The sequence below is a fragment of the Rutilus rutilus genome, assembly GCF_951802725.1.
Source record: "Rutilus rutilus genome assembly, chromosome: 10".
Classification (NCBI taxonomy): Eukaryota; Metazoa; Chordata; class Actinopteri; order Cypriniformes; family Leuciscidae; genus Rutilus; species Rutilus rutilus.
The window spans coordinates 28,613,729-28,876,351 of NC_140215.1; the positions used below are offsets into that span (position 1 = coordinate 28,613,729).

Here is a 262,623-nt window from a genome sequence, read left to right on the forward strand (position 1 = left end):
ATTGTTGTATATTTGTAACTTAAACACTGTATGCATTATTGCATTCAATGTGTGTATTTTGTCCAATGTTAAATGTAATGTGCATCATTTTTTTTTTTTTTTGTGATTGTTGAAACTCTTTCTCTCTCCCATTACACAACAGCAAGCCGCCCCCAAAAACACATTTGCTCTGTTCGTTTGCTCCCAACCTGTTACGCCCACGTTGGTTCACAATCAGCTGAACATTTTCTCTATTTTGTACCCTCTCAGACATACACTAACAATACATTTACAAATGATTTCTCAGTGTTGTATTTTTGGACTGAGTTGAAGAACTGAAAGCAGAACAGCAATTACCTAAAGCAGCTCATAATTACAATGCCAATCAGATGAACAGGCTGAAGGATCTCGAGGTCCAAAATAACCAAGCCAAAGAGGGAAAGGAGGTTTCTCACAGTCATTACTGTCACAGCAGATTAAACTACAGTTGCTCTATGATGAGCTGGATTAGGTACAAATAACCTAAAGTGTACTTAATGTGCTAACATATAACAGTGCAATTTTTTTTTTCAATCAGTCAAAATATAGTATGACTGAATCAACACCAACATGTCATTTTAAAAGTAGTAGGGACATTTTATGCTAGCTATTTTTTGCCTTATACCTATAGAGACATCAGAAATGTGTTTCTATTAAGTCATATTTCACTGGATATCTTTTAGCATTATGGCACAGACTGAATTTAGCGAAGCCTGAAGCCTATTAGCGATGCCATTAAAATGATTGGGGCTCATTAATGACGTCTTTAGACACTGAAGCAATTTTCTCCCCTCTGGGAGAGGAACTCAATCACATTAAGGCTGTATTTATCACTCTAGTCCGCTCAAAAACGTGAAAGGATGTGGAACAGTGGGTCAGCTGGCAGCAGGGCACTGCGGCGGATCTCTTGGCAGTGAGAAATGAGAGGCTCTTATTAACCGTCTCTCCCTCTCATGTGTTTTAGGGTGGCCAGACGAAACCCGCTGAACCGCCTCTGCCGCCCAAGATGAAGGGGACAGTCAGCATTACCCAAGGACTGTGGCCAGAAGGAGAAAAGAGCCAAAGGAAGCTTTTATTCACTCTAAGATTAAGTTAAGCAGCCACAGGAGGAAACTGTAACAACAGTCTGCTTAAATGTAAAAGATCAAAGTGCCGTGTTAGTTTCAGTCATAGTATGATAAGAGGCGAGATGCTTTAAACTGTCCAGAGCTCTTGGTAATCTGGGCAGAATCTCAGAGGCGGGCAGACAGAATGGAGAGATTAGAGAAGAGAGGGCATCATGTTTCAAAAACAGAGAGAGGGTGAAGGTCAGTCCAGGGACAATAATCCTTGTTAACATGATGAAAGCTTCTCAGTAGCGTGCAGAGATGCAGTTGAGCCTCTTTGGCCCAAAAACATACTTTCGCAATACTGTGAAAAATCCTCGGAGCAAAGACAAAACTGTTTTTTCTTGAGTTTTTTTTGTGTTCATTTTTTAACCCCCCGTTTTAGGTTTCTTGTTTCTTATATAATGTATAAAATATATTTTATACATATATAAGATTATAAATATATATATATATTTTTTTAATATAATGTATAAAAATATATACTCAAACCGAGATTGCTTTTATTTTCAAATATTTGCCAAGGACTAAGAAAAATAAATAAGTCCTAATAACTTGTGCATTTTTTCTGAAGTAAATATATACTGTTCAAGTTTTTACTGGGATAAAACTAATAAAAAAAGAAATAAAAAACTTTGGAATCATTATGATTTTTGGTAACACTTTACTTAAAGCCTTTATGTACAATGTATTACAATGTACGTTATAATGCTCTATATCTTTTTCCCTAAATAAGTGTAACCAAAGTTAAAATGCATTATAATATCTGCAGATTCTTTGTTGCATCTGAAATTGGTTGTTGTCATGTGTTTTGATGCATTATACTTGCTGAAGGTGTAACAATAAATTGATGAGTATTATAATGTATTGTGGTTACAATTATTCATGGGACAATATACTGCATTACATAAGCTGCATTACAAGGCATTGTTAATGCATTAAAATACTTTTATGCATTATATATGAAGACTTTAATTAAAGAGTTTTATTTAATAATGATTTTGTAATAAGTCTCTTATGCTCATCAAAGCTGCATTTATTTGATTAAAAATAGATACAAAAACATAATATTGTTAATTTTTTAAAATAAATTTAAATATATAATAACAGATTTTTATTTTAATGAATTTTAAAATGTAATGTATTCCTGTGATGGCAAAGCTGAATTTTTAGCATCATTACTCCAGTCTTCAGTGTCACGTGATCCTTCAGAAATCATTAATATGATGATTTGCTGCTCAAGAAACATTTCTGATTATTATCAATGTTGCTTAATATTTTTATGGAAACCATGACACATTTTCAGGAATCTTTGACAAATAGAAAATTAAAAAGAACAGCATTAACTTAGAAATACAAAGTTCTGTCATGAAACTCTAGATGGCTGATGTTCTTTAACTCAATCTGCTCGCAATCACATTATTCTCTATAGGGCGCAGCTGATTGGTTCCTGCTGTTTCAGTAGCCAATGAGCTTCAAATACTCTGTCAGCATTTTCTGTAGCAGCATTTGCTTTCAGAAACCCTCCACCTTCCCCAGCTCCACCTGTATAGATCTTCTACGGGTGATTCATGTAAGTTATATTGTACAGCAGCAGCATGTCTTACTTGCTCACAGCAGTGTGTTGTGTGTTTATTGGCAGTAGCAAGTCCTGTACTTACTCAGCAGACGCAGCAGCAAAAACAGCAGTAGCAGCAGATCTATTCCACCAGACCAAACATATCAACATTGTCTTACCATTACCATGCCAAATACAAAGAGTTGTCATGACAGAAATTGAAATATTTTGTAACATTATAAATAACTTTTATGCCTCTTTTGATCCATTTAATGCATCCTTGCTGAAGAAAAGTATTCATTTCTTTTGTAAAAAATGGTACTGACCCAAACTACAAACAGTAGTGTATGTTGGTAGAGTATATTCCAGGCTCATTGCTGGTGGCCGTGTGCTGACAGCAGTGGGTGGACGGTGCCAGGAATGTGTCAGTCCCTCTGTAAACTCTTCTATCAGCAGGCCTACATCTGCAGGTGAGAGAAAACTGCAGCGTCAGCATTAACATGCCCAGTGCAATCCATACTGCACTTCAGCCAACACTGTTCTGCACTGCAGACCTGCACTGGCTCCAGGATCACCCTTGGGCTCGGATCCTCCTCTGACTCAGCTATAGCAGACAGAGGAAGAGTAATGCAAATAGTGTTATGCCACAGGGCCCGGTAATTGACATTTGCTAATGTTACTTTATAATTAGCAACAATGACAGTGCTAAAATGTAATTGCATATGCTTTTAAAACTGTTAGACGTTGTTGAACCCAGGTTGCAGTGGATAGCACGCCTGCAGTGGCGCCCATGCCAGTGAAACAGATTCAAATGTGGCTCGCAACATCACATTACACCTCTCTCTCCCATAGAATCTAATTCCACTCTCTAAGGAAGCCTCTTTCTAAGGAATACAGACAAACATCAAGCAACATTTACACGAATGGCATTTAAATAATGTGGTTTATATAAGATAGACGTTTTAGGAAACAAAATAGTAAACCATCTGGAACAACAGCATAGCAATGCCCTGGCAACATTTCACACACCCTAACAACCACAGATCAACGTCCTGACAATCACTCTAAAGACCATAGTAACCACATAGCAAACAGTCTACCAATCACTCAGAACACCCCAGCAACTGCATAGCAACACACTAACAACCACACAGAACACCCTAGCAACTGAATACAACCGCTCCCAATCCGAGTCCCAATTCACCTACTTATACTATGCCCTAAAAGTATTTACTGTTTTTGTGAAGAAAGAGTATACTTTTGAGTGTGTAGCAGAATAGGCATGCTTTGGGACGTACTACATCATAATTGCATCTTTAACGGACAGCTCTGTCGCTTATTACGTGCATTCTGTCATCGTTTAAACTCCCAGACCCCCAGAACACCCTCTACCAACTGTATGTCAACACACTAAGAACCACTCTGAACACTGTACTGTAACAACCTCATGCCCTGGCAACCACCCACACACCCTAGTAACCATATATAAATGTCTTAACAAGCACTCTGAACACTGCAGAAACAAACTGCATATTAATGTGCAAACAACGATTCAGAACACTGTAGCAACTGCATGGCAACGCCCTGGCAACCACCCGCACACCGTAGCAACTACATATCAACACCTTAACAAGCTCTCTGAATATTAAAACAACTGCATAGAAATACTCTGGCAATCACCCAGAACACCCAAAAACCTGCATATTAATGTGTTAACAATCAATAAGAGCACTGTAGGAATTGCAAAGAAACGCCCTGGCAAACACCCACACACCCTAGCAACCACATATCAACACCTTAACAAGAACTCTGAACACCGTAGCAACTGCACAGCAACATTCTGGCAGCTAACCAGAACACCCAAAAAACGGCACATTAATGTGCTAACAATCACTCAGAACACTGTTACAACTGCATAGCAACGCCCTGGAAACCATCCACACACCCTAGCAACAATATATAAATGTCTTAACAAGCACTCTGAACACTGCATCAAATGGGAAACAAATGCATATTAATGTGCTAACTACCATTCAGAACACTGTAGCAACTGCATGGCAACGCCCTGGCAACCACCCGCACACCCTAGCAACTACATATCAACACCTTAACAAGCACTCTGAATATTAAAACAACTGCATAGAAATACTCTGGCAATCACCCAGAACACCCAAAAAACTGCATATTAATGTGTTAACAATCAATAAGAGCACTGTAGGAATTGCAAAGAAACGCCCTGGCAAACACCCACACACCCTAGCAACCACATATCAACACCTTAACAAGAACTCTGAACACCATAGCAACTGCACAGCAACATTCTGGCAGCTAACCAGAACACCCAAAAAACGGCACATTAATGTGCTAACAATCACTCGGAACACTGTTACAACTGCATAGCAACGCCCTGGAAACCATCCACACACCCTAGCAACAATATATAAATGTCTTAACAAGCACTCTGAACACTGCATCAAATGGCAAACAAATGCATATTAATGTGCTAACTACCATTCAGAACACTGTTGCAACTGCATGGCAACGCCCTGGCAACCACCCGCACACCGTAGCAACTACATATCAACACCTTAACAAGCACTCTGAATATTAAAACAACTGCATAGAAATACTCTGGCAATCACCCAGAACACCCAAAAACCTGCATATTAATGTGTTAACAATCAATAAGAGCACTGTAGGAATTGCAAAGAAACACCCTGGCAAACACCCACACACCCTAGCAACCACATATCAACACCTTAACAAGAACTCTGAACACCATAGCAACTGCACAGCAACATTCTGGCAGCTAACCAGAACACCCAAAAAACGGCACATTAATGTGCTAACAATCACTCGGAACACTGTTACAACTGCATAGCAACGCCCTGGAAACCATCCACACACCCTAGCAACAATATATAAATGTCTTAACAAGCACTCTGAACACTGCATCAAATGGCAAACAAATGCATATTAATGTGCTAACTACCATTCAGAACACTGTTGCAACTGCATGGCAACGCCCTGGCAACCACCCGCACACCGTAGCAACTACATATCAACACCTTAACAAGCACTCTGAATATTAAAACAACTGCATAGAAATACTCTGGCAATCACCCAGAACACCCAAAAACCTGCATATTAATGTGTTAACAATCAATAAGAGCACTGTAGGAATTGCAAAGAAACACCCTGGCAAACACCCACACACCCTAGCAACCACATATCAACACCTTAACAAGAACTCTGAACACCATAGCAACTGCACAGCAACATTCTGGCAGCTAACCAGAACATCCAAAAAACGGCATATTAATGTGCTAACAATCACTCAGAACACTGTTACAACTGCATAGCAACGGCCTGGAAACCATCCACACACCCTAGCAACAATATATAAATGTCTTAACAAGCACTCTGAACACTGCATCAAATGGGAAACAAATGCATATTAATGTGCTAACTACCATTCAGAACACTGTTGCAACTGCATGGTAATGCCCTGGCAACCACCCAAAGACCCTAGCAACCACCTTAACAAGCTGCATACTATTGTACAAACAACCACTCAGACTACAGAAACCCAAATAGTGAAACCCTGGTAACAACAAACGTAGCATTGTGCCAGTAAGTTCTGCATGGGAAAGAACCATTTTCCTCTAAATTCAACATAAAAGTGGCCATAAACTCAAACGGGGAGAGCTCGATGACAACACGAAGACAGTTCTCCTTATGACTGAGTCATATACAGTAATATATTGCATCAGTAAAATGTATTACCATGCCCTGAGCTGTAGGAGGGAAACCCAAACCACATAAAACACAATGGAAGGGCCGTCTGAACTGTAGATCCGGATGGAACCGGATTTTAACTCGCCCTCAGACAGATTTTTTTGCTAGGCTAGCTATCCCTTTCCGTTTAAGAAGTTACTCAAGGTAATGTTTGCAGACATGACTAAGGACAGCCAGAGACCATCCACACCCAAAACCTCTTATATTTTGAGCAAGCCCCTGTTTTCATATCCACAGAGTATTCGTGACAAAGCAAACCAAGCCGCCCACATCAAAGATGAGAAGGGAGCGGGTGGGGGTGCATGGCTCACGAAGCATGAAAATCTCTCGCCTCAAGCGGCAGCTAATATTTTGATATTAGCATATCTTTAATAAGACAATATTTCAGTATCTTTGGGATTAAGGCTCATTGTAAATTTATCTGAAAGGGATCTGTAATGTTTATGGTGCTTCTAAAGTTAAACATGTTCTTTTTTCTTATCTGTGTACAGACAGGATATGTTTTTATATAGGGGATCCTGCTTCAGTGGACAGCTGATATAAACACTAATGTTTATAAAGAATGCAAAAAAAGTGGAAGACAGGGGTGGAAAGGGTCATCGGCACAGTTACATAAGCAGCTCGAAATCTAACTTAGGAAAGACTTAATCTCAGCTCTGATCCAATATACTGTAGCGTCCAAAAGACAGAGACCACATGCAAATCTGTGATATTTATTTTTTTGTTTTCCTGATATTTTTTAAATGCCGTCATGGTAAATGGTAAAGTTTTTTTTTATTATGTTTACCGCATATAATGCATGGTTCCAAGTCTCTTAATTTCAAGAAGACAAATAATAAATATATTTTGGTTGTTTTACATTAAATACATTATAAAATGAATGATATTTGACATGGACTGAAGGTATGTCTGATATCTCGCGTGCGTCCTGACGCGGAATATTTAGAAAGGCCAGGAAGCCTGTTTACAGTAAATCACTACTGTAAATAACTGCTGCCTGACAGGGCTACGTGCAGACATGGATACTGGTCGTGAGGACGTGCTATTTTCTTTTCCATAACAAAAGGTTTGCATATCTGTATTTTGGAAGCTCTTTAAGCCATGTTCCCTCATTGAAGCAAATCAAACAGGTCAAATGCACACGGTCATCATTTAAAGCTTTGGTTTAGTGGTTCAAAGAATCTCAAGGACAGTCAAGTCCAGTTCACACCAAGAATGATAACTATAAAGATAATTATAACAAATAATATTAGCATCCATGCATTCTTTTCATTATAAGCCGTGGCACGCGCTGCAGTTTTAAATGCTCAATCCCTCAAGGTGGATTGCAACCTGGTCCCTATCAAGCTGTACCTAATAAAGTGGCCAGTGAGTGTATATATATTTTGAGCGAGGAGAGACTAACTCATATACAGCGCTTCATGGGAGTGGGCAGTTCTTTTGGTGCAATTTGCTTGTCACAATTCTGATTGGTGAGGTCTGTATGGTCTGAATGAGATTTATTTGCAGGATCTGCACTTTTTCATGTTAAAGACGATTATTTTAAAATAAAATGCAAGGCTGATGTTTACTTCAAAAGCATATACCATTGATTAACAACCTCCTAGCTCACAGTAGGTCAGTCATGAAAGGTTTATAAGTTAGCTTTAATTATGTTATTACCAACGTTATTATAATCATCTTAACCGTAAACACACCCATTCGCCGATCAAACAGCTCCTTACATCTACACCTTTATGGTCAGATCACGTGATTTCCAGTAAGGCTGGCTGATGGTGTTGTGTTTGCTCATTGTAAATGTAGATTAAGTTGGAATTCAGGTTAATAAAACAAACTACGGCGCAGGAGTTGCCCATGCCAAGCTAGTGCATCTGGTTCCCAGATGAGTTCTGCAATACCATTGGAGCTGGTACCATCTACCACGTCTATATCCCGTTTCCTAAATGCGATTTTAACTTGTTCTTATTTGTTTACAAGTCTGCACACACAGTTTCTTCTGAAGTTACAGTGTTTCCTCGAGCACAAAGGATATGCGAGTCGGGTACTTTAATAAGTTACAGGAAAGCTGAGGCATGATCGGAAGTCATAAATCAGGAAAACTGTGACAGTCCTTCAGAAACTCGAACAGTGGTTCTGCAAACATCACGGTCTAAAGTGCAATAAAACCACAATATCAGTCCCAGGAGTGTTGCTGTGAATTCTACTTTAGTCTGTAGACAATATGTACTCTAAAACATCATAATGACCTGTGTGTTCTGAAATATAGAACCCCCATCCAGAAATTCCCATCTGTTGCAATTCCCTTTCTTTTTTCTTTTTTCATATGATCCACATAAAAGCACTTTATTAATCTGAAGTTTGACTATAGGAAAGTCTTTGTGTTGCATGTAAATCTATATTTAAATATAGGAGACCCAGTTAAGATGATGCAAGCATGGTTCACATACATACTTGACCTGCTCTATTAATCTCTAATGCCAGCTGAAGGCACAAAGAAGGTAGTGAGTACGTGTGAGAATAGCAGACTGATGGATTTGTTCTAATGGTGTCACGAAGGGCAGGGACAATGCAAATAATAACAGTAACCGTATTACTGTGCAAGAATAAATAAGATGCTTATAAGCTTTTATGACTAAGAAAACCTTTTTTTTTTTCACATCCGTTGTTATTTAGGTCAAAGGATAGGCCTATGTGTCAAATCAAAGACTAACCTACAATATCAACTCCAATTCATGTCCCTTATAGTTGAATGGCTAATAAATTCAATATTTACCCCAGTGTTTGTTTCATGGCTGAGAAATCATGATAATCCCACTACATTTAAAGCTACAATAGGCTATGTAACTTTTGTCCCACTATTGGTTAAAAATTAAACCTGCATGCCATAAGTCAGTCTTGTGGAAATATTTAGTTTTGGTTCTTCTCTGGGGTTCGAGAAACCAATGTAAACAGGACATCTTATCAGAGCGGATGGACAAATAAATAATGGCTTCTTTGTTTTTACAACCGGTGATTCACGGAGAGTTGTCGTTTTTAATGGTGCATGGTTAATTTTTTTCATTCGTTGTGACAACAAACTTGCAGCTTCGCGCTACAGACAGTCGGAACTATCTTTCTCTACAGACATGATGACGTGACAAGCACTTCGCGCGAAATCCGTCCCGACAGCTTTAAAATAAAACTTTATTATACAACAACACAACAGAATAGACTAAGTGTATTTGGGTAAAGATATTAGAATATTTTTTGCACTCTATCATTAGCCTACTATCAATCTTTTTTTTTTTATCAAAAAGTTACATTTGTACATTTTTCTGTTTAAAGGGGTGTTTGATTATGATTTCACTTTTCTAACTTTAGTTAGTGTGTAAGGTTGCTGTTTGAGCATAAACAACATTGCAGAGTTCCAACGCTCAAAGTTCAAAGCAAAGGAAGATATTTGCTTTCAAAGAAATAATTTTTTAAGGACTACAACAAACAGCTGGTAGGGACTACACCCGGGTTAGTGACATCACTAACCCTAAGATTTACATAAACCCCGCCCCCGGAAAACGATATAGATTATCATTATCATGACAGAATATGCTAATCAATGACTAGAAGATAGTTAACTCCACATCAGCTGCATAAATTCATCAACAAACCATTCAGAAATGTCCTGTTGCATTCTACATGTTGTCACTTCTTCTTGAGTCTCTCCTTCATTGTCTGACTCCGATTTGAACATAAAAGGCTAAAAGTTTTTGAAATGTTCAGTGTGTGTGTGAGGTAAAAAGCCAAGGACACAAGCTGTTAGTTTTGCTATATAAAAATATCTGTGGGGTAAAACTTACCATACACACTCTAGTCTAGAGACATCAGAGACTTATCTTACATCTTATGAAAAGGGCATTATACCACCCCTTTAATACTTTTCCATATTGGAGGGCCTGTGCAGTTCATGTTTACTTTGTATTAAACAATTTTGGTATAGTTCCACATGACATCCGATGTTAAATTAGGGGCATGTGTTGACAATGTTTCATCCCTTAGTAGGTCAGTGTTGAGGTATTGTCAAATAGGTTGGTTTACCACAGTCATTTTCTGTAAACACGGAAAACCTACATTTACTTGCACGCTGCTGCTCGTCTTGCGTAAGTTACACTGACTAGGGTCTTTTCTTCAGTGCTGGTGAAAACATCACGTCACTCTTGGATATCTCCTCCTTGCTCCTTTAATGACTTAATGTCATTTCAGCAGGCTAGCACGCGATAGGGAATAGCTGAGATGTTTTTGTGACATTGCAAAAGCGCTGTTGGAGACCAAGCCTGTCTGTGATGCTGCTGAAGGGCTCTTGGCCACCAGCCAACAACCAGCGTCTCTCAATCTCAAAAACAAAACAACAAGCGCGCGCACGCAGCGTAAAGTAACAGCAGTGACGCGAGCGCCATCTAGCGTCGCATCATCGAATACATACAGAACAGATGTGACGTTAAACGCATTTGAGATATTGAGGCCTGGTTTTACAGACAGGATTAGGCCTTAGTTCAGTTAGGACATTTAAGTAGCTTTTATAAATGTGCCTTAGAAAAAAAAAAAAAGAAAAGTTTTTACTGGTGTGCATCTTGAGACAAAACAATGGCACTGACATATTTTAAGATATGCTAGTTGATTTCAGTTAAAACAGCGCACATGCATTTTAGTCTGGGACAAGGCTTGAGGCTTGTCTGTGAAACCCAGGGGTAAATATATGTGTACACGTGATTTTACACATGTAGTACTATTAATTGTGTTATACATTATTATAATACAATAAAAAATAGGCTATGTGATCCCACAGTTTCAAGCTTAACGTCTTAGGTTTGGCATAATGACAAGAAGGAGCTGCTTTCACAGTGATATGATTTAATTTTTTTTACAGATTTTATTTTTTACTAGCATTTCATTCATAAGAAAATGGTCACGCTAAGACGAAAGAAATCAAACGATTAGCTCCCTCTGGTTGTACATTCACAGTTCATTAAAATAGATTGTGCAATTAAAAACATATCATTTACAAAACACAAATCACTCTCATACTGACAGATATCAACATACAGTTCCTGAATGACATATTTTACGGAGGTTTCTTTCAACAGCTTCCAATAACTGGTTTGTTGACATCATGACATTGCACTCACTGAAAAGGGCCATTTCTCTTTCCTTAAATTTTTAGAATTTGTCTGGACAGCACAGCTCACAGATTTTGTCCAATACATAAATCTATGTATTATAATGCATAGCTTTAATATTTTAACAATCCAGCAGTTAGCAAATAAAATGTGGAAATTGTCCTCTATTGTACAACTATCCCTTAGTTTAAACATTAACAAATATATATATATATTTAACTATTTAATGGGGTCATAAAATTCCTGGTAATTACTTTATTTAAAGTCTTTATAACTTGGCCACCATTTTGGTCACCAACTTTATAACTAAGTCACCATTTATTGAGTCCTGAAGAGTGACAAAATCTAATCTACAATCTCTTGAAAATGTTGCCAATCAGGACATGAACGGGAAGTAAGCCTTCAAGGAATTTTTAAAAAGGGAAGTTTTACCTCCAACTATTAATAGATGTGTATGGTTTATGTGAAGCTACTTCCTCAGTCACGTGGTGTGATGCATCCATGTTATTGCAAGATTACCAGCATTAATAAACATAAAATAAGTTAATATGCAGCATACAAGAGAACATGTCAAAATAGTTTAATACATGGAATATTTATATTTTTTTAAATCCATTTGTCACACTCCAGGACTATTGAAACGAACTAGCAAAAAGTTGATCAAAAGTGGTGGAAAAACTGGGTGACCATATAAACAAACACTTTCTCTTATTAAAATGAGAAGATTTTCAGTCTAAAATCTTGATGTTGGGAAAAAAATCATGTCCATTTGTGAACATACCAAGTGACAATGTTCATAGCTGCGTCATATTTGAGTTTGGCACAAGTGGTGGTAATCCCATACAAATTAATTTATTATATTAGTAAATTTATGTACTGGCTTTTAGATGCATTTCTTGAATAAACACGTGTGGATGTAATGTTTCTGCACAATCAATCAGAGCTCGGTGAATGCAGGATTATTTGATCCACACAAAGCCAATTTGTGTCCCAAAGTTGAGTCCATCTCTTACATGTGAGAAGAATAATTCAGGATGGCATGAAGTGCACAGTGTGGATTCAGACTGATGTGGGATCCTGATGTCCTCGATGTGTGCAGGTTTAATCCCACCTCTCTCCAGCAGAATTCTAAAAGACAAAGCATGATTGGTTGGTTGACATGATGCAGTTTAATAGATGCAAGATAAAGTAACGTTCTTAGAATTGTCTTAAAGAAAAATAGTATGTTTAAAAATTTTTTTTTTTTTTTAATTATAATAAGCTTAATTTTAATAGTGCAAGCTACTTAAAGTGCTTTACATAGTTAAACCAACCTTGACACAGTGTTATTTTAGTATTATTGAGATCACAGACAGCAACATAATGTCGGCCCAGATTCGGCCCACATCTGGTACAAACGGCCCAGAAGTAGGCCGGATCTGGGCCGACTCTATGTTGCTGTCTGGGATACTATTATAGGGTTTATTACTATTTTTCTATAATATTTTATTTTAATATTCTGCTTTTTCATTTTAATTTAATGAAATTAAATTTAATTACAGTAACAGTTTTGTTCCTATAGTGTGTGAAGTGCCACAATGTGACCAGGGGTGCGTCTCAATCAGTTCCTTAGCTTCCTAGCTCGTGAATCAGTAAATCCTGTAGATGAATTCGGCGCTGGTAAGAACATTAAGGACGCTGGCTCACTACACATCAGGACGCTGATGACTTTTTTCTTGATGACTTTTCCAGGACAAAATCCTCATTGTACAACATCACTACTGGTATTTATGAACAACATTCATTTTTAATGTTATTTAAAATACAACATGGTAAAATACTTCGCTTGTTACACGTGCGACATTTCAGCCATAAATAAATGTTAAATATTAGCTCACATGATTTAAGTTTCGTGCTTCAGAACTTCGTGAACATCGATGTTCCCTGGGTTTTACGGTGCATTGTTGGACTTTATTATTTATTTATTTTTTATTTGATTGAAAGGATAGCCCCTTGAGATGTAACATCTCATTTTCGAGGGGGTCCCATTTTTTTAATAATTATTATTTATTTAAATGTTTTAGGGAGTGAACGCTTCAGTGCACTGGAAGGATTTTGAGATTGAGCCCTTCAAATCGCCAACTCTCTGATCAGTGCCCTGACTACTGAACTAGGGAGCTGATTGAGACACAGCCCAAGACAGCACAACACACACTAACAGATTCAATTCACAAACAACCAGAGTCCCAAATGTAAACACTGGAAATCTCGCAAAATCTCTTGCGGTCAAACGTGACTTTGGTGTTAAACAAACATGGCAGATGACGGGCAGGAAGATAATGGTGTTTGGACTGATTTTGTGTTAGGTTTGGGCGAAGTTGTGTTATTGGAAGAAGTCATTGTCTTCCGTCAGCTTTTTTCTAATATGGGTATCGTTTCATTCCACGTGATAATCTACAGAGTGCCTGCGGGAACAAAAGAACTTCTGATCTTAAATATTCAACATGTTGGAAATTTACGATTTGAGATCTGTGCGACCCAGATGTTTTTCTGAGTAGATTCAATCACTCTTAATACACATCACACCACAGGAAAATCAATAAAATAATCTGTAGAACCATCAAGATAATCGGGACTTTATCTAGGACTGTCGGAAGGGGAGAATTGGGCCCAAAATCGGCGTGATTATCTTGTAGTGTGTGGGTGCCTTTAAAGGGATACTCCACTTTTTTTGGGGAAATAGGCTCATTTTACAACTCCCCCAGAGTTAAACAGTTGAGTTTGGTTGAAAATAGGTCTAATAGGTTAGACAAACTTAGTCCTGGTCACGTTGGAGCTGGGGACTATTTTCAGGCGCTGCGTCATATCATTACGCCTGCTGGACTCATGGTACGGCAGCAAAGTTTCTTGATTATTACGCAGGAATGAGAGTATAGTTCCTAGCCATAGAAAATCAGCCAAGAAAATCGCAACTTTTCATTTTCCGTCGGTCTTAGTACACAATGTAACTACAGAAGAGTCAAGTTTTAAATAGGAAAAATATCGAAACTCTTTGGTCATTTTTTTGAGAGAGATGCTAATGGTCCTGTCCGATTCAATGATCTATGCTAAGCTATGCTAAAAGTGGTACCGCCAGACCTGGAGATCGGCTGAATGGATTCGAAAACGGTAAAACTCAACTGTTTAACTCTGGGGGAGTTGTAAAATGAGCCTATTTCCAAAAAAAGTGGAGTATCCCTTTAAACCGGGCTCAGACTACAGGAGTTTCAGGCAGATTTAGGCCTGATTTATGCCCTCCCAACATTCTGAGAAAAAATAGTGTCCAGGGCATCAGGCGCTTCTATATTTCTGAAAATATATTTCCCATATATGAATGATCAGTATTTTAAATGGTTTAACAGTATATTTGAAAATACACAGAATAATATGTTGTGTTAATATATTACAATATATTGAATAATACATAAGGAATTGCCGCTTTTCATATATTGAAAAATCTGTGACAATATATTTACTATATCATAATGTATGTGATTTTATATTCAGTTATATTCAGTATATTCATAATATATAGATGTATATGTGATCAGATATGGTACTGCATGTGTAATATATTGCAGATATATGTACTTATGCAACATAAACACTCATAGAGAAATATATAACGTTATACATTTCTTATATTTTTTTTTATTATTTACATTATAAATGTTTCATATTTTCAAGCTAGCTGACAACAGCACAAGCCACACCTGCATGTACTAAAGTATTTAACCAAGTGACTATAACTTTGCTGAGGAATACACAGGCATTGCTTTTAAAATATAGTAATTATAGTCTGAATGGTTTTAGGCCAATTGTCAACCGAACAACAGGCTCTATAATCTTCAGCACAACGGTAACACCAAAAACTCACACATACCAGAAAACCTTTTAAATTAGAAAATAATAGAGCATTAAACACTAACAGATCTCCCCCTATATTAATATTGAGCAAAACACATTAAATAAATAACACTTAATTTTAACATTTGCTCTCTTTTAACAGTCAGAAGCAAAGCATGCTGGGAACTAGAAATCTGTTGTAACTCATTCCGTGAATGTGTGTGTATATGTGTGAACATACATTCACATTTATATGGGAGCATGTATGTGCAATATATGTACACAATAAAGGATAAAACTTTGTGAATATTACATGTAATGCTGTTTTTGTCTTCATTTATAAATATTTTAAATTCATTCATATATAGCCATACATGATCAATGCATGTATTGCAGTATATTGAAAAATATAAGCACGGAAATGTATTATGTAATATATCGCATTATATTTTGCAGTATATTCCCATGTATTTTTGTTCCGTAAGGGTGCCGTTTAGTTTACATCCACTTCCCCGTGAGGTACTAAATCAGGCATGATAATCTTAAGAATATCTTGTAGTGTGTGATGTGCCACGATTTTCAAATCTTGTTGTGTGCGCAGGTTTGAGATCGGAAAGAAGAAAATCTGTGAAGATTCTTCAGACTACATGATGCAATGTAGTCTGTAGTCTGAGCCCGGCTTTAGTCTGCACACATGTGTGCGTCCACTTTCCCCTGGGAAATCATCAGTATTTGTTTCTGCTAATATTGCCTTTTACATAAATCACCTTCATTCTTGAGGTGTTCATTACTGTGAGTCACTTCAGGGAATGACTTTACCTACGTGAGTGACACAGAGGACTGAGGGATCAATAAAACAGGTCTCTGGAGAACAGTTGAAGTCAAACCAGGATTCCGCTGGTTGACCTTTGACCTTTACCTGGTTGCGAGTCTGATGTCGACATAAGGTGTAGATGAGTCCATGTTTCTAACACAGTCTGGGTGTATGGCGTGAAACTCTCCGGCCGAATCTTTCTCCAGAGTAAAGCAGCATGGCCCAACAGAAGGCCCGATCACACACACAATGTCTGCAGGACTGCTGCCAAACTCTGACACCATGGCGTTCACTGTTGCCATGGCAATTCCCATTAGGGTCCCCTTCCAACCTGGGACACACACAAGAAATACCAGATAAACACTTGTTCCATTATGCTATAGCTGGTCACATCATTTCTGGCATAGATGTTATGTATAAACACAGAAAATGATTATACTGTGTGTATCTAACTCTGAAATAGCATGAACAAGGATTATGTAAGCAGAGCACTGAGAGAAACTCAATTACATTAACCCTTCACGGAGTACTCCAATAACTGAATTTCACATAAAACACATTGATTTATATGTCTGTCAGTCATGAATGTGCTGAGTTCTGATTGAAAATGCACTAATTTGGAAGAGCCTGCAATGCCATCACGCAGATGAAACTTGAGTCGTGCTTATTATAGTTTGAGGTATAAAGACATTATATACTTCTGTAAATAATGTACATTCATTTAATATACGTGTGTATTGTATATAACGTGTTTATGTAAATATTCAATTATCATTCATTTAAATCATGTAAATTGTGATTTTTGATTTTTGATTTTTGTCTGTTCTTATGTCTAATATGAAAATATTTTTTTCATAATAACATATTGAAAACATATTATTGAATATAACATATTATTATAGCATTTTGGTTAGATAGGGGAGTGTGGGATGATTTGTGCCAGGGGGGAAGTAGTTCCACCCCTTGTTTCTGGAAAACCATAGAAGAAATTGGTCATGTGACCACATCATTTTGAAAAGCAATCACTTTTACTCATCCTCCAAAGAAGAGAGACACATGGCATGAGAGTTAAGCACATTTTAGTGCAATAAACTGTTTTTTCCCTTTCAAAGTAAAATTTCTATGATTAAGGTTTTTTGATTGTAGTGTCTGAACAATTATAGACAAGTTTGAAAACATTTCACACATGTTTTAGTGCTTTAGTAGGCTACACAATGATGAGTCTATACAGTTAGCATGATGTTAGCTCTTAACTGCTGGATCATGCTAGTTTTTCAAACTTGTGGGTCTGGGGTGATTTGTGCCAAAGGGCCTGGGTTAAGTTGTGCCAGATCCAGACCACCTAGACCTACTGTACATACTCACAGGGGATAATCTTGAGAAGTGAGGAGATGGGCATGCCTCATCATTGTTTGACTTAGGCCTGCCTGCTATTTGTTTAATTTAGCTAACACTGATTTCAGTTTTGAGTTTGCACTATGTTATTAAAGAGAAGTTTTATTCCGTTTTTAAGTGGCCTATGTCACAATAGGATGTTTAGAAATTAGCCTAGTCACTTTATTCTTATATGTTACATAATTGACAGACAGCGCTATGTCAACAGGCATCTATTGCTAAAGCCTTTTTGCCTGAAATGATTCACAAATATCATATATTGTGTTGCTATGGCACTCTAAATGGTTGCTAGGGCATAGCTTGATAGCTTCACAATGATCCTGAGAGACTGATTGGTTGTCTGAGTAAAATGAGCCCGCCCCCTTGTCTCTATGACACTGTGATCCAGAGTTATGTTCAATACAAAATCCCTATGCAATTGACCATAGTAGGAAGAACGCATGCTATGGTATTCCAGGGTGACAATATCTAAATAAACCTTAAATGAGTAATTTTGTATTGAATTTATCTTGCTTTCATATAGCATTACGGTTCATAACATTAAAATGTTCTGTTTTACTTCAGAAATCACTGGCACAATTTCCCCCCCCAAAGGCACAACTTCCCCCGCGAGACCACTTTTTTCCCAAAAGCTATATTTCTGAAACAATTTATTTCAGATCCAAAGTTATTGTTCTCAGGGATGCAACACATCCTGAAATATATGTACATCCTTAAGTTGAAGGCATTACTGCCATGGCCTCACTTTAAAGTCACTTTGAGTAAAAACTGGCACAACTTTCCCCTATGTATTTTATCTTGGTTAACCATAATCATGATAATTGCACTGTAACTGTCGAGTCTGATGCACTTTATACCCCTCAAACAACCATGTTCAAAACTATGGAAGCCTGTTGAAACTATGATTCTTATGATCTTTAAAACTTTTGCAGTAAATGCTTATGCTTAAATGCTTGAAATTAGTTTAGTGCACTAATTAATATTAATTGCCTACATATGAATTTATGATTTTTATTTACAAAACTTTAAATAAGAGTCTGACAAAGCCTGACATATGAAATAATAGTAAGATTTTTTTTTTTTTTTTTAAATGGAACGCTTGTTAAAAAAAAAAATATATATATAACAGAAATCTAAACAAAGTTTGCATATGTGTTTAATGTTTTGTGTTTGTTTTATGGCCCTTGTATGATATAGCAGAATATAGATCTCATATTGAGGAGGATAGAACACATTACTTTTATTCAGAGACCCAAATTGAGCAAAAATATGCAGTTTGGTGGAGATGTTGTTATTTATACTGCCAAAAAACTCAGATTTAATGTACCTTGTAATTTAAATAAATGAGATTTTTATTACAGGATTGTCACAATATCAGTGGTCACTCTATACTTTATATCTGTAAGGTGACAAATAAGCTCAATTAAACTGCTTGAGCCTCAACTCATTTACACTGCGTTTATTTTATTCAGGCTACTTTAGTACTGGAGTGAAGTGCAATGACCGGTGGGTACATTTCCTTCTCCACTTCCAGTGAAGTGATTTTATTCTCTTATTCCCTTTATGGCGTTCGTTCGCAGTGCCATACAAATTAGTATAATGAATTGAATCACTATAAGGTTATGTAGAACTAACCATAATATATAAATTACATTATTATTGAGTGTATTTAGGGTTAAACCTGTCAAGAAAAAATGACATATTTCAGCCTAAAATCAAAAGAACGAAAGTAGAAATTATATATCTTTTTTAAAGAAAATCAAGTCTATTTGTAGGAGCATTGCATTGTGATGAGACTAACCTGCATGTGCCACTCCAATGACCTTTCTCACGGGGTCAGTGAAGAGCAATGGCATGCAATCGGCCCCCGGAGCCGCTATGACAACTCCAACCTGATTGGTCACCATCCCGTCGTAACTGTCGGGGGCCGGTTTGCCCATCACCCACACATCACTGGCATGATTGCACTGAAGTCAATAACACATGCAATATGCAGAAAATGTTTAGTGTGAAAGATCAATGAGTGGAGCCAGAACTTCTTTGGCAGAATGTAGAAATGCAGTGGTATGCGTTTAAAGTTATGATATGCTGCTTGCTCTTAGACTGACTTCCTCATATTTTCTTTGTGGTAAAGTACCTTTATGAGGTTGAACTGCTGAGGGGTAAAGCCAGCCTGCAGGCCGAGCCGGCGCAGGTTCTCGGACACCACAGCTCTGGGGTCTTTGCGCCGAGGGTTACAGAAGAGGTTCAGTGAGCTCAGGGTGCTGATGTAGGAGATTCCTCCAGTACGAGTGGTGAAGCCATGACCAAAGCAGTCTGTGAATGAGAAGGAAATAGATATATTAGCTGCTTCTTTGTCTCTGCTTACTCTTAACTTTCACGCAGCCAACACTCGCTGGCTGTGTTTCCTTCACTATCTGTTCCAATTATCCATTAATCCCACAAAGCCTAATTGAACAAATTTAACACATGAATTTTTAAGGCCTCTTAATGATCAACATTATCAAAACTTTGCTGGGAAACCTGTTGTACACAATCTACTGCATGCCTTCTGCCCACTAAATAGTTTAGACTTTCTCAGGAAGACCAAAAAAAAGAGGCTTTTTAGTGTAATTGTAAAAATGTCCCTCTTCAGGTTGTGGTACACGTGTCTTTTTGCATTAAAATCTTGTAAAACGTAATAACTTTTATATTGTTTGAATAATTCTGAATGAACACTTACTGGACTGAAGCTACTTAGGTTTACTTGATTATACATACATAATTAAAAATGAAAAAATCTTAAAATGTATGTAGCCTATTAAATATGATACAACAGGCTTTTGGGGAGCATTTATTTGTTCATCTGTCAATCATCATTGTATTGCATTGCATTATATATTTAGCATACACTGATTTTATCATAAAACTATTTAAATATCATCTTAAAATAAAGTATAGAGTGACCACTGATATTGTGACAATCCTGTAATAAAAATCTCATTTATTTAAATTACAAGGTACATTAAATCTGATTTTTTTGGCCATAAAAATAACAATATCTCCACCAAACTGCATATTTTTGCTCAATTTGGATCTATGAATAAAATGATGTGTTCTTTCCTCCTCAATATGAGCTTCATATTCTGCTATAAAGGGCCATAAAACATACAAAAAACATAAAACACATACACAAACTTTGTTTAGATTTATTTGAGATTTCTTTCTATTTTTGTAGATTTTAAATGAATGGTTCCATTAAAAAAATATATTGTTTTTCTTACTATTATTTCATATGTCAGCATTTACAGCTTTAATAATAATAATAATAATTTTATCAATAATTGATAATTTAATAATATAATAGTAAGATTTCTTTTTTTCTTTTTTTTATAAACGGTTCCATTTAAAAAACTATTATTTCATATGTCAGGCTTTACAGCTTTAATCATAATAATACTAATTTTATTAATAATTTAAATAGCATTTTATTGTATTTAGTTTTATAAATAAAAATAATAAATTCGTATGTAGACAATTTATATGTGTAACCCAACTTTAAGCATAAGCATTTACAACTAAAGTTTTAAAGATCAAAATAATAATAAATTCACTGAATATTTGTAACTGTATTACTGCATATTTATTATTCCAAATTAAATTATGCCAGCCCTCAATCTCATATAGTTCCTGTTTTGTAGACAGTGAACATAACTTTCACATTTTTACTATATTACTAGTTCAATAAAAAGCATGCAACGTAAATAATAATGAATAGTACATACGTAAGTATAACCTCAAAGGTAAAATACGCGTATAATGTGATCATGAAGACGAACACCGCCAACCTGAAATTACAGAAGACCTGAGAAGTGTAATATCTCCTTTGACCGCTGGGAGGCGCTGTAGAAACGTGCAGAGCTCGTGTTTAGCGTCAGCTGCCTGCTGAGTGCTGATGTCTGTGTGTGTGCAGATACCCAGGGGACACGAGTCACAGGACACACTATCATATATCATACTGTACTCAAAACTATATGCAGAAGTGAAGAGGAGCTCCTGGTAGACCTGAAACAATGCTCTCCCGTGGCTCGAGGTCATGATCCTCACATTACTAATGTCTTCTTTGTCTATAGCCTGTTTGAATGAGTATAACGAGGCTGAAAGAGAGCTTTTGCACAGGACCTGTGGGGAATTGCTGAAACCGATAAACATCTCCAGAACAGAGCTTCTTGGAAATCTGTCAGTCCCCACGGAGCTCTCTGGATCCGCTATGACGAAGACCGGTTCCTGTGAGCCATTCCCGGTCAGTGCGCAAAACTTGCTGATGCGCCTTTTCACACAGATGTCGTATTCTGAACTGCGGATATGTGTGAGATCCACAAGAGTAACTGCAGACATTATCGCACACAGACACGCTTGCTTCGCTCTCACGGGGATGGAAGTTATGTGGACGTGCAAACATACCACATATGGTTATATGAGTTACAAACGAGGAACTTTTTTTTATTTACCACGAAAATAAAATTTCCTCTGTCCCAATCACTTCCTGAAAAGAGTGTAGCGCCGCCCTCAGTGGAAACTCCTTATCAGACGAGGGCCTCATGTAGTACAGCCATAGATCTATTTCTCACGCGACGTATGATAGACATTTCTCAGATACAGAATTTCCAGTCAGGTGCTACAGTTTGTGTCGTTTTCATTTTACCCGTTGTCTGGCGTTTTTTTTTTTTTTTTGACATGCAGGCTGTCAGATGAGATTTCATCATTAACTTCCACATTAAGTTCTGAGACCTAACTGACATTGTCAATAAACGTTGCATTGTGCCCATAAGAATATAATACATGCCTATATATATATAGTATATTACAGTGGTGGAAATGGGCAAAATTCACTGGGCAGACTCTTTTAAAAAAAAAAAAAGAAAGAAAGAAAAAAGAGATCATCTGGCTTTAGATGACCTTTCAGATGTTTAAAAACCTTTATAATCTATAATAACTAAATTATATAAATTATTTATTTTATGTTTTATTTAACCCCCTGGGGTCGGCTATTGCAAAAAAAAAAAAACGTGTTTTTCGTAAAATAAAATATAAATAAACATGATGCCTTGTCCCGTCTCTCTCAAAGTGAAGATCATTCTGAAATGCGACAGAAAATGATCTGTAACTCCGCGAATGCTTTTCACTGTGGCATGAAACATGTGTCTTTACAAAGCTTGAAGTCTCCATTTTTAAATGATGTAAACTACAGTATATAAAAAACAAATATTCTCTGTTTAAGTAATCCATATGAAAGCAACGACATGTACAGTTTCTCCAGTCCGAGCTAATTAACTCTAATGTGACCACGCCCACGCGTGCAGGAGCGATTGACATGCAAATGATCCACGTGGAGGAACACAGAGCTGTTAATGGACTCTTTACCTCAAAAACAAGGGGGAGGGGTCTGGGGTATTATTTAAATAAAATATTATTTACAAAGAGTTTAGCCTAAATTGATTACCTCACAACAAGGCTACAATTAGCCACAAAAACTTATTTCTTTTTTTCTTTATTCCCTTAAATGCCTATTAATCAATAACTAAAATAACACATTAGCTTTAAAAAACCCTACAATTAATAAACAAACATTATAGACCGTTCTTATTTATCCGTACAGTATTACATTACCAGTAGATTGTATTTAATAGATTTCACTTTGTAACTGTTAAACACATTTGCAGTTGGTTTGTAAAAGGTATCATCATTACATGATTGGCCTGTATTACATTTACAGTTTTGACCAGCATGTGTCGCCATTTGTGTGTGTTTTGTGCATCTCACGCATGTATTTCTGGATTAGCCTACAGTGTGCGTTTCTGGATCTGTTATTGTTTTGTTTTTTTCACTCGATACGTGTAACAGAAATTCGATTTCGAAATCCGAAAAGCTCTTTTCGAACAAAACAACCGGTTAATTTTAAGATGGTCATTTTTTTATTATTTTAGACCGGATCATTTCAGCTACGTTAATACAGCTTACCCATACGAAAGTTTCTGTTATGACATCTGTTAAAGTAACGGTTTCTATTCAGATTTTCGAACAATATTACAGTTCATCATCCAAGATTATTTATTTACCTCAAGCGGTCTGTTTTGAAGTTCTGTGAGTAGTAAGAAAGACGCGCACTGATAGAGAAGCATTTCGATTGGCTGCAGTCTACTCTGCAGGCATTGGCCAATAACAAAAGACGACATAGCGCAGCCAATTTTACAGAATGCCATTGATAAATATCAATATCCCTCTAAGTTTTTATTATCATATATTGTGCTACGTTTATGTAGCTATTATATTGTAGATAAAATATAGTAATCGTTACAATGTCCACAATATATATATATATATATATATATATATATATATATATATATATATATTACTTTCCATGCATGCTATAGCACCGAATGCCACCAACTGACAACAATTGGCACCAACTTGATCACATTATTGTCAGGAGGCGCCAACTCAACGCTGTCAAGAGGTACAGGAGCATGCACTCTGCTGACTGTGACACCGACCACGCCCTTGTCCGCTGCTTTCTAAAACTCACTCCAAAAAAGTTTCACAGTGCCACTCCAAAGCCCATTCCAAAGTTAAACACTGAGTTGATGCGGAAACATGAATACATGGCAAGATTTTGTGCGCGTATGGAGGGCCTTCACCTCAGAGCTGACGACACTCCTGAAAACATCTGGGCCGAGCTAAGAGGATCCATAATGGAGGCTGCATCTGAGGTCTTTGGCCTTTGTAGTAGGAAACAGCCGGACTGGTTCCATGCAAGCTCTGCTACTCTGCTCCCGGCCCTTGCTGACAAGCGTGTTGCCCGTCTCAGTGTTCTCCAAGATAGAAACGACTCCACTATCGCTCACTATCGTAAGGCCAGGAATGACGTTAAGCGTATCACACGCCAGGCCCAAGAGCAGTACTGGCAGGATCTTAGTCGGAGGGTAGAACGGTGTGCAAGTACTGGGGACATACGCGGCATGTACAGCGGCATCAATGAGGCACTGGGTCCTACAGTGAAAAAAACAGCACCTTTGCGAGCCAATGATGGCACCATCATCAACGACCTTCCAGGCCAGCTTGGTAGATGGGTTGAGCATTACAGCTTGCTGTATGGCACTCCTGTGGATGCCGACTTGAATGCTGTTTCTGCTGCTGTACCACAACTACCTGTTTTCAACGAGCTGGATGCGGAGATCTCAACAATGGAAATCGAGTGTGCGATTGCAGCCATGAAGGATAACAAGTCACCGGGTAGCGATGGAATTCCAGCGGAGCTGCTGAAGTGTGGCGGGGCAGTGGTGGTCAGACGGCTTCACTGCTTGTTTCGATACTGTTGGCAGAATAAATGCATCCCTAGCGAACTCAAAGATGCCAACATCATTACTCTTTATAAAAACAAGGGTGACAGGCAGGACTGCAACAACTATCGAGGCATTTCGCTCCTTAGCCTTCCAGGAAAATGCCTTGCCCGTGCAATCCTCCCAAGACTGCAGCGTGTTGCTGACCAGGTTCTGCCGGAGAGTCAGTGCGGCTTCCGTGCTGGTCGCTCAACCTTGGACATGATTTTCTCAGTTCGCCAGCTTCAGGAAAAGTGTGTGGAACAGCAACGCCCATTGTACATGGTGTTTGTTGATCTGACTAAGGCTTTCGATTATGTGAGTCGCTCTGGTCTCTTCCACGTTTTGCAGCGACTTGGTTGTCCGGCAACTCTTTTGGCAATACTCCAAGGTTTCCATGATGGGATGCGGGCAACCGTACAGTTCAACGGTGCCCGCTCAAACGAGTTTGATGTCTGCTGTGGAGTAAAGCAAGGGTGTGTCCTCGCTCCCACCTTGTTTGGCATCTATTTCTCGGCTGTGCTGCGACGGGCGTTTCCGGATCCAGGTGGGGTTTTGCTGCACACCAGGTGTGATGGCAACTTTTTCAGCCTGGCTCGTCTAAGGGCCAGAACCAGGGTGAAGCGCGTCCTTGTGCGTGAGTTGCTCTACGCAGACGACGCTGCATTCGTGGCTCACACTGAACAAGAAATTCAGGAGATGTGCAATTCTTTTGCCACTGCCTGCACAGAGTTCGGACTCACCATAAACCTCAGTAAGACAGTGGTGATGGCTCAGAATGTTCTTGCTCCCCCTCACGTCACCATCAATGGCACAGTGCTGTCGGTTGTCGAAAAATTTGTCTATCTCGGCTCAACTCTGACAGCAAACAACAGCCTTGATGCTGAACTGAATACCAGGATCGGTCGTGCCTCAACAACCTTTGGGCGTCTTCAGTCTCGTGTCTGGAACAACAGCCACCTTTCTCTCAAAGTAAAGGTGCGCGTATATGAATCCTGTGTGCTCTCTGTTTTATTATATGGAAGTGAAACGTGGCCTACATACCGGCGGGAGGAGCACAAGCTTAATGCTTTCCACTTCCGTTGTCTACGACAGATCCTTGGCCTGTCATGGCAGGATCGGGTCCCGAACACCACTGTATTGAAGCTCACTAACAGCAGTGACATGTACACCGCAATCCGGAGGAGACGTCTTGGATGGATCGGCCATGTGCGTCGTATGCCGGATGAACGTATCCCAAAATCCATCTTCCATGGGGAGTTAGCTGTTGGACATCGCCCTCGTGGCCGACCCAAGCTCCGTTTCAAGGATGTCATCAAGCGGGATATGAATGTCTTTAACATCAACCCTGACCGATGGCATCATATTGCGGAAGACAGGGCAGCTTGGCGGTCTGCGCTGACAGAGGGCATGACTCTGTCATGCCAAGCTTACATTAGCTTTTGCACAGATAGACGGCATGCTAGACATCGTTTAGATCGGCGCTTGCGCTGCAAAAGGCCTTGATGATGATATATATATATATATATGAGGAGCTCTTTTCCAAAACCCTATAAATCCATTTAAATAGTTTTCAGGAAAATTACATTTTTTTTTACCTAGACCCACACATTTTGTGAATATTCAATTTATCCTGTTAAAAGTTTTTTTTTTTTTTTTTTTTTTTTTTTGGTCAGTCTGAACATGTTGAACAATGATTATTAAATCAAACAACAAAATTGTTGATAATAAATTCAAAGTTATTTTTTTTTCTTTTCAAAACGCTATAAATCCATCCATTTTTTCCAAAAATGTATGGTTTGTCTTAAAAAAAAAAAAAACCAAAAAAAAAAAAAAAGGCAAGTCAGTCAGTAATAAATACATTGGCATTCAGTTAAGTGTCGAACCCATAAAAAGTAGAACCATTGGTCCACTTTACATAAAACAAATCACGACATGACCTTGTGTGAGTGAGTGAGTGGCCTTCACACCAAACGCGAATAGAGCGTCAATGCAAAGACGCGTTTACGCGCATCTGGAGGTCATGCGGCGCAAAGCTGAGGCGTTTAGCGCGGCGCGGACGCGCGAATGAGGTGAATTGAGCGTCTGGCGCGATACGCGCGAGTGATTTGAGGGTGAGAGAGAGATAATTCTGATTAGTCCAGAGGATGTATCACGTTTAGGCTAAAAATAGGTTCGCCGCTTATCGCGGTTTGGAAAGAAACTGCATCTTGCAGTAGCCTACATTTTAAACAAGGAAATATATAGCGATTTGGCATGAAACGTTGATGGAGCAGTGAATAGGTTCAGTACACAGCAAAATGACATGACAAACTCTTTTTTTTTTTTAAATGGCGTTTTGGAGAAGAGCTCTTCATACATATATAGCATATTAATAACCTTTTTTTTTTTTTTTTTTACTGGAACGCCGTCCTCCCTCGAAATTCACTCCCCACACTCCGCCCCCCCCCCCCCATTTCCAGCCCTGAGTATAATATATATACACGCAAACTTTTATATTAGATGCAACGGGGCTAAAGGCGTACCAGGGTAAAGGCACATTTGACTTCTCTTTTAAACAATTAGATGGCACAAAAATTCAGCTCGGCTGAACTTTTCTTAAAGGTTTAGAGTTCACCCAAAAATGAAAATTATTCCATAATTCACTCACCCTCAAGCCATCCTAGGTGTATATGACTTTTTTCTTTCAGCCAAACACAATCAGAGTTATATAAAAAAATAATTTGGCTCCAAGCTTTATAATGGGAGTGAACAGTGCCTGAGTTTTTGAAGTGCAAAAAAGCACATCCATCCATCATAAAAGTAATCCATAAGGCTCCAGGGGGGGTAATAAAGGCCTTCTGAAGCAAAGCAATGCGTTTTTGTAAAAAAATATTCCATATTTATAAACTTTATTAACTATAATCAATGGCTTCTGGTAACGGCCGTACGCGAGGCTAGGTCTAGTTTGGAAAAGTGACCTCTGACCTGACGCTTGATGTAGGATGTAGGAGTAGCATAAGCTTAGGTGAGAGTAGACGCCTCTCGTGGTTCAAACAAACAGGGCTGGGCAACAAACTAAAGCTCCCCTGACATTCCTCTTTAAAAATTCTCGTTTTAAACTTCTAATTCGTGACTGGTGCTTTGTTTTGCTCTATCCTCTGCGCTTCCGCAGTCGTCAATACATCATGCGACGGGTCAGAGGTCACTCTTCCGGCCAGAACTCAACTCGCGTATGGCCGTTACCAGAAGCCAGTGATTATAGTTTATAAAGTTATAAATAAGGATATTTTTCTAATAAAAATGCATCGCTTCACTTTAGAAGGCCTTTAGTAAACCCCTTTACCTTTTAATGCCCCTTTAATGTTGTGTCAAATGGTCTGTGGATGCGTCTAGTGTGGTGTGCTGTATGTTGTGTGCTTGTCACATTCAGCTTGCAGCCTCTACCGCTGGCTAGCTCATGTGAAAAGAGAGCCGAGTGCGTAAGTCTCCCCTGCCAGTACATAGCCTCTCCACAGACAAGCCCTATGTAGTGCCTCCGCGTGGCGACACACAGGTCAACTGAGCACCTGGCGAGCTCAGGCTGAACTACAGGGGACTCGGAGGTGGTCCTGCCCCCAGACATGCGGCATGCCAGTCCCACCGGCGTGTGGATAAGCCCTGATCTCCATGAACAGACCCCCAGCTATAGGTCAAATAGTCTCACAGCCATCAGACAATGGCTCACCGCCAGGCCCACCGGTGCGTGGATAAGCCCTGATGTGATGAACAGACCCCCAGCTCTGGGTCAAATAGCTTTATAGCCATCAGACAATGGCTCCACTGCCTTGTGGACATCTGCGGGAGGAGTAAAGGCTAAGGAGTAAGCCCGACAGAAATCCGGAGTGGAGCTTACCGTCTTAAATCAGAATTAAATATGAATTAAGGCGGTAAGAATGACTACTTGTCACCTTTCCGGGAACTCTTGCAGCCAAGCCAGGTGCCAAATGTCGTGCTTCGCACTCCTTTGGGCCCCATTAGCGAGGCCGAGAGGGGGATTCTGACAAATGGGCAGCCCAGGAACTCCGTACACCGTGGCCAGGCTATGCGTCCTGGAGAGGCCACTCCAGTATCGCTGCTCGCAGCGACAAAAACAACATGGCAGGCAGCAATTACGAGTGACAAGTCCAGAGTGAATTGGCGTACGCTCAGACGCTACGGGTTGTCTCCAACGGTAGGAGGGATCATTGAAATCCTACTGGTCAGCTACCGCCCACCTCAAGCTGGGCAGCCCCCAGCCAGTAAGGTGCTGACCCGCCACAGTCAGCCTGCTTTAAGCTGTGCTTGGAGCTAAGGGAACAGACCGACAAGCAGACTGAAAACTTCGCACCAGGCAAAGAAAGAATAAACCACCAATCTTGCGACTTGCAAGCTGGAAAGTCAGGACTATGTGCCCTGGCTTCTCCAAAAACCTTGATCAGGTTGATGACAGAAAAAAAGCAATCATCAATCGTGAGCTCTTGAGGCTGGACATTGACATCGCTGCACTACAGGAGACCAGACTCCCTTCAAATGGGAGCATCAGAGAACAGGAGTACACTTTCTTCTGGCAGGGAAAGGAACCAGACGAACCAACCATGGTGTTGGATTTGTAGTCAGAAACTCTCTGCTATCATCAGTCGGACCGCCAGCAAAAGGTACAGCCCGTATCCTCTCCCTTCACCTCTCAACCTCCACAGGCCCAGTGAACATCCTGAGTGAGAAGAAAGATGGAATCATATCCGTGACGCCATCTTAAAATCTGCCATGGACACCTTTGGGAAGAAAGAGAGGCAGAACCCGGATTGGTTTGAAGCAGGAATCCTGGAACTTGAGCCAGTCATCGCAACCAAGAGAGCAGCTCTGATCAGCTACAAAAGGGAGCCATCAGAGAAGACGCTCGCTGCTCTCAAGAAAGCCAGAAATGATGCCCAACAGATTGCTCGACGCTGCGCCAACAACTACTGGTTGAATCTTTGTCAGTGAATCCAACTCTCAGTTGACTGTAGTAACATCCGTGCCATGTATGACGGCATGAAGAAGGCCTTCAGCCCAAGCGTTACCAAGGTCGCACCCCTAAAGTCCACCTCGGGAGACATTATAACAGATCAGGGGCAAACAGATGGAGAGATGGGTGGAATATTACCAAGAACTCTGTGGAAGAGAAAACATGAACTCCTGTTACAGTGCTGGGAAGAAGGAGCAATGCCCCAGGACATGCGTGACGCCACCATCATCACTCTCTATAAAAACAAAGGAGACTGTAGTGACTGTAACAACTACCGTGGAATATTCCTTCTCAGCATAGTTGGGAAAGCCTTTGCCCGGGTAGTACTAGTCAGGTAACAGTCACTAGCAGTATATCCTGAAGCTCAGTGTGGATTCAGAGCAGGGAGATCAACAGTTGACATGATCTTCTCATTGAGGCAGCTACAAGAGAAATGTCATGAGCAGAGGCGACTATAGTTCATCACCTTTATCGACTTGAATAAGGCGTTTGATCTGGTCAGCCGGAAAGGCCTCTTCACCCTACTACAAAGGATAGGATGCCCCCACAAGCTCCTGAGGATCATCATCTCTTTTCATGATGATATGCAATGCATTGTCCAGTACGATGGCTCTTCCTCAGACCCATTCCCTATCAGAGGTGGAGTGAAGTAGGGCTGCGTACTCGCTCCAATGCTCTTTGGCATCTTCTTTTCCTTGCTGCTGACCCACGACTTTAGCAAATCAGAAGAAGGCATATATACCTCCACACTCGAACCAATGGAAACCTGTTCAACACCGCACGCCTCCAAGCGAAAACCAAGGTGCGGAAGGTTCTGATACGGGAGATGCTTTTCGCAGATGACGCTGCCCTGACTGCACAACAACAACTTATCAACCGCTTTGCGGATGCCTGTAGAGATTTTGGCCTCACCATCAGTCTCAAAAAGACCAACATAATGGGCCAAGATGTTAGCAGCATCCCGAATATCTCCATTGCTGACTACACCCTCGAAGTGGTAGATAACTTTACCTACCTTGGCTCTACCATCTCCTGCAACCTCTCCCTGGATGCCGAGCTAAACACTCGGATTGGCAGCAGCAGCTATGGCCCGCCTAGCAAAGAGAGCTTGGGATAATTCCACGCTGACAACCCATACCAAGAAGAGGGTGTATCATATACAGTAGTGAAGCATGGACCCTGTACTCCCGGCAAGAATGCAGACTCAATTCATTCCACTTACGCTGCCTCAGGAAAACCCTGGTCATCACCTGGCAAGACTGTGTCCCAAACAAGGACGTTCTGGCCAAGGCTGGAATACCAAGCATGTTTGCATTACTCTCCCAGAAACGCCTTCTCTAGCTAGGCCAAGTCAGTCGCATGCAGGATGGTCATATACCCAAAGATCTACTCTACAGCGAGCTTGCTACGGGCTCCAGACCAGCAGGAAGGCCTGTTCTTCGCTACAAAGACGTTTGTAAACGAGACTTGAAGGCAGGCAACATCAATCCAGCAGTCTGGGAAGCAGCAGCTGCAGATCACTGCAGATGGAGGCAAGCTGTCGAAGCAGGCATCAAAGTGTCGGAGAAGAAAAGAGAGTACGAGTGGGAAGACCGGAGAAAGTGCAGACAGCAGAGGGTTGCATCAGCAGATATAGATAACAGATCCAGACCCAGGCACATACTACACCTGCAGCAACTGCAACAGAGCCTGCCACTCCAAAATCAGACTGTACAGTCACAGCAGGCGCTGCATACCAACCACAGAGACTCCTTGACACATATTCCATTGTCTCCAGAGACAGATAGATGCCAACAACAATATTGTTTTAAATGCTAAAAATGTATAGGTTTTTCCTTTTCAATTTTACTTTCCATTATGTTTGTCTTTTGTAGTGTCAGTCACCTTTATTTATATAGCGCTTTATACAATACAGATTGTTTTAAAACAGCTTTACAGTGATAAACAGGAAAGTAATTCAATGATACAAACATAATTTATTTCGGCTGTACAGCAGCTCTAAAAGAAAACAGTGTAATTGTTCAGCTGAAGTCAGTTCAGTGTTGATTATGTTCCATTGTAAAGATTTTCCATTGAAAACCTTGGAGAAACCAGGCTCAGTGTTCCTTTATCTAACAAATACCATAAGCCAAACCCCAGCAATTGAAAAAAGATAAGAGTGCTCCCAATAATGTCCTCACAATTACAAAAAGGTTTTCTTAACTTGAAGGGTTTGTTGCAAAAGGCTGCAGGTCCTCACATTATCTTTCAGGAAGTGACATGAAAAAACAACAGCACAAACATTAGTAAACGAATCATCAGTAGATAAATTCTGTGTTGTTTTGTGATATTCAATGTTCTTAGTATGCATTCAATTGTTTGATTATAGAAATCATTTGGATATTGTAGTGACTGAGACAGATCAGACATAATTATTTGTTATCTTTAACAAATAATCCATAATATCCCTCACCCAAAAGGCAAACCATGGGCTAGAGCTAACTGCAACTAACACACAGGCAGAACCAGGTGTCCGGTCACTGGACACATTAAGGGCCCTATTTTAACGATCTAAGCGCATGGTCTAAAGCACACGGCGCAAGTGCACTTAGGGCGTGTCCGAATCCACTTTTGCTAGTTTAACGATGGGAAAAATAGTCAGCTCTCCTGGCGCATGGTCTAAAAGTGTTGTCCCTTTTCTCTTAATGAGTAATGGGTGTGTTTTGGTCTTAACGCGCAATAAACCAATCAGAGTCTCATCTCCCATTCCCTTTAAAAGCCAGATGCGTTCGCGCCTTGGCGGATTGCTATTTACATGGCGGAATTTGCAAGCGGAAAGATTGAACGCGTCTCCAGGGAGGAAACTGATCTGCTCGTGCACGAGGTTAAAGCGCGCAAGCAGGACATCTACGGGACAAGCCAGATTCCACCATATCTTTGTACAATAATAATCTTTTACATTGTAATCCTTTTATTTTTAATATTTGGCATGTTTGTGTGCTACTGTGCGTCCCTGTGTGTGTAATAAGCAGAGTGTACGCACGTTGTGCACCTGACTAGGCGCATATTATTAATGCACCCTTTAAATAACAAAAATGCATTTGCTATTTAAACAACGTGGCGCAGGACGTGAAAATTATAACTGCGTCGGGCTGAAAATAGCAAAAAACACTTGATAGGGTGTATAGACTGTATGATAGGGCCCCAAGACCCAAAGGAATTTAGAGAGAGTTTTGGGACTCACTTAATTCTCATTGAGAAGGACAAATAAACCCTTTAAAAATTCTATATATTTTAACATATAAATATATAGAATTCTATATATAAACCTATTCTATATATAACCACTTGAGAAATGTATAAACGTATCCAATTTTCCATCTCATGATTTTTCTTTTTTAAGGTTTGGCTTAAAGGTTGTATCAGCGATTTCAGGCCCAAAAAAGGCCGAAACATAAATGATCACATTCATCTAATCTTTCCTAACGATCCGCTAGCTGCCCGCCCCATAAGCAGGCCATCAAAAAAATGCGTCTTTGTAGGCAGCCTAGGCTCTGAGATCTGCACACAAAGTCGGAGTCGGAGTCGAAGTCGGAGCTGAAGAAGAAGCCAGCGTCTATCAATGAATAAGAGAAATTAAACATGGCTGAGTCAATCCCCAAGAGGAGGAGGAGGATTAGGGTGAGGGAATACCATCTTGTTTATTCTAAGACACAAATAGTTATCGGGAAGGCTTTTGAAAGGTGGAGAGAACTTAAAGAACTGAAAAATGTTCAATCGGACGCTGAGGTTGCACTGTTTCTTCTGGACAGGTGAGTAGCTGCTAGTGCTGACTTGTTTGGATGTGAACTGTGTGTGAAAATATCCTTCTTAAAAAATATGGGCGAAGCTCGACTAAGGCCTCAATCTACAACCAGCCGTGCTCATGTCCTCAGAACAGAAATACAGTCTCTGCTGGAAAAAGGCGCCGTGGAGAAAGTTCCCACGGGACACAGTAAGCCAGGCTTTTACAGCCCTGACTTTCTCGTCCCCAAGAAGGATGGCGGCATCAGGCCCATCCTCCATCTGAGATGCCTGAATCGCGCCCTCATGAGATGGCCTTTCAGAATGTTAACTATAAAACAATCCTAGCGCAAATTCGCCCCAGGGATTGGTTTATATCATTGGATTAGAAAGATGCCTACTTTCATGTCCAAATAGCCCCCCACGTTCTTGAGATTCACGTTTGAGGGGGTGGCATACCAATATACAGTCCTTCAAAGTGTGTAGACGCGGCTCTTTTCCCTTCTGAGACAGACAGGAATCTGCATACTCAACTACCTCAATGATTGACTGCTTTTAGCCCAAACAGAACAGGAGCTATGCGCCCACAAATCCTAGCTCCTCAGCCATTTGGAGAATCTGGGCTTCAGGGTCAACTTTGGCAAGAGCTCGCTGCTCCCCAGTCAACGAATTTCATTCGTGGGGATGGTCTTCGACTCAGTCCAAATGCAGGCTTGGCACTCACAGGAGCGCACCTTGAAAATCAGGAGCATGTCAACCTCGTTCAAGAAGCTTCAGGTTCAGAAGCTTCTGAGCCTGCTCCACATTCGATCACTCCAGCTCTGGTTGAAGGGCCTTGTCCTACCCCATGCGTGGCGCACAGACCAATACACTCTCAAGGTGACTCATGGCTGCGTCAAAGCCTTGATCCCTTGGAAATCCACCCCACTTTTACCAGGATGGGGTCATGCTGGGCTTGTGGAAAGTGGCCATTACAGATGCCTCCAAGATGGGCTGGGAATAGCCTTCGGCTCATGGGTGATAACTATGTCGAGTTGGCACACCAACAGCCTAGAAATGATGGCGGTGATTTTGGCCCTTTAAGGACTTCCAGCCAAAACTCAGTGGTCATCATGTCCTGGTCTGTTTGGACAACAGGACGGTGGTTGCCTTTATAAACCACCAAGGAGGTCTCAGGTCTCACCTTATGCACAGACTGGCGAGCCATCTCCTCCTATGGGTACAGAGGAAACTCAGCTTAGTGAGGGTGGTTTGCGTGCCGGGCTCCTTGAGGAGCAGACATGCTGTCACATGGCGGACCACCCCCCAGCGGAAAAGAGACTCCACCCCCAGGCAGTCAAAGCGATATGGCGCCCCCTTAGTCAGGTGGATGTGGACCTCTTCACTAAGAAAGAGAATTCCCACTGCTAGATATACTTCTCAAAGGAAATGGACGCGCTGGCCCAGAAATGGCCTCATCTGCGCCTTTATACCTTCCCTCATGTAGCCATCATCAGGACCATCATCAGCAGAATCTCTATTGCAGATATCTGTGTGCTGTCCACTTTCATCAGATTTTACAACCTGGACATCCCTGCTCTTCAAGCATGGGTGTTGTCAGTCTAAAATGTCTAAAAGTCTAAAATTATGTACCATGTAGTCAGGCTCCGACCACAGTCTGAGCTTCTAATTATGCAGCTGATCATGGGGCCCTCAAATGAGCGCCCCTAAGCTGACGACTCGCAGAACGGCTTTCATTCTGCTCTCGTAGCATGGTGCTATTGGATTAAGTTCCCCATAAGTGTTTGTGAACGAACACATTGCGAGGAAAATGTATCGAAAGGGAACGTTAATGGTTACTTATGTAACCCTGGTTCCCTGAGATAACGGGAACGAGCATTGCATAGCTTGCCGTGGTACTACGATGCACAGCGAGTCATGCTATCCGCTCCTCAGTTGTAAGATTCTGACGGATGAAGATTCTGCATGGCTAATATAGGCAGCCAACCCCACCCCTTTCGGTGGGCTGAAATGCCATTTGTCTGTGCACTTGCACAGACGTGAACCAATCAGGATTCAGGATTCTGAGAAAACTGAGTTTTCCCCATAAGCAATGCTCTTTCCCAATATCTCAGGGAACCAGGGTTACATGAGTAACCAAAAACGATTTCCAAAGTCTGCTAAAGCCTGTCAGAGATTAGTAATTATGTGATGATTATTGTTAGGAGTTATTGTTGTACTGTGCTGCACTGATCCCAAGAGAAAACCCTAGGAAATAACTAAAGAAGTTATCGTATTTTTTCTATTTCACAGAAATCATTTGTGGAGAACAATGCTCACAGGGGCACAACTGCTTGTTTTCTCTAGCAGTGGATGTTGATTACAAACCCCTAGTTAAAAACTGCTTTTGTGAATTCTATCCTCCAAACTAAAATGACAATATCATATTCCTGTAGCTGTTGGGTAACAAGGGAAAACAATATAACCACACTGAAATACATTCAGGCCAGTTTCAGGTAATAACTTTAAACAAAAAAACACTGAATTAAATTCAACTGTTAATGAGTGTTTTATTTAAAATGTCCTGAAAAGCCTTTAAGGACCATATAATAGACCTACCATTTTCCAGTACAGATGTGTTGGGTAAAATGTATTTTTATTACTTTATATTAAATTTAACATTTCCCCAAAAGGTATAATACTCAAATCAGTAGGTCTATCAATAAACAGCAGGATTCCACCATGATAACTTTCCACATATAGAGTGACAACATACAGTTAAATTAACTACATTTGATCCATAAAATGAGCACAATGGTTCAAAAATGCTACCATCAGAAGAGTCACATGTCTGAGCTTTATTTACAATAGACTTTTATTGAAATAGCCAGTCCAGACTGTTGCATGAAATGGTTCATGTTTGTTCATAATAATATGATAACTAATGAGCATTCATGTAAACAGTTTTTGTCCCGCCACTTTACCTGAAACTGTTTACTGTAAAATTTCAAGCTAAAGTGAGACTGTCACAGGACAATATAATTTAGGTTAAGATAATTTAGATAAAAGGTTTAATGTTGTTGAGTTATTCTCTCTAGAGGCTTAAGAAGGGCTTTCATATATTAGTGAAATTCCCATGTATTTTCTTAGATCAGTTAGGCTATTTGATCAAATCCACCATACTGATGTCATGCAAATGAAAACATTTCCACAATGGCAATAATAATTGTTGCCTTTGACTGTCTCCTGATATTCAAAGACCAATCAGTCAGGAAACTTGTTTCCCGCTTTACCTTTCATCGGTTCAATCACTTCCTCGTAATTGTATGACCTGTCATAGTTGATCATTTGATAGGCTACCTAAAACATTTAGCAAATACCGACGTGTGCAGCAGTGGCCAACAGAGGGAGTACAATAACCAGATGATTTTGCCTTTACCCTGATCAGCCATGGTGCTCTGACTCTGATCTGAAAAATATGCAATAACCTTTCTGTTAAAAATCACTCACACTGTATCTGTGATCTTGAGCTTTGTGAATTTAATTTAAAATTAGTACACAAACACTAAACAGATCACAGCAAATAATTCTATACGTGCATTCTATTAATTGTAAGTCACAAGACTAAATCTTGAAAAGTTTCTGAATGCATCCAAAGAATTTAGACTCCTAAAAAAAGTCACACCAAATTTCAGTTTCAGTAATTTCAGTAGTAAGTTATGCAGTGCATATTGTCATGCATGCGTGTTAAGATAGTACTACGACCCCCATCACTAGTAGCCTACTACAGTGTGAGTCAGAATATAGTACTATAATCTTAACACGCATGAATGACAGTATCCACTGCATGACTTACTACTGAAATTACTGCATAAAAACAACAACAACAACAACAACAACAACAACAACAAAATTCTGGTGTAAGAACTTTGTTATTTTTCCTGACAAACAGACCGTCCACATAACACGTCAGACAACCGACTCAATCGTGACTTTAGATTCTTTGCCAGTTTTTAGAAAAATATTGTAAAAAATATGCATCAATTTTATCAAAACGCACATGAACTGTTCAGTGGAGGCAGTTCGCTGTGGACTCGTGCACGCTGATCCGTGTCGCGCGCGCCTCAGTCTCAGTCAGTCTCTCGCTCTCAGCGCCTGGAAGCAGCAGCAGTGCCGTCAGATGCAGCACCACTGAAGAGCAACGACGGCCAGGGTTTCGCCATTCAGCTTCATTCACCTTTATTTTGCAGGATTATTCAGCCGAATCGCACCGAAGCTCGGAAGAGGCTTGATTCAGACCGGTAAGAGTCGTTCTTCATTCTTCAGTGTTGCTGTTGTCTGTATTCGCTCCTTGTGTCCGTCCCAGTCCTGATAGCGTCTGCTAGTTCCCATTCTTCTCATTTCATCAGACTGAGCTGAGCTCCATCACACTGTTTCCCCCTATCGAAGCATCAATAACATTTACGAGCCGCGTGTTTACTACATTTTGTCAACATTCTCTATATATTTTCTAAATTGCGCGCGTTTCACTTGAGACGGAATTCATATTATTACTTGTTGAAATACTTGTTGAGACAGAATGATTATTATAAGCGGTTGTATGTTGAATATTATATCAGTTTTGAAAGTTCAACGCGCAAATGTTTTGTTTTGGAGACAGAGTTCACTGGAAAGAAAGCTACACAGACTCAATGAAGGACCTTATTTAGTGATAAGAAACGAAAGACGGTCACAAACAACAAGTTTCTCGGCTTTGATATGTTTTGAAATTGGCTGAAGACAAGATACGTTGGTTAAATTCGGTTGAGAAGTGTTGAATGTCGTGACATTTGTGTAGTTTGTGTATTAATCGCTGGGGTTTCGCGAGCGTCAGATGGTTCTCTGTAGAAACGCCGATGCCCTTGATATCGTCATGTCACCTGGGCAACAGCTTCAGCACCATGGAGAGAGTTCGCGGCTCAACGCTACACGAAACCAAAGTTATTTACTCTCGTCTGTTCGACATCTCAGCGAGCCGATTATCAACTTTTGTATTATGTTTGGTTTTTGTTTATAAGTACGTTTCATATGACACTAATCTTATACCAAACAAACAAAACAATGTTTTTTAATTCATTTAAATTTTCTATGAAATCAAAATGGACAATTCTTATTTTTTATGGAATATAGCAGTTAATTATAAATGTTTTATCTGTGCACATCATCATTTCTTTTTGTTTAAATTCATGTGCCATTATAATCTTTAATCAAATAACTTCCCCTCCCTCTTGCAGTGACTTCTCTTCTCTTCTCTTCTCTTCTCTTCTCTTCTCTTCTCTTCTCTTCTCTTCTCTTCTCTTCTCTTCTCTTCTCTTCTCTAATGACGTTTTTACCGGTGCGAGGATGGGGCAACCTGTCACTCACATGACATCACAGCAATAGCAAAACACAACGATCCAATAAATTCCTGATGGACAAAATCAAGTCCCGCCCTACATCTTTTCTTGTTCGAGAAGCCGTTTCACTCATACATTACAATAGAGAAGAAACGACTATCACCACTTCTGTTTCATGCTGACTTTAAATTAACATTCTAAATATGTGGCTAATTATATCTTTTAAATTACACTTTGTTTTGGTTCTCATATTTGGTTGGCTCAATGAGTAGCCGATTCGTCTTGAGTTAAAGGTGCTGTCACATTTATTTACCTTAACACAGTGAAAGCAGCAAGTATCATTCTAAGTGCGTGTATTATGCATGTATGTAATATAGTTCCGCGATCACTGCGCTGCGCTTCTCTCACTATTGTGCACTGAGCAGAAACCAGGAGTGGATTTTGAGCCGAGTGATTACAGAGCACTTTCAGCGGGGAAGGCCAAATATCTGTCACTCCGATCCACTCATATATGCTGTTCCAGTCCATATTTCAGCCCGTGCGCTGCTTAGTTACGTGCAAAGCTTGATGCTTTCATTGGCTTCTTTTGGAAGCATTTTTGTTGACCGATAAGAAATACAAACCAGCTGGACAATTTCTGTCCAAAATGTAAATTGCTTGATTTTAATTACTTGCATGTTGAACCTTTGTGTAGAAGCAGTTGTATTAGCACATCTTTATATGCAATGGTTTCCACTGAACAATTAATGCAACTGTAGTAATACAGCATGTACTATCACAAAGAAGCCAGTCTTCTGTTGAAATTGAGGATTAGAAATGGTTTGATTTCATTCAGATTGGAAAATAAACAAAAGTCAGCCTGCAAATTTCTGTTGACCTACTAGTTACAGTGACGGAAAGTGCTCAAGAAATCTTAAGGGGCCGTCATTGTTATGAGGCACTGAACTTGGAATGTGTTATAGTTATAACATTATTTTCCATTCTGGGTCAGTGAAGTACCTCAGCAAGAACCGGTTTTGAAACGATAGCAAATTAGTTCTTTATGGATGGCCAAGCAAAATCAGGGCAAAATAACCAAATCCACACTTTAATCAGAGCTGGCAGTTGGACCTACAGTAAAAAGCTGTGAAGATGAAGAAATAATGATATTTAATACTGACTTTATGAATGCTTGGCCAGCTATTTATTATGATACATGAATAATACTTGTAGTTAGGGGTGCAAAAAGCACAAGAGATTATCCGGGCCCAAATCTGGTTCTGTCATCCCCTTTTTTTTTGAGGGATATGATGCACATTACAGTAAATATAATGTGAAGACTGATTTATTTATTTATAAGTGTATACATTTTTTTAAAAATGTGTTGCTTTTAGTCTCACCAGGGCCTAAAATCCATGTATGAAGGTCATAATAGGTATAAATATAAACATGCAGTCAGATTAATGCAAACAAAAATTGACTGATGCATTATTAGATGAAGAAAAAGGAGATCCTTAAGTGAGATCCTTAAGTGTCCCATAAGAATGATGCAGTAGTCTGTTTTAAGCAATCTTCTTCCTAAAAGCCTCTGATGATAGTCATAGCATTTTTATTGCTGCTGTTTTTCAAAGGCACTGTATACCGAGAATGACATGCACTGATTGAAATTAACTGGTTGTGGAATTAGAGTATAATAGAAATATCACGCAAATTCTTAGTTTGTCATGTGTCCATATGTTCCACGTGTTCTGTGTACCCCGTATTTGCTCCATTTGTAGCTTTCACTTAAAAAGATTGCACATGTTTCTCTGAAAGTAATTCATGGTAATAAGCATTCCCATCTGTATTGACTTCATTGCAGATTCATGAAAATGAAGCAAAGCCTCACTTTGTGATGATTTAATAGCATTATGCCAATACTACGGTTTAGATCTGAAAGCTATTACAAAGCGTAAGAAAAACCTGGGAACATTCCCTGACACATTCATATTGTTTACAAATGCAGTCATACTATAAAGAATGCCATACTGATGTCTTCCCTTAGTTGTGTTTTTTTCCATCTATCAAAAGTGAGTCCAATTAGGCTCATATGCAGATAATTCTTCTACAGTTACTTTTTTCCTTAACTTGTAGCGGAGCAAAACAGAGATTGTAAAGATCAACTGAGGAAAATTATAGTCACAAGATGTCCGTGTTGCACATGGCTGATATATCTGAACAAAATTATAAACGCAACGCTTTTGTTTTTGCCCTCATTTTTCATGAGCTGAACTGAAAGATCTAAGACTTTTTCTATGTACACAAAAGGCCTATTTCTCTCAAATATTGTTCACAAATCTGTCTAAATCTGTGTTAGTGAGCACTTCTCATTTGCTGAGAAATCCATCCACCTCACAGGTGTGGCATATCAAGATGCTGATTAGACAGCATGATTATTGCACAGGTGTGCCTTAGGCTGTCCACAATAAAATGCCACTCTAAAATGTGCAGTTTTACTTTCCGAAAAAAAGAAGAAAACAAAAGGTTGTTGATTGTGGCCTGTGGAATGTTGGTTCACTCCTCTTCAATGGCTGTGCGAAGTTGCTGGATATTGGCAGGACCTAGAACACGCAGTCGTATGCGCCGATCCAGAGCACATCCTAAACATGCTCAATGGGTGACATGTCCGGTGAGTATGCTGGCCATGCAAGAACTGGGATGTTTTCAGCTTCCAGGAATTGTGTACAGATCCTTGCAACATGGGGCCGTGCATTACCATGCTGCAACATGAGGTGATGGTCGTGGATGAATGGCACAACAATGGGCCTCAGGATCTCGTCATGGTATCTCTGTGCATTCAAAAAGCCATCAATAAAATGCACCTGTGTTCGTTGTTCATAACATATGCCTGCCCATACCATAACACCACCGCCACCATGGGCCACTCGATCCACAACGTTAACATCAGCAAACCGCTCGACCCACACGACGCCATACATGCTGTCTGCCATCTGCCCTGTACAGTGAAAACCGGGATTCATCCGTGAAGAGAACACCTCTCCAAAGTGCCAGATGCCATCGAATGTGAGCATTTGCCCACTCAAGTCGGTTACGACGATGAACTGCAGTCAGGTCGAGACCCCGATGAGGACGACGAGCATGTAGATGAGCTTCCTTTAGACGGTTTCTGACAGTTTGTGCAGAAATTCTTTGGTTATGCAAACCGATTGTTGCAGCAGCTGTCCGGGTGGCTGGTCTCAGATGATCTTGGAGGTGAAGATGCTGGATGTGGAGGTCCTGGGCTGGTGTGATTACATGTGGTCTGTGGTTGTGAGGGCGGTTGGATGTACTGCCAAATTCTCTGAAAAGCCTTTGGACATGGCTTATGGTAGAGAAATGAACATTCAATTCACGGGCAACAGCTCTGGTGGACATTCCTGCAGTCAGCATGCCAATTGCACACTCCCTCAAAACTTGCGACATCTGTGGCATTGTACTGTGTGATAAAACTGTACATTTTAGAGTGGCCTTTTATTGTGGCCAGCCTAAGGCACACCTGTGCAATAATCATACTGTATAATCAGCATCTTGATATGCCACACCTGTGAGGTGGATGGATTATCTCGCCAAAGGAGAAGTGCTCACTATCACAGATTTAGACAGATTTGTGAACAATATTTTGCCTTTTGTGTACATACAGTAGAAAAAGTCTTAGATCTTTGAGTTCAGCTCATGAAAAATGGAGGCAAAAACAAAAGTGTTGTGTTCATAATTTTGTTCAGTGTATATGTCGGCTGTTAATGCAAAGACATTCTGAATGCACGCCAGGCCATCCCAAGCATGGGGTGGTCACACCAATTGCACGGACGGCCCTGCAGACACGCAATCTGTTTGACTGTGTGTTTGAAGTATAACTGCTAAATCTTTTCTCTCATATGTTATGTCACACTTTCACTTACAGATTTAGAACACTGTGACGTTAATGCATGCTTTTCCTCAGCTGGCCCCCATGCCAGCTGTCTCCTCAGTTTAGCAATACTAGGCGTTTTTAGATTCATCTAATCTAGACCCCCTGTACTTTAACACATGATCATGACCGCTGTTGACGAGACAGTAATTGGCCCAATGTGGCGTGTCCGAATGGCTGTGGTCACACTTGTCTTCTGAAGCCACTGTATCTCACTGCATCTCAAAGCAGTAGTTATTAAAGCCTCCTTTGATGTTAGGATGTTTTTCTGGGACGGCTTTTCTGCCACAATAAGCTGCGTTATCCTTTGGAGGGGGGGTTGTGAGCCCCGAAGTAAAGCTTGGCAATAAATCAAGTTATAATTTAATTCATATGGAGATCCATGGAATAAAGCGAGCAGGAAATGCAATTTGCTGCCTTTCAGATCTCTGAATAAACATGGCTGGGTTAGTGCAGGACATGAGGAGCTGCTTCAGTGGGAGTCAAACTGGAGGGTCGCAAACCAAAAATGGGTTGCAGACTTGTTTACTGGTTACAAACTGAATAAAGAAGGTCTCATTTGTAAACATTACATAATGTATTAGCTAACATGAACTAACAATGAACCATAACATTTTATGTTTGTTATGTTTTATCTTTGTCAATGTTAGTAAAAATGTAATGTTCATTGTTTGTTCATGTTAGTTCACAGTGCATTAACTAATGGTAATAAATACAGCTTTTGATTTAAAAAACATATTAGTAAACGTTGAAATTAACATTAACACAGATTAATAAATGATGTAGAAGTGTTGTTCATTTTTAGTTCATGTTAACTAATGAAACCTTATTGTAAAGTGTTTGCTGTAGGGTTTACTTTTTGCTCAGAAATTGGTATTAAATTTCACTCATAATTACAAACAAATTGTAAGTAACTTACAGTTATAGGGGGCAAAATGATTTGCCCCCTTGGTAAATATGATCAAAGATGTCTGTAAAAAATAAATCTGCATTGTTAATCCTTTTGATATTTTATTAAACAAATTAGCAAAAATCGAACCTTTTATTGAAGTTAAAGAATTGAAAGTGGGGGGGAAATCACATTATGAAATAAATGTTTATCTCCAAAACACATTGGGAACAATTATTTGCCCCCTTTTATTAAATACTTTTTGCAACCTCCTTTTTCCAAGATAACAGCTCTGAGTATTCTCCTATAATGCCTGATGAGTTTGGAGAACACCTGACAAGAGATCAGAGACCATTCCTCCATACAGAATCTCTCCAGATCCTTCAGATTCCCAGATCCATGTTGGCGCTTCTTCTCTTCAGTTCAGCCCACTCATTGTCTACAGGGTTCAAGTCAGGGACTGGAATGGCCATTGCAGATGCTTGGTTTTGTGCTCAGTGACCCATTTTTGTTTTGATGTTTGTTTTTGGATCACTGTCCTGTTGGAAGATCCAAACATGGCCCGTTATAAGATTTCTAGCACAGGCTGTCAGGTTTTGATTTTTTATCTGTTGGTATTTGATCGAATCCATGATGCCACAAAAAAAAAAAAAGAAAAAGAAAAAAAAAAGCTTTTTGCCAGCAAACACTTAATATGGGTTTGGTTCATACAGGGATTAAAAAAAAGTACACCATGTGTAAAATAAAATACTCTGCTGTATCTTTAATGCTGTGGGCCTAATTTTCTGCCAGAGGTCCTGGATATCTTGGATTCGATCAAATACCAACAGATAAAAAAAATCAAAACCTGACAGCCTCTGCTAGAAATCTTATAACGGGCCATGTTTGGATCGTCCAACAAGACAGTGATCCAAAAACAAACATCAAAATCAATACAAAAATGGGTCACTGAGCAGAAAACCAAGCATCTGCAATGGCCATCCCAGTCCCTTACTTGAACCCTATATATTATAATATATATATGTATATTTACACATTTGAGGAAATTGTGTCTACTTTTACACAATAAAGCAATTTTAATGTTGGGTTGCCAGTTGCCACTTGACGTCCATGTAAATCTTATTTCTGAATTAAATCCAGTAAAGAATCACAGCTATACCAATTAAACGGCAATGAGGAGAAATGGGGAAATGTTTTTCTTTTTAAAGAGAGCTGTTTACAATAATTAACTGTGAATGACTGTATGTGCCTTCTATTCAACTAGCTTTTGTTGTAATTACACATTTTAAGTGCTAAAGTTAATTGTCCATGGGTGGCTTTTACAGTGTTTTTTCATTCTAGTTGATTTCTGAACGGCAGGGTCTGGCTGTTAAAATGGACGAATCTTTCCTCCATCTCTCTTGGGGTTTCATGTCAGTTAGAAAGTCAAGATTTTGGCGACTGCACAGGAATCTTTCTTTCTTTTTTTTTTTTAGGAGAGAGTGCTGCGTGACTTCAGCTATGCTACTTTGCCTTGAGAGGTGCATTTGCTTAGTCTCTCACTGACAGGGGTGCTATGGAAAAGGAACAGACCGTCTGTCTCCCCATTACCAGCCTGTGGCCAGAGAGAGATTATCATACACACACACACACACACACACAAACCTCTGGCTGCAAACAGTGCAGCAGGCAGTGATGCAGAAGCCTTCAGGAATGGGGGTTAATGGTTTTTGCTGTGCGCGTCTCTCTTATTTGGTTATTCAATCCTTCCATTCTGCATGCTGCAAGAGGGTTGTGAAGGGGGAAAAACATACTCATTATGGGTCTGCTTCTACACTGTTGGGAAAATGACTTTTTTTTTTACATCATTATTTTCACTTTAAATATTGCCTTTTACTGTTGTAGAATACATTTTTACCTGAAATCATTGCAGGCTAGGTATTTTCTGTCATTACATTCTTGTTAGGGCCAGAGCACCGATGGTGCCAAGACCGTATTGGAATTGCTCTGTTTTTAATTACTGTGTTTCGTTTTTTAGTTAGTTTTTATTTTGGCTGGGAAATTGGACTTGAATTATATTTTCTTTTCTTTTGGTTAAGTAACATATTTGGTTACTCATGGAGTTATATGGAGAAACTAAGCTCAGCTTAATGACTCTTAAGCCCAAAGTATGCTGCGTTTTTTTTACACGTACGCTAGCGTATGCATAAAGTCGAATGCGATTGTGTTGGGAAAGAGATGGAAGTAAAAATGATATGTCAATTCTCTTGCGTTATCTTGCAAAAGTTTTGCGTTTGTGTTCCTCCGAGAAACTTTGCATTCACTTGCAAAAACGTTTAAGTTCTTTGCGAGCGAATGCAAAGTTTGCAAGGGAACGTAAACGTTTTTGCGAGAGAACGCAAAAGCATATATTTTTTCCTCCCATCTAACGTATCTTTAGTGTCCTTTTAGGGGATCCGTACATTTAATCCCTATGATATCAATATAAATATAATACAATATAAAACCAATTACCCACACCCCAAATTCAAGGGGAAGAAAAAAAAATACTGCATGATTTTCCTTCTCATTTGGAACACGCACGCACACACGCACACACACACATGCACACACACACACACGCACACACAAAGACGTTTTGAAAAAAAAAATTGGCCATACAATGAAAGGTGTTTTGGACCCCATTGACTTTCATTGTATGGACAAAAAAAAAAAAATCTTCTTTTGGACAGGTTTGGACAGAATTCACACTAAAATGTTTTTTAATGTGTATTTAGTTAGTGTTCCTTTTCTCCAGCTTCATTTGCAATACGAAGTCTTCCACACTTGTGTTGTGGCAGCCACTGTCCTGACCTTGCACTGCATCATTGGACATGCATAGATTGAATAAGATACTATCTCTTCAGGCGGAGAGTATCAGATTGTGCTATTGCCTTGTTTTACATTAGGGCTTGGTTTTACTCCAGGTTTTAGAGCTTGAAACACAGCTCAAATGATCTGGTTTGAGCTGATCTGGAAGATACAACACAAAGTGAAAAAGTGAGTTCATTCTAAGTGCACAGAACGTAGTGCTGGTTCATACATATTACAATATATTTGCGCTGATGCAGAAAATTATGACAACTAAGCAGCAGGATTTTAATATGCTATTTATTAGGAAATCTCCAATCGGTGATACTGTATGGTGTGGGAAACACACACACAGTTGTGATCAATTAAAATGCTAGATGGGGCCACGAACAGTCCAACACACCTGGACTCATTGTGTCCAAAGCCAACTGACATTGCTCTTCAGATTTTAGTTCTTTAAATGAACTAATAGACATGGATTAAATGTTTGCTTTATCCTGCATCCAGAGTAAGATGATGTTCAAATGATGGCTGTAAATCTCTCACGACCTGAAATGATTTAGATGTTTTCCATGTATGAAGGATAAATGGACAGTCACTGCACGATTGCACAGATATCCTAAGGTATGAAACCCTTTCAGAGATGGCTTTCATCTCCTCTGTCTCTGTCTTGTTCAAGGACAAAGGCTTATAAAGGTGGGGGAGGGGAGACAATTGAGATATAAGAAGCGCTGGACCACTGACACGTGCACACCGTTGGCTTGTAACATACTTATACGTGAATGCAAATGCTTCTAGTTAAGGAAGTTACATAAATTCTCCCTCCAATTTCTCCATTTAGCAAGTATACACTGCAGTTAAAAATTTTAGGGTGCAGTAAGATTGTTTTTTGAAATAAATTCATACTTTTATTCAGCAAGGATGCATTCAATTGATCAAAAGTGACAGTAAAGCCAATTATAATGTTACAAATGATTTCTATTTCAAATAAATGCTGTTCTTTTGAACTTTTTCTTGATCAGAGAATCCTAAAAAAAAAAAAATTCACAGTTTCCACAAAAATATTAAGCAACACAGCTGTTTTCAACATTGATAATAATGAGACATTTTTCTTGAGCACTAAATTAGCATATTAGAATGATTTCTGAAGGATCATGTGACACTGAAGACTAGAGTAATGAAGACTATTCAACAATATAGGCCTAACAAGAAACAAATATAGTCTGTTTTCTAATTCTTTTTTTGTAAAAACGGTATTGGGTCGCTAGTGACCCGAGCTATGTAATAGTGCAAGTTTATTTATTCTGTGCAACAATAAGTGAATCTCTGATGACTCAAAAAGTTCAATTCACCTTTATTCCTCAAGGAGGCAATGTCTGATACACAACGATAACGTGACATTTCACTCATAATTATAGCATGCATAAAACAAAAGAATAACAAGTATCATCAGCAAATATGAAATGGCTCGGCGATTTAATGTACTGTGCACAATCAAATATTAGTGCCACTTGATGGTGGATCAGCAATCAAAATATTGATTTTGGAGACGTTGAAAATGATGGTTTTGAGAATATGGTTGAGATCGCGAAAATAAGCCAGATGCTGAATGTATTGGGGAAAACAGCTCTAATGATGACAGTGATAATGGTAAAAAGTATCTGCTCAAGTGGAGCAAGTTCCAAAAGATATCGAAATATGTTTTTTTTTTCCATTCTTGTAATTGTTATTAATATATGTCAGGAGAGTTTTATTCTATTGCACCAGTTAGACACCCCTCCGTGTAAAGATATTGATCCGGGTCGCTAAAGACCCGAATATGTAATAATGAATGGCAAAACATTCATGCATTTAAGGGTTAAAAAAAATTTAAAATAGAAAACAGTTGTTTTAATTTGTAATAATATTTCACAATATTACTGTTTTAGTACATTAAAATAAATCCAGCCTCGGCGAGCATAAGAGACTTGCGAAAATATTTCACGAGTCCGTCTGCCCATTCAGTCTTAATAGTTAATGGTAAACGAAGTTGGCTTGCTGTCCTCAAAGGAGGCTCAACGTCTCGAGCTCTGAGCTAAACCCCGTATAACGGTACCTTGCAGAGGAAGAATAAGAGAAATAGAGGAGGAGATGGGGAGGGGGATGGACGCAGTGACTGCTGCTTATATACGCTCATAATGATGTTTGACAGGGTTGAATGTATAGGCTCCTCCCGAAGCTACATTTGGAACTTCATTAAAAAAAAATCTTACAGACCCCAAACTTTTGAACGGTGGTGTACTTGCTCAATAAAAACTTTCAAATTCATTATTATAAGTATCAAACTTCAGTGCTCTGACATTGTAGAGGCCGCTGGTTATGTTATACCTCAGCCAGATAACTCGATTTTATGGCTCTGCAGCAGGTGTTGGGAGATGATGAAGACGGGTCTGTGAATAGCCCACAGCTCCACAGCACTGAGCTCCATGTTGGATGATGGGATTTCTCTAGACATTAATGGCCAGTAAGCAGAAAGGCTGTACTCTTTCTCTTCCAGCTGAACTGCTGACTGATCAGAAGAGTCTCTGGCTACGGTCTCAGTAAACACAGACAGCCTTTTGCATTGAACTCTCTAATGAAACAACGTCAGCACTGATAGTGTTGGAGCCGGGTACACCTCACAGTCGAAATCTCATCTCAGTTCCATTTCTCTTTCCTAGATTGCTTCGGGGATAGATCTAACCCGAAAGGGCCAGACGAATACCTAAAAGAGGGAACAAAGTGAGTCATCTGTAGACTGAAGCTCTAGTGTTTCTCTCTCTATCTCTGAGAGGTACAATTGTTTGGGCACAGAGGTTTGGCACGCACACTAAATGTTGCATCAGGAACAAGTTTTTTTCTTTCTTCTGCATATGGAACAATACTTGACATTTAAACATTGCACCACTTAAGTCAAACCCATGTCCTTAAACCTGATGACATGCACACTAGTCAGGGATGGCCAATGAGTCCTTCATGTCAAGTAGTTTCAACATCAAATTAAGTTATACAATATGACATCAAACCACCCATCCCTAGTGTCTTTTAATCTCAAATTATGAGTTTATTATTTTTTGGACAAAAGGTTGAGCAAAATCTTCAGTAAGCCACCCGAGGCCAAAAAATTACAGTAACACTTTAGTTTATGGGTCCAATTCTCACTATTAACTAGTTGCTTATTAGCATACATATTACTAGGATATTTGCTGTTTATTAGCACTTATAAAGCACATATTAATGCTCTATTCTGAATGACCATATTCTACACTCCATACTTAAACGTAACAACTATCGAAAAATGTAAGTTGGGAATGTTGGAAATTACATTAAAATGGCTTAAAAATGAGTTGGATCTTGTATAACTTAAAAAATAATGTTTAAAATGGCTTAACTTATTTTGATGAGTTGAAGTAATGTAAAAACACGTCATGACTTTTTACAGTGAATGCTGGATGACAAAATAACCGTATAAAATTCATACACTAGACAGTACAGCACATCGTGTAAGTGTATAGTATATAGTATGTCGTTCAGAACACAACTTTCATATGCTCTGGCTCAGTTCTGGATTTTAATTAACTTTTCATCATCCAATTAATTCTCATCCAACATTTTCACTTGTTGAAATTCCAATTTCACATGAAAATATTTCACATTGCTGCAGTGAAATGGATTGAGAATACCAATTCACACTGACTTTACCATCATCACATCGTGCTTTCATATGATTAAATGTGGTATTTTCATGATGGATGAATTAAACCGCATGTGATTTTAGGCAGAGAGCATCAATGAAAGGAAGAGATCAGAACCTAAAGGCCGATGTACACATGTACCTGTCATGGATCTGACACCTTCTCAACTGGGAATTGAACAGGTTGCTAAGCAACAAGCACAAGCCTCATTGGAAGGCTTGAATCTTAATTGGTCTGACTGGTCAGTGCTTTTTTATTTTTGATGACAAGGTCACAGAAACACCAACAAAGAAAAACATGTTGGAGCTTCATAAATGAAACATGAGCAAACTTCCTTCGCTGTCCAATCCACCCCATCTATTTATATGGACACACTCACTCAGTTTTCCCTCAAGCATGAAAGAGCAGCAGCTGCAGCACCTGAGGACTACAGAGTGTGTTTTCCAATGCAATGAAGATCTCAGGTGTTCAGAGGGTTTAGGCTTGAGGGGCAGACCTCACTGCTGTTGTAATTTCACTCCCGAAGCATGCCTCATACAGAATGAAAACTCATTGTCGAAGTGACACTCACTTTTCCAACGTTATGATCATACAGATGTGCATTAAAATGTGCTCAGATTGGGAATAAAAGAAATACTGGAACCAAATGATTTTCATGACATTTAGTTTCATTAACAGTTCTTGGACATCTTCATTCGAGTAACAGCGTTTGCTGGTGAATCTACAGCACCACAGCAAAAGAAACGGTGTCAGCCAAGTTGTGAGCTCGTGACTGAATTGAATGTGATGAGAGAGAAAGAATGGGTTCTCTGAAAAAATAAAAGACAATAAATAGACAACACATCTCTCTGTTGTAGTTTCCTTGCTGGTTGCACACAACAACAAATGCAGAGAGAGAGCGAGACCATAGTGCTCTTGTTTCATGACTCAATGGCTCTCGTGAGCCAATTTATTTTTAAATAAATTGGTAAAAAATACTCACAAAAACTTAATGTTACCAAAAAGTAATATTGTTCTTGTTTAGTGTATGTTAAGTAGTATTGTATATTTCTACACCGACAAACACTTTTGTGTTGTGTTCCTGTCACAGGTGCCATGAAGTTAAATCCAATAATGCATTGTACGATTTTGGGCAGTCCCAACGAAAGATGACCAATTGTGGTGATTTCTGTGGTCGTGGCTCCTAATGTCTACTGACTAGCCAATAAAAATGCAACATGAAATGGCGTATTGATCAACTCAACATGGCACTTAAACTTAAAACTACTTACCTCAAGCTCCATGTGTAAGTATGGCATGTAGAGTTAGCCTCTTTTCCCTATATGACCTCGTCCATATTCTCCTCTTGCTTCCTCGACTTTTTTTCAGCTCACATAATAACCACAATTGCCAAAAGTGGGATTCATGTTGCTCTATTTGTTTACTACTAGCACATGCTGAGGACGTTTTATTCTTCTATACTAACTACGATTCAATAGGTGTCATCATCGTACAGTCTACATACATGTCGTACCCAAGTTTATTAGATCCATGTCGTACAGTGTGATTTGTAAGGATCTTATGGGATTGCCGAAATGCGTGAGAGAGATGCGTGACAAAATGACAGATGAACCAAGAGATTTTAATAAACACAGAGAGCAAGAAAACACTACACATTTAAAAGAAAATTCTAAGGATAAACACAGAACTGAGGAAACTGAGGGCTGAAATACACTGAGAATGATCATTAATGAAACAAGGAACAGGTGTAACTAATCAAAAGCCAACAAATGAGAACTCAAAACAGGCATATTCGACTTGAAGCGGCATTGCGCAAATGATCGGAGTATGACATCAAAGTACAGCAAGAGCGATTAGAGAGCAGATGTGGTGCTCAAGAAACATTTCTTATTATAATCAATGTTGAAAACAGTTGTGCTGCTTAATATTTTTGGGGATATTAATATTTTCTCTTTCATTTATTTGAAAGAGAAATCTTTTGTAACATTATAAATGACTTTACTGTCACTTTTGATCAGTTTAATGCATCCTTGCTGAATAAAAGTATTAGTTTCTTTTATTCTTGTTTCTTTTAAATCTACTGAACCCAACCATTTTAAAGGTAGTGTAGATCTGGAAAAAATATTCAAGAACAACATGTCATGAAAATAATTTAGTTTCAGCATTTTTGAATATAACTTGTACTGGTATGAAATGGCTCTAGGTTCCCAATGGTACAACTGTGATTTTCAAGGAAACAGTAGTTCTTCATTTAATACAAGACTGGCCTCATACACTATAATGGCCCAAAGGGCTTAGACAAATATTTTTTTCTCATTGGCCAATGGTGTTTCCCCATGAATGTTTCATCAACCATTGAATATCAGCCAAAAATAGAGCCTACAAAAATATGTGTAACATTATCCTCCCTACCTCTCACGGCAGCTTACAGTCACCATTTAAAATGTGTACCCAGAAATCCCTCTCTCTCTCTCTCTCCACAGCAAACACACATTCACACTCTTACACTACCGACCCTCACATGCAATCTTCCAGCGTAAGGCGCACTTTTCATTCCAGTGTGAGCCTAATGCACGTCAAGGTAGAGATTGTTTTCCACTCATTCAGCGGGTAATATGTGCTGTATGGTGATATCCTTAAGAAAGGATGGTTTAAATTTTAATGACTTTTGCAGGAGGTGGTTATTTCATTGGAAACACTTGGGTGCACAGGCTGGAATCTGTAATCCTCTTTATTGGATGGCGTCTCGTTATATTCTCATGGGACGTCCACCTCCATAATGCTGTTGCGTGCTCGGGATGGTGATGGGGGTTGTCTGTGGAATTTCTTTGTTTGGTGTATCCATACTGTTTTTATCTATCATAAAAAATAGGTTCATTACAATCCATTTAATGAATTATTCTAAAGAAAGATATGGGAATTAGTCACATGAAATCACTCTGAATGGATGCATTTGATTTCACACTAGCAAAATGTGCTTGCGCTTGTTAAATATCCACAGCATTAGATTGAAAGCAGGTTAGATTGACCTCTACAGTGATATTTTCTAAATGCAGTGAGATATAATACGTTAAGCACATATAGGTCAGAAGCATTTCGTAAATCTCTAATGACAGGTCCATCTGTGCTGCAAGCATAAAAGTGATGCTTCAAAAAGGAACTTCTCGGCATGAGGAGATAACAAAGAAGCAGCCAAGCGCATCTTCAAGGCGGTCTTTGTGAGACGTAAATGCGCTTTGATGTATTCTGCTCTACTTAGACTGGGTTTAGGACTCTGGAGATAAACAAATCAATAGCATCTCCAGAGCCTGGGGGAGAAATTAGACCAGATTTCCTGGATTGGAGACATTCGTAGAATAGGCTTGCGCAGTTGCGCTACTGTTTCGTCCTACCTGATGTTTACAGTAAACAATGCATAATTTGTATTCTCTCTTCAGAGATGCTGCATTGACTTTGACAAGCACACAAAACCACTCCATCTGTTTTTTGTTTTGAAATTAATGTTGCATAGAAAAGCTGGAACTCTCAAATAATGCAGTACATTTCTTTGTGCTTACCTTACTTTTGGATGTTTATACACCTCTGGAACAAATGCTACTTATAGCAGGCCTCCAGATCTCTGAACTCAGTCAAGTAAGGACAGGTGGAGGTATTGGCAATTTACACAAAACATACTGTGACAAAAGTAAGAGAGGGTTTCAAGTTAAACCTTCATTGATCAGACCAGGTCATTTGAATTCATATGACGCTGTATAATGATCAACAGTGAATCTGAGTTGCTTTTATGCTGAGGTCACTTAACTACAATGTCTCTGAAAATTCCCGAAAATAATTCAAGTATGGTTGCGTGACTTGAAAAATGATTACAGCATGTAATCCATAAACATAATCAGAAGATGAATATACTTGCTGTGTATCTTGGCATAAGTACACTTGTTAACTAGCTAGGAGATTGGTTGGGGTAGACAGTTTGATTAGCTAGCCTATTGGAAGAAACCAATCTCCATGCTAAATATGTTATCTGCAATTGGCTGATGTTCGTTCCATTTGGCTGATATCTGAGGCGATCTATGATACCAAATATTTAAGCCAGCATTTTGCTGTGTGCCTTGGAATGAAAACATGCCTATCTGGCATGTTTTTCTCTTCTTTAAATCAGATCAGGCTAATGCTATTTTCAGTGTGTGTAAAACATGTTTTGTGGGTAGAGCTACATAAAGGCTTTCAAATATAGCTAATGCGGGTATGAGAAAGTGCTGTATCATTAGCCATGTAGGCAAAGTTATATCAAAATAATCACAGCTGGCAGAGTAAATAGTTTTAGCTTCTATTGTTTCTTAGGCTGGACAGCAATAAACATTGTCCTCCCAAAATGTTGATGTGCCTTTTTCAAGTTTATGCTTTCTAAATCAACGTTTTATTAAGTTGGTTGTGGCAGTTCAGAAATTAAATGTCTGGTGCTAAAGGGTTAATGCTCTATCAGGTTAAAAAATATATTACCGATTGCTCCACATCACATGTGCATTGTTGTACCAGGTGAGCTACAGAGCAAGTTTACTACATCAGAAAAGTCATGGAGCTGATTATGTGATGCAAATGTCAAAATGTCTGCCTTTAGTGCTGTTTTCATCTGCAGTGAATTATATATATACGTATGTATATTTGCGTTTTGCAAACATGTAGATGCACCTTTTATCAATAAGCTTGGGTTGAGATTGTACTACCGGTACATGTTATCTTGCTTATTTTGTTAAAGAGCATGATTTATTTCAGTCCACATTTCATGTAACAAGAAACTATGCTTCTGATCGAGAGCTGTAGTTCCAACCACACAAGTTTGCAAGGCTGTTTGTTTCTATGGAACTACGGTTTTCGGGAAACATGTAATCATTTAATTAGTGTGTATTGATAGAATTTGCGAACACAGATGCATTCTGGGAAGCAATCAGAACAATGTTTTGACAGCATCAAAGGTTTGACACTTTTCAAGGGAATGAACCAAATGGCTTATTGTAGTCTGTGCTTATTAAGCTAGTAATTTGACATAGCAAAAACAAATATGCAGTTCACCTGGGTGACTGATCTTTGTATTTGGTGAAAGATTGGTAGAGCCTTGTTGGCAAATGATGTTAACCAGAAAAAGAAAAAAAAAGCTAGTGAGCTGCAGGTTCCTGTTAGCTGAAGGTGATTGATCATGACAGAAGCATCACATCTCTTAGATACACTCCATCCAGCAGCCTGTGAGAGGGAATCATCCCTGCCACAAGAGGTGCTCATTAGAGGAGGTGTCTCTGTTCATGGACATCATGATGAATGGAGGACACAGCACCTCAGGCTGACGGCTGTTTATCTGTGAACACTTCCTCTGCCCTGAGCCTGACATCACAAGGCTCTTCTGCTATTTCACAAGTCTATTCAATTCACATACTGAACTCAGTGAATCAGTGTGTCTGCACTGCCATTTGAAAAATGCCCAGGTAATTCATAATCAGACTGCTAAAGTGATTTACCAATTTATAATCAGTATTCTTGTTCAGTGAAAGAAATTTTAACATTTCAACATTATGTGGAATAATAAGACCCGTTTTCTGTTTTTCCCCTTATTTTAGTCATAAACCTCACATAAAGAGATAGTTCACCCCAAAATGAAAAATGTCATCATTTAATCACCCTTAAGCCTTGTGCACACCGGGACGATTATCGCGACGCTTAACGCCTTGTGACCAAACAAAGGGCGCCAATGTGAGTATGCACACCGACACGCAAAACGCCAGGCGGAAAAGCGTAATTCTTAAAAAAACGCCTCGGGTTCGGGTTTACAACACGGTCTTGCCGAGCACACATTGATAGAAGAAGACGACGAAGAGGAAGTAAGTAGACGAAGAAGAAGATGCAACGAGGCAAGATTAATGTAGAGCTGCTGGTCTCTTTGGTGTCTGAACACAAAGAACTTTATGACAAACGCCACAGCGACTACAAAAATATCGATAAGAGGATGATAAGTGTGTGAATGGTTTTGGTAAGCATGTAAATACTGGCTCACTTCTTCTTCTGTGTGACAAGCAGTGTGTCGTAGTGTGTCAGAAGCGTAAAGTTGCGCAGCACCACCTTGTGTACCAGGGTATTTCTGTTTTTCAGTAAGCGCCATCTACTGTCAGGGAGTGAATTTGCACGTTCACTCGCCGCATCGCCAGTGAAAATCGCGTTGGTATGAACACAAAGATGCGTCGAAAAACATCGTGATAAGTGTGCTCGATAATTGTCCCAGTGTGTATGAGGCTTTATGTTGTTTCCAACCTGAATGAGTTTCTTTCTTCTGTTGAACTAAAAATAAGATATTTTGAAGAATGTTGCTAACCAGAAATATACTAGAAGAAATAAACATAAAAACATACTATGGAAGTCAATGGCTACTGTCAACTCTTTGGTTACCAACATTCCTCAAAATATCTTCTTTTTAGTTCAACAGAAGAAAGAAACAGAAAATGATGACAGAATTTTCATTTTTGGGTTAACAACCCCTTTTTGTGTTACTTGATTGATTTTTGCTATTAAGCGTTGTTTATTTAAATGACTTTTAACTCTCATTCATTAGTGTTTATGAATTTCCATGCAGTCACGACTGAAGAATGCACCTCTCACCCAAAATTCCTCCAGCTAATGAGCCGTTCCCTTCAGAGTCACAGAGCACCCACTGCTCTCCACCATCTGTACAGCCACGCTACGCAGTTTTTACTCATCTAGCAGTGGGTTATCTGAACATGACCGCTCTACCATATGTGCATTTTGGCAAACACATCCCCAACACTTGTTTCTGCTTTAACAGCAGTATTTTCTGATTTCTTTCCATGACATGCAGAACTTGTCTGTCCTACATTTTGCCACTCATCACATTCGTTTCAGTTCTTCCCTGTGCTGCACTTGCAAATTCAGCCAAGACGTGCTATTTTCCACTCCTTAGCAGGGTGCAGGAACCAGGTGGGACATAAACTGAACTTAATCGGCTTATATTAAAATATGCACTTTGGTTATATTGTATTCAAAGTGCATTTCTGTTCTGTTCTGTTATATTTTTATCCAGTGTTATTCAATATTACATTTAAAGTTAATATACTAACTAAATTGCAACTTCATCATTACAAATGTGTAATTCTAAATATATTTAAATATACATGACATACAAGTTTCAATAGAAATTACATTAAAGTATAATTTAGTTTACCATACATGCTTGTCAGTACACTTTAAACATATTTCAAAGACATTTATGAAATTACATGTTCAGCTAATGGCATTTAATATAAATTTGAACCATAATTAACACTGCATTAACGTTGCACTTAAGTATATTATTTCTGTGATACGTACTCTTTTTTTTAAAAGTAGGCTAAGGTGTACTTCCTTTTCACAAGGGATATTCTGAATAAGAATTAAGTAATAATAACTTTATGTTAAACTTTTGACATTGTTTTGACATATGAAACATAAGCAAATGTTCAACTACAGATCTCGATTACAATACATTAAACAAGTTTCACAGACAGGGCTTAGATTAAGCCAGGATTGGGCCTTAGTTCAATTAAAACATTTGAGTAGCTTTTATAAATGTGCCTTAGTAAAACAAAAATCACTGGTGTGCATCTTGAGACAAAGCAATGGCACTGACATATTTTAAAGAGCAAGTTGTTTCAGTTAAAACAGCTCAAGCATGCATTTTAATCTGGAACTAGGCTCAAGCCTTATCAGTGAAACATTTATGTTACATCTTAAGTATTAAGACAATAAGAACCTCTGTCATTACCCCAAAATGTTAAACCACAACAAAATATAACAAAACATCGACCTGATACATCTGGTGCAATAACAGCAAAAACACTACCAGGAACAGGAGACAGAAATAGACAGATGAGAAATTGAATATAAATTGCATAAATTGAATATGACAGATTACATTCTGGTCATATGCACACAAAAATAAGCAAAAATAAATCATGCAGAAAAGTAGCTGCACACAGATTAGAAAAGGCACATTTTTTTTTGGGAACACATTCAGGATGCTTGTTTAGCCAGCGGTAATAATCCATTTATTTTTGCAATAAACTTCTAATTTCAGATTTTCATTGTTGGTATACTCTAAGCCTCTAATTTGGACAGCTCAAGCACTATTTCTCATTTGGTGCGTCAGTTAAAGCCAATAATACAGCAGACTCTCTAAATTAACTGTCTTCAAATGGAACACACAGTATAGTGTGGCCTGTATGAATAAACATGAAATAACAAATACAAGTCAAATAAATTTAAATGACGTAACACTTAAATCTGTTAATTATTACTAGGGGTGTAACGGTACACAGAGGCACTGAGGCTTCCCATTTCCACGACACGCATATTTCATCACTGGACTGTAGTAGTGAGACTTCCACGATGCAAATCGGCACAATGCCAAATGATATTGTCTAATAACAGTGGAAACAACTTAAAATTTATTTCATTTATGGTCATACAGATAAGTGTAAGACATCATTCAAAACTATTTTTACTTGGGTACACGGACACGGGGGTGCCGCCTCGGTTTCCTTTCCGTGAAGTTTGTGGAGCACGTCACAAAAATGAATCGAAACTCAGCTAGCAAGCTCTTGTGTGCTGTCTAAACTCTCTTCTCTTCTTCCTCTGTTCTTTTTCTTGTTGTGGTGGTTAGCAAACAGCGTTGCAAAATCATCATCTAATGAAACTTTTTGAAGGCTTGGCACACCATTGTAAGCTTACAGGTCGGTCTGTTAGTGTCTGAAATGAAAAGTCTGGCTACCTTTGCTCTCTGTGGGCCATGGAGGATGTAAATCTGATGTCATGCAAAATGTCTGGATCCCACCCTTACTTGACTGCACCCAAAACCTTCTGAGGGTTTTGCAGGCCTGGTTTTTATCAGGATGGGTGTGCACTGCTTACAGCTGACCCAGATAGCAGAACACATCTGTGAGAACACAGGCCAAACTGGCTCCCTTTACAAAGATCAATATCATTCACGGAAGCGGGAGAAATATTGATAATTTCTATTTGAAAGCTATTCCCTTATGCTTATCAGCATGGCTGAAGTTAACTTGATGTTTCTTTTCTGGAGCTGTAATTGACTGCGTGTACATGTGCACCAATATTGTGATTACTTTCAATAATCAGAGTAAGGACTTAATCGCAGTAACAATGACACAAGCAAACCTCCTCTCTCCCGTTTACATGCAACTTTGATTATTCTCTAAGAACTGTGGTTATTTGTACTGGCATTATTCACATACCCTAATGCCCAGCATTAATGATGAACTCACATATAGTAGGTGTGTTACTGGCAACTGTTTTAATCTACTTATAATCAAATATAAAACACATTTCTAAGGACATTTTTTGGTAATGCGCCTAAATGTCTTCATTTCAGTGTTTTTTGACCATCAATATATTGCATTATATTCACAATATCATTAATGTACATCACAGGCCCTGTTTACACCTGATATTAAGATGCGTTTTGGTTGATCGGATCACAAGGAGACGACGCTAAATACAGGTGTAAACGGGCTCTAAAACATTTTGAGCTTGTCCACTTTCGACCACTTCCGGAGGTATGCGAAAACGCATTAGTCCGGATTGCTTTTGTAGTGTAAACGCTCATGTGGTCGAATGTGTTCGAACAGCAACAAAAGTCCACCTACTCTCCGCTTACTGACCTAATGCGTAAACATTATGGGAAGCGCACTGGCCAGGCGTGATTTAAACTTTGTCAGCTAAAAACCCAAGTTTGGTTCGAAGATGAAAACGCACCAAGCACAATGTTCTCTCACCATCCCTGATTTCTAACACACACACAGAAGAGCAGAAACGAAAGCTGCTGTTCTTCATGTATTTTTGCGTCGTCTCCGGTCGCGTTCATATGTAAATTGTGTGAGCTTATTTCATCCATTAAATCGAATGACCTAAAAAAAAGCCCATTCATTTACCCGCCCATAGACCCTCAAAGAAATCAGGACAGAAGTGGTTGAAAGTGGACAAAAGAGACGGATTAAAACACCAGGTGTAAACGGGAATGTGTCTCCCTCGTCTACTTGTGATCCGATCAAAACAGGGCCATATGCGTGCTTTGGTCAGAGTGGAATAAATAGTGATTAAAGTATTTACATGCATGTTTATTGGGATTTAAATAGGCATACACCACATATTTTACTGTGTCTTATACGATTATAAGCTTAATCGCATCAATTAGATCGAAGTATTGTGTTTAAATTAGGTCAATTTTAATTGCAATATTGCCTAAATCTCATTATAATCACATTATGAGGGTGCATGTGAACGCAGTCACTGTATCAATTGGTACTTTCAGGCAGACTCGTGCACCTTAACTTCAGGAAACTGCATATAGAAGCCAGCCAATCAGATTAGAGCTGCTAAATTTCATATACTGTAGTTCTTGCGAATTTTCGTGCAGTATGCTTTAGGGAGTCTGCCGCCTGAGGCTGATATGAAGGTCTAGCTGAGGCAGCGGATCATGGAGATACTGATGAAGCAGATAGATGATAGAGAGAGAGAAAGAGAGAGAGAGAGAAGAGAGAGAGAGAGAGAGAGAGCATCAGGTGTGTGACCCCCCCCAGCCTCTAATGGCCACCGGAGAGCAGAAGCAATAAAAGTGGATTAGCGCTGGATTAGCTGATTGTCACTTCACTCTGCATTTTCTCCCCCTCAACACACTTAAATACATTCCTGTAGGGAAAACACACAGGCATGCAATTTTCCATGAACAGGGTAGACTTTACTTTTTAATGGCATTAAATTATTATCAAACATACAATTAGGATTAAAAGGGGCTAGACACATGAAATAACTATCATGTCAGAGGTTTAAACCTTCTTATTCAACCATTAAAATCATACAAAAACATGACATTATCTGTTGAATTTATATTCAATTTATTGTAGTAAATATTTTTTTTTTACATTAGAAAGTAATTAGTTGATTAGTTGTGTCCCACATGATTTTCCCCATTCAGTATGGGGTTATAGAAAGATAATAAAATTATCCCATTTCATTTAGTCTTTTTTCATAAATTGCATTGACTGCTTTTGTCAAGATCAGTGTTATTTTACTAGTATAGTATTTACTATTACCATTTAGTGTTTACTATTACTATTTACTACTACTATTACTGTTTACTATTACTACTATTTCTATTTATCTTTAAATTTTATTTTATTTAAAAAAAATTAAGTTTGTCTTTCATCTAATATTTATATTTTATTTCAGCTTTATTTCAATTGACGAAAATGATTTTCAGTCATTTTAGTTAACAATAACAATACTTGTCAAGGTCAACTATTTAGCTCTTTTACCTAAGTTATTGTAAGACAGAAAAATGGTTTACATAATTTAGCTATAAATTTGCTAAATTTGCAACCCTGCATTTTATTTTTTATTTCATTTTATGTATTTAAAATTTCGTCTATTTTACAGTTTTTTTCGATTGCTAAACGACAGTGAGCACAACTGGAGCTACATGTGCAAAACTCTAACTACAGTCTGCACTACCAACAGTCTCCTGAGCTAAACAGTTCACATCACCTGCAAAACTCACTCCAAGTAACACAACTCTTAACACACTGCTCAAAACAGGCTCAGTGCAGCTAAACACTATGCACAACCCTCACTGAGATAACACACACTGTCACTCAGAACACACTGAGAGTAAAAACACTAGCATCAAACACCAATACAGAAAATACAAACTTTTCATCTTTACAGTTTGAACAATTTATTACAAATATATTACAAAGTAATATTTTCTTCAAAGAAAAGAGTGACATTCTTTCACATGATTTATTTAAATTTTTAGAACATAACAATTCTTTAAGGTAAATGAAAATGAGCAGTTTGCTTCAATAATCTGTAGTAATTTACAGAATTACAGTAATGAGAAAAAAGGTAGAAACTAAAAGTACATACTGTAATTCGAACAAATAATTGAGGGGCTAATCCTGCCTCTCTCTAGCATCAGGCCACAGGTTTTCATCAACATCACATCTAATGTTCTCTCTTGCCATGCACCTGGGGAAGAACCTTCTGGAGTGCCTTATCCATCCCTGGCAGTCCTCTGGACACATGTCCTCACATCCGGCACGCATGGCTTCCAAAAGAGACATTTGGTCATGTGGGTGGTGACCAAACACTTTCCACCTCCACCCATACAGAAAAAAAAAATATTGAAATATATTTTACAGTAAAGTGTAAAAAATATATGTGGCATATATTCCAAATACATTGAAATATATTTGCATTGTTGGTCACTTATATTTATCATTTTGAAATATATTCTGAAATATAACAAAAATATATGATGTTACTGTAAGTGTGAAATATATTTACATATATTTACTGTAACTAAAATATATTTATTGGGCCAATTTCGAATATTTGCATATATTCCAAAAATATATTTCAAATATATTTATTTTGTGTATGGGAGCCTTTCAGCTGAAATTGCAATCAGCAGTGTTTGAAAGGCACAAGGCTGAAATCTATTCTGTTTTGAATGTGTGGTTCACAGTTTTGACAGCAGTGTGTTAGCATTTGAACAAAGTAATGTAAATCCACAGTGTTGTGCAGGTTGTGGTTAAAGTCATGGGATAAGTGTGTAGAGTTTTGAAAACTGTGTTCAAACAATGAGAAACGAACTAGAGTTTGGTCCACATGAACTGCTGCTGTGCAGACTGTAGTTAGAGTTTTGCACATGTGACTCCAGTTGTGCTCACTGTCGTTTAGCAATCGAAAAAAACTGTAATGTTTATTGAAAGTTTATTGCAAGAAGCAAAAATCACACAAATCCAGATCGTCTAGATATTTACAGTAGACTGACCTTTGTTTAGGCTCTGAATGTTCATTTTAATTAAGAAATACTTTTGAATTAAAATGGTGTAGTAATGGTGTTGGAATTAACATGTTGATATGCCAAAGGACTCTAGTGGAGGTGATGAATGGGTCACTGCTGCTATTGTGCTGCACTAAACCTGTGGTGATTTACGGAGGCTATTAAAGGCTGAGATGGTCACTATAAGGCCACTTCATCTTGTTGATATATAGGAGGAGAGCAAGAGATAAGGACACCAAAAGTAGAAAAACCGAGACCGGTGAAAGCATGTGGCGGCAGACGATGAGGAAGGACCGCGAACACAGCGGTGAGGATTCCTTTTGCCCGAGCTAAGGGCTGCTGTTGCCGAGGTTGGCACTGCTTGGATCGTATCTCACAGTAGATGTTGAGGATCTGGAGCGACGGACCGTGTGGTTTGGGCATGAATATGATTTCCATGATTCAACTGTCCCAGCAAGACCTATGAGCGCTATAAAGCCCTGTAGGACCGCACACTACAGTGACCACATCCAAACCAGGATGAGAGAGGGTGAAGCAGGGAAAAAAGTGAGAGATGTTTTGAGAGGATTTCGTAAAACAACACAAAGCCCAAGGCTGTTCTATGTGTCTGTGTAAGTGAGATAGGATGTTTGGATGAACGCTCTGTTCCCTGTCTTTCTGTGTTTGTGTAAATGTGTATGTGTGTGTGGCTGACACAAAGAGAGGGTTTTTGTTGTGGATTGCAGTTTGTCACGTAAGCTCAAAAAGTTGCATGTCTCCCTGAGACAGTCACCAAAGAAACGGTTTATCTTTCTTAAAGGTGCAGTGTGTAATTTATGTGCTTGCATCCCCAAACATTACTGTTTTCAAACTGGTTTCCTGAAAAATCAGATAGTCCTGCCCTAACTTGCACCATTGGGGAAATGTTACGGTAACACTTTACAATAAGGTTCATTAGTTAACATTAGTTAGCTACTTTAGTTAAAGGTATAGCGGAGGATCTCTCCGAATTTTAGATAAGACCCGCCCTCTCCACTTTTTGAATAAGTTTGATTGATTCACCAGAATGATTGACAATTAGGAGGACCAATAGTATAGGTGATCCACCCGGAAGTAAAAAATCCTCCGCTATACCTTTAACATGAATTAAGAATGAGTATTTGCTAACATTAGTTAATGCACTGTGAACTAACTTGAGCAAACAATGAACAGCTGTATTTTTATTAAAGGGATAGTTCACCCAAAAATGAAAATTCTGTCAGTAATTACTCACCCTCATGTTGTTCCAACCGCGTAAGACCTTCGTTCATCTTCGGAACACAAATTAAAATATTTTTGATGAAATCTGAGCCTTGTCTCACTCCTCCATAGGCTGCTAGGTGGCCCAAACTTGCTGGCCCAGAAAAGTTATTAAAGAGATCGTTAATATAGTCCAAGTGACTACAGTGGCTCAATCTTAAGTATATCAAGCGACGAGAATACTTTTTGTGCGCAAAAACAAACAAAAATAACGACTTTATTCCACTATTCATTTCCTTCTCTCTGGGCCTCGTAGTGTTTTTGCGCTGCGCATCTGTGTTGCACGTCATCACGCATCACACACATGACCAGCGTCGGCCAATAGTGAGCCTACGTGGTGACGTGTAACACAGACGCGCTGCGCAAAAACACTACGCGAACCAACTAGAGGTCGAGAGAGAAGGAAATGAATAGTAGAATAAAGTCGTTATTTTTGTTTGTTTTTGCGCACAAAAAGTATTCTCGTCGCTTGATATACTTAAGATTGAGCCACTGGAGTCACTTGGACTATATTAACGATCTCTTTAATAACTTTTCTGGGCCAGCAAGTTTGGGCCACCTAGCAGCCTATGGAGGAGTGAGACAAGGCTCAGGTTTCATCAAAAATATCTTAATTTGTGTTCCGAAGATGAACGAAGGTCTTACGCGGTTGGAACAACATGAGGGTGAGTAATTACTGACAGAATTTTCATTTTTGGGTGAACTATCCCTTTAACTAACATTAACAAAGATGAATAAATACTGTAACACATGTATTGCTCATTGTTAGTTCATGTTAGTTAATACATTAATGTTTACTAATGAACCTTATTGTAAAGTGTTACCAGTGTTACTTATGAATGGCTCACTTATGGTTGTCACATTAAACCAGGATAGGAGAAAGTATTTTAACATGGAATAAATGAGCTTCCAGCATTCCATGGAACGAGCATATTATTGGATCTCCGTATGTCTGGAGACTCCCATAATCATTTATTTCAGTAAGTGGGAGTAATTGCAAGAGTTCACGAGTCCTGAAGGATGTCAAACTCTCAGCCCTCAGGGATCTTTTGTGGTTTTCTGTGTTGAGGTGTCTCATGATCTCACATCTAGTCCAGCTGTCAGCTGACAGCACTTTTGACTCAACTTCCTTCAATGGCATCAATGTTAGCTTTGAATCAAGGGAAAATATGACACTCCTGTCTTCATTTAAAAGGTTCTCATTTTAAGCAGTTTACCCAATGGTCATGTTAACTGATGTCTTTAGAATATGCCTGTGGACTGGGATGCAGTCTTTTTCATATTTTTTTCCCATAATCACCATACACATTAAGGGACATAATATTATTAGGTATAATATATATGACCCTTCAGAATGATTTCTGAAGGGTCATGTGTCACTGAAGACTGAAGACACGATACTGAAAATTCAGCTTTGCCATCAGAGGATAAAATTACATTTTAAACTATATTCAAATGGAAAACAGTAATATTTCACAGCTGTATATTTGATCAAATTAACGCAGCCTTGGTGAGAATAAGAGACTTCTTTCAGAAACACTAACAATATTGGTGCATTGTTCATATCTATTGTCACAGTATTATTTTCACTTTACAATTTCATATTTAGGTTTGCTACATTCTCGTCTTTGTTGTAATTGACATTTATTAACAAGACATCTAGCCAAAAAGATGGAGATTCAAGCCAATACATTCTGTTTATCACACAATTTCTTCTTTCTTATCCACTGTCAGATTTTGATCTCAAAGGCAGACAAGCACACGTATTTTACCCCTGTCAAAATAGATGAACTATGAGCTGAATCATGGGTGAAGTCAGAGGTCGCATACAAGTCAAATTCTGATTAGTTTTGCATATGGGCCTTCAGTGAATGAAACATCTGACTTCAGCAAAATGTGTGTATATCTGAACTCCAGAGACCTGCATGATGTCATCAGACTGTGAGAGTGTTGAATGTCAAAGTCTTCTTCCCTTTTCGGTGATGTTGACAATTTATACCTATGACAAAGACCAACTTCAAGTGCACATTAAATCGAATGCATTTATATCTTAGCATCCTGTGATCTGTAATGTCACTCTTTAATAGCGAAGTGAGTCATTTCTGCTCCAGTAGTGGCAGAATCATCTGCCTTTGTTTAGTTCAGCCAAACTCATGCTACTGTTAAAGCCAGTCAGGTCAGTTAAAAAAAAAAAAAAAAAAACCCCATTGCAATTCTGTCTGGTAGCAAAAATTACACGCTTCAACTTTAATTTATTTTGCTCTCAAATCGAAGCTCATGCCTGAGCTGAACTCCAGCTATGAGACAAGATTTGTGGTGGCAATGAATCATCTTTCCCTTTTAATTAAAACTCTCTGCGTTTAAATGACACAACATCCATCTCACGAACATTGACACACGTGTGATTATGACAGACTCCACTGGAGAGCAGCATGCCGTTTCCCTCCCTTCTTTATGAGACAAAGCAAAATAACTCCCTTCAATAGACAAAATAACGGCGTCTCCTTCACTCTTCTTCTTTCCTTACTTGACAGAAGAAAACATATGTGACAAATGATAAAGAACTAATGGGAAACTGTGAACATAAAGGCTCCTTCGGGGCCTCACATGACCTTCTGCTGATGTGGATATATAGATCATCTTGGTTTGGCTTTATTTCATGGAGAAAAACCACATACAACCACTGACAAATATGTTTTTTTGTCCAAGATACTGTATGTTCAATACAGCAATTTCTTTGTTAAAAGAATCATCTATTATTTTTTCCTTTCCAAAACCAAAATTATTTACCAGAACAAAATTTTGTTTATATATGTAGTCAGAGTCCTCATGGAGTGATGGCTAGTTGTCCTGGGCCTTAAGACAAGAGAGGCCACTGAGGTCCTCTGTGGTAAAGCCTACTCATTGAAAAAAAACCACAAAAAATGTGTCCCAGGCTCTGTGAATTTAAATTGGGCCCTGAATCTAATTAACGTTTGTTAGCAGTTGTGTGGGTCAGTGACATCTAAGAGCAAAGCAAACGATAATTAAAAAATCGTTTTTGATACACCCGTGTCACGTTTCTAGAAATGTACGATTTGTAATCATGTTGGTTTTAAAAACTTTTGAAAACCGTAAAAATTCACTTTTAGGTAACACTTTATTTAACTGATCCTACTCGCCACACCCCGAGCAGGAGTCGAACCGGGGTCTCCGGCGGGGGGAGGCTAAAAACCTCAGTCTTTAACATCAGTCGCTAGAGCGCTTCTTGGGATCAGGGGAGTGAGATTTACACGCACAGATACTGACCTACGATGGTTATATTGTATAGATCACATGTATAGATCTGCAACGGGGTTAAAGGGATAGTTCACTTTGAAATAAAATTTTGGTATGTTTTAGCTTACCTCAAGAGCATCCAAGATGTAGGTGTCTTTTTTTTCGCAGTAGTTTCAATTTTGATATTTTTAGGTCAAACCGTTCTTGTCTGTCAGTCATATAATGCAGGTTGATTCATCGCCTTCGCTACTGCAGTTCATTGGAACGAAACCGTAGCCAAGCGACATCTAGTGTATACATCTATACCCGCCCGCGGGCGGGTATAGATGTATACACTAGATGTCGCCTTCGCTACTGCAGTTCATTGGAACGAAACCGTAGCCAAGGCGACATCTATGTATATATCTATACCCGCCCGCGCCGTCAGATCATTTGGACGTGTGCTGTGTTCAAGAGATAACAACGATATAAATACTGTTCGTTTTCTCACACAAACCGCTCGTTTCGTGTCTTAGGCCATCAATGTGTACTTACGATGGGGAATTGTTTCATTTGGACGATGGGGAATTGTTTTAATTTGGACTCTGTGCTTGTGTTTTGAGACAGTGACCATCGACCTGCATTATATGACTGACAGACAAGAACGGTTTGACCTAAAAATATCAAAATTGAAACTACTGCGGAAACAAAGACACCTACATCTTGGATGCCCTTGAGGTAAGCTAAAACATATCAAAAATTAATTTCAAAGTGAACTATCCTTTTAATTCATGTATGCTACATCTCCAGCAGCAGCATGTCTTACTTGCTCACAGCAATGTCTGTGAATGTATTGGCACTAGCAAGTCTCGATACTTGCTCTGCAGCAGCATAGCAGATCTATTCCGCCAAGACCAAATACACTAACATTGCCATATCCATTATCATGCCGATCTCAATTACCATACCAATCTCCCGAGAGTTATCATGACAGAAATCTATTAACTTGATTTTAAACTTATGGCGTAAATATGCACGGAAGTATGCAGTTTCCTGTGAAATCTGCTATAAAATAATTTAAATCATTATTAAAGACTTAAAGACCGTAGTGATTCATATGCCAAAAACACAGAGGTATTTATAAAATTTTCACCTACTTCAACTTAAAAATTTAAATTCAATTGCTGCCTTAAATTTTGAATCTTAACTTTAACTTAAAGGTATAGCGGAGGATTTCCCCGAATTTTAGAAAAGAACCGCCCTCTCCACTTTTTGAAAAAAGGCACATGCGCAACACTCTACCTGCTCCCGAGAGGGAACGCCTATTAAACGTGTGCACGAGAGAGCATGCACGAGCCTAGTTCTACTCGTGCACGCTCTGTTTACAAGTTGCTGTTGGCAACTTCGCGACTGAGGCATCAGTGGGAAGCCCAACCTGTGCTTTTAGCGCACGCCAGCGTGTGAAATATTCTCCCAAAAACACTCTAACTCAAAAACATTCATGCAAGACAAAATGTCAAATGCCCTTCCGTGTTTTATTTACTTATTATACTGATCGATTGAGTGAGGACTCAAGACATGATCTGCAATGGAGAAGTAGCTTGTTGCATTTGTGTAATAAATACTATGTGAACACATTGGAATTATCAAAAATGAACACACAAGGTTTTAGAACATTTCAGCGTGATACCTTTTACCATTTGGTCATAATTACTTTAGACAAATTGAGATGTTTACCGTGTCTGCGCGGTGCGTGACTTGTGCCAGGGCTAGCATCGCTAATCATAGCTTACATTAACTTTTACTAGCAGTGATTTTAAAAGGATTTCTCCAAATAGCATGCCAAACTTTACCTGTCGAGTAGAAACTTCGCGACTGAGGCATCAGTGGGAAGCCCAACCAGTGCTTTCAGCGTGTGAAATATTCTCCCAAAAACACTCTGGTCTTGTTTCTTTCTTCAGAGGCCTTTCTCTTCTTGTCATACAATTCGTAGTGTTGTACACACTGTAAAAAAAAATCCCGTAAAAAAACGGTAAATCTCTGGCAGCAAAGTTTCCAGACGGGTTCCGTTAAATTACAGCAAATAACCATTTCACAAAATTACAGGCAAAAACCGTAAAAATACAGAATTGACTTTACGGTCAAAATTAATTAAATTACAGTACATTACTGTTAATAATGGCTTATTAAACCGTGGAAAAACAGATAAATTATGTCAAATTACATAAAAAGAACATTTAACTTTAAGGTTAAACTGTAAATTTAGGGTTTTATAAATTTATTTTATAATAATGCTCTGTCTATCTACAGTAATTATCTTTTAATATATAGTTTTTCTGTGTAAAATAACTATGAAGTTATGTATAAAAATGTAATAAGTACATAAATTCAAATACAAAGTTTGTATATTTACAGTTTTAATTTTTTGCAGATCCAGTTTCACAACTTTGACCAATCTCTAATTAAGTACTTAATAATAGCAAATGTACAGTCAATTTCTGTTAAATTAACTAAACGTACAAGTACGGAATACCTGCACATTTACAGTATTACTCATTAAACAAACACTGAACATCAAGATACGTGAATGATAGGAAATACAGGCTTAGTATATCATTTAGAACATGTAAAAATATCCACATTAAAAGACAATTGCTGTATGCCTTTATACTCTAATATAACTTATTTCAAATATTTACAATTACATTTTATCCAAAGTGACTTAAAATTAAGAGAACAATAGAAGCAACAAGTGCAGCGACAAGTCCCAGTTAGTGTAGCACAGTACACAAGTTCATTTATTTATTATTAAAACAAAGATTTAGTATTATTGGGTCAAGTGTTTATGAAAAGATGGATCTTTAGCAGTTTCTTGAAAATGTGTTGAGTTGGGCAGGTCATCCCACCAGCAGGGAACAGTCCAGGGAAAGGTCAGTGAAAGTGATTTTGTGTCTCTTTGGGATGATGGCACCACAAGGCGCCGTTCACTTGCAGAACACAAGCTTCTGGAGACACACAGATCTGAAGCAGTGAGTTTAGGTCTTGCTGGAGCATCTGGATCAGTTGCAGAGGTTTGACTGATGCTGGAAGGCCTGCCAGGAGAGCATTACAATAGTCCAGTCTGGATAGAACAAGAGCTAAGACAAGGAGTTGTGTGGCTCCGATAGGAAGGGCCAAATCTTTCTGATGTTGTATAAAGCAAATCAGCAGGATCGCATGGTTTGGCTGAAACCATAAGCAGTTCTGTCTTGGCAAGGTTGAGTTGAAGGTGAAGGTCATTCATCCAGCAAGAATTTTCCATCAGGTAGGCTGAGATGCGAGCAGCAACCGTCAGATCCTTTAGCTGGAATGAAAGGTAGAGACATGTGTCATTAAGTGATAGGAAAAGTCATGTTTCTAAATGACAGAGCCTAGTTACACAAAAAAAAAAAACAAAAAAAAAAAATATAGATGGGTGGAATCTAACACAATCATGGTCTTACTGTAGTAAAACCAAACCTTGTGCAGCTCCAGTGGCCTCACAAGGATCAAATGAATATTCACATGGGAAAATACAGTCTAAAACAAATTAAATGTTCTGCCACTTTTAGTGCAATCATATGGAATCAGAAGACTCGGCCATTACAATATTTTTAATTAGCCTACTTCTTCCCATACCTTGTTTGCCATGATCATTCTGCTTTCCACTTGACCTGAAATCACAAAAAAACAAAAACAAATTTTAACAACTCAGTATTACATTTACACATGTCAGAATATGTTCCACTGGGACAATGCAAAACCTCAACTGACTATGATCTGGAAGCTGAGCAGGAAAGGCTAACAGTGATGTTTTGAGCTGAGACACCTAACGTTAGGGGTGTAACTGTCTGTTCATCTGGATCAATGCAATTTTCATAACCAATGATCAAAAGTATCCTATGAAAAAGGCTACTATGATGACCCCAGGTCATCCAAAATGTAGATAAGTTCATTTCTTCATCAGAACACAAACATTCTATCAACTTTTATTTTATAAGCCTAATATATGCACATGTATGCATTCTATAGCTAACGTTACGTGTTGGCAAGCAGATGCAGCCAGAATATGCAATTTATCATGTTGTGTTCATATTCTAGTCTCATGTGCTTTCCTGTATCAAGTACAGTATTTACTGAATTCGTTTTCTTAACAGTCTTGATAGCCACGTTAACCCTTACGAAAATTAACTATGGTTTAACCACAAAGAAAAAACAAAAAAACAAACAAACATGGTAACTTAGGCCTATTTGTAGTATAACTGTGGTTATTAAAAATGGTAATAAAAATCCGCCAAAAACGTGGTTACTATAATTTTACTATAATTAAAACCAAGGATATTTTTAAGAGAAGAGTTTTCAGCTTCCAGACAGTATTTCAAAATGTCCCGCCATTTAAGAGATTGATTTACTGACAGATAGGCCTACTATCGCGTATTAACGAAGATTTTATAGACAATTAAACGGACTTTGATATGTATAACATGTCTACGAAAGCTCGTTTTAGGTCTTTTGAGGTGTGGGTTCAACTGATCTTTCTTAAAACAGATGGAAAATGTAAAGACGCATGCTAACGTTACATTTTCAGTGTTTTGGCCTCCAGCTCTCGCCAGTTAACTGAACATCATTTAAGAATGCTAACGTTAGCTTGAAAACTGTAAACTTAACACAAATGTAATATAAAATATCGTTCACATGTAACTTAGTATAATGAGACTCTTACCTCAGCCGGTGATCGGTTGGCATGATGTCCGCTGTGACGAACAAGGCTCACTGAAAAGGGCGTTATTTCCGAAGAATCCAAACGGACTGACTGACAACAGAACTCCTGCTCACGGCTGCTCTTGATGAATACGATTGCTTTGAACCACTGTTGATCTCACAATCCACTTCACGAGAGTAGACTGAATTCAAATCTCCCGCTTGCCCAAACTCGACTGATCAGCTAACGTTAACCGTTGTGGGCGGGAGTAAACAGCGGAAATGAATTTGAATCTGCGTCATCGCGCGCGCGCACTCAAACACACACACACACACACACACACACACACACACACACACACACACACACACACACACACAAAGCCCTGAATGTGAAGCAACGGAGATTTGGAAAAATATTTATAAAATATACATGAAATTATGGGAGAATAAGACTGTTTATTATTATACAGTACTATACTAGATTATTATACTGAGAATAATAATGATCAAAATGAGTGTAAAATAAAATGTGAAATAAAAAATAATTCAGGCCTACTGTAGCCTATGTAGGGTACTGTATGTACAAATCACAGTCTATGGTACAAATACTTTTATTTAACCTTTAAAAAAACCTCACTTTAACCCCCACATGCTTAATAATCTGTCTGTAAGGAAAACATATTGAATAGATGCTGATTTCCGCAGTTATACCTTCTTTTCTTTGTTTTCTAATTTCACAGAAAAAATCTGTAAAATATTACTTAATTTCTGTAAAATTACACATAACTCTGTAAAAATACAGACAAGTTCCTTTTAAAAAACGTAAAATTGCTGTAAAACCAAAATACAAGCAATTACCTGTAAATTTAACAATGGACCTTTAAATTACAGCAAATGCCTTTTATTTTACAGATATTTGCTGTATAATGACAAAACAGTAAAATTCTGTAAAAAAATACAGACAATTACCTGTAAAATTACACTTTTTTTTTACAGGGCACCTTTTCTCTTGCGACCCTTAGACATTTTGAAAAAACACGGTGAGAACGGGCGAGCTTCAATGAATGGCTGAAACCGTAGCTCACCACACACATACACCCGAAAGTGCGCATGCGCAGAAAGCGAAAACTACCTAGGGACGAGCACGTACGACGGCCTTACGTAAACATATCACCAGAATGATTGACAACTAGGAGGACCAATAGTCTTGATGATCCACCCGGAAAAAGAAAATCCTCCGCAATACCTTTAACTCAACTTTAATTGAAAATGGTTATGATACAACACGTTGCGATGACTTATTGAGCATTTTTACAATCATTATTTAATTTAGTCAATTTGAAGAAAAGTTACATTTAAAAAAAAGGGACAAGCCAAAAATGGCAAAATATTTAGTCTTTATCATTTTAATCATAAATCACTGGTCAGAAAATGAGCAAGAATTGCACAAATATTGTAGATAAAGTAACTTGGCACAGAATAGCCTTCCTAACTTGCAGACAGCTTTTTACAGGAGGAAGAGTCAGTGTTGTTCCACAGAAGTTGAAAAATTTCTCCCAGTTCATTTGAATTTAATGTGAGACCAAATATTCACTATAAAACTGGACTCTGACAGGCCAAAACATGAGCCTGATAAACTTGTTTTCAAGCTACTTCTTGGTTGTCTTTGCAATTTGGGCAGGGAAATAACATCTGATCATTCCTCTTTAGAAAACTCATTTTCATTTGTTGAAAGCAAGCCATTCTGCAATATTCTCCAGAACTCCAAAGCATTAAATGACTTTCACATTGAAGTAGCTCACCGATAATACGGTACCTGCAGCTAAAAAGCCTCCACACACAATGACAGCTCTTCCTCCACACTTCACTGTGGTAGAGATGCATTTATTAATATATTTCTCAGCAGATTTTTGAAGACACCGCTCTGGAGCATCTCTCATGTTTCATTGTGATTCATCAATCCACACACAACTTCCCATATTCTGCCAAAAACTTCATTCTGTCTTTGATGTTTTTCTGAGACAGCAATGGATTTTTAAGTACTGCATTTGCTTGCATTTAGCTAATTTTCTGACCAATAATCCCTTTTTTTTGACCCAGGAGTGTAGAGTAGCTTTAATGTATTTTTGAATTTAAAAGATCTGCACTAAAAAGAGCACCATGCCATTGATCCACGTAGGGCAAAAATACCACAAACTCTTTATTATTTACCCCATTTGTAGAGCATAATGCCAGTTAAATGTCTTATTTATGCCTTAATACCAGCTAAATGACCACTTTGTCATTTTCATTTAAAAAATGTTAGTTAAAATGGAACAATGTGGGTTGAAATGATAATTCAGCGCATAGCTTGAGTTAAACATTTCTTCTCCCACTCATTAAAATAACCATGTCAGAAAAGGTCAGTCAGAAAGGAGAATTAGTTCAGGGCAGGATAATCTCATGTGCTTAGATGTTTGAGGTTCTGATGGGCTTCTGACAGAAGCACAAGACAACCCCAGAGAGAAACACAGCCATGTACATCACAGGTTGTTTAGTGCAGGTGGATTATGGAGATACTCAAAGCTTGCCTGTGACCTCCCGCTGGTGGTATTACATACTTAATCGAATGAGATTTAAGCAGGAGGCATTTTGAAGCTCAATTTTTTGCACCATACATTTTGAACCGCTGTCAGATCTTGTGGCCAGGGCAACGGTAATACCTTCTAACAGCAGCAAAGAAGAGAAGGGCATGTCATATTCTAGTGTTTCTTTTTTCACTGTGCTAAATATGCCGGGCTGCCACCTACATTTAAGCCACATTTTCCCCCTCGGAAAACAGGCTTTTTAAAATTCAGCACATTATTCTGTACCCTTCAGCTATGCATTTGTTCCTTTTATTATTTTCTCTTTTTGTCTCTCTCATCAGTCATCTTTAGAGCTTAAAAAGCATCAGAGATTTATATTCAAAACTCAGAATTTAAGAATTTCAATTGCATGTTGTTATCTTCACAGCTGCAGCGGCAGAGCATAACTCAAGGCTCAAAAATCACACCATGGGCTAAAATACATAAGGCTCAGAGCTTATGTTGCTATTTTGATCCTGTTTGTTAACAGCCCTAAGGATCCAGCGCACTCAGTGCAAGAGAGCACATTAGTAAATTGATGAATTTATTGTCTCATGCTATGATTTGCTTGTTTTTAGTTGATCATTTGCTTATTTGTTCATCCAGGCATCCCTGACAACATGACTTAGAGGGGTTTGCTCTGCATGGTCAAATGAAGGTAAACAGAGAAAATGGGAGAAAATAAAATTGGATTCATCATCAGCCTTGTGGCATGTAACTGATTATGTTGTGAAATCAGCGTTTGTCGCATGCGTTGAAGCAATTATCACTTGCGTAAGCGAACATATTGTTCAAGTTTTTACGCTGGATAAAGGATGAATAATGTCAAGTGAATTCTTGACAAAAGAGCTGGATAGCACCTGAGCTATTTTGATCTAGCATGCATCTGCCTTTTCAACCCATGGGGTGAATAAGACCGTGTCTATAGTGTCTGCATCTCTGGGGAGAAAAAAATGAAGTCTTTTCTCTCCTTTGCTGGTTTTCTCTATTTTTAATTGGCCGCATATCAGATGTTTTTTTTTCTCTCCTGATACTCTGTATAATCTTCATGCAACAGCAGTTCTATTAAAGCCTGCACAGATTGAATCTCTCTAAAGGGAGAAAAGTGCTGCTGTATTTCAGCTGTTAATAAGTATGTTTTTGTATTGGCATATCTAGCATTTATTCATGGGAACTGAGTAAACTATGAATTGCCTCATAAGATGTTTATTTATTGAATGTGCTCGAGTTTTATGAAAAGGAGGAAAGATTTAGCAAGAAAGAAACACAATTTGACTGAGCTGATTTATCTGATGCTTTTCATTAGATGCAGAATACATGAACCTGAATCACTGAAGGCTTTCAGTTCAAATCATCATAGAAAGAGCTCAGTTCAAGCCTAGTTTCTAAACAAGATAGTAGACTGAGTAGTAGTAGGGTGTTGTGATGCAATACAAAAGGTTACAAATATTTTTAGGCCACTGCATTGTGTTTCGTGTTGTTTTTTCAGTGTCTTATGCCATGAGCACTGCTTGTGATTAAAATTTAAACACAGTTCAACTTAAAAAAAAAAAAACATTTTATATTTCATTCTGTTTCACTCTGTCAGGCTGTTTTTGAACTGTTTGATGGACATGTAATCAATCTTACTATAGGGTTGCCTTAAGACTTCCCTTTGGATGTCGATATATATTTACAAGACAGCAGTTTAGAGAGTGAGGGGTTAACAAATGATTGGGCTTGATTATGTTCGAAAAAAAGCAAGAAAAAATAGAGGCAGAGCAAATTATAAAAAATATATATTTTATTGTCCAAAGCAAGACCAAAAACATGTATTAAGAAAGTAAATACAGCATATGCTACCATTTAGAAGTGTGGGGTTATTAATACTTTTATTCAGGAAGGACACATTAAATTGATCAAAAGTGACAGTAAAGACATTTCTAATGATATAAAAGATTTCTAGTTCAAATAAATACAGTTTTTTTTTTTTTTTTATACTTTCTATTCAACAAAGAATCCTGAAGAAAATATATCATGGTAAAAAATATAAATAAAATTAAGTAAAGGTTTTCAACATTGATAATATAAGAAATGTTTCTTGAGCATCAAATCCAGCATTATAATGATTTCTGAAGGATCATGTGACACTGAAGACTGGAGTAATGATGCTGAAAATTCAGCTTTGCCATCACAGGAATAAATTACATCTTAAAACATATTAAAACAGCAAACAGTTATTTTAAACCGTATTATTTCCTAGTATTGTTGTTTTACTGTATTTTGAACAAATAATTAGTGTATTAGTAGTTTATTTAGATTTAGATACTTGAGGTAGAGAGAATATAGACAGGAAAATATTCAAGATATCTCGTTTTGTTTGACGCTGCGATTTATTGAACAATGGAAAGTTGAAAGACGTTAACCAGACATACTTAACCGAGAATGAAAATGGCTTGCTTTGATGGTGAACTTGAAATAGATCTTGGTCCAGATTGTCGACTATGTGGATGGAAAACACATCAAATAAAAAAATAAAAAAATAAAGTTACAATATTCATTTTATTTGTGGATTTCTATGAAACACTTTTAGGTTAAGTGGTGTCTTCACTGCAAGATAAAGTCCATTTCTAACAGGGATGCTGCCAGGGTCGTGGCCAGACTATGGAAAATGTTGCTCACAACAAAAGCCAAGCCACTCTTAAGTTTTGCAGAGAATAATAACGACCAACCTGCATTTAATTTTCTGCTTTCACTCTTCTGACTTGTTGAAGTAACTAGACCTGCAGGCAAGCTCAGCCCGGGATGCCCTGAAGTAAGAGCCAAAACATCTGGGCCTCTCATTAACCCAGTGAAACTGAAACCCAGCAGACACGCCTGGATCGCACTGGGTCCCGACTGCTTCTAAATCAGGTCCGCCTTGGAGTCGAGCTTGCCTGTCATTAGCCAAGGGTGGGCCTGTATCAGGATATTATTCATAGATTTGATGGTAAACATGTGTTGTTTACTCTAGTGTGCACACCTCTGAGGCTCACCAATTAATGCTTGAGTCTGAAATTAATTGAAAGGGAAGGGAACATACGGTGTTGCTATAGCTCACTGACTCCGTCAATCATGCTGTTTAGTGCAGATATGCAGGTCTGTGACAAACAGGAATGGATGTGTAGAACAGGTTGACGTCCTGTTTGGAAAAACCCTAAGCTTATGGATACCGATTTTTTCCGCTACAGCTTAGTGGTTGTGCCGTTGCAGTGTATAAGGGCTGCACAGTATATCCCCAGACAGCAACAGTGTCGGCCCAGATCCGGGCCACATCTGGTACATGTGGATTCCACGCGTGCCAGATGTGGGCCGGATCTGGGGTGTGTTTCCCGTACAACAACGTAACTCGCTGATGAAGTACCATAGTACGATGCATCGTTGAAGAAATCAAGTAGCAAATCACGACTGTTTTCCGAAACCGTATTGTCGCAAATTGGTCGTTCAACCACGTTGGTTAATGATGTCACACAGGCGGTGGAGTAATAACTTATTTGAATTAATCTGTTTGAGATCGAATTAATGATAAATGTTTTGCTATGAATTATGGACATGGCATCTGAGGATTTTTTCAGTTATTTTGCTTTATTTCCAGATTTAATCATAGGTTTGTTCTTGCGTACTAGAGCACGTACGCACATGCATTTTCTTCAAAAATGACGCTTTAAACCTCTTGACAAACTAAAAGACGTAAATGACATTTGTATGTATTCTAAATAAAAGATACAGATTGTACTGAATGTCAGCTTGCTTATTTGGCTCAAGATAAGGATTTATTGAGGTCCACATGTCATGCAAACAAGAAACTCTGCTTCTAACCACAGGTCGAGACCTGTTGTTCCAACCACACAACTTTGCGATGCTGTTTGCGAATGTTCTCGTTGAATGACTCGTTGAACTATGCTGATAACGACTGAACTTGCAACCACAGTTAGCTAACGATGCTTTTGGGAAACGCACTCCTGGGCGACACTATGTTGCTGTCTAGGTCAAAATTAAATTTATATCACAATATGGCTTAGTGGGATTGACAGACGATCTAATTAAATAAATATATGCAACTACCGATATAGTGAAGTAGTTACATGCATGCAGTTCATGATTGAATGTTTATGCTTCTCAGAGCTGCTGTGAACTATGAGCTACATGCATGTAAATAAACAACACAGTGTCAAAACTGATCGCATATATATATATATTTTTTTGCTGGCAACTCGCCAAAATAAAAGTAAAATGATGGTTTAAGGATTTCCCAGGAGATCATGCTCAAAAAAGAAGTCTTCAGAGTAAAAAGTAATTAATTTTTTTCATATCGCAAAATGTATTGCAGAAAAGAAAAATATAGCAATGCCAGTATTTTCCAATATTCCTACGGTGAATTGTCCTCTGTAGTGGCTGCCATGCTTTCTGCTGATGTTTGTCAGCTAATTTATCTCTCTCATGGTCTTGGGTATAATGTCCTTGCAGAGGACCTGATATACAGCAACAAATGCTGTAGTAATATTTCACTGCTCCTGGTGACACTTGGCATGAAGATTTTCCATCACAGGAGTGAAGGCCCACAGTGCATTGTGGTATGCAAATGGCAGAGAGTCCAGAGCAGGTTTGTCACGTACCATACGGTAGGAATGCAATAGCCTCTTTCATTGGTTCATTAAGACAACAGAGACGATTCATTTGGAGATGTTTACTTTTGAAACAGACAGTGTTTCTCACCTCCTCTTATTGGATTCCTCCCCCTCCTTCTGTTTCGTTGGGCTTTGGCGGTGCCTTTCTGCATGGTGTAAGGCCATTGGCCCTGTTCCAGGAACAGCAGCGCTGCTTTAGGGTTGGGAGCTTCATACTCCATCAACAGTAAACAGCCACATGAATCCAAGGTCAACGATACAGAGCCGTTCTACCAATACAGTGGGCTTTCTGTGAGAGGTCTTGGACTTGAGAGTGAGATAAAAGCTTGTTCTCGCTCTGTTCCACTGCCTTACGAAAGTGAACATTCATCGTCCATTTAAAATGTTTGGGGGAGGATTGATTGACTGACAAGAAAGGGAATCAATTTCAGTCAGCCTTGGCCTTCCTCACATCCTAACATAATGGCCTGTAATAAACCCTGATGGTTGAGTGGATTTAGACGAGAAGGGTGTGGATGGAGAAACATAGAGCATGAAGAGCAATCTTAGTCTGGATACTTACTCTATGCAAGTATGTGAGCGTATGGTGGAGCTGAAAAGGGTAGATATTATAAACATGTTGGTAACACTTTATAATAAGTATACAGTAATAATTAACAAACTATTAGTCTATAGTTAATTCAGGTAATGTGTTGTAGATATAGTATATTATATAATATATTACTCATAGTAAAGGAATTGTTAATTGGTTGTTAGGAGTAAATAGTTGTCACTTTAGATTAGGTCATGGAAAATGGGGAAATGTCATTGAGTGCTTTAAACCAAACTTTATCAGACATTAATTGAATTCATATTCATTTATAAATACATTAAGCACACACACACTACAGTTACATGTACAGTTTACAGGGAATTTACAGTTAAAGGCCCAAGGACCAGATATGATGAATGAAGACTTGGAGTCAGAAGTACAGCCAATTGAGGAAAAGTTTACTGGAGATAGTTTGCAGTTTCATCAGCAGAAGTCAGCTTCATCAAGGACTTCGTAGGCCGCCCTCTGCGTGAATTCAATTTTACCCCACAATTATACCTTCACAGGTCCCTGAGCTACAGGCTAAATTATTCTGATTGGCTCAGAAATAGATAAACATAGGAAATTTCCACACGTGGACTGATAGGCAGTAGCACATCTCCATAGTCTGTACGGCTGCCACCAGGATAGAGTTAAGCACAAGTGGCCCTCCGAGGTCATGAGACTGTGTGTCTAGGCGCCAGCAACAAGTCATTCCCTCTTCCTAGGGTGCCAGTTATTCACCTATCTGTAACAAAGAATACCAGTACACACACACAAATATACAGGATCCAGCCTTGTCAAGGTTGAAGTTGGTCAATCTCTAACTATAAACAGGAAATGTTATTTCTCTCATTGAGAGGTTCAGACAATATTCAGTTATTATTCTCTAGTATTTAAATATCGAAAAGTAAATGTTTTTATTAAGAAGTGGTCTCGTATACGACAGGTGAAGTAGCCCCAGTGACCTCGGCTGTCTTGGTCAGCTAGAAGAGTAGATATATGTTTTAACACATGTTGGGTGCCTCTTTTAAAAACATGGAGAGAGCACATTACATTAACAGACAAATAATTCTATAACTACATGAATCTCATTAGCTTAAAGAAATCCTTCAAAATATTGATTAATACCTTATAATCACTCATTAGATATGCATTGAAGCGGCAGTGGATTCCAGAATCAATCCCCTGCAGTGAGAACTATTTACAGTTAATAAGTTGTTAACAAAGCATAAAAAGTCATTATCTAACTCTTAAAGGGGTCATATAATGGTATGCACTTTTACAAGTTGATTGTACTGAAGTGTGTGTTGGCAGTGCCTGTACACAACCATCATATAATGATAAAAATCCATCCAGTGTTTTTTTTTTTAATCTCCTTATATATTTTCCCCTGTCTCAAATCGAGCCGTCTAACGTCACACGGTCGGACGCCCCTCCCACGAATGTTAATTGACAGCAGCGTTTCAACACAGACCCGCCATGAGCGAGCTGTCATCATAGTCCGCCATTGTTGATACGCTGGAGCAGAATGGCGTCTAAGCGATTGTGGTGTTCTGTTCTTGGGTGTAATAACGAACACAGCAGTCATTTTGATGTTCCTAAATCCGAACCGCTGAAGAAGCAGTGGCTGAGTTTTGTTTTCGAAGGGAATATTCCCCACGATCAACGTCAATGCTTTCATGTTTGCGCGAATCATTTCACCAGACTGCTTTATAAACGAGGGTCAGTATAAAGCTGGTTTTGCTAAGAAACATTCCTGCCGTGACCTCATGTCAGTGCTTCAGCCCTGACAGTTGTACCTAACACTGCATAGATAACGTTACGCATCACTGACAAGCCTACATTTACCGAAAATAAGTTTTTCATGACCATTAGCTGTAACATCAATCTGTCAATGAACTAACGTATACATCAGTAAACACATAGCGTTCGTATCTCACTACTCTACCCTGCCAGTAACGTTACATACAAAGATAGATCAAAGTGACATTACGTTAACCAACCATTCAGAAATGTCCTGTTCGAGCCTTAATTGTCGAACTCTTTCGGGGCCGTCATCTTGTTCCGGGTCCAACTCCGGTTCAAATTGATATGGTTGCACAGATGTGTCCTCAGAGACTCCCGCTGCCATTCTTTCTCCAAAATATACCCTCTTACTGTTGTCAAGGCAACACTCCACGTGTGTTGTGTCAAAACGCCCCACAGAACAGAGGGGCGGGGTGAGCAAAGCTCATTATCATTTAAAGACACATGCACTTAAATGACGTGCTGAAAACAGAGCTGTTTTTGACCAGGTAAAATGAGTGTTTTCTTACAATACTAATGAGAATTTTTAATTAAAGTATATTACAAACTTTTCATTTAGACCCTAAAGAATCATATTAACTTGTACAAAAATGGCATTATATGATTTAAACAATAATAATTTGGTTAATTACAGTGACAATGAATGAAGAACTCACTATTTGTATAGCCTATTAATATATTAACAATATAGACTACAATATATTAACTATGAATTAACTATACACTAATAGTTTGCAAATGATTTGTAAGTACTTTATTACTGTATACCTATTATAAAGTGTTACCAACATGGGTATAGATAGCTATCTGAATAGGAGCTTTCAAAAAGTATATATAGTGATTTTCTTATTATGTAAAAAAAAAAAAAAAAATTAAGTAAAAGTAAAGATTAAGTAATTTTTTTTTCCATATAATTCATTCAATCATGTCTAATTTTTAAATGTGTGTTGCAAGATTTAGATTTAGAAGAAATAATAAAATAAAGAACAACAGTCTTGAAAAAACTTTTTGGTACACTGGAAAAATCAACATTTTTAGAGAATGTTGATTTGCACCATATGTACCATATTTATATAATATGTACCTACAACAGGACCACACACTTGCAATATGTTGGCAAAGCATTTGCGTCTACTATTTTTCTGGCCCTAAGGCATGCCCCACTGTGGAGCATCTGTGCATGGGACAGTAGGGCACTGCAGGACCCAGCGCCTCCGGGAATTGGGTTCAGCTCTTTTTAACAAACAGCGTCTGGCAGGAATTGGCCATTGTGGATGTAAGCCAGTATGGGGTTTGTGTTGCGTCTGACGTGTGCATATATTCTCTAACTGCATGGTGAGAAGAGAAATACTTTATCATCACGTTGGTCTGTGTGAGTGTTAAGTCAGCACAGCTGTGAGATTCATTAGCAGGTCTGGGGAAGATTCCACTCAAACATGATATGCATCCAAGAGTTCAATGCTCCTCTTTATGGGGATTATATCATGGTCATTTGCAAGTCTTTGACCTCCCTTGTGTATATTATGGGATTAGATTGCGATCTTGGGAATTTTTTGTCATGGTTTGGCACACTGAAGACATTTAATCTGTTATAGCAGTGCAAAGAAAACCTTAACATTTTATGTGATGTATCAGGGCCAACTGTGCCCTGATTAGAAGTGAGACGTGTCTTTTCTGCACCACTAGTGGCACCAAATAAAATGTCGAAAATAATAAAAAGTTGCATCCAATTTTGTATACTGTCAGAATAGGGCTACACGATTAAACTGAAATCGTGATATGGCTTAGTGCGATTGTCAAATCACAAATAATACAATTTAATTAAATAAATATATGTCCTGTGTGTTTCAGAGTGAAGCGCAGCACTGTGTTCATTTACACTGTGTAGTAAATACTGCTCCACAAAAACAAATGAATATATGAATATAATGAATATAAGCCGACTGTCAACGAAAGAGAAGTTTTAGGGCTCCCTGTTATTAATAATATATTATTACTATTATTACTTATTACTGTATAATGATAATTATATATATACTGTAATAATTATTTATACATAATAATTGTTTCAATATTTATTGACACATTTTTAGGCAAATTGTGCAGTCCTACAAACCTTTTTTAAATTGCATTTTAAAGTGCAATCACAATTTCTATCAGTAAAAATTTTAAATATATATTTGTCCCCAAAATCATACAACCCAAAGTCAGAGTATGTACTGCATTTTATGAATAACTTCTCGACCATTAAAAAGTATATTCTAAAAGTATGTAAGTGTGTAGTATGATTACAATCTGGACATACTATTCATCTTCCATGATGGCATTGTCATGTTATTTATGCTGTCATCCGTCACTGTTCTCTGCCATGGCCTCATGGAATAGTGTTCATTGGATGTGTATTTTAGAATAATAAAAAAAAAATCTCCCATTATTTCATAAATACTACATATTTGGCCATATAGTAGTGGCCAAAAGTGATATTCGGGCCTAGGAAAATTTACAACATCACCCTTTATTCAAATATTATAAAAAAAAATTGTTAAACATTTTGAAAGCATATTAGCTAGTCGTGCTTGGAGTCCAGTGTTTTATTTGTGATAACGCAATGAAACATGCCAAGATATGCGGACATAATTTTTAGCTCAGGCTGTCATGCAAAGAAATGATGAACACAAAGAGAGAACCAACGAAATATGAATAACTGATTGATTATATTGTAGTCAATGTATGCTTTTACCTGAGTTTAGTTTTTTTGCATAGTAAAATAAAACCTGTAGCTTTAGTTTTACCCTTTTTTTGCCAAATTATTTTGTCAGATAAATACCTTAACCAAATTTAGTGTTTTGTTCTTACCTCATGTTTAAAAAAATATATATATATAGATGCTTTAATCGAACTTGTAGGGTCATTAAAACAAATATCCCCTACCTACATCACTTTTGGCCACTACTGTACTGCATTTTGCATATATAGTAAAAAAGTAGGCTCATTTGGACAAGTGGACTGTCTTTGAACATGTCAACTAAACACTCCCCCCATCATTCATTGGTCAGAGAAACACTTCATGCCATTGGTTGCTGTGTTGGGCTGGTCAGCAATGATAACAGAACCACAGTGTTATACACTTCAGGGAAATCATTCTACCTCATTATACAGTAGTTGACTGCAAATTAAACTATGATATGATAATGTATTTAAACATTGAAAATGACACACTTCACCTTTAACAACACTTTACTTCTGAGCACATACACTTGTGCTTTGCAGGTGGTTAGATGAACACAATGGCCATGGAGGCTCTTTTGAGGCAGTAATAACATCCTGTGCTATTTCTCCCTGTCTCTGTGGACCACTGTCTCTAAATATTCATGGCTCAGGTTTATAGGCAATGTGTGAAATGCAGCACGATGCTAATTGGCTCTGCCTGCCTGCGTGTTTGTGTGTGTGTGTGTGTGTGTGTGTGTGTGATGTGGGATCATGGTGAGGCAGGCTGTTTAAAATGCAAAGCAGTCGTGGCTAGAGGAATGCTTCAGTTCGCTTTTGCCATCTGGTCACTTTCGCTGTGACTTAGAACCATCACCCCACCACACGTTTCTAGCTACCACATAACACACACACACACACACACACACATCCAAATCCAAAGGGTACTTAGTACGGAAACAACATACTTATGTGCAAAAAGTGAACGCAATGTTTTCAGGCACTTCATTTCATATTAATTATTAAATGAAAATGTAATATATTAGTGATTAAGAGTGTTTTTGACCCACTTTAATTTCATAATTAATTATCTTTGAAAGATTGTGCTGCCGAATGGATACTGACAAGCATTTATGTTAAACTAATTTCTATTAAAAACTTATATGCCATGTATTTACATTGGTAATTACACATTTGTAGTGATGAAGTTGCCATTTTGTAAATTTTAAAATGATTACTTTACATGTGCTTTTGTACAGTATAGTCAACACGTCAAAATAAGTGTACTTCTTTAATTGCACAATAAAAGATTATTAAAACAATTAATGATGTATACTTTAAAGTTAAACTTTTAATTTGACATTATCACAAAGTGGACATTTTAAAAGTGAAATTTATGAAAGTGAACTCTCTTTAAGGACACTTAAGTGGCTTTTTATTTCATTAATATATTATCTGCAAATACCGTTTTTTTTAAATATACTTTTAAGATTTGAAGTACAAGTGCGCATTCTGTACAATTAAACGCACCTACAGTAGTGATAATTAATCTGTATTATAAAGAATTGTATTTATGCCAGAAATTTGTCTTGTCCGCCATCTTGGATGAATCATTTTCTCTGAGCTTGTTCCAATGCATATTCTGAGTTTTCCTCCAAGTATACATGCAATGATGCCAACAGAAGGTGACTTAGATGCTTACTATTTTTTGGAAAATAGCTTAAGACCCTTTATACAGGCCAGGCCCAGACAGGCAATGTCTCGACCTTATACTTTCTCTTCAATTTCCTCTTTTCGCTTTATATAATACACTCACGCTTCTAGTCACAGCGATGTGATTACAACACCAAAAATAGGTTGTGTGGCCAGCGATGGATAAAATTGGTGACTGGTGCTCTGACTGCCACGATAGAGGGACACGCAGGGTGAGAGGAGGTGATTAGTTTGTTCGGAGATTAGTTAGATTGAGATGCGAGTCTTTATTCATCCATCTGGATTCTTACACAAATAAATAAAGAGAGGAACAGAAATAAGAAACAGTAAGTGAAGATGAAGGTGGGACAGGGCACATTTTTAGAGCATGTTTTTGAGCACACATACTCTAACATGCTGAGATGTGACACTCGTGTCTTTTCTATGGTCGATCACTATTATTACTCATACTTAGTACTTATACTAAGTATTAAACTTTGGTGTGCAATTCCTTCCACGCTGTTTGTGATGAGGTGATAAAACAGGTAGAAAAGGGCTTGGGTCCCTCCTTTAGTGTAAAGATTGGGTCACATTTACTGTTGTATCAAGTCATTTCAAAACGAATCCATGCGAATGAAAATTTTGCAGGGCGAAAGATCCTCATGGCAATAGACAATGCACCTTTTTGGCCAAGAAATATCACTAATGTGAATTGATTTTGACCCTGCACTCTTAAAAATAACGGTTCTTTATTGGTGTCTTTGGTTCCATGAAGAATATTTAACATCCATGGAACCTTTCCATTGCAAAAAAGGTTATTTACAGTGAAAATGATTCTTTCAAGAACTATTCAAAGGTTCTTTGGGAAACCAAAAAAATATATATATTTTGAGACTTAAGCATTGTGGTTAATTCTGGATGGGCGAGCACAAGATTTTCCTCAGAAAATGTAAATATCTAGTTTTTGTATACTGTATCCATCAATAAAAGAGCTGAAAAGGTCTGCAAAAGCATTCAAATTCTCATTGCAAATGCTATACCAAAAACAACATATTGGCATGTCATAAAGGAAAATGTGAAGATAATATTAAAAAGGGAAGGGGACAAATGAGTGGTGATAATCTTTTTTCAAAATAGAAAACATCTAATCTGCAGTGTTTTAATGCATGCTGCTGAGTCTGTTGACCCATAAATATGGGTTTATAACGCATTAAATGTATGTGCATTTAGATTAACATGCTCTCAAACTCAGAGTATTAAAGCTTATGTATGCAGGGCCAAATCCCGAAGGATGACTGGAGGTTTTCTCTCCTCGTGCGTGCATGAGTGCACAGGTGCTGGGCCTGCAAAGATCTGTCGTGATAGTTTACACTACAGTACCTTCTGCCAAGAGTTGACCCTACTGGCAGTGGGTGTCAACAGACAGGGGCAACAGATGGAGCAAATAGACAGATGAGAAGAGAGTTTGGGAAAGCAGAGGACATTATTTTCAAGTTCAAGTTCAAGTTCACTTTATTTATATAGCACATTTACAACAGCCACTAGGCTGACCAAAGTGCTTTACAGAACAACCAGATAAAAAATAAGAAAAGAATACCTGCATAACACATAAAACACAATTAAAAGCAGCAAAGCTAAGAGCAACCTTAAAACAAAGCAGTATCAGAGTAGCAAAACAGTATCAGACTCAAATATAAAATAGTAAAACCAACCTAAGAATAGAGATCAATATGCTAAAGAAAACAGGTAGTTTTTTTTTACAGAGAGGTCTTTATTTGAGGAGCTGTAGAGTTGGTGACCTGCAGTTCAATGTGCCTCAATCAAGTGGGGTCTTTACTTTGTCACATTAGACTACACATAAGGAAAACACTAGAGAACATTCCAGTGAGGCCATAAAACAATTTTAGAGATTACCAAGGGTATGTCACACCTACAAATATTTTTATTGAAGCGAGTCCCGCACATGACATGATGGAAGAAAAAATTTATATTGTGGACAAGAATCAAGTTCCCACAACTTAATTTGTGGCCTTGTTGTATTAATTTGTACCCTTGTTTTAATTAAAATTATAGCTATATTTAACTATATTAAAACGAGGGTTGAACAGTAATGGCCATTTAGTACTTTTTTGACATATTTACGATACTCTCAAAACAATTACCAACGCAAATGAAAACCAGCTTTAATTTTGCCACTGAGCTTTACAGACAACCTTTTAATAATAACTTCTGACGTTAAAGGGTTAGTTCACCCAAAAATTCTGTCAGTAATTACTCACCCTCATGTTGTTCCAACCCCGTAAGACCTTCGTTCATCTTCGGAACACAAATTAAGATATTTTTGATTAAATCTGAGAGCTGGATCACTCCTCCATAGGCTTCTAAGGGACTGAAACTTGCTGGCCCAGAAAAGTTATTAAAGACATCGTTAATATAGTCCAAGTGACTACAGTGGCTCAATCTTAAGTTTATCAAGCGACGAGAATACTTTTTGTGCGCAAAAAAACACAAAAATAACGACTTTATTCCACTATTCATTTCCTTCTCTGTGCAGGGCCTCGAGTGAGTTCACGTAGTGTTTTAGCGCAGCGCGTCTGTGTTGCACGTCACCACGTAGGCTCACTATTGGCCGACGCTGGTCATGTGTGTGATGCGTGTGACGTACAACACAGAAGCGCTGCGCTGTTTTACTACGTGAACTCACTCGAGGTCCAGCTCTCAGATTTAATCAAAAATATCTTAATTTGTGTTCTGAAGATGAACGAAGGTCTTACGGGGTTGGAACAACATGAGGGTGAGTAATTACTGACAGAATTTTCATTTTTGGGTGAACTGACCCTTTAAAATTTGGGGTACATTACAGTATTCTGAGAATATGTTTTTCACCTGTTTGCCCCTCCTCAATTCAAGTGAGAATGATGATGACCTTGCTCCTTTCAACTACATGTGACATTTCTATTCGACTACCTATCACAAATTGCAATGTAGGTCCCAATCGTTCTCACACAAACTCATTGTGGCAAGTCCATTCTTGACACAATGTCAACAGGCCTTGTGCTCAATTTTGTACAGAATGTGAAAAAGAGAGAAAAATATAGTTCAGAGAGTTGGAGGGATGTGGGCTGCAGTTTTATGCTTTTTTTATGTCTATTTCCCACTGCCTTTCTGTCCCCCATCCGTCTCTCTCTCAATTTCATTGGCCATTGCTCATTACCACATTATAGTCTCATTAGTCAGGAGGATTGGTCAGCCAAATGTTACAGTCAGCGATTAATTGCAGTGTGACTCACAAGAAGTGTGTCAGTGACATTAAATGCTGCAAATTAGTAATGACATGGGGCTTTTCTCTTAGACTACACAGTAAACCCAGATAAGTTGGCAAAACTCAAACAAAAAATTGGTAATCAGTTACATCGACATTTTTAAGTTAAGAAATTCAACGTTTAAGTAAGCAGAACTGACACATTTTTATTTTGTACTTGCTCTTATCTTGGAATATTTGAGGAAGCTAATTCATACATTTAACTTAAAATGATCATGCAATCTCAACTTAAATATTTTTTGTAGTGGAAATTCAGTAAATGCTAACTTGTTGATAGGTAACAATGCTTTTGCTAGCATTAGCATAGCATAGCAATTCCTGAATGAGTATGACAATATAAAACATTTAACATATATGTTCTCAAACCAAGCTCATGCTCCACTCGTCAACATGCCCCACAAAAAACCCACAAAACAGAAACTCTTCTAAATTAGCATATAAAAAAATGTAACACCAATCTCCCACTTTACATTAATCTTGCACAAAAATAATTATTTAACACTCAATTTTAGCATAGGCAAGCATGACAGGAAATATAATTCAGTTAAAATTAAGTTAGTTTAAGTTAATAAAAATAAGTTGATAAAACTTAAAATAAATGAACAATTCCGAATACTTAAAATGTTTCAGTTTTGTGAACTCAAAAGAAAATGAAAGTTCTATATACTCATAAAAGTTAATTTGATTGAACTAATTTGTTTAATTAAAGTTTAAACTAACCAATTCATTATTTTGAGCCTTAAGGTCCTTGCACATTGAGTCCGAAGTTTTCGCACATTAAAAAATATATGCAACCTCAAGTTGTGTCAATCACGTTTAAACTTTCGTCCGTCATAATACGATTTGGATCGGGTTCGGTTTTCTGTGTTTTTCGCATTCGTAGCAAGCATTTTGAGAGGTGTTTTGACAATTCAGAGCCGCCAAATGACGAATACTAAAAAACGCATACGAAAATTTCGGATTCAGTGCGCAAGGACCTTTGGTGACAGTGTACTCACAGATTAAGTATATTCTGTAATACTATACACTCTTATTTTTTAAAGTATGCTAAAGTGTAGGCTACTTCTTTGTCACAAAGAAAAGAAAGAAAAAGAAAGTGTACTTGGCATTAGAAAAAAGGCATAGTGAGTGGTCAGGGAAAGAAAGAGTGTGCGACAGAAAGGATGGCTGCAGGAAGTGAGGGATCGTGGCTGAAAGGCTGGAGGGAAAGGAAGCGGGCAGATTTGAGAAGTTGACTTCCCGTTGCATGCTCCTTTGTGTTGGGTGTCTGCAAACACAATCGCTCACATTTGTCTTCATTAACAGTTGAGGAGCGTTCTGGTCTGACAGTGGCAGGCCGTCTGCCTACGGGACCGAATCCTCCCGGACGCTTCCACAGGCCAGTACAGACACACTAATTAACTTTACACTGTAATGGTCGACTAATGACTTTGTCCTCATGTGAGGGTCTTACGACAGAAACGCACAAGCCTGGCTTCCTGTTTGTCGTATACTGAGGAGCCGTCAGTGACGTGCCCAGTGCTGCTCAGAGACAGAACAAAGAGAAATAATCCACAGATGAATGTCTGTTCTGCTTTGACACACTGCTACAGATTGTACCTTGTTGCGACAGAGTGGATAGGGCAGCTGAAAGACATGGATATGCTTCATAGTGAATGCCAATTAGGTGGAAGTTGTAGGGCAGGGAGATGAAATGGCCAGTCAGAGAGGATCAGACATAGCTCTTGGCTTCTGTTCTGGCATCAAATGCCAGTCACGGTACGCCTTTTCATTTTTACACTCAGGAAAATAAAAGATGAGATATCTTTACAGCGAATTTCAGCACTACCCCATTTGTCCTCACTGGTGACAACTGCTCATTTTTCTTGCCTGTTTAGATACAAATGTGCTGAACAAAGTGAGAGAAACATCTTGCAAGACAATTGTTTTTTGTCTCTTGTGTCTGAGCTTCAGCTTTACTGTGGATTTTGGCTGTATTCATTTATATTTTGACTTTTTTCGGCTATTATCTGTTCATTTACATGCAGTTAAGAGATGCTTAAAAGATGTTGTGTCTCCATATTTATGTAATGTACTTTCAGCTGGCCATTATCTCAAAATAAACCCTAATAGATCAATCAGGACAAGGTGTCTTGAATCGCTTTGATGGGGTTTATTTTGCAGTAATGATGTAAAAACATTGTTAAATTTACGGTAAAAAAACAGGTATTCCTGTATAGTATCGATCTCTGTATATTTTACAACTACAACAACATGGCCAATACTCATACTGTATACTGTAGGGAACATGGAAGGTCCTTTTACCTTTTTTTTACGAGGTCATAGTTTACAAAGGTAATTCATTGTTGCAATGTTAGAACATTTATGCTACAGTTTTTCACTGTATAAGGTAACTTTCAAGATAACAGGTTCAATTAACAGGTTTGTACTTTAGTATTCTTAACGTTTTTTTTTTTTTTTTTACAGTGAAGACTGAAAATAGCTCTTTAACAAAGTTGATTCATCCAGGTCAGCAGGTGTCAGTATGAAGTCCAGGACCACTGGGACAAAGAAGAACTAGCAACACATAAAAAAATAGAGAGGTGCAGGAATGACGGCTGCGTCTGAAATCACATACTCTCTTGAGTGGGTACTTATTTTAAGTAATTAATTAAGTAATTATTTCGCGACCGCTGCTAAAAAAGTATGTTCTGTAGTATGAATGTGTGTAGTATGAATGTAATCTGGACAAACTGCATTCACCATGCTGTCATTATCATGTGACCAGTTGCATTGCGTCACCGCTATCACAAATCCTCTCCCGTGGCCTCATGGGATAGTAAAGTGTCCATCGAATGCGCATTCAGTAGTATTCACTGTCAGAAATAGGGGTACAGTAGGAGTCCATTTCTGTCCCCCAAGGTACAATCTACACTAACGTACCCCATAGGGCTTATTATTGGACCTCAAGGTACATATATGTACCTTTTTGAGGGTCAAAAAGCATTAAGAGGTACATATATGTACCATTTCTTTTAAAGGTTAAGGTACAATGTTGTACCCTTGAGGGTACAGCCCTAGTGACAAGCCATTGTACCCTTAAAGGTACAATTATGTACTTTATTTTCTGAGAATGTAGGAAGTAGTTGGTCATCCTGGTACTTTTTACCTACTCTTTTACTGGGAATTCAGACATACTTCTTTTGTTACATACTGTTTTTCGCTTACTATATAAGTTAGCATCGCCCTATTTCCCACAACAAAAACCCAGTAGGATTTTTACATAGATTTTTAGATTATTGCAGATAATGTCTGTGACTAACAAAATCGTATGATTCTTACACATTTTGGTCATCGTGATAATCTTCACAGATGAGCACACCTACTAATGAATTTTGAAGCGTAAATACAATCAGCAGAAGTCAAAAGCTAAACGTAGGCTATAAACTAACTACACCACGGTCACATGACTTTAACGTAAGCTTCTGACTCGTTCAGTCTTTGTTTAAAAACATTTTGACTGAAAGTTCGAGTTACAATAGTTTGCAAGAGCGGGATTATAAACACATAGAGGCTGTGAAAGCATAGATGAGTTTATCTGTATCTGTTTATCGGAGTTTATCTGTTCTGTTTATCTGTTGTTTGTAACCAAGTGGTTAAATGTAAAGGGTATTACTGATGTATTTTATATCGTAGAATAAAATGTGAAAATATCTTGTTCACCACAGACCTTATTTCGAGGATTTATCCAAAAACCCATTCAGGAAGCGCTCCTCATTACTCTAACTGATGCTTCCTGTTTTCCTCGCTGACCTGGAAATCATCAAAAATTGCACTGTGAGGAGGCTAGGAACAGGTGCATGTCGTTTTTAAAAGCACATCTTTTTATTTTATTAATATTATATTATATGCAAGTACAGCTTTTAAACAATTTAAAGATTTAAAGTACACTACACATTCATAACAATTAAACACACTTCTTTTTCACAAAGCTAATTAATGAACGTCAAGCAATTTGCAAACAAAATGTACAATACATCATTTATTTTGATTTGTTAATTTAATAAATATGTCTTGATTAACCAAGCTCTAGTAACATCACTTAAGCACAGTGAGATAATGTGGTTATGTCATCAGTAATTGATAATCAAAAGCCAAAAACATGGCTCCTACGTAATTAAACCTTTCAGGAACAAATTTATTGTTCACCACCATTAGTAGTCTCATATATTCTCTAAAAGTAATATGGACTGGTTTCCCCACCGGCTCTCATTGCCTTCTCAATGACCACTCATCCCCAACAGCACTAAAAAGATTAAAGAGAGCCATCAGAGCTGTGCTTCACCGGATCTTAACCAACGCTCCAGCAGGAATTACATTTCTGGAATACATACTGAGGGATTCTCCAGCTTTTTCATCTCACTAATGGGATTAGGATAATGCAAAGGTGTACATGTTTCCGAGGAACTGTGTGGGAGGGAAAGACGAGTTTTAGAAACCACAATCAAAAGAACCGCTCTCCAGTGTAAACATCTGCCGTTCCTCACACGCTTTTGTTGTTGCTTAGTTTTAGTACACATGCTTCCTCTTGGATGTGTTGTCACTGTCTTTGCTCCGTGAGTTGACTGTGCTTAAGTGCGCGAACACTTCGCGTTCCCTTCTGTCAGTTGGAGTAGGTCTAGTCGTACATTGAGTGATCTTAAGAGCTCCTCTCCTATACAGCCATTTATGCTTCTCTGACTCTGTTCAGGACAAGCGGATGGAGAATTGTCTCTCTTTGTTCGGATGCAGTGTCACATTCAGCATTTCATTCAGTGAATATGCTACTTAGGAGTTGGGGCGGCAGATACGAGTGCTGAATCTGAATTACTTGTGCTTGGCTTGAGGCCAAAGCATTGCTTTAAGGATGTTAATTCCTGGTGGAAAAATTGTTGTTAAAACTTTCCTTCGTTTTATATGCTCTTTTTAGAGTGTCAGTTGACTAAATGCATCTGGATTGGTCTTTTTAAACTGATCAGTGTGGTGTTGATAGTAACAGGCTTTTCTCCCTCTCAAACATGTTTTTTTTTCTCCATGAACGGACCTGGGTGTAATGGTGCCTTGCTAATGGTATTATTAGGAACAATTTGCACTGCTATGAATGATATTGTTTCCATCAAAGGGAGGTGCTGGTGTAAGTGCTAGACTTTTCACAGCTCTGTTCTACTCATGTAGATCAGAGCGCTGTGATATATGCGCCTAATGTTAGTCCGCCAGCGAAACAGGAAGGAAAACCAGGGCACTGCGAGATGTCAGAAAAGAGAAGACTAGCAGAGGCTTAACTTAAAGATGATGTGTGTAATTGTTTTGATGTTAATATTTTCCTCTGCTATCCAGGCTTAATATGCAGACACAACTGTAAGTAAGCCTTTTTTGTAGGTTGATTCCCTTAAAAGCACAAACACTGTGGCTATGTGCTGCTGTCAAAGCTTTGCTGTGTTTGTTTATGCATTCTAATCAGTCCAACACAGCAGCACTGACTCAACCAATGATGTGGGTATGGGGGCGGGACTATCAGTTCTGACTGACCAATGGCAACCAGTCTGGGAAACTTATTTAAAAACAGTCATTATTTTTCAGTTTTGTTCTGATCAGTATAGAAATTTTAAAGAGAATCTAAAAACGATGTAGAATGAAAACTGAATTAGCACCTCCATATATAAACTGACATTCATTTTGAATATGCATAAGACACAATGCTATTTAAAAAATAAAAAAGCTAACTTTATATCTTTCAATTCTGACACAATTTAGAGTTAACATCAAACAATTCAGATTTTTCTTCTCACGGTTGTTAGTTTATGTCGCAATTCTAACATTTTTATATATATACTGTCTGTATATATATACTGTATATGGAATGCGAGACAAAGTTCTGTAATGAAACTCTAGATGGCTGATGGTCCTTAACTCTATAGGGCACAGCTGATTGGTTCCTGCTGTATCAGTAGCCAATGAGCTCGCCGCTCAACCTTCAAATACTTGGTTAGCATTTGCCTTAGCAGTGCAGTGTGCTTTCAGAAACCCTCCACCTTCCCCAGCTCCACCTGTATAGATCTTCTACGGGTAATTCATGTACGTTATATTGTACAGCAGCAGCATGTCTTACTTGCTCACAGCAGCGTGTCGGGTTTGTATTGGCAGTAGCAAGTCCCGCAGCAGCAAAAACAGCAGAAGCGTAGCAGATCTATTCCGCCAAGACCAAACATATCAACATTGTCATATCCAATACCATGCCAAACAATCTGAGAGTTGTATGAAAGAAATACTGTTGCATTGTGAGATATGAAGTCAGAGGAGTTTTATAAATGCTTCGGAAACAGATGCTTTTTAAGTTGTCTTGGTTACGAAAATATTTTCCTTATTTATAACAAAACTATAGTAGGCTACATCAAGAAAAAGTAGGCACACTACGACTGCAAACGACTGTAATAAACACAGAATTGTGATTGTGGGATGCTAACTCGTAACTCTTAAAAACAAAGTGAGATTTGTGAAGAATAAAGTTGCAATTGTCTGTGGTGGAAACAAGCTTTCATAGAATAGTGCTAAGTGAATTCCTCCATTGGGGTTTATGCCTGGAAAGTCTACAAGTGTCATTTAGCTTGCACATTAGATTGTGCCATAAATCTAATGTTGTGTGCAAGTTGAGCGTATGATGTGTTTGCACCAAAACATTAGATACACCATGGGTGGGTTATTATGAAGCGTTGATGTAGTCACAATCTTTCACGAGTTCTGTGTAGGTGAGACTATTTGCTGACGTACAGCATGCTGTGCTGAGATTTTTAAACCGGTGTGTGCTTAGAATGCATTTGGTCTTACCATGAGAAGCATGTGGGACGTGTATCATCTGTTCCATGGCCTCAGGCGAATAAATAGATCACCCGTATGCTGGATGGTTGAAAGCAGACACTCATGATGTTCTGAGAGCTGGAATGTTCGGCATTTTGGATCCATCAGATGGATGTAGACAGAAGAACACAACAATGGATAAGACTTTTACAAATGTGTTAGAAATAGAGCACAACAGAGGTCAGCCACTTTTTAAGCTATTTTGGTTCTGGAAGTATTTATTCCATTTATTTCCAGTTTTTGAATGGAAAATATAAAACTTGATTATAATTGCAAAAGAATGAGAAAATTCATAATAGACTCCAATCATAACTCGATCATAATAGACTTGTTTGGGAGCGGATGCCACCTAAATGATTTAGAAATGTCAAGTGAGCCCATGAATTATAAAAAGCAACATGGATTATGGTGTAAATATTTCATGGTATGCGAAAGTGAGCCGAATGCTCCATGGGATTTGTTGATAATGACCAGTGTGAGAGAAACACAGACTGATAGGAGGAGAGATGTGGCAGCTCTGGTGTGTTTCAGCTGGCCATGCTTTACCACACGCTATCTTCTGGACCTTATGAGGGAGGAGATGATGCTATATTGAGCCGTGTTTGTGATGCTACATTGCCTTCACATAGGACACATTAACCGCAGTGAGGGATACTCTTGCTTAGTATGCATGTTTTGGATTTTTCACCCACATGGAAAGAAAAATCACAAATGAGATCTTGGCTGAGATCTTCGAAAGAGAAAAAAAGCTGCCTCCGCAGGCAGCATACGGAGGTAGGAAGGCAACAAGTCACATCCAGTCTATCGATCACAATCTGATCGATTTTTTGAATCTTCTCTGATATCTCACAATCCCGTGCGTTTGATTCCATAAGATAAAAAATTTAAATGGAGTCTGAAAGTTGCATTTGATGGTCAGTTTGTGTGGAAATGTGCATTTTTGACCAATTTTTTTTCACCTTTTATGAGAATCGTTTTTTTTTTTTATAGGTATTGTAGTAAAATATTTCTTAAATATTTGCTTAAACATCACCTCTCTATCATTAGACGTTATGCTCCATCAGAAGCCTTTTGGAAATCAATTTTGGGAGGTATTTTCAATGTTGCAAATGTTGCCTGCAAAGTGATGTTGCCTGATAGGGCAGCGAAGCAAAAAGCCAACTGCCTATGCTTTCGGACGCAGCCCTTGTTAATCTTTCAGTTGTTTTCCCCTAAACCAGGGGAAACCAATTTCCAGTAGAGTTTAGCTATAGCCCTCATTACTGTAAAGTTAAACACACCTGAACCCGCTAATCAAGGTCATCAGGATCACTAGAAACTTCTAGGCAGGTGTGTTGGAGCTAAACTCTGCAAGACGGTGGACAAGATTGGACACTCCTTTCCCAGACTTTATTTAATGGAGAGAAAATAGAGACATTTGCTTATGTCTCCTTTTCATTAGATTTTATTTCCTGTGAAAAAGAAGCAAGTAGTCTCACATGTTTCTCCAAATGTTGAAAGCATTGGTTCTCAGTCCTGTTCCTCATCAGCTTATTAGTAAAGACACCAAGAACCAGGATTGAGAACCACTAGAGTTTCAGAAAACATCTCAGCAACATCTCAAAATGTGCTCAGATTTGCAAACATGCCGAAATCTGTTCTAAAACATCAAATATTTCAAAAAATGACCTCAAATATAGTAGTCAACATTTGAAGTGGATCAAAAAAGTTAATCAAAGTTGTCCTTAGACAAGAACGGGTATTGTTCAAAATTCATGTATAACTTTGATGAAAGGTTTTGATCCACTTCAAATGTTCACTACTGTATTTGTAATCATATTTTTCCAAGACCAAATTTGCAACATTTTATAGTGTTAGTCTTTTACTGTAAGTCAACAAATGGTAAGAATTTTAGGAGAAACAATTTTTAAACTTAAATAAAACATGTAGGCCTAAATGAGAACTAAGAATTCTTGGGGGCAATTCACATTGCATATTTTTTTTGTTTAAATATGTGAAAAGCAAGGTCTAGAGACTTTTTTTTTTTTTTTTTTTTGAACTACTTTTAACTTGAGTTCTTCATTTTTAGAATGCCGAGACACAGCAAAAGTTGTAACACACAAGCACAACGGTCAAACACATCCATCTAGCACGTTTACACTGAAGAATGCATAATGCAAAATTGCATTCTTTGTTAGCTTTGAAATTGACTTCTGAGTAATACATGTGCACATGTCAAGCAATATTGGTCTCATGCATTTATGGATGCATTGAGGTAAAATCTGAATGTTTTATTATAATGTGTTATGTGGCATATTTCAGAGGGAAACAGCATATATTAAAATGACAACATATAGGGCAGGACTTGATTTTATGCATCATTCAGAAATTGATTGAATCTCCCTTTTCTTATGATTGGATCATATAAAGTGGTGTTGCCAGAATAGGAAAGTAATTTCACAGACAAAGCAAGTTTTTAAAATTTGATGAAATATTATGAAGATGTGCATGCAATGTCACAAACAATAGCATGCAACCATAAATCATGCACAATAAGACCAGGAAAATGCATTAAGGTACATTTTTATGTCATGCTGACTTTGTAAAGCCTGAGATATGAAATAAAGAAATAATTATTTAATTTTTTTAAATGGAAGTTTTTTTGAATGTTTAGACAAAATAATTATTATATATAATTATTATTATTATGCAATTTAATGCAGTTGCTGATAATTTTTTGGGCAAAAATATGAAATTCTGATAGCTTGCAATGTAAATCAATGAGATCTTTATAACAGTATAGCAGAATTACATACGATGCATAAAAATATCAGTTGTCACGCTATATTTTGCAGTAATACATCTTAAAAATATGATATTTAAATGCTTAGTTTTATGACCAAAGCTCTGTATTTTTTTATTGTGGGAGGCAAAACATAATGCAATGCAGATCAATGATGACTGAGAGATGAATATTAATGAGTAATAGATTAATAAGCGTTCCTCAAAAGCCTGATGTATCATATTTAATATGTACATTTTAACATGATTTTTCAAACTACTAATGTATGGATATTCCAGTAAAGTTGTATCAGTCCAGTCAGTGTTCATATTTAAATATTAATAATAATTCAAAAGTCATTCTTACATTTTCCATAAATGTTTAGAGGTTTAAAGTAACGTATAGACGTTTTTACAAGTACACTAAAACTTGCTATAAAAAAAAGCATAAACCCTCAATCAGATGACAGAAGGCATGTTGTATATTGCGTACAACTGTTTTTTTAACAACGTTTTGATCACGTTTATAATTTCGATGCCTTAGAAATGTGCATATCAAATGTGATACAGTAGGATTTAGAGTTAAGTGCTCTGAGTGCTATTGAGGAGCACCTGCCACGTTTCTCATGCTCCATATTTTTCAACCGGAGATGCCAGCCATTGTTCCAAAAGAGTTAAAATCCACACACTTTTTCACCAGATATCCATTTCCTGCAAATAAAACGCAAACACAGTAACACTGTGCCTAATTAAAGTTGTGATATGATTGTTTCTCAATTAAAGGGAATTGCATCGTGCTCCTAAGTTGATATCCGCGTGTCAGATTTGAATAATGTGCTGTGGTTTAGAGTGGCAGAGAGGAACGCGTTCGGCATACTGATGATACTTCACTCTCACAACCCCGCCGGGGATAGAGCACTGCGCTTTCGCCGCATATGGGATCCATTATTCCAACCCGTATTAAACAGCTTAATGGCCCCATCTCCCAGACTTTGATTTCCAGGATGATATAATGCGTGAGGATAGAGAGTGCTGGAGGAGGGAGGGGGTCGGATCTCACACTTACACACACACACACACACACACACACACACACTCTTTGACCCATCAGCTGATGACATGTGTCATTTTGATGGAAGACTGATGGGTCAGCTGTAAGTCATTCCAAGCGGATGCACTGACAGAATGTCTGAAAGTGGCATTAAGGATCTACATGTCCTTGAAGGCTTTTCCTGCAGTCCTGTTACAGCAGCTGTAGGAACTATTGGACCCGGTGTGGTGGTAAGAGTTTGCACATTAGGATGCGATAATGAGAGTTATTGTGGGATTTCTCCTTTAGTGATTATCATGGCTATTTACAGCTTCGCTCTATCTGAAGAGGCATTTGTGGCTGTGTGTTTGGCTGGAGCGTTGGGAACCGAGCGGCCGCATTGAATAGTCCTAATAAAAGTGTGGCTGTGCTCTCAATGCTGGGACTGGAATCGACTCCAATTCCTGGTTCTGTTGTTTTCTATTCTTTTTCAGTTCTTTGTTTTTTGAAAAATTGGAGGAACGTGTTCACTCTTGCTTTTGTCTACATGATACTCTCATTATTGTTATGGTCCTTTAACCGACATTCTACTGGACTATGAGTAACTTTGCAACTACATCTTCAACTTATTCTAATACTAACCCTACCAGTCTACTAATACTCTACTAACACTCTAATGAGTCAACATAATGTGTTAAAGGACCATCAAAATAAAGTGAAACCCCAGTTTCACCCTTTAAACTAAATTATAGTGTTTATAAGACTAGTTTATACTTTTTACATACTTTTTACATCCACCTGTAGAACAAGTCAGTGTTTGTGTTTAAATGTCTGTTTTAGGTGCAAAATTTGGTAACACTTTACAATAAGGTTCATTAGTTAACATTAGTTAACTACCTTAGTTAACATGACCTAAGAATGAACAACAGTTCATATTAGTTTCAACATTTACTAATACGCTATTAAAATCAAAGGTTGTATTTGTTAACATTAGTTAATGCACTGTGAACTAACATGAACAAACAATGAACAACTGTATTTTTATTAACTATTATTAACAAAGATGAATAAATACTGTAACGACTGTATTGCTTATTGTTAGTTTATGTTAATACATTAACTAATGTTAACTAATGAACCTTATTGTAAAGTGTTACCCAAAATTTTCAATTTAAACTTGTCCAAGATAGGCTAATCAGTATTTGTCAGTCAGCTATTCGACATGCAGGATCACAGAATGAAACAGTGACAAACCTCATATGTGGCTTTATTTGAACTTTTCAGCGTGACATACCATGACAATGAGTTGTTATAAATACATACTACACTACACAAAAAATGATATGGTCCATAAGTTATGAAAACATATGTTTTTACATTGCGTTAACTCATCAAAAATATTGGTATATTACTATAGGGTTAGGGTAGGATTTGGTTGAGGGTTAGTTGCATGCAATTATGCATAATTTACTGTTATTACCATGGTAAGTACATGTAACAATAAACAAGGGCACTGTAAAACAAAGTGTTTTTTTAAATATATATATATATATATATATATACAGTATACAAGATTCAACTAATTTTTAAGTCAGTTCAGTGTACTGTAATTTAAGTTGAAATGACTTAAACATCCTAGTTGATTGTACTTGAAATTTAAGGCAGCATCTTTTTCTTTTTTTTTCAGTGTAGTGACATCATTACGCATTCGAGGAAATTAATCAGATTTTTCATCACTATTAGCAAGCGACCGGGAGGCAAATTAATGATTAGCTCTATAAAAAAAAAAAAAAAAAAAAAGAGGTGTCGATTCTCTTTGATGGAATCAATTCTCGACTCCCAACGCCTCAGAATCGATTCTTTTTGGAAACGATTCCCAGCGCCACTGAATGGCGTCTCAGCTCTCACGTGGTTGTGTCGTTTGTGTGTGCTGCAGGTTCCTCTGAATGCTGTTATGAGTTCCTGAGTGCTCCGTTCTTCCTCGGCCAGCTGTCTTGAAAGAGCAAGGGCTCAGGTGGCAGCAGTGGCACCCAGAGAAACAAACACTGAAGACCGGCCATGGCGAGCGGTAACTAACCTCCTCTAATTATGTCCAGTACCCTGTTTAGTCAAACCACACATGCTTCCAAAACCTAGTGAGCTTCCCACGTGGGCAGCATTTTAAGCAGGCTAATGATGTGAAAACTGTTCCAAACGTAGGCAGGATGATTGTGTTGTCTTCTGAGATATCTCGTTATAGCAAATCCTAGGGCAGACTCGCATCTGTCCGTTGTGGAAAATTAAGCCGGTAAGATTTTTGTTTTTGAAAGAAATTAAAGCTTTTATTCAGCAAGGATGCATTAAAGTGATCAAAAGATAAAGACAAAAAGACTTTTCTATTGTTACAAAAGATTTCTATTTCAAATAAATGCTGTCCTTTCAAACGTTCTATTCACCAAAGAATCATGAAAAAAAAGCATCACGGTTTCCACATAAATATTAAGCGCAACTGTTTTCAACATTAATGATAATAAGACATTCAGTACTGCAACATAAACAGTTTGAAGCAAAAATAGGTCCTGAATAAGGCTCTCAGTCCTGTATTTGTACTGGTTTCAGTAACTTACAGTGACGGAGATATGAGCGGTGTGTCATCTGAAGGTTTTAGATCCTGTCACTGTTGTCCCGGTGCTTGAGTTACGTGTCACTTGAATGCTCCGCTCTTCACCCAGAAATAAAAGCTGCTGTCGGTTAATGAAGATTTGATGGATGAACTCGTGGGCAGTGAAGATTGAAATTAAATGGATGAAGATTGGAGTCTTGTTGAGTCAAAATTGACTTTTCAGTTTTATTTCTTTGATATTGCGTTGTCACTGTCGATTTGGTTACTTGTAAGAGAATACGGCCTTGACACCCTTTGCACGTTCACACAGACAGTGTTCGAGACTCTACTCTAAGTTGCTGTGTGAACGGGACATTTCAAGACTCATACTCATAAGTAAATGAAGTTTTCGATCCCACAGTGAGAACGTAGCCTAATTGACTGTATTCTCTTTTGCAGCAGCAGACGGCATTGGCAGTTTGGGAACCGAGCAGAGCCACGTCAACGTTCCCGTGGCCGATCCCGGTGCCTGGGCCACCGCCATGAACAACCTGGGCATTGTGCCGATGGGCTTAACCGGGCAGCAGCTGGTTTCAGGTAAAGCCTTGCGCCCTCCCTCCAGTGTGTTAATCCTAGTGTTTCATCCACTGCTCTCTCTGCTCTTCCCTTTCACGGCAGGGGGAATAAAAGGCAGATATTAAACCGGGGTTCCCATATTCCCCCTCTGGCAAGCTGCACAGGCACCAGCCTACCCTGCCAAATATGTGACCTTTAGAAGCAAAATTACATTTGGATTTTACATTGAAGCATGTTACAGTTTGTTGAGCTTTATTCTTCAGCTGAGATACTGGATTGTTGTGGCTCTGAAAAGCCCACGGCGTGGTGTGACGGTGGAACCTACCGCTTTCTTGCCTTAAGCCCTGAGCGCTGGTCTCCACTGAAGCTTTGCAGAGATTGTCTGAGAGCTGGACAGCTGATCATCAGCAGCCATCTGCAATCGATCGTCATAACAGGCCTGCTGCTGTTGCAAATACCAGTTGCGCACACACACACACACACACACACACACACACACACACACACATTGGGTTTCCATGTTTTAAACTGTACCCACTGTGGTAACGCTTTATAATAACGTTCAGTTGTAAGTCATTTATAAGTGGTTAGTTACAAACATTCATAAATGATTAGCAAGTGATATACTAACATTTTATGTATGTTTTGTAAATTCTCTTACAAGTCATTTACAAGTGATTAGTAAATGATTAACTAATCATTTACGAAACATGACTATGCATTCATAAATTATTAATAAGTGATATGTTCATTATTTTATGTATGTTTTGTAGATTCAGTTATAAGTCCTTTACATTTGATTAGTTAATGATTAACTAATCATTTACAAAACATGACTATGCGGTTCATACATTTTTAATAAATGGTTACATTTTTTTGTATGTTTTGCTCACATCAGGTGCACAGTGGTTAAAGACTCCATGTGTTTCAGAGAAGACAGCTGTCTATACCCTCACCAATCAGCACTTACACTACAGTACACTCTACAGTGTTCAACACCTGTTATAGATGATGTGTAAACGCATGAATCTGCATCCCCTAATCTAGTGTAAACTATTCATCACTTGTAAATGTGTCACACATCATTCTTGCTAATCATTTATGAATGTTTTGTAAATGAGTAGTTCATCATTAACTAACCACTTATAAATGACTTACAACTGAATGTTATTATAAAGTGTTACCCAAACGGTATATTCTATTCCCCTACACTAACCCTACCCCTAAACCCACCCATCACAGAAAACCTTCTGCTATTTTAGATTTTCAAAAAAGATCAATCTGTTTGATTTATAAGCTTGTTTTCTCATGGGGACCAAAAAAAAAAAATTCCCCACAAGGTCCAAATTTACTGGTATTATTATATTTGTGGGGACATTTGGTCCCCATAATGTAGGGAATACCGGGGCCGCACACACACACGCACGCATACATGCACACTGTCTCTTATAACAGAAACGTTTACGATTTTATCACAAACAGGCGGGACTAATGGAGTGCCTGACAGTTTGCTTTCTCCATACACTGGCAGTTCACCTCTCTTGCTTTGACAGCACTCATGAGTGGGAGTTAAAATAAAGACAAGCTACTTTTTTTAAAGAGTAGTTAGCATCAGCAAAAGCTGCTAATAAAGTAGCCAGCTACAATTAAACTATTTGAGTTATCGATATTTTCATATCTAAATGTATTATTATCCAGTGATGTATAATTTGTCCTCTGTTAGGGTGACAGCATATATTAATACTAAAGTATTATGTAGTACTATATAATATAGTATACAAATAGTAATGAATAGCAGGTAGTCAAATATGTGCCTTACTTTTTAAATAGGTTAATTTACGGTCTTATAAACTGTCCGAATGAACCGATTCTCTAGAATAAACGGGACTGTTCAACATGTTTGTGATTATTCCCCTCCTCATTTACTCACAATACAAATGTGAAATTAAAAACAGCAACAAAAAAAGTCATTTTGTCTGCAAAATTTACACTTCAAAAATTTGGGGTCTGTAAGATTATTTAAAGTTTTTGAAAGTCTCTAATGCTCACAAGGGCTGCATTTATAGGATCAAAATTTCAGTAATATTGTGAAATAATTCAATTTAAAATAACTGTTTTCTAGTTGAATGTATTACAGTATTTATTCCTGTGATTTCAGCATCTTTTCTCCAGGCCTCAGTGTCACATGATACTTGGGAAATTATTCTAATATGATGATGATTCTGAAATGGCATTTCGTATTATTATCAACGTTGAAAACTGAACATTGAACACAAAACTGAACAAGTTAGTGTTGCTACTTTTTTGTTAACTATTCTTTTGAGACAAATAAATTCTCTCCTTGTTTTGATCCTATTACAATTAATATCATGCTAAGGGAAGCCGTGGATTGAGGCAAATTAGGCTCCAGATTAAAATGCATGAGCCGGTATTTCAGATCATGATTATTTATGAGAATTTGGGAAGTCACAAGTCATTTGAATTGCATATAGGTTTTTTTTTTCTTTTCTTGGGTGATTTCAGAAATCATCAAAGAATGAATATTAAAACTATTATCCTCAGCTTCCGAGCTAAAGCCTTTGGTAATACGCCACAGCTGAAAGAAACACTTCCAGCAATTCACATGAGGAATTTATATACGGTATCCTCTTTCTTTCTGTGTTTCTTTCATACACACATGTAGTACATGCAGACTTGCAGCGATATGCCTCTACCTGAAAGAGGATTTTGTCTTTGAGAACAAACAGGCTGGAAAGTGTCTGGCTCCAGAAGGACTATTATGTCGCTGACAGAAATTCAAAAAGGAATGATTGGAAAAGATTTGCCTGGTTTCTGTTGAATATAACAGATTATTGCTGAAATAAACTCTGAGTCTTTGTTTTAATTTCCTTCAGCATGTTTCCAGGCACACTTCAACATCACACATATTGCTCATGGCACACACGCACACGCACACACACGCACACACACACACAGTCCCATATCTGCTCATAAATTTGCTGCTCTCAGAACAGATGCCCACTCGCACAATTTTCGCAGGCAGTTTCAATCTCAGCATTTCAGCACATTTTCTATTGATTATAAATGTTTATTTGCACCAGCTCATTAGAAGACATGCTTTGTCAGAATTTTTTTTCCAGATGGTTTTATCCCGCTGGATTGGTGAAGCACAACAATGAGTGCTCCTCTAAATATAGACGATTTTCCCGCAGTTAGGAGTTGCTTTTGCTGAAGTTCTATTGTGAGAGTTTTACGCAGAGCATGCTGGGAGATTTGGGTTCAGAATTGGTGTAAGCTCTGAATGTATGAATGCATAGATTTACACAAGATTCACCAAGGCTGCTTTAAGTGGCTTAGAAGAAGAAGAAAGAAAGAAAGAAAGGAAGAATAAAACCCAAATCAGGCTCCACCAGAAACAGTTGCGTGCAGTCACGATGACCTAAATAACTACAGCACTGTATTGACAAAGAAACGTCTTCATGAGTGCTGTTTATGGAAGCACCAGGACCTAGAAAGATGTGTGTGAAAACAGCCAACAAGGGCAGAGCTTGTGTTCAAATCTCAATTATATTATATTATATTATATTATTATCAATAATTATCTGCCAATATTCATTTAAAATTCACTACAATTTCTGAAAGCATTAAGGTGGGGACATTAAGGGAGTGTTTATCACTAACCATAAGAACATGTACACTTGGGCTGCATGGTTAAATAAGATAAAACTGGAATCACTATGGCTTATTGTCATGTGTAATCTGTTTTGGTTTCGTTTTCTAAGGGTACGTTTACACGACGGCGATATGCTTAAAACGGAGACGTTTTTCCTTTGAGTTTTCCACGTACTGACGACACCATTGTCACCCGGATCCGCGAAAATGACTAAAAACGCTGTATTCTTCTACCAGGCCGTTAGATGGCGATGAAACTCTATAGGTTGAACACGTAATACGCATGTGCATGACGTCATCGTCTTCAGAGATTCGCGTTTTTGTTGTTGACATGGAGACCGGTTTCAAAAACTTGCACTTTGAAACCCGTTTTCAAAAGTTTGCGTTTGCAGGCACCCAAAACGCCGTTGTCGTGTAAATGGACGGCCAAAACGCATACAAAGTTTTACGGTTTTAGTTGAAAATGGTGTTGTGTAAAGAGCCCTAATGTTCTGTTCCTATATTTCCTGCCTGATTTCCTAGTTAATTTCCTCATTTGTTAATTAGTCTAACACACCTGTTCTGATTCAAGTTAATTACGTTCCTCTAGTATTCAAGCCCTGTGTTTTTTCAGTTCCTTTGTCCGGTCTCGTCTATGTTAATAAGAGTAGTTGTGTTCTGTTATTTTCCAGCAATCTCCTGAGTTTGTATTTAATAAATACTACTTTGTTTTCTTCTCCTTTGTCATGCGCTTTATATTACTACTACAAGCCTGACACTGACAAAACCTGCCAGTTTATTTAAATACTGTAAATATATGCACTGTCTGTTTTAGAGTGAAGTGTGTTCTTTTATACGCAATGGTTTAAAGGGGTCATGAATTGAGGAATTAAAATTGTCCTTGACCTTTTGACATATAAGAGGTCATTGTACTATAAAAATACCCTGTGAGTTTCAGAACTCAAAAGTTCCTTGTTAGTCCAAAAACAGCTTTTATTGTTACCAAGCTCCCAAAACCAACTCATTTCGGAGTTTATATCAGTATGACTTCCGTCCCACCGATTCACGCATGTCATGTAATAGTAAAAATGAGAGAGATGCAAGTACACAGGATTACTCGAGCAAGTGGCAAGTTGCTGAAAAACAGTCTTTGCATTACCTTTGTGATCCTAACATTAAGAAAGCGTGGATAAAAGTTCCAGATCATGTCAGTAAGACACTGTTCGTTTGTTCGCTTCATTTTAATGTTGAAGTGAAAGCAAACACAGTTTGACGCTGGCTTTTCAGAGACTAAAAATAAAAGATGAAGCAGTGCCGACTATACTGGAAACGACAATAATGTGTGAGTATAGAATATGTGTGAGTATAACATTGCTTTGTCTGTTACAGATCATTTGATATGTACTCACTTTACTTGATGAACAATGAATATAAGAACAGCAGTGCGGCAAACGATTGTCATTTATTCACAAATTCGTTTGCACGAAACGCCGCAAGTTATTCTGTGAGCTATAACTTTGGTAACTCCAAGTACTTTCTAAATCTTGGTTGTAAGAAATATAGTTTATGTAATACGCATAAATGTTTCACAGTTAGCAAATGTTTTAATATGTAACAAGATAAACCCCTTTCTGTAGCATCTTTGTTTCTACACTAATATGATGTAATAAAATGATGATAAATGAGAAGATGACTAATTACCATGCCGTCACAGACTGGAGTATCCATGGGATTTGAGGTGTAGATTTGCTTTCTTCTGATTTGGGATCAGACTATGGCTCAGACATGTATGGCTGAATTTCACCGGTTGCCGTTTTTAAGCATCAGAAAATTTCAAAACAGTTACACATGTGTAATGATGGGGACTTGAAATTTATTTCAATATGCAAAACTGTTACCTAATCATAGCAGTTACCAAGTCTTGAATGCGGCATGCCTTAAAAAACAACAACTCTTGAGTATTTCAAAGAGAGGGTCAAAATTACTTCAAACTTATGATGGTTTTAATGTAAAAATCTTGCTAACCTCAAGAACATTATTGTCACGGTGTGGTGCAGGCAGAAGAAGACGAAGGAGAATCAAAAGTTCCAATGCAAACTTTTACTAACAATATAATTCATACAGGTACAGACAGACAGAAAGTTCACACACTCTTAATAAGACGGAGATCGGACAAGGACTGACAGAACAGACAGAACTTAAAGGGATACTCCACTTTTTTCGGAAATATGCTCATTTTACAACTCCCCCAGAGTTAAACAGATGAGTTTTACTGTTTTAGAATCCATTCAGCCGATCTCTGGGTCTGACGGTACCACTTTTAGCATAGCTTAGCATAGATCATTGATTCTGACGAGTCCAGTAGCATTTCTTTCAAAATGACCAAAGAGTTTCAATATTTTTCCTATTTAAAACTTGACTCTTCTGTAGTTAAACCGTGTACCAAGATCGACGGAAAATGAAAAGTTGCGATTTTCTAAGCCTATATGGCTAGGAACTATACTCTCATTCCAGCGTAATAATCAAGGAACTGTGCGGCCGTACCATGAGTGCAGCAGGCGTAGTGATATGACACAGCGCCTGAAAATAGTCCCCAGCTCGGTAACTTCTTCCAACGTGACCGGGACTAAGTTTGTCTAACCTATTAGACCTATTTTCAGGCGCTGCGTCATATCATTACGCCTGCTGCACTCATGGTACGGCCGCACAGTTCCTTGATTATTACGCCGGAATGAGAGTATAGTTCCTAGCCATATAGGCTTAGAAAATCGCAACTTTTCATTTTCCGTCGATCTTAGTACACGGTTTAACTACAGAAGAGTCAAGTTTTAAATAGGAAAAATATTGAAACTCTTTGGTCATTTTGAAAGAAATGCTACTGGACTCGTCAGAATCAATGATCTATGCTAAGCTATGCTAAAAGTGGTACCGTCAGACCCGGAGATCGGCTGAATGGATTCTAAAATGGTAAAACTCAACTGTTTACCTCTGGGGGAGTTGTAAAATGAGCATATTTCCGAAAAAAGTGGAGTATCCCTTTAAATACAAACACAGATTACACTGATTAACAGAACACATGACGGTAACCATAGAAACAAAAGGAGTGGCGAGAAAAGAACAAAGGAGAACAGGAACCAATCAAAATACAAACTGAGAGTCCAAACAAACACTAACACGTGACAATTATAAAACTGTATAAAACATTTATAAACTTTTTAAACATTAAAAACTTTTTTTCTAAAGTGCAGTTCACAACCCCTTTAACATTTGAAAATGAAGAAATTAATACATAAAAATTAGTACTGTAATTTTACAGTTCTACTGTAAAATAAAATTATTATACGTTTTTTTCTTAAATAGTAATAATAATAATAAATAATAACAATCATTTTATTTTACAGTATTATTATTATTATTTTATAGTCATACTGGTGTAATGACAACAATTGTGCAGCCCTACAAACAAGCACTGCAGCTTTTTTTATCATAATCTCAATTGTTGTACACGACAAATAGCTTCAGCTTTAATAGAACCTAAGCAGTAAATGTTAAATGCAGGTTTGTTGTGTGTCTCTTGTTGTGTCATTTTGGCTGCTCTGGATAATTATGCATATTAGCAATGACTGGAAATCTTTCAAGCCGAAAAAAGCGAGACTGTAAAAAACAGCTGAGACAAATTTCCTTACGGATTATGTTTTTGGACTGCAGGGCCTGGGGCTGCAGGGTTTGCCGCTTTGCATTTAGTAATGTTGTTTGTGATGGGCTCTGATTAATGCCGTCTCACCTCTGAAATGATGAGCAGCTGCGTCCTGTAGGAACTAAATGTTTTGGAAGCTGCTGACTTCGTAGTGAATCCAATTTTTATGGAAAACAGATAATAACTACAAATAAAACCTGAAGCAGGTTTTTGGAAAAGAAACAAGAGCTGTGAGCCAAAGGATTGAGTAGCTCTTGAATCATTCTGACTGAAGAAAAACAACATTAAGAAACGATAAATGTGAAGGCGTGTGTGTAATTTACCTGTTTACATTTTGATTTGAGTTTTGCATGGATCTCCTGATGCGTTTCACATGATTGCAGCCGCTATGAGGTTTATGGATCGTAATTTTCATCATCTCTTCCCCCAGCAAGGGATTTAAGATTTTCTTCCAGTTCAAGCATCTCTTGTGTGAGATTTAGTGTTCTCCATTGTATTGTGTCACTACAGGACAAAGTAAGCAGGAGTGTCCTGATTAAGGTTGAAATATTACAACACTCTAGTCTAAAAAACACTGAAAAGTGAAGCTACAAACTAGTTGTTTTTTTCCGTTTTTTTTCTTTTCTTTTTTTTTTACCAAGGCTTGTTAAAAAAACGTGCCTCTACCTATATTTCCGCAAAACACCATAAACATACATACAATTCACTGCAGTTTTCAGTGTTCAGTTTTTTCAACAACTTTCATTCCTTTTCACACAAATTATGATTACAGGGGCAGATTATTAAAGACTTTTGTGTGTTTCCTTGCACAACACTATTATTATGAGCTCAGCACTTACCATTTGTAAACTAATACATTTTGACATTTGCATCACATATTCTACTCCATATGTATGTATTTTCTAATATAGTAAACTTGCTCGGTAGCTCACCTGGTACAGCACTTGCAATGTGGAGCGCACTGCACAAGTCCTGTGAAACAAGACTAAGAAGCAAGCTGAAATGCCATGGTTGATTCAGTAAATGTGTTTTCATATCCCGTTTGCTTTAGTTAACTCTATCAGTAAATTTAGGGTAGGGTTTAGTGTAGGTGTTACATTACTTTGAAACGCGATAGAGCATTAAAGGTACAATGTGTATTTTTTTCGCTGCTAGGGGTCGCTAACCTCTTCAATACAATAGCAAAGGCGTAGATTGATGACGCAGAGAATGAGCAGAATCATGGAACTTGTCGTCATGCCGATGGATCTAATAATGTTTATGGGGAAATATGTTTATGGATAAGTGAATACATTGATGTTTTTTAACATGACTGAGGTATGAAGCAGGGCTAATGAGAGAGATTGCTATAACCAGCGCGAGTCCCGCGGATATAAAGGAATGAGGACATTTCATTCTACCGAACTACCCGCAAATGCTGAATTGATACTCAAACTGGTCAGTTTATTTAACAAATTAAACTTGTGAGGCCGCAGCGCTGTTTCACTTGGTCATAGTAACCATGGCAACATACATGGAAAACTGCGTAACGGCACGCTGTTGTTGTTTCGTTCAAACATTATGGACCATGGCAAGCAAAAGGAGAAATAAAACGAGGATACATTTTGGCGTGGTGTTTTTGAGATGCCGAGAGCTTTGCGACAAACTTCGACTTGACAGAGAATGCTCTTGCATGTGCTTTATTAGACAGGTGAGCAAATGTACATAAAACACATCAATGTTATATAGCTCAACATGATGAAATGTTAGAATATGATCAGTACGATATTCTAATGTTGATCTAGCTTCCTGCTAGTCTCATACAGCCAACAAACTAACACATAGTATAACATTATAACTTATAACACACTCAAATGCAGTGATAGTGTAGACCTAGTGAAAAAGCGATGCGTTACCTCACAAGTTTAATTCGTAAAATAAACTGACTTGTGCGAGTAGTAATTCAGCACTTGCGGGTAGTTTGGTAGAATGAAATGTCTTCATTCCTTTATATTCCTTTAGCGGTGTAATATAGGTTCTAAACAGAGAGCACTTCACAGAGTCTGAACACAACTTCCTTATGAGCATATTTGCTTGAGCATAAATTTTACAGCGCTGACGATATAGGTCTTTGTCATCTGTCCAGTCATTAGATATAACATGACCTAAATATTTGACCTACCTCACACACAGCAAGAGGGCTGTCTAACAAATAAAAAGTCGGAAAAGTTGATTTATTGTCCTCATTGCTTCTAACTACCATTATGTGGCTTTTCTTAGTGTTATATTTAATATCATAATCTAAGCCATATTGCGAGCAGACTTTCAGCATCTGCTGCAGCCCAACGCTGTATGGACAGAGCAGGAGAAGATCGTCTGCATACATTAAATGATTAACAACAATGTTGCCCACAAGACAGCAAGTTTTTAACCTATTTAACTGGTCTGACAGATCATCCATATAAACATTAAATAAAATAGGAGACATAATTCCTCCTTGTCTCACTCCATTACTGACATGAAACGGAGCAGATACAACATTATCCCATTTAACCTGAAACGTTTGATGGGCATACCAAAACACAAAAATTCTCACAAAAAATGTAGGAGCACCTCTATCAAGCAATTTTACAAACAGTCGTTCATGATTGATTCTATTAAATGCCTTTGACGCATCAATAAAACATAAAAATGCATAAAAAAAAAATATATATATATATATATGTAACAAAAAATATATAATATATACATTATATATATGTAACAAAAAATAAATAAATAAATATATATATATATATATATATATATATATATGTCCTCATTCCTCATTCCCCTCCCGGGACTCGCGTGTGGCAATCTACACCTTTGTTACTGTTTTGAAGAGGTGAATATATATGAAAATATGAAAATACATATTGTACCTTAAAAGGGGTGGTTGATTATGATTTCACTTTTCTAACTTTAGTTAGTTTGTAATGTTGCTGTTTGAACATAAACAACATCTGCAAAGTTACAACGCTCAAAGTTCAAAGCAAAGGGAGATATTTGCTTTTAAAGAAATAGTTTTTTTAAGGACTACAACAAACGGCTGATAGGGACTACATGACATTCCTCCCAGGTTAGTGACATCACTGAACCTAAAATTTACATAAACCCCACCCCCGGGAACACACAGTCCATGTTGAGAAGAGGAAGAGTTAGATAGATAGTAGGCACTCGTCGCCACAGTGCAGCGCCGGAAGTTCGTGTAAGAAACATGCAACAAACAAACACAGTTGTTGTAGTACAGCACATTTGTGAGTCTCCTCAAGCTGCCACATACACACAAATGTAATAGCATGTCACTCTGTAGGCATCTTACAACAGTTCCCACACAAGCGATTTTATAGATTATCATGACAGAATATGCTAATCAAAGACTTGAAGATAGTTAACTCCACATCACCAACATAAATTCATCAACTAGCCATCCAGAAACGTCCTGTTGCTCTACATGTCGTCACTTCTTCTTGAGTCTCTCCATCATTCCAGTTTGGGTTTTTCCTGGGTCAAAATTGGTCTTCGGTGGTGGCTGACCGACATGGTCATCCACACACAGCAAAGAGTACCCTAGTACCCACATGATCCGCAAGCCCAATATTGACAATAAATGTTCAATTTAAAATAAATACAAAGAAACAGTTTGTGATTTTTTTTTTGTGGTAATTTACTACACATTGTCATAGGCCTATACATACTGTGGATTATTAAGGCTAAATTTTACTAAACACTCTTGCTAAATTAGGTAAGCACACTTACTTTATCATTTCAGATTAGGGGTGGGAATCTCTAGGCACCTCACGATTCGATTCGATTACGATTCAGAGGGTAACGATTATCGATTATTAACGTTTTTTTTTTTTTTTTTTTACTTGGGTACTTTTAAAGCAAAGTATTTATGATGACCCATAACGAACTTACTCCCATCTTCCTATATTAATTTTATTAATAAAACAAATGGAAGTGATTTGAACATTGCAAAGAACCAACATGAAAATAAATGTGTGCCTGTACTAGTAGCGTACTTGAAGTAAATTAATACAAACTTCAGCATATTCTGAATCTCTAGGATTTAATAATAGACTTCTAACCAACATCCTCTGGTTATTTCCAATGAGCAATATAATCCTTCAGACAAAATACATTTTGCTGTAGCAAATTCACAAACAGTTTTCGTTCAAAAATATAGAATGATGTACCAGCAGCTCTCATATAATGCTTGTGGACTTATGCATATTCTGAATAATTAGTAACATACAAAGCCTCTCTTATTCACAACTAAATAATAAAGAGGTATGACTTGAAATGTTTGCTGTATACCACAATCAAAAACAGCTTATACAAAAAAAGTGAATGAACATCTGCAGAGAGCACAGTCAAAATGTAACTTTTTGTGACTGGCATTGCACATATTGCAGGGCAGTATAACGTAAGTATAACAGATCGGTTTACAGTATATTGATGTGAAAACTAAATAGGCTACTGAAAGCAGCTTTCATACAAAAAATACTAAATAGGTAACAATGAAATTGCCAATTTTCCATACGCTAGCTTTTAACGAAGAGGGTGCCGTTCGAATTTGGCGCTCAGGCATCATGCGTCTGTTATGTGCGCGCCACAGACTGCACGCGCACTGCACGTCCGCTAGAGTTCCGCCTTTTGCGTTTCGTCAATATTATTTTTTTTTAGAGATTAGATTTTTTTGACATTTGTGAATCGATTCAGAATCGTCCACGTCCGCATCGCGATGCATATAAGAATCCGCGCGGTGCTGCCTGTGATCGTTCTCTCCGTCACTCCGTCAGTAGCCTGCTTCACTCACAAAACCCAATTACAGATCAAATAAGGCTTTGGCGGGACAAAAAATCGTTTTGGCGGCCGCCAAAAAAATTTCAATGTAGGAAAAACCCTGATAAAAGGCAGAACAGTTTCTGAAATTTTAGTGCTTGTCTGCGTGAGGTAATCAGAGCTGCTAACACACACACACACACACACACACACACGCACACACACAAGAGCTCTTGAAGCTCCGCCCACTGTGCCGGGAGCAGCAGCACATTTGCATTTAAGGGGACACACGCCGAAACAACGCGTTTTTGCTCACCCTCAAAAAGGGACCATTTTAACATGCTGAAAAAAATATGTGTGGGGTATTTTGAGCTAAAACTTCACATACACACTCTGGGGACAACAGAGACGTATTTTACATATTGTAAAAAGAGGCATTATACCACCCCTTTAAAGTATTTTTTTGTTTATGCTGAGTTGGCTGATATGGCTGTCGTCTAGCAGCTTAGATGCAAAAGGTTTCAGCTATTGATATACTATTTTAAAAGTCAGTTGTCGTTGATTTAGTTCAAAAACAAAAGTGCCCAGCAGTAGTCTGTTTATCAAGACAAAACGAGTTATATTGGGCTGGCCATGTGATAAAAAAAAAAAAAAAGCCACTAATAAGTCTTCATCTCATGCGAGTGAAGATTTTAAACATATTGTAAACACAGTACTATTAATTTATCTGTATATCAACCTGTTTTAATGAGAACACATTACTTAGTGCTTGTTTAAGTGGTTGACTCAGCACAGTAATTATAATTATATAGTTTTACTATATATTATAATTATATAGTTATGAGGCCAAAATTACATAACGACTGATTAAAAGGAATGTTAACTATTATTTTATTTTTTTTGGTTATAAAAATGTAGTAGTAGAACAACAAAACAAAATCTAGACAGTGAGAAAGCAGCTGGCAACCTCAAGATTGTTTTTGTTTTAACTCAAGCTCTCAGCACTCTCACTTTTGAGTGTTAAGACTATTTTAATTCTTATCTTATAAACACAACATTAAAGGGATAGTTCACCCAAAAATGATAATTCTCTCATCGTGTCACCCTCAAGTTGTTCCAAACCTGTATGAATTTCTTTCTTCTGCTGAACAACAAAAGAACATATTTTGAAGAGTTGATGGACCCATTGACCACCATAGTATTTTTTACAATGGAAGTCAATGGAGCCCATCAACTGTTTGGTTATGCATATTCTTCTAAATGTTTTCTTTTGTGTTCAGCAGAAGAAAGAAATGTATACAGGTTTGTTGGAATAACTTGAGGGTGAGTAAATGATGACGGGTGAACTATCCCTTTAATGACAGTAAGAAGACATTAGTGGCATATGGTACTTGAACACTTTATTATCATACTGTCTTATATAACAACTTATATGAAATATATATCAAGAAATATTATATTTCATCCATACCGTAACCGAACTAACAAGCCAATCAAATCATGAATGCGTTTTATTTGAACCATTATTGATGATTGATGAACTTGACCAGAGTGAGTGATGACTCAACTGCTTCTGTTGAATTTCAACTTTAACAGTTTCAGAGGTTTCAAATTAGCTTCTGGCAGCTTTACAAAATCAGCTCATCAATGGGAAAATCTTTTCTGCTCCTTGGTTTCATCAGTCAAGTTACCTTGGAATATGTACCATGTTCCATTTAAAATGTGGAAACTTTTGAACTTTTACTCAAGCATGTTTTTGTACTTCAGATTTATTCAAATGCACTTCACTTTTCTCTCCTTTTTTAAAACAAATGCAAACAAATACATTTGTGTAATTAAATTATTGTATTATTCATAATCAGTGAAATGTAAATAGGAATAATGGAATATAATCCATTTAAAAAAAACATTCTTGATTGGTTATCATTCATAGTTGCATTTAGAGCAGTAAATGTTGACACTGTAAATGTTTCTTTTTATCATATAGCGCATCGTCAAACGTATATACATTATAAAGTGTGCATGCACACTGTAAAAAATGTACCCGTAAATTTACAGTAAAATACTGGCAGCTGTAGTTGCAGCCATTTACCTTAATTTTTACGGTTTCAACACCGTTTTTTCCATTTTACAGTTGCGCTGTAATTTCACAGTAAAATACTGACAGCTGTGGTTCCAGCTATTTACCGTAATTCAACAGTACCAATACTGTTGTTCATTTTACAGCTTTACTGTAATTTCACAGTAAAATACTGGCTGCTGTGGTTCCAGCCATTTATCGTAATTCTACCATTTCAATACTGTTTTACATTGTACTTGCAGCAATGGTTACAGCAGGTATAGGACTTCCATCGTGGTTTACAGTGCATCAGTTTACTGCATAAATCCAATGCGTTCCAGTCTCAGATCCTGTGCAGCTTAGTGTGATGAAAGCTCATTGAAGAAGAAACTAATCTTTAGTAGATTTTCTGGGTTTTGGTCGAATGTGGAGTGAGAGCAGTGACCTGGTCTCTTCTCATCTCTGTGAAGCCTTTCAACAGCTTTGTTCTTATTTCTTAGGCTTTTTTTGTGTGATAGTGCTCGGGTCCAAATCAATGACTCTTTTTGTTTCCCTCTCCAGACTCAATATGTATACAGGGTTTTGACCCCAACCTTGGCATCCTCACCCCAATCAACCCCATGATGGCTGGCATCACTCTGGTCCCGCCCCATCCTGTGGCAGAACTTCCTGTTATTAAGGAAATCATCCACTGCAAGAGCTGCACACTGTTCCCGCAGAACCCCAGTAAGAGCCATTGTGTTTTACAGCAGCCTACCACAGCACAATTATTAGAGGTTTCACTATAAAACAGGCACACAAATGAATGCAGCCAACCCTTATTTACTTCTACTGATGTCATGGTAAATATATAAAGTAGCCTACAGTCTGTGCCATGTTGAATGACCTGTAACTGTGGGGTAAAATGTTCCACTGAAAGACCTGTAACTTTATGCCAAACGTTTTACGGTTATTGAAATCACAGCAACCACAGAATAGTGTTTATTAATTCATCCAATGTGGAAAATCAGAGAAAGACCAAATGTTAAATCTGTAGAGCTTAGTCCTATAAACTATAAATCTAAATGAACCCTAAATCATAATTAACTTTAACCAAACAGACTCCAGTTAAATTCATATTCTTAATAAAACGTCTTGTTTTGTTAATGGGAGGAAACTAATGATGATTCATTAAAGGGATAGTTCACCCAAAAAAAAAAAATTCTGTCATCATTTACTCACCCTCATGTCGTTCCAAACCCGTAAAACTGTCGTTCATCTTCGGAACACAAATGATGATATTTTTGATGAAATCTGAGAGATTTCTGTCCCTCCATTGACAGCTACGCAACTACCACTTTGACGCTACAAAAAGTTCATAAAGACAAATCAATATGAATTGAGTGGTTTAGTCCAACATTTCTAAAGAGACACGATTGCTTTATATGGTGAACAGATTGAATTTAGGCTTTTATTCACAATGAGCTTTCCGAATTTTGGCTGAACTAACTGTCCCTTGAATAAATGGTGATAATATATTTTTATACCACACCATAATTGACCATGTTTGGTGATTTGCAGATGCAATTTCACTAAATATATATTAATAAATTAATTATAAAATAATTTTGGCTCCAAAAATATTCCATGTTCATGTATTTATGTATTTGGGTTAAATATTAAGTATATTTCAATTGTTCAAATGTTTAAATTTTTTCAAAGCCCTAAAATCTGTTTATTTCCAGGTTTAAATTCCATTTCGTTTCCCAAATTTTCAATATGGCTTCAGACTTCTGAACCCTGTTATGTGTAAACTAGACTCCATTTTCTATTAACAGTAGCTAGTTAATGTGAAAACAATTAGATCACTTGATCAAACTGGTTTAGTCATGCAATCTGAGTGCGGCAAGACACTTTTGTGGATTCTGCAGATCTTCCTCCTCCTTCTACGAGAGAGAGGCCTCCAGGATGCAAGACTGTGTTTGTTGGTGGGCTTCCAGAAAATGCAACCGAGGAGATCGTCAAAGAAGTGTTTGATCAATGTGGAGAGATTGTCGCCATCCGCAAGAGCAAGAAAAACTTCTGCCACATTCGTTACATTGAGGAGTTCATGGTAGACAAGGCCCTCTACCTCTCTGGTGAGTCTTTGTTTTGCTTCATTTATAGATGTAAATGTTTGTTATGTTTTGTTTCTCTTCTTCTCTGAGGCTTGTTGCGTGAAGCTGGTTTCAGTTGCTATGGTGTCAGTTTGAGATTAGTTTGAGCAAACTCTGTTTTTTCAAGCTCAAGAGCATTGTCGTGTAAACCCTAAATATCAAATCTGATGCATATGCTGCAAGTAACATAGTCTAATGACCCAGCTGTATTGTTTTGTTCAACAGGGGCCATTATGCTGCAAGAAGGAACATCTTAAAAATGAGCAAATCCTATTTTGCATAGTTTACTGATATTTGATATCAGCCTGTACGATAGCTGTGTTTGCTGAACAATGTTTGTCGTTCTAGGCTATCGGATGCGCATTGGCTCCAGCACTGATAAAAAGGATTCGGGCCGCATACATGTAGATTTTGCTCAGGCGAGAGATGACTTGTATGAGTGGGAGTGCAAACAAAGATTGCTGGCACGAGAGGAGCGGCACCGACGGAAAATCCACGAGGAACGGCTGAGACCTCCATCACCTCCTCCCATAATGCACTACTCTGAGCACGAGGCAGCTCTTTTGGCTGAGAAACTGAAAGGTAAGCTTTCCCACAGACTGTGGTGCCATGATCTCATCTAGCCTTTAAAGCACAGATTTGTCATCATTAATGTAGTGCCGAGAGAAATTCGGGTTCTTTGGAAAAGCTTCAAGGCAGGACTTTTATGCTTCTAATAAATGCGAAATGTGGTAAGATGACCTACACCGCCAGGTCTGCTTTCCTTCAGAGATTTTGCAGCTGTCCACGACTGCTCTCTGATGATGTGACAGACATTAATGAGTGGCTGCATAGTTTTGAGGTTCTTACGCATACAGTCCTCATTCCCGTCTGCGGCTGCCAGCCAAAGAGCCCCAGCTGTTGTTTATTCTGTGCGACTGGTGTGTTTATATGATCAGCTAGTTCCATTCATCAGCTTCAATGAGACCAATGATTGCCAATGAAGTGAACACTCAGTACCAGGCTCCTGTAAACCCAAAAGGTTTCCAAGGTTTACTAAATTGTTTTCATTTGCTTTTAAATGTGCTTAAAATTGACTTGATTTTTGGTTGATTCTAATCAAGAAATATGATACTGTGCAAGAGTTTATCATATTGTGCTTTATCGTAACACTGGAGACCTGGTGCAGTTTCACTGGAGTCTCATTTTAGTATCAATTTGGTCTCAGATGTTTCCTAAAATTGTTGACATGCTGTAAAAGTATTGAGCTGTGGAGAGCAGTTCAGATCATTTAATTTTTGTGAAACTCTAGAGGAGACATGTGAGATTTATTGGGACATTTTCTCAGGAGAAAACTCTGAGAAGCAGAAGTGTGCCATTTGCTCATTGTTGCACACATACAGTAATATGTTGCGTAGAAATGAGATATTAAAGATATATTTTTTCCACTTCCACGGCTTTGCATGGACATAAGTGGCCAGCTGCATCGACAACAGACAGTTAGTGTGAGGTTTAAAATACTTAACCATGTTTATTTTTTCTGTTTATTCTGAGAACCAAATGAGATATGAGATTTAATTTTGTGACATAATTGTTTCTCTTCTATGACTTGTTTAGTTTAGTTTTATTTAATTTCTCTACCCTATGGCCTCTACATTTCTGCATAAGGCACACAAAATGGAAAACACTTCAGGAGGTTTGAAGTCGTCAACTGATTGGTTGAATTCTACAGGATTTCTGGGAGACGTGTGTGTTGCGTTCTTTAACGGTCCATCCACACATAAAGCCGTTCTTGAAAAAGGAAGCTGTTGTGTTCACAACTGTGACAATGAGCGTTTAACATGATCAACTAAACGCTTTTTTTTAAGGATTTGAAGGCGTCACCTTTATTTATACAGCGCTTTATGCAATACAGATTTTTTCAAAGCAGCTTTAACAGTGATAAACAGGAAAATGATTCAGTGATGTGGTTCATTTCAGCTGTACAACAGCTCTAAAAGAAAAAAGTCCAGTGTTGATTCAGTTCTGTTTGTAAAGACCATCAATTATTAAATTAGTACATTTCATCTATAAAGCAGTTCTGCAGAAAACAGTGATGTCATCAATCAGCTCAGTTCAGTTCTCATCCAATAGTGTCAGTGCAGTCAGATCAATAATATTGTTGAATATTATTGTGTGATGTTCATGGCATAGACTCCAATGCGTCCAAGAATTTTACACACCGGTCTGTCATTGTAGGGACATCGACGTTACGTTTTCTGTGAACCGACTGTGATTGGTTGCTTTTCATGTCAGTCAGACAGCTTCTTGGGCTGTCCTTGGCCAATGAAAGCTGTTATGGGGTCCAGACCTTCTGCTGAGTCTGGAGGTCTGGTTATGCAAGAATATTTGGAGACTGATTGCTTTGCCCTCTATACCTCTCTGGTGTGTCTTTGTTTTTAATTTATACATATAAATGTTTGTTTTGTTTCTCTACTGCTATAACAATAGATGGTAACATGAACAGTGAAGGTTTCCAAGGTTTTCATTTGCTTTTTGGGTGTTTAAAATCTGAGGTTAAAAAACTCATTTAATTTATCTTGTGAAACTCTAGAGGAGACTTGAGTGAAATTTATTGGGACATTATCTCAGGAAACTCTGAGAAGCTGGAGACTTAAAGGGATACTCCACTTTTTTCGGAAATAAGCTCATTTTACATCTCCCCCAGAGTTAAACAGTTGAGTTTTACCGTTTTAGAATCCATTCAGCCGAACTCCGGGTCTGACGGTACCACTTTTAGCATAGCTTAGCACAGATCATTGATTCTGATGAGTCCAGTAGCATTTCTTTCAAAATGACCAAAGAGTTTCAATATTTTTCCTATTTAAAACTTGACTCTTCTGTAGTTAAACCGTGTACTAAGATCGACGGAAAATGAAAAGTTGCGATTTTCTAAGCCTATATGGCTAGGAACTACTCTCATTCCAGCGTAATAATCAAGGAACTGTGCGGCTGTACCATGAGTCCAGCAGGCGTAATGATATGACGCAGCGCCTGAAAATAGTCCCCAGCTCGGTAACTTCTTCCAACGTGACCGGGACTAAGTTTGTCTAACCTATTAGACCTATTTTCAGGCGCTGCGTCATATCATTACGCCTGCTGCACTCATGGTACAGCCGCACAGTTCCTTGATTATTACGCTGGAATGAGAGTAGTTCCTAGTCATATAGGCTTAGAAAATCGCAACTTTTCATTTTCCGTCGATCTTAGTACACGGTTTAACTACAGAAGAGTCAAGTTTTAAATAGGAAAAATATTGAAACTCTTTGGTCATTTTGAAAGAAATGCTACTGGACTCATCAGAATCAATGATCTGTGCTAAGCTATGCTAAAAGTGGTACCGTCAGACCCGGAGTTCGGCTGAATGGATTCTAAAACGGTAAAACTCAACTATTTAACTCTGGGGGAGATGTAAAATGAGCTTATTTCCGAAAAAAGTGGAGTATCCCTTTAAGCAGAAGTATCCATTTGCTCTCCTTTTTATATCATTGTTGTCTAGAAGAACCAAGTGAGATATTAAAAAGATTTAAAGCTGGGGTAGGTAAGAATGGTCTAAAAAACTTATTTTTCAAATTTGTTTAAACTTTATGTATATATCAATACATAATTAAAATGTAAGTATTCTGAAAAAGAAAGTATAAAAATCGAGTGTATGTAGACCTCTAACGACTGTTTTAAAGACAGCTCATTATTTCCATTCAGTCCACCCTCTCCCTTCTGGGGTCCTTCCAAAGCCACGCCCCCAAAACACATGAACGCGCGACTCCGACAGCTGAGCTGGAAGACGCATTATTTACCTGAGACGAGCGGAGAGGAAGGAGCGCAGTGCATGTAGCATCATGTCAGAATCACATGTAATAAAAAAATCGAACTTTATCATTATGAATATAAACAAATAAGATGTATTTTAGTAGCCTACTCACTATCAAGCTATCATATCGATATTGGTAAAGTTTAAAATATATATTTTTTGATTCGCTAACGAGCTAGTTATAACTATAAGGCAAAGCTAAAAACAGGTTGCATTGATACACGTTTTTCCATTTCCATTAGTTGCACTGTGATGAAGATGAATTTCGTGTAAGATTCATAACATATAACGTTAGGCCTACTAGCTGTTAAACATGTATTTTGTTATGTAAAGTTCCCCCCACAGCGGAGCCTAGCTGCCGTGAACGCGCAGGCTAGTAAACATGCAGGGTCACCGATGACGACGGATAAGGTCGCTAGATATAAGGTTAGCAGGTTTCAATTGTTGCTTTGCACAGTGCGTGACATTTTATCTGTATGTTATGCGGCTAGAGTTTTAACACTGAGTCAATGGGCTCCGACGGGCTTGTTTATCGTCATCGGTCTTTTTCCGTTTACCTGTCTTTGTTGTATGAGCAGGTTCCACTCGAGAAATTGGTAGTTTTGGTTGTTTGTCCGCCATTAGCACAGCTGCTCGGCACACCGGCAATCTTGATTTTGAATGACGGTACGCGCTGTGCAAGAGAGGGGCGATCAGCGCGTACGCGAACTTGATTGACACTGCTAAGACACTCCTCCTGGCTCTGAAGGCATCTGATTGGTTCTTTACATTCGCACCGAATGGCAGTGATTGGTCAGAGTTTTTACTGTCCTGCAGCTGCTACAGAGGTCTGATTGTTTTCATTCCTTTTTCTGAACACATAATGTATTGACTACTCTCAGGATGGAAGGACCATTTCACCCAGTATAAAAAAAAAAAGTGTTTCTGAACAGGATTACCTACTATAGCTTTAATTTGTGATTTTTTCTGTTCTGCATGGACGTAATTTGCAATTGCGTCAACAACGTTGGCTGTAAATGTTTTGCAGATCTCCTCTCGATTTCAGACAGACAGGAATAGTTAGTGTAATGTTTAACATATTTAACCACACTTCTTTCTGAATCTAGAGAGGTTCGAAGGTGCCACATGGTCGTCACATTTTCAAGGTGCCGCATACTGTAATGTGTTTCCACCTCAGAGTTAAGCCAATCCATCACACACTTTGACGTTCACACATATTCGTAATGTCACCTTTCACGTTTTCATTTCAGAGCCAGTTCCTGGCTGACAGCTGTTTTCCCATGCTGTGATTTGATTACAGCTAGCGGCTCCAGAAAGGTAGTGATGGTTGAGTTATGCTGGCTGCGGTGGTTTCCATGCCTCTCTGAGCTCTTGTCTCTCTGGAGAGACTGCTTTCATTTCGATGATGGGGACTTGACTGCAGCCTCCACCTCATCAGCAATCACAGCACTTCCCATGTCAAGCACTTCCCATGCTCTCTGCGTGGCCCATCCAGAGCTCCCTCTGTATGTTCTCATGTTTATTGAGCCCAGGAGGCAACAGACACAACATCTCAGGCGGGGTTTCGATATTCTGGTGTCTGGCACAGATTTGCTCATGCCTGACATCTAATTGCCTCTCCAACACAACCTTTGTTTAAACTCAAGCCATTCTGCTAATTAGTTCTACATAAATATTGCTTTTCAAGTATCAACAGCATGCAAATGGGCCTTAGTATAGTGGGAACGTTATTGGGCACATTTGTGTCCCAAAGATTAATTTTTATTACATTTTTACAGATGTTTTTTTATATATTCGTTGTACGAAGGTCACATTAAAACTGTTTTTATAAAAAAAAAATGCTTTTTATGTATAGATTTTATTGTTTTACCCTTGTCTCAGATAATAGCAATTATAGCAATTATAACATTTTATAATTTTTTTTTTTTTTTTTACAGTTTTACACAAATGATGACTGTCCCTCAATTATAGCGTTCCACAACAAACAACAACATTATACATAAAAAACATTCATTTGTTTACACATTGTGTGTGTATTTAGGATACATAAAATATAGCTAGCTATGAAATTAGCTTTAGCGAGACAAAAGATTCTGCATTTTATTCCACAAATGTTAAAAATGTAATTTAAACACATATTTGCTCATCCTTAAATCTGGCCCTTCTTCAGCTCTTAATATATCGACTTTAATTCTATCCAATGCTGCTTTCTGTCTCTTGCATTTGGAAACACTTTAATGCTATTCATTCAAACAGCCCCTGGTTAATGCTTTCTGGCAAGTAAATGCTCATTGCCACATTATGCTTTCATGGAAAAATTAATATGAGCGATGTTTAAAACAAAGCTAATTTCCTGACCATAACTGAAACTGACTGCATTGGCAGTCACGTAGCAGCTTACATAGTGTCTGAGTTACGGAGAGGTCGGATGACTGAATGCTGGGAATTTTGAAGAAGAGTGTGGAGATTTCACATTTGCATTTCTTGTGGAGGCTCTCATTAGGCATAAGATTAGCAGAGCAGGCTCATTTGACTGTGGAAATTATTTTTATTCTCGTCAGATGGCATTTTTGCCCGAGGGTTGGGAGAATTCAATTTCCTTTAATTAGCTGGGAAGTTTGAGTGCCACCTTAATAACATACCTGCTCTTGATCTCAAACGCCCAGAGCCCCTTGGGTCTCTTACATACCATCTTAACCAGCACATGGGAATAACATTTATTTAATTGAAAAAGGGACTAAAACAGATATCACATATACACTTCAAATTAAACGAGTTGAGGACATATTTTAAGGACCTGGCATAGAGGTTTGGTATAATTGATACATCTCTCGTGATGTCATTCTCCTCGTTGGCTTGAAATCGGTTATTCTGTGGTGAGATGAAGCAATAACAGTCTGGCGAAAAGCGCACAGATGCAGGGAATGATGTTGTTGCCGTGTACAGGATCTCATTAAGGGAGGGATCGAATTTACTTCCAGCTCTACTGCACTGACTTTGAGGCAAAATTCAATTATTCTTCCAATTTCAGTAATGTATTTCACACAGGTCCACTGGGAGCAGATTACTGAAGCTTGGAAGAGGCCACACTGAACGCCTCATGTCTCAGCTGCTCAGGCTGGAATTACACTTCATGTTTAGACAGGAAAAATGCAGGGTTAGTTACTGACTCACGAGCCGTGACTGAACACACTGATGAGATGATGTTCTTGTCCAATAGGAAAAGACAATGCAGGGAAAGAGTCATTAAACGAGGCTCTTAAGTTAGAGCCGGCTTAGCGTTTGGTGTATAGCTGCAGCATGTGGACACGAGTTCCAATCCTTTCTTTTCCTCTCAATATTATTAGAAGTGCCAAATCTAAATGTAAAATTTGCTCTTAAAATGAACTAAAACAGTCTTGTCTGAATCTGTAGTAGCTTAAAGTCTTGAATTTTGAAGGTTATACGACTTGTGTACTGTCGTTTCGAGTACTTGAGCAGTTTGAAAAGAGATTCAAAGTTTGAAGGTTATTATGAGTCTCGTATATTGTAAAAACTTGGGAAGAGAGATTTTGAAGTGTGAAGGGTTTGTAAGCCTTATGCAGTTTGCTGTATGCTGGCTTTGTCAAGCCAACAAAGTAAGTGTAACAACAGTCTCTGTCGTAAGTTGCTGAAGTAAAAATGACAGATTTTCCCCACTGACAGTTTTCCTCATTCATTCCTCCAGAAGACAACAAGTTCAGCGAGGCATCGGCAGTGCTGTTCACGTGGGTCGACAGAGGCGAGGTGAACCGACGCACAGCCAATCATTTCTACTCCATGATCCAGTCGGCGAACAGCCACGTGCGGCGCCTAATGAACGAGAAAGCTCAGCACGAGGAGGAGATGGAGCTGGCCAAAGAACACTTTAAGAATTCCCTGCTTGCCATCCTCACACAATGTAAGATACCTCCTGCCTTCACTGTTTTTATCCCAATTGGTTACTCTGAGATTTTTATCTAGTGTTGCCATGACAACGGCACATCCTTTGTACCGAGCAAGATGATGTAGCTGTCCTTAAGTGGGCTCAGTCTCAGATCTGATAGTTGGACGTTTCTCGCTCATACTGATATGACTGTACTGATAGTTTGAGTGTATTTGTATATGTCCAGAACTGCAACATACACTATACTGTTCCTGACTTTAACAGGCAAGACACAGGCTCTGTTCCAAAACCTAGAGAGCTGCCTACATAGGCATCATAGGTGAGCTTCCTACACAGAGCCGTTCCAAAAGGTATGTATCCTTCACGGATAATAAAATCCCTTGATGCACTGCGACAAAATTCAGCTTAAATTGCATCACATTTACCGTTGCTCTGTAAAATTTTGGGGAAATAAAGTAAATTCAATAGTAATCTGCGCAATTGGGAGTACTTCAAGTTGGTCACACAAATTTGCCTGGTTGGCTGCTTGGTTTGAAAGTGACCTCTGTGTGAGCTGTGATTCATGCCAATGGACCTTTTTTTGCCAGCGAAATTTCACAGAAGTGACCACACCTTTACAACGATTAGAAATGTAGATTATAAATATACTTAGTTCATTCTATAAAGAAATGTTGATAAAATTAATTGTCATTAGTCCTGTCTTATTAAAAATTGTGTATTTGTGTGTGCCAGTCTACAGAGACCCTAAGGGGACAAAAAAAAAAAAATGAGAATAGACGAAAAATGTTATTCTCTTGCAAAATATTTGCGTTATTGCATTCCCCTGAAAAACTTGGCATTCTCTCGTTTTTGCGTTCCTCCAAGAAACTATTCACTCGCAAAACATTTGCGGTCTCTTGCAAAAGTATTGCGTTCCCCCCTAAAAAGTTGTGTTCCCTCTCAAAACATTTGCGTTCTCTTGCAAAAGTATTGTGTTTCCCCAATAAATGTGTTGGCTCTCAAAATATTTGCGGTCTCTTGCAAAAGTATTGCATTCCCTCAAGGAACTTTGTGTTTGCTCGCAAAACATTTGCGTTTTCCTCCCACCTGCATATTGTTTCCATGAAAGTTTTGCAAGAAAACGAAAAGCATTAAAATATATTTAAAAAAAACTAACCATAGTCATGTCCCTTTAGATGCTCTGTACCAATCAGCTGGTTATTAACATAGAATTAAATGGACGCAACATTGAGTTGACGGATTTTGTACATTACCCTGTTTATTACTTTGCTAAACACCAAATAAATAACAAGGACATTAACTATTGATCTGCCTAGATATTATTTTATAATTTTACCTGTATATTATGTTAAAGCTTCTGCTATGAAAACAATAATCCAATGTACAAAACAACCAAACTAGCAACAAGATGAACATGGCAACAATATTGCAGTATTTTAATTGCAGTAGGCTATAACAATATATTGCAGTATAACAATACTGAGGCCCTCTGAGGTAATTTCACTGCAGCAGATAACTAAGTCTTGTTTCATTTGTATGAAACAAGAGTGAATCTGACATACGTGAAGTGAGAGACATGCAGTGATTTTGGTCAGGCATTGCCTGCAACTAGTAACTAGTTGGCATGGACAACTAGTAATATTCGGAAATATTTGACCGCTGAATCTAGCAATTGACCAGTCAGAATCTAATAATCTAGAACGCAGTGTTATAAGAGTTATTTTAATGTTTAAGTTAGCTTAGCAGAAGTCAAATCAATTATGTGTTAAATCTCCCAAGTGTATGAGGTTCGGATGCTCTTTAAGGCAGCAGCTTACAGAACGTATCCATAGAAAGCAAGGCAGCTCACTAGTCGTGGAACAGAGCCACAGTCTTTCCTTTACACCGTTCACAACCCTTCACTGCAGATATACAATATACAAATGTACACTAGGAGATATGATGTATGCTCAAACAGCATTGAGACCTAGCTGCCTATGTCAGTGTGACTGTAGCCAAAGCCCATAGAAGGGCCCTGGGTAAGTACAGTCTCAGTGGAAGCACTCTGACCATATAGCAGATGTGGAGATGTTCAACTTAACTTAAAGGTAGGCCAACATCAGATTCACTCATCTTTTTTTCGGCCTGGACAGGTGAGAAGACAATATCCCAACTCAAGAAGTCAAGAAAAGTCATTTGCTTGAATGAATATGTGTGATGGAGATTTGCAATTGGCAACTTGACAGAATTTAGACATTTTCGACTCCATATATGTGCATGAAATACTAAGAGAAATGTATTTTAGAGTTATGCCAGTTAAAGTGAAGAACATAATCGTATAATTGTTTACTTGGTCAAATTAATAAATAGCAGGCAACAGTTTACAAATGGTCCAAATCTCAATCCTATAATCAGAGGCGTCATGCACTTAGTATTTTTGAGGGGGCAGCACTTAGCCTCGATGGGGTGACAGCAGAATCAATGGTTCTGCACGAAATCGCCTAGGCTGTGTGACATTTTTAGTTTCAAAACTAAGAAATTCACCAAAAGACAACAACTTTGGGGCACTATTGACTTGTACCTACAATATTCTAAAGGCCTGGACATACTAAGCCAATGTTGGGCCATTTTTTAGCATTGGTTGGCTTCGTTTTTTTGGTGTGTTCCGCACTGTTGGTTCTAGTCGGACGTCGTCTGTTTTTTTTTAGCCGATTTAGCCTGTTGAATCGGCGTTGGGCTGTCGTTAAGAGAGAGAACACTGATTGGCTGTTCACCTTAGCGAACGAATCAGTGCACAAGAAGTGAAAGTGACGAAAGCGAGAAGTAAGATTATACGCTATCTTACCTGGGCATTCGAATGCACGAATATTTTCATAATAACATGAGCCGACTGGAATGAAGAAAGTAATCAGCGTGATTCCGGGCTTAAGATTAGAGTAAACACTTAAACGATAGTACGCAATATGTAGAAAATCGGATATCAATAAAATACGTTGTCAAATTATATTTAAAAGAATTATTGGCGCTTTCATAGATAGTATGTTTTACAAATTATAAATTATTTGTGCTTAGACATATCTGTATTAAAATGTCAAAATAAACATTATATGGTTAAAAAGTCTGAACAGATGTGATATATGACGAGTGCTGAATGTGTCCGTCTCTGGCTCAGCGCCAGCCAAAGCGTGAACGTAGATTTTAATTTAGGACTTAATAACGTGATGCACTGATCGTTCTAATCACTCTGGTGTGATCGTACACTTCAAAGGGTTAATTGTCAAATGTAAAAATATTTTTTGTGTGTTTTGGAAGCTGCATTCAAATCCATTTGGCTCAAAAATATGAGGGGGGCATGACGCCTTTGCCTACAATCGTAATGCAAATTCAACAATCTAATTCTAAAGTGAAGAAAATGCACACATACACATTTTGAGCTAAATCCTCAATCAATGTTTGACATCAAACACTTTAATAATACTTCTCCAGCAAATCCATCATTGTAGACTGTTGCCTTCCTCAGTCCTAAGGAATTGAAACAGCAGCTAATGAGATGTAAGTACAACAGACACTATCAGGGGCCTCTCAGAGAAGTGTTGCGAGGGTCCTGATGCGTCTGACTCTAGCTGGCGCAGATGCTAAGCTCTACATAAATGGCTTGTCTTGTCTGACTTCCTTACCCACCAAAGTTGAGCAGATTACGGCTGTGTTCACCGCTGCCACCAGGCAAAAGGCATGGGACCATTTCTCAAAAGCGCAGCGCAAGAACATAGACATTTGGCGAAAGCAGTGCGAGGTTGGTATTTTTCCTCCCCTTTTGTCATGCTGACTCTACATCAGGGGTCTCAAACTCTGGGCCAAGATTTCTCATTACAATAAAATGTTTCATTTGGCTGTAATATATTTGAACGCCAAAGTAGTGCGCTTATATTTAATAAAATTATTGTGAATGTTCAACTTCCCCCGAAGGAGAACACCACCTGGCTAGTAGTAGTTTGAGACCCCTGCTCTACATGGTACACTGACACGGCAGCTGTTTATATGGCAGTGTATCTTGTGGCTTTTCATTGTATAGACTTGTGGGCCCTCACACAGCAAACATCCCAGTTTTCTAGCCTCTGCTCTTTCGTGCAGCAGAGCTCTCCTTGAAATCGCCACCTAGAAAGAACCTCCATTGCTGCCATGGCAACAGATACTGGCAGGATTATAATGATGCTCATCAGTGATTAGCCTGAATTAATCGTTAATAACTCATCCAATTTGAATTAGGTCTTTATGAGGAAGGAAAAGGGAGGTGCATGTTAACCTACATTGTGCCATTATGAATCGATCCTTTTAAACCCCTGAATTCTCTGGAATGCACAATATGGAATTTCCATATTCATAATATGGAACATCACCAGTATGCAAAATTCATGTTAGTGCAAACGGAATACTCAATGAACCTTGAAACATACAAATCCCTCACTGGTGATAGACTCCAGCTGCAGTCTTTCCTCCAGCCATCTGACTTTTTCCGTGACTGTATATCATGAGCAGTGATGTGAGGACCAAAAGCTAATCCTAGAAATACACTGACTGTATTGATTAATTGCTTTGAGTCAAGTCTATGAAAGGATTCCATTTCAGTTCACAGTCGCCAAGAGGTAAGACATCAGTGACGCGGCAGAGTCTTTGGTGCTGTGAGAGGTGAAAGCCAGTTGATATGCCACCCCTGTGAAGAGATCTGTTGTTGTTTTTTTATAAAAAGTAATGTAGCACTGTTTGTAGAGTTATGTTCACTCCAAGGAAGCGATAACAATAAAGATGGTTCTAAAAATCGCTCTAAATGTATATTAGAGTTCACACCACAACTATAATGATAACAATATTGTTGGAATCACTTTCAGAATAATTTTTTTCCTGCTGATGAATGACAAAAACATTGATAGCCAATCAGAATCCACCCTGCTTTATAGAGCTCGAGCATTTAAAGTGGCAGACGGCAAAACTGCAGCACATGCTTATAATAAACAGGATGATATCGTGCGTTGATGTGGATGCTAATGTAGTTATCGTTATAGTTTTTCTTATAGTAATCGCTCTCGGTTTTGAATGAGACTTAAGACAATGTTTAAACATTGCAAAAAGTCTTAAAAAATCATAGAAATTAAGAAGTAATGGGAAAATGCTATATATTTTAAAGTTTTAAAGGGTTCATGAACTGAGAATTCAAACTTTCCTTGGTCTTTTGACAGTTAAGAGGTCGTTATACTATAAAAATATCCTGTAAGTTTCAAAACTCAAAACTTCCTTGTTATTCCAAAAACCAAGGCCAGAAAACGTCAGGATCTAAAAAGTGGGGACGTCACAGAGCAGCGAAAGACCGCCTTTACAGAAGAATATCAAAGTCTACATCTACATCACCGCATCTTTAGCGCCGCCCACTGGCGCGTTAGTGAAAAGTTACATGAGAACGAGAAAAGATTGACACATAAGGATCCTAATGCTAGGAAGGTGTTTTTTTTTGTTTTTTTACAGTGTGAATGTCCAACCTGATCTCACGGGAAAACGTACAAATTCTACGAGGTGGCTAATTCGTACGAATTCATACGACCTCACTCGATTTTTGCAAAATCGTACATATTTTACGAATTGCCCAATTCGTATGAATTCATATGAATGACCTACCCCTGACCCCGCCCCTAGACCTACCCATCACGTGGGTTTAGACAAATCGTACAAATTCGTACGAGTGAGGTCGTACGAATTCGTACGAATTAGCCAACTTTTTATCATTCGTACGAATTCGTACGAATTGGTCGTGAGATAGTGTTGGAATGTCTCAGCAGTGCATTGTTTGTATTCCGTGCATTTCACTGTGGATTATTTGGTAAATCAGTTGCAATTTCGACGCAGGCTTTGCAAACAGACTTTTACGAAATGGATCTGCCAGCAATGCCACAAACATGTAAGTAACCATGTTTATTCTAACGCCTGATCTGTGATCAGTGATTTCTGATGTGTAATTATTCAAGTTCAGACAGATTATCTTTCTCTCAAAATCGTTAAATACTGGTTATGCATCAGTAAAACAAGCCAGTGACTAAACTTCACATCGTTTCTCTTTGTAGGATGAAAATAATCTTATTTAAACTGTGATTAAATTATATACAGAAAGCGATCAAAGAACGCTCCCTTCCCAATCGCCCAAGCTGTCAATCACACAGCGCTAGTTTATCTAGACACTTGCCAAAACTTCCGTTATGTAATTAATGATGCAGTTACACTGCACAACGAAGCTCTACTGTATTTACATCGTGTTTGCATTGTTATTTGGTAAAAGCATTCGTGAGAGTGCAGAAATTGCATTGCAATGATGAGATCACTTCATTCACGCGATCAACAGACTGTCTGTACAGATCTGGCCCACATCTGGGCCATGTGGAATTCACATGTGCCGAATCTGGGCCGATCACAGACATGTTGAGCTCAATGTGATCTCATCATTGCAACTTGATTTCTGCACACTAATGAATGCTTTCAACATAACTAACAGTGCAAACCATGGTGCAAACACAATGTAAATAAGAGATTCGTTGATTACGAAGATTTTGCCTTAAGTCCAGAACTTGCACTGTTTGATTGACAGCTCCATCGATTGCAAAGGAAGCTTTCTTTGATCGTTTTCTATACATAATTTAATCTCAGTTTAAATAACAGATCATTTTCATCCTACTGAGAGAAACAATGTGAAGTTGACCATTTAGTCACTGGTTTGATTTACTGACACATAGACAAAGAACATCTGACTGTACCTGAATCATTATCAGGCATTATAAGGAATACAGTTACTTACATGTTGTCGCATTACTGTCGAGTCCATATCATAAAAGTCTGTTTGCAAAGCCTGCGCCGAAATTGTGACTTATTTACCACCGCGAAATGTACCGAATACAAATAAATGATGCTCACCTGAGACATTCACATTGTTGAAAATAAATAAAATAACCACATTCCTAGCATTAGAATCATTTGGAAGGTAATGTTGTTTTTAGTTGAATGACCCTGCTCTTCTCTCCTCGTCATCTCACTAACACACCAGTGGGCGGGGCCAACATTGCAATGATGAAGTAGGTGTTGATTTTCTTGTGCAGAGGCGGTCTTTCACCCATCTATTACATCATAAATAGGCACATTTCAGGACGACTTTCGCTGGGCTTGGTAACAATAAAAGCTGTTTTTGGACTAACAAGGAAGTTTTGAGTTCTGAAACTTAGGATATTCTTATAGTATGATGACCTCTTATATGTTAAAAGCTCAAGGAAATTTTGATTTCTCAGTTCATGACCCCTTTAAAGTGTATTCCGCTGTTATTGTCCATGACAAAAGATACCATTTATTAAATTAAGTGTGAATTTACTATAAAATAGCAGATCTTTCAGCTAAATTTAAACAGAAACACAATTATGAAACACATGAAATATGTGACATGAAAAACATACAAAAACATACTAAGCGTATGCTTACATACCAAAATGTAAACCATTGTTTTGGCTAACAGAAATCTTAATTTATAAAAAATAACATTTTGATGTGTAATTCATAATATATATATATATATATATATATATATATATATATATATATATATATATATATATATATATATATATATATATATATATATATATATATATTTGGTTTTATTGTGTTTACTCAACAGCTTTTATAAAATATATGATATTTGGACTCGAAACCTTATTGTTACTGAGATATAGGCCTTGTGACACTGTCCCAGTCTGACAACCAGTCTCAGTCTCACCTATTTTGTTGGCTAGAAGTTGCTTTTTGTGAATGCAGTCTTTATAAAAAAGGAATTTTAAAAAGCTTCCATGTGTTTTCCCGAATGACTATAAAATGCTATTGGAAAAGTCTTGGAAATTCATTGGTCAAAAGCTGCGGGAACCCTGTAAAATAATAGAAATATGATATCAGAAACAATCCAGAACTCCCACTTCTATTCCTCTGATACTACTGCTTTCAAGAAACAGATAAAAGTTCAAGCGACACAGTGCTAGAATAAAATGCATTCAATCACAGATAAAGTAAAGCTCAAATGCACTACCTTTTATAGAGTCAGATCTGCAAGATTTCACAGTGGTGGCATTAAACGTCCTTTGTGCTGATCCCTATAATGGCTATCAGAGGATCAGTGGGCTTGGAAGTTTGTGTAATGTGATTTTTACGCTCCATTTTCAGACCTAGACAAATGAACTTTCACTATTGCACGGCACTGAGACGGCAGAGCCTCGGTTTTCCCTATGGGTTGTATTTTATGGTTAAGGAATCAATCACCAGAGCCTGTGGTTGCCAAATCATTGCCTGGTTTTTCATCCGATCAAAATTTTCCAGGTTAAATCAGAGTAGAATTGCAGAAAAAACATTTCATTGGTATGTGTGATTTTCATACGTTACTGCCACATTTATACAGCAAATGAAGCTATAAAGTGTGTCCTTGTAGAATTACTCAGAGCAGAGGAAATGTTAATGTGTGCAAAATGTAATCTTTAATCATTCAAGGTCTCAGACAGAAGCCAGTAATGGGATGTGTGTGTGTGTGTGTGTGCGTGTGTGCGTGCCTGTGTGTGCATGTGTGTGTGTGTGTGTGTGTGTGTGTGTGTGTGTTCGCTTGATTTCTGTATTGTGCTCCATTAGGAGCTGAGAAATGCTCACAGTGAAGAGATCATGGGAATACGAAGAGAAGAGGAAATGGAAATGTCAGATGAAGACTTGGAGGAAAACCCCTGCAAAAAGATCAGAATGGAGGACACTGGTAGGCCTGTGATCAGCCGCTGATTTTCATAATCATGATTCATTATATTATTCTGGGGACTGACTGTGCCTAAAAAAACCCTAGACCTAATGGCCTAACATCTAGAGCTGTTTTACAAAGCAAATGCAGTGCAATTAAACCGATCAATAAATTGATAGTAAAGGTAACTGGTGAATAAGAAGAATGTAGTGCCATAGAGAGCTTTGTTCAGCGCCCACATAATTACATTTCATTTTAGGGCTCAACAATATGGATTTTTTTTCTGCTTGGCCAATAGTTTAGATTTTTACTTGCTTTTCACTTGCCGACAAAAAATAAATACACACATAATGTTCAAAAGTTTAGGATCGGTAAGATTTTTTAAATGTTTAGTAGGTTTAGCTTTTATGCTCACCAAGGCTGCATTTATTTGATCAAAAACAGTAAAATGTTTTGCAATAAAAAATATTATTACAATTTAAAATAATTGTTTTTTAATTTTTAAATGATTTTAAAATGTAATTTATTCCTGTGATGACAAGTTTCAGCATCATTACTCCAGTCTTCAGTGTCACATGATCCTTTATTCTAATTCAATCCTGATTTTCTGCTCAAGAAATTATTACTATTATTATTAGTCTAAAATTGTTGTGCTGCTTAATGAAGTTTGGAAGTTTTTTTTTTAGGATGATGAATACAAAGTAAAAAACAAAACAAAAAAATAGCATTTATTTCAAATAGAAATCTCACATTATAACATCTAAATGCTTTTATTGTTATTCTTGATCAATTTTATGCATCCTTGCTGATTATCATATCTTAAAAAAAAAAAAAAAAAATTACTGAACCGAATTACATTCATATATTAAATAATAGTTTGTGAAAAATACAAATAAAAATGTATTATTATTATTTATAAACATTGTATTTTTCCCACCACCTATCAATGATTGGAAAAGATGGAATATGGTGCAAAACTTATTTGTTTATACATTTTCTAACTCTATTTGTAACTGATGCTTTCAAGGCTGTCACAAATCACTCAGTTTCACACAATTTCATCAAAACCTCATCAATGTCTACCAAACTAAACTTCATTACCGAACTTTTCCATTAAATCAAGGAATTATTATTAGCCTGCTACATTACAGTCACAGATGAACTTTTCCTGGTGAAGCAGTCGACTAGAGTAAATATACAAAGTGATAACACTTTACAATACACTTTATTTAGTGTTAAATGTCCTATAGGACCAGTCTTGCTCTCTCACTTCATCTGATCATGTACATGTGTTTTAATGCTTTGAAAATGAAAACATGGTTTGCTGTAATAATTCCTTGATTCAATGAAAAAAAAAAAAAAACACAATCACCCTTGTTAGACTCTAATCAAATCAGCTCTGCCGTGACCACTTGTATATTTAATAGGTTTATTCAAACGGAGCGATCACATCCTTTAGATAACCTTGAGTACAACAGCATTTGTGCCGAGATATCAACTTGAGTGATTACACTCTCCTTCCTGCGTGTATCCCACACCAAATCTGATTATGAATGATATTGCTTCAGCAGAGAACGGCGGCAGAAGGTGTCAGGGGATTCTGAGCTCAGCGATATTTCATGACCTGTCACAGCACACTAGCTCTGGCTCAATAAAAGAAGTATTTTCGGTGGCAGGAAGGAATATCTAATAGTTGAGATTCTCTGTTGACACAGCAGAGACTCAGCACAGTGACCAAGTTGTTATGCAAACTTCACCATCAATTTCAGCTATGAATCATAAAACTTCCTTTAAAGCCTGCCACGTATATATGCTGATTCAACCAGACGGATTGATGTTAGAACTTGTCTTGCATGCTCCATGTTAGATTAAGTAAGAGATCATATGTTGCCACATGCTAGAAGAGAAAGTTAGAATCATAGTTTTTTTCATGCATATATATATATATAAATATATATTATACATGCATATATATTCTGAAGGTTTTTACTGATGTGTTTGTTCATATGTCATTTGCCAGATTTATTCCTAAAAACATGGTGATTATTTTTTCTGGGTGTGGACAGTTTTTTCTTATTTATGGAGTATTAAAGAAATATCAAAAATCCCTCTGTAAAAACGAATACGTCAACAAAATGATCAAGAATGTTCTGGGAATATATGTAAATTATTGCATATTTAATTACATAATTACATTTGCAAACTTTTCAGAAAACGTGTAATACAAAAAAAATTAATCCTTCAGCTTTGGAAGTATAATAATATCTAGTTAATTTAGTTTTACCCTTTTCGCCTGAAGCGTCTTGCCTTAAAGTCACCATGATATCAAAATTGACCATTCTTGTTGCAGTATTTGTATAAATCATTTATCCGTGGCCGTGCACATCATTTCTTTGAATTTTTTTATTAATGTGTCCTTGTAATCTTTTATCAAAATAACATCCCCTCCCTTCTTTTCTCTGATGATGTGTTTACTGGCGTGAGGGCGGGGCAACCTGTCACTCACATGAGATCGACCAATTGCAAACCACAACAATCTTAACGATCCAATCAACTGCTCACTGATAAAATCAAGCCTCGTTCTGAGAAGTTTGAGAAGCCGTTTCATTTGGATATACGTCACAATAGAGAAGAAAAGACTATCGCAACATCCATTTCATGCTGTCTTTAAGGTGGTAAAGATGGTCGACTAGTTTAAGCTAGGTTATGGCACACAGTTAATCAGCTCAATCAGGTCAAAGTGATCTACTTAGGTCTACCAGGCACAAAAGTGTGAATTCTCCCCATCTGTAAATTGAAAGCCTTCCTCCAAGCTCACTTCCGGTCTCTCTTCCTTCCTGTCCGAGAGCAGTGCTGTCTGCGCAGTCGTGCGCTCTGCGAGAGGAGAACGACAGTCTGCGCTGGCAGCTGGACGCCTACAGGAACGAGGTAGAGCTGCTGAAGAAGGAGCAGGGCAAGGCGTACCGTACCGAGGAGGACCACACGCAAGAACAGCAGCTGCACTTCCTGCAACACACCATGCAGAACATGCAGCAGGTAATACACACATCAGCTGCACTTTTAGGGTTCAGTCCCACTTCAGTACATTCAAAAGCTTAGGGGTCGAAAATAAGTTTTGGGGTTTTCAAAAAATCCCCTTATGTTCACCAAGGCTGCATTTATTTGATCAAAAACATTAAGAACAGTAATATTGTGAATTATAATTACAATTTTAAACAACTATTTTCAATTTTATTATACAGTAGTCAACATTTGAAGTGGATCAAAAAAGTTCATCAAAGTTGTCCTAAGACAAGACCAGATATTGTTCAAAATTCATGTATAGCTTTGATCGATGGTTTTGATCCACTTCAGATGTTGACTACTTCATTTTAAAAGACTTTGCAGCAGCCATTTCTCCAGTTTCAAGACACATTTCTTATTATTATCAATGTTGAAAATAGTTGTGCTGCTCCACATTTTTGTGCCAACCATGATAGATTTTTGACATCTTTGATAGAAAGTTCAAAAGAACAGTATTTATTCGAAATAGAAATCTTCTGTAACATTACAAATGTCTTGCTGATGCGTGTCTCAGCGGGTGTGTGTGTTAACAGCCTCAGCGACTCATCTTCCTGCTGACACTGTTAATAGCATGTTTGATATTATTGTTATTGTCCAGTCATTAAGCTCATGAATCATGGAGTGAACAATTAGATCACACTAAAGAACGGGCCAGCCATTATCCTGCTCTAAACCTTTTCTTTATGACGTTACTTAACCCTGTAAAGCCTGACGTGAAATAATAGTCAGAATATATAAGTGTGTGTGTGTGTGTGTGTGTGTGTGGAACAGCAGTTTATTCAACCTCTAGGTAAAATATATATATATATATATATATATATATATAATGGCTCTTAGAATATGGAGCTCATAATCAAGGAGAAAAAAAACTACATTTTATCCAGAGACTCAAACTGAACAAAAATATGCAATTTGATGTAGTTGTTTTATGATCAGACGACCGAAGGCATTTGGGAGAACAGGTTTTTCAGCAAAGTTTTGATAATGTTGATAATTTATAGGCCTTGGAAATTTGTGTATCAAATATGATACAGTAGCCTTATAGGCTTAAAAAACACTGGTAAAGTTGTGGGACTTGTTTGTCCCATGTCTGATGAATCTGCAAAGTAGCATCTTACACTGTCCACTCAGTTGATGTCGGCGAAAAATATCACGGCTGAGATTAAAGACACTCCTAAATAGTGAAACACATTTGACACATTCAAACATACTCAAAACATCAGTTATGCGTAAGTGTTCAGCATGCTCACACGTCAGCGCTCCATCTGGAACACAAACACTCACACCTCCGTTAATTAGCTGTCAAATCAGCTTAAATAATGATTGGACACAGTGTTCTTCATGACGCAGGCTGTCATCGTGCTGCCATTAATGCACTGGTGAGCTCTCTATCTCTGTCTCTTCTCTCTCGCTCACTATCATTTTACATTGTGCAGTTGCGTTAAAGGCTTTTATGTTCAAGATCAATAGTAATGGAAGAAATGAGTATCCTTTTTGTTGAAAGAGAAAAAGTAATATTCAGATTTATATAGAGTGCAGTGGACTGTCATCATTTAATTAAAAACTTTTTTAATTTATTTCGTCTGTGATCGCATGTACAGTATACTACTGCAGTATACTATCTGCCTTAGTCAACATGAACTAAGAATGAAAAATACTTCTACAGCATTAAACTGTAAAAATCCTACATGCTGAAGGATCATGTGATATTATGCAGAAAGTTCAGCTTTGCCATCGCAGGAATAAAACGTCTCGGTTACGTATGGTAACCCTCATTCCCTGAGGAGGGAACGGAGACATACGTCATAACTGACTCCTTTTCCATTCCCTCCTCGGGGAACGAGGTTTACCATACGTAACCGAGACGTTCCCCTTCGTCAGTTCACTATTACGTACGTCATAACTGATGAAATGGGGATATCTACCAACACGCCACTGCTGCTGGCCCTTCCAGCGCTCCGCTTGAGTCTCCTGGCCTGACCGCAGTGTTGGGCAGAAAATAGGAGCTCTAAGCAGAGAAGGTCAGTCACTGCTGTTCCGCAAGACCCACTCAGTTTGAATTATTGGATAACGCTGGGAAAGCGTGCCCTTGGAGAAGGGGACGCTGCAGAGGCTATAGAATCTAGCGAACGTGTTGGATGTCACCCAGCCCGCAGCTCTACATTTAGAGTTAGAGTTAGAACACTTCTAGTTAGAGTGTGCTCGCAACCCAAACGGGCAAGGCATATCGTGGGACTGGTACGCCAAGACAATAGCATCCACTATCCAGTGGGCTAACCTCTGCTTGGAGACAGTCTTTTCCTTCTGCTGGCCTCCGTAACAGACGAAGAGCTGATCTGGTGTCCTAAAGCTTTGCGTTCTGTCCACGTATAACCGCAAGGAGCGGACGGGACATAGAAAAGCCAGGGCTGGGTCTGCCTCCTCCGAAAGCAGAGGTTGCAGGTTCACTACCTGGTCCCTGAAGGGGAGTGGTAAGAACCTTGGGCACGTATCCAGGCAGGGGTCTCAGGACAATGAGAGTCACAGTGCTGTCCATACGCGCCCACCCAAGTTCAGGGGCATCCATTTCACCTCTGTGCGGAGTTGCGATGCCCCTGAGCTTGGGTGGGCACCGGGTGAACTGAATCGCATAGCCGAGTCTGATGGTACGGACAAGTCAGCGAGACGGGCTGGGAAGTGCTAGCCAGGCTCCCAGACACCGTGCAACCAGGACCAACCCTGACGTACCCGGGGTGGGGCAACGAGGTGGAACACAGGAACTCGGCTCGGGTGTGAGACCAGTAATCCCATCCGAAAGCTGCCAGGCATGCGAGACAGCGAACGTCAAACTCGATGGCACACGGCACACTGAGCGCTCAAGCCCTCATGAGAAAGGCAAGACGAACAACGTGCCGACGTGGTCATGCTCTCATGAGAGAGCATAAACCACCCACGAACGCAGTCTTAGCATGTTTGCAATGCGCTAGAGGAGTGAGGGGCCCAAGGACGTGGTCTCGTCGGGGAAACGCTCACTGTAATCCTCAGATCACCAGTGCTATTAGCCAAAGTAGGCCTTTTCTGGTGGCCACCAGAAGAGGAACTAAATAACTTTATCGTATGTTACGTCCCAATTGGTGGACTAGAGGTACAAGGGAACATTAAAGCCCCCCCCCTGTGGTGAAAATCTAATTTTTTACTGTTGTTTATATGCCAATGTGGTGTTTTAAATATGCTTTAAAACGAACCATGTGCAAATTCATAAGTCAACACCATTGCTGAGTATTTTCTCCTTAAAACTGCAGTTAACCAAAGACAGTCTCAAAATCGCTGGTGTTTCTGATGTCACAAACTACCTTGTAACCAATCATGTCAACGTGTGACAAGTGGATCTCTGAGTTGGTGTGCATTCAAGCTATTTTTGAAATTCCACTTTTAAAATTCCATTATTATCTTTTTATTTTCAATACATGCTACAAAAAGCTGACCGCATGACCTTTTAAACAGGCACAGAGGTCTGACTCAGTCAACCTCCCTAACCCACCGCACCGCTTTTTATTATCTTCATTGTATGCCGTTCAATAATGTTTATGTGGAGTTTGTTTATTAGGGCACCATGCAGCCCCGCACGCTGCTCATTGTTCCAGCCATCTGCTTTCTGTTGCTCACGATGCTGTTTGTCTCCACAGCAACTGCTTCGGCTCCAGGAAGAGCTGAAAGGGAAGGAGCTGGAGCTGGAACAGGCCAGAGATGAGCAGCGCTACCTAGAGGGAGAGGTCCTCAGCCTCAGGGAAAAGGTTGGACCGACTTATTGGCCATTTTGCTGAATAATATGAATTTTCCATATACACACAGTTATAGTGTTATTGGGGGGTGCAGCTACTCAAGCTGTACCCTTGTAATGTACCCTTTTAGCTACACTACACTACAATGTACCCTTTTAGCTACACTACAAGCTTATTATCTTGTAAGACTTTATTGTTTTACAATCAGAACAGTTATATGGCAGAAAACAATGAGGATTCCAATTATGGTGACATCATTTATTTCCACTAAAGTTATATTTTACTCTATATAACGATGAGTTCTCGTGGTGAACTGGAAATGTCTACGAGGCAAACTGCGCCGTTTGTCAGAGATGGTTTAAACTCGGTACAATGGGCATCAAGACAGTGGAAACACACACCCAAAGTGGGAAGCACACAGCGAGAGCCTGTCACAGAAAGGTGGGGGAAAAAAACGAAAGAGGTGCTATATCTGACTAGAGAAAATGGATAAAAAAAGGCTGTTGTCTGTTAGGGATGTGCCCAAAGCCGAAAACCATGTTCAGAAAGGAAAAAACGCGTACTTCGGTGCCCCTAAAGGGACATGGTGGTAAAAAAAAAAAAAAAATCCAATACTTTTGTGTTCTCTCGCAATTGTATAGTTGGGTAATTATATTATAGTGTATATAATTTGTAGAGCCGCTATCAATATGTGGGGTGTTGAAATAGCTTTTGAATGCAAACTCGTTTTTTACTTCACTTTCGAATATGCGTTCATTCATAGTCTGTGTGTTTCCATCGCTGGTTTGGTCTTAAATTTCATATAAGGTGGTATTAAAAAGGTCTTTAAAAAGGTCTGTTAAAAAAAAAAAAAATTACATCAATCTTTATGACCATTTCTAATGAAATATTGTTCAACCAGCAAACTTCACTGTGTCAATGGAACTTAATAATTTGGATCACAACAAATCACGTTCTTCCTACTAATTTAAACATAATTGAGCAGTGGCCCTGCTGGCCTGGAACTAATTAATCTTATTTATTTCAGTTCAAATCAACAGCTAGCATAGCACGTGTTCAGACTGTATTACAATAGTATTTAGGACAGCTTTACAAAAAAGAAGACGTGAAATATTGTTCAGACATTTGACCTTTTACTTTGCCTTTGACTTTTACATGACCTATCTAAATTCACTTAATTACTAAGGAAGCTTGGTTCTGACACTGAATAAAAACCAAAAAGGTAATTGTGATTTTTTTTCTGACTTTTTTTCTCAGAATTGCAAGATATAAACTCACAATTGCAAGTTATTAAAGTCAGAATTGTGGGATATAAACTCGGAATTTCTTTTCTTTTCTTTTTCTTGCAATTCTGACTTTATTTCTCAGAATTGGGAGTTTATAGAAAAAAAGGTCAGAACTGGGAAATAAAAAGACGCAATTACCTTTATATATATACATATGTTTATTTATTATTATGTGGCACAAACAAGCTTCCATATCTCACTGCTTCATTTGAAAGAAATAGTAAAACTGCATAAAACTTTGCATGCAATACAAAATTGTGTCTCTACTTTTGCCATTGTCAAAAGTGTGTAGCATTCAGTTACTTCTCAGCACTGGTTGGGAGTTAGTTTGTAGAGGGGCACAAAGCCTTATGTAAGCCATTAAGAGCACTGTTCGCTTCACATATACTGCATTTTGGCAGTGTCTGCCTCCTCGTGTGACAGCGGGAAGCTCTTCAGCCTGGGGTCAATGCCTGTCCTCACTCCCCCTGTGCATGCAGTGAGAAACACAACTCAACATGGCAGCAGGAACACAGGGTGCACACACACACACATACCTGAAAACAGAGAGACGTAACAGCAACACACGAAAAAGAGCAGGACACTTTTTCTTCTCAAGATGAATATGTTTAGTCGTGTCTGGGGAAAGGAAACAAGAGATAGCGTAGCGTAGCGCTGGAGAGCCGGGTTGTTCTTCATTTCTACACTAGACACGCATTAGTCACATATGCCCAGTCTATGAGAATGATATAGATTCAACACAACACCTGCGTGTGCAGAAAACGTGCACAGTGGCCTCGAAAAAGATTCAGCCACACACAAAAGTCGGCCCTAGACGCCATGTGAATTTTACGTGAATGTAAATCAAGGTTTACTTGTGCATATAGCACTTTTACAAAATGCAAATATTACGGAAATAATATACTGAAAATGAAATGAAAATGTATTAGTTTACATTTATATAAAATGCAGTTAGCTGAATGTTAGAGTTTCACAGACGAGGCTTTAGCTAGTCTCAGACTTAAATGCATGCTTGAGCTGTTTTAACTTATTTTAAAATATGTCAGTGCCATTGTTTTGTCTCAAAATGCACACCAGTAATGTTTTTTTCTAAGGCACGTTTATAAAAGCTACTTAAATGTTCTAATTAAACTAAGGCCTAATCCTGGCTTAATCTAAGCCTTGTCTGTAAAACCAGGCCTATATGTACCTGTAATTCCATAATTACTTCTATTGTCTTTGAAATATGGTTAAAGTATATGCCTGAATGTACTGACAAGCATTTATGGTAAACTAAAAAACACACTTTCAACAACTGAAAATAGATCTTTACAAAAATTACACATGAGTTGTGAAAGTTAGAAGTGACTTTTGTCCTTTATGCACTTTACCATTAGCCTGGCAAGCCAGACCTACATCAAGATGTTAGGTCTGGAAACTCACCATAGACACGGCTCAATCCGAGGGGCGGGATAAACGGCTGTCTTTCAAATTCCCTCTGCACGCAATAGGACAGCGCTACAACCAACCAGAGCGTTTCCCCAACAGCTGAGCTAACGTTAGATGATAGATTCAACTTTTGCCATATCTGACAGGCAAAAAAAAAAGCATTTCTAAACAAACGTGTCGTAAATACTTCACCTTTGGCTTATAGTCAGAAGTTACGCTGTTTGCGTAGATCACGGAGCACGCAGTGACAACCGCGCCCACTACGGTCACATATTATGACGGTCACAGAATCTGGTGTAACACCGGCAAAACTACGAACACATCTTCCTTTTTAAAGAATGACTTAAGTGCCGTTCTTTGCTCTTTTCTCAAAGAAAAACTTAACTCCAAGTCCTCCAGAGTTGCGGCCAAAGCCGATTCGAAAGACTGTTCGCCAGCAGCCATTCTTTGTTTTCAAGCCAGGGAACCGTCACATCTCTGTCGTCATTATGTTAAGCCCGCCCCGCCTACTCTATACGCGTTGTGATTGGCCTGACCCAATTTGGGTTTTTGCAGCTAGAAGGTCTATTGAGAGTGTCTAGAGACCCACCTGGCTGCAAAATACATTTTGCTGCCGCTAGGGTGCGTCTAGATTTCTAGGCTATTTTACCATATCTGTTTAACAGACTGTACATCTCTCACTCTTCTTCATCCATGCCAATTGAAATGTGGTGTCTGCCTTCATTAAAGTCCATAGAGATGTTGTCAGTGAGGACAGATGATCTGTTGCTGAACAGCACAACATGATACCTTATCATTGGTGCCAGTATAGTGGTTTGCCCAGACGCAGGGAATAATGACCAGCCTTGTTTACTCCATTTTCCCAACAGCAGACATTGGTTTGCATGGATGTTATTTGACTGAGATAATAGGAACATCAATAGTTGTGGAGGTCCTGTGGAGCCCATACGGTATAAGCGCTCCTAACTAAACCGGCTAGCAGATGGGAGACGTGTGTACAGTATTTTTAGGACCAGAGGGGGCTTGCTTCCATATCCCATAAATAAGAAACTGCTGTGAACTTCTAGAGACACCCTGGCTGTAATGTATGGAATCACAAATGTGTTTCATTACGCCATTTCTCACAAGCATCCATTAAAAATGTAGTATCAACTTGGCACACTAAAGGCCAGTCTGAAATTTCCCAGATGTAACATCAGCTTCCATCCACCTAAATTTATTTTGTTGCATAAAGTAAAATTGCTGGATGGAAACGCCAAGATGCACATAAATTCTAAAAATGCACATGAAAAATGTATGCAATCATTTGAGTCAAAAAAAAAAAAAAAAAAATTCTGATAAGACAACATTCACAAACACCTTTACTGAAATAATTCCTCGATGCTCATCAAAAAAGTCATGTGACTGTGCAATGGGACAGCATAACTGGACTAACCAGTGGACCGATCTCGTTGCACAGCGTTTTAAATGCTGTTTTGGCCATTCTGAAATGCCTGAACAAAGTCTTTTGTCAAAGTGGTTCCTCCCAGAACTGTCTTACATGACTGCGTTCCCAAACAGTGCATGTAACTTCTTAAATATGGCCAATTATTATATACAGTGGCTTCTGCTACTTCTTAGTGATATTTAGTGGCAGTTTATCAAGAAGTGATGATTTTGTTCTCTTCGACTCACTGGATGGAACTGGATACTTTATTCTCAAATGTTTTATGCAATATTTACATTTTGAGCATAAGTTAAATTTGCAACTTTGGATGGAAACATAGCTGCTGTCTGCAAAGCTCCAAAGCTGCATTTCAAAACATTATTGGGTCTGAAAATGAGTATTTCTTTTTTTTTCTTGACAGCTGTTGAATGCCATGGAATCAGTAGACTTGATGAACCACAACTCTGAAGGCCTTGAAAAAGTAAGTCACCCAGCGTCCTTCTGATGGTCACCAGTGAAATTAGTCTGCAATACCAGAACACTTCAAAAAATGCACGTGAACATTGCGGCATCCCTTTATTTCGCGTCACACCATGAGTTCTCTGGCAGGAGTTAATTTTAGCCTACTGATCTGTGTGTTCAGTGAGTGAAAGGCCTCCCTCTGCTTTTCTGCACAGTTCTGCCGAGAGTGTCAGACAGTGTCAGAAATTAATGTTTTAGTAAGGCGTAATATTATATCGAATGAATAAATCAGAATAAGTTTGCAATTGAAGAAGGAGTTTTGGAGTCTTTCCTTCACATCCAGTTAGTTCAGAATGTATTTTTTTCTTTTTCTTAAAAAATACTAGATACACTAATTATTCAGTTGCATTTCTGTCACTTCATGGGCGTTTTCACACCCCATTCGTTTGGAGCGTTTGATTCAGAAGCTGGTATGTTTTCTTTCTCCCTTAGTTCAGGTCAAGTTAATATACAGTATATGAATACAGCAATCACATTCACACCAAAAAGTGGTCTTGTCAACTTTGTAACAGACTGCTTGAAATGACAATATTATTACGACTGAGCAATCCAAAGAACCAACCGATATCCCAATCGATCTTTGGAGACAAAATGTGTGGGTCTCTTCCATATCAAATAATGCATATGAATTCAAAAAGGTAAACAAATATTAATCTCTATCACGTATTTACACATGGTATCACACCTAAATGTGAAGTAAACAGATATATGATATTTGTTATCTATATCATAGGTCAGTGTTTCCACCTTAATTCAAATCTACATGCCCAATCCAAATTCACAACTTGTGTATCATCCAGAATTCTAGAGTCATCCACTCGTAAATATGACTTCGCTAAGTCACTCAGTCTCTGAATTCCGTTTTGAATTATTTACTTGTGAAAAGAATCTGAACCCACGGTTTAAAAATGTAGTTTGATGACAAAGAAACTGTAGGTCTGCTCGGTTAATTTCTGACTCGGGTCAGCAACCCCCATGCTCTGAAAAAGGCATGGAAGTGCTATATAATCCCACTGGAGTGATGCACTTTCTGGAAATAAAGCAATGCTCTCTCTGAGGACATACATGTACATATTGTGAAGTTTTCTTTGAAAAGTTACTGAACTGGAATTTTCCATAGGTCATACAGTATATGGCTTTAGACACATGCGATGTGCACTGCTGCCTCCATTTACAGTTTGTCCCTGGGGGTGTCCAAAAATGCACTGTTCAAGGACGTTTGCTATCATTTTTATTCAACCTCTATGTGACTTAACGGCCAGCCATCTTGGGCAGAATCTTGGAAGAGGAGCCTCTAAATGTCAATAGGTATTGATTTCTCTAAACACAGCAGAATGCAGTGCATTTTCAGTAAAGATTAGCAGGCAAACTGACCAACTCAACAGTTTGCATGATCCCATCACTCTTTTATCTGTTTTGTGGAGGTTACACTGCATGAGATAAAGATATATATTATAGATATTAAAAAAGTATTTTTTCTTTGTATGTGTGTGTACAGGGAGTCAATGGCACAGCAGCACTCTACCAACATCGAGAGAAGAATAACGAGACGGTCATTTGGGGTCCTTTGAGATCAGAGAAAGAGGCTCTCTTGCTCGGTAATTATTCCAACTCCACTTCATGCCGTTTTGATCTATAAAACATCTTGAGCCGTGTGCTGAGGGCCTTGAATACCAGATGGGCTTGGAGGATTGAGTCCTAGCTTAAAAGCACAGGAGGGCGAGCAGGTGCAGGAGCAGCCAAGCAGTTGAAATGCAAGGCTGTTCGACCCATGTTTGAACCGATACGATAACAATGACTAAGAAAAGGTGAGGGATGAGAGGCCGACACTCCTTAAACACCTCAGTCTCTCTGTCATGTTTTTGGAAGATAATCCGTAGGAGGAGCTCAGGGGAGCTGTTCTTCTTTTTGCCAGTTGCTTCATTGGCTCTAGCCCAGAGAAGACCACACAGGTCCGCTCGCAAAGAGGACACATATACTGCATTGATGGAGTAGGGAACGTCAGCCAGGCTCTGAGGCCCTGAGCCAGAACGGCAGAAAACCCAGACTCATTTGAGCAGAACAAAGTGAAGGGACGGGCTGAAGAAAACAAATTGTTTAGATCTCCAGGCGCTCTAGTAGTAGACTGTTAGCTCTGAAGAGGATGTCTAATGCAGTCATTGGATTAGCTTGCACTGTAAACATAATTTTGTATAAGCTTCCGCTGTTAGGCCATTCAAATGAGTTTGTTTGGTTAGATTTCTCGCACGAGCATGCGAAAACAGAGATGTTTATCTCGGTAAGCACGACGCACTGTAGCAGAACAGAGACGTATGGTGCCGGCTCAGCTGTTCTGCATTGAATTTTAAAATCGAAACGGACATCTTGAGACTCCCCTTCCCTCCCCAAGTGTGGCTCTGTGAAAGTAGGTCTTGCGGAGGGAATTGAATGAGGTTCATTCGTAATTGCCGGCGTTACGGCATATAAATCAAGGAAATAAATATTGGCTCGGGCCCTTCAGGCAAGGCATTATATGCTGTGCCTCTGCATCGGTGCTTTACCTTTTGCAGGACCTCTCTAAAGTAATCAGCTTAAGTGGGGGAGGAACGGGGATTCTGCTTCAGGCGGCATATTTATGACCATGCGGCTACGGGTCTCTTGTCTTACCTACTAGTCAGAGACAACATATGTTCATTCACAAGCTTGTTCTGTTGTCTGTCTCTCTACACAGGAATCATTTCAACCTTCCTCCATGTCCACCCATTTGGAGCCAACATTGAATATCTGTGGTCTTACATCCAGAGACTTGATACAAAGGTGATTATTTGAGTGAATTAGTTCTTCCAAAAAATGAAAATTCTGTCATCAGTTACCCTCATGCTGTTCCAAGACTTTGGATAATCTTCAAAACACAATTATTTTTTATGAAACCTTAGTGGTTTCTGTCCTTTCATTGAAACTCCAGGTAAACAAAACTCCAAAAGGTCAATAATGGTGTTGTAAAACAAATCCATATAAAGCAAGCGATGTAACAAAAGTATTGTGACGTGATGTGATCGCTTTATGTGGTGAACAGATTTAATTTAGGCTTTTATTCACATATAAACACACATAGGCTACATAGCGCATAACATACTGTAAACACAGAAGCTCACGTATGTCACACACTAGAACAAACCTCATTGGTTCTCACCATAGACTGTAAAAAAAGATGGACGACGCCCCTTTGCTCTCTTCCATTGATGAGAACTGAAGCCGCCAGAGTCCTGATCTGGCGCTGACATATTGGAACTTAAGGTCTGCGCAGTAGCGATCTCGGGACCAGACCTGCGCAGTAGTGAGCAGGAAGTAAAGCCGCGAAATCAGCGCTCCGCCCTCACTCTCGCAGAATGCACTCAGGGAGAGTAGATTCTGCACACTTTTTAAAAAATTGATTGCAGAACGACAAGAGACTTGTTAAAATAAAGTAAATACAATCTCCTCAGTCCTCCGAAGATCCCGAAAAAATGTCCGTTGGTGCTTCAGTGACTACTTCGCTCGAGAACCTGTCAATCACAGCTGTCAATCATGACGTTACACCACCGCATCACGTAACTAACTAAAAACCAACTTATTTTTGAAACAGACACTTGAACTTACACCAGCGTGATAAAAACGACAGCAAATGAAAGAAACCACCTTTGGAAAAAAGATATTTGAAGTGTAATTTAATTGTTTAGTTGGTCTCACGTCCCGTTAAATAACATGGGGAGGCGGGGCTTATGACCTATACTAGGACCAGTCACCGGGGGGCGATCGAGACGTTTTGGCTTCACTTTTCAGGGCTTGTGCGGCACGCTTGGTTCTCACGCATCAAGCAAGCACAGTTGAGCTTCCATTTACCATTTGTGATGTTAATTCAGCCAGCGCACATACCTGTATTTACTTCCTGTTTTCGGTCGAAGTCCACAGTAGTCGATTGTCGAGTTCACGTGCGTGATCCTAGGTAACTAAGCAACAGTGGAGAAATCGACAATCGACTACCGTGGACTTCGACTGAAAACAGGATGTAAATACAGGTATGTGCGCTGGCTGAATTAACATCACTTTTATTCATATCTTTCACATCTACTGCAGTCAGATTCACCGTGTTCACTCTGAAGGAATCACTCACAATGGCTGGGCACTTGTAATGACACATCAAGGATGTTAAGAGGCTAAAAGCAGGTTTAAAACATGCCCCATTTAAGTCAACAGGGTGCAAATTTTAAAAAGAGGATAACACGGTGTAGGCAACACCGATTTTTGTCGTTGTTCTCTGTACTGACAGCACTCCAAATTTACAAAAAAATTGACCGGAGTTCTCCTTTAAATCTTATCTTATCCCAATCTAAATAGTCATTTACTTTAACTAAGAGTAAAGAAAAAAAGCAGCATTATACACTGAATAAAAATGTTTATAATCTCTGTCTAAAAAAATTTGCAGCACAGTATGACTAACTGTTTGCAGGAAGCAAATGACAAATATACTGACAAACACATTAGTGCCTTTGATTAATTTCTAAGCAAGCATAGGCGAGGGAACAATGGGCAATTCTGTGTCAGTTTATGCACTAAACGTTCAACATGGAACTAAGTGTCACTTTGCTTCGCTCATGTCTCCATTCTTCAGATCTCGGCCAGTGAACTTGAAAGATTAATGGTCCGGCTGCCCAACATGTTCAAGCAGGAGTTCAGCGGTGTTGGAGCGACGTTGGAGAAGCGCTGGAAGTTCTGCGGGTTTGAGGCTCTCAAGTCGGCGTGACTCGCAAAGCCACATAATATACTCACGCTGAGGCTGCTGGACTTCTGAAGGACTGATCCAGGTTCAGTAAGAAGGGCCAGAGCCTCACAGACAAACAACAGGCTCTACACTCCCGTATACCGCCTCAAATCAGTCAGATGTCTGTCGCTGTTTCTTGCAGACTCTCGAGAGGAAGTAAGACTCTACATGTGGAGTAGCATCTGATGTATTTACTTGAAAAAGCTCCTTCCAGACTTCTGTGCCGATTGCGTAACATATCTATCAGTGGCGTCGTCCCTGAAGGCTGGGAGATATCCAGGAATATCGCGCCTCTCGGTTAAAAATACGGAATGTTGAATATGGGACACAGATGTGTGATTGCGGCCCTCTGCGCCCTTCAAAGCCAGAGTATGTGTGAAGATGATTTCTGCTCTGAAAAATGATTTAATACATGGCCAAAGTGCTGGAGCTGATAGACAACAGTTGCACAGCTGACGCTCTTTGGACAGTTTGCTGTGTTTCAGGCCATCCATGTTGTGTCGACGATGTATGTAACATGCTCTTTGTGTCTTGATGCACTGTTGTCAATGGTCTGCTTATGTAAATTGTTTGTTTTTTAAATCAATTAAAAAACTTTTTATGCAAAATCTAAAGCAGTAGTACTTGGAGAGGAAGTAAGACTCTACATGTGGAGTAGCATCTGATGTATTTACTTGAAAAAGCTCCTTCCAGACTGTCTTTACTAGCCAGCTTTGGGTGCTGTTTAGTATTGAATGCAGAATTGAAAACAGAACATTTAAGAATTTTGTTGATTTCGACGACTGAAATTCCATAAATGTCATTCAAGTTTATCATCTTTTGAGTTGCGGCCAATTTAAATTCACCCTCGTGAACTGAAGGGGAGCCAGTCCTTAAACTCTGGATTTTGCCCAACCCCGTTCCCGGCAGCGTCTTCGAATGTGTCAAAGCTGCTTGGTTGTGTTGTGTCTGACATGTTTTTTGATTCATGTCTGGGATAAACAACTGAACTATCTGCCATGAATGTGGAGCAGAACTTCCCTAATCACCCGGAATATAACAAGCTGTGAATAATGAATGAGAGGGGAGGAGAATACTGCTCTGTGTGTGTTTAATTTGATCTATTTGCTATTTACATCAGCCACTGAGATGCTGCTAGCGACATAGTGGAGCATCTGAGACCATCTAAGCCATTTGCATTGTTGCAGCACTGGCATTATTTGAGGTTGTTAGAGTAATGAATAATTAATGCTTAAGGAACAAGGATTATGGTGAAGCAAGAGCTAAAGCACCTGCATCTTTAGAGAACCCCTTTAGTTGCATTGCAATGTGTAATTCTAACAAAAAATAAATATGTTGTAAAACTGTGAGATATAAAGTCACAAAGTTGGATTTACAAGAATGAACACTTCATGTACACTGCACTCTTAAGAATAAAGGTTCTATATAAAGTGCTGCTGGGATGACGTCAAAACCCGGAAGAGTAATTCGCCGGCGGTTCCCTCAAGATTTTCCTATGGGTTTTTATAAGGGTGTTTTTCTCAGTTTATGAGTAAAATAAGGTCTGTGGAAAACATAACTTGGACATTTTGTTCTACAACGTAAACTGCACACACTCACATGGCCTTATCTAGTTACTTATTAAAAACATACCAGATCCAGATGGTAAAAACAAACATAACTTGTGGAGCGCTCTCGGAGTATGCATTTATTATGTTTTGTTCATAATTCGCAAGTCCGATCAGTTAGAGAAGATATAGCACATTAAGTCAGAACAGTCTGAAGGTCTTCTGCAAGGTGGCCATGTTGTTAGGCCAATATCACTAAAATATCAATAGATCAGCGACTAGTCAACCTCAAGCTTATCGTCATGGCAGAGAATTAAAGATGACAAGTCGATTAGTCCGTGCAACCCCTAGTGGAACCAAAAAAGGCATTGCTGCAAAAAGCGGCAATGTCTGAAAGTTCGTTGAAGATTCTGGGCTGCTCCCCCGTGTCCAATAGCATTTTTAACATGACAGACAAATTGATAAACAAAAGCTTCGGCAAAAAGAAAAGAAAAGCGATGATCGAATGGGTTAACGAAGGCAATTGGCCAGTGCTTGTTTTTAAAATGCAATTCAAAATGTTATAGTTCCATTAGTATTTTAAACAAACTAAATAAAGGTTGATTTGGAAAGTTATTTTTATTTTTACTATAGATTTGTATTACTTTTATTCATTTTGAAGTTGCGCTTTATTTTACATGTACTTACAGTGTACTTACCTAAGAAAGTACTGGGTAAAATGAGGTAACTATATGGGTTAAGGTTAGGTTTAGGGGTAGGTTCAGGGTGAATACCAAGTCATTACCCAGGCATTGCATTTACTATCATAAGTACATAGTATGTACATGCGAAACAGGGCTGTAAAATAAAGTGCTACCTCTTTTATTTTTAAGCGGAACTCCTAGACTTGCATTTCCATGTACGTAATACAGTACAAAAACACGTCAGTGTACAATGTACCCTAACATCAAAGCAGCAATGTGTTCAGGGGCATTGACAAAAAGTGATAGAAAATTAACACCTCAACCAGTCAAGATCGCAAATTGAACAATTAAGTTCAGTTCTAGGAACAGGCTTGCACCAGTTATTACTGCTCTGAATGTGATAATAAAAGCTCAGTGAGCAGAACATCTGCATTCCCTCAGTAGAGAGAACGAAACAGACTAACTGCAATGAAATGTTGATAAGCTCACAGTGAAAGAAGCAGAGGTCAATTTTCAAGTTCTAAGCCGAGGCCTTTTAATCGCACTCAGACATGGCGATTGAAAATTCAGAGTTCTTTTCAAGTGCACACACGGCGGATGGAGGAGAAATCGGAACCATACAGACAACAAATAAACGAGAAGAGACAGTAATACCTCCTGAAGTATATTTAGACTTCCTGTATCGGATCAAACTGACATTTCCTTGGAAAATGATTTAGGCGCAGTTGAGCTCTCAAGCGATTTTTAAAGTTTGCTCCTCTGAATCAAAACCTCTTATTATCAAGAAGTATGTCATAGTATGCTGATGAGTGCTGTTTTAGAAGAGTGAATAGACTGCACTGCAGCAGAGCTCTCAGTCTATCTATCTATCTGTCTGTCTGTCTATCTATCTATCTTTCTATCTATCTATCTGTCATCTATCTATCATCCATCTATATCCATACATCTATCTCCATACATCTGTCTATCTATCATCCATCTATCCATCCATCCAGTATTTATCTCATTTTTATTATATTTTAATGTATGAGTTATGGTCTGAGCACAGGTGCATATCTCCTGAAAATATAACTTTTCCATGCATTTATTCCAGCACAATTATAGTAGTCCCCATGGTAATACTGGCTAATTTAGGATACACTATTTACAGCGAGTATAAAAAAAAAAGACTTTCAGACTTTACAGATAAAACTAATATTCTGCAGTCAATAAAACAAGCAAACACTAAAAGCTTTATTAATGCCCAAAAGTGAATGTGTGAATATTTTCCCATTCTGAAGAGCAAGGAAGACCACTGGACTGGTTACAAAACTCATTCTCCAGAGATTATAAATTTTATGCCTGCACAAAAATAACAAAAGGAGTTGTTGTTGATGTCGACAGCTGCATGAAACAGGCATGTATTGTCTGGCCAAGCTATTTTTATTGACTGAGGCAACAAACAAAAATAGTGCTGCTGCAATAACTCCGGCCAATGAAACGAGGCCTGCCAAACAGCCCATATTACAGCCTCACTTCCCTATCTGACGGATTGCTTTGTTTTCACGGCTCCGCCAGCAAATGAAAACGAACGAGACCCTCTTGTTGCGGTTTCACGCGGCAGCTGCATTAAGCGCATGCATATTTTTCCAGCTTTCCTTCCCGGGCCATTTTTGATTTGTCTGTACTGCGATGAGCGTCCTTTAAGTGATGGATGACCAACACACACGGCGGCCTGTTTACACGCTCAGATTGAACGCTTGTCTTTCCCTCCTATTTTGGATCCCTCCCAAACCGTTAGCCAGAGCTTGTTCTATTGTTCCCATCTGTCTGCTACTCACATCACCGTTGAAGAGACGGAGATGTCGTATTTGTCCTGTGGGTGCCATCAGCATCAGCAGCTATTGTCTGCGTATTAATGAAAACCAGGTGATGTGACATAAGCAGCTCTTCACCCTGATTGGTCAAGCCTGAGGCACAGAGATATTGCACTGCATTGCAGGAGCCCAAAGTCAGACTAAATGGCCTGCACAGCTAGTCATTTTCTCGAAAGAGTTTTCCTCATTTCACAGAATAAAGTGCAAAAACAAAACACGCTCCCATCACCAATGAGCTGCATATTTTTGCATTAAGATGAGTGATTTACCAAGGAATATTTTTAGCCAAAGGAAATGAAGCAGTGGGGCTCTCCAAGGGAGACTGGGAGACAAAGCTGGGTTTGCAAATGGGGTTTATTGACATCGCCTATAAATAAACCTAGTGGGAGGGGAAATACGGCAACATTAGATGTGTGGATTTCTGCTAATGAAGCTGCTCGACAGCTCTAATTAGCGTCAGCCTTTATGTGCTTTGTTTATAACGATTAGAAATTCAACATTAAAGTCATTCACTTCCCTCCAAACGTCATGCATTCCACTGCATCGGTGGCGGTGTGAATGATTTCTGACATTACATTTGGTATGAAAATCATTTTCATGCTCTAAAACGATCAAATGAAAACATTTGCGCTGGTGTTGGTACATGGCATCCGTCAACATTCTGAAGGTGATCTTATTAAAGCTCCCCACTGGAGAGCATTGCAGCTTCTCTGCTTGAAGATAATGAGGTTAGTCTAGAACTGAGAGTATTGCACATACTGTACTGCTGATTTGTATATAACTGTATATTACAGTTTGGTTGAGCTGCAGACAGCAGTTCACACTAGTTCTCATCAGATCTTTCCTCTAGATGTCAATCACATCTACATTGCTTCTTTCCTGAAATTCAAACGATCTGTGCAAAGCGTCCCACCAAACACACTTGGAAATAAACAGTCTGTTTGGGGTGACTTGTTCTCTACAGTGTGATGGAATATTCCATGCTGAACTTTACAGGTGTAGAATGAAGTTTGAAGGTAGACTGAACACTTGGACAAAATCAGTAATAAGCATAATGGGCTATTCAGGGCGGTCGCCAGCCAGTTGATAGAATGTTCTGGGCATTACAATGCAGATAATAAGGCTGACAGCTTAAAAGTGCACTCAGATATTGCTGTTTGAAACCACAATGGTGGAATGGTGAGTTATAGGCATGGTAGACTTATACTTGTGACTTTTAGAGAGCGGTCTACTCTACACAATAATTTATTCCCTTACTTGTCCAACACAAAAGAAGCGACTCGGCGTCTGCGCGAAGAAGCGTCACTCAGGACTCACTCGTTTTTAGTCCATTTCGATCTTTCTGTCTTCTGGATCCATACCTTTTCTGCTTCTTTGGCCATACGTGTTCCAATTCGCTCGTTGTCTTCATTAGTAAAGCACAATAAGGTGTTTTGTCTAATTTTCATTCTTAGCATCAGCAAACAAAACTACAATTGCGACTTTATATCACGCAATTTCGACTTTATCTCATGCAGTTGTGACTTTATAACACGCAATTCCGGCTTTATATCGCGCAATTGTGACTTTATATCTCGCAATTCTGACTTTACAACTCACAATTGTGACTTTATTTCACGCAATTCCGCGGTCACATGTTCTAATTCTGATTTCTAGTTTCTAAATAACAAGCACAATTTTTATATCAAGCGCCAAGCGGTATTTTGAGGGTTCTCCCACAAAATCACACCAATTTTAAAATCGGTGTGGGGCGAGCCAAGCTCCTGATAGGGTGGGCCAGGCCCACACTGGCCCCCCTGTGGAATAGGGTCTGAGCTCTTTTTTGCCTACTATATTCACCTTATTTTTAACGGAAATACGGATGCAGCCAGTTGACGGTATTTTGTGCAAGACTTCCGGTCAGGCACTTCCGGTCACTGGCGTGCTAACTCACTTTAGTGTTTTAATCATCGAAATCATTGACATTTTAATCATTAGGCGCCATACGACTGGCGACACACTGGCTGCGTGGCGTGAGCGTGGCGTTTTCTATGTCTTTGCACACCAGAAGCGTGTCTGACGCCGCGCTGCTGCTGCTAGGTGACATATGATAAGCCTCAATGGTGATATATTCGACATATGGGGAGAGAGTTGTGGAAGGCCTATATGTTAAACATAAAAATATAGCAGCAAAGACATCGTCGGCAGTATTGACGGCAAATTAGGTTACAGAATATTTCGTTCTGTATTGACAGGTGCAGTATTAGAAAATCAAAATAATATTTTTTAATTGCATTTGTCAAAACCTAAACTTTCAAACATCAAAATGTCATTTATTAATATGTATTCATCTCAAAATGACATACAAATAATTGTTCCTATTCTATTTTGCCTGGAAACGCTTCCAAAACGCTTGCATGTCGCGTGAAAAATAGGCGTCGATTCTATTTCTAGCATGCACGCGTTTTCCCGCGGCACGAGCCGCGCCTGAGACGCGTGTCACGCAGGCAGTGTGCTAGCTCTAACCTGTTAACATGATGGGAGCCGAAATAAAAACGGACACGCATGCAGCCAGTGTGTCGCCGGCCTGATCCCTTCGCCTGTGGTTAAAAGCTTTACATTTGAAGAAACGGTAACCACTGAAACGACCTATTATGTTTGTTCTTTTCATTTCGTGCACACAAGACCTACAGAAGACCACGTACCCTATAACAGAAAAGTGGCTGGGCTATGAAGTCTCAATAAAAACTCTAAGGAGAAACAAAATCATTATAGTAACCCCTGTATTGAATTAGTCATAATGGCATGATGGCGTTTATTTTGTATGATTTACAATTATTTATAGCCATCTACTTATTGCTATCCTGTGTTTTGGTTGCATTCTGATGGCATTATTAATACATTTGACATGACAAAATACCTCCATAGATATATTAGTCCAGCGCTGTCTCTACCGTGTTTAGGGCTGTGCTGAAGGCGCCGGCGAAGTTTTGGTAATCTGCCAGCTAGATACATGAGTGTTTTCAACCAGGTCCGGTACCCGAACTGGGTAAGGCGGGGCTTTAGTTCTTTGTTGTATTCATCTGCTACGTTATGCGTAACATTTTTCTGTCAATTCTGCATAATCCTTCGCGATTGATATCGTTAGTTAGCCCAGGAAAGCTAGGAAACGGAAGTGCCGCACAAAAACCGGATACTGGACCCATATTTACTTCCGCGTTCGAAAATAAGGTGAATAGCAGGGAAGAATGCGTTTTCGGATGTAGCCTCTTTCTCTGACGTTTAGGGAAACATCATGGTTCACAGCATTTAACATGGCGAAAAACGTTGAGGGTAGGCTGTGATAGCCGTTATTCAGCCGCAACACCGGTAACATTACTTCAGCCTATTTAAGCGATTGTAAGCATTGCACTGTTTTGTTGTTGTTTTTTCCGTTAAGAATAATAATTCAAGCAATTGCCACTCCCGAACTGGCACAAATTCAAAAGCGAAAGTAAAGTTCGCACAGCCACACAGGCTTTCATAACGGTGCATGTCCACTGGTGTGGAGCGAGTAGAGCAGAGCGAGCGTTTTTCATTTCATTCCTATGGAAGCTCAACTTGAAAATGCTAGCTTCTTCTTCACACCATTATGAATGTCCGTGCGGCCGTGTGCATTTTAAGAATTAATTCATTTACAAATTAGCCATTTAAAAGGGAGGTAGTGATGGCGATTACAAAACACTGCTTCATGAAGCTTCAAAGCCTTTACAAATCTTTTGTTCCGAATCAATGGTTCGGAGCGTGTGTCAAACTGCCAAAGTCACGTGATTTCATTACGTCATAACCGTCGAAACACTTCGAAATTTCAATGGTTCACCGCTGGGGTGATGATCTCTGTCAGCCCATGAATAATGAGGAGTCACTGAGAACCAATGAACAAGTGTCTGTCGGTTTTACCTGATCTCTGATCAGTTTTATACATTTGTAGATGTTTTAATTAGACATTAGTATAATTAAAATGAATAATGGTAGTTAATAGTCTCTTATTGGTCTTTTAGCTGAGCCATTCATAGAACAAACGAACCCTGACAATTGATAAAAGAACACATAGACACTTGATAATTTTATTAGATGATTAGATAATTGCGTCTGAAAGATTTTACTTTAAAAAAAAAAAAAATCCAATAGATTTGTAAAATGTGTTTTTATGCATGTTTGGCCTGGGTTTTTGCTGCATTTACACTGTTCTGACCACTAGGGGTCACCGTGGAGACGGGTGTCGGATTGTTTCGAAGCCTCAACACAATACGGCACATTTGCTTCAACTGTTTCAATGTTCCACGAAGCTTCGATCTGCCCACCACTAAAGCGAGGAGCAAAAGAGGGAAAAACTCTTACGTCCACAACCGGTATTACCGGTGTTGTCACACGCCGATTAAATGGTGGGAAAATTTCCACACTGTAACATCAGTCCACTGGAGGCAAGTTTGCATTTAAAACACTATTTATAGAAAATCTACATCTATATCTTTATCTTCATCTCAAGTGAGTATACACCATTCAGAATATTCCTTACAAAAACACAATTTATTATTTCTATTTTATTTTATTTATTCTTTTTTATTTATTACAAAGGTGCGATCAGTATCATATGGAAGCTTGTTTCCGCCACAAAATAAAACATTTTAAAAGATAATTGCGACTTTTTATCTCACAATTGCGAGTTTACATCTCGCAATTCTGACTTTATTTCTCAGAATTGCGAGATATAAAGTCAGAATTGCGTGAAATAAAGTCGCAATTGCGTGTTATAAAGTCAGAATTGCGAGATATAAAGTCAGAATTGCGTGTTATAAAGTCATTCTAACTTTTTTTCTCACAATTGCGACTTTATATCACGCAATTCTGACTTTATAACACGCAATTGCGAGTTTATATCTCGCAATTCTGACATCTTTTCTCAGAATTTTGAGATATAAAGTCCATTTCTAAGGGAAAAAAAGACGTTTTTTTTTTTTTTTTTACCTCAGAATAGTTTATATCTCACAATTCTGACTTTATAACACGCAATTGCGACTTTATATCGTGCAATTCTGACTTTATATCTCCCAATTGCGACTTTATTTCTCAGAATTGCGACTTTATATCTTGCAATTGCAGCTTTATTTCTCAGAATTGCGACTTTATATCTCGCAATTGCAACTTTATTTCCCAGAATTGCGACTTTATAACACGCAATTCTGACTTTATATCTCGCAATTGCGACTTTATTTCTCAGAATTGCGACTTTATTTCTCACAATTCTGACTTCATATCTCGCAATTGTGTGAAAAAAAGTCACAATTCTGACTTGATATATCGCAATTGTGAGAAAAAAAGTCCGAATTGTGAGATAAAAAGTCGCAATTATTATTTATTTATTATTCATTGGCGGAAACAAGCTTCCATAGTATCAGATGTAAACAGTCGCGCCAAGGAAAATACATTAATTATGTTTATTTGTTTTATTGTTTCACAGGTAAACAGTGCTTCCGTGTGTCCTTTGCTGCCAGCACAGATATCCCCTATAGGTCCTCTGGTAACACCTGAGAATGAGAATGATTTATTGTATAGGCCTACTTCCATTCTGGTGTGATGTATGGAAAAAATATTTCCAAATACTCATTTAAGTGATTTCCAACTTCTGGAATCAAATCGCCTAACTGAAAACATAAGGCAGCTGAAATGACATCCTTTTTTAGCACATGAATGAAAAAAGTTCCGATAACAGGAACAGAACCAGGAGCATCAAAGAGTCTTCAAAGAGTATAGCTGGCAGCTGGTTGGCTGTCATAAAAGTTATATGAAACATCTCACGAAGTCTCACTCAAGCAGACCGATAATGCCAGAAAAAAAAGGGAAAAAAAACACATTTGACATTTTATAACACTTGATCATAATACCAGTATAAGTCAAGTGTGAAACTTTTTAAGTCTTCACACATTTCAAATGTACAAGCTGTTAACATGAGTTTTATGAGGTGTTTTGTTTTCGCTTGCATCATCTCCTCTGGACAGTGCATTACACATATCTGTAATGAAACCCTGTGTGGATTAGTTTGGAGGATTTTTTTAATGTTTTTACACTGTTTAATGGATACTCACTCTGACAGAAAGAAACCTGTGGAGAACAGGCTTGCTCATGCTGGTTGCACGGCAAGCAGAGGCCGAAAATAGCTGCAGTCACAAGGGGGTCAGAGCAAAACCATCGTACGACAGAGTAGCCTGACCGCAATGCAACTTCAGCCAGATTTAGGGCTTTTACCTCTGTTATACATGTAGTCAGGACAAAGACGGGTTTAGTGTCACACAGTCTGGGACAGCGTTCCCAGCTGCCCCTGCATAGCGCATGCTAGCTTTTAATCAATTTTAATAGCCCCTAAGAAGGGTCAGGCAAAAAGAAGCAGTAAATAAAGCCAGCTAGAGAGGCCAGAGCAGGGCAACACTCAAAGTGGCAAGTATTTCATAAGCGTGCCAAACACCTCACTGGGTTTTATTTGTAGACTCAAGCTTTCACCCACTGAGATCTCATGGCTGCAATAATCAAACGGAACATTTGGGAAATGAACTGGGTCGATCGAGCCTTTCCATGACATACGACTCACATTCATTCTGCAACGGCCTGGCTTAATTTTCATGTTGGTCCATCTGGAACGACGAACGATCCAAGATAACGTCCTGTTCTGAAGCACAAACTCAGTTAGTGGGGCTCATAAGAAGCAAGAGGAAAACTTCCACGCATATTATAAAGGCTATGTTCAGAATAGCATACTACTCATATTATTTCTGCACTGTAGTATATGAGATGGCCTACATTTGTCTAAATAAGCATTAAACTATGGAAAATATATGAGATGGGAGGACAAGGGGGGCTTTTGCAAACCTTTTGTGTTCTTTGTGAGTGAATGCAGTTTTTTGGAGGAACGCAATTTATTGGGGAAAGCAAAAGTTTTGTGAGTAAACAAGTTTTGAAATATATTTTCTCATATTGTTTTCCACCACTATGTCCCTTTAAGGGCTCCGCAGTATACACACTGCGCATAATACAGTATCCCACAATGCATTGTGCAATGATCTAGTGTGATGATCTGTAAGTAATAGCAATTGTGATTTTTAACATTCCTTTTTATGATTTCATTCAAATTCCAAAAGTAATACATTTTGGTCACATTTTATTTGAATGTGTCCTTATTGCAGAGTAATTAAACAAATAAGAACTGAATAATATCATTTAACAACATGTAGGCTACTTACAATAGGTTTAGGTTTGGTTTAGTGTTAGTTGTTTGCAATTACGTGCAATTTATTATTATTACACTGAAAAAAAAAAAAAAAGTCATGGCACCATGTTTTTCCATTAATTAAACTCATGAAAATAAAACCAATATCAATTTAAATGTTATAAGTTTAACTATTTTCTTTAAGTCAGTTTAATAAAACTTGATATAATTGATATAAATGAAATGACTTGTACAGCTAAAAGCTGTTGACAGTGTATAGTACTGCAAATAAATGTAACAAGGACAAAAGTTTTTAAGTTAATTAAAAATGCATAATTATTTTTCCCAAGATGCCTCTCACATATCACATCACAAGATGAGACAATAAAGAAAAATATTACCTGTAACATTTAATGCCTTGTTTCACTAACTATGTTCAAAACAAAGTAGGCACTAGGCAGTATGCAAGCTAACACTAAACGGTTCTAAACATAGCCTCTCTCTCAAAGAAATGAAATATAAAATTCATCCAAGCAGCAATTTCTTTCCCCGTTGCTTGCCTTTTATTTCTTTTGCAGTAATGTGTTAGTGGATTGTGCAGCTTGTGTTGTGATATCTTGGCCTTGGCATTAATCTCCAGGCCTGACAAACAGCAAATCAGACTTGGTGTAAAGAACATCCCTCTATCCAATCCCAAACGCTCTGTTCCTGTGTGGATAACTCAGACATGCAGACCAGACAGTCTTCTGAACCGCGTGCATCAGCACGAGCACAGCAGGAGGAAAACACCAGCGTACAAACAAAACACAAAAATACTCGCAATGAGTCATTCCAGGTTTTTAAAACTGTTTATTCAGAGAGCTAAAATAACTTAACACCTACATGGACTGGTCCCTGCGGATTAGGGGAAATACTTTGGGCTTTTTAGCCATTTGACATGATACATCCACCAGATTTGTCAGCAGATGTTAAACATTACGCAAGTCACCTCAATAAATAACAAAGATTACAGTGAGCTATTTCACATGGACAGAGTGAAGATCCTTTAACATGAAGGATCAACCTTTCAAGACATGCATTAAAGTGGCGGTAAGGAAAAGTGCCAGATAGAACGGAGCACAATATGCTGAGAGTCGGCTGATTTATGGCAGAAAAACAAGGAGGAGAACAATGACTTGTGGAGGCTCATGGGTGAGCTGGCGGCACTGAAGTAGATGTAACTCTGCTGGTCAGCGTCGAGGGCCAGAGTCAAGCAGATCTTTTGCTTCATTGATCTTGGCTGCCAAATACGGGGATCCACCTGCAGGAGAAGCAGCAGGTTTATTTCAGCAGGTTCATGAGGTGTCTCCTCTTCCTCCTCTTGTTCTTTAAAGCTGTAAAATGCGCATTTCCCCCTAGTGACGACCCATCCCAATTTCTGCGTCTCTTTTGAGCCACGGGGCGTAACACCTCCGATGACCTCTCTTTCCAATAACTTCCTGTCCCATTTCTACACAAGGTACAAAAGCTGTCATTGGTGCGGTACACATTTGTACCTTATTTACCCCTAAAAGTGAGCACATTAGTACCTAGAATAGATGGTAGTACTTTTTGAAAGGGTACCACCCCAGCAAGAGATTTTGAGAGGTTTTGTTTTTGTTTTTTACTTCCCCTGTGGTGAAAATCAAGTTGTTTATATGTCTATGTGGTGTTTTTAATATGCTTTAAGCCAAACCATGTGCAAATTCATGAGTCAACACCATTGAGTATTTTCTCCTTAAAACTGTTTCTGTTTCTGACGTCACAAACTACCTTGTAACCCATCAGGTCAACGTGTGATCGTCAACGGGTGCGTCTCTCAGCTGGTGTGAGTGGAGGCGGGGCTAATTTGCATATTCATAGAACCACGTACACTAAATGAGGAAAGGGGGTAGACCAAGTTAACATTCAAGCTATTTTAAGGCAGGGGATCCTAAACAGATTAATTAGCCTTTTTGACATGATATAGAATATCCATTTATTGAACTAAATTTAAACACTCACAGCACACAGAGAATTTAATTCAACAAAAAAATTTACATTTTATTTGATCGTATTACTCTCTAAATGCATGTCATTCCAAATAGTAATAACAAAATTGCATACACTATAATGTTCAAAAGTTTGGGGTCAGTAAGATTTTTTTTAATGTTTATAAAAGAAGTCTCTTATGCTCACAAGGCTACATTTATTTGAGGGGGGGGGAAAGAAGGTAAAAACAGCAATATTGTGAAATATTATTAATTTAAAGAGATAGTTCACCCAAAATTCTGTCCTCATTTAATCACCTCAAGTAAAAAATAAAAATATGGTGCCCCAAAACTATTTGGTTACAAACATTCATCAAAATATCTTCTTTTGAGTTCAGCAGAAGAAAGAAATTCATACATGTTTGAAACAACTTGAGGGTGAGTAAATAATGACAGAATAAAACATTTTTGGGTGATCTAGCCCTTTAAAATAACTGTTTTCTATTTTAATGTCTTATAAAATGCAGTTTATTCCTGTGAAGGTAAATCTGTATTTTCAGCATCATTACTCCAGTCTTCAGTGTCACATAATCCCTCAAAAATGTAACATGTCCATGCTGAATAAAAGTATCAATTTCTTACAAATAAAACAAAATCTACTGACCCAACTTTTGAACAGTAGAGTATATAACACCCACTTTTGCAATCCAATCAATTCAGGATGGATAGAATTAGGTACCACCCTACATTTTCTTTCTCATTTAATATCCCGTTTCACTGCAGAAATGTCATTACAGAAATCAAATGGGTCGCAAACAGTGTTTTACATTGACTTTAAAGTCACTTTGAAACTAAATGGAGCAGCATAATTAATTTGCTACCTCGAGTCCACAGGCACAATTCTATCTTAGTTTCTGCAGCCGCGGTACAGCTCTACATCCACAAGCTTTGTAGAAAAGAAATCTCTATGCCTCCAATCACAGACTTTCAGCCCACGTCCAGGGTGTACGATGGGAGCGTGCGGCTGCGAGGGGGGAAATGTGCTATTGCTGGCAGCGTGTGATGAGGCACACCTGGTGCCTGCTGCGCCCCATCATGCGGGTGTAAATTTCCATTGCATCTTTTCTTAGTAAACCACGTTCCACGAGTGCGTGTCAACACAGTCACCAAAGTCAATGTAGATTTTACCTGATGACAGCTAGACCCTCACATCTGTACCAACCATTTCCCCCTCACTGCGCAATGGGCACGTTCACAACCCTTTATGCAATGCACATTAATTTAGCTTTCGCTTAACGTTTAGTTTATATATATACAGTGCAATGCATAAGTGAATACACCCATGCTAAAGTTGACTAAAAAGAGGAATAAAAAATCATATTTTGGAAATTGAACTTAATGCCTTAATTTAAAAAATTTGGAAAAATCCAACCTTTAAGGACACCAATTTTCTTTGTGAATGAATAATGTATCGTAAATAAATAAATGTTCTTCCTTAAAATACATGGTGCATAAGTGAGTACACCCCTATGTTAAATTCCCATAGAGGCAGGCAGATTTTTATTTTTAAGTATTTTTTTATTTCTTTTTTTTAGGATACTATGCATCCTGATAAAGTTCCCTTGGCCTTTGGAATTAAAATAGCCCCACATCATCACATAGCCTTCACCATACCTAGAGATTGGCATGGTTTTAATTCAGTTAGCCTAAAAGCTAGTTTGATTTGCATTGAGAGATGATCTTATGGAAAGTACCCCATGCCAATCTCTAGGTATGGTGAAGGCTATGTGATGATGTGGGGCTATTTTAATCCCAAAGGCCAAGGGAACTTTATCAGGATGCATAGTATCCTAAATTATTTTTTTTTTAAATACTTAAAAATAAAAATCTGCCTGCCTCTATGGGAATTTAACATAGGGGTGTACTCACTTATGCACCATGTATTTTAAGGAAGAACATTTATTTATTTACGATACATTATTCATTCACAAAGAAAATTGGTGTCCTTAAAGGTTGGATTTTTCCTAATTTTTTTAATTAAGGCATTAAGTTCAATTTCCAAAATATGATTTTTTATTCCTCTTTTTAGTCAACTTTAGCATGGGTGTATTCACTTATGCATTGCACTGTATGTATATATATATATATATATATATATATATATATATATATATATATATATATATATATATATATATATATATATATACACACATTTATTTTAATGTTAAATAAAAATTATTAAAATATTTGTTTTAACATTTAGTACTATCATTTGTGTATCATCTAAGCGCTACTACATTTTGGCTTATTATTTATGGCTTTAAATGATCTAACAATACAAAATAATTTAGATGTTTGATAAACCTTGACGTGGGTTTTTATTATTTCAATATTGTGGCTACTGAGCCATGTACAATCATCATCATTGTAAACAATCAAGATTTGCTATAATTTAGCTTATTAACAAGTTAAAGGTGCAGTAAGCGATTTCTGAGAAACGCTGTTGAAAGGGGCGGCACAACACACTTGTAGCCAATCAGCAGTAGGGGGCGTGTCCACTCATGATGGAGGAGGAGAGAGAGAGAGCAAGAGGGAGATTTGAAGAAAGACTGTAGAAAGAGAGATGGCTGAGAGACATTACAAAAGAGAAAAGCTCAAAGGAATATCACTGGAAAATGAAGGGATATGACCAGGCAAGAGCTTCAGGATCCACGTTAATATTATAAAAGCTTTCCAGCGCTGGAAAGATGGATGCAGAGGTTGTGCTGTTTCTGGTCCATATGTGAGTAACATTGGTTTTGCTGTTGTTGTAATTGTATCTATAATAACAGGACGGTTTTGAGTGTCATTGTCTGGATCTGCTGTGCTGCTCTCACTCTTGTGTACTGTATGTTCAATTTGTTCTTCCTTGTTGTTTGTTCGTGATCTTCGCTTTATTTTTTCACGAATAATTATTTCGCTTCACTTCAGCTATAATAAAGAGACATCCACTCTTGCATTGAGTGTTCGTGCCTTTTGGGGGCGGAGCAATGAAGTTTGTTTGGGTTGATTTCAATCAAATTTCTCAAAAATCGCTTACTGCACCTTTAAGTGCATTAATATTCTATATTACCCTTCTGGCACAGATTATAACAGCATCACGAATTAATGTTTTATAACAATAATGATTATATTAAAATACATTCTTGTCATTTGGCCAATTTTGACAGCTTAAATTGCAAATTGACTGTTGTACAGGGAGTCATGGATCCAATGTCACTGGAGGGGTCATCAATGAACTGGAGAATTAATGCTGAATGACTGATAGGCAAAATAATAATAATGATCATCTCATCATGAGGTGACAGACAGTGGCCTGTCTAACATGACAGATTGATGTTCTTAAAAGAGAAAATATCGACAATATATTGGTTTAAACTTTTATAAAGCTCGCTAGTTAAGCTGTGTGAGAAAAAAAAAAATAGCGAGAGAACGAAATCGGGGAAGTAAACGACAACTTTGTGTACATCCTGTGAGACCATCAATCAGAGCAAGTCATAGTTATCACAGTGCTGTTCAATGGATGTCATCAAAACACACCTAGATCACATGGAGCCCAATGTCGCCAAAGTAAAAAAAAAAAAAAAAAAAACTTCCAAATTTAAAGTAAAAACAAAAACAAAACAAAAACATGAAGACATTTTAGGAACCTGTCTTTTAAATATATTTATGAAATATATTTTAGGATATTATTCAGGAAACATTATAAAATGTTTTACAAAAAAAATTATATTATTATTTTTTATATTTTATTAAATAATGTCTAAGTCATAGTTGTGCTTGTTAAAAATATATTGTACAACAGAAATAAATGCACAAAATTGCTTGCTCCTACAAAAGTCTTTTAATTAATTATTTTTATTTATTTATTTTTTCCCATTTTTCCCATGTTTTCGTGAGACTCAGGAAACAGCACTGTGACAACAACGACCTTGCTCTGGCTGAAGGACCGAATTGGAAATGTCAGAAGCGAAGACCAGGAGACATGGATGTATCTTCATCAAGTCTCACTAAGAAAGCTGAACACTGTATTTTAGGGGGCAGTCCTTACAAGTAAAGACACTTAGGTGACAACCTTAAAAAAAGCATGCAAATGAAGTATTCGGGTATAGGAACCCAACCCAGCTTCTAGGGTGTCACCAGTCCTAATCCAATCAGCAGAAATATTCAACGAATGGGACAGGGGCTCCAAGAGCCATTAAAGACAAAAGGTGAGAGTCCCAGTAATCTGACTCCTCTGACTTACAATAAAGAGAACAGGAACTGGCAGAAAACTTTTGTTGGAGACGTTGCTTAACAGAATCATTTATCTGATTTCATCATCTTAAACCTAAAATGCTTAATACAATGTACTGTACTTCACTTTAGTTTTTCATTTAATGTAATGTCAAGATGTAGGATCACCAGATCATAAACGGATTCTTACATTTGTAATCCCACAACTCACAGGATTTACATAAAGCCGCCCCTTCTCCAAGATCCTGAAAGCATCCATTGTGTTCTTAAACACACACACGCACACACGACTATCATGATAAGCAACAATAACAAATGGGCAAACACACAGGAGAGTGAGCGGGTAGCAGAGAGCAGGGCCTGAGGAGGTTGCTAATCTGTCTGTGTCAGAGAGAAAGTGGAGCTGTGCGCTCAACAGTCTGCACTGATGCACTTAATTACACATTATTTTTTTCTGCCAATATCATTTCGCCAAGTACATTTCATATAGACATTGTCAATAGACATATTTCACAAGAGAGAAATGTTGCTATTCTTTTTAGTGACAATAGTTGTTTCATTCATTCATTTCTATTTCTAAAAAGTTGTCCATTTCAATCAATCAATTAAATAATCAAAACTATGATTCAACAATTTCTTCGCATAATCGCTTGGCAGGGAATTAAAATATTTCATGAAAAATAGGGCTGTCGAACATTTCAGTAACATTTAATAAAAAAATTAACAAAACGCTCTCGTTCTTGTTTGTTTGAGCGCTGTCTGACAGTCAAAGGTTTCTATTTACAATGCGTTCATACGAGCCAATCACAATCATATCTGTTGATCATGTGAACACAACTGCCTATCAGAGGTGCTAGTCAGAAAGTCAGTCAGAATCCGCTCGACAACACTGAAAACGCACAAGGTTTTATGTTCAACGCAAGCCACAAATTTGTGAGCCAAAAAAGTGTAAACGATGTACACAAGAGATTCACTGTGCAATCAAGACAGTTTTTTTTATTATAAAGGGAATTTTTGGGAGAGAGCAGAATTCAGCGAGCTCACGCTTAAGAGATTGACAGCTTCTTTTTATTACCCATTCACAATCTCAATACAAGTTTAGTTTTTCATGCTGCTACAAATTTCTGGATTGACAACCGTATTTAGGTTGAAATGATGGTTCCTTTTATTAAGCATTACATAAATATTTAGATGAATTCAATAAGATATAATTTTGCTCTGCACAAGCCAGATCTCAGCATCTTTACAGACGGAACACAATAACCTAAAAAGCTCTGGAAAAACAAAGATTGCTTTTCCTTTTTTAGTTTGCTTCCACTTTTATACAGTTTCAGTTAGATGAGTTAAGGCATGTATGACGGTTTCTCAATGTCCCCATTTGCTCATAGCTAGCAAACTAATGAAAGCCAATTCAACAATCATTCCATGCCATTACCCTGACCGCTCAAAGTTAATCATCTCATTACGACCTAAAGAGCGGATACCGGAGCGAATAACGTCGATCCTCGCGTCACTGTGAAACCTTGCCGTAGGGGCTCACAAAAGGGCTACATGCAAGATGAACACAGAAATATAGAAAAGCGCTCAATCTCAGTTGGGTTACAGACTCTTTTCTGACTTGAATTGTGTGTGATGTCAAGGTGAGATGTGAATGTATGGATCCATATTGATAACTTACCAGTCTGAGTTCTTCAGAAAGCAATAATACATAGTTCCTGACTGAAAACGTCTATTGAATTAGAAACAATAGATGAGTGGAAGAAGGGAATAGTGTAAAAATTCAAGGCAATTCAAATAATAAAAAAAATGACAAAGTATAACACCAGTAAAAGGCTATTATTAACAGCAAATGTGTTGTAAAAACAGAAAATAACAGCACCTTTCAGCCTGTCTCCATCATGCAGACATGAAATATCTATCATACAGTAGTAGACCTTGACAGGTTTTTGCATTCCACTGAGCTGTTTTTCTATGAAAACATGTGCTTGATGGACGTGTGTTTGGCTGTTGCTCTCACGTCTTCTGCAGCGTCTCGCATATGAAACGGCATTCTAAAGCCCTATTCGGACGGGATTAACTTTACAAGGGTAGATGGAGTGATGTAATTTTACCACAAAATTTGTAATATTAATAGCCAATTCGCACGGGATAAGATATCTCAGTAAAACTAGCAGAAGTGGGAGAGTAACTCGATTTGCGCACCGCCGTCACCCTCCTGTTGTCGTGTGCGTATTACGTTGCTTCCTGATATCACGTGCGCAAACACATATAACCTATATTTATGTAGCCTACAGTACAGGTCAAAGTTTGGAAACATTATGTTTTTTTATATTTTTGAAAGATGTCTCTAATGTTTATCAAGGCTGCATTTATTTGATCAAAAATACAGAAAAAAACTGTAATATTGTGAAATATTATTACAACTTAAAATAATAGTTTTCTATTTGAATATACTTACAAAAATAATTTATTCCTGTGATGCAAAGCTGAATTTTCAGGATCATTACTCCAGTCTTCAGTGTCACATGTGACATCCAGTCTATCACATGATCCTTTAGAAATCATTCTAATATTCTGATTTATTATGAGTGTTGGAAACAGTTCTGCTGCCTAATATATTTGACGAATAAAAGGTTAAAAATAACTGCATTTATTCACAATAAAAAAATATTTTCTAATAATATAAATCTTCTTTACTATCACTTTTTATCAATTTAACACATCCTTGCTGAATAAAAGTATTGATTTATTTCAAAAAAAGAAAGAAGTGTATCGCAGTAGTGTATATTGTTGTTACAAAAGATTTCTATTTTTAAACTTTTTTTTTCTTTTTTTTCTTTCTTTTTATTCATCAAAGTATTCTAAAAAAGTATCACAGGTTATGAAAAAAATATTAAGCAGCAGAACAGTAATGATCCTGAAAATTCAGCTTTGCATCACAGAAATGATAATTTAAAGTATAATAAATTGAAAACCAATTATTTTAAATTGTAATAATATATCACAATATTACTTTTTTTTTTCTGTATTTTTGATCAAATAAATGCAGGCTTGAATGTTTCCAGACTTTTGACCTGTACTGTATATAAAACAGTTATGTCCAATCGAACCATGTATTAATTAACTTAAGATTAGATTGTGTTGGTAATAGGCACTTACCTAACGCTAAAAGATGTTTCGTGCCTCTAACAAGTGCTTTCGATCTTCTTTCTGATCTGAATAGTGTGTGGAAAACACTTGAGTTTTGCCACAGACCCGTCTAGAATGCAACTGAATGCTTTTGACTGAATCCATACTTGAAAAACCGCGGGAAACTACTTTTAAACACGAAATATTTACGTACATATTTACAACAGGTCTATTCGCACGGGATTAGTATTACCTGAGTTAATTTTTCCGGACCTTTTTACTGAAGGTAAAAGTCACCTTAATCTTTACTGACATTGTCCGTAATGATTACTGAGATGGCACATTCGGACGGGACTAAAATCACTGAGAAGCTCTGGTAATTATTACTTTACCCCACCTCTCCATGTTAAACTAGTCCCGTCCGAATAGGGCTTAACACCACGCCGCTCAAGTTAAAAAAAAGTTTAACTCGCGTCTAATAACCTTGCCTTTTTTCCGCTCCACGTCTCAGCGCAATAATGCATTCTGTGTGAACAGCTGGGGTTAGTTCACCCAAAAATTAAAATTATCCCATAATTTAGTTTCCAATCCCAAAGTTTTCAGGTTTTTTTTTTAAAACGATGTTGTGTAAATGACCCCTCAGTACGTTTTATTCCAGCTTTCTGTTTCAATAAGAAACACATAAATGCCAAAAGAAAGCAAACTGCATTCATCAAGTCATTTCATGGGGTCTTTAATACATCAGCCCCCTCCACTAGTGGAACAAACAAAATGGGCTCTTGCACACCATTATTATCAGCACTGTAGTAAAGGATTTTTTAGCAGTGCTGAAGGATGGGACAAATCTGGCACACTTTCTCTGCTGGATGTCCTCTCTACAGTCAGAGGCCTTATCGCTCCACTACAGATAGCATCACAGACACCATCGCTTATTTCCCTGAGAGTATTAGTGGTCTAGAGGAGCAAACAAGGGCTGACACACACACACACACACACATACACAGCATATATATACAGCATCTCTGAGCGCTGTGAGAAACGGACTTGAAAGAGGAAAAACCAGAGAAAGGAAAGGTGAGGCCATTAACCTTGAACAGAAAAACAGGGCGAGTACAGTGACCAAGGAAAAAGAAAGACTCCTGCTCACCGTGTTTATTAGGTGAGACCCTGTGCTTAAAAAGACCACTGCAAAAAAGCAATTCGCTAGACAGTGATTTATAACCTGTGTCGCACAGATCAGAGTGAACAAATCCTTATCAGATCTAAATACGTTGGTACCTGGTCCATTATCACTACCATTTGGTCCTTATCAAGTCCAATTTTTTTTTTGTGTGTGTAAAATGTTAGTGTCTTAACCTCTTAAACTGTTCCTTTTAACTTCAAAATTGGAAATATGCAAAAATGTTGACCAAAAAATGATATTTAGAGGTAGCTCAATCATGTGGAAGATTGCCTATGTTAAGCTGTGCGGCGTTATTGTGATATGCAAGTAATATTAAAAGTTGCTGCAAATGAACTACATTTTATTGAAATCAGAGCAACACTGACATGACAACAATGACAACAATCTCAAAAAAGCACAAAGTTTTCAACAATCCCTCATTTCTGATTTCAGTGTTGACTTTTTGCAGTGTGGATAGATCCGTCGGTGATCTTCCACCACATGAAGGAGAAACTGCAATTGTTCTTCAGAGTGTGTGAGATAGCCATTGTATTCTTGAATCAGAGCCACTCCTCTCTCGGCGTGATCATTGACTACTTTCATTGCATGTATGGTTGCCTGTGCCTCCTGATAATCTGCTTGATTCGGCCAAAGTTCCGGGTCAATTTCAAGGAACGTAATGTCATTTTTTAAATAAAAAAATGTGCTCTAAACCCAAACAATAACCAAGGTGATCATCAATAGAAATATGTATTGATTCCACCAGGAAAGGTAAATCTGCTAAACCAGGTCATGGATGGATTCATTTGGATTTAGTTTCTACAATAAATAAACTGAGATATGCATCTAAAATACATATTTAGGAATATATGGAGCATATGGAATATGTGGAGATTTTTTTGGAATTTTACTAGCCAGGCACAATACCAATTCAAATGATCGTTTTTTTACGAAAATCATCAAAATCTCAGAAAGTTTAAAGCTATTGAGCTACCAGTAATTATTATGTTACTGCCATACAAATTGGCATGCTGTATTTTCTTATATAAAGGAACAATTTGAAGGGTTAAGAGCATGACAATTGGAGACTTTAAAAATAAGGACCACCCTAACTACCATGTGATACGCAGAATATTCAAAATGTATTGACAGTTATTTTGCTTTTTTTGCCAATATTTTTTTATGTTTTTGAGAGAAGAATTTTATGCTCGCCATGGCTGTATTTACGTAATCAAAAATAAAGTAAAAACAATAATAATGTGAAATATTATAACAATTTCAAAATAACTTTTTTATTGTAATTTTTCAAAATGCAATTTGTCCTGCTGATCAAAACTGAATTTTCAGCATCAATACTCCAGTCTTCAGTGTCACATGATCCTTCAGAAATCATTCTAACATGCTGATTTATTGCTCAAGAAATATAATCATGTAACATTATTAGTAACATTATCATCAATGTTGAAAACAGCTGCCTAATATTTTTGTGGAAACTGTGATATGTTTTTTTTTCTTCAGGATTCTTTAAATAAGTTCAAAAGAACGGCATTTATTTGAAACAGATTTTTTTTTTGTAACTACGTAAATGTCTTTAATATCACTTCTGATTAATTTAATGCATCTTTGCTGAATAAAAATATACCAAAAAAATTAACTTTGGATAAAAACATCTGCTAAACATCTGCTTATTCAACCATTAAGTTTGGTAAAGAATGTGTCATTAGTTTTACTTTCCTCTCTCGCCACATGAGAGCATCAAGATGTAATAGTGTCTCTGATTTGAACTTCAGCTGCAACAATATTTTACATTCTACATTTACATCACATTATATAGTTGGTAAAACTGATTCATTGCAATGAATAAGATAAAACTATTAGCTGAATAAATTTAAAACGGATTTGAATTGATTAAAAATGTATTATTAATTTGCATGGCATTTTTAAAAAGTTTTTATTAAAAATATATGTCACTATGTATTATTATTTATGGGTGAATATGAATGCAAATGATTCAATATCATTCTTCCTTTAGTGAAGGAAAGATTGTAAAACGTGCCTTGATTATTTTTCAATTAAATGATTTCGAATCTACCGCACTTGTGTGAGGGGTTTGCCTGAATATGTCCTGCTTTGTGTGGTTCTGGCTTAAATTACAGCAAGTCAGCATTGCAGGGATGTGAGCCCTCTTTAAAAAGTGTGTTATGACAAATGCCGTTCAAATCAATAATGTAATCAACACCCGTCTCAGCCGCTGTCTGCTCAGACAATACCTACAGCCGCATGTGGAGAACCGAACCAGAGGATTATTGATTTAAACACAACCATCCCAACATGTCAGCGTGAACTACTGACCTTTATCCGGATGATTTAGGACCATGATCCTTCTGTGGGATTCCCGTACCTTTGCCTTAGTGCTGGTTGGACTGCGCAAAACAAGAATACAGAACATTAAGAGAAGGAACACACCGCCATCTAGTGGTCACAGTGGAAACTGCTGTATGAATCTAATTACAGGCCTCCAGATTGATTTTTTTGCACAAATCATCAACATGTGTGGTCTGTCTTCATCACTGCACACATCAACTGGAAAGACTCAATCTGTACATTCCCTGAAATTCCCCAATTTAGTGGGCAAAAAAAAAGCAAAACAACTGAAAAAAATAAGGTATGGTCTAAGTTTGGGGACATTTCTTAACTCGACAGATGGATAAAGAAAAGCATTTGACAAAATGACAAAAAACCTGACAATTTTTTTTTAATTAAATTTAAAATGTAGATCTAAAATGATTTATGTACTATTTTATTGTTTTATTTAACTATATTTTAAAACATTCATTAAATAAACAGATTTAAACATGACGGTATTCAATTTAAAAATGATTTATTAACTTGATATTTTAACTAAATTTTAAAACATTAAATGGAAAAAAAAATATGCTTGAATAACATTTTATAAAATGATAAAGAAAAATCAGATATACATATTAGATATGTATAGCCTAATTAATATTGACAAATCTAGTATTTATTTCAATGATTTGATCAATTAAGACTATATGATGGAGTTTTAATTCTCCATCTAATGAAATATTTTGTTTTCTAGTAGTGCTAGATACTAATAAGACTTACTTAAAATCCCAAACAATTTCTGACACATTCAAGCACATTTTAAATAAATAAACATAATGTCAGTCAGTACTATATAATAATTAATAACTTTTTTACAACAAAAATGAAACATCACTGAACTTACTTAAGCTGGACTATAACACTATTTCTTCTGGAAACAAACTTTGTTGCATTATTTTCCTGTTATCTCTGTAAAGCTGCTTTGAAACAATCTGTATTGTAAAAAGCGCTATATAAATAAAGGTGACTTGACTTGACTATAGTAATGTTTCTTTTTAAAGGATTCAAATTGCTGTATTTATTAAATGTATTAAATCTTTTAATCTATATGAAGCACTGAGTTATGTGAGGACAGGTGGTTTTAGGTTATTTGGCTTCACACTGTATCCTTACTGAAAGATGAATACATTTCTTTCCACCCTACAGCTTTCAGGGTTTGGATCTGAGTCACAGCTAAACAGCCAGAAGTGATGATTAAAAGATACATTAATGCTTACACACAAGTGTTCAGTCCTACCAACCCTCCTCTCAAGTCTCAAATCATATGCAGGAGTGGGCGTCTGAGAGGGGCCTGAGCAACTGCTTAAAACACTGTGAGGAGTGGAGGCTTCCAGAATGTGATGACGAATCTGTCAGGCAGAAATGTGTGGCAGTCGAGAGACTAAACTGTGACCTCAAACCCATTTAAAGTCAGAACAGCAATGAACATAAGGATGATCAAAGAAAACATGAGCATGACTAGGTAAAAAAAAAAGAAAAAGAAACCTGTAGGAACAGGCTACATATATTTGATAAAAAACAAAGTAGAAACAATAATATTGTGAAATATTAAAATTTCAAATTAATAGTTTTTTTTAATATACATTTCAAAATGCAGTTTGTTTCTTTGAAAGAAGGAATATATATATATATATATATATATATATATATATATATATATATATATATATATATAGATATAGATATATACACACATCATACATACATACACATATATATATATATATAAATCAATAAATATAAATATATTTATAGATTGATATATATATATATATATATATATATACACACACATACATATATATATATATATATATCAATAAATATAAATATATTTATAGATTGATTGATATATATATATATATATATCAATAAATATAAATATATTTATAGATTGATTGATTTATATATATATATATATATATATATATATATATATATATATATATATATATATATATATATATATATATATATATATATATATATTTAATTGAATAAATAAATTGTAATTTATTCCTGTGATGTCAAAGCTGAATTTTTTGGCATCATTACTCCAATCTTCAGTCACACGATCCTTTAGAAATCATTTTAAGATGCTGATTTGCTGCTCAAGGAACGTTTCCTATCATAAATCAATGTTGTGCTGCTTAATATTTTTGTTGTTTTTAGAATTCTTCGATCAATAGAAAGAGCGTGTCTTTAAAATAGAAATCTTTCGAAACATTTTAAATGTCTTTACTGTCACTTTTAATCAATTTAATGCATCCAAAAAACTGACCTGACACTTTTGAACAGTAGTATATGGATTAACAAACATGTCAAAATGTTTCTTTTTAGGTGAACTACACCTTTAAAAAGCAAAGTCAGCCAGCTGAATTTATGATGGGCGTAGAGAGATCAAAGTATATCAGTGCAAATAGTATAACATCACTGGGGTCAGTTATTTCAGCTGTGAGTGAGAGACACCAAAGTAAAGCTGAAGACGGACGAGAAGAGAATAATAAAAACTATTAACCCGAATCAGTACAGTTTTATGAGCCTGAATGCGGTTGACCGAGTTAATATTGTCACGTCCAAGAAATATTGGACACAGTCTGGTTCAGTTCTATAAAAACATTAGTCCAGTTTGACTGACAACACAAAGAAATGATGCAAGCTACGCCACACAGGATGTGATGCTTGCATGGTGTGAGTCACACCTGGTCTGGGACCATGTGAACTTCTGTTGAAGTATGGGAAATTTTTTGAGAAATATACCCTTCGAGGATGAGGAGGGTGGTCCACCGAAAAGCAGATTATAAATTAAAAAGAGACACAGCTGAGAATTTTTCCCATTAGACGTTATAGGATCAAAGCCGTGACGACAGGAGATGACGACCGACTTCAAACCAAAAGTATTGCCCCCAGACTTAACCGCAAGCTCTTCTGGGAAGTTTAGTGATGCAGTGTGTGTGTGTGTATATACTGTAAAACACCTTTGTTTTCTTCCATGACAACTCATAATGAGAGAATTCAGCAAGAGGAATTGCAGTGATTTAGGGCTTTGTTTAGCCCACAATTACCTGATCCCGAGAATAAGGCTGGCTTCCCGTCTGGTCATCTTCTGCTCAAATCCACCTTTGTAATATGCAGAAAATGACTAGGAAAGAAAAGAAAATGTTGAAAGCAATGGTCCAGATTCAAAATTAAGCCCCATCAACAGCATATCTGTGGTGGATTGTTGATTACTAGGAGAAAAAAGGTGTTTTCCTCAGTTTTAGACTGGTAGAATTGAAATAGACAAGGGCAGGCAGTTAACATACATACAGTATTCAAAGTGTCACAATACTTCAACCTTACTGGCATGAAACTTGGATGATAGAATCACTTGTAAAGTTATACCCAATCTTTCAATTTGGTTGTCGTGATACACACAATGAGACGCGATGGAGGTATCTGTACAGCACAGACATTACGTCGGTAATCCGCAATCAGAATTTCATTCACCCAGAAAAGTGGTCCCAGCTGAAAATGATTTCACCAACTATACAGATCAAGTTATAAACAGGGTTTAACTGAATAACTCATCTAAGTGCTTTAACAAAAATATAAGAGTCAAGATTAATTTCTGTAGTAATCAACATTATGCCTCAAATGCTGTGAATAGTATAGTACTGAACCCAATGACGTTCCTTTAATCACAACACGAGATGACTGATGTGCACAATAATGTATAATCATTCTCAATATTGATGGCAACCGCGTTGTTTTGGCTCAGCTAAAAGCCTCATGATCAGCACTTTCACCTTATTATGTGAAAATGGAGATTTTAGGGATTTGAGAAGATTGACCCCGTAATTATCCAAATTCCAAAACTAAAGGTGCGTTCACGCAAGAATTACCGTAATTACTGACTAGAAAGGCGCTCGCGTCCTCGTTGAACTCGTAGTTCCAATGCGCAAATTTTCTGAGAGTCCCGACTTCATCAACAGGAAACACTCAAAATGGCAGCGGCTTCAGCAGTAAAATGTAGTCATTGTAGTAAAATGCAGTTATTTCATTCTATTTTTGATATCACTATTGTTAATGTCTTATAATATTTCATCAATGAAATATACAAAAGATTTTTACTGTTTACTGTTGATAGCACTGAATGTACCACAAAATCAACATTAAAATATATGTTTATTAACAAGGCATTTGCATCACTTGCTATATTGTGGTTTTGTCAACTGATTCCTCAAATTACACAGATTAATTTGTGTTGTCATAGAACTATGCAGAATTCAGAGTCCAAGGACGTGAAAAGGTCTGAGAAGAACATCCCAGGATGTCTTCTAATAATTACAGTAATTATGACAAAGCGTGAACGCATCATTACGGCCCGAATTTGAGTGTTAAGATCATGATCATGAAGTTTCATGTGTTTGGAGGAGGCTGTATTCTTCATTCTAATTCAAGATTTTGTTACAGTAAAGAATGAGAATGTTTCTGTTTCCATTTTCTTCATAGATTTTTCACTTTGGGACTTTCACACTTGAAATATTTAACCCTGCCTCATTCTAAACCCAGTGAATGGAATCCTGGGTTATCCTGCTTCACGTTTCACAAAGCTCATAACTTACCAGAGGTTAACAATTAATCTGCGGTATTCTTAAAACGTTTCACACTTTACATTCCTAAACACTGGGTTACGTTCTTATTTGCCTATTTGCGGTGTCAATGTCATTGACTGGACGAACGCCGCACACAATCTTTGCCATAAATGCTTTAGCATTGCGCGTCCGCATGTTATTATTACATTTTATATATGTATATAAACTAAGCTATCAAGTTTTTCCTGAATAGACTTTTTGGACAATAAAAGTAAAAAATAACTTCTTCACTCCAATTGGCACGTTTTCCATCGCCATTTGCCATTTTTCTCCTCAAAAGCTGACTGACTGTCCAAAGCATGTGAATATGTGCCACACGATTGGCTGTCTGTTGCTAAGCATCTAGTCATGACATACTAATACCGCATTGTTTCAAGCTGCACAAGTTTGGCACCGCAATGAGGGGTTAAAAGTGGGGTTCAGCACGACGATAACCTGGGGTTAAGCACAGTGTGAAAAGCTATTTTCAGTATTTTCAGCACAAACTTAAAATTTAAAGGAGCATTTCACCTGAAAATTAAATAAAATAATACATTCTTTTTCTCGACATCATTCAAAACCCATATGTTGTTGTCTATTAACTGAAACAAAAAATATATAAACGAATGAAGAATCTTCACACAGCTAAAGCACTATATAAGCCGTTTACCAAAGAACAAAAGGGCCTAACAAAATAAAATAAAATAAATACCCCATTAATGCATCATTAAAGTAGTCCATATGATTACATATCTTCTTAAGCATTTAAAGGGATACTCCACTTTTTTTTTTTTGAAAGAAATGCTACTGGACTCGTCTGAATCAATGATCTATGCTAAGCTATGCTAAAAGTGGTACCGTCAGACCCGGAGTTCGGCTGAATGGATTCTAAAACGGTAAAACTCAACTGTTTAACTCTGGGGGAGTTGTAAAATGAGCATATTTCCGAAAAAAGTGGAGTATCCCTTTAAATAGGAGGAAAAGACCAAAAAAAGTCCTTTCTGGACCTGAAAAGTCCTGAGTGATGATATAAACTGTGGTTCAATAGGCAAGAGCTTTGAAAAGATTCTTCAAAAATGTCAACTTTTGTGTTCTACGGCAAAAATAACAGCACACGGGTTTGGATTGATGTTGAGTAAACAATGTCAGAATTTTCGCTGAACTATCTCTTTACTAAAGATGCCATAACACGATAACATCGGTCTGTGGCTCCTTCAGAAATCGTACATCCTGCAGGATTTTGGGTAAAGTTCACCACTGAGTAAAAACATGTGTATGTTTAGACGGCGATGGAGACCAGAATGTTCAGTCCAATCTCAGCCCAAAACATGTCACTTAATCACACTCATCTGTTATGTGATTCACAGAAAAATGAAATCATTTGATTAATAACTGTAATAATGATCTATTACAAGAGTGCTCAGTCGCGAATCTGCGAAAGCCACTGAGATTATAGAAGTTTCAGAGAGTACACAGGTGGACAGGTTGAGTCAAAGCGCTGGGAACCAGCCCCAACCCACACATCCCTAGAGATTAAGAAAAACCAGGACAAATCAGGTTCATAGACTCCACCAAAAACCAGACGCACAGCGTGAACTATGGCAAGGGCCGAAGACACGATGAATCAGTCCTTCGCCCTACAGCAGGAGGTTTAACATGCCAAAAGCGCACACAAAAACAAGTGCCTCAAGATGTGGAAATATCCAAATTTCATTCCCACAAATCATCGCTTTCTGAAACAGAATCTGTGTTTAAAAAATGAATATGTTGTGCTGGATCTTTTCAAATGGGAATACTGATTCATAGGGTGTTCGAGAGCAATCCCACAACAAAATCATTAGCTTATGCATGCTAAAAAATGGTTGGTTTGTTTCTGACGCTTACCGTAGTGGGTAACTTCTTGGCAGCTTCCGTGATAACCTGACCTAGAGGCCTCCATAAATGGAATGCATATCGACCTAAAAGCCAATGTAATAAGAGAAAAAAAGGATTAATGGGTTGAAAAGTGTGCCAGACAATTTACAAAGTTAATTTCCAGGGTTAACAAAGTTGGTTTAAGGGTGAAACCAAGGACAAAACCACATTTTAGTCTTATTCAATATGTGTTAAAGGTGAGGACGCCTTTCAACTTCCCTTGGTCAGGGTGCTGGTGAACTGCCAGCGGTTGTGGTTCAACTGTGAAGCAACACACTGCAAGTCAGCAGCACTCAATGAAATGAACATATAATGCCTCTGAACATCCAGCATTCAATAAAAAAAGCAGAGAAAGGCCGTTAAGCGGCTCATTTAATGCAACCAAATTGTAGGTGAAGAATTTATAAAAATCATTAGAGTAATACATCATGGGAACTATTCAGGATTTTCATTTCATCAAATTTTGAGGAGTTTATTGTTGAGAGGAAAACGTTATTTTGCTTCTCAGCAAAAAAAAAGCGTTTGAGGCTCCCTCCACTGTAATCCGAAGCCCTGCCTCCGAACGAATCAGACCACACACCACCTCAGCTTTTGGCAGAAGCGCTGCCCCCTCGATGTACTGAAATGGGAATTAGCCCCCTTCCTCAAAGCGACCACAAGTGCTATTCCATCCTGACCTCACACAGCTATGGGTGGAAGACTTGGCGACTAACAATGATTAACTATCCAAGCAGCAGTAGGGAGAGGACGGCAGAGACACCTGCCAGAAAAGAATCAAACGTAAACATGCCGATGACGAAGTCGCTTTAATTATTTGGCCACATGCGGCCATTTAAAGACTCTTTTGATTTCTCTTATGCCAGAGGCCACATTGACCTCATTAACCAGGGCGAGCTTCATCTGGGGGCTTGAACAAACACTCACAGTTTAACCATCTCCCTCATCAACGCCGCCATCATCTCGAGTGCTTCCAATCCTTAAGAATCACATCATAAATATCTGTGGTCAGCTTTAACATACACGAGGAAAGTTTAGCTAAATATTTTAAGACGACAAAAGAGGAAAAAACTTTTATTGCATTTTACAATGGCTACTCGATCCCGCTGCGAAACCACAACATGAGGGATTTTAGCTCGCAAACATCCTGCCTAGAAACATACTCTGCGCCAGAACGCAAACACAAAACTTTCGCCAACACGACGTTTCAAGAGTGCTGGTTTTCGGTCCAACAGCACTGAGACTTTTCGCTGTTAGTATAACTCCACTTGTCTGTGTTTGCACATTCAAGACAGACTGTCAATCACTGGGAAGTTTTCACTCATTCATGCAATCACACTGATTCATTCATGATAGAAACGAGTGTCTTTTTGAGTAACCGGTAAGTCATTTAATTATTCAAACAGTGAATAAATTGGGATCGTAAAAAAAGACTGGGGCTCATCACTACTAATTGCGCAGATTGTTTCTTATTGTACGCACAGGAGAACTTATGAAAAATGTCTGTCTAATTAACGACACATTTTGACTATTTAAAACGATTGATTGATTAATAATTAGCATAAAACACACAGCCAAGCGTGTAGGGGTGTGGCGATATTAAAACGTGACAATAATTCTCGTCTAGGTGAAAAGCAGTCTCGCAATATCAGCATGTGTGAGTTGATCTCTTTTACAACTTATGATAATTAATACTAACGGAAAAAAATTACGGAAGTGGTGCATTCCACAGACGAGAATCCATGACTCTAAGGCTTTATGATATTAAGACCATTTAAAAATTACAAATAAAGCATAGTGCTATTGTGAATCACAAATGCTTTGATTTAATTAAATAAATATGCCATCTCTGCATATGCTGTGAGTTTGGGTTGCTTATAACGTTCATCTGGGTACGCAATGTGCGCCATTTAATCAAATTTGTAACATAATCTTTTATAGACATACGCCAAGACAGGAGAATACATCAATATGTTCCTAAATATGCAAACCGTTGTCCATCGCGATTTCAAAATAAAAGTTTTAACCCGCGATCTGAGTTTGCATGTTTTGATGTCCACATGTTCTTGTTCAAGAAATGACAGGGGCTGTTGCATTAGCCACATAATAAAGATTAAGAAGACATTTGAATTAAATGTTGTTTGGCCAATATTAAATAAGGATTTAATCGTGCTAACACTAATCGTGTAACAACAACACTTACAGGCCATTGGCGCACCCTCTGCAGGCATTTGTTATAATACACAATGTACAGAAGTTCATTATAGTATAACTATGTATTTTAACAGTGTTGTTAAGTAAAACCATATTATTATTTGCTATTGATACATTATTTGAATTAACTATGTGACGCCTATTGTCACCCTCTGGTATATTTGATCAGGGGTTCATCCTACAGGCAAGATAATGACCCAAAACATACTTCCAGGCTATGTCAGAACTACCTTAGAAGAAAAGAACAAGATGGTAGGCTTCAATTCATGGAATAGCCAGCACAGTCTCCAAACTTTAATCCCATCGAGCTGGTTTGGGATGAACTGGACAGAAAGATGAAAGCAAAGCAACCTACAAATGCAACACAAGTTTGGGAGTGGGAACTTTTGCAACAGAGTTGGGAAGAACTTTCCAAAAAATATTTGATTATATCTGGAAAGGTGGCTACTTTGATGATTTAGATTTAGATTTAATTTTTTGTTAAACAAAATGATTGCATGATTTCTTTTTTAATTGTCCAATTGTTTATTTGTTCTGTGCTTCAATTTCAGAGTAAATTGATACATTAAACTGCATAAATTTCAATAAAAACTGGAAAAATGTAGGTGTTCTAAAACTTTTGAATGGTAATGTATGTGTATTTTAGGTCATTTTAAAGGCTATTTGTTCACTTATGTCTGTTTTTATTACCATATTGTTTTGCATTTTGTGACTTTCAGTGGAATAAAAGAATATTTTTTCCAGTCATAGTTTTGTCATTGAAGATTTCTTAAAAATATCATGTCATCTCACTCTCATGGACCTAATATCGTGTATTGTCTCACACCCCTGCAAGTGAGCCATCCTCAAAACTAGTTCAAACACAATAAACACTTTTTATATAGACCCTTTTATATAGACCCAGATAACACACCTCTCATTAACCAGTTGTGCATATGTGTATGTGCATTTTTATACAGAGAAATCTTGCAGCTCAGGCTATGACAACTATTCTTACTATTTCACTATATATGATGAAATACATGAGATTAAATACAATGTATAAAATTCATCTTAATTTCTTTCTTCTGCTGAACACAAAGAAAGATATTATGAAGAATGTCGGTAACCAGACAGTTGATGGACCCCATTAACTTTCATAGTAGGAAAAAACATACTATGAAAGTCAATGGGGTCCATGAACTGTCTGGTTACCGACATTCTTCAAAAATATTCTTTTGTGTTCAGCAGAAGAAAGAAATTCATACAGGTTTGAAACAACTTGAGGGTGAGTAAATGATGAAAGAAATTTTTATTATGAAGTTAACTAATCCTTTAAAATAAGTTTAGACCTTGCATTTTTTGTTGTTGTTTTTTTTTTTTGGTTCACTGACCTGTGAATGGCCTCTAATTTGTCACGTAACTAATGCTGTCAACAGCTTGAAAATACTTATTGCAAGCAATCCAGGCAATAAAATCCAGGCAATCCAGTCTCCTCGGAGTAACCTGAGGTTGAGAACTTCCTCAAAAGCACAATGGTAATCAATCATCAGTTTGAACCAGTTAACCTTTGGTTCCCATCCCAGAGCTTTAACCACTAAGCTATACCACACATATTATATGAATGCATGTAGCTTCTCCATGTGACTGTGCAACATGTGGTTTAATGACAAAGGAATCTCCAAATGAGCGCATACACTGGGGTCAAAGCGGTTGTGCTCACCTGCAAACCCTGCCGCAGCAACACCCAGTCCCACTGCCATCAGAGTGCCGGCCTGAAACACACACAAACATTTTATCACTATGACATTTAACAAACACAGGACCAGTATTTGTAGAGAAGCATTTTAAGTGTTGCCATATAATTATATTGGACAGACATTACATGGTTTTCCCATAGTAGATGATCAAAAATGCACAAAAAAAAATCCATAGACTAGACTTCTACTGGAAATTTCTGACTCTTCAGAGATTTAAAATTACGTCCAGCAAACTCACCACAGACCCATAGACTGAATGTTCAGAGTCTGACTCATGAATCATCATCATTACATGATGATTCATGAATTAAAGCTGCAAATGTTAAACAGCTAAAATGTAAATACACAAGCCCTTTAAGCTTCATTCTTCTGACGGTCTATCTATACCTATCTATTTAACGGTACCTATCTGATGGTGGTGATGGGGGGGTGGTGTGGCGCAATGGATAAGACAAATGCCTTTGGTGTGAGAGACCCGGGTTCGAATCCACTGTGAGACACCAATGTGTCCCTGAGCAAGACACTTAACCCCTAGTTGCTCCAGAGGCATGCGACCTCTGACATATATAGCAATTGTAAGTCGCTTTGGATAAAAGCGTCAGCTAAATGTAAAAATGTAAATGTAAATGATGGTCTATCTATATATCCATCTATCTATCTGACATTTTATTTATCTATCTATCTAACAGTTTATCTATCTATCTGTCTGACGGTCTATCTATCTGACAGTTATCTATGATCTATCCATCTATCTATCTATCTTCCATTTATCTATATCTATCTATCTATCTATCTTACCTTTATCAATCTATCTATTTATCTTACATCTATCTATCTGTCTCTCTATCTGACAGTTTATCTATCTATCTAGCGATCTATCTGACGGTCTATCTATCTATCTAGCAAGTAGCAATCCATCTGACAGTTTATCTATCTATCTATCTATTTATATATGTGTCTGTCTGTCTGTCAGTATATCTGTCTGTCAGTATATCTGTCTGTCAGTATATCTGTCTATCTATCTATCTGATGGATGGTAAATCTATCTGACAGTTTATATCTATCTATCTGGAACATCCTAGTAATTGCCTAGCAATGCCCTACCAACCACCGAACAAACAATTTGTATCCATAAGGTGTATAGCCTACAGCATTTAAACTTCAAATTTTTGAAGTTATTTTAATGTTTAAACACGACTTTGACAAGGTTGGCTCGAAAAACTTAATGTTTAACTTTCATGTTCTTTTATGGATCGACAAGGTATTAAATGAGCTTGTACTTAGAAGTTCTAGTGGGCCAAGCGTTTGTCAGAAACTCACAATGGCTGATGTATAAAATATATAGGCTAGAATGTAAAGGCTTCACAATGAGTAATACTTCGTGGCTAATAATTATTTCCCATCTTCCAACAACCGATATTGAGCTACTTTCATTATACTATAATAATATAACACTCTTAGAAAAGAAAAAGGTAAACGTCTTTATATAAATGCTTGAGTTTCAGAAGTGATCAGCAAGGTCACTCATAGGATGAGCACAGAGGGAACTCTTATGACACAGGTGGTAAACAGTGTAACTGCTCCGGACTCTCCAGTGCGACATTTACTCACAAGGCGTTTGTCAATATCTGTCTCACTCTGCACGGTGGATTTTGGTGTATATTCAGCATGTCTCATGAAGTCCCCGTCCATCGCTACACTACCGGAGCTCGCCATGCTTGTGACAGCCACAGCTACGGAAACACCAAAGGGACAAACTTCATGCTGCAGCGCGGTCTCGCGATTCTAAAGCAGAGGTTTTAAAACAGTTCTAAAACAGTTTTATATGTGCCTTAAACTTCCAAACCATAATGTAAACCCTAAGCATTATATTTATTTATCATGGGTTTAAAAAGGTTGCATGTATTATGTTGCATGTTGCATGTATAATGGATAATGGTATTTATAGCGGGGAATCCCGCACAGAAAGAGACTTGCCAACCCTGTCACAACCAGCTCTGCCACTGCCAGTGATCAGCTGCTGCGGTTTATCGCAGACACCCGACAGAATTTAGCAGCATGAATAACTATACGCATCTAAATCGTAATAACGCAAGAAGCGTGGGATATAGAGGAGATACAATAAATCAAAGGAGCAATATGACGGACAGCGAGCAAACGAGTGAATGTGAGAACTCCTCACCTGGACCGCAAAACCCTCAGAATCAGCCAACACAGTGAGTAATTTACAGCTAAAGAAAATTAGGCCTATTAGTCAAGTGAAATTTCACGAATGTTTACGTTTGAGACATAAAAAAAAAAGGAAAAAAAAATAGTGTATACTATAGCCTATAAAAATAAAACATTTTACATTTAAAACACATTTACATTTTAAACGTTTTATAAACATTCAAATGTATCGTTATTTCGATATTTATTTCGGCATTCTGGGGATTAAATCGTACGTTTATTTGCATAGCTTCTTTATTAGCCAACAACTAGCCTAGCCTACTTAAGTTTCACTTTCGTTTCCGTCCAAACAATCAGGAGAAACGAAACTTACAGGACTCGGATATATGATACTCACTCTTAGAAAAAATTGTTCAGTGGGGTATAAAGTAGAACTATAGGGTTCTTTACTCACTATTAAGAAACCCTTTAGCAAAAAGGTTATAGGTCATTAAATTATTGCATAATACACTTTTTATTTCAATGTTTTCTAGTGATAAAATATGTTTACGAGCTGTGTAACCTATACAATTTTATTAAAATAAGAAATGAATTAAAACAAAATGTATTAATTAAAACTCCCTAAAATGATCCCATGATGGAACCCCTAAAAGGTTCTGAAGCACCTGACGGAACCCTTTAAGGTTCGGTATAGAACCTTGTGAAATACTTATTGTCCCCGAAGGGATGTTCGGCATACAGGAATAGTATAACACTAAAACATTCTAAACATTGTAAAACTAAAAACATTGTAAAATAGGCCTATAATAAAACAATACCTATTAAAATAACCTTAAAAAACACAACAACCCTCTGGTACACAGTACCGGTGTCCAAAATGTATATAGGCCTACATGTTTTTAAATAAATGTCTTTATTTAATGCCTCAACTAAACTTCATCATGTTTTCTCGGCCATCATTATAACACCTGTTTCTAGCCATTATAAATGTACACCTATTGTATATGAAGCACATCTAAAATGTTTCCCTTCATTTACAATGAGCGTAATGCTTACTGACAAGGCATCACAAGACAAAAAGATAATAAACAAACATCATCAACTACTTTGTAAATAAAATCGATCAAACACTGTCACAGTGTTGTGTTATGTTCCCTGGTGTCCACTAGAGGTCCCCTTCCCCCACGGTGTCATTCTCATTAGGAACTGCATTTCCCACAATCCTTGTCTGCACTCATCACTGTTCATTGTACCCAGCTGTTCCCCATCATGATTGTTAGTTCTGTGTGTATTTATACCCTGTCTGTTTTAGTTGTTACGGAGTCCTTGTTATTCGTCACACCACTTCTGTGTTTTTCAAGTATTTTCAAGCATTACTAGATATAGAAATCATTTTACAGCATATATATATATATATATATATATATATATAGGGCTAGTTGTACAATAACAACATAGTTACTAGTTTATGTTAGTTAAAAACCCTAATAGATTTATATGTGATCTCTTTCAGCAATGTCAACTTTTGGGGTTTTTGGGAAACCGGTTTCCTTAAAGGGATACTCCACTTTAAAATGAAAATTCTGTCATCATATACTCACCCTCATGTTTTTTCAAATCTGTATGAATTTCTTTCTTCTGCTGAACAGAAAGGAAGATATTTAGAAGAATATCAGTAACCAGACAGTTTCTGGTCTCATTGGCTTCCATAGTAGGAAAAAAATATACTATGGAAGTCAATGAGACCAGAAACTGTCTGGTTACTGATATTCTTCTAAATATCTTCCTTTCTGTTCAGCAGAAGAAAGAATTTAATAAAGGATTGAAACAAGATGAGGGTGAGTAGGCCTATATGATGACAGAAGTATCCCTTTAACCGTAACTATGATATTTTGCCAGGAATATGGTTACTATAGTGAATTTTTGTAAGAGGGATTCTCATTATTTGTGTCCTTGTCATTGATTTGTTTATTTAGTTGTAACCAATGTAAAATACTGATCTCAACTGAACTACTCTTGCTATTTCTATTTGTGTTGTGATCATTTTCTTGATTACTGATTTATCTAACGGTGATCATAAATCTAATATTTTTATTTTACACCACATGATTCATTGTTTTATATGTCATCATTAAGCACATTCGGGGTCATTTGTGATGTCAGGGAGCTATAATACAAATGTGATACAAATGTGTTTTTAATTGTATTTTGACTGCTGTAATATTTGGGGTGGGAGTATTGTGTCACGATCAAACATGATGGGGATAGAGGGGGAGTTCCCCGGAGTTGTTTGTGAAAAATTCTGACCTTACGTAAGAAAAGATGACTTGTGCCCCACCTTGGTTTTGAGACATTGCTGGCACATTAGACAAGCTGATAAGTTCACAACACAGTTGGAGACAGTCAGAAACTAAAATCAACCTATGCATGCCATTGCCCACACAGTGCTGAGGGATACACCAAGATACCACCAAATGAATCAAGACGGAGCAAACTGCAGAGGAGTAAGTCATGACACGACTGTTGTTGTATTTTTCATCTTCATGTGATCCAGATGTCTCTCTAATTGTTACCATCAGGTGCAATTTCAGCATGTTTGTTTGTGACTGAAAGGGAAGACACATTTATTTCGTTGTTGTTGTTGTTAATGTAGTTAAACATTATCTTAAGCCTGGAATACACTACACAACTATTCAAATCTGAATAGATTTTAAAACACTTTATAGGTGCGTTCGCGCCTTGTAGCAATTACCGTAATTACGAGATTCCAACTTGTTACAACTTTTAAACTGGGAATTTTCTGAGAGCTCCGCTGCAGATTCATTTAGGCGTTGATAGTGTTGATATAGAAATGCAAAAATTCCCAGTTTTAAACAAATAACCATTTACATGTTTAGGACATTTGCAATGTAAGAATGTGCAGGGAAACTTCATAAATAAAACACTGACTTGTTAGGTAATGTTTTCTCATTAAAATCAGATGGTGTCTTATTAAATCAATAGGATGTGTGGGAATACCAATATGGTGGCAAGGTGGCTTTACTTATTGTGACGTCATGAGTAGAACATTGAACATTATGGTAATTACGACATGGCGTGAGCGCAGCACATTTCCAACCTGCTTCCCCACACCTACCTGTGATCCTGAAGATCTTGATTAGCTGGTTCAGGTGTGTTTTATTTAGGTTGGAGCTGAACTCCATGCAGAAACATGAGCCTAATTGCTAAGAGAGCATACAAAATTGGCCAACTCCGAGTCCAAATGCACAAAATCCATGTAGTGGTGTATTCCAGCTTTTAGTTTGTTAACAAAAAAAGTCTTTAAAAAAAGTGTGTGTAGAACGTAGTCTTTTATTACCATGCACCATGCAAACTTCCATTTGCCAGCCTATTTACTCTATTGACTATTTCTGCAGTGGCACAGAAAGAAGAGGAGGATCTGAGGAGATGGCAGGAAGAGAATCGCCCTGGTCCTATTCAGCTGCCTCCGGAGAGACTGGGTAATGTGAAGATGAAATATGCGGATGTCTTGATCTAAAACACAAAAGAGCAAAGGAAAAGAACTTCTAAAGCTGCGAATATATTCTCTCACAGGTGGCGCAGTATCATTGGCAGAAGTCAGACAGAGACAGCAGGTGGAAGCGCGCCAGTCAAAGCTGAGAAAAAAGGTTTCGGAGTACCTGTCTAAAATGTCTGATTCATTTCCTTAATACTTGTGGTGTTTTGCGTATTTACAGTACATTTACATGTTTCTACAGCTCAGAAAAGAGGAAATGGATAGAATAAATAGACAGGCAGAGGAGGAGGAAATTGAGAAGATGAAGGCCATACAGCGAGAGAAGGTACAGCCCAAGAAATTGTTTACATCTGACTTTTTACAGCATTTCTGTAGAGCATTATGTTACTCTTATGCATCTTGCAAAACTTCATCTGGTCATCTGGCTTATGTTTGGATTCAGTTATTTTTTTTTATGATGCCTTTGTAATTCAGACTTTATAACTCCAGATGTCACTGCAGGCAACATACAAGTTATCATATTCTCTGCAATTAAATGAGATATTAGACTTCAGCCTTTAGTGCTGCTGCTGCTGCATGTGTTTTGCGTGATTGACGAGTCTAATTATTCCAGCAGCCACAGACACCAGAATTCATTTGCTAAAACATGCGCCGGTCACTGCTTGGCTGTTCTTGTAGTGCAATAATGGTTTACTTTAGGGATCTCGGGATTGTAGATAAGCTTGGAAAACTGGAATGCTGGAAATTAAAAACAGCTAGAGACATTTTTTTTTTTAATAACCGGTAGATTAGATTTAACTTTATTGTCGTTGTGGAGAGTACAAATACAGAGCCAATGAAATGCAGTAAGCATCTAACAGGAAGTGCAATCTACAGAGGGGAATGACAGAAGAATGACAACGCTTTGAAAATATGTGGTTCAAACCTGAATAATTTTTTATTTTTTATTATTCTGCTAATGTTGAAACATAATATGAATAAAAAAAGAATATTTATATATATAGTATATTAAAATCTAAATGTGTGGCCTATTTTAAAGTCAGTAGTCAAACAATTGAATACAATATTTCAAGAACTTGTCAGAAGATCTGAATTTGGACTTTGTGATGAAATATATTGCATTAAATTAGAAAAATGCAGAATAAAAGCATTTTCATAATTTTCACAAATTGTCAATGCTTTAGCATTCTCTTGCAAATGTATTGCATTCCCCCGAGAAACACGCATTCTCTCGCAAAAAGCATTCTCATATAATTCTTGCATTTCATTTTTTTGTTTGTTGCTATGTCCCTTTAAGGCTCCGTACAGACGGATCACACTGTATTATTTAAATCAGATTGTAGTGCAAGCTTAAGTGCAAATTATTGATGGCAATTGTCCAAATGATAATGGGGTATGAATTCTAAATTATTAAGTTACACTGCAAAAATGACATGGTGTTTAAATGGCTGTAGAATAAATAAAACAAATACTGTCCCTGGTACTAAAAATGCATGATGCTTTGCATGTACACACACACACACACACACACACACACATATATATATATAGGTTGGCAGTGATCTGATAGTTCTTCCCTAAACTCACACCATTGGATGAGCCAATCTTGTTACTGTATGTCCAGCTGGTCAGGATGCTCAAACAAACCTAGTAATGTTTTGATATGTCAAAGAGAGCCACAGTGTTTACACTTTTTTTTGTGAAGTCAACCTACAAATGGCTTACTTGTAGTTCATTTTACATATTAAGCTGAGAATGGATACTGTAAGTACTTTTACATCAACATCTTTAATGCATTGCATTGCAGGCCATTAAACTAGAGATGAGGAGAAAGCAAGAAGAGGAACAGAGACAGGAGCGGTATCAGCACGATAAGCAAATGTACGTTTACATTTTCCCCACATGACAGATTTAAAGTGTGTTTTGTTCAAAACAAGGAAGAAGGATGTTAAGCTGCTTTATTGGCCATTATCCAAAAACAATAAACCTGAATGGACAGGTTTACCCTTGGCCCAAGTTCAGTAGAAAATATGCCTTTTATGCAGAAATCTTGTCAAGAGATTATTGAAAACAATGCAAGGAATCCTTCAAGTTAGTCAAACGGTGGCATGTGTCACTGTTGGCAGTGAAACTTTTGCATCATTAACTCTTATGTTGTTGTAAACCCATACGACAAACCCAAACCCGCATTTTTTTTGTTAGTCTGGTTGCAATACTATTAGCTATTAAGGCCAAACTGGCCCAAAAAAAAAAAAAAAAAAAATCACAATTATGCATAATTACTGCAGTGGTCCATATGAATTCCATATATTCCAAGTATTCTAAAATTATACAATATCTTTGTTTGAAAACCAACCCCAAATTTAAAATGTCATTTTCAAATTCATTTTTGGCTTACCTTTTAGATCTCATCGATGCAATTTTAATATGTGCATATTCAAATTTGGCACATTGTGATGTTTAGCCACACATTTTGTCTGGTACGATGGTGGCTAAATTAATATTTTTTAATATTTTTTTAAACTACAAATATTAATTTCCAGCCCTAGTATATGTGCAAATGTGAATGAGATTTGAGGGCATCCAGCAGTCCCAGACAGTCGGTAAATTACAACTTAGATTTCAGTCTTTTCCTCAAATGTATATACAGCTCAGAATTGTGTGCAATTTTTTTTTTCTTTTTGGAAGAGAGAAAGTTATATGGGTTTGGAACAACACGAGGATGAGTAAATGACGACAGCATTTTCATTTTTTGGATGAACTATCCCTGTAATCACAATTATGTATTTTCCTCCTGCAGGAAAACCAATGAGTTTCTTCAAAGAATTGAGCGGTCCAGCAGTAACGTTTCTATGGCAGTGAGCAATTCCATACCAACATCATCCTGGGTAAGACAGAGGCCAAAAATGCACTGTACGCTCCATAGGCCCGAGTTCAAGCCTCTTGTGCATAACTGTGGCACTGAGGTTAGAGCCTGAGGCACTGGAATAATTCACACTAATTGATCTATCTTTGATGCATGTTTTCAATGTAAACAGTCCTCACTCAAGAGCTGTCATTGACATGGCACATTGGACTATATGCCCCCCCCCCCCCCCAAAAAAAAGTATCTCCTTATTAGCCCCATACCAGAGAAGGCTGTCTGAGTCCATTATAAAGCTTTCTCTGTTTTAAATATGCAGCTTTCAGTCATCGCAATGGTGCAAGTGCTGCTTCTGAATGGTGAGGCAAGCAGAGTTCAGGGGACTTCCCAGAGTTCACAGCAAGCACGCCTCACAAAAGGCAGAGATGGGTCTGTGAGAATTAAACAAAAAGAGAGACTGGTGTGGAATAACCTGTATTGTTTGAGTGAAAGTACCTGGAAAGGAGCCAGAGTCTCAGCGGACAAAAGTAATCTGACAGGATCTATTAGAGGTGTTAATTACTGCTAACCACATTGGACTTAGATCATACTTTGCTGTTAGTTTTTTTTTAAACAAACTTTTCCACTTTATCCGCAGCTCCACCTGTCTAGATCTTATCTATCACAAAGCATGTAAAATACTGCAAATTCACAGCACTAACCTCTGAGAGAGTGATTGTGCTGTAGTGACAACAGTGACTACACAGTCTACAAAGATAAGTACGGAGGCCTAGAATTTGATGTGAAGAAATATGTCAAAAGTTAGGCAACAGATCAAACAGAGGAGTTTGCTGCTGGAGTATTTTTGTCACATTCAGTGGCAATTTGCCCCGATCCCTGGTTAATTGCTGACCGTGACTGGTGGGGCTGAGCTGACCATAAGAGGTTTGAGGGCTGCCTCTTATGTTGTTGAAACCACTAAAACTGGCATCTGACAGCACTGTTAAAAAACGACATCGTCTCGTGTCGAGCAAAGAATGTTTTGTTGTGCGGCTTTCAAAATCCATCTGAAATTGTTCCCTGTTTGAGATTTTCGAGGACTTCCCTCTGGATGACTAATGGGGAAAATTCCTCTAATGGACAGATCGTGCATTAGGACTGCGGGGTCTTGGTACACAACACATGCAAACAGCGTTCTGTGCTCTCTCTGCATACCGGGAGAGGAGGCCGTTCGATTGTGCTTTCTCTTGCTGTATTGACTTAAGTGGCTGGATGGACTCCAGGCCAAGTAATGAAACGCTCCAACCTAAATGTCGTAGGCCCGCCGATCAAAGTGTTTGTGGAAAGACGGGTTCTTGATGTGGTTTTGTGGCCACCGAGAATTGTTATGCTTTCAGTGATGCTTCCACAAGACAGATTAATCTCCACCATATCCTCTGTTTGTGCAAAAGATCCTTTGTATTGGCTTCCCAGGATGCCAGGCCCAGGTCGTCCCACCTATTCCCCTTGCTCTCTGGCCATTCCAAACAGAGCAGCCCCTGCCTGCTGTCCCCAGGCCGTCTGACCAAACACACAAAGGATCTCTTCAACTTCCAGGCTCTCTGCTTGCCCCTCCTTACAAGCATCTTTCTGAACTGGGCCATGAGAAACTTAGAGTAACATCACAGCTAACACCCTTTCAGAGCCAAGTTTTGTGCTGAAATATGTGATGGGCTCACCCTCGGGGGTAGTACTGTATGGACAATGGCTGGGGTCCTGTATGTTTTTGACTTGTAGAATAGTCTGGTCCTCGTTGCAGCTTATACTTTGATAGGAAGAGACCATCTGACTGACATGCACAACGACCAACCACAGTTGTTTTGTTTTTACTTAGGGCCAAGATATCTGAAATACATTATACCACAATCACAGGCCACTGTGGGAAAATTAAATGATACAGTTCTCATGAACAGAAAATTTTTGTACAGTACATGCACATACACATACATGTGCAGGAACTGCAGGAAGACCTTGAAGCTTCTTTTTTTTTAACAACAGATTTATAAATCATTCTGATTACAAATAGTCACATGAACAAACAGCAAAACAGGTCTCATTGCATTCGCTTGTTAGAGAAAGTATTAACGGCAGTACGAACTGACTGCGATATCTAAGGACTTTTCTTACTCGGCTAACCTAGCTAGTTATTTCTATTGTTGGCATTTTATTTGATTTAAATATTTAGTTAGTGAGAAAAACAAAAAAATCGTTTAGATATCAATCTGCAAATGCGATGGACATTGGTTATGCTCTTAGTTTGCTCCTTTGAAGGTATCTTGGTTAAAACAACTCTAAATTCAATAAAGCAAAACCCCCATTTGAGAATGTGTTTAATGTTTGGCAACTCAAACTAACAGAGTTTGTAGAGACAGAGTTCATGTAGAGCAGCATTAGCTACAAACCGTCGCGTGTAAATAAACACAGTGCCGTGCTTCACTCTGAAACACACAGCGGCCAGTTATCGGCCAGCTGGTGAGTATCAGTTTCATATACTATACTTGCCAAAATTGATTTCACTTGCATTTGGTGTTTACCGAGTGTTAAGTTTGAGATGCTAAGGATGTTCTACACACAGCTGCTGCTGGATGGCACTGTAATCCCATTCAGTGCTGTTGGCAGCTAAAGTATCGTTGCATGAAATACATGTATTTTAAATGTATTTGAAAACGATTTTTTTTTCCCGCTCATATTTACGTAATTCACGTGGGTCATACTTCAGGTTGGAAAATACAGAAATCCGTATAAATATGGAAAAATCACATCCCCGATATAAATAGTTAAATTCTCATTATCTCACAGAACTTCAGAACTTAATAATTCATCAAATACAGTTATGCATGTTGATAACTAGTTTACTTGCCTGCCTCAAATTAAATTCGGAAATCTTTAACCTTGCAAATTTTGTCAAATTAATTGCCCGGAACTGTTGGTTTGTGTCAGTGCTTGCAATTTTTGTGTGCAATATGTATAATATGGCCACTGATCGGACTGAGTGGTCCACATACATGCAGATGGACATATTTAACCATTGCATCAAGGTTTTTGAGCATCTTCTGCCATGAGCATTGCATTTTTAAGATAGCGTGTCAAGGTAAAAAGGGTTCCCTTATAAATGCATCCTATGTGAACAGCATCTAAGTAGTAATAAGTTCAATCTGAAACCAGCCTAATTATTCAAGGCGTTCAGGAAACTCAGCATATAGTCAGTTTAAAAAATATGCATTTTTGCACATTCCTAGTTTTCATTGCGTGGCCACTCTTTCTTCACAGGTTAAAAGTCATGAGTACAGGGATTCCAGAAGAGAGGAGGAGAACGCAGGCCTGCTTATGATGAAAGAGGAGCAGAGGAGAAAGGTACAGAACAAAGGAAGTAAAACAGATGGTCTGAACATACAGTACGAACATCACCTCCACTTTTGGTTCAGAGGAACACCACAGCTAAATGTCTGAGCTTTGCCAAGAATAAGAACTAACTCTGCCTAGCATATGCTATTGATTACCATGTTCTAGGACATAGGAGGTAGTCATGGATGAAGTAGTGTAGGTGTTTTCCAGCTGGCTGTATAGTGGTATTTCTGTGGCTTTGAATGCCGGTCAGACACAGATTTAACTCACTGATATGCATCAAGCACAAAAGGTCAGTCTGACCTGTCATGTTGATATTGTTGTTTATTTATGGAAACGCGCCATTAAATTATTACAGTCACAGACATTAACATAAGGAGACATTTCTGAGGAGACATTTCAGTTGGAGATGAAATTTTCGTTACCTTACTATTTCCAGACAGAAATGTTGGAGGAAAAACAAAAACAACAGGAGGAGGAAAGGAAGAGACGGACTGAAGCTGACCATCAGCGGTATGGATGCTTAATCATGACAAACCACTAAAAAAAACATGACTGTCAGAATTAATAAAGGAGTCTGAGACCACTAGTGAAAATGCTTATATTATGCATTTTTCTAATTTGATGCCATTTTTTCATTTAAAATTATATTGTCAACGTTGCGATTCGAAAATAAGAATGTTTTTGTATTTTAGTTGCTTTAATGACTCAACCATGACTGGATTAAGTCTGCAAGTATGTGCAAAACCTGAGGATAAGGTTCTCCAGCATAATAGAAGTAGCTGCTTTTGTGTTTCATAGGAGAATACATACGGGTTTCAAAAACACATTTTGAAACCTGTCTAAAATATGAAGCACAACTTGAATACTCCATTGGGGGAAAATATACTTTGAGAGAATATAATGAAGTGCGAACTGAATGTAATGTTTGCAAGCACTTAGAGGTGCAGTAGGTGATCTAGGAAATGCTAACTTTAGCCTGTTAGCATTGAAAGCATACGATCCCTCCCTGCCTGCAAATCACAGTCCAAAAGCCACGCCTCCTCCAAAACACATGAACGCGCGCAGACCAGAAGCGACCAGAGAAGTGTTGTTTGATTACATCATGTGTCATTCACCAGTGAGAAAACTTTACAGTACAGTGAAGGGAAAAACCGAAGTGTTTACTTGCATACATAAGTATGCGATTGTGAAATGACTCGAGTACAGAAGTTGACATAAAGGAAAGAATGCAGTGTATTTCAGGTTTATTCATATGCGATTTCAGGACATGAAATTTCAGGCAACCCAGACAGCAACATAGTGTTATCCCAGATCCAGCCCACATCTGGTACGCATTGAATCCACATGAACCAGATGTGGCCCAGATCTGGGTCGACACTACTGTATGTTGGGATCATTTCATTTGGACCGAATGCAATGATTGAACAAACATTTTATGGTCCTACGCCTTCAAAATACATTTAGACCGCTTAACATACTGATTGCTATCAGCATATGAGGAGACTTTCAACCAGCATAACAAAACATTTTTCTATAGAGAATCACCTTGTTAATTGCAATTAAAACACAATGTATTGTAGTTCAAATTAAAATTAAATATAGTTAGATGACCTACAGAGTGTCCTTTTTATCCACTTAAGTAGGACTTAAGTACATCGTTATATGTTCATAATTACTTCTATTGTCTTTGAAATATGGTTAAAGTATGCTGAATACTGACAAACATTCATGGTAAACTAAATTATACTTCTATTGAAACTTGTGTGTCATGTAGCCTATTGAAATATATTTTTAATAGCATATTTGTAATGATGTACATTTAAAGTATATTAACTTTAAATGTATTATATTGAATAACACGCTACAGTTAAAAGTATAATTAAGCACTTTACATCTGCTTTAGTATGTCAACACTTATAAAATATGCATACTGTAAAGCACAACAAAATATTATTAAAAGATGCTGTAAAATGTACTTTAAAGTAAAACTTAGGTTTAAGAAACATTATCATTAAAGGTTTTCTCTCTTTAAGTACACTTAAGTGGCTTTTATTTCCTTAATTTCCTAAATTCCTGGATGTAATTTTTTTTACTTTTGCTTACAAGGCACTATTTGGTCTCGCACCCAAATATATTAGTGACCTTTTACACCCTTACTCTCTAACTAGAGTCTATGACCAACTGCTATTGACGGTTCCTCGTTGCCGTTATAAATCTTTTCGGTGAAGGGTCCGAAATTATGGAATGGTCTTCCTTTCCACGTGAGGGCATCTTCGTCGCTAGCCATTTTTCTTTAAAAACATATCTGTTTTCTTTGGCTTTTGAATAGATCATGAAATGAAGTAAGAGTATTTCATTGCTCGGAACAACTCTGATGATGTTTTGCTCTCTTCAGGGTGAACTTGGCCTTCCTAGACCGTCTGGACGTGAGTCGCTCAGATAGGGTGTCTGAACCCGTGACCCAAACCCCTGAAAACAGAAATGACTGGCTGGATGATGCTTATGAACCACAGGATACAGCCTTCTCCCCAGTACCCAACCCATCACGGGTCCACACAGACAGTGCAGAGGAGGATGGTGAGTCTTAAACAAGATTTATATGCATCCGCCATGGCACTGTGTGTGTTTAGGTCTGTTTCATTTCACAGCAGTTCTGGAAATGTCTCCATTGCGCCGAACTCTCGAGTCTCAAAGCCTCCACGTGTGTGTGAGATTAAACAGATCCCTCACCCCTGGTGCCGGACAGCATAGCGTATTGTATAAATAAAAAATGTCCCAGTACTCCTGACGCGTGATGCTCTTAGATGTCCATGTATATACAATCTGCCTGCGTTATGAGAGGTTAGTGTCAATTACAGTATGTGCCAGTAACTTGCGAATTGATTATTAGCGAGCTGGATGTGTTTTTTTGAGGCCAAATTGAGGCCTGTAAAGTAAACTCATCCAGCCTTGGAGAAGCTTGAATCATTTTCATGCCTGTGTGACAACAACTGATTAATGCCAGCGACTGGAGCAAAAACCTTGGTTAGCTCTTCAAGATCCAGTCTGGCAGCATTGTCATTACTTGGAGATTTGCCATGCTGTCTTCAGACTTTCACTGCTCTAGTGTGGGTTAAAGAAATACTGTAGTTCATCCAAAAATGAAAATCAGTCGGTATTTACTCATGTCGCTGTAAACCCGTTTTTTTTTTTTATAAAGATTTTTTTATATAGTTCTTATTCATTCATTTTAAATTTTAAGTTACTTTAGTACATTGTTAAGCTATGTTAAAGTGAGAAATGTTGCCTTGGCAATTAGTTGAAATAAAAAAATATATATATATATATTTATTTTATTTTATCACAGTTAAAGTTTATTTTATTTCAAATAATGAAAATGTTATTTTAATGGTTTTAGTTTTCCTTTTAGTTAGCTTTAAAAACCCTGGTCACTGAGTCGGTACCCTTAAGACCTGCTGAAACCGCGAAAATTCTGTGTGATGAACTTTTTAATTCAAATTAACGGCTATTAAAGGGATAGTTCACTTTGAAATAAAATTTTGGTATGTTTTAGCTTACCTCAAGGGCATCCAAGATGTAGGTGTCTTTTTTTCCGCAGTAGTTTCAATTTTGATATTTTTAGGTCAAACCGTTCTTGTCTGTCAGTCATATAATGCAGGTCGATGGTCACTGTCTCAAAACACAAGCACAGAGTCCAAATTAAAACAATTCCCCATCGTCCAAATGAAACAATTCCCCATCGTAAGTACACATTGATGGCCTAAGACACGAAACGAGCGGTTTGTGTGAGAAAACGAACAGTATTTATATCGTTGTTATCTCTTGAACACAGCACACGTCCAAATGATCTGACGGCGCGGGCGGGTATAGATGTATACACTAGATGTCGCCTTCGCTACTGCAGTTCATTGGAACGAAACCATAGCCAAGGCGACGTCTATGTTTATATCTATACCCGCCCGCGCCGTCAGATCATTTGGACGTGTGCTGTGTTCAAGAGATAACAACGATATAAATACTGTTCGTTTTCTCACACAAACCGCTCGTTTCGTGTCTTAGGCCATCAATGTGTACTTACGATGGGGAATTGTTTAATTTGGACGATGGGGAATTGTTTTAATTTGGACTCTGTGCTTGTGTTTTGAGACAGTGACCATCGACCTGCATTATATGACTGACAGACAAGAACGGTTTGACCTAAAAATGCGGAAACAAAGACACCTACATCTTGGATGCCCTTGAGGTAAGCTAAAACATATCAAAAATTAATTTCAAAGTGAACTATCCCTTTAATGCCGTCTGTTCAGACCGACATAAACGTTAGCAATGCCGTCAATGAGATTTTTTTTTAATTATTTTTTAATGGACAAGGGCATGATTTCTTTTCCATTGCACTGCGAAGAAAACTGTCCAGCCAATAGAATCTGTGCTTTTGATAGCCAAATTATTCTGCTTTTATAAAAGTGCAATTTACTGTCAGAGATTGAATCTGTTTTTTTGGTCGGGGATGGGGTTCATGGGTTAAATTTTCGTGCCGAACATTTATGTTGGAATGAATAAGAGAGTGTTTAAAGGGTTAGTTTGCCCAAAAATGAAAATTCTGTCATTAGTTACTCACCCTCAAGTCGTTCCAAACCCGTAAGACCTTCATTCATCTTCGGAACACAAATGAAGATCTTTTAGATGAAATTCGAGAGATTTCTGACCCCTCCATAGACAGACTGCAACAGAATTTCCATTTGTTCCATTAAAAAAAAGAAAAGAAAAAAGAACTGCATACAGGTTTGTAACAACGTAATATTGAGTTAATAATGGCATAGTTTACATTTCTCCTTTGATGGAGTGATCATTTTAAAACTATTGTTGGTAACACTTTATTTTACAGTGTCCTTGTTACATGTTACATTACTTGACATAGTAATAACAGTAAATTATGCATAATTACATGCAACTACCCCTCAACCAAATCCCTAACCCTATAGTAAGTGCATATAGTTGCTTAATATTACTCAGCACTTAAGTATATAATTACACTGAAACAATGACACCTTAAAAAAAAGTGTAACCCTATTGTTTATTCTATTCTGACTAACAGGCATGGAACTTGTATGATTCACACACATTGTATTAGCCTCCTAAGTGGGATTTGGAAATGACATGGTCCGATTGAGCCTGAATCTAGCTCCATATGTGGAGTTCTTCTCCTTTTTTTTTTTGTAAAGAGGTGTGACTGTAACAGCCAGCTTTCCCATCTGCGCGCAGAGCCTGTGGACTGCTGTGTGATGGCGTAGGACTAATGTGCCATTCGCGCTGAAACAGTCTGTAAATCTTCTCAGATGCCTAATGACACATTATGTTTGTGTGTTCAGCATCACTTACGTCTGAATCACTGCGAGGACCAAAGGTTGTATCCTCAGCTGAGGTTTGGGGTCAGCCAGGTCTTCCAATTCTCAAACTCACACCTCTGTCTCTGATTACCAGAAACATTAGATGTGTTTGTCTCCGAACCAAGTCTCAGAATGACCTCTCGTCTGGCTGCGGTTCGGCTTACTCACGGTAGAGATAGGACCTGCCCTGGCTCATGATGCTTCCATGAGTTCAGTTCTCAGGCTGAATGTTGAATTAATAGAAGCATTCTCTGTTTAACTACACCTTTGTATCCAATTCAAACTGTATATTTTATGCAAAAATATATTTTCTTTCTCAGTATTTGTCTTATTTTCCTGTACAAATACACAGACCCTTTCCAAAGAATTTGAATATCATGGAAAAGTTTATTTATTTCCATAATTCCATTCAAAACGTTAAACTTCCATAGATTATAGATTCAGGGCCCACAACTTAAACGATTTCAAGTATTTAGTTGTTTATTTGTACATAATTTGGGCTTCCAGCTCATAAAACCCACGAAAACAGGATTTAAAAAAATTTGAATATTACATGAAATCACACAGTAATTACACAGTAATACCATGGTCATTGAACCAGGTTTTGGTTCTTTTGGCAGTGTGGGCAGGTGCAAATCCTGCTGGAAAATGAAGGAAGCATGAAGTGCTCTGAAAATGTCCTGGTAGACGGCTGCGTTGACTCTGGATTTAATAAAGCACAGTGGACCAAAGTCCTCTTTTCTGATGAGAGCAAATTTTGCATCTCATTTGGAAACCAAGGTCCCAGAGTCTGGAGGAAGAATGGAGAGGCACACAATCCAAGATGCTTGAAGTCCAGTGTGAAGTTTCCACAGTCTGTGTTGGTTTGGGGAGCCATGTCATCGGCTGGTGTTGGTCCACTGTGCTGTCCACTCAACGCAGCCGTCTACCAGGACGTTTTCAGAGCACTTCATGCTTCCTTCAGCAGACAAGCTTTATGGAGATGCTGACTTCATTTTCCAGCAGGATTTGCACCTGCCCACACTGCCAAAATAACCAAAACCTGGTTCAATGACCATGGTATCACTGTGGAATTACTGTGTGATTTCATGTAATATTCAAATTTTTTGAAATCCTGTTTTCGTGGGTTTTATGAGCTGGAAGCCCAAATTATGTACAAATAAACAACTAAATACTTGAAATCGTTTAAGTTGTGGGCCCTGAATCTATAATCTATGGAAGTTTAACGTTTTGAATGGAATTATGGAAATAAATAAACTTTTCCATGATATTCAAATTTTTTGGAAAGGGTCTGTATAAACATTCTTAAATCACAATACATTTACATGAGATCATAAATGACCTAAGACCTACAAGATTAAGCCAGATTTAAAAAGCGCAGATGGGAGTGAAAGTTCTGCGGGTGATTTATTGACAATGCGCATATTAAAGAATTAAGCAGCCAAATCATTTCCATAATGACCAACGCAATCTACCAAGAGCAGCGCAAATTAGCGTCTGGTCTAAAGACGTGCTTTTCAGGCGTTAAATAATGGCGCGAGTACCAGTAAATTTACTAGCGCAAATCTTAGTAAATCCCGTTGCGTGATTCATAAATATTCCAAAAATGTTCCATCTGAAAGGGAAACTTCTACAAATGCATATGCAATAAGATCAGCTGCACGCCTTTCCACGCCTTTTCAGCGCTATTTTTTCACTGCGTGTCTTCAGTAAATCCTGGCAGTCGTTTTTTAACGCCAAAAGAGTGTTTGTTATTAAATCTGATTTTTGCTTCTCAAGTAAATGTATCTTGATTTAAGAATGTTTATATATTTGCATTGGAATAAAGGAATAACGGAAAATCATTTTAGCAGTGTTCTTAAAGGTGAAGTGTTATTTCTGCACAACTAACATCTGTGAATTTAACTGCAAAAAGAATGACTTCAATTTTCCGAACAACTCCACCCATAAATAACCTACGAATGGATTACTTACAGTTGACTCTTCATATTAAACTCGGATAAAAAAAACACTTCACCTACAATTATGTTCTTGTATGTCAACTGGTAAAGCAAAGCATTAGCAAGGTCATTTGGTTCAAGTAAAAGCCTAGCGTTAAAACGTATACCTTCAACTGTAAGCATCTGCATTGAACGCCACTTATTCTGTCGGTTTCAGTTATTGCCGTGACCATTCTTCTATCCTTTCACAGTTTTCCCAGTTTAATAGATTTTCTGTTGCATTATCTGGGGCCTTTGTGTCCAATGACGGCTTTCCTATCTATCCGGCATTCCTGGGATCTGTGTGTATGGGACATCTGTCTGCCATAGTGCTAGTTCTGTCCATTAGTGTGTGGTTTAGTGTGGGATCAAGATGCCGTTGTTTGCGGAACAGGCTGGCAGAAGCACTGCGGTGGAGACGAGTTCTCCCACCCTGTCTGTCCTGCTCTATGAACCAGATGAACCAGCAGGGAGGTCAATCTTGCGCTGCGAGATATGTGTGTGCCTGTGAGACTCGGGATCTGAAGTCTCTAGGAACAAGTGACCATGTTGCTCATAATGTTTTGACCGCCTCACACTTGTCCTTAAGCATGGTGTGCATGGAAATGCCAACCTAGAGTGATTCAGCTTTAGTGCTATAAAGATATGAGCTAAATTACTGTACAATTACTGTCTGTTTGTTGTTTTTCTTTTAGATCGTGACCATACGTGGACCCTGATGAAACTTCAGAATCAGTTTCCATACTATGAGCAAGAAATGCTTGAAGACATCCTCAAACAGTGTAATGGCAATTACAAGGACGCATATGAGCTGCTAAATCTTTAAAATATATATTTATACACTTTTTGTGGTTGTTGTTGTGAAGCTGAATGATAGCTGAAAATTCAGCCGTTATTTACTCCCCCATTTGTGAGTAAATATTGATTTTTGTGTGAACTGTCCATTTAATTATTGAACGCGGTGAGCTTGAACAAAACATTCTAGTGTCCTTTAAACTGACACAACTTCTTTTTTAGTTTGTGCAGTTATTTTTGTTCTGACACAAAATGGATTGACACAGCCACAGAGAAAAGAAATCAAAACAATAAATCAATATTTGAGTCTGCTGTGGGAACGTTTATGGGTCCCATGAGTACAGTTCACAGACTAAATGATGTAAATGATGTGCATTCACAAAATCCAAAGGCTGATTTATAATGAGGTAAAGGACTAGAGGAATTCTGAACTCATCCACAATAGGGATGGACAGTGAAAAACCAAACCATCATACAGATCATTAGCTTCCTAAATGCTATATAGGCTCCTTCTAGAACTCTGCATGAATTTAAAAAGGCTGCCTCTGTTTGTGTGAAATAGTGCACAACATTCAGGTTCCGGAAGTAAATATCCCATTTATTTCCTACATAGAGGAAGTGATTTACTTATAAACCTACTGTGAGCTACAAGGTTGTTAATCAATGGTATATTCTTTTGTTGAGGCAATCAGTCCACATTATTTCAATGTATTTTTTAAATTCCTGGTGAAAAACTATTTTAATATTTGTAGTTATTTGTAAGGGTTGTAGTGATTTCCCTCTTAAAGGCATTAAGTATACAGTCTTTATTGGGTCCAACTTTTAAATACTTTTTAGCTTTAAAACAAAGCTTGTAATGTTGGCTCGAAGCTGGTTGGTTCATGGTTTATAGCTTTTTAATGAAGACTTTTTTTTAAAATCCATATGGGAAAAAAAAATGAGAGAAATACTTACAGAACCAAAGCCGCAGAAACATTATTTTCAGCATATTTAATCGTGAAGTAATGGTAAGGACTTTTTATGAAATGGGTGTCTTGTCCTGATTTTAAGATTTTAAATTTTATGTAAGATAAATATAATGTATTTAATTGTTAATAAATTGTGTTTGTGTCGTCGGAACTGACATGTACAGGTGAAACTCGAAAAATTTGAATATCGTGCAAAAGTTCGTGTATTTCAATAATTCAAATTAAAAGGTGAAGCTAACATATTAAGTATATATAACTATAAACATATGCATGATTATACTTTTCAGAGGGCCGACATTTCTGTATTTAAAATCTTTTTTTTATTGATTTCATGTAATATTCTAATTTTCTGAGATTTTGAATTTGGGGTTTTCATAAGCTGTAAGCCATAATCATGATATTCAAATTTTTCGAGTTTCACCTGTACTCCAACATGTAGCGCAGTTGTGCCGTCTCATGATCCCTTCCCCCTCTCTCTCCCACTTCACCTCCTGTCAGTTTCTATACTCAATAAAGGTACAAAACAATATTTTTATTTGTCATCTTTCATTTTTTATTGTTATCAATTTTAATGTTTTAGAATGAATTGATATATTTCACAATTCATTTATTTATTATGATCAGAAAAGGCAACAGGGTTGAATGGTAACAGGGTTGACAGTTTTACTGTTGAATTTCACAACAACAAAAAACTATCTTCTATGTATTTTGTGTACATATTTGCTAACATACAGTAGCAAGAGCAAAAGTGTCCACATGAAGAAAGTGATGTGACGTGTAGCCGTTTTGTGCTCTGCATTTCACCCGTCCCAAGTGCACACACACACAACAGTGAGTATTGAGCAGTGGGCAGTTTTTTTTTTTTTTTTTTTTTTGCTGCTGTGCCCAGGGAGCGATTGGGGGTTAGGTGCCTTGCTCAAGGGCACCTCAGTTGTCGGCAATGAGAGTGGAAGAGAGCTCTGTTCATTAATTCCCCCCACCTACATATCCTGCCAGTACCGAGACTCGAACCCACGACCTTCGGTAAGCTGCAAGTAGCGCACAGTAAAAGTCAGCTGTATTTTGTCACAGAGTTCAGATTCAAATGTGGCCAAAATTTAGCTCAACATCTGCTTTTACATCCTTTGGCAAAGTTTTCTTGATCTTCAAAAGGTATTTTTCCTGCTTACAGAACAAAATAATGCGGTAAATTCTGTGTGATTAGCAATAACGTAGCTACCTTATGTTTTGGTTGAACCACGATCAATCGTGTTCCTGCACTGGAACAGTTTATGTAAATGTGTTCACTGCATTAAACATGCCGTTTCCTGTGACAGCTTCCCTGTCTTTTGATGAGCACTTTTTTTTTGGTGAGTGTGTTTTCCTGTGTGTGGGGTGGAGAGGTAGTTGTGGAAAGATCGGTTCCCAAGGTAACCCAAACTCAAAGGAAACTTTGTTGTTTCTGACACACGATACAAAGAGATGTTTCCGAGAGGTGTTGTTCTGGGTCAATGAAACTAAGAGGGATCATACTACACTGTCATATCGCACAACTCTGATGACCCACAAATCAGAACTACTGTAGGTCTGCAAGACCCTGATTACCTCAGCAGCATTCTGGGGGATTTCCTGTGGGTGGTTCCCCATCAGAATTAGGTCACAGCATTACCCATATTACCCAAGAATTCTGGGGGAAAAATAATAAAATTCTACAGACAGCAATAAACCACAGCATACACCCAGCAGATCTGGGGTCCATTATCCATTGGTGTCGAAAAGACAAATATATGGATTCTCTGTGAAATTAGCCTTTTTGTTTTTCTCTTTGACCATTTTCCAAGCATTGTGAGATTTCAGTTCAAGACTCATGTGAGTTGCCCTTTCACACTTTTATTGTTCCAAGGTATTGTCTGAGAGAAAGAGTCATGTAACGCAGCCTGCAAAAGATAGAATTTTATCTCTAGGGAACATCTCAGTATTCTTGCACATACAGGGTGAAACATTTGCTTATGTGCTAACTGAAATATTAGCCATCTCATCTGTTAGATGGGGAAGAGGAGGATACTTCGGTACATAAGAGGACCTCAACGTGAACTAGGAAAACATGCCACTCGCAGGGCTGTAACATGTAGAGATCTCCACAGTCAACCACAACTGAGTCACAGTGCTTCCTGGAGAAAATGGGCTCCACGAGACAGGCTTATTGAGGCACGCCTTGGCTGCTGGCTGACAGCGCCGACAGTCCTCGCTCGCTCTCACGCGCGCAGGCACAAACAAACAAATAAACTAGTTACAGCACAAAAATATTTACTTACACTACAGCTCCACGGAGAATTGGGCGCCTTTGAAATAGTTGCTCCAATATGGTATGATTAAGCATTGGGAAATGTATTCATTTTATATGAGTGATGGTTTGATAAGTTTGTAGTACAAAGCACCAGTTGGCAATTAGAAAGGCTGCTATTAAGCTGAAGTGATTTATTATAGAGATGTAAATCATATATGGAGCTGTTTGTGGTTTAGCTCCATTCTTCCCCCAAAAAGTAATTCATCTGAAGCGGGAATACTCCCTAAAAAAAGCTCTAACCAGCCTAGAAGGTAGCGTGGTTGACAGTTTTATGGACTAACTTGACATTATTCAAATTATGCTCAAGTTTATGATACTATAAAGAAAGAGAATGAATTCAATGTTGACATTTCTACAAATATCCACTTTTCAATAAATTAATAATAAATTTAAATTATCTGATATAGACAGCCTGCTGTTGTGCCAAATGCTTTGTGGACATTTGTCTTGTCTAATAGTTATTAGCTAGGTATTATCAACTGGCCGGAATTTTGAGATCGCAATAGACGTGAAGGACTATAATGCTTTAAGAGCTCGCTCAAGTACTGCAGAGCTAAACCATTTAGTGCTTTGTAAGTAATCAGCAATATTTTAAAATGTATACGATGTTTAATAGGGAGCCAGTGCAGTGTTGACAGAACCGGGCTAATATGGTCATTCTTCCTGGTGCTGGTAAGAACTCGAGCTGTTTATTTATTTGTTTATTAAGCGTGCAGGGCAACCACCCATAATAACATTACAATAATCTAGCCTTGATCTCATGAACGCATTGACTAACTGTTCCACATTTGTCATTGAGAGCATATGACGTAATTTAGATATATTTTTAAGATAGAAAAATGCGGTTTTACAGATACTAGACACGTGACTTTCAAATGAAAGATTGGTATCAAAAAGCACACCCAGGTTCCTAACCGACGACAAAGACTTGACAGTGTTATACAGTCAAGTGTTAGACAGGATTCTAGGTTATTACGTGAGGAAGTATTTTGTCCAATAATTAGAAACTCTGTTTTTTCAGAATTAAGTAGTATGAAATTACTAGTCATCCAGTTTTTTTTTTTTATATCAGCTATGCATTCCGTTCATTTTGTGAATGGGTAAGTTTCGTCAGGGCGTGAAGAAATCTAGAGCTGCATAACAGTGAAAACTAACGCCATGCTTCCTAATGATATCTCCTAAGGGTAGCATGTACAGTGTGAACAGCAACGGTCCTAGATATCTAGTATCAATTTAGCCACTGTTTAGCCAACAATTTAGCCCTGTTTAGCTAAACAATTTAGCCACTGTTTCAAATAAATACCTAGGGTTTTGTTTATTTTCTTCTAATAGGGTTGAAAAATACGCAGATCTATCAGCTTTTAAGGCCTCTCTGTAAACGTGATCTCTTTCCATGAAATGCGAAAAAACTCTAAAAATTATAACAAAATCAAAATAATACAAATACTCAAGCTTATCAGCGATATCAAGAAAACACGAACAGAACAACCACTACATAAAGACGAAATCTGAAAGGAACACAGGACTTAATACACACGGAACAGTACGCGATGCGTTAGTGTACGACACAATACGGAAAAGAATGCTCAAGTATGGTTTCTCGAGATCGAAAGCGCAGATCATCAGTAAGCGTAAAAATTTCCACCAAGTGCACGACTACAATGGAAAGAGCGGTAGCGGAAGATTAGACTGGCCTTTCTACAACACACCCTGACATCACATGTCTTTACGGGATCTTTGCGGGATGTGTGTCAACGCATCCACAAATTCCGGAAAATCACTGGCAGTGTAAATGAACCAAAATCAAACGATGCAGGGACAAATCCCGGGACACATTATCCGTGTAATTTCCGGAATCTTCCGGAGTCGAAGGAGGGAGGAGCCATGCTGGAGATGCCATGCGGAACCAGGGAGATGACTGACTAAGAACTTATTGGGAAAATGAACACTTGAACATACAGTATGTCTAAAATGCCTAAAATTACTAAAAATAATCAATCTTTAGAAAATTAGATTTTTTTTGTTTGGCTCGCGTCCCATTCAATTACATGGAGAGGGCGGGGTTTATGACCTATACTGCTGCCAGCCGTCAGGGGGCGATCAAAATTCTTTAGCTTTACTTTTCTGGACTTGTGAGGCACACTTGAGAGGAACGAATAAAGGGATTGGCTCACATACCCTTATTAACAGATTTGGGCACCGGGATGACTGTGACCTCATGGATTAGCTGTGTGAAGGAAATGGGGGCAGGCTCACACACCTGTTCAGATTTGGCTCTTCTGGCCGCTGGGTCTGTGGTGGGCTCTGGCAATAAAATCTTTGCTGGGCTTCGGCTGTGTTGTCGTGGGTCTGCGGTGGGCTGGATATTAGAGCATGGCTGTGGGTACAGTGTGCGTACATGGACTGTGGGATCTTGGTGAAGGGGGATCCGCACTGAATAAGTAACCAGTCCACATACTCAATAAATGTCCCTCGAGGTCCATCTTCAGGCCGGCAGGCTTTCATCATCACATTGAGTCCTGCCGGAAAAACACACACAGGCTGGCGTCATCATAAGCAACGAAATGGGGCAGGTCTAGGAAGTCCTATTTACATTTAAAAGTGTAATCCAACATTTTCTCTAAAACAAATCCAATCATCACCGGCACACAATGAATCTTGGGATAGCCTAGACTGCAAAGAATTCATCCATTCTATCATTCCCAGACCAGGAAACGAAGAACACATTTGCAGGCCGCATTCAAAAGACCTTTGTAATTGGGACAGCCTTCCTTGTGTCGCTGTGACACATTCAGACCTTTGAATGCAGCCTTCGAAGGATGCAGCCTCTGAAATGGAACGCAGCTTATAGGCTATAAAGATCTGACTATGTGAGACTATAGTTTGAATTAATCCCTTTTCTTTGCATGACACATTGACATTACAGTACAGAATGGCTCTTTCGGCATTATCCTGAACATTGTATAAGCATTAGTTTCATGTGTCCTTGAAAGGAAGAGAGGCTCTCGGTAGCACGCATAAACATCACATCCTTTTCATTTTCATGACAAAAACGTCCCGAGTCCTTCACATAAAAATCAGTCTACAGGCTTTCTTTTTCATGGTTTAGATTTTTTTCTCCAAAAGTCATTCATCTGAATATACTGTGCTTCCTTCTTGAAAAAAAAGTTTAAACCAGCCTATGATGGTTTTATGTCTTCACAAGTGCAAAAACACCTTATAAAACCCAGCTGTATAGCTCTCTTACTGTACTGTATTTCAACAGTTATTTTTATTTTTAATTAGGTTTAGGAATTTTTGAAAAAACATCAGAGGCAAAATGTCATACTTAAATAAGACATGACTTAGAACTGCATTAAGTCTCTTGAGCTATGAAAGAGCAACCTCTGAGCAATAAAACTGCCAAAGTAGTTGACGATGAAAACTCTGGGAAGCAGCATCAACAGTGATGATATGACAGATTATATCCCGAATGTTTAAGCCATCATGAGGGTGTGAAGCCGAAATACAGCACATTGGTTGGAAATCTGTCACCATGTTGGCCTAACTGTTATGAAACAGCTTGAGGAAAGACTGAGTAGTGATGAGTGCTCTTTAGTCCACTACAGTGATGTTCTTCTGTCCTGACGGGACCTTAAGAGAGGGATAGACCAGGGCGCTGACGCCACTCATAGTCCTCAAAGCCCATGTGATTTAACACTCTAATTATGGCCAATATTGTTTTGCTGGAGTGTTTTTTATCTTGACCGTTTCCCCGCTGAGGCTTGGCCATTTTCCAACCTGAAGTCACTCTACATGGAACCTGCACAGCTGCAAGACTAGCAAAATATTTGCTTTCTCTGGTCTGGCACTGGCACAAAACCCAAGACTATAGCAAAAGCAATGGCTCTGCCTGCTTACAAACTCTCTGCTAATACCCACAGATTGGCGTTCTGACAGCCCACTCTGGAAAAAACATACTCCTCCGACTCTCTCTCTGGCTTCTCACGGGTAACACAAGATCTCAGCCACGCCATGGACCGATGAACTTCCTCTGCCCCAGGCCTGCATGTCACTCGAACTTGTCTGACCTCCTCTGCCAGTAGATTTGAGGCGACATTCACTCCTCCCACCCATGGAGAAGCACCCCATGCTGAAAACCACCAACACGCTGTTCTGTGGCGACTCTGTTGGGGGCAGAACAAACTGCTTGCCGCTTAATTAAAGGCCACAACAAAGCTGAAGATGAAGCAACAACAGAAAAGTAGTGCTTTTCAGTGGCCGTCTGTGATTTTGGTGGATGATGTGTCGGAGAATATTTGTTTTGTTTGGGAAAATAACATCCAGGTCATGGAAGAACGTCAGGGAAAATTCATTCCAAAGGAATGAGCCGTGATTATTCATTTGTTGAGGACATTTCTCCACTCAGTTTTAACAAATGCATACTACTTTGTAATTAAAAGATGCATGCGTTATGTTCATTTTGTCAGTCTAATAATTTTGTGCCCAAATTGGACCAGTGACTTCGTTTCTGTAATAAGGTTTTTCGGGACCACATGTACTGTATGATTCAATAGCCTACCGTTTGAAAGTGTGAAGTCAGGAGTTTTTTTTTTTATTTTTAAGAAAAAAATCTCTTATGCTCACACTGCATTCATTTGATCACAAATACAGTAAAAACGGTAATATTGTAAAATATTCTTACAATTAAAAATTTAGTTTTCAGTACTTGAATATAATTAACTAATTTATTCCTGTGATGCAAAGCTGTATTTTCAGCATCATTACTCCAGTCTTCAGTGTCACATGATCCTTCAGAAATCCTTCTAAAATGCTAATTTGCTGCTGAAGAAACATTATTATCAAAGTTGAAACCAGTTGTGCTGCTTTATATGTTTGTGGAAACCGCGATAATTATTATAATTTTTTTTTCAGGATTCTTTGATTCAACAGAAGTTCAAAAGAAAGTATTAGTGACTGTTTGCTTAATATCTGCAAACATTTTATTTTGATGCTCCCCAACAGACATTCTACTAACTAACTACATGTCAACTTATTCTACTAAACTGAACCTTAAAACCTTACAATCTACCACAGTCTACTAATACTCTATTGAGGGTTAGTTAAAATGTGGTTGCAAAGATACCACATAGTGTTAGTAGGATGTCTAAAGTGGACCATCAAAATAATGTGCAACCAAAATCGTACCCCAAACTTTTGGACTGTAGTGTAACATTTTCTTTCTGGAACATATTGTTCTCTGTATGACTTTACAATATGCGTGTAGATTATCATAAATAAATATTGCTTCAAAACATGGGTTGCTACAATTGTTGTAGCTGAGATGAAAATAATACACATACTAACTTGAACCCGAAAACAGAGGTCTCTACGGTTTTCCGAAAACATTCCACCAAATAAACTCAGCGACTTAATTTAGAAGTTGCTCAGGACAAAGCCCTGACCATGCTGTGGTCTTCTGTCTCAGTAAAATCCTCAATGATGCATCTAAAATCCCAACAGTATCCCAGTTTATTCATAGTGTAATCAGTTCAGGAGCCAAGGGTAGGCCTTTGACCAGCAGACAGTCAGGCCTCTTTCACAACACAGTCCAGTATTGCTAGCTATTGCGTAAAACCCAATTTCAAGCAATTGTGGTATTCTACCAGAGAACGTCTCTAAAGACCGAAATGGTCCAACTCTACTGTACAAAGAAAACACAATTTTTCCACTGAACAGCCACCATTAATTTAATATAACCCTAAAGTATAGCACAATAATGGCCATATATATCTTTCAGCAGTGCAACAAAAATGAACTATAGCCTACTGTCTACAAATCTTATCTTAAAGTACATAAAGTAAAGGTTGAATAAACTTGCAATGAAAAGGTACTTTTGTCCTAGAAGGATTTGAACTCGTTTCAGGGAGATAGGTGCCCAAAATCAGTCAAATCTAAACAAATCGACCTATTTTATGCGTCATTCGGCACACCCACGAAAGCACTCACTAGGGGTCAAACTGGCAAGTCTGATGTTTTATTTTCATATGGAGACTGTGTAGGTCTGATCTGGTTGAAGAGTGCTGTACACCGGCAAAAATGACATTAATTGGGTGGAGACTTTGGTGGTATATAAACAGATATAGTTTCCAACGCAGCATATTCTGATGTTTAGAGATTAATCATGGCTTTGTTTGTTAGGTTGGTAGAAAATGAAAATTAACTATCAGCTGTTGTCAAGGAGAACTTTTGTGTATTTAAATGTGGAAACAGCATTAAAATAAACAGTTTTTAGGCAGTACCAAGCAAGACCTGATTACATGTATCAGGTTACCTTTAAAGCATGCTAGTGGTTTCTGTATAAGGTTCAATGACGCAAAGATTTTTTTGTTTTGCTCAGATCTGTTACGTTTTTAAAAACATAACTAAAAATGCAAACCATTCAGCTAATACACCTTTTTCAAATATGTTTTCTATCTGAAAATTACAAATATTTTAGATATTTTTGTGGGGATTCAATAAAAATTTCTAGGAGGTGTGGTTTTAAAACTAAATGGTTTTAAAATTCATTTCTATTTTAAATTTATGAAATGTATTTATTTACTAAAAAAGCAGTAATGTTAATATTTGAGAAACTTTTTCTACTTTTTTTATTTTTTTTAAGTTCAAATCAAGGTCAGCGTGGTGTGACAGTAACCAAAATTCTATATTATGTCATGCGACAAGAAAGCCATAAAACAGGAAATTATATCATGGGAAAACCCAAATCATTACTCTATATCAGGGGTATTCAATTAATATTTCAATTAAAATTCCATCTGGGCAGCAGAGGTACTTTGTACAAAAAACAAAGTCCTAAGCAGCCAAATAGTCATTAAAGATGAGGATATTGGGCCCTCAAAGCCAAAGCAGTGACGTCTGAGAATTTTTCCTTAAAAAAAAATAATAATAATTGTTTCATCAGTGGAGCCCATATGATTATTAAAAGGTAAGATCAGATGTTTTATCAGGCTATTATTATTTTTAAAGGTCTTGAATGAAGCGCGTTTGGCTCTATCAGAGGATACAGAGTGGTCAGGTTGGAGAGATTGGTAATGTCAAGGTTAGTATATTTTATTGAGAAAAAGGGGTTATTTTCACAATACCAGAGTGGTTTTAGGAAGGGGCGTAGTACTATGGATTCTGTAGTTAGTCTGGAGGCAGCAATAAGGAAGGCTCAAGTAAATAAAGAGGTAGTAGTTGGAGTGTTCTTCGATATAGAGAAGTCTTATGACATGTTGTGGAAAGAGGGTTTGGTAATGAAACTTGATAAAATGGGAATTACTGGAAAGATGTATGATTGGATCAAGGATTTCTTATTGAATAGGACAATACAAGTTATAATTGGGACAACATATTCACAAATATATTCTATAGAAAATGGAACTCCCCAAGGTAGCGTATGTAGTTCAATACTTTTTAACATTATGATTAATGATATTTATACACAAATTGACACAGCAATAGGGAGGTCACTGTACGCAGATGATGGTGCACTATGGAAAAGGGGAAGAAATGAAATATATGTAGTAAAAAGTCTGCAGGGGGGCAGTAAATAAGGTAGAAAACTGGGTAAATGAGTGGGGTTTCCGTTCTCAATTGCAAAGACGCAGGTAATTGGTTTCACAAGAAGGAGAAAAAACATTAGAGTAAGTATAAACATGTATGGTCATGAATTGGAACAAGTTAAAATGTTAAGATTTTTAGGTGGAGGGACTCTAAATTAACATTTGGTATTCACATTAAAAAGCTAGTAGATAAATGCAAAAAAAAGGAATAAATGCAATGAGGTGCTTGGCTGGGGTTGAGTGGGGAGCGAGTAGACAGTCTTTAAGAAGAAGATATAGCTCATTAATAAGACCGGAAATAGATTATGGTAGTCTGATATACTGCTTTGCATCAGAAACATGGCTCAAAAAGATTGAGGCAATTCAGACTCAAGCTCTACGGATCAGCTGTGGAGCATTTACAACATCTCCAGTACCATCTATTCAAGTAGAGATGGGAGAAATGCCACTAGAAGTTCGTAGGAGAAAGTTAAGAATGAGATACAGGATCAATGTAAAAGGACATGATGAAAGACATCCAGTTAAAAGGTACTGGAAAACTGTTGAGAGTATGAGTATGGAAGTATAAATAGTTTTGGCTGGGTAGCAAATAGGGAGGCACAGGAAACGGGAATAACCGAGATAGAAGTAGCTCCTTCTGTTATAATTCCATCTGTACCCCCATGGTTATACCCAATGCCAGAAATAGACCTATTCATACATAAAGAGATACACAAGAATGAACCAAATTTGCCATTAAAAGTAATCGTTCAACGATACATTAATCAAGCATACAATGACTCGAATATTCACAGATGGATCAAAAGATCCAAAATCAGGTAGAGCAGCTGCAGCAGTGTATATTCCTCAGTACAATATTAAAATATCAAAAAGAGCAAAAGATCATATATTTGTTTTTACAACAGAGTTGATAGCCATATCCTTAGCCTGACAATGGATAGAAGAAAAGCAGCCTGAAAGTAGTGTGATATACTGTATGTACAGACTCAAAATCAGCTCTGCTAAGTTTAGAAAGTGGAACATCCTCAGCAAGACAAGATATTTTAAATGAAACATTCCAGAAGTTATATAGTATAAAGCACTTAGGCGTAAAGGTGAGTTTTTTGTGGGTTCCAGCCCATGTCGGAGTAAAGGGGAATGAGGATGCTGATAAACTGGCAAAGGAGTCGGTGAAAGATCCTGAGATCAACATTAGAGTACAGATGAGTAAAGCGGAAATTAAGGGGATGATTGGAACTGAAGTGAAAAATAGGTGGCAGAGGATATAGGACAATGAAATAAGAGGAAGACATCTGAATAGTATACAAAGAAATGTGGGGGTGGATAGAACAACTGTTAATAACAGGAAAAAGGATGTGATAATGACAAGATTACGTATTGGGCATGCAACACTAAATCAAAGTTTATAAAAAATAGGTAAAGGACTGGTAAAAAAGATGTAAATAATAGTTTTTAGTTTCTTTCCTCAACCAAGTGTTTTCAACCAAGTAGTGCTCCATACTCCAATCCAGTAGGTGGTGGACAATGCACCTTTTAGTTGGTTTGCCAACCCGCCATTTAAACAACAGAAGAAGAAGAAGAAGAAGTGTGGTCGGGAATGATGCACTTTGTAGGCTAACCGGCAGTTAGCATCACGCTGGTTCCCTCGACAAAAGCTCAATAGGATTTTCCCAAAGGCTTTTGGATTATCGCTAAAAACAAGCTCTGTGATCAACAAAAGTTTATGATACTTGCACATTTTGTCCATCAAGATAAATATCACAGATGAACACAACTTTTATGAATTTTGAAGCCTAAATACAGCCTGAAGTAAAAAGCTAAAGGTAGGTTATAAACGAACTACACCACATTCGCTTGAATTCAGCGTCACAATCACTGAGCTTCTGACAACTTTTATCTAAAAACATTTTCCCAGAACGTTTGAGTTAGAATAGTTTATAATAGCACAATTATAAGCATAATGAGGCTGTACTGATCTTACCTGTTCGACGTGATGATTTTTAATGTTCCCGACAGTCTCTGTAGTCCCATGTAGCCACTTGTTAGCAACCGCCTTTTTCGAGACACGTGCCAGCCTCAAAATATCACGGGTGATGTAATATTGATGTATTTTATGTCGTAGAGTAAAACGTGAAAGTGTCTTGAGCTTGTGTTCACCACAGACCTTATTTCAGCCATTTAACCAAAACCCCATTCAAAAAAAACATTGACTTCAGGACGATGGAACCGTAAGTGCTAAAATGCTAACTCGCTTCCGCATTTTGGCCTACAAAGTGATGTCATACCTGCACCACTCTATAGACCTTATGTAGCCCTGCCCCTTTTCAGTCCAGCGCTTGTTGTGTCTTCTGGTTTGTATTTCCACCGCATGAAGGTAAGATTTATGAATAAACCGCTCGTTTTAAAATCTTCCCGGTCTACTGACTGTGACATCCGCTTCAAACATTACAATACTCATGATAACTTTCGTTAACTTTACAGTTAGTAAATCCACTTCATCAGTTAATTACTCTTTTATTTAAAGCTGCACACTTGTTTCTCTGCCGCATAAAGTCTATAGAGCCGAATGATCATTACCATAAACGATCCTGAGTGTTTTTGGTGTGAACTGCTCCGTTATTGACGTGATGCTTACTTTAAACTGTAGAAACGGTCAAATGGTGCTACCGTTGTCATTATGTCTCACGGTCCGGTTGGAACCAAGGTCCGCTATTTGAGGACGCCTGCTTTATATGACTGAACAAGAATATTCTGAACCACTGAAATGAGTTTGGAACAGGGCTTTCCCCAGCCAATTGCAGACTAGACGGGGGAATTGTTCAGAAGACTTGTTTGATAACAGTCATTATTTTTAGGTTTAAAGCGGGGCTCAGTAGTTTCGGGATTTCTTCGCTGTATTCTCGCTTTTTGCTCGCAGGTTTCTCTCTAGAGCTCCCCCACAGCTTCGGAATAGATATTTGACAACACTGTTGTAAAAACTCGTTGGCTATTCTCAGACACCAGAGGCTAGCAGATCAACGACATCAAAGCAGATGGGACATTCTTTAAAACGTCTTCTTCATTCGGGTTCGAACAGCGTGAGGGAGCACAATAATGACGGCATTTTAGCAGATTTATTTTGGCCATAAAGCAATTGTTTACATCGCGAGACCTGATATCACGCGAGACTTCCTGACGCGGCGGCCGGTGGCCCGCCGCCCCAAAGTTGCAAGTGCGTATTTTCCACTCACGGGCACCAGGGGGGTGCGAAACGACCACCATTCAACCCGAAATAAGTAATATAACCATTCCAATGACTCCGAAGCTGTTCAGTTAAGGTAAAAAAAGTTACTTAGTTCACCTTTAAACATGAAAGCTACATTTTAGCATTAGCATTTACATTTAGCATGATTATCATAGTCAAACATTTAACAAAAAGACCATGCTAGTCAACCAGCCAGTCAACCAACTAGACCAGTACCAAACCAGAATGACAGTTCACGCCACTCTAAGATGGTCTCTCTTGCAGGGAGGTTTGTCTTTTCAAATAAATCGAGCCGCCTCCATACTGTCTGATGCATGGTGCCATATGAAATTAGCAATGTCTGGACAAGAAGACATTGTTGAAATCAATTAGAGAGTTTTGTTAACCATACCCAAACCATCAGAGGAACCACCAACTGAACTGATATGAGAGACTCTCATGGACTCCTGCAGCAGGCACCAAAACCTGACCAGTGTTTAGCCTTGTGCCCTCCACACTGTGATTTGCTGAATCATAAAGGACTGGGAGACGGGACCACCGGTGTGATATAACCCAACTCCTGTTTAAATGCATATACTCCTGTTTACTCTTGCATAGTTAAGACCCGAGACTTCTCATATGCCTGAAACATCAGTGACTTGTTTCTAGAGTGCCCGCTGGAAGATTGTTTTGAGAATAGAGAGCTTCATCATTGTTCTGGGGTCAATGATTGTTCTGGGATAAAGTGATGTTGATTCCAAAGTGTCTGCTGCAGTGAGATAGCTTCTGTGGTTTCTGCTCTCTAAAGTCATCTGGAATACTTCTCCCAAACATGAAAATGTTGCATCATTTACTCACCCTCATCTTATGACTTCATATTATCTTCTTTCTTTAGTGAAACACAAAAGAATGTGCAGAATTTCCATGCTGTTCTTGTCTATGAAATAAAAGTGGATGTCAAATTTGAAATCGAAATACATTTTTTGTGTTGCTTTCATCTATTAACCTTGTCATCTTGAGGTTTGTAATTCTAAATGTTTACAAAACACCCTTAGGAGATGTGCAATCTTTATATTCTAGGAAAACAAACCTAGAAATAATTATGACTCACAATGCAATGAAGAAACTTTTCCAATTAAATAATTTTTAACAAGCATCCCACAGACAGCAACATAGTTCCGGCCCACATCTGGTCCGTGTGGAATCCACATGTATCAGGCCGGATCTGGGCCGAGATTATGTTGCTTTATAAGTACTCCCTGTTTTGTTCAGGTCTTTGTCTGTGTTTGTTAACCTGATGTGCGGAAAGAGTTTATGCTTCTCCTGAGATTATCCTGCGTATTTCTGTTGTTGCATTAAAGAATATTTAGACTGAATTCTAGTGTTCTTTGTGTTGGCTTACCACCAGACCGTTACACATGTCCACCTATATTATAAATACCACCAGCATCTGACTAATACCACCAGCATCTGACTTGCATCTGAAGTCGGTCACTTGTTCACTCACTCATTCCCAACCCACAGTGTGCAACAGCGTCAGTATAGCACAGAGCGGATTATATGGATGATTCAGCCAGGTTTCCCTCTATATTGTGCCGCTTAATCTGAATCTCTAGGCTTAATGTGTTTTATTGCAAGTAAAGCTGTCCCTAGCTTGGGATGATCTATTTTTGTTGAAATAACCAGAAGTCAGCATCACACTTGTTCTCTCTACAAAAAGCCAATAGGAGTTTTCAATTTACTTTTTGATTATTGCAGAATTTGTGACCAACAAATGTTTATGATTCTTACATGTTTTGTTTATCAAGATAATCTTTACCAGTGAACACTTTGTATTAATTTTGAAGCCAAATTCAATCAGTAAAAAAGCTACAATTAGGCTACAACGTCACCACCACTAAGCTTCTGAGACTTTGTTTCAAATGTACAAGTTGGAAAGTTTTTAGTTAGAATAGTTTGCAATAGTGTGAGTATATTCAACACAAAAATGCTAGTGATAAGTTTTCTCACTCCGAGGGTTGATGTTTAATGTACCATCTGTAGTCCTATTTAGCCACTTGATTGCAAACGTATTTTTCAAGACATAAAAGCTTTAAAAAATCATGAGTGCTGTATTTTTCTCTCCTTTTTCTTTTCTTTTTTTCCCTTTTTTTTTGTCGTAGAATAAAACTAGTGCTGTATATATACATGTTTATCAATTTCCATGGAAGCCTGAACGTTTGAATGGTGTAAAATGTTGTTTATCAATAGAGAAGCAATATGTGTAATCAATGTTTTGAACAAAGTTTATTAGGTGATGGAAATCCTGTTTTAATATGCATGTGCTCTTGTAAAACAACAAGCTATTCCCATGGGAAATTATATAATTATGTCCACACTCAGTGGTCAAAAAGACTAATCCCTGCCCTGACGTTCCATAATAAACAAGCTGCTGGGAGGAGAGGGACGTTCATTACACGCACAGATGTTTTACTTTAATTCATAAAACAGTCATTATTCATTCACATTATTCATCTGTTGTGATGAAGAGCTGTCTGGTATTTAGACGTCTGCTTAATGACAGTGTAACGTCTGTAAACAGTTCCATAACATCTGAATTAAAGCTGTCTATCACTCATTTTGAATTATAGGCAGAAGAGCATCCAGTTAACCTGAGAATAAAGCAAGCCAGTCACTCCCACAGTGGAAAGAATGACGGCTGGGCTGAAAGACACATGGCTAAATGAATACCTCCTTCAACACAGTCCTGTTCAAGCGTGAGTGTGTGAGTGCATTAGTGCATGTGGGTGGAGGTTTGATAGGTGGAATTAAGAACATTCCCATGAACTTACTATTCTGAACATCCTGTAGTGTTTGCTCTAGGATTTCAAGGGCCGTGCTGTGGTCTTCGTGTGTAAAATCCCTGAGGAAACTTGGCAGGCTTTGAAGTGCTTTGGCCATGCTTCCCTCATTTGATGTCAAGTGAGAAAATGCTGATTAGCCGTTTATAAAGTTGTGTTTGCGATACCTGCAGATGCACTCAAACATGTTTCATGCTGCTAACTGAACGTTTCACTATAAAGCGATGTGAAGGATGTATCTAGAAGTTTCTTCCATCTGTTCTCCCTTTTTAAAGGGGAGTATATGAAACGGGTTTCATGATGATTTTTGTAATCCCTTTTGGATCCGCACACACTTTTTCTTTACTCCAGTAACTTTTGATTTGATGTAGTCTGTCTCATTTAGGTCTCATCTATATCATGCAATATAGCAATACAAAAGTATATTTGAACACCGGTATGAAATCTATGTTTAAACTGGCATTACTGCTGGTTGGACACTAGGTTTTGCTATGGGGTCATTTTTGCTTGGAAATTGCCTAAACAATGCTGTTTATGGTTTTATTTTCAATATTTAATCATAGCCTCATGGTGTGGTCACGTAAAATCCAGTCATTTCAATAGGAATTCATGCAATCTGGAGTTTCATGTGAGGGCGAAAGTTTTCCCCACACAAGTTTCGCTTGGGTTCAAGTTTTCACAGATTTTCACTTTGACCAATAGAAAGCTGATTGGCTGTTTGTGAGCTGTTCTTCATGCATTGCTACACTACTGACAATATCCAATGGACATTTTTTCCCCGCAGAATTTTGCTAATGTGACCGTACGTTTACTAAGCTTGCATCTTTGAAAATTGACACATTCGCCACCTTTGTGTCCAATTTCACTGCTTTTGTTGGCAATCTCCAATAAAGGTAAGATAGGTCGAGTGGCTAGCAATAGCAAGTTAGCTTTTAAAGCATGAGATCCCACCCTCCCTTCAGAGCGCTTTCCAAAACCACGGCTTCTTCAAAACACATGAACGCACACAGCAGATTCTGCAAAGCATCACAAGACAAGAGACGGCATTAAACTACCTCATGTCTCAAAGCACATCAAATTACAATAATAATGAACATAAACATAAATCTAGAGTTCTGCATGACAACTAGGATGAAAATGTTCAAATTGGTTACGCAAATTCACTGCCCTTTTTGAACGCTGCCTGATATATGAACTGTTGTTGTCAAGTTGGCTTCATTATAATGTTCCCCCCTTTAAACCAGTATACAATTTGATACTAATATCATCCCTGGGCAAACCAACTGTACAAATAACTTATGTAAAGTGTCAAATCATACATACGACTCTCTCAAATTGGATTCTCATTGGCCAATTACAGCATTTTGTGGTCAAATGTTTGTATGTGATTACCATTAAACTCAATAATTGACCAATTATGAGGGAACCGATATCCAGTTACATGTGTCTCATGCATCTTGATACAAGACCTCATTTTTATTCAGTAATGACCGGCTGACTGTACACTATGATCTTCTCAAAGTGCCGTGTTAAATGTAATTTGGAGCTACTACATGCACAAGATGGTTTGTCTATTAGATTTTCAACTCAACACTAATATTAGTACGTCAGACCAGTGAAATGAAGACAAAACATGTCTCATTGAAGGGAAACCGCTCAGCTATCAGGAAGTATTACGTCTTGCGGCGTAACTTGACCGGAAGACTCAAAACAAGTCATAATTTCTCCAAAACAATAACCCTCCCATGACATCACATGTTCATGACAATCAAACTCAAACCTGATTTCCAGTCCTTCCTGCTTGTTTAACTCATTAGTTCCATTTTCCATTTAAATTCACACTGGCATTAAGCGTTACAACACTGCACATTGTGCAAATCGAGTGAGTTGGACAGCCCAAGTGTTTGCATGTTTGGATCTCGCACAAGCACGGCTCCTATCATGGAGTTCATTATCCAGCCTGCGTAAATGACAAACAGATGCTTCTGTTCGCCGCTTTGTAGCATACATCATCATGATACCAAATCAATATTACTCCAGCTAACCACAGAGACATATTCTCAACTTCCTCTTGGAGACTTGCATTCTCCTTTTGCAATGTCTGCATGCAAATTGGTCAAGTGCAAGATTGTTTTGATGGCACGTTCATTAAAAGATTTTACCAAGGATTTTTCGGACAGATTTTTCCAGAGTTTGCAGAATATATGCTTCCCCTTACGTATACACAAGCACGTCTGTGTTTTGTTAAAGGGAAATATTTATATGTGGTCCAGCTGAATGCTCATCAGTTGCGAGTTAAACCGCTATGATGAGGGAAAATGTTAGGGGAAGTTATTTTTCCAGTTTATCCCCAGTTCAAGAACAGTTTACCAAAAACGAATATTTTATTTTACATCCAAGTGTTTTGACCGTGATTTTGCAAATATGAGCATAGTTTTTGATTTTGACATTTTTACCACATCATCCTACTCTATGAAAGTGAAGTGAAAACTTAAACATCAAGATTTTCATTTAAAGGGTGGCTCCAACATATAGTTATGGGTCACAACTGTAAACCCTTAAGGCATTGGGGAAATAGGATAAGTCTCATTTACTTCCAGCAAAGAATTATTGTTTAGGGCATATTGAAATAATCTGCCACTTAGACTGAAAAACATGGTTTTCTGAGATGGATGACAGTTTAACAGTCATCAAGCTGCTGTTCTCGGAGCATAAGAACGCTGAGGAGAGTAAATCTCGGAGCAAAACTCCACATCAATTCTCATTCTGTCTTCAATGATCACTGCCAATATTCTTGTTGTTGAAAAGTGTTCCATTTTCAGTCTGCTTCTGTGATGAATACCTGTACATTTCTGAATTTTACTAGCTTTGGTACACTGTTTTGTGTGTAAAACAAATATAGCAAACCACTACAAGTCAGCATCTACTGAGCACAGTATGTGCATGTTTTTTTCCTGTGTAAAAGTTTTGCAATGCATTGTATGTGACATACCAAATGTGTTACTTTACACACAGGTCATACTGTTACCGCCTTACTGTTGCTCAGGAGGATGCCAAATCTTACACAACAGTACAAGGTAATAAGAGTGAAACTTATAAGTGTGTCTCGCTGTATACAGAGATGCTGCATCTTATCATACACAGGTTTCCAAATGCTGGTCTGACATTTAAGGAGATAACATCAAACCTAACATGCAACATGCACTGAGTCACGAAGTTCATTCTGCCCTAGTTAAATTAAAGAGGAGAAAAGGTCACAACTGAGGATATGGTACTACTTCTATAAAGCTGTATACATTAATATTAGTTAAAATCAACACTGTATTTGTCACAGGTGGTTGCAGCAATAAGTTGAGATGAGACGAGGCAGGATCTAATACAACAGTCATTTATTAAACGTTACAAGTAACATAACAGAAACAAAGGAGCTCTGAATAAACACAGGAGAACCAGATAAACGCAAGCAACTTAACATTGATTTGAGGCGAAGCCTGACGGAACCGAAGGGGTGGAGGGAAGAAGGCCTGGAAGTCCATGGTGTAGGCAGAGTGACAACTGTTCAAGGCGTTGCCGGAGGGATGAGGGAGCCTGGTGAAGCCATGAGGACGACGGTCCCAGGTGGAGTCGAGGGAGGGAGGAGTCAAGGTGCAGCTGACTGGTCAACAGGCCAAGGTGAAGGGACGGGCTCGGTGGCTGGAGATGGAGCCAGGGGATCGGGTTGCCAAGGTGCCAAGGTGGTTGCCAAGGTGAATCTGGAGACCGGAAGACTCATGGAGGATCTGATTAGAGGGCCTTCGGCATTAGCTCGGGCTTAGGCTCTGTGGTGGGTATGGGGTCTGCGGTGAGCTCAGTCAGTATGTCCGAGCTGGGCAGTGTGTACGGCTGGCTGGGCTCTGGGTCGGGAGTGGGGCTGGTGATGTCTTCCTTAGCAGAGCGAACGTAAATGGAGAACCGCAACTCACCAGCACCCACTCTACAAACTCTGCAAATGCCCCTTGAGGACAGGCATGCCTTTGTGCATTTATTCAGGCTTGTCTTGAAAAACATGCACAGGGAGCAATCTGGGAAGTTGGAACTATGTGAGAAGGGGCAGGACATTTCCTAAACACGCTAAGCGTTGTCAATCATAGCACACTGAGCCAATCACAGCACACTGGGCCAGCTAACCAATCACTGCACATTTCGTATTTCGGAAGGAGGGGCCTCATTGAAACGACACAATTGCCTAGACTTGGGAGAGAGGAGCTGTAATAATGTAAAAATATGTGAAAAAAATGTATGCGTTTCTTGAAAACATAATACAAAACCCCCCAAAACAAAATCAAGACTTTGTAAAAGGACATAATAGGACAAAACAGTATTAACTCTTTCCCCGCCATTGACTGAATTTTCCAGCTTTCCGTGTTTTCACTATTATACGGTAGGGGGCGCTATTACACAACTTCTGAAAGAGTACTGAATCGCCTGATCAAAACAGATGCAAAGAAGATGCAAAAGTGAGCGATCTCATATGTAATCATATGCATTTGTAAAATAATGCGATCATCAACATTAAACAGCAATCAAAACTGCTTAATGTTACTGAATGAAATGTCAACCCAGGACGACGAGCTATAGGACTGTGCAAGCATTAGGGGTGTTGATGGACTGCGTTAATGGTGCGTTCCATTTGTCCTCAGAAGTGGGAAGTCCTACATGTCAACTAACTCTCATAGTAGACTGTTTAATATCTGCTAACTCTTTATTGTGATGGTCCTCCAAAAGACCATCTGCATGTCATGTGAACTGCATGTCAACTTATTCTAACCCTAACCCTACCAGTCTACTAATACTCTAACACTCTTATGCAAGTTTGTAGACATGTAGGTGCAACGTTACCTATAGTCAACATAATGTGTTAAAGAGACCATCAAAATGCTTGCTTTAATATTCATAAAATTAGCACCGTAAATGCATTACTGTTTAAGACTGTTACATATGTTAACGACTGAGATCATTCTGTCTTTTGACTGCTGTAATCAATCTCTCTATATTTTCCCTCTTTTGGAAAATCGTGGAAATGCTATAATGGATTTTTTTTGGAACAAGGAAGTAGTTGTGCAAGTAGTCCATTGCCTGTCACTGAAATCTTATCACATTGCATCTGGTTAGGACACAGTGATGCTGCACTGACATCTATCAGCACAATTGTTTCTGTTTATGTAAATTGCACTAATAGTGTTTTATAGAGTAGTCTACACAATAATGAATTCCCTTACCTGGCCAACATAAAAAAGAAGCAACTACTCAAGCTTTCGCCTGATTTTGGCTGATTTTGTATCGTTTTTTTTTTTCGGCCTTTCTCTCTTCAGATCTTTAAGCTTCTTCAGCCACGCTGGTACTGATTCTCCCGTTGTCTTGTAGCATTAATATTAAGTGTGTATCTTTGTCTAATTTTTGCTCTTTGCATCACCAAACTACACTATGCTACAAGCGTATCTACAGATCCAACCTAAAATTTTGCCTAACATTAAATTATAATCTTTAACTCATGTGTTTACACAAAAAATCTATTATTGTAAAACTTTGCACCAAACTACTAATTGCACCATTAATTTATTCAGTTTGATTTAGTCATAATAAATAGCATTTTGAATAAAAATGAAACACTTTTTTGGTTATCTGACAAATAATTATTTACAGTGTGGCTGTCCTTTGAGTCAGTGTATGTGTGTGTGTGTGTGCATCATTTTCTGGCAACGTGTGCACGTGTGTGGTCAGTGCTGGTCCAGTCTTACATCTACAATATTTATCTGTACTTTTGCACATGGTCAGTGGAATGGGAAGATTCAAAGAATCTTTAACCAGTGCATAGCCCAAGTTTGTGGTGAGCTCCTACGTAAGCAAGTAACCAAATGGGTTTCTGCCACTGGCATGTTTCTGCAGCTGAGCATCATTCCCTCCTGTCCTCTTCTGATGGTAGTGGGGAGGGAAATCAGGACCATATGAATGACATTCCACCTCGTCTTCAGTATGGGTGTGTTGCCGGTGGTTTGGGAAGTCTGGAGGCTTTACCGATTTAAGTCTATATTTCACATGTCCTGGCTCAACCCTGACTGAGTCATTTCATTTTAAAAAGAGGCAGGAGTTCATGAATTGGAAAATAAATTACGTAAATGTACCCAACACTCAAGCACAAATAAAGGCATACAAATGTGAGTTCTGTCATTTCTTTTTAATACATGCACATGCTCACAGGTGTGTTTTGGAAAATTTGATTTTTCATAAAATGTATGATTTTTTTTATTTTTTATTATGCAGTTTTAAATGGTTATTTGAAATGCCCCTATTTTGCTATTTTAAAGGTTTAGAGGTCTCCTATACTCTTAAGAAAAATGGTTCTAAACAGTACCAAGTTAGGGTTATTCGGCTTGTAACAATAGCAGAATCCTTTTTGGTGCTAAATAGAACCCCTTTTATAAGGTTCCATAAAGAACCATGCTTTGAACGTGATATAGGACCTTAATGGTGTTATAAAAAGCCTTTTCAATGATATTTATTTTCATTGAATATTAGTATCTTCATATTATTAATATGATAATTATTATGATAACTATTATTACTATAATTTTTTATTAATTATTTATTAATATGTTTTTTTTTTTGTCCTCTTGTTGCCTCTATTTGGGTTTTACATATAAAAAAAAAAAAAAAAAAAAAACAGCATGTTGTGTCAATTAGGTACATTTCTATTTTATTGACATGGCAGAGATTGTAGCAAAAATGACAGTGCTCTTACAACAGCGGTTAGCTGAATACATTTCCATACATTCCAGTGAAATATCTTCAAAATCCCCTATGATGTCTTTCATTATGTGTGTATTCTGAGTGGGTAGTTTCTCTCTGATGATGAGGTTATGATACATGACAGCATCTGAAATACACAATTGAGTTTAAATTTACTTACACTAAGTTAAGGTAAACAACTCAAATAATGCACAATTGATCAGAAACTCCTCCAAAAAGTTGTACCTCACCGTAACCTTGTTTTCTGCTTCTACTTTTTAAGAAACCAAGGGATGAGTAACAGGTAAGTTACTTAGTTGTCTCTTCCATTTGATTATGTAAAAACAATTATGTTAATGAAGGCCAAAATTAGCAAAAATGGACAGTATGAGCCCTTTAATTGTTAAAAGGAAAAAGTGATAAAGTCATGGTATAGCTTTAATGTTTTTTTTGTGACTGGGAGTATGTTTTACATTGCGCATCACCACATTTTTCAATGGTTCTCAAATTATTTAAGATTAAGTCTCTCTAAATACCCTCCATTCCACGAGCCTACTCTGCTCTGATTGGTCAGATGGCCCAGTCTATTGCGATTGGTCTACCGCTTACAGAGCGTGTCGGAAACAACACGTCCATTCCCATAACTGAATTTCAGCTCCGGAGGCTTCCTAAAGCTCAGTGATTGTACACACTGTAAAGACAATAAAAATGGCATCGATTTTACCATATCAATCCGAGCGTGAGTCCGATGATGAAACATTAGAACTAGTTATTCAACACAAACCACAAGGACGACTTGAGCAGGACGTTTCTCAGTGATACACTACTCAGTTTGACGTACATTATGAGATGTTGCAACTGTAATTCCTCACCATCAGCATTAACAAGTGTGTGTCCATCAACTAACCAATGTGTATTTCTAAATTATTGCGGTACACATGTGTGAACTGTATCATTAACTGTGTCAATAGCAGCGCATACGTTAGCCAAGCACTAATGTGAATGACTGATGTAACATTAACGTTTGTAAAACAAATCTGGCTCCATTTATCATTACTCAAAGTAGTGAGAACAACAGACAAGCTGCATTAATGGACACAATTTTAAGGTAATAGTGGCCCATAGCTGATTAGGAGTTAGCGGCGACCTACACACTATAAAACATAAAAGTACGGAAGGTTTCCCAAGGTAAGTTTCCAGGTAAGAGAGTGCTTTCTAGATGAGGGCAGACAATGAGTCATGTTGTACATGAGTGGTTTCGTCTAGTTAGCATCTGTTAACACAAACAGGTGGTTGCAATGATTGAATGATGGATGAGAATCCAGCAAGACGATGTGGAGCTGGGGAGGGACATAACCAAGGAGGGGCAGGCAGAAAAGTCTAAGGGCGAGTGAAAGGAGACAGCTGAAGACCCTGAGCACAGCCAGGACGAAGGCCCACAGCGGAACCGATGGTGGGAGGAGCCAGGGTGGAGTAAGATGTTCAACCACCAGTGGTGGAGCCAGGAATGTGACGACTGACCAAGGGGAGCCAGAGGGACGAGGAAGCCCGGTGGAGCCATAAGGACGAAGGTCCCACAGCGGAACCGATGGTGGGAGGAGCCAGGGTGGAGTAAGATGTTTGACCACCAGTAGTGGAGCCAGGAGAGTGACGACTGACCAAGGGGAGCCAGAGGGACGAGGAAGCCCGGTGGAGCCATAAGGACGAAGGTCCCACAGCGGAACCGATGGTGGGAGGAGCCAGGGTGGAGTAAGATGTTTGACCACCAGTAGTGGAGCCAGGAGAGTGACGACTGACCAAGGGGAGCCAGAGGGACGAGGAAGCCCGGTGGAGCCATAAGGACGAAGGTCCCACATGGAGCCGAAGGGGGGGGAGGGAAGGTGGGGCTGACTGGTCGACAGGCCAAGGGGGTGTGACTGGCTGAGGCAGAGACAGGGAATCCATGTGCCTAGGCAAAGCTGGAGACTGGATGGCCCGAGGTAGATCTGTGCAGCAGGGTAGAGTTAACATGAATGTCTATCCTTTCTTTTCTTTTGATCCTGTGTTCTGTCACAAATGGGTGGTTGCCATGATCGCACAACGCAAGAGAATTTAAGAAATACTATTGTTATTCGTTGTTACCGATCAAAGAACTGTGAGAACTGAAGGCTCACATACACAGGGGAGGCTAATCAATAGAAATTGAAACAGGTGAGAAGCAATCAGTAATCAAGGAACTAACTACTCGTGGGACAATGGGAAAAAATGAAACAGGTACAGGAACTAGAACTAAAAAAAACAGAACATACAAGTAGCACTGTAATATCTTTTGGCCATTGAAAGTGGCAATTTTTTCTAATGAGATTAATGTTTAATGCAAATTAACTTTAGGTGACAGCATTTGTGACATGATTTGTGATTACCTCAAAATATAATTTTGACTCATCCCTTGGTTTCTTTAAAAGTAGAAGCAGGAAACAAGGTTACGGTGAGGTACAACTTTTTGGAGGAGTTTCTGATCAAATGTGCATTATTTGATCTGTTTAAATCGTCAATTTTACATTAATTTCATTGGTTATGGTTAATGACTATGGACATAATTTTACACTGAAAAGCAAGTGGAGTTTTTTCAAAATAAAATCACACACATTTTGTTTGTCTTGAAGCTATACTATTAATACAGTGAGTTTTTTTTAAGAAATGGCTTGTTATACTGAAAATGTTTGAATCCATATGTAAACCGATGACCTCAGTAACACACAGGCTTTAATCGGTTAAAAATTCAGAAGCTTTTTTAAAGATATGTAATCTCATCACAAAGAGTTGAGATCACCTCATTATGAGTCAGCAGGGTATTCCCTGCCTCAACCTCAACCCTTCCTGTTTGGTGTTCAAATTGTGTTTTTTTCATCTGATAAAACGTAAGTGTTTTTTGTATTCATTTTCCTTTAAATAACAAAAATAAAACAAATAATTATCGCACTGGAACAGCAGTGGTGCTGGAGTGCAAAATCAACAGTACAAAATTTGCCATACTACAATAATGAAAACACTCTAATTTATTTTCTATATACAATTTTATTGTTGCTTGCATTAAAGTCAGCATGAAATGAAAATTCTATTTTCTAAATCCATGTTATTGATCGTATTGTGCAAAAATATGTATGTGTTTTTTTATGTTTTGACCATGTAATGTTTAATCAAAATATCATAACTGGATCTTCCAGTGAAATGACAGACTTCTCTTTATTGATGTATGACTTTATTGATGTATGACAGACTTCATTTAGTCCGCTTAAACCCGCCCCTTTATTACAATCGACTGCAAGCTTGCTTTGCAAGATCTGCCTCCATCCAATCAACAACTAATGCATAGAAACATTTCAGCATGACTTTACACATTGTGACTAGGTGGAACTTGTATGTTCTGCTTTGTTTAAGGTGGTACATAGCATGCACAGTTCACCCTGAACACATGTGCATGGTCATGTGACTGGGTCATCTGCAGTGGCCACTGTCTTGTCTGATAAATTTGGACATTGATTGGAATTGTGCTGTCCAAGGTCCTGAAGCCTGTGGAAACACAAGCGGACATCAGCAGGGGGCATTTGTATGTGTGTGTGTGTATCTGTGCTTATTTGAAAAATATATTGGTAACACTTTACAATAAGGTTCATTAGTTAACATTAGTCAATGTATTAACATGAACTAACCATGAGCAAAACATTTGTTACTGTATTTGTTAATCTTTGTTAACGTTAGTTAATACAACTACAGCTGTTCATTGTTTGTTCATGTTACTTCACCGTGCATTAACTAATTTTAACAAATACAACTTTTGATTTGAATAATATATAAGTAAATGTTGAAATTAACCTTAACAAAGATTAATAAATGCTGTAGACGTGCAGCTTATTATTAGTTAACTAAAGTTTAACTAATGAAACCATATTGTAAAGTGTTACCAATATATTTTATTCGCTTATTTATGTTATTTATTTGTGCAGTAGTTTGTAATGGATTTAGTATTTTCATTTTTGGTAATGATGTCAATGACTAATGATCACATATCATGTAGTTCTCCAAATGTAGTGTACCATCAGCACAGCTGTGAATTGGTACCATGTTAAAGATGTTAACATTCAATCTGTCTTGTCAGAGGGCTGCGTAGACCAGTAAAAACAACTGGTGAAGCTTAGTCAGCAAAGGAAGAATGCGTGAGCGTGCAAATTGCTAAGCAACTTTAATGTGCATAACAAAGCTCCCAGCTGCTCCATAAATCTAACCTTGAAGCTATTTCCCTCTCACCACAGAATCCCATTAAAAGAGGCACTCGGAGTTAGCTAATCTAATAATATATATCAATGCCTGTGATATATGCTTACTAAAGCACAATCTGGTCACAAAACGTTTCATTACACATCAAGCCCATTACCTTTCACACTGGGTTACTAACATCTGATGGCCACAGAAATGTGTTATGGTGAAGTATGTGCCGTATAGACTGAGATGTAAATGGACCGACATTCACATATATGGCTGCTTGAGAAGATAATGGATAGACTGTTCAACTGTCTCGAAACAATCAGTTCAGATGCAATGCTACGATTTTGGCTTTGAAAACCAGTAACCCGAAACCTTTGTTTTTACACATGCAAACAATAAAGTCTAAAAAGAAAGAAAAAAAAAGACAAAAAACAAAACAAAACTCAAGTCCAGTGAAGCAGAGCCTTCTTGTTATATAGGGGACATAAAGCCAGTATGTGCACGCAGTACAGTTGGCAAACATCCTGACATTTTTATGGTACCACATGTGTGCCGATGAAAGTATTGAGAAATGTAATTGCTTCCAAAAAAATGAAACTTTTACAGACAGAAGAAAGTTTGCTGTGCCAGCATTCAAAATAAAAACAGGGTCTGTAGTAAAATTAGGGGAAAAAAGTGAATTTTACAAAGCAAAATCTTGAAAAAATGTTGGCTTAACATGTTGATTTTGGTTGTTTTTTTAAATTGTTTTATAAAAGCAGTACAACTATTTTGTTTTAAAATAAAACCTACAATATGAAGAAAATGAAAAATAATTTTGATACAAAGTATTTTTGAAGTACAAAAACAAATATTTTGTTATTTTATTTTATGGTTACGCTACTTTTTATTATATTTTATAAAATAGTATGTTTGGTCTCATTTTATCTGACAGTGTCCTTGTAGTTACTGTAGTTACAACTATAAATTATGCATAATTATATGCAACTAACCCTCAACCAAATCTAATCCTAACACATGAATATACAGTGAGTTAATTATTATTGCTCAGAATTTAAATGTATGATTCCACTGTAGCATGGACACCTTTTTTTGAAATGAATGATTATATTAAGAAAACAAACTGATATATTGAGGTCAAACTTCATATGTGGCCATTTCCATCACACTTGGATTTTCACAGACCACAGTGCTTTAAATGGTTGGCTATGTTGAGTGACGAGTACTAGCACTGGGAGTTCCTCTCAAATGAATCTGCTAACTTGAGTTAGACTTGAGAAATACACAATGGGACACTGTTTTGTTTTGGTTCTCCTACTTCTATTCTCTCAGCAACAAAGTCCAAGCAAAATTATTCTGCAAATATCTGCAGAGAATCAGAGGCTAAAACAACCGCCACTAACGTGTGGATATTATTTTAAGGATGACCATGTTCCCACCCCACAGCCAGTGTAATTCACCCGTTTTCTTGACAATACCACAAAGAAAGGAAAGACCAAACATTTACTTTAGCTGTCACATCCAAGAGAGGAGCCAGTTAACGCTGGGAACTGCATGTACTTTTTCATTGTCGAGGCAATATGAAAATAGACTTAACGCATATGTAAACTATGAAAGCCTAGGTGAAGGCCTCCGGTGGTTGAAAACATGGTTAATATGAAACTTGATTTACATCACATTATCAAATGAAGCATTTTCATGAACAAATTAGTATTTTATTTAGAAAAGTATCTTTATTAGGCAGAATAGTATAAATAAACATAAAAAAACTGAACTTTTGCTAACATATGAAAAAAAAAAAAAAAATCTTCAGACTAAGTTTGCAAACATTTTTAGGTTTGCTTTGGGCTTGGAACAATATATTCTGCTGTCCATAAACATTTGCACACAGAATTGTCAAATTAATTATACTTAAATACAAAGTTTCTTAGTGAGAAACCAATCCATTTAAGCTTTAAACAGGAGCCCTGTGCCTGGGACAAAAGCGCATGTATAACAGACCGAAAAGTCAATGCCCTTTGTCCAAAACCTCTTGAAGAATGGAATAAAGGCAATTATACACAATGTACAAAACTGTACAACAGACAGAACATTTTACAAACGTTCTATCATTATTGAAAATAAATAAATACACTTAGTGCATTAAAAACAAAATTAAATTAGAGCGTACCAAACTCAGTTTGGTTCTGCACATCGCTTCTCAAAGACAGTCCAGCTGCCTTGATTTTTGTTGAATGTTTGTATACGTTTTGTTCAAGAAATTTGAAAATATCATCTGAAAGGAAGCTCCAAACATCCAACAGTGAAATTCATCGATCAGTAAAGCATCAGTACATATTCTTGACGAGACAGGAAGTACTTATCCAACAGTTTGTCACAATTCAAATTTCCTTGACGTCGAGGTTTCTTCAATCAATCGCGCTTTCAATGATCTGAGAGAAACCTTCCCATAGTCTGTAGCTATCATTTTAACATTGGCGTTTGGACGGATTTGTTTTTACAATCGATCGATGTGGTGATGAAAATGTTCATGTAAAATTTCTTAAACTAGCGATGCACTGATATGTCGTCTTAAGGCTGTTCCTTTTTTGCATACTCACTGATAACAATGTCACTACGGGCAAAGCCGCAAATGTGATATAATGTAGATTAGTTCGTATGATTCCTCTGTGTTCCTCTGTTGTGGAGGACTACTGTGATTTGGCGTACTTTACTGGGACTGTCCAGCATCACTCCACCGCTGCGATTCGCTGCATGGTCGTGGGAAATGGAGCATTTTTCCAATGGGTACCAACATAGGACTGATACCTATTGCCAGTATTGGTACGATTGAGAAATCTTTATGTGCTCTTAAAAAAAAAAATTCAAAAGTCAGTGATCAAAAACAAGTGCTCAGTGGTTCATAATCACTTTGAAAAAGTTTGCAAGGTTGCAAAATGTGCACATGTTCAGTAGCAAAAACTATGCAAGTCAATCGCTTATCTTAAAAATACCAAAATATGTCCCTTCAGCTTCGGGGTCCAGCAGCCATGCATTGGACACGTTGACAAAAATACCGTCGGCCTTAGTCAACTGGACACCTCTGCCCTGCTCCACACAGTACATGTTGTACTCCGCAATGTTCCACTGCAGCGTGCCGCCACTTTTTGCAAGGACGATGGGCTTGATCACAGATTGCGTGTGCTTCTCGTGGTAAATGTATTGAAACAGCTGTACGTTGCTGACGTCCACTTTGTCCGAGTCGTGTACCTTAATATATCGAAAGCAGGTCTTGGCATAGACGTAGTAATAGCCAGGTTCATCCACTAAAATTCGCCCATCACGGTATTTCATCTTCTTCAAATTTTCCCCATGAAAATCGTCCCAGAGGATCGTGGTTAAATCATTCCGATCTTCTGAAAAAGCACCAGTAATAAACATTGATGATATTAATATGGATATATATTTCGTCAAGATCACTTAATATAGGTTACCAACAATTTGTTTTTTTTAATCACAAGTCTAACATTTCAGGAAACGTTTCCGATGTCATGTGATTCTGAAATAAACAGCTTATGCTTACTGGTTGAAAAGTGTGTGGGTGTCTTTATAGGAAGGTGAGCTGATGGAATGCGCGTGTCCTTTTTTTGTCGACATCTTTCCTTCCTCTCCTTTGGAAAAGTTTTCATCGGATCGCCTATTAATGTTTCACTGTGCATTTCCTGAGAAAGAAAGAACAAACACATTAATGACTCGCTGAATCCATCATTCACAAGTGCAGCTTCTTATAATCATGCAGACTCCAATAAGAAACCAACTACATATGTACAGACTAAAGGCCCATTCGCCCCAAGCAGGATAACTACAGTGATAAAGATATAGTTACAAAAATCTTTCTAAATATAAAAGAAAAGCAGTCCACACCACAAATATCACGATAATGGGATGGAAAAATGCTATCTTTGGAATCACCATCGGAATGTTTTTTTTTTCCAGCTGATGAACGATAAACACATTGACAGCCAATCAGAATCCACCCGATTTTAAAGCGCTCGAGCATTTAATGCGGCAGACTTCTGCAGCACCTGCTTATAATAAACAGAACGATATTGTGCGTTGATGTGGACACATAGCGTTATAATTATCGTTCTTGGTGTGAACGGGACTTGAGCATTGGATATTTGATGTTTATTGTAGATATTTAATGTAGAGTTATGAGGAGCAGAATTCTGGACCAATGATATTTCACATTGGCTATACAGTATCTACAGTACCTAGCACAATACAGCAGAAATAGAAACCAGGCAAGTTTGCTGGAAGTGGTGTAAAGGTATACATTCCTTATAAATGACACATTAACCCTCTACTGCGCAGAATTTTATTATTTTAATTTTTTGACCAGCTCATTTTATTCTTGTTCATTCAAAGAAGAAATACGATACACTCTGTTGTGACCACATGTGTCCTCATGGTCACATTTCCTTTTCTCACACAAGCAGCGAAATTCTGAATAATGGTTACATTGCTACATTCTCTAAATTAATCTCATGACCAGAATGTGCAGCCCGATCTCATCCCAAGGCGTCATATACTGACGCTTTTGACATTTCGTCTACATCCAATGAACATGGCACCCTTTAGTGTCAATATGAGACGCAGATAGATATGGGCCAGAAGGCGCCTCCTAGCGGTCTAACCCTAACCCTACCCCAGACCTAAACCTACCCATAACCGAACAAAGCTCTGTGCGTGTCATATTGACGCTAAAGGGTGCCGTTGGATGTAGACGAAATGTCAAAAGTGTCAGTATATGACGCCCTAGGATGAGAATGCGTTGGAATGTGCTATGTTACCAAAAGTTTCCTAAAAATAATTTCTGTCACTGGATTTGAAAAGCAAAACGCGTCAAACATTACATGACGTAAACTCACTTCATAACGTCATACGTGTTTGAAATAAATTCCATTTGGCATCTGAAGTGGCTTCTTATCACAGATATGTTATTTTGAAGCATTCTATATATAATGCTATGTCGATTAGAATTCTAGGCTACAAGATACAATTTTCAAAAGTCTTGTGAACAAATATTCAGTATGGGTTTTATGACCTTTTATCGCTGACTTAATTTGTTTTTCACAAACTACGCATAAACGTAATTGTATCAAAACTACAAACTTTTACATACACGTTGCACACATGTAGCAGAGTTTGTGCTGAATACAGTGTAATCAGACTTTAGCCATGAAAATGTTATAAGTATCAGAAATAAGCACAAATGTCAGAGCATGTCAGAACACCTCCAGGACCCAGAAAACACCTCGGACCCCAGAGGGTTAAGTTTCTCAACCGGTGGGTCCTGACTCAAATGTGAATTACAAGACCGCTTTGAGTGTGTAGTCAAAGAACGCGAGACTTTTATCATAAGATATGCGTGAAAGTTGTTGACTTTTCTGTCAGACACAGTTTAAAGTTGCGTTCACGCCATGTTAAGTTATTACTGTAATTACGAGATTTCCACATGTAAAAAGCATTTACTTCCTCGTAGAGCTCGTAATTGCAGCTTTTTAAGATTGGAATTTAATGAGAGCTCCGTACCACCTGACTGCTGCGGATTCATTTAGTGTTGCAATGGAAATGAATAATATCCCAGACCGAGCACGTGAAAAGCTCCAAATAGAACGTGATAGGTTGTCATAGTGACTGCGGTAATTATGTCATGACATAAAACGGACAGAAAACGGTGTTGTATGCAGCCCTCCTCCAGCACTCCTCACGGCATTGGTCCTGCCTTTTGTTCACACGGGGTGCATTCCGGGACTGATCCCGGCAATGTTACTAGGTCCCCATCCCGGGATCGATCCTGGGACGGGTTTGTGTTCACACAGAAGGCACTCTAGCTGGGATCTGGGATCACTGCTCTGTGTGAAAAGGGGCTTAACTTTACTCTCCTGTCAGACGTTAGTCTGTGCAAATGCGGAGGACCATGCAGGAGCATATATATATTTATATATCTTTTCACTATATATAAAAAGCAAAACGAATCATTAGCCTGTAACTGGTATGTTGTGTTACCCTGGTAATCCAGAGTTCTCGCGAGAGCACAAGTTGAATTTGTTCAGCGAGTTACTCTGGTGTCGAGTAATGGTGCTCATTAAATATGCCCCTCGATCTGAGCTGCACCAATCACATCGGGTTATCTGATATAGGCGGGCCAGAGGCGAGATGACGACAGCGCTGCGACGTCGAAGTCATTAGTAAACATTGCAAGATGGCTATGGATGAACACCATTTGTTTGAAACGGCTTTGGCTACAATGAAAGCTTTCGACTTTTTCCTCTAAAAAAGGAACAGAAGACGGCGCTCGAATAGTTCCTTTGCAAGAAGGGCGTTTTTGCTGTTTTGTCGACCGGATACAGTAAGAGTCTAATCTACCAGTTAGCTCCGCTGGTAGCTAAGCGATAACTTGTTGTGATTGGTCGTAGTGTTATCCAATTGCATGCAGTGAGTGCCACCCCTCGAGCTGGCCGATTTTCATTAGTCGACGCCAGACCATTGATCTTTTAGATGCAGGTCTGGATTTCCAGGCTAACGTCGTGTGTTAGCTAGGAAGGATTTGCATGCAGGTATGATGTTTATTCTATTTATCAGGATGAGTGTCCATATGTTTCATTAACAGTTCAAATGATCATGTATTTTCTTTGGTAACTGAACCCAAAATACCACTTTATTTTCACTTTGTGTTATTTTCTATATTTTTGATGACTCTGGTGACCGTTCCAACTCACTAACTTTATTCTATTAACAAAAACTAGCTTGGGACTGCTATTTTAATAGCTTCACCTTATACTGTTTATTCATCTGTGTTAGTGATATTCTTACAATCAATGTGTGTTGAGTAAAGTGGAATGGAACTTGTGTGTGTCAACCATGTTTGAGAAATAAATAGTTGGTTCAATAGTTGGTTCATCATTCAAATGGTTCAAAGAAGAAACAATTTTAACATAAAAAAAACAAGTCTTCATATACAGTATGAGCGCCGTGCATGATAGGTAACACATAAAATAAAAAAAAAGTGCATATGCAGGAGACCAGAATGCAAGGACACTACCAACATAACAGGTAAATAAAGGGGTTTCCCCTCTGCAGTTTTGCAGCTCAGGTATGACTGAAATGTTCTCTGTGCCTCAAGCAACTTTTGAAAAAACAAACAAACACAAAAAAAAAAAAATCTGAAAGAATAAAAGGTCTGTTACAGTATTCAAGTTGCAAGGTGTCTTTAAAATGAAGCCAACAATCTAGCAATTCAGGAAAACACTGAATTGAACTTCAACTGTGTGACATACCACAAGTTTCTTACCACAAAGAGATTTGTATAAGTGGTAGTAAATTAAGGCCTAAGTAAAAGCTATCCTTATGAAATATGAACTAAATATCTAAATGTTATAATATTAGGCTTTTAGTCCTAGACTAGCATCAAATAACAAACTAACATAATAATTAGGTCTTTCAAGTGCAGAGTTCTGGTTTTTGTTCGATGCTCTGACCTTCTTAAGAACTTTGGTACACCGCAAACAAAGTAGGCCAGTACAAACACGCTCTCTAACTAAATTGCATTTGAGCAGCATTAAAAAAAGCCAAGATATAACATATATTTAAACACTTAAGTTGTCCCAGGGTAATGATAAAACTAGTACACTTCTCATGACCTGGCAAAGCAAGCCACCCTGACAAAGAAAAGTTCCAGGGACTTTGACTTGACCTTTTCACAAGCGACTACACCATCCTGGTTTAGGAAATGTTTTACAGCAACCATGGCATTCTCCGGTGTGTTGATCCTCGTCTTTAAACAAATACATTTTGTGAAAATACCAACGCATAACCTATGTTTAACAATGGAACACTCACTGGTACTATTAATGCAAGAAGCACATTCTATAAGTCCAATAAACACTAATTCAGGTCATAGTTTTGGAATGTCCTTGTGCTAATAGGAGGAAATGCTATGCTTTGGGCACGTGGAATGTCTATAATGCTAAGAATGAATAAATTAGCCTAAAGGAGTTTTTAGTTGACAGGGTCCACGCCAGAGTGCATGTCGAGTCTGGGGGATTGGGTGGCTCATTTGTCCGTTCCCCATCGGGGATAAAAAATAACTGCACCTGTTTCTGAGTATTGATTGATCTAAATATACTACATAGATGAAGCAATATTCAGAAACAGGTGCAACGAATAAAGCTTGTAAATAGAATAATTTGACATATATCATTTTTATAACATATAGTTTATATATGCATGGGGTATTTGTCAACTGAGGGGATGCTGTCTGAGTTTCCAATGTTGACAGCTCCATAGCCCACTGGAAGTGCTGTAGTTTTGCTGTACTATACTAAAAATATGACAAGTACAATTCACAAATAACTTCAGTTTCTGAACAAATACAGCAGTAATGGATGTCATAAATACACAAGCCTGATTTTTTTGTTTTAATTGTCAGAATCTATCTACATGACCAATGCTTGATGCTTAGCTTACCTAATAATTTAGAAATATTTCAATAAATAAATATTTCAATAAAACAATAATTGTATATATAGCCTACAGTTTATTCATATGCAATGTAAGTTTATTTCAAATAAATGAGGAAAATAATCCGAGGAGCTCTAAAAGAATTTTAGAATAGCTATCTGAAGCAAAAGGAGGCATCCGTAACCGAAAGCACACCGCCGGCACTCATGTATTGACGGCTCTGTTGCTGTAGACCATTTAAAAACGTTAAATAATGATTGTGATGTGTGAGGGCGAAGCATGGTAACCCATACTCGGAATTTGTCCTCTGCATTTAACCCAAGTTAGTGCACACACACCCGGAGCAGTGGGCAGCCATTCACTGCGGCGCCCGGGGAGCAAAAGATGCCTTTCTCAAGGGCACTTCAATAGTTTCCTGGTGGTATTGAGATTCGAACCTGTGACCTTCGGGTTACAAGTCTGACTCTCTAACCATTAACTCTCAACCCGTGGCGCCGACGCTGTTAGTAGACCATCACACCCCACCCCATCACCTCCCGAAATAATTATGAGTGTCATCTATGTCAAGTATCGATAGTATGTCAAGTAAGACGATATCCGTCCTTCGGATGAGACGTTAAACCGAGGTTCTGACTCTCTGTGGTCATTCTCGTAAAGAGTAGGGGTGTAACCCCAGTGTCCTGGACACATTCCACCCATTGGCCCTCGTCAATCATAGCCTCCTTATAATTCCCATTAATTGAATTGGCTCTATCACTCTCTCTCCTCTCCACCTATAGCTGGTGTGTGGTGAGCGCATGTACCGTGGCTGTATCATCCAAGTGGATGCTGCACACTGGTAGTGGTTGAGGAGAGATCCCCTTATACAATTGTGAAGCGCTTTGGGTGTGCAGTAGAACATATGAGAGCGCTATATAAATGCCTCATTCATTCATTCATTCGTTCATCATTGAACAGCAACTATCAATTCAAAACCTGGAAAAAAAAAAAAGCATATAAAAAGGTCTAAAGACTAAGGGACATGGTGAGATTTAAGGTGTAATCATTGTATTCCTTTCAAAAGATTCCAAAACCCAAACTGTGTTGTGTAACATGAGAAAACTAATGTTTCTGCAAACTGATGCGGTTTCTGAGTCTGAGCCAAAGCACACAGACTTGAGAAAAACAGACTCATCTTTTGAAGTTTATTAGCTCACCTCATTAGGACTCTGCTGAGCTGAGGCAAGGTCGACCTGTAAAACAACAAACAAACACAGGTCAGTTACACAACTGCATCCAGCTGGATTGCTATTAACTAACAGGTACCACTGCACACTGCATGATTTTAACGAACTTACAGGAAAGCAGCATTATTTTGTTTAACCCAATGTTGGGTCAAATATGGACTAACCCAACGTTGGGTTAAAAATGCAATTTAAAAATGGACAAATGTAACATTTTTAATGTAACCAATGCAATTTGTCAATTTTTTTATTGCATTTTTGTCCATTTTTGATTTTGTCCAATTTTGTCCATTTTTAAACTGCATTTTTTAACCCGACGTTGGGTTAGTCCATATTTGACCCAACATTGGGTTAAAACAACCCAGCATTTTTTAGAGTGTAGAGACATTTTCTATGCTTGACATTCCCGAAGTACAAAAGCGTTTAAAGATATACTTTATCCAATTCAGTGTGAACTAATACAAAGTACAAACTAATACAAATACTGTCATGAAACTCTAGATGGTTGATGGTCCTTAACTCAACCCTGTTTGCAATCAAATCATTCTCTATTGGGCACAGCTGATTGGTTCCTGCTGTTTCAGTAGCCGACCTTCATATACTCGGTCAGCATTTTCTGTGGCAGTTGTAGCATGCTTTCAGAAACCTGCAGAAACCTGCTTTGTAGATCTGCTATGGGTAATTCATGTACGTTATATTGTACAGCAGCGTGTCGTGTGTGTATTGGCAGTAGCAAGTCCTGTACTTACTCTGCAGACGCAAAAACAGCGGCAACAATAGGGCTGCATGATTAATCGCAATTAACCTAAAATCGTGTTTAAACCGATTTGGCTTTTATTGCGATTATGAAATCAAAAAAACTGCGATTATTTTTTATGCGCAGCTTGTCAGTGACGTACGGCTCTGTGATCAGTAGTAAATGCTGCTCCATCTGAAAGCACTGCGAGTTTGAGTCTCTTATGATGTGCATTTGAAAAAGCAACACGTGTTTCTTTTCAAAAACGACTTTCCAAACCTCCTGTCCAACAAAAGACAACATTTAATAAAATGTTTTACTCCAAACTCACTTCTTAATGACAGTTGAGCATCCTTCTGTGAGATGGTGTGACTTCTTACACAGAATAAGGCACACAACATATTTCATAATATTCTATACTGAGCCTGGTTTCTCCCAAGGTTTTTTCCTCCATTCTCCCACATTCAGGAGCTTTGGTTCCTTACCACTGTCGCCTTTTTCCACCTTTGTTGCCATTGGCTTTTGGCTTGCTTAGTTGGGGACATTAAATTTAACAATAATATTGATCTGCCTGAACTGACACCATTATATGAGAACTGAACTGAGCTGGACAAGACATCACTGTTTTCTCCAGAGCGGCTATATAAATGAACTAAATTAATACATTTTTTACAACAAAAATGAAACATCACAGAACTTACTTAAGCTGGACTGTGACACTATTTTTTTCTGGAAACAAACTTTATTTTGCATTATTAGCATTATTTTCCTGTTATCTCTGTAAAGCTGCTTTGAAACAATTAAAAAGCGTACATTTTACAATGTAAAAAGCGCTATATAAATAAATGTGCCTTGACTATACAGTGTTAAAGGCCATGCCAATGTCAATGATGCAAAGTGGTATAAATATACAGTAAGTTGAATCTACAGCAAAGCGTGGGAGAGTGAGCCAACTCTCAAAACGTGGATTACGCCTGTGACGTGAGATGTCTCGAAGCCCCTTAATAAATAGGCCTATAACTAACTCTGAGAGCACAGTTGAATGACTTGACTTGAATTGAAATCAAATATGGGACGACTCCTATCCATGGTCATGGGCACACTGGCCTGACCAGGACATCTGCAACTTTTAAACTATCCAGACTGAACTACTCGTCCCCGACAGCTGCTGAAAGAGGTTTTGAATCGACGATTAATCAGTTTCGACTGTGCTAAGTTCTACAATGTGAACTTCAAGAAAGATGTACTAGTTCTGTTTGAAGTTAAAGCGGAACACAAAGTTACACGCATTATTATTGCTGGTAATTTTCTGACCACGAATGACACATTTTCAGCTTTTAAGGTGTGTGCGAGGTTTAAAGTCTTCATTTATTGACTGCCGTTTGCAAATATTTGAGATTGTTAAAGTTTCTACCTGTTCGGGTGGTAACATTTTTGTCATCTGCTCATTTTCTTTTATGTACATGTTTGGATCCGTTTCCTTATTGTATTTTGTCATTGTTAAGTTTTAAGGAGGTAAATGGGACTTGTACACCTAGGTTTTCAAGACAACAGAATTCGATCACATTCTTTTGGCAGCGAAGGACAGAGTGTTTTTGAGAGCTTTTGGGCTGGAAATCGTCAACCTGATCTGGCAATACTGGATAAGTAGCAGGCTTACATAGAAACTGCACCCGCAGAATACTGCAAAAAGTTCCAGACTGCTGCAAAATTGGAATGTCTGCCATTTATACAATTCTACTGATGGTGTAAATTCTCTGGTGCTTTCGCTTATTGCATTTTTCGGAATGTGCTTTGCGACATGAGGTAATTTAACGGCATCTTTTTTTGGAGACTCTGCTGTGTGTGTGCGTTCATGTGTTTCGAAGAAGGTGTGGTTTCATCAAGTAAAAGCGGTCTGAAGGGAGGACGGGATCTCATGCTTTTAAATGTGAAACCTTATTTGCATTTGAGGCTAATGAAGAAGGAAGAACACTGAAGTATTTTCTTCCTCAAGTATCCTCAAGCACAAACTTGTTTTTCTATCATTTTTTACATTCTCCACATTCCTGGAAGTGAAATAGACCATTCTCACAGATCTTGCGCTATGATCAACAGGTAATACAGTAAAAGTAGAGCGTAAAGAATGCATCTTAAAGGGTGCAGGTGCTCAATCAGGAAATAATATGATACTGTGATAAAATTCTTGACAAAACTAAATCCGAAATTGTGTGTGACTGCAAGTAACAACAGTTTGTAGGCAGGGTGTGATGTTATTCCTCTCCTTTGATAAACTGAACTGCATTTGAAATTCATGGACTATAAAATGAATGACAAGCAGTTGAGGATTGTCCCTGTATCGATTTCTGAGGACAACCATGAACCATGCGCCAAACACAACTGACATTCAACTTTTTCCTTTCCTTGCATCTGCTGCTTTGGCCCTCCACCAGCGCATGCACAAGAAGCTTCCGACATACACCGCTGTGTTTGTGCCAAAGCCTCATGAAACAAGATGTCATAATATCCTCCACAGCTTTCACACTACAGGAGAGAGATCTGGGTATGACAACATGTGATAGCTGTTTCTCAGCATCCCATTCCTTGCAGCTCTGCCAAACATTTAAATAGACCACCAGATGAGCAAACGAAGTCAGGGGGAAAGTGCATATACCTGACATGACTAGCGAACGCCCCCCTAAAAGTGGGAAAAGTGCTTTGTAGCAACACTGCCAGTCCAAAGTGCCGACGCTTTGAATTCCAGGAAATTATGATCCTTAAAAGCATCTCAGAATTCAGTTCTTAAAGTTGGTTGAGTAAATGTTTGTCCAGGGTAAGCAGAGCTGAAATCTAGATAAAGAAGAACCTTTTATTTGTTCTACATGTTTCGGTCACTATAATTCCCATTCTTCCATTTGTGTTATTTTATAGAAATGTTATAAACTTTAATCTTTTTTCTAATATATATATTGTCATATAGAAGAATGTGCAGACATGTCCAGCTTTTGGCTGGCACTGCATGTCTTTGTATCACTTGTGGGAGACTCTCAACAATATTTGGTCAATGTCTGTTTTCTCCAGATTTATGGAAAATGCGAAAAAAAGGAAACCAGTGCTGGACCAGCCAGCAACACATTCATGAAGATCAACATTGCCTGAAAGCAAAATTTCCTGCGTCAGCAATTGGATTAGACTGCTATAGTTTTCCCCAGAACAAAACTTAGAGTACAAAATTAAACTATTTAAACCTTTACTAACCAGCAAATTGAACGACAATAACGTTTGCGAGTGAATTCGGAGAATAAATATACTACAAATAAAACACTTAATCTCACATTAAGATCAATAGGCCTATCTTTTTGAGATGATATTAGTAGCAATAATGTCTGTAATAAAAAATAAATAAAAACAAAAAAACAAAAAAAAACACAAACACTTGAAAAGTAAAGTTTCGTGTCGCGTGCAATGACAGATTCAAATCCCGAAGAAATGGGCTATAAGCTACGTTTTTTTTTTTTTTTATATATATAAACAAACCAATAAACCAACATGGATCACTGAAAATGATTTATAGAAAACAAAATTTTGATAGTAGCTTTTTTATTATTATTAAATGTCAAAAGACATACGCTGGAGAGACAGGGGTGATGACAATTCGGAGACCCTTTAAAGGTGGGACTCAATTGGACGGACCAAATTCATACTTTTTTTAAATTTCTTATGTCAAACACTTTTACTTCCAACAATCGTGCAGCATGTAAAACACAGAAGCAATGGTTTTAAAAGTTACGTTCAAAACCCACAAAAAGTACTGAGTGGGCACAATACGCTTCTGCGAGCGCGCGCTCCTTCTGATGTTCAAACGCGCTTGAACAGAAGAGGCGCGTTTCTCTCTCTCTCTCTCACACACACACACACACACACACACACACACTGATCCGTCCTGCAACACTTGAAATTCAGATTTCAAAACAAGTTAAACGGAGCCTGGTGTCAAACCTGTCGAAACGCATGTCAAACCTTATGATTAAACCTTATGACAAGTCCAGTTAAACTGTTGTATTGAAAGACTTTAAGAAGTAGAGAGTAATTGTGTTCTTACCTCTCGGAGATAACCGGTTAAGTGCAACAAAATCGCCACACTCGACGCGACCTGCAGCAGTCCCATGACAGCGAGCGTGCAGAATATGAGCGCTCTGTGCGTGGAGCCCGTCTGAGGAGCGCGCGCCGGAGCCTCTTCCATATCTATATGATTCCGCAGGTACGCGCGATAATCATTAGCTGCCATGAGCGCTCGTTCGCGGAACAAATCCTCTCTCAGTGGGAGGACTCGACAAATGATCAACGATTCATATAAACATGGGGGTGGGCAATGCAGTTAGCTTCGTAAAACAGCCAATCAGATAATAGACACAGATGATCTCGCTTTCAGGCGTTTTTTTTTTTTTTTTTTTTCTTCTCTTCTCTTCTTTTTTTTTTTTTTTTTTTTTTTTTTTTTTGCGTGAGTTCAGTCAAGAACAGGTTGACAGAGTATGCTGTCACATTTTATATCTTAGCCCACTACATGAAGTATGCACTATCCTTGAGAGACTAGTCATGCTGCCCTTACTTCCTCTTTATAAATGTTCTGAATAAATCAATGCATTTGTGGTTATTAATTGTCCTTCTCGCACACATAATAGGCATACCATACAAACCATACCGAGATTAAAACCGATAGCTTAAAGCAGTAAGATTAACATAACAAGTGAGTAATAATAAACCACTTGTACTTTAAACCCACTGTATAATGGCTCTGTGTGTTTTTTTTTTTTTATAATTGCCATTACTTCCTGGAGTGATGTAATATAAGACAGCTCCTGCCTGTTGTAATACTGAGACCACACAAGGCTGTGTCTGTGTCAAAAAAACAAAAATAACTAGTCTACCCGGACAGCATTTTTTGGGATATCATGCCTAGTGATACTTATAGACAGCAGCTTTTGGGCATACTGTATAGTGAGCTTCCTACCTAGATAACCATTTTGGGCATCATATACTGTATAGTGAGCTGCCTATAGGCAACAACTTTTTGGCATCACATCTATTGAGCTGCCTATGCAAACACCAGTTGTGGACATCATAGTAAACTGTCTAGGCATCATGCTGAGTGAGCGGTTTACCAGTGCAACAGTATTGGGTATCATTCCCTATAGTGAGCTGCCTACCTACACAAAATGTCCAGGTTTTTTTATGCATTAAGAATGCTTCTTAAAACTGCAGTGAACCAAAGACGGTCTCAAAAACGCAGTCTTTGAAATCGCTGGTGTTTCTGACATCACAAACTACTTTGTAACCAATCAGGTCAACGTGTGATCGTCAACGAGTGTATCTCTGAGCTGGTGCGAGTAAGTGGAGGCGGGGCTAATTTGCATATTCATAGAACCGCGTATAACAAATGAGGCAAGGGTGTAGAGTTCCATTCAAGCTATTTTAAGGCATGAAGACATTTGTTTTCAAGGGAAAAACGTTTAAATATGTCATTTTGGTGATCAAAGATGAGTTTTAAGAGATAAAATTGTTGACTAGGGGGACTTTAAGAAAGTTTTTTCTTGAATTATGCAAACGTTCGAGGAACATTACATTCTAACATATTGAAAATTAATTTACAGTCCAAAAACAGACTTTACAAACAACACCCACTATTCAGATCAGCAACCATGATATTCTTGAAGAAAATCAATGAGTCAGTGAGTGTTTATCTGAACTTATAAACACTGAAATTCCTCTCGTTATTGCCAAGCTAGAGCGATGTAAAAAAGAACAGAGCTTTGTAAACGAATGCGCCTTTTGATGCTCAAGCCCTTACAAATCCCACCAGAGAAACCTTTTTTAAAGCAAGTATTTTAGACAGCTGCAGAGAAAATGCGCATTTGAGAATTGATGAACAGAGTTCATGTGCTTAGCTTCCCCCCATTCATCCAGCCTCCAGCGCTGAAAGCTTGCAATGCTTCACCATTAAATCAGCTTTTTTTTTGACAGAACCACAATTATTACTCTGGTTGCAAAAAGCACCACAATGGAGTTTGTGTGACTTCTGCGTAACTCGTGTCTGTTCGCAGTGTTTTGGCAATGCTCTTTCCTGCGGATGACGATCGGGTCACCTGCATTCCCCTTCTGAAATTAGGGCAAGGCAAGACAAGCTTAAGCACACTCCATAACCTTATGAACTTGGCTGCCCTCTCAGGGACCGCTATCCCGCAGCACGCCACGTTCGCTGGAGAGTCATTAATATACCGTGAGAACCCTTGTTTTGCCGTGGGTTTCTCGTGCCTTCAGCTATTTTCCACAGAATGCAGGCGCTGTGGCAGGAAGGTTTGGGTGGTATTTATACCCTTTTGTTTTGCCATGTGAGCTGTTCTTGCCCAAGCCAGAAGGTAGTTGAATACGCCGAACCCAGCACTCCATCAGAATATGACAGACGGCCAAAACCAGGCAGTGTTGAGAGCAAAGCAGCCGAAACCACTGTCAGGCACTTTCCTCAGTGCTGAGCAGGCCCCGCGAGCTTATTATTAGCTCTCCTGTAAGCGTGGTACTGTACACACAGGATGAGCAAGAGCACCAAGCCAGAATCCTTCCCATGTTTTGCAGACTGTGGAGTCACTGTGAGGAGGTTTTTTTCAGGCTGCAGACTCCATGCGGCTATGTTAAAGTGTCTCAGGCCGCTGCTTTTTTTGTTTTTTTTGCATAAACTTCACAATATTTCAGCACTCAAGGAGAGGCAGGAAGTTCGATTTGAAATATTAGCGTCACCGCAGAGCCTCGCTCATGGGAGATTGAAGCCCATGGAAATGTTCAATGTCCTTTTAGCCTGTAAGATTACATATTCATAGCTTTTTTAAAGGAGTAGTTCACTTTAAAGGTGCATTGCGCAACATTTCATGTTAAAAATACCCGTTTTTCTAACCCATACATGCTTAAACAATTGCCTGATGGGCTGAATGAGCCCTTCTATGATCACTGCGATTGCCTCTATAATCCTGTACAGTAAAATAAATAAGAGGGATTCGGGTCGGAATCGACTGGGCGTGACGTCATGCGCGTTCACGCTCACCTGGCTATGTCTGGCAGGTTTGTGTATTCGCCGCCATTATCAGCATCAGCGAAGACAACTCAAGCGACTTTTGCAAAAGTAGAAGATGGATTCAAAGAGACCGGCTTCTAGTTCATCCCAAACTCCACGTAACCGCGTGCACAACTCTGGTTGCAGTTTCGCGTGTCGTCAGAAGGGGGCATAGTTCTGCAAAAACTCAGAGACTTGCGCAATGCACCTTTAAAATTAAAATGACCCCATGATTTACTCCTAGGTGTATATGACTTTCTTCTTTCAGACGAATACAATCGGAGTTATATTAATTGAACACCCTGACGCTTCGGAGCTTTATGGATTGCAACCATCAGTTTAAAGCTCGAAAAAGTGCATCCATCCATGATAAAAGTGCTCCACACAGCTCTGGGGGGTTAATAAAGGCCTTCTGAAGCAAAACGATGAGTTTGTGTAAGAAAAATATTCATATTTAAAACTTTATAAAGTAAAATAACTAGCTTCCGGCTAAACAAACATACTCAGACTTAAGCCTAAAGCGCAACTTATGCGACGTACTGCTGATATTTACGCTACGCCGTGACACACTACGCTAATTCCCACATCACAAGTTGCGATTTAGACCGGAAGCTAGAAATTTACATTGTAACATGTTAAATATGAATATTTTTCTTACACAGACTCATCGCTTTGCTTCAGAAGGCCTTTATTAACCCCTGGAGCCGTGTGGAGCACTTTTATCATGGATGGATGCACTTTTTTGAGCTTCAAAACGATAGCTGCAATCCACTGCCATTATAAATCTTGGAATGTATTCATTTATATAACACTGATTATATTCGTCTGTAAGAAGAAAATCATATACACCTAGGATGGCTTCAGGGTGAGTAAATCATGGGGTAATTTTCATTTTAAAGTAAACAACAGAGAATCAGCACTGCGGACATTGCTCGTATTAATCTGTGATCAGTGTCATACGCACAGAATTAAAAAGCCGCCACGTTCCAGACTGCAGAAATAAGACATGAAAGAGTGCAGTGCTGTCCTTTCCCTTCTCCGCCACATCCTGTGTGGTAAGTCATCCCAGAGCACACAAAGAACACCCGCCTCTTCCTTCTTTCTCCTTCCTCACTCTCTTTTATACACCATAACACAAGAGGTCTTGAGAAGGGCACTTGAGCTCTACTCTATGTCTGCTGGTCTTTGCATTTTATCTAACAAAGATTATTGTGTAACAACCTACACAGTAACGAATAAGTTGGCACACCCATTAACCTTCCCATGCATAGGGCACACAAACTTGGCAGGAGCTCCAAAAGACATTCCATGCTCCAATCTGACTGGCTGGCTTTGTGCAAGATTTACAGGTTTGTAACAGTCAGGGGGTTTATATCAGATGTCGAAATCAAAGTCGCAAAGTCAAATTTTATGGAATTGATACTCAAAATAAATTCGCTTGGAGATTGGTCCCCTTGCATGTCGGTCAGACGGCCACTTCCTGTCTAAGTGGGCTGTTCTTGGCCTACTGAAGTGCAAAGTGGACTAGACATTTTGTTGGTAATAAAAAAAATGTGGCTACTCGAAGTCAAGGGGGAATGTGGTTTTGACCAAGCACTGATTTGAAAACATCACTTGCGAAATAAATGTGCCAAAAATATTCAGTCTTAATGCATATATTCAATTTCAGTTCATGAGTGGTTTCAGTAGTTGGAATACAAAGCATCAATGGTTTGCTGGACAAAGACTGGTGTCACGCCAGAGAAATCATCACACTAGTCTAAGCTCAGGGATTATAATGTCTAATTGCTTCTAGTATTTCTAGGAACTGTTATGAAGCTTGTGCCAGCCAGCATACGCAGTGATCAGGTTTACCATTCTGGATGGCGGAAATAGCCAGCATAGCTTCTTATTTTGATATGCGATCTATTGTTATGGTTTGTAGAAGGCAGCTCATAAGAATACTTGGCTTTAATATAGCACAAGAGCTTTCAAAGATCTGGTCAAAGATCACAGTTCACTTTATGTTGTTCAGTGAGCATTGGCAACACAATTTTTGAAAATATATGGACTTATAACAAACCGCTGGAAGGAAATTTTTTGAATGAAATTAAACTTGATCATATCAGATTTCACATACTTGCCCTGTTCCAAAACCTACTGAGCTGCCAACAGAGGCAGCATTTTAAGGCATCATACAATGTTAAAGCTCAAAGTATGCTTTCCCCTGTCGATGTTTTGCTACGGTTCGCATAGAGTCCATATGACATCATTTTCTGACATCAACACAGTCCACTGATGTTTGCGCACATGGTCAAATGATGCAGCCCATTTTATTTTGTCTACACGACCAGTGCATGTGCGAGTGATTGAGCAATAGAGGAAAAAAGAAAAGCACACTAGATATTACTATAAGCAATATTTTTGTATTGCACACAAATCTGTCACTTGTGAGGTTTCAAGAGGCAGCACAATAGGTTTTAGAAAAGCGCTAATATAAATGCAGGTGGTGCTTGCTGTATCACCATAGCCCCTTTCACACAGAGATTCCGGAAAATACTCGGATAATGTGTCCCGGGATTTGATTTTGGTTCATTCACACTGTCAGTGATTTTCAAGAATCTGTGAGTGCGTTCACACACATATCCCGTAGAGATCTCCTAAAGACACGTGACGTCAGGATGTGATAACTCCTGTCATATGTCAGTTCTGCTGATAACTCCTCTTCGTCATTTCTGCACGAAGACGAGTCCATACTCCCCAGTAGCGCCACTGGGTTTGCCGAGTGGCTCGTTCCTCTTATGCTGCAGCATAGGTTGTAGAAAGACCCGTGCGATGGCACATGTGTCATCACTACGACACACCCCTTATACAGCACTGGTCCTGGCTTTTGTTCACACAGGGCGCGTTCCGGGACTGATCCCGGCAATGTTACTAGGTCCCCATCCCGGCATCGATCCCGGCATCAATCCCCGGACGTGTTTGTGTTCACACATAAGGCACTCTAGCAATTTTACGGCAATTTCCCGGGATCAACGTGCTGTGTGAAAGGGGCTCATGGGGCGATGATTTTAAGATGAACAGTGCGGAATAGGGCAGTGGTAGACCAGTACAGCTAAACCGTCAGTTAGAGGCTGCCCAGTCTCTTATTATCCCAAGATAAATTGCAACTGGCTCCTCAGTGAGTGCACAGCCGCATCCAAACTCCTCTCAAAACCGACACATGCAGCATGTCACCAGTTTAGCACTGCCTCCCTGCCTTTTCCTGCACTCCCCACAAACAGCTTCCTGCTTGTTTTTCCGTTAGTTAAGGCCTAATTCAAGTAGCCACAGCGCTGCCCATTTAAGCCGCTGACAGTTTTTCCCTGCCCGCGTCTCTAGAGCTTTCCAGCTGGCAAAGAGTTCCTGCCCTACTGATCAAGGTATTACCACTGTGAAGATGGTACAACTTGCGGCTGCCACATAATGCATAATTGGTTATTTACTCACATTTTTGGAGACATGATTCATACACAGTGATTAAGAACGACTCCCCATTTATCTGAAATTCCCCCCAATCTAATCCGTACCATTACCATGTCAATATGGAGGTACTTGCCCTTTGGTATTACGACTGGGATGACTACAGGAAAATTGATGTCATGATAGACGACTGTTTTTCATTTTATGATATGTATGAGTCAGGAATGACTTCGTCAGGAGACAGGAAGCATCAATATCAAAGGACTGATATTATGATATGTCAGACTGATGTAAGTCCGGTGTCTAAGACAAGGTTTGCTTTCTCACCCACATGTGATTAATGTGTTTTCAGTCACTTGAATAAAAACATGTTCAACCATGGGAAACACTGAGTCCTCTCCACAGCAGCAAAGGGTCACATTCTCATGTAAAGCCCCAGTAAACACTGATATTTTGAAATGACTCAGCTGCTCATGAGTGAATGAGGGGTCTTGAAGACCTCTTGAAGTCCCACCGTGGGACGATTCCATGGTAAACAGGGCCAACATTGCTAGCTCAGGGCTGTGGGAGAGCCCTGTACCACCCACCCGAGAGTTCTATTTCAGCCCACAAACACAACTGAAACCACTGCCATGTGCGTCGTCTTGTTGTCTGAGACGTCCTGGTTACGGCCACTTGATACTCCTTGCTGTGAGGTAAAACAATGGGCTGTGGTCACGAATGGAAATGAATTGCTAATAGATTCAGAGAGATTGGCACAGAGTGTTAGCTTGCAGCCGTCCTGCAGAGTCGCTGACTCCTGCCCGCTCCTTTCATGAAAGGTGCTGGGTGACAACCATATTGTGATGGTCAAATGTCATCTGGTTCGTGTTCGGGGCTGAAACAAATCGGGTGGTTGTTGGAATCTCTTCAAGACATTGCTATCTATCTCTCCCACCAACCTTTAACTAATATGAAAGACGCCACTGCACTGACCTGACCTTATTGACCGGGTTTTTTTGTGGCAGCTATTGTATTTATGTCGAAATGAAATGTAGTGTGCCATGAGAAATAACTTTTATGACTGTTTATACCCTTTATGAATGGAGGAAATGAATCTGAGAGACTTTCTACACCCAGCTGTCATCAGAATTTCGGCAATAAATTACGGCAGCTTGACCGTCGCATTAGACTGTGTGCTAATTATTGCGTGTCAGCGCATAGCCAAATGTGATTTGTCAAAATCCACTAAGAAAACATACATCTGGTGCTGCTAGTGATGCAAACTGAACACGTTCCAACTGTGTGTGGTTAAGCCAAGTTTTATTTTGAACAAAACATTCATTAAGTCTTTTATTGGGGAGACAAAATAGAAAGCATTAAGAATGAGGTAGGTGGAGATTATTTACCATATGTCATAAATTTCAGAGTCGCTTCTCCTCCACAAAGGATTCACCCAGCAACATAGCCGTTGTGTTCGGGTTGGGAAGGAAGTGATATCATAGCCTGAATCATGGCAGACCCAAAGGGGGGATTCCAGTCCAAGACTAAGCCTCTGATGTCAGACCACACCAGTTGGGACGTGAGGCCAACCTAATAAAGTCAATGGGTCTCTGCTTGGGTTGGCTGAGCGCTGCTGAGAGCCACCTAGTGTAATGGTGCGAGGGCTGGGTGTGGATGACAGCACCGAGGGCTTTCATCAGTGTTTTAATGGGCGATTCATTGAATCTGCTCTATTGTAAGACTTGCTGCCATTTTGCATTCTTTTGCCAGCATGTCATTACAAAGCCTGAAATTACTGTGAACCTTGTCTCTGTCTAACAAACACCAAATCTGTTGTTTCAGCTCCGGAGGATAGCACATTTTTCCAGCTTTAGTTACAATAAGGAGTGGCGGTACAGGGTGAAAAACAATACTTGACAGCTTTTGCTTACAGGAATATTATCTAATTTCTTTCTTATTCCTCTGGAGGTCAGCTCATAATGTTAGAAAATTGTTTCTCTGAGTTTTTCCAGACATTTTCTTCTCCCCCTCACTGACCCTAAGAATTAAATGGTCAGGTTTTTTTTTTTTTTTGCTACTATGCAAACGTTATATTTCAGTCTTCACATGCGGATTGGAATACAACTCACTTGCAAGCTGTGCAAGCTTTTCACAAATTTTACTCTTAATGCTAGGTTTTAGAAATATTAACATCTATCCTACTACTAGCTTGATGTATTATATCGCTGTAGCAGTTTCTGAACACTGAAAACGTGTAATTAAGTGTTTAGATGCACTTTAAAAGTTCAATTTCAGTCAGATTAAAATGCTTATGTCAGACAGAAATTGTCCCAGTCTAATTTTTGCACAGTTGGAATAACAGAGCTAACAAAATAACTAACATACGGAAATTGTACGGTGGCCGAGAGAGCTCAACGTGCTGCAAAAACACAAGCAAATAGAAAAAAAACCAGAAAATTTAGAACGACAACACTTTGACAACACAGGCCTAAATACTCTCAATGCAACTAAAAGCAGAAACACGCTGCAAATAATCACAATGCAACCAAATACAGATACACTCTGCAAATAGCACAGACATGTTTTAAGGGGACCCAACAAGTGACAAACCTGGCTGGGACTGCTTATTGTTCAATGTCTACTCGTCAGTGTTGTTGATGTCCTGAAAGGTGAGTTTTTTTAACATCCTGATCGTATGGAAGTTGTGAGTATTTGCAGGGTGTTTCTGTATTTGGTTGCGTTGTGAGTATTTGTAGCAAGTTTCTGAATTTGGTTGTGTTGTGAGTATTTGTAGCGAGTTTCTGAATTTGGTTGCATTGTGAGTATTTGCAGTGAGTTTCTGAATTTGGTTGTCTTGTGAGTATTTGTAGCGAGTTTCTGAATTTGGTTGCATTGTGAGTATTTGCAGTGAGTTTCTGAATTTGGTTGTCTTTTGAGTATTTGTAGCGAGTTTCTGAATTTGATTGTGTTGTGAGTATTTGCAGCGCGTTTCTGTATTTGGTTGCATTGTGAGTATTTGTAGCGAGTTTCTGAATTTGGTTGTGTTGTGAGTATTTGCAGCGCGTTTCTGTATTTGGTTGCATTGTGAGTATTTGCAGTGTTTCTGAATTTGGTTGAGTTGAGTATTTGCAGCGATTTTCTAAATTTGGTTGAGTTGTTAGTATTTGCAGCACATTTCTATATTTGGTTGTGTTGTGAGTATTTGCAGTGTTCCTGCATTTGGTTGAGTTGTGAGTATTTGGAGCGCGTTTCTGTATTTGGTTGAGTTGAGTATTTGCAGTGTTTCTGTATTTGGTTGAGTTGTGAGTATTTGTGTTTCTGTATTTGGTTGCGTTGTGAGTATTTGCAGTGTTTCTGTATTTGGTTGCGTTGTGAGTATTTGCAACGCGTTTCTGTATTTGGTTGCATTGTGAGTATTTGCAGTGTTTATGAATTTGGTTGAGTTGAGTATTTGCAGCGATTTTCAAAATTTGGTTGAGTTGTGAGTATTTGCAGCACATTTCTATATTTGGTTGTGTTGTGAGTATTTGCAGCACATTTCTGTATTTGGTTGAGTTGTGAGTATTTGCAGTGTTTCTGTATTTGGTTGAGTTGTGAGTATTTGCAGCACATTTCTGTACTTGGTTGTGTTGTGAGTATTTGCAGTGTTCCTGCATTTGGTTGCATTGGAGTATTTGGAGCGCGTTTCTGTATTTGGTTGAGTTGTGAGTATTTGCAGTGTTTCTGTATTTGGTTGAGTTGTGAGTATTTGTGTTTCTGTATTTGGTTGCGTTGTGAGTATTTGCAGTGTTTCTGTATTTGGTTGCGTTGTATTTGCAGCGCGTTTCTGTATTTGGTTGCATTGTTAGCGAGTTTCTGAATTTGGTTGTGTTGTGAGTATTTGCAACGCGTTTCTGTATTTGGTTGCGTTGTGAGTATTTGCAGCATGTGTTGTTAAATTGATGAAAATGTTCTATTTCCATGCATTTTCTTCAGTTGCAGCGCGTTGAGCTCTCTCGGCCGCCGTACAATTGTAGCCCAGCTTCATCCAGAAAGTACGCATGTTAATTGCATTACAATTAAACATTGTCTTTAATACTTGGACAGACTAGCTCGACTACGTAATACTCCACTGTAGCTCGATAACTGCACAGGCAAACATGTTTATTGTCATGTTAGGGGCCATTCACACAGAATGCGTTTTTGCATTCCACTGTGCAGCCTTTCCATTGTCCTTCTATGTAAACATGCACTGGACAGACACGGTTGACCGTTGCGCTCACATCGTCTTGCATTCTAAAATTTGGGCGCTCAAGTTAACAGACTGCCCTGCATATCACATTTTTAAGTGTGATTTGCCCCTGAAGCCCAAATAGTTATTTGCACGTCATAAGCACACCAGTGATGTCTGTACATGATAATCAAGAAAAATTTGATTCCTCCTACATTAGCCCTTTCATGTGAAAAGTAAATAAGCACACATAACAATTCAAATGAAAAAGCTTTATTACCCACAGCTTTTTACAGTGTACAGGTGTAGTGCATTAAGCTTTAATCATGTGTAAACTACTCAGCAACTTCACTGGGGGGACAAGTAGTGTATTCACCATTGCAACTCATACTTACATAAATTATTAAATATCTTATTTGGCAAGATTATACAACTGGGCAGGAAGAAAATAGAGAAGTCACTGTGTATCATTTGCCCACTATACTATGAGATAGAATGGATAAACACTGCACAAGTAACAAAATATTCATCTGTTTAGTATGGCGTGTACTTTGCATTATACATGTAGCCTTACTTAACAAAATAGCTATAGATCATTTGTGAACGATAGGAATGTACACAAAAATAAGGTGAATAAGAACACAAGGGCAGAACATCTACAGCACTAATGTTTACAATTACTGCAAGAACACGGATGCATGTACAATCCCACTATTAATGAGGCAGCGCTGATGGTCACAGCATACTTGTGGCAACCTTTTTTTTTTCTTTATCTACTCAAGCTTCAATGTTCATATACAGTATTAAACTTATTTTGCCTCTCCCACATTATGGTTTAAGTGATACTGCTATCATATGAAAATGTCCCACTCAACAGTGTATGGCAGGTTTTTTAAAAACATTTCAAAAGAATGTGAACAAATACTGCGTAAGTGCAGATCCAAATATATTTGGCAGCGCTGAGTTTTAACAGCATGAATACAGAAATGCTTTTTCTTTTCATTGTAGTAGGTAGTGTGAGCATATATGGTGTCAGCCAGATTGAAACCATGCACAAGATAATGAAACAGCATCATGCACACGCAAAGAGAAGTACATGAAGCATGGGCTGAAAGCGCATCATGCATGTTACAGGGCAAAGAAACCACAAGATACAACGATCTCTACAACTCTGATTGCCTTCATATTGTTTCTCTTATAATCAAGTCACACTGTAACAGTATCTGAGCAAGACATGCAGGATCATGTCAATAAAACTAAAAGGACCAGGTCAACCAAATTTCTGTCATTATTTACTCGCACGCATTGTTGTTCCAAACTACGGAGCCCCGCACATGACATCCGGACAATATATATATATATATATCGTGGCCACAAATTAAGAATTCGTTTTTTGTTTTAGTTAAACCATGGCCATGAATAAAAAACTCATTCCCACGATTTATTACCGTAATTTGTTCCCTCGTTTTATTAATTCATGGCCACAGTGAAGTACTTTGTTCCTTCGTTTGTAGTCAACTAAAACAAGGGAACAAATTCGTGGCAACAATTTAGTAAATCAAAGGAACAAATTATTATATTATGCGCGCGATTTAATAAAAAACGAGGGAACGAATTAGTAAATCATGGGAACTAATTGTTCATTTGTGGCCACAATATACATATTTTTTTCCTGCATGTCATGTGCGGGGCTCCGT

The 262,623-nt window shown here is 38.2% G+C and overlaps 5 protein-coding genes across 6 annotated transcripts; 2 read left to right on the forward strand and 3 right to left on the reverse strand.

Annotated features, from left to right (window-relative positions):
- Positions 1-11,394: 11,394 nt before the first annotated feature.
- On the reverse strand, positions 11,395-22,861 carry lacc1 (laccase (multicopper oxidoreductase) domain containing 1). The gene is made up of 5 exons (XM_084421385.1): positions 21,531-22,861; positions 19,841-20,019; positions 19,505-19,670; positions 16,414-16,639; positions 11,395-12,758 (listed from the first exon to the last, which is right to left on the reverse strand). The coding sequence occupies exons 1-5, from the start codon at positions 22,078-22,080 to the stop codon at positions 12,590-12,592; spliced, it is 1,290 nt and encodes a 429-aa protein (XP_084277511.1). The 5' UTR covers positions 22,081-22,861; the 3' UTR covers positions 11,395-12,589.
- Positions 22,862-37,936: 15,075 nt separating this feature from the next.
- On the forward strand, positions 37,937-153,579 carry enox1 (ecto-NOX disulfide-thiol exchanger 1). 2 transcript variants are annotated; one of them, XM_084420311.1, is made up of 15 exons: positions 37,937-38,111; positions 102,631-102,762; positions 103,735-103,872; positions 118,626-118,790; positions 119,975-120,181; positions 120,548-120,781; positions 127,735-127,947; positions 131,598-131,704; positions 136,606-136,723; positions 139,554-139,738; positions 143,431-143,538; positions 148,088-148,147; positions 149,687-149,786; positions 150,899-150,984; positions 152,819-153,579. In XM_084420311.1, exons 2-15 carry the CDS (start codon positions 102,753-102,755, stop codon positions 152,948-152,950), a joined length of 1,863 nt encoding a protein of 620 aa, XP_084276437.1. In that variant the 5' UTR covers positions 37,937-38,111; positions 102,631-102,752; the 3' UTR covers positions 152,951-153,579. The 2 variants fall into 2 exon arrangements, with proteins under 2 accessions (XP_084276437.1, XP_084276438.1); XM_084420312.1 differs by lacking the exon at positions 102,631-102,762 and having other exon boundaries at positions 38,006-38,111.
- Positions 153,580-165,106: 11,527 nt separating this feature from the next.
- dnajc15 (DnaJ (Hsp40) homolog, subfamily C, member 15) lies at positions 165,107-189,487 on the reverse strand. Its single transcript, XM_084420320.1, has 6 exons — positions 189,331-189,487; positions 187,683-187,734; positions 183,740-183,813; positions 180,305-180,381; positions 177,183-177,253; positions 165,107-165,573 (listed from the first exon to the last, which is right to left on the reverse strand). The coding sequence occupies exons 1-6, from the start codon at positions 189,433-189,435 to the stop codon at positions 165,503-165,505; spliced, it is 450 nt and encodes a 149-aa protein (XP_084276446.1). The 5' UTR covers positions 189,436-189,487; the 3' UTR covers positions 165,107-165,502.
- A 188-nt stretch (positions 189,488-189,675) lies between these two features.
- On the forward strand, positions 189,676-207,952 carry epsti1 (epithelial stromal interaction 1). The gene is made up of 11 exons (XM_084420318.1): positions 189,676-189,935; positions 192,334-192,392; positions 193,305-193,388; positions 193,483-193,556; positions 193,647-193,730; positions 195,213-195,286; positions 196,206-196,293; positions 199,557-199,640; positions 200,071-200,144; positions 202,030-202,211; positions 207,696-207,952. Exons 1-11 carry the CDS (start codon positions 189,778-189,780, stop codon positions 207,824-207,826), a joined length of 1,092 nt encoding a protein of 363 aa, XP_084276444.1. The 5' UTR covers positions 189,676-189,777; the 3' UTR covers positions 207,827-207,952.
- A 29,493-nt stretch (positions 207,953-237,445) lies between these two features.
- On the reverse strand, positions 237,446-250,537 carry tnfsf11 (TNF superfamily member 11). Its single transcript, XM_084421368.1, has 4 exons — positions 250,294-250,537; positions 245,450-245,485; positions 239,311-239,449; positions 237,446-239,143 (listed from the first exon to the last, which is right to left on the reverse strand). The coding sequence occupies exons 1-4, from the start codon at positions 250,477-250,479 to the stop codon at positions 238,719-238,721; spliced, it is 786 nt and encodes a 261-aa protein (XP_084277494.1). The 5' UTR covers positions 250,480-250,537; the 3' UTR covers positions 237,446-238,718.
- Between the last annotated feature and the right edge of the window lie 12,086 nt (positions 250,538-262,623).

Excerpts from the sequence above, each read along its gene's own strand:
- lacc1 (XM_084421385.1), bottom strand. The coding sequence starts at position 22,080 with ATGTCTGCAGTTACTCTTGTGGATCTCACACATATCCGCAGTTCAGAA. Across the intron at positions 16,640-19,504 it reads CATTGGAGTGGCACATGCAG|GTTGGAAGGGGACCCTAATG; the intron begins GTTAGTCTCATC and ends TGTGTGTCCCAG. Across the intron at positions 12,759-16,413 it reads GACATCAGACTCGCAACCAG|AATTCTGCTGGAGAGAGGTG; the intron begins GTAAAGGTCAAA and ends TTTGTCTTTTAG.
- enox1 (XM_084420311.1), top strand. Across the intron at positions 120,182-120,547 it reads CAAGGCCCTCTACCTCTCTG|GCTATCGGATGCGCATTGGC; the intron begins GTGAGTCTTTGT and ends TTGTCGTTCTAG. Across the intron at positions 143,539-148,087 it reads TCCTCAGCCTCAGGGAAAAG|CTGTTGAATGCCATGGAATC; the intron begins GTTGGACCGACT and ends TTTTCTTGACAG.
- dnajc15 (XM_084420320.1), bottom strand. The coding sequence starts at position 189,435 with ATGGCGAGCTCCGGTAGTGTAGCGATGGACGGGGACTTCATGAGACAT. Across the intron at positions 187,735-189,330 it reads CAGATATTGACAAACGCCTT|GCCGGCACTCTGATGGCAGT; the intron begins GTGAGTAAATGT and ends TGTGTGTTTCAG. Across the intron at positions 180,382-183,739 it reads CCAAGAAGTTACCCACTACG|TCATTTTCTGCATATTACAA; the intron begins GTAAGCGTCAGA and ends TTTCTTTCCTAG.
- epsti1 (XM_084420318.1), top strand. The coding sequence starts at position 189,778 with ATGAATAACTATACGCATCTAAATCGTAATAACGCAAGAAGCGTGGGA. Across the intron at positions 189,936-192,333 it reads CCTCAGAATCAGCCAACACA|TGCTGAGGGATACACCAAGA; the intron begins GTGAGTAATTTA and ends TTGCCCACACAG. Across the intron at positions 193,731-195,212 it reads AGGCCATACAGCGAGAGAAG|GCCATTAAACTAGAGATGAG; the intron begins GTACAGCCCAAG and ends ATTGCATTGCAG.
- tnfsf11 (XM_084421368.1), bottom strand. The coding sequence starts at position 250,479 with ATGGCAGCTAATGATTATCGCGCGTACCTGCGGAATCATATAGATATG. Across the intron at positions 245,486-250,293 it reads TAACCGGTTATCTCCGAGAG|GTCGACCTTGCCTCAGCTCA; the intron begins GTAAGAACACAA and ends GTTGTTTTACAG. Across the intron at positions 239,144-239,310 it reads ACCCACACACTTTTCAACCA|AAGATCGGAATGATTTAACC; the intron begins GTAAGCATAAGC and ends GTGCTTTTTCAG.